This window comes from Lepidochelys kempii, chromosome 6 (genome assembly GCF_965140285.1).
Source record: "Lepidochelys kempii isolate rLepKem1 chromosome 6, rLepKem1.hap1, whole genome shotgun sequence".
Lineage (NCBI taxonomy): Eukaryota > Metazoa > Chordata > Testudines > Cheloniidae > Lepidochelys > Lepidochelys kempii.
Window position 1 is genome coordinate 100,208,394 of NC_136385.1, and position 255,871 is coordinate 100,464,264.

Genomic DNA, 255,871 nt, shown 5'->3' on the forward strand with positions numbered 1-255,871 from the left:
TGTGAAAAGGAAGTTACTAGCATGGTATGAGATTTTTGTTACATTAATGCCAATTCAAACAGATGTATCAGTCCTATGATATCCATTAACATTTTCAGTGACAGAGGATGTCATATTTGGTGACATGTGGAGAATATATAATTAAACAGCTGGCTGAAAAAGTGTCAGTGAAGAACTGTACATATGTTGAAAGTAAACTGCTAATAAATACATCTGCAAACAGAATAGTGTCTTAACTCATTCACAGGATCCAGAGGGAGCTATGATTTACTGTAATAAGACACCTTTTTGCTGTTTTAATTTTCCTGGGGCATTATTGCAATGCAATGGCATTGCCAAAGGACTTCAGAATATGAATTCTGACCAATTAAATGCCATTTAATCAGGAGTTTAATCACAGAGTTATTCCAGCTCACAATTTGTAGGGCTCCATTTCTATAAGATGTTCAGAGAGAAGCATATTAGATTCCTCCTGGATGCTGATGGAAGACTTTGCATATGAGTTAGGGAGGGTTGCAATAATTAAATCCTCTGATTTATTGTCAACACAGGAATCAAAATGGTTTCTTAAGGTGTCTACTTTGAAAAATAATCTCATGGAAACAGCTGTTCCACTTTCAGAAATACTTATCATGCTGTGGTTTTCATTCAAAAGGCACCATCCACTCACAGATACTCTAGTGTGCTTATCCAAGGTTGGTGGTATCAAACATAGTAATGGTGGAAGCATATGCAAGAGAGGGCCAGCCCTCTTAGACTCTGTATAGTTGGCAAGAGTCACAGAATTACTGAAGGGCTCTAGTCAGCAAAATATTTAAGCACATGCTAAATTATAAGTCTGTCCCTATTCAGCAATGTGCTTAAGCACATGCATATGTACCACTGACTTCAGATAACTTTCATGTACATCTGGCAAGCTACCCTCACCCAGCTTCAGTGTGTGGAGTGTAATGAATGAGCTAGCACACCCAATCAACATCAAGAAATCAGATGCAGTCTTTGATCTGATAGTCAAAAAGGATCATCCTAGAATGACAGAAATTGGACACCTCTTCCACCTATGCACACAGACTTAAAGAAATCTATGGTAGAGTGCTGATAAGACGAGGGATACCAATTCACAGCCAGCAAGGGCAGAACTGAGCCCTTTGTATGGGATTGTGTATTCACATCTACCATAGTAAATTCACTTCTCATGTACCCTTTGACCAACAGAACATCAGTTGTGAGATTCCAGTGAGTTTGGTTTCTTTCTGTATCTCATTTTTTGGTATCTAGAAAATAGTTGTATTTTAATACAAATTTCACCTGGGTATTTATTTTGTGACCAAGAGATTTTTTTTGGCAATGTTTCTAACATAGGCTACAGTTATGCTCTAACTTTTGTTGTCACTACCAATTATTTTTCATGTACAAGTCTTGTCAGATTTTATATTAAGGGTCCCCTTATAAAGAGTTAATAAAGGATTAATGGATGTTATCATGCTACTGGCATAAGCAGTATGTTTTAGAGTTTGTTCTAAGGCCAGCAGTAGAAAACATAGATGTTTATAAGTCACGGCAATAAGCAAACTATTGATGGATCCTTAATGTAAAGTGTGACCCAAATATTTTTATTCTCTTTTGCTGCTGTTTGTTCATACTAAAGAATCCTTACCTCTGTTTTTTGCTTCTAATTGCCACAGAATGAAATGCTCAAAAGCAAGACAACCTGACTTTTAAAGCTATTATTAATAGTAATATTGTGTACATTTATGATGCTTTTATAACTTGGATCCATTTCTCTATGCGCAAAGGGGAAGAACCCTTGGGGTCAGCACATTGCTTAAAAAAAATTAAGCATATTAGCAAGTCTCTGAATGTGCTCTCTGATTCTCCATTTTCTCGTCCCATAAGTCAAATGTTTATATCAGTGTAAAATTAATTTAAACTATTACTAAATCAGAATTCTCCATCACAGCCTGGGCAACATTCTGCATTCACTTTGATTACGTGTAAGCAATTTCACATGAGGCAATGCAGTGGAGAAGGGAACTAGGCAAAAAAAAATTGTCCAAAACTTTTTTTGGCAAAAAATGCAGATTTGACAACAATGAAACATTTTTGCAAATTCATGTCAATTTCACTGAATTGTTTTTGGAAAAAAAGGCTTTGACACGTCAGTGCTTCATTACATTTTTGAAACATTTGATTTTTCAGTTTAAAATGATTGTTTCAAAATTTCCTTCCATTTTATTTTGGATTGAAGGAAACATTTCACTCAACCCAAAACTGTTTTTATTTCAATGGTTCTGAATTGCCAATAAACCAAAAACTCTGTTATTCACACAGCTCTAGTGGAGAGTCACACTCTGCAGTCTAACAAATAAGTGCTTTGGCCAGCTCAATAGCAACATCTTCACAGTGTCAGAATGAGGACATTTGTGCAAGCTAGGAAAGATGGCACCTAGGAGTAATATTCAAGATGCGTTTGTTGAAAAGTTAACATGCAACTAGAAAGGGGACTGAACCAAAGGTCTAGATCCAGCCACTTCCAACAGCTGAGTGTGTTTGAAATCCATAGTGGGCTACAAATGTTGTGGCTTGAGTTCATTTCTAAGTGTAACCATCCTTCTCCTATGTTTCCTGCCATCAATGCCATATGTTTCCTCCCTCACCCAGCAGATTGTGTTGATTTGAAGAAACCAGTGAGTAACTTGGAAACAATGACTGCAGCAAAGGGAAGCTGTCACATAGCAACAAACATCAAAAATTACTATCTTTAAAAAAACCTCTTCTCTTTTATCTCTTTCTATAGTATTTCACCTGGTGTACCTATGAAAAGAAATCAGGAGGAATAACTACTGTGGCTGCTTTCATAAAAAGCTATTGATTATAAACGTGGAGTCTTTACCTCAGAGAGAGAATCTAGAAATGATCCAAGCTTTATTGTCCTCCTAACATCAGGGCGTTCATTATCAGTTAGTCCATCTGTACTAGCATGACACTCCATTAAAGCATCACAGAGAAATGACATCATTTTTAAAAGAACAATAGTGAAAGAATAGTAGCAAAAGTAAAGAAGAGGAATTGAGACTGAGAAACATTAAGAGAACTAAATATTATCATAGGCTATCACTTCCTTCTTTTACTGGACTTTTGAATTATTTTCATAGAAAGCAGATCAAGTCAAAAGGAGCTATGAAATCAGAAATTTGCATAGCTATAATCTGGTTTATTCAAACTTGCTTTTGACATATATTTGTATTAATAAAATTAGCTGCTTGTCCTAGAACTGAAACAGGCTGGTAAAAAAATGTCACACAGTGCACAAAAATCAATGGCAACTATGGTTCAGAAACTTCATTTTTCATCTGCTGCTGACAGAAAGTCAGACAAGAGGCATCATAACCTTCCTTCACATTACAAAGTACAGTACCATTAAAAAGTGACTCTTGAATGCCAGCAGATGTTCGATAATATTATACAGACATTTATCTTTAATATTTACTAGGTATGATTCCCTTCCCCCCCAGGCTTTTATTTCCATGTATATATATATATCTTTCATTTGCAGTGAGATCTTCCTTCTCCTCATCTAGAACTCCAGATTGAAAATTACTGATTACCTGTTTTTGAGCTCAGTTAAATCAGAATCCAGTTCAGAAAAGCATCTATGCTGAAATTGGCATGGGAATCAAATATGTATGTGTACACACACACACAGACACACACCCTACCTACTACCGACCTAACTACTAAATTCTATACTCTTGAGAAAGGATAGTCTTGTGTCTCCGGTATGAAAGTGAGAGTCAAGATGCTTGGATTCTATTTCTGATTTTGTCAGTCAGTACTATTGGGTCTGGTTGAAAATTTTCCATCCAAACTGTTTTTAGAAGGAAAATTGGGTTTTTCACAAACGGAATGTTTTTCTGAATAGTGTCTGCTTTCACCAGAAAATTTCAACTCAACATTTCAACTAAAAACAGAACACCAAAAACCCAAAAAGTGTCATCTGAAAATATGAAAGATTTTGATTTGGAATGCCACTAAAGTCCTTATGGGAGTTGTAGTTCCGGTGCCTCATGTCTCCTCTATGAGCTGGGCTCCTCAACTGGACTTTATCTCCAATGATCCACTGCAGTCACGGGACTCCCATAATGCAACATGGCAGCTCAGCAAGAGGTGGGAACCATGAATCATGGGTACAGTAGTTGGCTAGTGAGCCAGAGAGGAGAACGAAGGCAGGAAGCACCCAAACTACAGCTCCCATGAAGCACCACACCAACATTTCTAACTCCTTTTTTGGGGCAGGGCACTCAGGAGAGGTTTCTGATTAAATTTATATTTTCAATTTTTCACTAAAAAATTTAAATGTTTTTGTTGTTTTCATCAAAAACTAACAAAAAACCCACATTTTCCAACCAGCTCTACTTACTACATAGCCTTGAACAAGTCACTTAAAATCTCTACATCAATTTACTCATCTGTAAAAGGGGTATAATGTCTATCTCACATGAGTCTGCAGAGGAGTAACACAGATAAAAGGTGTTGTCAGAGTACAGAGTCATACAGTCCACTGAGTTCCTTGGAAGAAGCCGAAAAAGCCAGTTCAGGATATTTGTTTCTCCCTCTCTAACATTACATAGCACCTTTTACTCTAAAGGATCTCAGCTATACAGATACTTAGAATCATAGAATATCAGGGTTGGAAGGAACCTCAGGAGGTCATCTAGTCCAACCCCCTGCTCAAAGCAGGACCAATCCCCAATTAAATCATTCCAGCCAGGGCTTTGTCAAGCCTGACCTTAAAAACTTCTAAGGAAGGAGATTCCACCACCTCCCTAGATAACGCATTCCAGTGTTTCACCACCCTCCTAGTGAAAAAGTTTTTCCTAATATCCAACCTAAATCTCCCCCACTGCAATTTGAGACCATTACTCCTTGTTCTGTCATCTGCTACCACTGAGAACAGTCTAGATTCATCCTCTTTGGAACCCCCTTTTAGGTAGTTGAAAGCAGCTATCAAATCCCGCCTCATTCTTCTCTTCCGTAGACTAAACATCCCCAGTTCCCTCAGCCTCTCCTCATAACTCATGTGTTTCAGTCCCCTAATCATTTCTGTTGCCCTCCACTGGACTCTTTCCAATTTTTCTACATCCTGCTTGTAGTGTGGGGCCCAAAACTGGACACAGTACTCCAGATGAGGCCTCACCAGCGTCGAATAGAGGGGGACGATCACGTCCCTCGATCTGCTGGCAATACCCCTACTTATACATCCCAAAATGCCATTGGCCTTCTTGGCAACAAGGGCACACTGTTGACTCATATCCAGCTTCTCGTCCACTGTCACCCCTAGGTCCTTTTCTGCAGAACTGCTGCCGAGCCATTCGGTCCCTAGTCTCTAGCGGTGCATTGGATTCTTCCGTCCTAAGTGCAGGACTCTGCACTTGTCCTTATTGAACCTCATCAGATTTCTTTTGGCCCAATCCTCCAATTTGTCTAGGTCCCTCTCTATCCTATCCCTACCCTCCAGCATATCTACCTCTCCTCCCTGTTTAGTGTCATCTGCAAACTTGCTGAGGGTGCAATCCACACCATCCTCCAGATCATTTATGAAGATATTGAACAAAACTGGCGCCAGGACCGACCCTTGGGGCACTCCACTTGATACCGGCTGCCAGCTAGACATGGAGCCATTGATCACTACCCGTTGAGCCCGACAATCTAGCCAGCTTTCTATCCACCTTATAGTCCATTCATCCAGCCCATACTTCTTTAACTTGCTGGCAAGAATACTGTGGGAGACAGTGTCAAAAGTCAAGGAACAACACGTCCACTGCTTTCCCTTCATCCACAGAGCCAGTTATCTCGTCATAGAAGGCAATTAGATTAGTCAAGCATGACTTGCCCTTGGTGAATCCATGCTGACTGTTCCTGATCACTTTCCTCTCCTCTAAGTGCTTCAGAATTGATTCCTTGAGGACCCTGTTAGGGGGCTTATTCCTTCACCCACTTACTTCCCTGGTCCTTCTCGCATGACCAGAGAGCAACAATACCCGAAGTCCAAAGGTGCAAACAATTCATTGTTTACTGGGGTGAACTTCCAGCAAGCATGATTCCAGTTTCCTTCCTTAGTGTCCCCATTCCCAGCTCTGACACCACAGGGCCTTACCTGTGGCCCTGTTCCCATTTCCCCCTTTAGCGAAACACGATTCTAATTTCCCCACCCCCATTCCATGTTCCCATTCTCCCGCCCCCCCCACACACACACACACTTCCTGATTGACTGCAGACTATATAGTAAAACTTGAATTCTGCTTAGCTATACCTTAACCAACCATTTTACTGAAATTTAACTAACCAATCCTAACATTGTAACATGATTATGTAACCAATTATATCCCACCACCTTAATTAGTTTACACCCAGCAAAATTAATTATACAGCAGACAGAAACAATCACAGAACCAGAAAGAGATTATACAAACAAACAATAGGGAAATGGGACTACAGTAATAGAACAAGAAAGAAATGAGGATTTCACGTCCCAGCTATTGATAAATGAGTTCTTGCCAGGCAGGGTGCTATCAAACTAAGTTTCCTTTTACATTTTCTAGGCACTTCCCTTTCTCTGGAGGTGATAGGCTTTATCAGGACAGGATTGTATTCCTAACAGCCCAATAGCACCTTCTTTCAATGTGACTAGTTTGGAATGTGAGGATCTGACTATTCGCTTCCCAGCTTATGGCTGCCTCTGCTGCTTAGCCAAAGATCTTAGCCTAAGCACAGGGCCTCAGACTGTCATAGTAATAGAAGGACCTTACACCAGCAGACAGTGATTTTGATTCTTTTTATACCTCTATAACTAGCTAAGTGATAAGAATACACCTAAATTCTTAGAGTATAGGCCTTTACAGACAGGCCTGAATATCTATATCCTAACAATACTGTCCAAGAATCACTCCACAGATGGCGGAACAAAAGCACAGTCCCTCTTTTTGCCTTTATGACAGGGTCATGGATGTTCTCCACTCCATTTCAGCAGCCATTTTCCCTGTCTCATAAGAGGCTGAATGCCAGGTTGGCATTATAGCCTAATGGTCAGAGCATAAGGCTGTAGTAAGGTGAGCTCTGCTGCTGCCTCTTTAAACCACAGAAACCAACTCAAACTCTACTCATGCATCCACCGTGCCATTTATTAGAGTTTCCTCCACTAACATCCTTATAGGGCTAGAACCTGGCACCTGAGCCATTGACGCCTCCATTTTACCACAGGAGGCTTAGGCTAGGCTCCCACAGGAGGACCTTTGAGGCTGGGCTCAGCAGGAAATACCACCCAGCAGGACCTGAGTGGCAGCTTCTCACAGCCCGCTGATTGTCTGGCACCAGTATTTAAGCTGGGAAGCCAAGAGAGGGAGCTGCGTGAGCAGCAACAGATTCCCATGCAAGTTCTGAAGTGGAGGCCGGCAGGCAGAGATCCCTGACTTCAGCTTCTGTCCTTGGCTGCTTCCTGGCTTACCCTCCGGCCTGTCTCAGAAGTTGATCTCCCATAACCTGCCCTGCCTAGGTCCTGATGCCAGACTCTTGGTTAGCCATCTGGCCTTCTAGTACCCAACTCAGCCTAATTTACTCCTGCTCTGACCACTAGGTCTGACCCCATGCCCCAGTTGTGACATGTTTGCTCCCTTTAACCCTGTAGCATTCTCTAAAGCCCAGGATTTAGGACCATTAAACTATATATCATCTTTCTCCCGAAGTTGGCAACAAATACAAAAGCCTTTTTAAAATGAGCATGTTAACATATCACTCATTTACATTTCACCTACTTGCAAAAAGTCAAAGTCCAACAAAATGCACAAACAATTCTTTGAAGTGTTTCAGTTTTGCTGCAACAAGTTCATGATACAAAATTCCAATATTTTCTCCAGCTTCTCCCCAGAGTGTACGGGGGCAGCCTTACTGCCAGGCTATGGCTTGGGGGTTTTGAGAAGGGATTTCTAGTGCCTGGGAGAGTGCACCAGAAATAGGTGTTATTGTCTCAACATATTCAAATATAAAACTAGGAGGAAATTGCAGTTTCAGCTGGCCTTGGATCCCAGGGTTCATGTTCCATAGTCATCCCCTTTGAATTAAGATTCCCAAAGACACATTAGATTTAATAAAACTTAATATAATCCAACCACAGTACATTTCCGGGGATTAATGACCAGCTCATAGGAACTTGTAAAGGATCATTAACCCCACACAATTAATCCCCAGGAAGTGTCCTGCTCTAGGGTCATTATAAAAGATGCAATGTACACTAAATAGAGCTAAATATAGAAACCAATCACCCTTCTGAAATACCTTGATGAAAACAAAGGGAGAGTGTGTTCCATTATCCCTCTGACACATGTCACATCAGGAATTTGGCTAGAACAGTCAAGAATGGAGAAAATGCTGACCATACCATTTGGTCAGAATGCACTAGTGCTGCAGGGGCCTGATCCTGGACTCACACACACAGCTCCCAGTGACATTAGTGGGACTTGCATACACTTAACAGAGGGCAAAAATCTGCTCTTTTAATTTTAACTACGCGTATAATATATGAGAAACGCTGGTTCTTCATTTTCCCACCCTACATCCCTTTTTTCCTTTCATCTTAGTTTTCCCTTTCTCTTCAGTAGTGATTTTATTGGGTCCAGCTCTGCATTCTTACTCAGGCCCAGAGCTGATTCCAGCAAGTGTGAGGCTCTCTCAAAACCATTCAGATGAAAAGCCTACAATATAGCTCATGTGACCAGTTCTGATCTCCTATGCCATGTCTGATAGGGGAGAAAGGACATCAGACCTACAGAAAGGGAAGGAAGATAGGGCACCAGATTGGGAGGCAGGACAGCTGGTTCTATTTCCAACTCTGCCACTGACCTGCTGTGTGACTTTGGGCAAATCACTTCCCCTCGCAGTGCCTCTCACCCTTTGCCCATCTTGTCTATTTAGATTATAAATCTTTGGGGTTTCTGTGCTGTCTTTCATAATGTCACTATCATAAGGACTCCAGCCACTTGCCTCTGGGCAAGACATCCCTCACTGGGGCACAGTCATCAAGCTCAAAGACATGGACATCCCAGGAGAGTATTAGATTTTAGAACACACAATAAGAAAAGGAGGACTTGTGGCACCTTAGAGACTAACAAATTTATTTGAGCATAAGCTTTCGTGAGCTACAGCTCACTTCATCAGATGCATTCAGTGGAAAACACAGTGGGGAGATTTCTATACACAGAGAATATGAAACAATGGATGTTACCATACACACTGTAAGGAGAGTGATCACTTAAGATGAGCTAATACCAGCAGGAGAGCAGGGCGGGGGGGAGAAAACCTTTTGTAGTGATAATCAAGGTCTGGAAATGGCCCACCTTGATTATCACTACAAAAGGTTTTCTTCTGCTCCCCTCCCACGCCCCCCCCCGCCAGCTCTCCTGCTGGTATTAGCTCATCTTAAGTGATCACTCTCCTTACAGTGTGTATGGTAACACCCATTGTTTCATGTTCTCTGTGTATATAAATCTTCCCACAGTATTTTCTACTGAATGCATCCAATGAAGTGAGCTGTAGCTCATGAAAGCTTATGCTCAAATAAATTGGTTAGTCTCTAAGGTGCCACTAGTACTCCTTTTCTTTTTGCGAATACAGACTAACACGGCTGCTACTCTGAAACAGAACACACAATGTCTCCCTGTGAGGCATCATAGTCTTCCCATGTTACCCAGGGTTCTTTCAATCCAACGCTCTTGGTAACTTTTACTCTGTGCGAGGTGGTGTCAGGAAATAAATCAGGGGAGACACTGTCATCCGATCGATAGATGGCTGGCACAAACAAGATAACACAAGAGTGCCTTCACTTAAAGCTAAACTTTACTTAGTCTCAAGCACTAACACATGTCCGCAAAAAGTTAGTAAAACACCCCCAACCCTTGATAATTACCAAAGCTGAGTGTGGCTCTCGAGTGGCACAGTGGCAGGCTTCCGGTGGCCAAATCTTCAGTCTGCAAGTGGGGACTGCAAGATGTATCCAGAGGAAGAGTCCAAAAAGAGTCCAACTACCTCAAACTTTTCCCCCTTATTTATACATTAGTAATAGAGTGACATGTCCCTTGAAGAAAACTTGTTAAGTAAACAGTTTCAATAGTCAAGCAAGAGGTTCCTTCTGATTATCGATGAGCCAGGTGTGGGTTTTTCCAGAGTTTGCAGGCCCCAATAGACATTCCTGGGGCACATCCTGCTCTTCGAAAATGCATGTATCAGCCACTTCAACACAGTTCTTATCAGGAAGGACGTGGGGTCAAACTGCCCTTTCTGTGGCACCCAAAACTCCCCCCCCCACTCCTGCCTTGGTCAAACTGATAGTGTTGAATGGCCAATTTACAGCCTGCTGACTTGACTGCTTTTAGCAATAAGCCATAGTGGTTTCAGGCACTTTACTGGTTTTCCAAAGTCTCCCCGTACACCCACACTAATGGAGGTGTTAGCTTTCCCCAGGAAGCTTTACAAGGAAACTCAAAGTGACTCACTTACACTAGTGGGAGCAATGCTTATAGCCTGAGGAGAGTCAATAAAACACAATTAAACAGGGTTGTGAAGGCTGCTCTAATTTGCGCCTGACTGCCTGTGGCCACAAGGGGCTGCTCCAGCAATCCCCCTTTCCTCCCACCATGCCCACTACCATGGAGGCTGTGAGCAGGAACCACACCAGGTCTGTGCCACATCAGACTCCTGTAACAAAAGGGGAATTCCCAGATCAACCTCACAGCCTTGTTACACTGACAGACCCGTGCAAAGAGGCCATAGCACATACATTAGTTCATGCTGGGGACAAATCTGTATCTGTTTGCTGAGGGACCTAGGGGAATAGTGGATGGGGGGTTCCTGTTACAAAGAAGGAAGGCAAAAACAACTAGGAGCCTTTGTGGCACCTTAGAGACTAACAAATTTATTTGGGCATAAGCTTTTGTGGGCGAGAACCCACTTCATCAGATCCACGGAGTGGAAAATACAGGAGCAGGTATAAATATATGAAAAGATGTGAGTTGCCGTACCAAGTGTGAGGTCAGTCTAACGAGACAATTCAATTGACAGCAGGATACCAAGGGAGGAAAAATAACTTTTGAAGTGGTAATGAGAGTGGCCCATTTCAGACAGCTGACAAGAAGGTGTGAGTAACAGTAGGGGGAAATTAGGTTTAAGTTTTGTAATGACCCAACCACTCCCAGTCTTTAGTCTCTTTTCACACAACCTTCCCTGTGTAAAAGGCTGTTTCTTTTTTTTTTTTAGGTTAATTACACTTGATCCCACATATATGCCCTCAGACTGTAAATTCTCAAACCCTAGCAACTACATTGCTTTCCATAGTTCAATGCAGTGCCCTGCACATAATCTCCATATTAGAGCAACTGATATTTATTCATAGAATATGAGGGTTGGAAAGGACTTCAGGGGGTCATCAGTCCAACCCCCTGCTCAAAGCAGGACCACTCCCCAATTTTTGCCCCAAATCCCTAAATGGCCCCCTCAAGGATTGAACTCACAACCCTGGGTTTAGCAGGCCAATGCTCAAACCACTGAGCTATCCCTTCCCCCCAGCGAATAATTCCTGGCCTTGGTAAACATTCCCTTCTGGATGAAATCACTCTGCCTTCTATCTAAACTTTAGTTTATCCACATACAAACATTTTATTAAAATTGGATCTTACAATGATTAGCAAAAGATCAAATTTGTCTTCCTAATTATTTTTTTAAATCATGCTTCTGGCAAAAGACAACTCATCTTCCCTGATCAATATCCTAAAACACATTATAATGATGGATATGGTGTGCTATGAAAGCATGGGAGCAAGTCAACCACCAGACTGGTACATGTTGTACATGGCAGCTGCCTCAGGCACTGGAGCAGCATGAGTGTGCTGCCATGTACAACATATAGTCGTGCTTTGCTCTTCAGAATTTGTATATGGTACCTGAACTTTGGAGAACCAAAGGGGGGAACTATCCACATCACATCACAGGTTTGTATATTTCATAAACTTAACTGTCATAGCTTCAGCACAATAAAGATCTGTGTGGGCTGGATTACTCTGCCTCGGGCAGTAAGAATTTTTATTGTGTACCCAGACAATCACCCTCTCTTCATTCAAATGTCACCTCAATGCCCCTTTCTTCAAAGCCTATCAATGGTAACCTGCCACTGAAGGATACTGCTATGGCTTTCCCCTTGCCTGATAGCTTGACAGTAGGTGAGGGTGCTTAAAGATAGGCCAGGAGAATGGAAAGTGAGACAAGTGTTCTTAAGAATTGCTTTCAGGGGAGATGGGCACTACACAAATTGTTAGATTTTTTTAAGACAATGCCATCATGCTTCATTCATTCAGATACCCCTGACGTCACAATATTTCATCCACAGACAGAAAAAACAAACAAGAAGCCCATGAGGAAAATAGCGTTTATATTCTGCTCTGCTTGGGACACTGCACTTCCAAATGGTGCGTCTTGACTAGGAAAAGAACTGCATTCTTAAATAGAATTAATTAGCATGAAGTAAAATCCTAATGAAGACCAGACAGTTTTCATGTGTTAGCAGATTGACATAAAGAATATGAGGAAGCCTAAGATTTACTTCAGCCTGCTAACTCATGTGAAAACTACAAACTGCCTTGGACAAGGGGACACTTGTAGCCCACAGGATTATTTTGCTAGCTATTATATTTTACTAATCCAGCCAGCAGTATCAATTAATGTTTCTTTTTCTGAAATTAATCCATTTTATTCTTATATTTTATTAGTATTAATTCCTTGGAATTTAGGATGTGTTGAGGCATGTGTTTCCTAATAATAAGTTTTGCTGAAATGCTAGAAGCCTACCAGCCTGTAAAATCTGGTAAAATCTGCTATATAGCAAAAAATATAATCAGTTATAAATATGTCAGCATAAAAGTTGGCAACCTTTGGCACAGATAAGAATGGTACCTGAACTTTGGAGAACCAAAGGGGGGAACTATCCACATCACATCACAGGTTTATCCGGCTTCTACAACTGGTTGGTAACCGCAGGGTATACCACAACTTGAGGTCATTAAGAGAGCCTAGGTTGGCAGTTTTGAAATGAGATAATCCTTATTAATATATTTAGAAAGTAAGTGTCATAATCCACTAACCTATAGGAGAAGGGTACCCATAAATTTCTTAGGGTACGGAAATAAGATTTGGGTATAGTAGGTTGGGCCTGAATTACATAGGCCAGGATCCTATAAAATACCTTGTAAGTTCAGTTCAGTTCTGCTAAGTTCAGCTCTTCTAAGTTCTAAGCTCTATCTATCTATTCTATCTTCTATCATGCTATTAACTCAGCTTGTGCAGTATAGTATAACTACTCAACATTCCTAAGCATTGGGGAAGCCAGCACCATCGTGTAATCAGCCATGCCAGGAGTGAGGCTAGTCCTTCACCTCCTATTACCGCGTCCTCAAGAAAGGGTGTGAGTATGCTAGGTTATAATAGAAATGATACCACCAGGAGTTCTGGAATTCTTTTATTGTTTTGTAGTTATAAGTTTCATTGCATTTCTTATTTTTATGTTAATTTCAATAATGGTTTTATCAATTTGGTATTGTCCTCAGTGTACATGTTCTTGCCAAGCACCCTGAGAATCTTCTCCTGATATAGAGCTCTCTGAGTTCTTGAACTCTGTAGTCTGAATTGGATAAGAACCTATAAATCTTCCGGTTGGATGTGATCAGTGGCAAGCCATAACAACTAACCCATCAAATTCAGGTCAACACACTAGACTTTTACGTTATGTTAACTTGAGTCAGGAACCCCCCTTTTTTTCCTACTAAAGACAAAACCAAAGAGCAGTATCCCTCTTGTTGGTAAGGCAATGGGGTGGGGATGGTTCTGGCAAGTCAGGCCCACTCTCTTCTCCCTGTTATCTTCTGATGGTGATCTGGCTTCTGGCCAGGGAACCCAAAGGGCTCCATCAGGTCCTGCTGCTATCATACTTACCTCACTCTGTGGAGCAAAGATGTCACAGGCTGTTTCCTCCCTCTCCTTAAGATGGAATAAATTGGGTCAGAGTGTTAAATCTTTAGAAGTCATTAAATGAGTAATGCAGAGCCCTGGCATGGCTTCAGAAGCCAGAAAAGGAATCTAATCTCTCCCCTGTCTGAGAATATGATGATCTGGTGGTCCCTTCTGGCCGCAAACTATGTGAATAATATGGGCAATAAAGAAAAGACTGAGGAAATAAGGAGCTTCCAATGGCATCTTTTAAAGAAAATTATTACTAATAAGCTATATAAAACAATATCAATAACTTACAAATAAAGTGCATGTCCTGATGCCACCTTGACCAATTGGAATGTAGATTCCTCTCTGATAACAGGGTAATGGAACAGCTATATTAAAAGAAAGAGAAAGCAGGGAGGAAGAATAGGGCTATTGTTTGATTACTGAAGTCCATTGCAAGCTCTGAACACAAGTACAGACTTCACAGGTTGTGTTTCTTTGTTGCAATGTTTTTGTTTTGTTTTCGTCAGTCCCAACACTGGCAGCGCTCTTCCCAGCATGAAAGCACTTCCTTTCTGGGGACTGGAAGAAGAGGTAATATCCTGCCTGAGACCACAGTGTAAAGAAGAAATTTTCCTGAGCAAATCACTGAGAGGTAGCTGCCAACTAACAGGGCTAGGAGCTACTGCTCCATTTGGGAAAGAGAGGGGCAGCCGGCAGAGGAAAGACATGGTTGTGCTTGGGCCACCACAGCTGCTGCGTGTAGCCATGGTGCTGGGATAGCAGCCAGAGCTACTCTTACCCAGGCAGACAAGCAAAACTAAGGAGTGGCCCAGGAGCTGTGTTTGGGAGCAGTCCCAAAAAGGACCTTCTGCTCACACTGTGGCTTTCTGCCATCTGTTAGCTACGTGCTTACTGCACAGTGAAGGCTGAAATTTATAATATGTAAACAAACCCCCCCCCAAACCATTAGGAGGCCATATTGTTTTCACAAGGTCCTTCAAATTACCAATGCAACTGCAAATTAAGCAGAAATTACTCAGGCATCTACCTGAGAATCCTCACCTTAAAGAGCTAGTGACCCTTGTTCAGAAACCATTGCATGTCTTTGCCCCTCCTTTGGGACATCTGAGCTAGAAAAAGCTGCTTGCATTTCTTAAGAGTAAGGGGGTCTCATGCTCCAGAGCATCAGCTGATCACCACAGGAGGCAGAGAGGAATAGTCTCCCCTCCCCATACAGCATTAAATAATTGACTAGGTGCATTGTGGATTTGTTTCCCCCACCATCTCCCAGGAATAGAGCAAGGCAGGATTCCTGAGAAGACAGACAATCGTTTCTGTATAGTATGACAAAAAACCTATGCTTGTATCTAAGAGTTCATATTATTTGCTCTTGCTACTGACTACCCCAGCCACAGCAATCTAGAGATGGAGGGTCCCCTGATAGATCATCAGTAACTGCCATGACATTTATTGTGACAGATGGTCCCTTAGGATGAACACCAACCGCCTTTTCTAAAACTGATGCTCAATAAAAATAAATTAAGAAACCTCAAAGAGGAAGGGGAACCGGAAGGCTCAGGGGACTGGTGGTGGGATAAAGAGTCATTCACCTCGAAGTCACTAGGCTACATTTGGCTTTGATTGATTACCCAATAGGGATAAAGATGGCAAAGGACTTTGATTAACCTATGTAAAATGAATTACTGATCTCAGGCCATCTTCCACTGCCCTTGGCAATCACAGCAGAGAGGCCAAAGAATGAATGTGCCTGGAAACTGCACTACCTTCCCACTTCCCTAAGGCGTGGGCTAGCATAACTGTTCTCAGAGGGCTAGTGTGATTAACCACAGTGGGCTAGAGTGACTGCTACAAGTGAGGCCCAAACAGAGGAGAGGGAGAGAGAGAAATAGTAATTAATAATTCAGAAGATGTCACGCATGGGATCTTCTGGCATGCCCCAGGCAGGGCACCTATCATCCCTTTCTCTTTCTGCTGAAAGCTCACTGAAGCAAATTAATTTACCCTTTTCCTTGCTTGCATATGTAACTAGTTTAACTAGACTATTTCATTGCCCTAATATGCAATGGTAATAGCTTACTGGTGACACTGGATCTAGGCAGCATTGTTCTGATCATTAACAAAGATCCACAACGGGAGAAGATCTCCCTAATTCACTCCAGGATTCTGTCCAGGCCTTAGGCTGCATTCTAAATTTACTAAGTTTACTTACACGGCTGCATAACAGTTAATGGAATCACTCTGGATTTACATGACTGAGTGTAGAATCTGGCCTTTTATTAGTTTAAGGACTTATTTCATGGTCCATCTTTGCTTCATGAACAGAAAAAATTATGTTTCAAGTAGAAAGTCATTCAGGACAGAAAAGGGTCTGTCTGATTGGTTTGTTTTCCCTGGACAGTTTTCCTGCTAGCTTAAGGGGGGGAACTTTAATTGATTAAAAAAATCAATATTTAATTTTTCATTTTGAAATATTTGTCCCATGATCTTTAACTATGTTTTTCCCCCTACTTCTCCTAGTTTTAAGTTCAGCAAGATGGATATTTCACCTCTAATTTAAAGAGTAACAGGGGCTTTGGAACTCCAGAAAAAAGAAAAATCTTGTGGGCTCTTTCCAATGATTTTTTTAAAAATTCAAATCCTGTTATAAAATAAAGAGTTTGCCTCTTCCCCACCCATTTCCTGTATTTAGTTCCTTCTCCTGGACAGCGCTGACTCCTGACAGAACTCCACGTGCAAACAAACTTGCAGTTCCATTGGCCACCTCACATCTTTTTGTTTCAGTTCAGCGTTGGTGAAAGATGCTGGATTGGCAGCCCAGGAGATTAGAGACCTATGTCCAAACCCAGATACGACATGGGTATCAGCAGTAGACGCTTCAATCCCTGTGCCTTGCAAATATGCCCAGTTTTTATCCAAATGGGTAATTGCAGAGAGAATACCTGGTTACTTCTGGGGGAATTCTCCACAAAAAAATTAAGCACACGCTATTTTTAAATTCTGCGTATTTTGTCAAAACACCACAATATAATCATGCAAGTTTCAATTATTTTGGTAATTTATTTCAAAATATCTGTCAGCAAGTATGTCCAACAATACAGACAACAAAAGAAGATTCAGGAAGTGTTTTTGACAAATAGATTCCTTACTAGGCATATTAATACAGAACTTTGAGTAATAATTCATTTAAACTGCAATAGAAGAAATGTATTTCCTGCACCCTTCAGAAGCTGTGCAAAAGCTTGAGGGAGTCAAGGGTAACAGAGAAGCTGAGGAACAGGGAAGTAATTGCTGGGAAGGAACCTGGAGGATTGTTGGGTGTGGGTGAGAGAAGTATGGAACAGGAGTGGAGGGGATTATTAGGGAATTGGGGAGCCTGCCCCATGCAGACTGTGGCTGACCCCTAGCCTCTCCCTTTCAGTCAGGGATTTGTTATGTGCCTTCCTTGTGGACATTTGGCCCAGTTTTGCCCAGTCATAAGCCTCTGAAAAACCACAGTTCACAAATGCTCAGCAGAGGCTTGTTTGAGTTGAGCAGCTAAATTCTCCAAAAATTGCATCTGCACACAGCTCCCACTGGCTGACTGGGCTGCACCATTCCCACAGAGCATGCTTCAGCCTAGGGCTATGGGACTGAGAAGGACTTGCCCTGCAATTGCTCCTCCCAGTTGTCACAAGCCACTCTGAGACTAGGCACCAGAACTGAAAGCAGGGATATGGTCTCCTGTACTCTTAATGCTTCCAGTGCTTCGGCCCTGGATAGCAAGAAGGGCATAACTGCCTGACTGGAAGGCAAGGAAGACGAGGAGCAGAGCAGAGGAGACAGGGGTTCAAAGAGAAGGTGGGGATAGGAAGTAGGAAGACAGGGACAGGCTGACCACAAGACCATAGTCCCCTATAGAACCAGAACTGAACCCAAATTTCTCAAGTCTCAACAAATAGCTGGTCAGCAAATAGCTGTGAATGCCACTGGCAAAGTATGTCATCCCTCTCTAGTGGCTGGTTCACACAGAGTATAATAGCCTACTGTCCAGGTTCCTTCCCCACTCTGAACTCTAGAGTACAGATGTGGGGACCTGCATGAAAACCTCCTAAGCTTACTTTTACCAGCTTAGGTTTAAACTTCCCCAAGGTACAAATTAATTTTACCTTTTGCCCCTGGAATTTCCACTGCCACCACCAAACTTTAACTGGGTTTACTGGGAAACAGTTTGGACACATCTTTCCCCCCAAAATCCTCCCAACCCTTGCACCCCACTTCCTGAGGAAGGTTTGGTAAAAATCTTCACCAATTTGCATAGGTGACCACAGACCCAAACCCTTGGATCTTAGAACAATGAAAAAGCATTCAGTTTTCTTACAAGAAGACTTTTAATAGAAGTAAAGAAATCACCTCTGTAAAATCAGGATGGTAGATACCTTACAGGGTAATTAGATTCAAAACATAGAGAATCCCTCTAGGCAAAACCTTAAGTTACAAAAAAGACACACAGACAGGAATAGTTATTCTATTCAGCACAGTTCTTTTCTCAGCCATTTAAAGAAATCATAATCTAACACATACCTAGCTAGATTACTTATTAAAGTTCTAAGACTCCATTCCTGTTCTGTTCCTGGCAAAAGCAGCATACAGACAGACCCAGGCCCTTTGTTTCTCTCCCTCCTCCCAACTTTTGAAAGTATCTTGTCTCCTCATTGGTCATTTTGGTGAGGGGCCAACAAGGTTACCTTTAGCTTCTTAACCCTTTACAGGTGAGAGGATTTTTCCTCTGGCCAATAGGGATTTTAAAGGGGTTTACCCTTCCCTTTATATTTATGACACCTACTCCTACCAGATAGCACAGATCTCTACCACTTGAACTGTGGATATAAAAGTCTGAACCCTGGTGATGACACAAGCTAATGGTAAATGCAATAGAATTTATGGGGTTTTTTGCATTTGTTTTTTTAAATCTAGGAAATTATAAGCTTAAAAATTACCTTATAAGAATGTTAAGGTTGAAAATTCAAGCCTTCAAAAGTTAGGAAATGCCAGTATTTAAGGTTGCCTATGCAACCTTAATTTGGTCTCCTTGTGCATATGCATTGTTTGAGCCAATCTTTAATTGCATGATCATATACTACTTTTGACCCCTGCATCAATCAGTGCACAGCATAAATGGTGCTTTGGAAATTAATCAGGGTTGTGTAGTTAAGGAGGATGTTGTGTCTAGGACCAGCCTCCTTTGTTGCAGAATTTGGAAGGTATGTGGTAAATAAGGTAGGGCGTGGCACAAAAAGAAAGTATGATCTTGTGGCTAGGATAGCTAAGATCACCCTAGAGAACAGGATTCTATACCCCACCTCTGCCACAGAATTCTTATGTGATACTAGTCCAGTCACTTAAACCAAACTTTTCCAAGATAGTCACTAATTGTGAGTTCTTGATTTTCAAGCTACTCTGCTTGAGACACTGGGGTCTGATTTGCAGACATGTTGGTGCTCACTGCTACAATTGAAGTCAATGGGGATTCTGCTGTGATCATATAAACATTTAAATACTAAGTACTGTGAAAAATCAGGGTCTCAGATTGGGCGCCCAAAATTAGTGCACACTTCACAATTTTGGCCTCCATTCCCTCTGTGTAAAGTGAGGAAATACAAGTTTACTTCACAGGGATGTGGCAAAGATGAATTAATGTTTGAGAAATGCTTAGATACTCTAATAATGAATGCTACAGAGAAACTGATGAGGAAATTAATAATTCTGTCTTCAGAGAACAGTTTGGATGGTAAATAAGGCTTGGAACCACATGTTGAATAATGCAAATAAACAGAAAAACATCACATGGCTGCACATTCAGTGAACACCATCCATACTATGAATGGGACAGGATCCTGTGGGGGGGAAAAAAATAGGATGTGAGTATGTAATTAAAGGCTGTCTCATAATACATACACCCAAGGGGAGCAAATTAAGGTTGCACAGGCAACCTTAATTCCAGCATTTGCTAACTTTTGAGTGCTTAACTTTGCAACCTTAATGTTCTTTTAACGTATAGGTTTTGTTTGGGATTTTTTTGTTGGTCTGTTTCATATTTTGAAGGGGGTGTGTACAAACACTTTCCTCAAGTTCCAAACGACCTGTTTGCTGTGGAAGTATACCTACATTTATGCCAGAATTACAGTCCTTTGATGAATGCAGCCAGACCCTTTCATGCTCAATTATTAGCTTCTACATGAGGATACAGAAAATAAGGAGGGTTTTGGAAGCGTGGCTTCCATTTCTTTGGAATTTACTATTACACTAAATCAGAATAATTCAGTTGAAACAGAAGGGGTGAATTCCCCTCCACTTCACCATACCCTTTTAATTTCTCCTCTTCGCATGGTTTTGCAAGAACCTTGTTTTAAACACATGCCATTTTGAAGCAGTAAAATCCAAAACGATTTGTCTTTTGTTTTCCCTCTTGTATTTTAAGAGATGGCTGTTATAGCCTCAAATTTATATTATACCTAAACAATTTCCTGGATTTGAAATTAAATGTAATAGGAGTTCCATACAGTACATATGACTGAACCATAAATCAGACTCTTTCAGTCAAGCCTTCTATGCCATGATCAATTTTGCATCTGATACACAAGTAAATCTCTTCAAAAGCCAGTCTGGGTTTTAGCTGTGTTCTAACAGTGCTCTTCACACTTTACACCATTATGCAGTTATACTTGTATTGAACCTTGAAGAGATACAGAGAGATACCTGAATTGTTTTTTCCTTGGAGTTTCACAGGCATGATCCACAAGGTTAAGTATTCTATCCTCAGCAATTTAAAGTGAAGATTTTGCACCTAAAAAAGGGATTTAATTGATTACTTGATCTCAGGAGCAGTAAGCACAATCAGCTTTAAATTGTGGTTCTCCTTTGACAAACTGCATAAAAGTGGCACCTTCTTATTCAACATACCTGCTTTGTGGTGTGTATTCAGGGTCACAGAAATTTTAGTGATAAAAATAAGTCTCCACTGCTTTTTACTCCTGTTAGCGCTGTTGACCCAACACAGCCAAGGGCATGTCTACATGATCTGCAAGTGTGTGGTAGGCTAGCGTACTATAAATTTACACCCCAGCTTGCCACATGCTAGCAGACTGCATAGACAAGTCCTAACCAATAGGGAACAGTGCAATTCTTTACTAAATTGCAGTCAGTTATCATTTGTAGAACTCCAATCAGGGCCAGGGGGCTGCATAAATGTCACTGAGGACATAACTGGAAGAGAGTGGAGTTGCACAGGTGCAAGTGAGACATGATTACAGTGATGAAAGAGAGAGCTCAGCTTGACCTTCAGATCCCATGTGAGGTTTCAGAGCTTGAAGAGTAGTGCTTAGTTTAACATAATGCCATTTGCTAGTCAATAAGATACTGAATTTGGAATCCTGTTATGATTTTTTATAGTCACTTTTCAGAGCAGAACTGCAATTTCTAAAGTTGATAAAAATCAGTGCAGACAGAAGGAGGCATGAGTGAAGAAACATTGGAAATTAAACTTTGGCTGTATCTAGAGAGAGTAGAAATGCACAGGGGAAAATGCAAAATAGCATGAACCAATGGGTCCAAGCAATACATTTCAGATCTAGCTCTGGGTTTCAAACACCCCAATATTCATGTGTGTTTGTACCCAGGATTTTTCTGCTGTTCATTGCAGAGACAGAGGCCACAATGTAACAGATTCAGACCCAGGACTGGCATTGGAAAACCTCGTCTCCAGTATCAAGGGTCTTCCCGCTCCAGGGCCTCAACATGGGCTTATTTCCATGCAAAATAAAAACACCAGCAGGAAGGCCCACTGAGCAACCAGTATGTTTATAAAATACAAGTGCAGTGGGAACTAAATACCTATCTACAGTAAAAAGGAGAAGGACAAGCAGAGAGCTGTTCAGGCAGGAACGAATGACCTAAGGAAGAGTGAGCAGTTTATTTCTTTTTGTCCAATACATATGCATCCAGGAGCAAAAATGAGGCTCATGGTTACTGACAAAAAGAAACCCAAGAAGTAAAAAAGAAAAATAACTTGGAGGCTAAAGTCTAGACATCCTCCAGCTAGCACTGAACCACTCTAGGGAGCTTTGAGCATTATCAAAAGCACAGTACAACAAACAGGGAGAGGATTCTTAAGTCACCCACTTCACAAGGAAAAAATACCTGTGAAATTAGGTTTTTAAGGCCCGGCTTGACAAAGCCCTGGCTGGGATGATTTAGTTGGGATTTAATTGGTCCTGCTTTAAGCAGGGGGTTGGACTGGATGACCTCCTGAGGTCTCTTCCAACCCTGATATTCTATGAATCCATGTAGGGGCAGGGAGTAGCAGCAACAGAATGAATGCCAGACTATGCAAAACAGACCACATCCCCTAACCCAACAGCACTAGCGCTGAGCTGCGGCAACTAATCAGCATGGACTTGGAGGGAACAACTCCACCAACTGACTCACCCATCCCTTCCAGTGTCACAGCTCTTCCTTGCACCATGGTAGGCCACTAGCAAGTCAGATGGAAGAGCAATACCACTTCCTGCAGCTTCTAAGGCTACATCTTCACTATGAGCGAAGGGTGCTATTCTCAGCTCACATAGATATTCTCATGTGATGTTTCACTCCATATTCTTTATGAAAATATGCTTATGATCTGAATATGACATAACTGAGGCATACTTTATGCAAGATGGGTCTTGTAAGGTATCATCGGAAAGTTTATGATTTACTGAATGTGATTATCCAATCTGTATGCCTGTATCATTTCTGTATCTGAAGTTAGAAATATTAACTATGTATCTGTATTTGAAATGTGTTACTTTGGGTGTTACCCCCAACCAACCCTTCAGGTACAACAATGGAAAAGCCAGACAGGGCTAATAGGTCATTAGCAGAGACAATGGACTGTGAAAGAACTTAGTCTTCCTGGGGATGCTGGAGACAACCTAGAAGCAATGACTGCCACCGCCATGCAGAGACATGGGTCCAAGTCACCTGGTACTGGATACCCCCCTGCCCCTTTTGGAATGCCAGTGGTTTTCCACTAGAAGACAAAGGGTTCCCGCCTTAAACGAGAGCTATATAAGACAGGAGAGTGACATCATCAAGGTTCTCCTCTGCCTCCCCACCCTAAGAGACACTGAAAAAAGACCTGGAAGCAAGAAATGAACTGGGGGGAGAAGGGTTGAACCCAAGCTGGAAGGGCGTCTAGCTTGTGAGTAATACCTGCTGTCTCGAGAGGGAGACCAGTGCAGCTGCCTTTCATGGCTTTCTGTAATCTGCCTGCAACAATATCTAGGGTCAGAAATACTATTTGTAACCAATTTCTTTAGTGAAACTAGCTTAGTTTGCGTGTTTGGTTTCGTTTGCTTAGTAATCTGCTTTGTTCTGTCTGTTATCTCTTATATTCACTTAAAATCCACCTTTGGTAGTTAAACTTATTTCTTGTTTATAATAAAACCCAGTTTATGCAATTCCTAACTTGGGGGCAAGAACTGTGCACATGTCTCTTCACATTGAGGAAGAGGGTAGATTTTTATGAGCTTGCGCTGTGCAGATTTTTCTATATAGCACAAGACAGTATTATTTTGAGTTTATCTCCCAAAAAGGGGTGGGCACGTGAGTGCTGGGTTTCGTCCTCTCACACAGAGCTGATTTCAGTCTGTGTCTGCAGTGGTGTGTGGCCCTACCTGTGTGTGTGTGCTGCAAGAGGCCAGAGAGCCTAATTCAGCAAAGCAGGGAGAGGGAACCCAGGCTGGTTGAGCAGGGGAGGCTCAGTGAAATCCCAGGACATCAGGTGGCATCCCAGAATGGGGGGTCCAACCCGTCACAACTCATACTAGCTCTCTTCAAGCCAGCATGCTGAAAATGGTAGCATAGCTGCAATAGCATGGCCAACAGCAAGCAGTGGCACAGGCTACCCATGCTGAGTACAACCCCCCTGAACTCCATGGGTACATACACGGGGCTGCTAGCCCATGCTGCCACATGCCATTGCCCATGCTACACTGCTATTTTAGCATGCTAGCTAAATGAGAGCTAGGACAAGCGCGTCTACATGAGCAGGGACTCGCAGCTCCTTGCTCATAGTGTAGACATACCCTAAGCTTCACCGCCACCAGGTTGTGTCATCGTAAGGGTGTAGCAGAGAGGATTTTCACTCTGCATTGTGTATTTTTCCCCTCATCATTTCATGGTGTTTGCAAAAACTCTATTAAATAGAAACAATATGTTTTTCTCTCTGATGAGAGGAGACTGAGAACTTCTGTTACAGGCTCAGGCTTGGGGGTGGGGGGCGGAAATCACATTTCAAGAGCTCTACTGCTAACCACTCAGCTACTCCAGCTATTCTGTTGGCCCTTGTTAGACAAAGGGCCAGTCACTAAGAACTTAAGTCAATGGAGCCCCTGAAGCAGAAGAAAGAAGGGGGAGGATTTTTGCTGGGTAATTGTTCCATCCAGACAAAGCAGAGCTCAACTGGCACTTCAAAAATAAAGAGTCAGATTTTCCAACAGTTGTTCACTGAGTAATGTAAAAGCCTCATGCAGCTGCTGATAGCTTGTGGAAAACTTTGAAAAATGATTCTGCCCTGCCCCATGCTCAGATGCAAGGGCCCATGAGAAAGCAATCTCTAAGGACGGGGGGATAGTCTTGTGGGTGGGTTGACGTACCCTTCCTACATGGCTGGGTGGAGATCCATGTATGGAATGTCCGACTCGCCTTTGGGGCCTGATCCAAAGGCCACTGATGTCAATGGAAAAAGTCTCCCATTGACTCCAGTGAGCTTTGGCTTAGATCTGAAATGTGGATCTATGGGGCTTCTGGCCTTGCATTTATAAAGCTCCAGGTAGTGCACGTGTAATTTACAATACAGTATAATTAAAACCAATAAAAAGTTAATCTATGTAATTTATGATGAATAGAACAGTATTTCATTCAGTTTTACATGAGGGGTCAGTGGTCTTTAATATGAACATGCTTCACTTCTACCCCCACCTGCAAAATGAAGGGGCAGGCTAGCCCTCACCCTAACAGACTGCATATTCACAGCCTGTCCCTAAAAGCTCTGTCTTCTTTAGGGGACACATTCTCACTATGCTGCATCTTTTCAAGTGGTAGAGCGTAGCAGTTTTCTTGAGCTGAGTTTGCCAGACTTAGCCCTTACAGATGGATTGGTGACGCAGTGCACTAAAATTCCTTGCTTTCCAGATGCTTTCTGCCTGGTGTCCCTAGTGTGGGAGTTAGAACTTGGTGAATTGCCAGCACAAGAGACTGATCTTTTCAGCTCTGGTAGCAAAAGACCGCTGAATGTATGCAACAAAGTTCGACCCATAGTTGTGTGAATAAGTTATGGCAATACAGGAATGTTATAGATTTTCTTCCTCTGCAACAACCAAAAGCCACAACAATCATTTGAAGTCCCCCATTAGAAAACAAGAACTCACACAAACCATTTTGATGGTCTGCTGCCTGGCTTTTAATTAGCTTTTCATATACTTTATTTACTTGTCACTTGAATCTAGTCAAGTTGGACTTTGGTGCCAATTACATCTTCAACAATTGAAACACTGTTTAGACACCTGGAGAATAAGAATTCACCGATCACAGGTGTGCTTGTACATATAAGCAAAGAGATGTGATGTTACCGGCTAAGTGCCATGCCAAAGAAAAGTCAGTACATCTCATCCATGCTTAGCTCATCTCTTCTACAGACTGTTTATGGTGATCACTCTGCATATTACAGTAGGATAAAATTAAATTCAGGGACATATTATGACTTTTAAGAGGAAAAACTAGGTGAATGATATTCTGGAGCTTCTGTTCCTTAAGGATGCACTGAAGACATCCTACGCCTACTGACAATGTTTCGGAAAATGCATGTCTCTGTTGTGGTAGGAAACGTATGAAGGAAACTGGTGCATGCCCCTTAGTATAATCAGAATGGTCTTGCAGTCTTTAAGGACATGTCATCTGAAATGTGGCACCTCCAGAAACACAGTTCCCCACCTAACACAGTGCTGGGGTATTTATTCAGACTGACTCGGAAGAAAGTATCAACGTATTGAATTGCTAACACAACTCCCTGAAGCACCCTGGGTTTCCCAGAGAAATGCCCTGTCCAGATACTGACTAAACCTGCCCTTACTTAGAGAGACCATATGTCCTCACAGCCTGTCACACATGACTACAGATTAAGAGCTATGAAACTACCAAAAATTGGGAGCTCTTTATTGACTTCTCCTATTATCCATGCAAAACACTAAGGAGTAACACTCCAGTCCAACATAGCTGGTCTTGTTCTGTGGTGCTCTCAATTTACCCTATTGACGAAGGCATTCTGAGACTCCAGCAGCACCTATCTCCCAATGCTCATTGAGGTCCTGCACTGTGCAATGGAGTTAGGAGGAATGACTGAAACACTGCAGCTGCAACATTTCCTTTCCACAATGGGTAGGCTGCAGCAGTTCAGTCAGCCTGAGCTAAGGGACTTGCTCCCTAATCTTGCAGTCAACCCAGTTTATACACTCAGGGATCTAACTGATCACCATACATGGGGTCATGAAGGAATTTCACCCCAGGTCAGAAAGACAAAAAAAACGGCAAGGTCACTGCCATCCTCTGCAACATATGGGTGCAGGTCTCTTGCCAGGATTATCTGGGTGTCTCTCATTTAATCCTTTCCCTGCCATTAGCAGAGGCCTCTGGCATTGGTGCACCTCAGTCCCTCCTGTTCTAACTATGGCTTAGTCTTCTCAGGGCTGTAATACTTTGGTCTAACTTCAGTTGCTGGATTTAGTGTGAGGGTGCTGGTGCCCTGTGATATACAGGCATTCAGATTAGGCAGTCTAGTGATCCCTTCTGGCCTTAAACTTTGATTTATAGAATTCCTGGGATTCCATTCTTAGATTGTGAGGCTAATGTTGGAGAGAAGGGGGAAAGCTGTATTTTATTGCTTATGTTTTAAAATTTAGTTTAGGAGATTGGAAAGGGAAACAAACAAGATGCAAGGATGGCTGTAGGCACAGGCTGCAAAGGCAGAGGCCTATGGGTTGGGGATGGGAAATGTGGTGCTATGCCTGGGGGCAGGTCCATTGCAGGGAAGAACTACTCACGTAACTTCTCTTTGCTTCAGTTTACCCATATGCAAAGTATGAATACCACCCTCTCTGGTGGTTGTGTGAGGTTTGATTAAAGTTTGTACATCACTTAGAGATCCTCAGATGGTGGGGCTGGTGGTGAGGTCTAACTTTAAGGTTGCTTGACACTTCCCATTATAACACCCTATTTTCAGTTGCTTATAACTTTGCCAAACTTTAATGTTAGGGCTGAAATTTCACATGCCGAATGTCTGCCTCAGGCTGAATGATTCTGGAAAATTTCAGCCAAAAATGACTCAGCCATTTCCAAGAACAAGACTAGGGGAAAATAAAGTTGTTTTGTGCAGGTTAGAAAATTCTGGTAACCTTTTTTTTGAATAGCTGTAGAATCTGCAAGCTTTGGAGCAGGGACTTGGAATTTGGCAGGGAGGTAGCTTGCATTGTCAGGGATGTACCTGTTTCCACTCCTGTGAAAATCTGTCCAACTTTGGCCAAGATATGAGCCTTGAAAAAAATGGAGTTTGCAAGTGCTCCAGAAAGACTTCTTAAATTTTAGTAGCTAAAATCTTTGAAGATTCCACCCTTCACTGAGCATGCTCCAGCCCAGGGCTACAGGGGCAAAGCCAGACTTTCCTTGGAATGGCTGCTCTGTGCCAGGGCACCAAAAGTGAGAGCGGAGAGCCTCTCTTCTGTGCCCTCAGAGACAACCCCTTCCCCCACCCTCTGCTGGCACCCAGGTAGTACGCAGGAGAAAGCCACCCAATTCAATGCAGAGGGGACAAAACATGGAGCAAGGGGAGGAAAGAGTAGAATGGGAAAGTCTGGTGAGATTGACTGGAGTGGAGGGAGAGAAGCCTGGGACTGGTTGGGTTGGGAGGCTGTGACTAGGAGCCAGGGATGTGGCAGAATGGTGCAAGCAGCCATGGAAAGGGAGGGAGGGGAGATTAAGATGGAACCATGAGGAGCCTGAGGAGGGAGACTAGGACTGGAAGTCAACAGGGGAGAAGGGGAGAGATGGATCAGAAAAGGATCTGGGAGGGGGAACTGGGACTGATTGGGTAAGGAGACTGGGGACAAGGAGTTGTGGTAGGAGGGAAGGAACTGGCTCTTCATGAAGAATGGAACTAGTGTGGGGTAGGGGGAGAGATGGGGAGTGTGGGACTCTGTCAGTGAGCCCAGAGAGGAATACTGGGACTGCATATGCAAAGGAGACTGGGATGAGAAGCCTAAAGAGTGGAGTCTGGGGCCCAGTAGGCAAGAACAGGGGAAATGGGCAGAATAGCCTATACCCATGTCACAGCAACTGGCCCTTTGAGGGGTCAGGCACCCTACTTCCCACCCTGTGATAGGCTCCACTAAGGAGAATGAGCCAGCCCAGATCCACCTCTGAACAATTAATTGGATAAGTAGCTGGGCAGTTGTGAATTAGGAAGGAGCACCTGGGCCTAACAAAGGGTTATGAGGCTTCAGTCAGGGGGTCCAAGAACAGAGAGAGCTCCTCAGGAGAAGGGGTAGGAAGCCAAGCCCAGTGGTGTCTCTCTGTTGATCAGAGAGGAAAAGCCCCAAAACACAGACAGAAAGCTCCGGAAGAGAGAAAGTACAAAGCTTATCAGGCAGGGATGCCTGGGAGATACCCTGAGTCAGCGGGGGGGAGACTGCAGAGCTCCAGGCAGTGGAGAAGCCTTGGGACTTACAGGAGAAGGGGAAGTTTTGGTAAGATACCACGTTTGGCAGTTGATTAAATAAACTAGACTCCTAAAGGGGCATAGTTTACTGTATGTAAGCCTCACTGAACTTATTGAAAGCCCAGTAGGGGAAACTGAAGCAGGAGTATAACTTCTGCTCCATCCCAGGCTGCCAGAGGGCACTTCAGGGGGAGTGCCCTCTATAGCTCACTAGCGCATACTCCACTCCACAGCAAGGAGTTGAACTTAAGATCTGAGTCTTACCATTCCTCTGCTGGCAGCAAATGTCTATGGAATCCCCTGGCAAACTACCTCATCCACCTCTAGTGCTGGCCTAGATCAGGGATGACAATTATTATGATTTACTTCTCTAGTTCAAGTGGTAGTGGTCTGTGTGGTGGGTCTAAAGTTCCATCCATGCTGGTGTCAATATGATGCCACATGATAAAATTTGTTTTTTCGTGTTCTTTTTTTAAAACCTAGGATGTTACAAGCAAGAAAACTGGAATAAAAAACATTAAGGTTGCAAAGCTAGCTGAAAAGTTAGAAAATCTCATTATTAAGATTGCCTGTGGAACATTAATTCAGTCCCCTTGTGCACATGGATTATGACACAGCTTTTAAATTACAAGATCACATACTGTTTCTTCCATAGACTCTCTGCCTCATTCAGCACAGCAATTCAATATTTTGTTTTATCCTCACTGTTCAATGAGTTGCCCCAGGCCTTATTTACTGCACTTTGTTCTCTCTCTGCTCTGAAGACAGAATTATTAATTCTCCTGGGTTTTTCTATGGTGCTCATCAAGTCTGAGTGTTTCACAAACATTAATGAATGTATCTCCGCAACACTCCTGTGAGATGAGGAGGTGGTTACAGATAGAAATAGATAGAACCAAGGCCCAGAGAGATTAAGGTTAAAAGTTTTAAACAATTTTGGGCACCCAATTTGAGACACCCAGGTCCTGATTTTTCAGAGTATGTACCATTGTATAGCACTTTATATGTTCACAGCACAGCTCCAATTGACTTCAGTTGCAACTGTAATTGCTCAGTACTTCTGCAAATCAGCCCCCCTGGGGACTCAAGTCTAGCATCCGGGAAATGACGACCACACAGCTATAGAACTGTACTACCAAAAATTCCATTACTGAAATATATACATTAGCTTTGGCATCAAGCTAATTCCTTCCAAGTGCTAAACCATAGCCACAGTACAAAGACAATCACTGCCAAATGTCCAGTTAACTTGTTTTGTTATTTGCCTGCATTTCCCCCCAACAATTCTCTTTTCAAGCAAATTTGTGAAAGCATAGTTCACAATTGCCCTATGACCTTGATGTATAACATGAAAGAGACCAAACATGGTCCAGATGATGAAGATGTCATCAATGTAGCGCAAGTAGACTAGGGGCATTAGGGAACGAGAGCTGAGGAAGCGTTGTTCTAAGTCAGCCATAAAAATGTTGGCATAGTGTAGGGCCATGCAGGTACCCATAGCAGTGCCGCTGATTTGAAGGTATACATTCTCCCCAAATGTGAAATAGTTATGGGTGAGGACAAAGTCACAAAGTTCAGCCACCAGGTTTGCCGTGACATTATCGGGGAATACTGTTCCTGACAGCTTGTAGTCCATCTTTGTGTGGAATGTTGGTGTAGAGGGCTTCTACATCCATAGTGGCTAGGCTTCATCATCTGGACCCATGGAAAAGAAGCCCTTGAGGAATTCCACCATGATTTCAACAATTTCCATCCCACCATCAACCTTAGCCTGGACCAGTCCAGACAAGAGATCCACTTCCTGGACACTATGGTGCTAATAAGCGATGGTCACATAAACACCACCCTGGAAACCTACTGACAGCTATTCCTACCTACATGCCTCCAGCTTTCATCCAGACCACACCACATGATCCATTGTCTACAGCCAAGCTCTACGATACAACCGCATTTGCTCCAACCCCTCAGACAGAGACAAACACCTACAAGATCTCTATCAAGCGTTCTTACAACTACAATACCAACCTGCTGAAGTGAAGAAACAGATCGACAGAGCCAGAAGAGTACCCAGAAGTTACCTACTACAGGACAGGCCCAAATAACAGAACGCCACTAGCCATCACCTTCAGCCCCCAACTAAAACCTCTCCAACGCATCATCAAGGATCTACAACCTATCCTGAAGGACGACCCATCACTCTCACAAATCTTGGGAGACAGGCCAGTCCTTGCCTACTACAGACAGCCCCCCAACTTGAAGCAAATACTCACTAGCAACCACACAACAGAACCACTAACCCAGGAACCTATCCTTGCAACAAAGCCCGTTGCCAGGATATCTGTGTCCACGTATCTATTCAGGGGACACCATCATAGGGCCTAATCACATCAGCCACACTATCAGAGTCTCGTTCACCTGCACATCTACCAATGTGATATATGCCATCATGTGCCAGCAATGCCCCTCTGCCATGTACATTGGCCAAATTGGACAGTCTCTATGTAAAAGAATAAATGGACATAAATCAGACATCAAGAATTATAACATTCAAAAACCCGTCGGAGAACACTTCAATCTCTTTGGTCACTCGATTACAGACCTAAAAGTGGCAATTCTTCAACAAAAAAAACTTCAAAAACAGACTCCAACGAGAGACTGCTGAATTGGAATTAATTTGCAAACTGGATACAGTTAACTTAGGCTTGAATAAAGACTGGGAGTGGATGGGTCATTACACAAAGTAAAACTATTTCCCCATGTTTATTTCCCCCCTCCCCCACTGTTCCTCAGTGGTTCTTGTCAACTGCTGGAAATGGCCCACCTTGATCACTACAAAAGGTTCCCCTCCATCCCCGCTCTCCTGCTGGTAATAGCTCACCTTACCTGATCACTCTCGTTACAGTGTGTATGGTAACACCCATTGTTGCATGTTCTCTGTGTATATAAATCTCCCCACTGTATTTTCCACTGAATGCATCCAATGAAGTAAGCTGTAGCTCACGAAAATTTATGCTCAAATAAATTTGTTAGTCTCTAAGGTGCCACAAGTCCTCCTTTTCTTATATCAGTCTTTGGTGATAGCACTACAGCCTCTTACTCAGCCATCTGATTATCCAGACAGTATTTCCTCACCAATAGTGTCTTGCTAACCTTACACAATTTTGTACCAAAAAAACTTTCTTAAAGTTCAAGCCAATTATATCTACTCCTTGCCCCACTCCACTTTCATTTTTACTTCCTTGAAGGAAGAAATTGAGTTGTTGTTAAGCATTCTTCTCTGCTAAATTGATCTCTGTACCTCTCAAGGCATAATGGAACTACCTCCTTCATTTAAATGACCTAGTGAGATTTTGGTCATTGGAACCCTCAATACCACAGTGAGCTGTTATTCCAAATGGACTTCAGATGTCCAGAAATGAGATCTGCCAAACTGTGATGGTAACACATCTACCTAGTTTCATATATAATCTCCTTCCCTGTAGTCTCTGAACACCCAAGTATTTCATGTTTTGCTTCTTCCTAGCAACACATTCAAATCTCTACCTGGACTAGAGACATTGAGGTATTTTAGTACTACATTTGAAAAGGAAGCTTCTACATTCAGGTCACATTTTGATTGTAATGTTACTGAAGCCAGGGTGCAGATGGTGTCAGTTGGAATAGGTCAAATGACTCAGACCAAATAAGATTCTACCTTTTTCTTTGCCTCAAATTGGAACTGAGCCAAATTGAACCTATTATTAAATTGGGGGCAGAGGGAAATTGTCCAGTTACCTTTAATTTTTGCTGCTTCTGCACTACCAAGTTCCTGCAAGATCAATAGTGGAAATGCTGAAATAATGAGGGAAAGATTGATTCTGTGGTATTGCCAGGGCTGAAGCAGGAAAGGCCAGAAATCCAAAGAGAGGCTCTTTATGCAAGATTTTCAGCTCAGTTTTGCAGTCCTAAGAATCTGATAGTTTGACTACATACTTTCCAATGCTTTTTGGAAGGGAACCTGAACTCCAAGTCTTGAGTTTCACCCACTTCTAATTAGCATGCTTGGATCCAAAATCTCTTTCAGAATCCATGCAGGATCTGTCTAGCTGCCAAGCTTAGTTTCAGAATCCAGAATAGCTGTGAAAACAATCAAAGTCTCTTCTAGACACCACACAATACCAAGCATGTTATTAGTTCAACTCCTTAGATTCTGTGCTATGAACAGGTCAGTAAGGACCTGGGGCAAGTCAGTATGAAAGACTGGCCTGAGCAGAAAATAAAAGATTCCATTACTGAATTCTCACTGCCCAAAATCTCTGCACACACAGCACAAGGTTTCTTCAGAAACTATTAAGAACCAGAAGGCATACCCCTGACCTTCTTATTGTTCCAGCTTTTTGGCTCTCAGTGCAAATGTCTCATAACACTACATGGACTGTTCAATCTTTTGGGAAGGCTTTCTGTGCCACAGCTAAAGCAGGGATTATTTCTATTTCAAAATAATAAGGCCGTGCTTGGAAACTATGGAGATGGGACCATGAGTACAAAGATAGCTAGTTCTGGGGAAAGAACTAGCAAACTTTTGAGTTGTGCATTTCTTAAAGAGTGGACTCAACACCTTAAACTTGACCAACATCCATTTATCTACAGCACCCTGTTTTTCTTTGCCTTTACTGCTCTCCTCACCCAAACAAGCCAGTGTTCTGACGCGTTTTCACAGACCATGACCTACGGCAGGACACAGAGATCCAGCTCTATAAGACAATTGTTGTTCCTACACTCCTCTATGGATGCGAAACCTGGGTGACCTATTGACAGCACTTCAAGAGTCTGAAGAGGTACCACCAATGATGCCTCCACAAGATCCTTTGCATCAAGTGGCAAGACAACTGCACTACCGCCAGCATCCTTGCTGAAGCCAACGTCACCAGCATGGAAGCAATGATCCTCATGCACAAATTTCCCTGGGCTGGACATTGTGCGCGGATGCCAGACTCTCGCCCCCAAAACAAGTCCTCTACTCACCCATGGTGGTCAGAGGAAACACTACAAAGACACACTGAAAGCATATCTTAAGAAAACTGATGTGGACATCACAAGCTGGGAAGAACAAGCAACCAACCGACCCCAATGGCACCATATCCTCCATCAGGCAGTGGCCTGCTTCAAGGAGAAGTGCCTTGCTCTCAAAGCTGAAAAGAGAGAGAGAGAGAAGGATGGAAAAAGAAAACTTTCTCCCAGCAGGCAGCTGGCCTGCCACGAAATGTATGTACCGACTGCGGGCAGATTTGCAGTTCCAGGATCGGACTCCTGTGTCATCTCAGGACCCATATGTAAATCCATGGTTAAGTTCATCCTCAAATCGAGGGATCACCAATCAATCATTGCAGGTATGCAGTGTGCCAGGGTGCTAATTGGAAGCAGGTGTACATAAATAGGAAGCACAGTAGGGTGTTTCCAAGACAGCTGATTGTTTGAGAACTGACTATGCCTGTTTCCCTAAATAAGAGATAAGCAGAGTGAGGTCTGGGTATTTCATATAGCATTTGAAGGCTGAAGTGGACAAGTTTTTAGAGACTGGTTTGTGGAAAGGGAGTCATGTTTAGAGGGGGGAAATAAAACCTTTTTGGTAAATCAAAACAGACCCATTAAGTCAGAAAAATAAGTTCTGATATGCAGAAACAAACCAATCCCTTCTTTAAATCCCCAGCTAAGCAGTGAAAAGTGAAATAGCAGCATGTTAAAAAAAATAAAATAAAAAGTCTAGGCTGCGAAGAATCTAGTCAATGGTGCCTAAAACCCTCCTAAAGCCAGCTGATTATGAAGATAAACCTAGATTTCAAGTAGCCAATCACTTTTCCTTTCCTTTGACTCTGTGCTCTCCATCAAGCAGTGAATGAAAGCTCTCCCTCAAACCATTAACCAAAGGCAGCTTTACAACTGTGCAGCAGTAATTTGGGGGGAGGGGCTTTGATGAGAGCAGCCTACAGTATTTTCCTTAGCTTGACAAACCACATTTAGTTTATCAAATGTAGCCTCACACACAATAAAAAAGGGGGGAGGGAAGTAAAACAGTGTAATTGGCTCCAACTCAGCATCCATCTCCCCAAATGATACTGTGTCAACGTGATGAGTAAATGACAGGACTTCCCTTTTGGTTTGATAGCACTACTTCCTTCTGCAGATTTTGCTCATTGTAAGTGTCGTGTCTGTGGAAAATACTTGAATTCACATTTAATGAAATGTGCATGCTATTGAGTGAGTGAGCGGCATACACTGAAGTCCTTCAAAGTGTGCTGATGCATTCACACCAAAAGGTGGAGGGTGGGAGTTCACTTAGATTGTTTCAGATCTCTGCCTGCATTTTGGCAGTGTTGTGATTTCAGGAATTCGCACCTCTCCCACGATAATATCTCAGAACCCATCTCCACTCTGAAACATGACACTGTAAAAAATGACAGAGCTGGGCTCCTCCCTATTTTGTTGTCTCTCAGTGACTGTATACGAAGTGTGCTCAGTTTACAAGATCTTTTTTCTAACTACCAGTCTTTGCAAGCTCAGCTTGGACTCTGAGTCAAGCTAAATGTTTTCTTTCTCCCACATCGTCACTAGGCCAAATTATGCCTTCCGTGAAGCCAGTGGATTTGCACAGGTGGAGCTGATTAAAACTTAGTAATCAAATCTTTTGGGGATGCCCAAGAAAGAATGGAATCTGACTCACTTCTTTCTAGCTGGGTTGGCTCTGCAGGGATATCAGAAGTAAGTAGTTAAAACTTATTTTTTGACTCAGATGAGCAGACAGAACTCTACATGTACATTGGGGGTGAAGTATGCAGATGTGTCAGTACTAGAGTGATGTGACAGATATTATGAACAGATGCGATATCTTTGACACTACTGTAGCAGCTTTATAAGTGTTATCCGTATCTCTGAGCCAGGTATTATATGCTGGCTCTGTGGGGGAGTAGTACTGAGCTTCCTCCAGGAACTAAAACCAATAGGGGGTAATTAGTGCAGATCCTGGGACAGGTAAACAACTCCAGAGAAGCGCCACCAACTGGGTGAATTGCATATATTCAGGTTCCGACCAGGTTCAAGAGGCCCAGGAGATGAAGAAAGAACATGTGGTAGAATGCCAAACCTGTAATGGCAGATAATCCCTCATTTTGAGCCAACAGCTGACATGAGGTTGTAACCAAACAAGCTGCTGCAAGGTTTTGAAGGACTATGAAATGGACCAGATTCCCCATTTAGAAGATGGGTGACTTCATAAGCCTTAGCATGTGTGCAAAACCTTTTATTGTTGCATGTTCTCTAATGCTTTTTTGTCCTAAAAATACATGCACTTTGCTTTGTAAAGGCTGGACTGCCACTGGCAAACCCTGTCTAGGGAGGGAGAGGGAGAACTGCACGACCCTGCAGGAGCTGAGCTGAGCTAAGTGAAGAGCAATGAAGGGCAGGAGGAATTGCAGCCTAAATCCCCATTCTGGAGGGAGATACCTAAGGGCAGAGTCCTCTGACTGATGGACAGAGGCCTGAGTTCTAAACGGGTGTTTCTTGTACAAACTGTGGAGGAGTTAGAGGTGCAGTTAACCCTGAAATTGTGGCAGGTGATCCGGATTGGGAGGTGCGAGGGCTGTTAATTGTTTTTTAAAGTCACCGTTAACAGGCTCAGCACCCACCTCTCACAGGCACCTCCTTTCTGGTCAGGTCACAAACACTGCACCCTCCCCCCGCAGTTCTCTACATTCTCTAGTTCTTCCTCACTGCCATGGTATGGGGCCATAGCACCAAGGCTTCCTCCCCAGAGGCACTGCCTTTTTTAACAGCGCAACAGGGGCCCATCTTGGCATCCTCGGTTGGATCCTTTCAGCAGCCCTCTCTGGGCTCAGTCTTCAACCAAACCAGCAGGACCCATCACAGTACCATCATCTAGCCTGGCTAGGTTCTGGGCTCAGTCCCCTGGCCTTCAGCCTGCCTGCTCTGACCTGTCCATGGTCCTGCTGCTCTTCCAGCCCACAAGCACCCTATACTCAGCAGCCTTTCCATGGCCTGTAGAGAGCGATCCACAGTCCTGCTGGTCTTCCAGGCACCTGGTCCTCCATCTTCAATCTCTAGGCAGCAAATGACTACTCTACCTCTGCTGCTTCCTTTTATGTGGTCCTTCTGGCCCCTGATTGGTCTCTCCAGCAGCCCCTCTGATTGGCTACTCCCGGCAGCCACTCTAAGCTGCCTGGAGGATTTCTCCTCTGCTTTTTTCTGAGGCAGGGTGAGGCAGAGCGACAAGGCCTCCAGCAGCGGGCCACCCCATCATAGTCACTTTTCAGTGGGCTTTAAAAATTCCCATGTAGATGCAACAGCCCTAGGATTCTCATCTTTTCATATTTTAGTCATAGAGCCAGAACTGAACAACCCCACCTCCCACCAAGAGTTATACAGAAACATTCTAATTCATAGGTAAAGGTAGAAACAAACAATTGGCCCATTTGACACTGTTCTTTTTCTGGGGCAAATTCTGTAGTTCTGATTCGTGTGAAACTCCCATAGGAAAAATGATTGCAGGATTTAGATCCATAGCAATTAATGTGTTTTGCAAATTGCCACTCAATTTAACAGAATAGATATTGCAGACCAGATCCTCATCTTCCTTAGTGCCAATTAAATCAATGGAGCTACAGAACTTTACACCAGACAAAGATTAGGCCCCAGGTGTTCTGGGACTCAGCAAAACCCCAATATCCTTTATTCATTCTTCCTGGAGGCTACACAGTGGCTGAAAGGAAATGATAGCCGAGAATACAGGTCCATTAAGAGGAGTGCAACAGCCCAGTCCCACATGTCTGTCTTAGCCAAGTTAAGATTCAGTTCAACAAGGACATTATGTTTTTCCAAAGGAGATTTGGGAATATCACCAAAGGAAAGAACAACATCAAGGAAGCAGGAGAATATGAGGACTCAGATCTGGGGTGCCAAAAGGACAGGAAAATAAGACAGGGAGCCCATATGGGAGGGGAAAAGCTACAGAAGCCTCTGTGGAAATGACATGAAATCTGAGGAAATATTTAAGTTCTTTTTGGACCACGCGTTGGCACCTACCTGGTCAGGCAATGAAGTCTGTGTGGGCTCCTCCTTCATGTTGTGCTCCATTTTGGTATCCCAGTTCTATTATTCATTTTTTTCCAATGGAATTTCCATTGGTTTGCCACATTGTAACTGTTTGTTTCAAGGACAGCAGACATTGTATAAAACATCAAACCATGCCGAGCTAGTCCTGCTTTAGAGAACATTGTGTTGTGAGCACCCTGCACTGAGGTCCCAAAAGGGTATAGAGGTGTCTCAATGTTACCACGCTTCGCTGTTCTTAGTTTCTCCATTTTCCAGGAAAAATGACTCCACCAACTCTTCCCAGATCCCAACCCTCTGCGAGCGCCAGGAAATGCCTCACACACCCTGCCTGCATGAAAGGGGCTGGACTGCATGCCAGGAACAACTAGCCTCTGCTTCTGCTTCTCAGCCCAAAGGAGGCAGAATGTAGCAGCAAGGGAAAACGGATCACAGGCAGGCTGGGGAAAATGAGGCAACACCCAGCAGGAGGCAAAGAAGCAAATCAGGATTCACTGCAAGTCCTAACCTTTACTCTGCCTCCCAGGAGGGAGCAACTTTCCCTCTTATCGGCCATAATGACCTGTTGTGATAACTGGACCTACAAATTTATCCTAATTGTAAGCTCAGCTAGTGAAAAGTGGATAAAGGTTATGAATTATCACAATGATCTGTCATATAAAACTGTTTAAGAAAAGATGTGAGAAGGAGACAGAAAGACTGAACTAATTTAAACAGAAAGGGCCTATTAAGATTATGCCTGGTAAACAAGAGGAGCAGAAGAGCGGAAATCAAGGAACCAAAATTGTCTGAAATTAGGCCTATTTGGTGGACAAAATAATGAGAGGATGGACGATTCCACCCATTGCCTATTTGTGGTCCTTAAAAAGAGACTTTGGGGGAGAACACAACAAGAACTTTTACCATCACCACAGCTGCAGTGGAACAATTGTTGCCATGACACAACACTTTGAAGACAGATCTTTGACCATCATCCCTGCATCACCCAGGATCCCAGTCTGAGATGTGAGATGCTGCTCTGCCTTCCCCCTCCCTTGTGTGCTCCTTTCTTCCCCTTATCTTCCTCCTGGCCTATGTCTCTCTTTCTCTAAGCTTTTCACCTGATCCTGAAATCAAGTATACTGCATGGCACCAGCATGGTGAGACGAAACAGTCCATCCAGCTCTACTCAGCCTGAGAAGGCCCGATGAAGGAAAGGGACTTGATCAGACCAACCAGATGATATCTCTGACTAGGGAGGTGAACCTGGGTCTAAAGCAACAGATGTTGTGGCCAACCTGCCAGCCCAATACATCCATCCGTGACTGACCAGCTGCACTATATCCCTGAGAACATCAACAAAAGCTGCATTTCCCTTTACTGTCCTTTACTGTCCTATCTCTTCTTTTCTTTCAGTGTCTATCTGTTTATTCTAAGGCAGGAAAGTGACTATCACTGTCAATGCAGAATTGATCAAATAAAACTAACCCTTTCTCCCCGACTAAGAAGGATTGCTTGACTGAATAACAGACTTTAACCAGTATTCACTGTCTCCAAAAGGAGTTTGATAGCTTTTGATTGTTTATTTTGAATAAACAATCAATTTCAATTTCAGTGTTCTTTTCTTTTTGTGTTTCAAATAATAAAATTCAAGCCTATGGCCTGAATTTTCTAATGTGTTTGTGATGGTATTAAGCAGGCTGATGTCTCTGTATATCTAACCCCAGACCTTGTTTAACACTGTTGAATGTTGGACAGTGACTGGGTTATGTTAACACCTTTGGCACAGTTATTCCATCTAAACTAATACAATACAGGTGGCTCTCCCCAAATTCTGGGACTTAGCCAGTCCCCACGTGATATCCTGGTACATACTTTCCTGGAAAGCATATCACTAATCCCTAAAAATTTCTGATCTTTGGCTCCTTTACCTATTGATTGCTCCCATACATGTCACATGTAGAACCATCCATAATCTTGTTATTTTAGGGGTTCCCCTACAAAGCACTGACCTAGTGTGTTTCCATCATGTGAGGAGGTTTGCGCTATTCCTCCTTCTTCATATCATACTCTCCCATTACTACCGCTATATGCATTACTCTGACAAACAAAGAGTAAATATAACTGGAGCATACATGAAAATGCAAAGTGGGTGATGCTGATAATTTCAGTTACACATTGATTTCCATAGCTGTATGCAAAAGGAAGATCAGTGCCCTAACCGCAGCACCTTTGTCTTTTCCAGGATCTAGTTTGAACAAGTGAGAAAGAAAGAACAACAGGAAAAGTGTTTGTAGCCTCCAGAAGGTCTTTGTTGCAATTTTTTTCCATCATTGAAAAACATTACATCATAAAATAAAAACAATAGCAGCAAAACTTATTGAGACGGTACAAGCACATTCCGCTTGGTACCCTGGCTAATGACATTTATGAACTCCTCCCTTTTTTGAAAATGCCTTTCTAAGCACCATGAAATCTTACAGAAAGAGAGAGAAAAAGCAAACAGGTAGACTATCTCTGCAAGTGTATTTAATTATTAATTATTACTATAATCTGAAATGGGCCAGAAAGAGACAAAGTGGATCCAAATCCCACATGCAGATACCCCCAAAAATCTAAGGAAGTCACTATCAAATCCAGATCTCAGAACTCCAAATCAGACCTTCTTGGCTCAGTCCACCAATCCAGAACATCAGACTGAAACGCCTTTGGAATATTGGCAAAATTCAGTCCAAACCTACATCTGAATCTGAATTTTGCAATTTGAGCCCAGATCAATCACAAAGTCCAAATTGGGACACTGGATCTGAACCCACTCAAACTGTGAGGCAGTTCCAATCTAGGAGAGCCAACCCTGCCCATTTCTAATAATAGCTGATAATATACTTTGTTTCTCTGGGATCTGTGAAATAGCTAAGGGATAGACTGAAGGCTGGTACATTTGGTTTGCATATCAAGTGAGACACCATTAAGCTTTTCTCTTCAAGCACACAGCTCTTATGAGGAGGAAATGTGTATGGGCAGAATAGATTCTGGAGACAAAAATATTCTTTCTCACATACCCACAAATTGATGGTAACCTACTAGTGATTTACCCTTCAGGAGCTCCAAGTGGAAAGCCAAAGCCCAGTTGTCTAGTCAGGCACCTGCTAGAATGATGTCCTTTTTCTGCTAAATAAGAAGCATCTATATTTCAGACTGAGAACACTAGGCCGATATGTGACCTGCATACTGCCATGGGACAGTACAGAAATTTAAAGTGAAACTACATTCGGTAAGGGCCACCACCATTTAAGTTTCGTACAAAAGCTGCATAGATGTTTTAGTACGAAGTGTGTGCACACAGGGTTTTATTTACAACCGTTTAAAAGACACGTTGTTCGCGAGTGCCCACAAGCAGTGTGAATGGGACCTGTGATTAATGTGACTTATTTGATCCAGCGTGATCCAGCTCAGCTATACTATGTCTCTACTCCTTTAACATTATTCCAGCTTGACATTAGCACTGGCACCTTGATAATACCTGATTTCCATAATATGATGCAATATTTGCCAGCATGATTATGTGGTTGTATCATATCATTGAAATACAGTGAGAACAAGAGAGTAGAAAGATACTAAGGCTCAGATCCTCAAAGGTATGTAGGTGCCTAACTCCTATTGAAATCAATGGAAGTTAGGCGCCTAAATACCTATGAGGATCTGGGCCTAAGATCTTTTCCCTCTTTATTTAGTTGCATGCTGTGGACTAAGGGAATATCTTTGCATTTCAGGTAGCTCTGTTGATTTCTATGTGTGTTTCCTTTTTGCTCTGGGTATTTTATTGCCTCAGGACCCACTTACAGAGCTGTATTTATTACTGATATGCCATACCATTAAGTGTGCATGGCACCTCACAGGTGAGTTTTAAAAATAGCAGGTCCAAAGCCACAACAGACCTCTAGTGACTCTCCCAAAATCCTGAGAATTAACCAGTCTCCAAGTGACATCCTGGCATGCGTGTTCCTGGAAAGTACATCACTGAGGCACTATTGTTTCTCCAGGATAATATGCTAAATAATGCAAACTCTGGTCTTTACATGGTATTTTTCTTCCTGGATGATGGAAAAAGCCTGGGAAGCAGATCTCATGTTATTTTGGTGCCATCAATGGGCCCTGGAAGCAAAAAAGCACATAAACAATGTATACAAAAACACAAATTCAGAGAAAGGTTTGTCACAACCCAAATACACAGCCCTACTTTTCATTTCCTTTACATCCACTGGTTTAGGGAAGACCCTGCTGCTCCCAGAAAGCTCCAGCTCCAGCCCACATTTTATTGATGGTGTTGGGTAAGAAATGGACATGAGCAAGATTCCTCCTGACTTAGCAATACTCCTATAAAACAAGGGAGGGGCTGCACTGATTTAACAAGCACATAACTCCACCAAGAGTTTCTGGAGACATCATAAACCCAGACAGCACAAGATCAAGTGATTTATAATGTCACCCTAACACCCAAGATGGGATTAAATGAACGTAAATCATCATGACCATTTATTTATAGGTATTATTTCTAATAACCCATATAATCTGTGAAAGTGTGAATTAACCCCATGGAGAATCTCACATGGATGAAGTTAAAATCCTTTCTCGAAACAGCCAGATGCTCATGCAAATACTGCCAGGGATGGAATAGAATGGAGCCACCTGGCAATCCAGGTGCTTGTAATATACTAACAATGATTAGTGTCTCAGAAGGATCTCCAGGGGGAAACATCAGAACCCTCCTGCACAAGAGTGAATTTAAACTGGAGCAGAGCGGGCTAGAATACGTAGGGAAATATGCAATTGGTTCGGCTTCCTGGATTTGGGGGCTGTGGCTAAAAACAATCAATTTCCTTAGTAGTTTAAGGCCAGATTCTCATGTCTAGCCATGGTGTGCTCAGTATAACAGCAAGGAGCAAAGTGGATTTAAATCACTCTTTTGCTCTTCCAAACCTGGGAAAGCTACTGGGAACCAGCAACCTGAAGGTATGGGTTTGGGTTTGGTTCAGCCCATATTTCATTAAAACATTCAAGAATAGTGCAACAACTCCACCGAAATGACATTAAAAGCTTTTATATAGTTATGAAAACAAGAGAACAGGGATTTTAGCCATGCTTCTAGTCAAGGCTTCAACTGAGAGAGTTTCCCAAACTGCTGCATACAGGGGATGTGCTTTAAAAAAGAAGAGGTGAATTAGGACTTTATGACATCAGATTAGCTGATTAGAAATGTCAGTCTGGCTTTCTGTGTAGTCACTGCCACCCTCTCTACCATATCATCCAAATAATCCACATTAAACTATTTAATGTGCAATGCCTGACCATGAAAGCAACCAGATGAGAGGATCCCTATTAAGAGACAAGACTGGCAGCTTTCTCAGCAAGTTTCACAAATACAGGGGTGGGGAATGGAGTTCTCTATTTTTTGAGGCGATGTCTTTCATGTGAAAGGTCATCCAGCGTTCTGCTTAGTATCTCACTGGGAGTTTAGCTTGGATCACCCTTTGTCCCTGGATCAAAAACATTCAAAACCAGTAGATGTCCAAGACAGTCCCTAATGAAATGTCAGTTGGGGAATTATGTATAGCTTGGCTACGCAGCAACTGAGGGGAGACATGGACACTGTTAGAACGTGAACAGTAAACACAAAGGCTCGTGGAATCAAAGAGGCAATATACATCTTAGACCCTCCAGTCTTCTCTTTTAATAGTGCTGTGCCTGCTTATGCCAGGTCTGAATTTGGCCAATAAACACTGCCTCCATTCATTTAAAGCGTTTATGCTGAGGTACATTCCAGACTTTCTCCAAACTGTCGGTTTGCCTGAACACATGGAAAAGAGGAGGGCAGTACTCGAAAGAATGGCTGATCTGACATTGACTTTCCCTGACGCTGCACAGTGTAAATGCACTTTGTAGGACTAACTCTTATTTCTTATTTGCAGGGAAGCTATGCAGGAAGCTTTTCTACAGCTCGTACTATGTGGTTTAGGGGAGAGATCAGACTGGGGATGTTACTGTCTTTTTACACTTGCTAAGCAAGATGAATTGCTACATCTGTACTCTATGCTTTCGGAATCCTCCTTCAGTTCCAGCAAAGTGAACAAATGAAGTGCAATATAGACTTTTCAGACAGCACTTCAATTAGACAAGGATCCAGATCTGAACGTCCCTTAACCTTGTCTGGCTGGAATCCAAACCCAGATCTGACTTTTGCAGCTAGTTCCTAACTCCATAAAACCCCAGATCTGAAAAACATAAACATTAGTAGTCCAGATACAGAGTCCTGTGTGATTCAGCTATTTGGGACCTACATAGCTAACACAATATGATACGACTTATTTCAGAATGAGATAACAAGGGATTTGTTTGCAAGTGGCATTGTGAATGTCAGAATCCTGATTATGGCCCACATTCAGTTCAGCTCCCACATGTGTCCACAAGAGTGGGAGGAGGGCAAAAGCATTTGCATTCCTTGGCTAGACCCTGCTCCCTGTAGCGAGGAGGTCTGGGATTTGAGCATGGCCATGGCCCTATCTCCTCAGCACTGATCTGTCAGGGAAGGGAGTGCACACTGCACCCATTCAAAGGGTGGCAAAGATGCTGCTCTGATATGTGCACCATTGGAGCCTCCAGGAGGAATTCCAGCTGAAGCAGCCACAGTGCTTCCTGAGGCCTCCGGCTTCAGAGAAAGGCTACAGAGCAAGGCTCCTCCACACAAGCCAGAATCTAGGCCTGTATCTTAACAGATTCATCGGGGACTAAGCAAAATCCAATTTTTACTTGATCTTATTGGGCTAAACCAGTCTGAAATTACTGCAGTTTCTCAACCAGTGATGTTTCATCCTTAATTCTAGGACAGCTGGTTTTCATAACCAAATTGAGTTAGAACACAATTTTTCAGGTGCTGTGAATCTGTAGGGAAAGGACATACTCAGAGTTCCTTTTGCCTCCTGCAGCAGTGACTTTTAGCTCAGTGTTGCAAATTGTGCACAAATAACTGCATATGCTAATATGCACACTAATCATTTTCATGTGCAATTACCATGTATGTATTCACAGCCATGGTAACTGTGTATGCAAATGACCAGTCAAATGTTTGAGTGTCTATTTGCATGTGATATCTCAGAAAATGCAAACAAAAATTATGTTTGCATTTTTGTGCAGACAGTTATTGGCACGCACTTTTGAAAATCTTTGCCTGCATGACTGGGAAGTGCTTGGTTGTATGAATAGCCAGCAAGACTCAAAATGTGTCTGGAGCCTAACACCACATTTACTTTGGCAGCCTACAAGGAATGCTGTTAGAATTAGAATACTTTGCATGAAGGGCAATTTGAGGATTTTGCGAAGAGGGGGGGTTTGGGAAAGATAAGTTGTGCAATTATGTATGTCTCATTTCCAGCATGCAAAAACCTCTCATTTGTAATGGCAAGCAGTGCCTCACATACACACTGAATGCACCAGGCCTTAGTGTTGTTTGCAATTCCCAAGAATTATTTCACAGTCTTTTCTCTTAATGTTCACTTTGAAGTCTGGGGCCATTTGTGCTTCTCATATTCGCACATCCAGTCACAGCAACAGATACAAAACTCTCACAGTTTGGTTGTGTTTCATTGTTTGTCTCAAAACACACAGAGTTGTGTTCAGAGTCTATTGAGAAAAGTGACTTGAGAAAGTGAATATCGAACAAAGAAAATAAACTGAAAGGGAAAGAACTCAAAATAAATTAATCAAAATACTTATTTTAAAAGTTACAAAGTAAGATGGTGTTAATGGCACTTAAAGCTGTAAGCACTTAAAATATTTCCATCGTATTTTATCATCTTCTGTTTTTTAGTTTTTTGTTGGTTATTTTCTTTTTTCGTTTTGTTTTGTTTGAGTTTTTGTTGTTGTTGTTTTTTTGTTTGTTTTTGGAGGGTATGACCAGCTCCTGTCTAAACCCTAACCCACCAAAAGGGACATACAGCCCTGAGATTCTAAGGTTGCTCTGGTCCTCATTTTAGTATTGTAAATGCTCTTAAGTCTATTCTTTAAAATTCCAATTCAGCTACAGAAAACAGCCAGTTGCTGACATCATGCAAAGACTATAGCTTTCTTTCAGTCTTTGTAGTATTACAGAATTAAAACTGAACTTCCTTCAGTGATATAAAGTGTGAACAAGAAAAATTTTAAAAAATTGGCCCACTATTTGATGCGTCAAGCAAAACATTGTATATATCTCCCCCCCCCTTTTAAACCATGTAGTGTTTGAACTTGCTTTTTATTCATTATTTGCGAGTTTATATCAGATATTTCCTCTGAGGGAAAGGAAATTTTTTTTTCATATTTTTGTATTTTTTTTAAAATGAAAAAAGCAATTACATCCTTCAATATGTTTGCCTTGATTTCACAACCAATGTCCAACTGGCTTCCAAGTCCAGGGACATGCTTTTGGAGTTTAGAAAGATAATGCATCTGATTTTTAAAATGAAAAAAAAAATCTAGCTTGGATCACGTGCCAAAATGTAACCTCAGCCTGATTGAAAGTTGCTAGTTCATCCCAATCATTTCTCCTCTTTCAATCGCCAGTGGGCGGCTCAGTGAAGCCATGATCAATTTAAAAGACACACAGTTCTTTCTTCACCCTCCCACGGGTTCTTCTAACATAGCTGTCCTTTGCAAACATTATGCCATGGTGGTAGCACTCCAGTTGTATTGCCATGGTAAGTTTCTCCCTTTGCATTTTGCCACTGTAATTGTACACAGGCTGAAGTTCTCCATGTGCTGCTTTCTGTTGCCATTCTCCAGTGCTGTGTTTCTGATTCATTTTGGCAGAGCAAGCTTCAGTCATTATGGCACAGTGAAATATTCTTCGATGCTATGTAATTCAGACTGAATAAGGAGTCTGTGTAAGGCACGTGTCTCAATATATATATGTATGTATATAAAAACACTAACATAAGTTAATTAAAGTCAAGCATCTTTTACATTTAATTTCTGTCTTCAAGTAAAGTTTTGTTTTCATGTTCCCTTTCTTTGGTTTCGGTGGGGATGGTTCCATTTTCCAGGTCCAAGTGTTGCTGAATACAATTGGTCAGGATAGCTGTGCTAGAAGAGTTCTCTGAGTTACACATCTTCTCATTCTCCTCTTCCTTCTTCTCTTCATCCAAGGAGAGGTGTCGGAAGGTCTCATAAATTTTCCGCACATCCTCGGGAATGCACTTTTTCAGGTCTTTGTTTTTCCTTTTGGTCAGCTTGGACGAGGAGCCAAATTTGTTGATGATGTTGTCCTCAGATGACCCCTGCCCATGCTTGTTGAGCTGTTCTGTCCCTTTAAGGCGCAGGTTGTTAGGTCTGTTGTTGATGCTTTCCTGAGATGAGGCCTTGAAGCGTCCCGTCTCCAAGGCAGCGAAGACAGAGCGTTTCTCTGGAGAGAGCATATCCAGTGAGTGGGCCCTCTGGTCCAGCCCTAGGCGCCTACGTTCCATGCTCCGAATGGTGGCTGCCCTCTGAAGCTTGTCATGGATCTCCACGCTGAGCCGCCTCCGGGTTTCCCTGAACTCAGCAGTCACGTTAGCTTTCCATTCGGCCGCGTGGGCTTTTATTTCACCAACCTTCCGAAAAACAAACAAACAAAAACATGCTAAGGAAAGAGAGAAATTCTCACTATAGAATAACAACACACATTCTTACTGTATGTCATAGAATTAGAGATTGGTCAGAGCTGAAAAGTCTACATCTGGAGCCAGAGCCTGCTCCAAACTTCCCCAAAAGTTGGCAGTGGTAGCAACAGGCTCAGCTTTAATCATACTATGGGCTAGTCTACACTGGCAACACTAAAGCACTGCCGCATCCACGAGGGCCGTAGCTCCCAGGGCTGGTGCACAGTCTACGCTGGCGCTTTACAGCCCTGAAACTTGCTGCGCTCAGGGGGGTGTTTTTTCACACCCCTGAGCGAGAAAGTTGCAGCGCTGTAAAGTGCCAGTGTAGACAAGCCCTTAGTCTAGACTGGCTAACAACTTGTATCCCACATAGATAAGTTGTTTATCTTCTTTCATTTGGCTACCACCAGTTGACATTTTATGTCCAGCTTGAATGTTAGAAGGATACTCTCACACTCTTACCAATCCTTTCTTCATTAGGGAAACAATAAAGCCACTGATTGGTAATCTCTGTGCACTCATCAGGTAGACAGGCAACTCAAAGAACCATCAGCAACCAAGCATTTTTCCAAATGAGGCTTTGAGGTCTTTAATAACTGAGAAGTAATAAACATAATTATATATATAGACCTATTTCCCAAACTGTGATCACAATTACACCTGTGCAATCCCACTGAAGGTTCTGTATTGAACCCTGCAGTAATTAATTTAGGTAAAATCTATATTCTTATTCAATTATTTTAAATACTGCAAGAGACTTATGGTCCATTTAGTCTGGTATCCTGTCTCAGAAATTACCAAATGCTTCAGTCTTTAATGGGAAGTGTAAAAATCTCCATAATTCACTTGAACTGCCCAAATACTATATACCAAAGTGTTGGAATTTCTTCCAAATGCCAGCAGCTGATCAGTTTGTTTCCCAAAGCATGAGGATGGAAAACACTTGGGAAATTCTCTGTGTGTGCTTCAAGGAGCCATACAGTTCCATTCAAATGTCCCTAAGTGATTTATTGTTATGTTATGTTTCTAGCTACAGGTACATGAATGCAGAATAATGACTTAGGAATAGGGAGCTCACATAGGTACTGTGTTGTACAAATATTTCTTCTGACACAGAAAAAAGAGAGAGAAAAATTAATAGTTGATGTTGCAGCCCATCCAGGCCTTTTCCAAGGTCCCACTTGAAAAGAGTAGAATAGATTTCAGCTGATATCACATCTGATCAGCCCACCAACACAAACCAAATTCTTCCATGATGCATCTCACTTTGGATACATCCTTGGAGATGCACCAGAGACACATTTGGCCTCAGGTAACTCAGCTGACTTCACAAATAACTCTTGATAATGAACAGCAGTTCTAATTTGGCAAACAACTTGTTGGTTATGCATTCTCTAACTAATCTGCCAAAGTAGAATTTGTTGGGGTGTAGAAGGGGTGAAATTAATCACATTATGCTTAACAGCATAATGCTGGAACCAAGGCAGCTACCCTCAATTTCCACCCTGATTATTAGTGAGTCACTAGTATATTGTTTTCCCTTCCCCATGAACTGTGGAAGACAGTGATTTGGTTGAAATTAACCAAGGGCAAGTGGTACTAGGACACCAACTGCTCTTGCCAAAAGTGGCTAAAGTTTCCTCCATTTTTTTAAAGTATCTTTCTGACATTGCTACTTTGTTTTTAGCAGAGATGGGCCTGAACCCAAACCCGGACTCTGAACCACTATCCCTGAATTTGGGAGAAGGACAGTTCAAAATCCACTCCAGATTAAAGTTTGACTCTTGCTTTATAATGTGCTGAACCAAATCCTGGGGTCAAATATAAAAGATATGCTATACCTCAAACAGAAGTTTTGGGCTTAATGTAGGAATTACTGGGTGAAATAGTATGTTGGCCTGTGTTATACAGGAGGCCAGACTAGACAATCATAATGATCACGCCTAAAAAAAAAAATCTATGAATCCCCAGTCCTTTGCCAGTGAGAGGAAATTAAATTCTGGATCCTGATTTTGCGGCCAATTTCTAATTTTGTGGTGGAGGGTCTCTTCTCTTTTCCCATAATGATAGTGCTATAAATTCTAATATCATGCGATCTCTATAGGGCTATAATGCTAACGACATAGAGTCTGATTCAGTCAATTCCTTTTTTTCTCCCTCTCTCATTAAGGGATCAAGAGATCAGAGTCGTTAAGTCACACGCTAGAATACAAAAAAGGAAGAGGCTTGAAAAGAAGCAGCCAACAGGGTAAATAAAAGGGATTATTTTGCATTGGTTCAAATGAGGGACCCTCCCTCCCTGGCTAGCAGTGATCGGGCATTTAAAATTCTCTTATAAAGTGATAAATGATTGATCAACTAGCAGTCATACCTCTTCTTTTGTCTTCTTGGATAGAACTCTTAGCCAGTCTCCAATCATACTCAGGACAGCAGCAAAGTAGGCAAGGCCGACGAGGATCCAAAACCAGACTAAGGGCTTGTACCACTCCCGATAATGGATATCAGTATTTCCCCCTGAAATAAGCATACATGGTTCTGTTCATGTGTAGGAACCATGAGATGGCAAAAATATTTAACACCAGGCCTTCTACAATTCATGGAAACTCATGAAAGTATTTCCTGGTTCTCATTAGCAGCTTCCTTCTGTCCTACAAAATGACTACAGGTTTCTCTGGTCTGAGAAACAGCTGGAATCTCCAAATCCCTTCCTAAACTGAGACCCTTCCTAAAATGGTTTAATATTCTGCTGCTGTGTGGCTGGTCAGAATATTCTGTGAGTTTTTTCTTTACATTGAATAATATTGTGGAGGAAGGTACTGGATCCCCAGTTTTAATGCTTGTTTAAGGGCACAAACAACTTTTCAAAGACTAAGCCTAATACAGGTAGAGAATATCGTTTTCTGATATACCACACACTATATTTAAAACAGTGATAGACTAGTAAAAGCACTCCCTGTAGAATATACATTATGGAAAATATTTTGATCTGAAGCAAATTTCACTAAATTCTACACATGAGCCCAACCTGAAACATCATATTTGAATCCGGAGCTCAACTTCCATAAAGCTGGGGCCTGTTTTGATCTGCAGATTTGACCTGATCCAGTCTAGAAAGAGGGACCCTTCTGACTATTCAGGGCCATCTAGATCCAGAGTTTGGATTTGGGCTCTTCACTTGTTATATTTTCTGTTTTATCTTCAACAGTTTCAATCCAGATAACATCTGATGAAGTGAGCTGTAGCTCACGAAAGCTCATGCTCAAATAAATTGGTTAGTCTCTAAGGTGCCACAAGTACTCCTTTTCTTTTTGCGAATACAGACTAACACGGCTGTTCCTCTGAATCCAGATACAGAATCTAATTTTCCTGTTTTACATTTTGGCCAATAATTAGCATATTTCAATTTATTTAAGGAAGACGCACTCCAGTGTTATACATCTATATGTTTATAGCCATAGACAGAACACAGGATTTTTTCCCCACTAACAACCCATGCTACAATTGAATGTTTTTCCCCTGAGCTTTTACAGGCTGTTTGCAATCTGATACATTCTAATGAGCCCTTACAATGAGTTTTACCCAGCCTGAGCATGAGTGTACTCACAGTGATTGAATACTCCTTTGAAAGCCCAGGCATTCAGGTGCTGGCAGGGACCCAAATATTGTTTTGATTCTAATCTCTCTTCATACACACTCTGAATCACTTTGCCTTTCCAGTCCTCCACCATGTGAACTGTGAACCAGAGGGAGGTGGGGGCTGTCATTGCTATAGTTCAATGAGGCCATTCTGGTCATACATGTCCCAGTGGAAGCTTTCTATCAAGTGGATCGCTGTGGTCTGTCAGACTAAATAGCTGGGCAATGAATGGAGTGGCACACTACTTTTCCCAGCCTATCAGATTTTCCACTATGTTCAGCAACAGCAAACCCTTTTTCCAGTTTACAGAGACACTGGACCAAATTCTCAGATGGCATAAATCAGTGCAGTTCCCTTGTTATTACTTTACCTCATAGGAGTGTATCTTTACCCCATTTTACAGATGAGGAAACTGAGAAAGGGAGCGATTAAAGAGTCTTCCTCACAGTCTCACAGGAAATCTGTGGCAGAACCAAAATAAACCGCAAATCTCCTGCCTCCTGCTCCAGCACTCCTATCATGAGATCATCCTTGAGGCTTTTGGGTTACATTCCATTTGGCTCTAGTAGAACACCAGCCGTGGGCTGCTGAAAAATTATGGATTTTATTCTTCAGGCCATCTTAGCTGTCAGACAATTTTTTTATTTTTTTTTTTTAGATTTAAAGAGCTAATATTTTAGAATTAAATTTCTTTAAAAAAAAACAGTGAGGAAGGGAAAGTTCCACAGACCCAGGAAAAATATTGTGAAACACCCAAATTTCTTATGATACCACAAAAACCCAACCATCAGTGGATTCCTCTATCCATTATTCTTCACATTCAAATAGTTAAAGATGGACCAAAGTCAAAAAATTCAGATCTGGATCTGAATTTTCCCATAGTTCAGGTGTATTCAGATCTGGGGTTTGATTCAGGCCCATCTGCACAGATAACTCATGTCTTCCCTACCAAAATAAGAAAGGGAGGGTGAGGGGACTGTTTATAAAAGAACAACTTTTAGCAAGCAAACTGGTCACCAACTGGTTGAATTTGAATTGTTTTAACTCACTCAGATTTCATTGGTGTAATGGGAAATAACAGGACAATTGCATAGTACATCTCTTTGCAACATAGGGATCCATCCTCATCTCAACACATTTTTAAAGCCAGTAAACATTAATGGGAATGGAATTCACATACTAATGGGAGAACAGATGCCTCTCGGTTTCTAACCACCCTTTCCTCAGCAAAGCTGCTGTGACCACCAATCCCAGGACAGCCCCTTTACTGGTAATTGACAGGGCTGAATATTTATGGTACCTGTTTAGGACTGTACTCATCCCAGAAAGTACACCATATCCACATGACACTCAAATGCACATTCCCTTAGCCCCATTTCACTTCTAATATTAGTTTTCCTTAATGGGATGGCTGCAGTGTCAAAATTTCTGTCAAGATTAGAGAGTAAAATCCTGCAAGCTGCCTCCTAGAAAGCTACAGCTCAAGCAGTGGAAGCTATGCTCCTGTTACAGCAGCTATCAGCTGTACTGGACAGCACAGCTCACAGATGCTCCCACATGGCCATCCAATGGGAAAGTCTCAGCAGTGCATCCCCTTAGCTATTAAGGCCTTTATCAGTGTGATGCAAAAGGCACTAATACAATTCAGATGTCTTGAATTCAGTAGGAAATTAATTTCATTCATGCATAATTCATAGCATGATAAAGGACAGTAAGAGGTTCCAAGAGGAAGATACTCACTTTGCTTACACTGCTCAGAGCTTGTGCTCGTCAGATGGCTAGGCACCTGGATTTTAAATTAGCTTGTACTGCTATGTTGTTATTTGTCAGTTGCACAGTGACACAAATGAAGACATTCAGAATCATTTTCAGTGGAATTCAACGTGTTTTTAAAAGCCTGCTGTGCACCTTAGAAAAAATGTGTCAGAGCCGAGGCACTTCTACCCAGTGCCACTAGACTGAGGGTGACATTTCAATGCTCAGATTACTTACCTGCTACAAAATCCCCAAAGCCAACTGTGGTCAGAGTGATGACCACAAAGTAAATGGACTCCAAAGCTGTCCATCCTTCAATCTGTTTGAAAATGACTGCAGGGATGGTCACAAAGACAATGCACCCTGCCAGGATGAAGAGGATAGTGGAGATCACCCGGATCTTTGTCTGACTCACTTGTTTTTTCTAGAAAAGGGAAACAACAAGAGACAACACATTTTTGATAGATTATGGACGTTTTCCCCCTGTTCTTGATTTTAACATATATTGCAGGAGTGGTCGTGTAAGCAAGCTCCTAAAAACAATCCTTGTTGTGCCTGGTCCCGAAGCACTGTTGCTGCTGCAGGTGCTGGTACTTCTGCCTTTTCTGAGCTATTTTAGGCTGAACCTCTCCACAACATCTACCCTCGGTGCTTGGCTCCAGTGCAATGCTGCTGCCTATTTCCCAGTCAGTGGCATGTGTGCTAACCTACATGAAGCTTGGAGGGCTCCACATCCCAGAGCAAATCAGATTGTGACTTGGAGTAGCTCAGGATCCATTGCAGGTTCAGAAAAATTAATGGGGAGTACATACACACACACACACACAATACCAGTATTGTCAAGCCCAAGCAATCAGAAATCATGAGTCAGGTGTAAAAAAATCATAAAATTGGCTTAAAACAATCACAAAATTTTTAAATAATAATACTCTGAGGGGGGTCTTTTAATTTGATTTCTGAGCCTTTAGGGTGCACTCAGGTCACATTTTCTAGATTTTCACAACAACCACAAGGACTAGAAGCTCACTATTTTTTTTAATGAAGGCTGGAATTCTCATGTAATCCCCTGACTCCAAGAGATGTGGCTCCAAATAAATCACTAGATACATTGTGAGAGCTGGCAACACTGCATGGGCACTGGCGTAAAACTATTCTGTTGAGCCTTGAAGCAGGGAGAGAAAGAACACTCTAGCAGCTGTGAATTAAATACTAATCAGTGATGTAATATTAATTTTTTCAACCCTGGTTGATAAAGTTGAGGTCACTGGGTCAAGAGTCTGATTTCAGTTATCTCAACAGTTAACTCTGTTGACTTCAATGCAATTGTTCCAAATTTACCATGCTATAAATGAACTCAGAATTTGGTACAATAGCCCGAGAAATCTGGGAACTACTGGTCTATTGTAGATTATTTTAAACTCCAACTTAAATTTCATGTGTTTATCCTGGAGAGGGAATGTGGAGGTCAAGTTGTATATTACATGTTTTCAAATTAGTTCTCCAAACTATGTGCCTTAACCCAGAACTGAGATCTCATTTCAAATTAGATCATCTAGAAAGGAAATAAGGTTTCAGAAACTGTCTTTATAATATCCCTAGAGGCTATGGACTGAACTGGACAGTTACCAGTCTAACCAGCCAGGGCACAGCACTATTGCACTTCTCGGAAGGAGTCAGCAAAGTTGGAGCCTGCAAAGTTGAATTGTGAAAGGTTGCCTGAATATAAGACACAGCAGACAACACCCAGGTAGTAGCCTAAATACATTATGTCTCATAAATGCCATTTTAAAATAGATATTATATGCTATTCTTCCCCTCAGTTATTTTTCTGAACACTTGTGTTTATGTTTTGTCTGTTTTCAGAGAGCTAACAGAAAAAGATTACAGTGAACATGACTAATCCAATGCAAAACCTGAAAAAAAATCATTACTCAAGCACCAGGCAGATAAACAGTGCAAGAGTATTCAAACTTACTCTCTATTTTTTTCCTTTGAGGAATTATTTTGCTTTGAGGAGCTTTCTGAAAACATTAAAATCTGACATAACTTCGTCAGGAATTATTTCTCACTGAGATAAACCCAGAATTGCAGGATTCCACTTTGTAGTGTTTTGTATGATGTATAGCTGATATAGCATGGGCTAGAAGGGGAACATCTGAAAGTTAACTGGTGCAATGGATTTGAGCACTAGCCTTTCAACCTGGAAGACTTTGATTCAAACTTGCTCCACGCAAAAGACTTTAAGGTTTATTTTCCAGCTTGGTGACTGCAAGTTGGGCAAGTCACTTAAATGATCTGTGCCTTAGTTTCCCCAGATATAAAAAGGGAATAACAACACTTCCCTCCCTCACACTGAAGGTTCTGAGGCTTGTGCAATGTTTGTAAACTACTTGGAGATCCTTGGCTAAAAAGTGCTTTAGAACAGCTATGTAATATTAGTAAAGTAAACTTAAGTATGGTGCTTCTCTCCCTAGTCTCCATATGTCCACATCAGCATGCATTTCAAAGTGAGTGACAATGCAGTCTCTGCTTATGATAGGACCAAAACTGGAAGATGCGGGGAGTTATAGATCAGTACCAGGAAACACTTGGGACATCTGCTTGTTCAAGCCAGCATTATAAGTCCCTCAATTTCATGGTCAATAAACACACCCAAAGGTTTTTAAGAGAAATGAAAAATGACCATTCGTTCATATAAAGATGATGTGCACCACACAACTGGATGAGAGCCATCCGGCCTGATTCACTACTACCCTGCTCCACCATTTACACCAGGGCAAAGCAAGGGTAAAATGCCACCAGACCGGAATAGTAGTATTGTATACTCACTATGCATTAGCATAAATGTTTATACAAGGACAGTGATGAATCAGGCCCATCATTTTTAGAGCTAGTAAAAATAGCACAAAAGCAAATCCCCTCCCCCCATACCCCCGTTACATTATTTGCTGGACAATAATATGTGGAATACAGTATACAAGTAGACCGGCAGGCTCAATTTTTTTTCAGAGTATGTCTCATGGTGTGACACAGAGCCAGAATGGGTTATGCAACTAGCAAGCTAAATGATGCAAATTCAACCTTTAAAGACATATTAGAAAAGTATATAAATGGTAATTAAGGCCATTCCTTAGAATTAGAAGAAGATAGTGATAGTATTTGTCTGTGTTTACCTTTATCTTGTTAGAGGTTAACAATGTAACCAGACGATTTCTTGTCTGTTAATATATTATATTGATTCAGAGATTAATAGAGATTCTATTGATTCAGAGATTAAGGGGATATTAACATTTAGATGAATGTTGAGTGTAATACCATTGTATATATTTCTCTTTGAAGTTTGTACTAAACTGTCTACGAACTGCTTAATGGATAATTACCTTATGCTGATAAATGCAACTAGTTACCTGTGTATACATAGGAAATAGGAGGCGTTATTTCAAAGCCATAATGCTTCACCCAAGGAATACCTGCTGTCAAAAGGCTATTTATAGCCTGCCAGAGATCTATAAAAGAACTCCAGGGCCCTGATCCTGTTATCTCAGATCTGCTTAAGCTTGGTCAGGGAAAGCTTGAGTCGCAAGACTGAGGTCTCCAGCTCCAGTCTGGATTACCCTGCTAACTCTCATGAAATAATTTGAACAAACTCTGTATATGGACTGCCTATTTGGTGAACTGATTCTGGAAAGAACTTTTTGCAGTTCAGCAGCTCACCATCTCTACTATGAAACTGACCTAAGAACTTTACTCATACTTGTATGTATAATGACCTATTAACCACAATACTCTCTCTCTTTTCTTTTTAATAATTTTTTAGTTTAGTTAATAGAATTGGTTGTAAGCATGCGTGTATTTGGGTGAGATCTGAAATATTCATTGACCTGGCAGGTAATGTGTCTGATCCCTTGGGATTGGTAGAACGTTATGATGAACAAGATTTTCAGTAATCCTCATATTTGCCCAAGGCTGGATTGCTTTAAGGGAGCTGTGCTTTTGGCTTGTGGGTAACCAGTAAGCTGTTTTGTGGCTGGCATGGTGAATCTAATTATTAGAATAACCACCAGTTTGGAGGATTGTCTGCCCCATTCTTTGCAGTTTGCCCTGATTGAGCAATCTCAATGTGGCGCCCCGCCAGGCACCAACAGTCACACATGGATACCTCCCTACTTATTCACAGTCGTGTAGACCCATGTCCTGTCCCTTTGGCAACTGCATGGGTAACCTCTTTTTCCATTCATGATTGCACAGCACCCCTTTGACAACTTCAGCAACAGTTTACACTGGAAAGAACTGAATATATTTTTCCTGTCTTTTAATGCAGTGTAGCAAATGAAAGCAACAAGGGAGAGCCAGCACCATGTGACCACCCAGCTCGCTCTGGGCCACCAGAAAATGCTCAGCAGACCAAATCTTGAAAACCACCAAAATAGACCAGAACTTGATCCTTCAGTCTGACTGTCACTGGCTGGCTGGCCGGGCTCAGCCTTGCCCCCAGCTAATGGTAATACAGCAGCTTACTGATAATTAGTTCCCGCCCCCTACAGGAAGTCAGGAAGGACAACTTAAACAAAGCTGGGAATTCACTCTGAGGGGAGAGACTGCAGAGGAGGGTCCAGCAGTTTGGGGCTGGCTGTGGCCAGACAGCTGAGCCATCAGAGTAGAGATAATTCCTATGGTGAGCCCCTGGAACACGGGGCAGGCATCCAGGAAGACAGTCCTGAGGCTGGCATTCTGGAAGGGGAACAGCAAATAGAAGAGACCCAGAGGGAGCAGGGCAGGCTCCGATGGGTGATGCCTGAGATATGGATCCTCCTGCTCCTTGTAGGCAGTCCCTGCCAGAATCCCAGGGGAAGGGAGGCAGTAAGGGAATCCTGCTGGGGAGAACTAACATAGGAGAAGCTCTGCATGGGTCCAGAAAGAAGAGGACTTCAGGGGAGCCTGAGAGAGGCAGGAGGATTATTAGTCTGAGCATTTGTCATGGACTTTCAGTTTAACCTTTTGTTACCCCAGAAGGCATTTGAACTTGTATGTGACTTAGCTTGGATTTCTGCAATGCTGCCTCCAGGCATGAGGGGGCACTATTCATGGTGAATGTACACATTGCATAGGATTGGGTACTTGAGGTGGGGCTTCGGCCCACTGAAGGAAAAAGCCACCACATTAGTGCTGTAAAACCATGCAACCAAGAGGAATCTGAAATAAAGAGGGAAGAGACAGGGGTCATCTCCCCGCCCAGAGGCCTGGGAACAGCAATACAAAGCCATTACTAGAGTCAGGCTAAACAGAAATTCAGTCTAAAGAAAAGATGATCCCACAAGGGGAGGGGCATAAAGGTGCTTCTTCAACTGATAACATCACACACACATGTGGCCACAGGAGGATCAGAAACGGGCTCTCATTGTTCCTTTACTGAAGACTGTGGGGAAAAAAGATTGTTGCAGTCAGCTGTAATTTGACACGCTAACAAGGCGCTAGTCTGGATGAAGGAGTCCCATAACTCTGAAGGGTATGTGTGTGGGTGTATTCTGGGCAGCTACTCTAGAAGAGACCGCGAGACAGCTTTATACTGGCTTACCAACCATGAAAGCCCGGTGCTATTGATGACCTCTGATTATTGCCAGACCGCTTGACTTCTAAGGGAGTACAGGTTGTTCTGAACTATGACATGCCAAAGACTATCAGGGATTTGGCTCACCACTTGAGCTACACAGGACTCTGGGGAACACCACTCTTGGGCTCTTTGTACTTCAATGACAAGAATACAAAGATTACCAGGGGTCTTGTAGACTTCCTTGTGGCAGCAAGGCAGGAAGTACCCCCTTGGCTGCAGGACATGATCAAGAGTTAGTTTTTGTTGAGCCTGCCTTTGAGTACACGTCAGCTCAGGAGGAGAAAGACAGGTCATGGTGGCTGGCCCTCTGAGCTGTCAGGCACCCCACCTCCCTGTGACAGGCTCTGCTGAGGAGAATAAGCCACCCCAGATCCACCTGTGGATGGCTAACTGGGTGGTAGTTATTAGTTAAGGAACATATGGGCCTAATAAAGAGTTACAAGTGCTCAGGCAGGAGCCAGAAAAGAGAGAGGAAGCTCCTGGGGAGTGAGCACCTCAGGAGAGCTGGGTAGGAAGCTACTCCTGCTGGAGTCTCTCTGGTAAGCAAAGGCTCTCAGGGTGAGGAACAGCCCCCAGAACACAGAGAGGAAAAAACTCCAGAGGAGACAAAGTACAAAGTTCTCCAGGCAGGGAGGCCTAGGAGATACCCTGAGTCAGCAGGGGAGAGACTGCCGAGCTCCAGGCAGTGGAGAAGCCTGGGGACCTGTGGCAGAAGGAGAAAGCTTGTTTAAATAGATTAGACCCCTGAAGGTGCATAGTTACTGTATGTAAGTCTCATTGAACTTACTGAGAGCCCAGCTGGGGAAACTGAGGCAGAGACAGAGCTGCAGTTCCATATCAATCCAACAAGAGGCACTCCAGTGTTGAGTGCCGGTTATTACACTGCCATTAAGAGAACTATGAGCATTATATTTTATATAGGAATTAGTTATAGGGCTGAACCAAACTTCTTTGAACTTTGTGGGTATTTAGAAATCAGAATATGGATTTGTATTTTGCAAATGGCCACCATCTTTATAATGCACCAATGATGTAACACTCCCAAATGCTGGAGTTTGCAAAATGTGGATCTAGATTGAAATTTTTCATCTTCAGCCCATCTCTACCAATAATTATATGCGTGATTTATTTTGTTCCTTGCTTGGTGTGGCAATTGTTTTGACCCTCTAAAGAAACTCGTAACAGAATAAGCATTAACAGTCAATGAAAAATTATGGTATCAAATTCACTGAGCATTTGGAATGCTACAAAAGTGCAGTAACTCAAAATGACTGATAATTTGCATTCTTCTCACGAGTAACCTTCTTGGCATTGTCATTTTCCTACAAGGAACTCCACTGCGGTCTGTGCTGTTCTGATTCTTGGGGCTAATGGACCACAGCTTTTACATCAAGCTACAGTTAGGTGAGTCACAGTCTAAACCACTACAGCATTGTACATCATGTTGGATTATTGCTAAAAAAAACAAGACAAATACACATTAGTGATGGAAAAGCCTCATAAGGTTCAGACTTCAGGTTAGGGTCGTACAAATACCCAAAAGTTCAGATTTTTTTTTTTAACTTACAGAATCTGCAAAATTGAGTGGGAAATCTCACAAGAAGAGAGATCCACTGAAGTTCTACAGAAACTCCTGCTTACACTCGGGGGAGAGCTGTGCAAAGACCTGATTTTTTCTGTTTGCTGGCTAAACCGAAAAAAAAATGTTACAGATTGAATTGATACAAACATTTGTTTCAGGTCAAACGAAACATTTTGTTTCAATTTTGGGCATGTCTCACCACTTTTTTATTAAAAGTCAAGAAAATTTGGAAAGGCTATGCAAAAAAACTGTGAAGGGGTGGTGCCGCCCCCATCCTCTAGCTAAAAGAACTCACCTTTCATGTGTGAGATCTGGATTTCAGCCCCCACTTTGCCAGATTTGGTGTATGGATCTGAACTTGCATTTCCTGAGTGTAGGTGCGTGCCCTAACCACAGGGCTATAGACCATTGCGGGGCGGTGGGAGAGCCTCCATCTCTCCAGTTGACATTCCACTCTGTGCGTTTAAGTATTCATTGGGCCAGAGAGAGACTGACACACTCAAGAATGCCATATAGCCCAGTGGTTAGGTCCCTCACCTACAACAGAGGAGACAAACACATTCAAGTTCCTATCCTAACTCAGACAGCATGGGTAGCTGAACCTGGGTGTGTCCTCCAATCACTGGGCTATTATGTAAGGGGAGCACCACCCCCTCTTCAGTTTTGTGAGTGGTACCTAAGTTCTCTTTTAAATCTAGACACCCCAAAAAAAATATTGACTGAAACTATTTGGCAAATTCATGAATAGTTTGTGGACCCAAAACTTCAAATTTTTTTGGCAAATAAATGTTTTGTCCTAAAAAAATTCACTCAGCTCTACACAGCATAGAAGTTCCCTGGGAACAATTGTTTTCATGCTCTTCAACACTTCTGCATCCAGTCCCAACCAGCACCAGGAGGTGTGAGAAGGTGCAAAACAGTGACATCTAATTTCAATTTAGGTTTGTTGCAACTTTTGAGTGAAAGGTCAGGTAGGTTCTTAATTTATAAGAACTATGTACCAGACTAGCAATGGTTTCCTGAAACACCTGGTCCTGTTAACAGGTATTGAACCTGCTGGGTAAAGGTTAAGCAGCTCCTACTGACTCACTAACGCGGCTGGCTTATTACCTTAGTGTGGCATAGTGGTGCGAGAACTTAAACTTCAATTCAGGAGGCCTGGTTTCTAGTCTTGGCTCTATCTCTGGCCTGCAGAGTGACCATGGACATGTCTCTTCGAGCAGGGGGTTGGACTAGATGACCTTCTGGGGTCCCTTCCAACCCTGATATTCTATGATTCTATGATTCTTCATTTCTCTGTGCTTCAGCCTCCCCATCTTCAAAAGGGGGGTCGTGAAGAAAAGTGCTGTAAGAGCTAGGTATAACATGAGGGGAGTGGCTCTCTCAAAAACTGATCTAGGGTAGGGGCTGAGCAGTCCTGTGGGGAGAAACCCTCCCTTGGGGAGAAGGCTTGTGTTAAACATTATATTGTGTAGTTAATAAAGCCAGAAGAGAGTGAGGGCTTTTTTACTATTCCCAGTGTTTGGGCCTTGTTACAGAAGGCTAGGAAAGGTATCTGTTCAAGAATGGGTTACCAAGCATTCAAACATACACAGTTGTTTTTATGCCTGTTACTTTGCGTGTGACATACTGTAGTGTAGCAACTTGTGAAACATGGAATGCAGCTTAATGCAACTCAACTGCATACTGTGTAAACAGTTGTTCTGGCTCTTGGAATAGCTTCCCATCATGGGTGGAAACACCAACAAAAGACTGTAGTGACCATTCGAACCACTGCACACATTTCTTGAACCCTCAGAATAGGATGGGGAGACGGAGACACCAATGTGGCAGAATCACGAGAATTAAAGAAGTAACATCACATGCATGACGTCACTGAACGCAGTGAAAGCAAGAACAGTAAGTGCTTAATGAAAGCCTGCACCAAAAAAAGAGTATTCATTTACAGACCAATGATGGGAATTACATCACACACTGAGGGTGTCTGCTAATCACCACAGGATCAAGAAGGCATTTCGCCCAGTCCCTCCTCATGCACAGCATTGCACAAGTGCCCAGATGCATTATAGGAATTTTTCCCCAGGAAACATCAGGTATTGCAGGGTAACAGATCTGACAGACCAATAATGATCTGATGACAAATCCTAGGTTCCTGTAATATGTGAACTGATACCCCTATGCAAGCTGCTCTCAAGGTCTTCAATGGTTTTCTTAACTGAAATGATGTGCACAAAGGATTCTAACAAGTAGAAGAACTTTTCCCCATAAACAGTGTTTGCAAGCTAGACCCTAACAGCAGGAGGCACATAGTTTTATTTCCCAGCATGGTATTTCATTTCCCAGCACGGTGTGGTAGTGAAACTATCAGAGGAGTCCAACTACAAAAGGAGATCCCTTTACTTTCAGTTTTAAATAAACTGAGAGCACTTTCAAGAGGAATAATATTTTCTTTGTTGCTTTCCCAATAAATCCTCCAAACTTTGAGGAAGCAGGTTAAGTGTTTGTGAGACACTCAAATAATAAATTAGTGTCTGATAATGAGAAAGATTGCAACTTGAATTCAAAACAAACTAATCTGAGAGAGATTGAAGGAAGAAAATGATGAGAGAGGACAGGAGATATTTCTAGGATGCAAGTTCTTAAAGGATTCTCTTGCTGGGATCACATTACATCGATACCTGCACTGGCTTCTGCATCAATTTCTATGAGCAAATAAAAATATTGATTTTTACTTTAAATGGGTTGAGTGCTGGTTATGTTAGAGATCACCTTTCTCCCCATGTGATATCACTGCAGTTGAGACACCCAAATTAACAACCTACTGCTACCCTCGTATAATCTCAAGAAGGCTGGAGACAGGGCATTCTCACTAAGGGGACTTCACTCCTTATGTACCATCTCCACCAGCCTTTGCAGCATTGCCCTTCTCTGTATTTCTCTCTTGATTTTCAATGGCCTTAAAGTTGAGAGGAAAGGGAATATGTAAAAAATGGCATGTTCTCATTCAACTGATCAGAGCCTGCCGATATATTCGGCGTCTTGTCTGCCCACTTCAGGGACTGAAATATCTTTTTACTAGTTTTTCCTCCTAGGTCCTAGAGAGCAACTATTACTACAACATTATTTTTGATGATGAAAGGACCCAAGTGGGTTTTCAGTCTCCAGGCTGAGGTTGCAAGGCTGGCACTTAGAAGGAACTCATTTTCCTTTGCAAACTGAACAGATATGATCCAGAAATCACCAAGAGACAATCAACAGAGGACCAAATGGTACCATTTTTACAGTCACTTTTTAGAGAAGATGACACTTTAAAGTATACGGAATGATACCACTATTCCAAGACTTTGTAATGCAGTCTCTAGTTTTACATAAATCTGAGTTCATACAATGTAACTACTACCACATACCAATCTTAGATTGGCGGTTTCTTTTCCAATTTCCAGGTAGATGTTCTGCAAATTTTTAACTATGCTGTTTATCTTCCTTCCCTAGGTGTGTGATTTCACATTGATTTGTCCTGAATAGCATGTTACTGCAAGCAGCTTACTATCCTGCTGTCTCCAGGGTACTTTGGAATTAGGATCATTCCCCCTGTGAATATATTCATCCTTCTGGACAGCTCCCTTTGTCCACTTTACCCACTTCATGTCCTTTTCAGGCTGCCTCCCATTTCCTTGGGACAGCCTCCCTCTCCCTGCTCCAATGCAAATTTAAGTATTTCAGACAAAGTGGAACATTTTCAACAGGAGAGACAGAGAATACCCTGTAGCCCTGTAGTTAGGGCATTCACCTGGGAAGTGAGGGTGACTTCTGGGTTCAAGTCACTGCTCTAAATCAAGCAGAGTGGGAATCTGAAGCTGGGTGTCCTACACCCTGGGTGAGCACTCTAACCACTGGCCTTTAGGCTGTGCGGGGTTTGGGGTGTCCTCCTTTTTTGTGAGAAAAGACTGATCTGCATTAGGTATCGAACACCAGGAGAGGGTTCACAGCTGTGAATTCCGAGTGCAAGGAGGCACATCCTTTCGCCAAGAGTTAGGTGCCTAGCTCCCTGCAAGGAATTTCCTGTTTGGCATTTCCTATTGTCTAATTTAGGCAGTTCCTTGCTCAGCATGCTGGCTTTTGTGAATGCCATTCTTAGGAGCCTAACCCTCTCTGCGCATTACACAGGGAGCTTGAGCACTTAACTTGGGGCTGTAGATTCCACTAGTTGGCAAGATGTCTAAGTACATTTGTGGATCTAACCCTTAACCTCAGGGGCCCACAGCCACAAAGGGGTCTTAGGCATTGCAACACTCAGTAGGGCTTAAATGACACTTACACAATGCCACTGCATTCAATGAGTTCGCACATTGGGAATGATAGGAACTTAATAAACAATTCTCCTAATGATGCACAAGCAGGGGTAGCATCCAGCTCATGCTTTCTCAGCTGTGTTAGTGCAGCAGGGAGAACAGGAGTAAAAAGCCATAGAAATTCATATTTGTTACTCAAGTCAGCAGATATTCTGAACACACTGTGGTGGGTAGATCTGAGTAAGAAGGTGCCGTTTCTTCACAGCTACTTTTTCCAGTAAACCTGCACTTTAATCCTTCAGTTGTTTGATTATGTCAGTCCGAAACAGCGTGTGCAATCAGCACCTTCTCCGACACAGTGCTGGTAAACTGCCATACAGGCCTAGTGCATTATCTGAGGAATAATAATGGCCCCCAATCTCTGTTCTAGCTGAGCTGAGTGTGGCACAGGAACAGTGAGCGGTCAGGGCAAAGGTGCCTTTATTTCACCTTTGCACTGTCCAGAATCTGGGGCAGGCAAGGGGCTGGTTCATGGCACAAACTTAAGCAACCTCAAGGCTGACGCAACAGCTGGAATGCATTACTCATGCCTTCTCCTTCTGGAATACCCCTCCTTCTGCCAGCCAGCCCCCTGCACGTCCCCTAAACATGGCACTGTGAGGTGTGGCGTAGGGCTGCCCTACCACAGAATACCCTTTACACCAGAGTATCCCCAGCAGGAAGATCCTCTGCCTTTTCAGCCTTGAAATGCTAGGAGAGACAGCATGCAGATGTCAGAACAGAGACCATAATATTATTCTCCCACTTTTGGTATCACCAGTTTTGATTAGAGTGGTTTCTAAGCCTTCATCTAGATCCCAGATTAAATTTAGAGAAGGTACATTCTGATATCGTAAAGAAAATGAATAGGTTATAGAACAATTTGTATAGCTATGGGTGGTTGTGCTGGTTCTAATGTAGAAATGCATTGCAACAAGCTGAGCCAACCCAGAGAGATCCGGACAGCACTGCCACATCAATGAAAGATCCCTTTTTTGCCACTGCATGAACATGGCCATTTCCAAAATCTTAGCAAGAAACAGAATATTGCACATGGCTCTGGAAATTTCTCCTGTGTAAGGGCTGGAAAAGTTCTACCTCTTTTTTGTTAGCTGTAATAGGGCTTTTACTACCAGCTGAAACAAGTCATTCAGGTTTCTTCAGATTGTATTTTCAGGAGCTTTTGTTTTGCTGCACAATTCCCTAGTGACAGCCAACAAAGCAGTGAAAACAGCAGCAGACCTAAGCTCTGACAGGACAGCTGAGACTTGGTTGGACTAGATTTCCAAAGGTTAAACAGCAATCTTTGGACCTCAAAAAGAAGTTGTGCTCTAGTCTAGACTTCTTGATATAGATTGTGTTTGTGCAGAAACTGGTGGGGCTGCTGTATATTTTCCTCTTCACTTTTCTTTGACCTGCACTCTTTGATTCTTTAGCTGGTTACATTGGAATCAGTGTCCAACATTCTCCAGTATCCTCTGGGAATTTGATGCTGAAATCTTTGGCATTTATATCTGTATTTGCTGTGGATTTCTCCTACTTTTCAATACTAAAAAAATTCCATTGTTGCATTCTTACTATGGATGTACTAGAGATGGATCCACACCACAACGTTCAAATCTGAATCCAGTTCCAAACTTTTCAAAGTTCTTGATTCTCAGATTTATGGTTTGGTTTGTGCAAAACACTAGTTGTTATTGATAAGATGTCAAATGACTGCTCTCCAAGGTCCTACTCATGTTACAGGCTCCACTCTTAAAGTGGTTTTTATTTGGTGTGTGGGTGGAGTATGTGGAGAGTGTATACAGAAATTATTTAGCATTGGTTAAAGATTTTGAGTTGACAACCATGGAGACTGAAGTTCCTATCCACAGAACAGACACACCACAGGCAGCATCACATCGTGTTTCCCATCTATAGTCATGCCAAAATACTTCTACCTAACTTTAGAGAATCATCTCTCGAGTGCAACTTCAGTTTATGGCACTGCTGCGAAGGCTGCCAATCAGGGGTTGTGGTGGGTGTTTTTGCAGTGTGATACCTCGCTAGTAGGATGGTTCTGTGCCTTAATTTAGGGGGCAGCAGGTTATTGTATTTTCACTGATCACTTTTCTTTTTCTGTTACATTTGCATCCTCTCTTGTTTTACCTCCTTCGTGGGTGGTTTCTGATCATGTGCCCCAACCTGACAGCCTAAATTATCTTGACACAGAACAAGATTTTCCCCAGGATATAAATGATGTTTTCAAATGTAACAGTGATCTGGATATACATCGTGGAACATAGCTATGGCATTTCAGCACCATACTGTTTGAAATTCAAACACGTTGCCACGGTAATATGACCAAACGGAGGGCAATAAAAAAGGAAGAATGATCATTGGTATGGCTCTGGAGACAGTTAAACTTTCAGTCTCTGATGACCATTTGGAAAGTTCATGTGAGTTCTTTCCCACTACCCTGGAGTTTCCATTCCAGCACCTCCTTTTTCAAACTTCACAAAGAATAGCAAAGAAACCCCAGCAGTTCTGTAAACTGTTAATCATGCTTCCAAATCCTGTTTGTCTCCTACTTCCACAGCAGGGATAATTGCTTTGAGCTCCTTTTCAGTGCAGTCTGCTGAGATTTAAAGCTTTGTGATTAACAGTTACATTTATCAGGGAGTCATGCAGGTAAAGGCCCATGTGTTAGTCTGAACAATTACTTACCCCCAGAACAAGGGGTCTCAATGATTTCAGGCCTCTGTATTCATTTGCCAAACCTGAGACATGGTACCAGGCAGCAGCCTCTTCACCCCAGATCCCCTGAGGCTGATAATCGTAGAATCATAGAACTGGAAGGGACTTTGAGAGGTCATCTAGTCGAGTCCCCTGTACTCAAGGCAGGACTAAGTATTATCTAGGACATCCCTGACAGGTGTTTGTCCAACCTGCTCTTAAAAATCTCCAATGACGGAGATTCCACAACCTCCCTAAGCAATTTATTCCAGTGCTTAACCACTCTGACAGTTAGGAAGCTTTTCCTAATGTCCAACCTAAACCGCCCGTGCTGCGATTTAAGCCCATTGCTTCTTGTTCTATCCTCAGAGGTTAAGAAGAACAATTTTTCTCCCTCCTCCTTGTAACAACCTTTTATGTACTTGAAAACAGTTATCATGTCCCCTCTCAGTCTTCTCTTCTCCAGACTAAACAAACCCAATTTTTTCAATCTTCCCTCATAGGTCATGTTTTCTAGATCTTTAATCATTTTTGTTGCTCCTTTCTGGACTTTCTCCAGTTTGTCCACATCTTCTTCTTGTCCTTCTTCCTCTGGAGTCAGTGACCATTTCGTTCCCTTTTTTAATGGGAGCTTCATGTTCAGGCTCTGTCTGGACCTGTGATTTATCACCACTGCTGATTCCTATTCATTTGTGCATGGCAAATCCAGGGTGTCGCGTAGGTTGCTGAGCACTCCAGTCTTGTACACTCTAGGATTTGAATCATGCCATGTATCACTCTGGGTTGAAACTGGAGGTGAACAGCACTGGGCCTCAGCATTTAGGCAGGGATCTACATTCATGAAAAGAGGCATGTAGTGGGAATACCAGGTGAGAAGAGGACAGAGTCATATACCTACGGCTAAAGCTTGATGTGCCTGAGCCGATAAAAGTGTCAGCGGAAGAAACCCACTGCCTGAGAATTTCATTCCCTAGCCGCTATTGCTTCTCTGGCCTTCAAACCTCATTTTAGAGCATTGCACTGGGGGGCAGGAGAGGGGAAGGGGTAAGATCAGCTACACCTGTTTGTAAAACATTCCTTCCTAGAACCTGTTAAATGCAGAGAAACTTATTCTACACTTGAATCCAAATTCCTGTCTATGGGATCCTTGATTTAGCTGGCGTCTTTGTAACCAACCGGCGCTTGGTAAACTCGTTGCTAATTATTTATTTATTTCTGAGTACACATCCAAAAGGTACTTAGATATTACAGTGTCAGGCATTCTATGAAAAGCTAAAATAAATTAGGGAAAGACCTAAGGGTAACAGGAGTATGGGGAATATTTATTACAAGGGATTTTTAGGCTTGGACTGCTACAGTATATTCACAAGCAGGAGGCAATGCAATGCGGACAGCTTCCCAAATGAGAAAAATATTTATTATAGTTTACTGTAATCCAGGGGAGAATAGGACCTGTGATAAACGAAAACCTTTTGTATTAATCATGGATTCCTCATTCATATTTGCGGGGATTCTATTTTTAAGAGTCATAAAATACCAGAGGCATAGAAGTTAAATGATGACAATGTGACTCTGGTGAGGAGAGTTATTGGAGATATGCACCTTTAGTAATTTTATGTTCTGAAGAAAAAATTCAACAAAATAAAGATGAGAAGGGCGTCCTACAGGCTGGAGAAGCAAAGAACATAATTCACTCTGATATCCATGCTAGATAATGCTTTGCAGTTCCCAATCACCTTGTTCAATGCTTATATTTTATGGGGATAGGTGGTATAGGAATACCATAGAGCATTAGGTAGGCAAGTAGAATTCAGTGAATACTGAGGGTCGGTTATTGATCTGGCTCTAATATTTAACACCATTGTAAAGTCACTATATAGTGTTGAAACTTGGAGTTTAGCTAATAAGGTCTTAATAAATTTCCAAGTATCCATAAATAGCTACCTTTGACAAATCCTGAGTATCATATAGCCTGAAAAAAATCCTGAATGAAGAATTCTGGAGGAAGACAAACAGAAACCGACAGGACAGGAAATTAAAATGGAGATGGCTCGGACATACATGGAGGAAAGACCCAAATAGCATAACAAGAAAGTTGTTGAACTAGAATCCCCAGGGCAAGAGGCGACAAGGTAGACCCAGGATAACATGGAAACATTTAATAGAAGCAGAATTGAAAGCTACCAAAATGACATGGGAAGAAGTTCAGACTGCAACGGAGACCAGCAAAGATGGAAGGCAGTGGTGATCAACCTCTCTTCCACATGGCATAGAGAGGTATAAGACAAAGGGAGATTAGACTCAGAATTCCCTCTAGCACAGGTGGGAAACTATGATGTCTTGTGCAACAAGAATTTTCCTTTTCTTTTTACACTTTTTTCCCAGTACAGGAAAGGAATGATGTGCTTCCAAAAGTGAAACAATAACTGTGGTGCTTCTCTCTGCTTGATGCTGACAAGAGCTCTGCAGAACAGACATTCTCTCCCTTCTGAGTCCCACTGTGTTCTCTTTCTACCAGCTATTGGACTGACCTTTCCACTACCACCAAGCTCACCACCTCCTGGGCTCTCCGTAGAGATAGAGATGGATTCTCTTCAAGGGCTGTCTTTGACGTTGCCACAGGTTACTGCTGCCTTTCTGGTGCCCCAGTGGCTCACCAGATATTGTTGATAAAGACAGCAGTGTCAAAGAATCTTTAGGAGCTGGTATGATCTGTGTTTAACCATTGGTATTAATATTAATCCTTGATATACATTTCAATTTACAACTGTTCACTGACCTATTGGATTAAATAATGATGCCAAAGATTAACTGGAAGAGGAAAACTTTCTAATAGTGTGGACCACAGACAGCTGCATCAAGCAGTAGACAATAAACTCACTAGCTTCAAGTAAGCAACTGATGTGCTTGGCTAAAGACAAAGCTGTGAAGGACACATCATGCTAAAGTTAATTTCTCCAAAAACAAATAAGCTTTAAACCCCATCTACCTCATTCAATAGTAAATTTGTGAAGATTAAATTCCAGAATCAGCACCCAGGAGTCACTGGGTTTGGGATCCAAACATATCAACATGACTTTACAACTATTAATTAATTTTCTTGATAACTAGGTAGATAAGGTGCATTTTATTATCCCCACTTCACAAATGGAGGAAAGTGAGGCAAAAAGGTTAAGTGACTTGTCCAAGGGCATGTCATGAGTCAGTGGCAGAACCAGAAATAGAATCCAGGAGCCACATTCAGCCCTAGTGTAAGTGGATGCAATATCACTGAATGCAGTGAAGTTGCACCATCTTACACAAGCGGATTAATTGGCTCACAGGAATCCAGGTTGCCAGTGTCCTGCCCTAACCACCATTTCACAAGGAGCAACAAAGGACGTAATGTTCAAAAGCAGGAATAAAACCTGTATCTATCCTTCCACCACCATCATTAAAACACCAACATGGAACATAGCACCTGACACAGCCTGGAAGGTATTTCAGCCAGAGAGCATCAACCGAATGTCCCTGCCTGCCATCTACTCTGGATTCTCCATTAGAAAAGCCAGCTGTCCCACTCCTGCCATAGCTGGACAAAGGGTAACATTGAAACTTCTTTAATGTGTCCAGGTGACCATGGCTTTGTAGTGAGCTTGCCACCAGAAAAGCAATTAGAAAAGCTGTAATGAGATTGTTGTGAAAGTTTTGTTAGTAAGGGCGCACCAGGGAGCCAGGTGTGGGATGAGATAAAGAAGAGTGAAGGATGTATAAAGTCCATGGTGATTAATTATTTCCTATATAATGGATAAATTATTGATGAACTGAAGCAGAATGTACGTGGAGTTGATAACAGGTTTGGGGAAAAGGTGGGGGTGCATAACAGGTGAGAGATTTTTGAAAAGGGTTGAGGGTAGTCAGCTAATTATTTCTGACAATCAGGGCTGTTTTAGAAAACTGAGGAGAAGGCAGAAGAGTTTTGAATGATTAAACAGTGTCTGCGTGTTGCATTTAGAAGAGCATGTTGCCTAGAGTATAAGGCAGAGTATAACTGTGGTGCTTCTCTCTGCTTGATGCTGACAAGAGCTCTGCAGAACAGACATTCTCCCCCATCTGAGTGCCACTGTTCTCTTTCTACCAGCTATTGGACTGACCTTTCAACTACCACCAAGCTCACCACCTCCAAGGTAGGGGACTTAGAGTTAGGACTTCTGGGATCTATTCTTGTGTTTTCCACTGATTGACAGTGTATCCTTGAGCAAGTCACTTTGGCTTTGATTTTCAAAAATGAATGTCGAAAGTTAGGCTCCTACAGCCAGATTTTTAAAACTTATTTTGGTGTCTAAAGATACAGATAGATTTCTGGGGATTTTCTATCTGCATTTTTAGGCACCTAAATACCTTTAAAAATCTGGCCCATGGGCACTTTTGAAAATGCTACCCTCTGTCCCACTGAAAAGTTATGGGATTTAGCCTCCTAACTCACTTAGGCACTTTTTGAAAATTTTACCCCTAAATCCATCCTGAAGCACCTAAATTGGTGGCTGATTTCCAAAAGTGTTATTCCAGATTTACAACAGCATAACTGAGATCAGAATATGTCCCAGTAAATAGATTGGGAACTGTTTTAAAGGTTGATAGAGCTCAAGCTGTTTCTTTCTGAGAATCAATGTTGCCTAATGGGCTGAGCATTAAACTGGGACTTAGGACACCCAAGCTCTGTTCCTGGATTGTCCACTAGCCTGCTGGGTGACCTTGGGCAAGTCACTTCCTCTCTGTGCCTCAGTTTCTCTATCTGTACAATGAGGACAATGGTCCTGATTTCACTGGTAAAACACTTTGAGATCTACTGCTAAAAGCACTAGATAAAAGCTAGGTATTATTATTATTATTTTATGTGACAAACTGCATTATTAGGTCTCACCTTTGCAGAATGATGCAGGTTAACATATTAGCAATGGACCATTTTTGTTGGTATTTGAGTGTCTGTCCAACTACAAACCATATGAAGGAACAGCTCTTTTACCACCTCACTGCAGATCTCCTATCTTCAATACAGATCTCTCTGATCTACACTTTCTGTTAAACCTGAGTTGGAGTCAGTGGAAGTTTTGTCTTGGGATCAAGGGCAAAATAAGATCTATAGTGTAGATCAAAGAATAAACTTTTGCCCTGTGCACATGCCAGCCAAGGAGTTAGAATAAGGTAACTACTTTCAAGAAATGAAGTCATCCAGTGGGAACTGTAAAATCAAAAAGTCACAGAGCCTTCTTCATGGAAATGCAGAACATTTCAGGGGACAAAAGGTGATGTGTCATATTCTGCTTCTGCAATGAAATTTACCTTTCAAGAAACTACTGGAACTTTACTTCAGTCCTGCTGGATTTATCTGGAAAACTGCCTGGCTTTGGCTATCAGAAGCTCAGCCACTAAGGTGATGAGTATGGGATGGGTGTATTAACTGATAGAGTCAGTAACCAATCCAGCCCAGTCACTAAATACTACTTTTAGAAATTTCACACAATTTGTCTATTACTGAACTAGACTAACTAGTGCTAATAATTCAGAGGAGCCCCTCTGCATCCATGCCTGGGGAAGGAATAAGAAAGGTTTAAATAGAGGAAGTTTGTCATGCATCATGGCAATCATATATAAAAATCTGAGATGGCCCAGACTTTGAACCTCAGATCTGAACCTCTGAATTTTCGATCCCATTTGGATTTTGAATTCTTAGATTTTTGGGGAATGTTTGGATCCAGGGTTTTGATTTAGCCAATTTTCAAGACAAGGGACCATTTGCAAAACTTGGATCTGTATCTAGGTTTGGTTTTCAATCACCCCAGGGTTCAGGGGTGTTCAGATTTGAGGTTGGGTTCAGGACCATCTTTAGTTTGAATGAATTTCACATAACTTTCTTAGGCCTATTTCTGTTTAATGCATCTGACCTTGCTCATGGAATTGTACTGTAGATGTTCTAGGCCAGATCTTTAAACTGGTAGACAGTTAACGCATGACCAGACAGTCTGGTGAAACTGTGTTCAAAACCACTTGCACTTGGTGCTAGTGTGGTCTTATAAATCTGATCACTAACAAACTACCTTCTGTCCATACAAGCTCTCTCCTCACAGTTTACTCTTTCTAAGCAAGATACTCTGCTATATGGGAAGCAAAAAAAGAAATAACCTCAAAGAAGCAAATCCCCAATTGCTGCTATGGATCCAGACAGAATCATAGAATCAAAATTAAAAGTGTTTCATGTCAGTTTACCTCAAGGCTTTATGTAATGATTCTCTCCAAGGGTTACATCATCTTTTTGGTTTTTAATAGCAAGGTAACCTTGTGTCTGCCAGAAGTATTTTCTTCCCAGAGACTATGGTTTACATCATGTCTACCTCAAAGGTTTCTACAATTGACTTAACAAGTTAATCAGGAAAAGAAATGTCACTCTCACCAGTGGGAAGGAATTCAAATTAAAACTATCACAGCACTCGCTACTTTGCTGGATTAAATAGATGGTATCTCTTTCTGATCCTGCTAATATGACTAGTTTTCAGAAATGAAAATGTTGAGATTAAATGCTATGATTTAACTGGTTCTTTTCAACAGTGGCTGATCCAACTTTTGTCAATGATTTTCTTTTGCTGAAATAAATGTTGGTGGAAAGTACCAGACTAACAATTTAGGAGACCGAAGTCTCAATTGATTAATCTTATACACTCATGGAATAATATTGCACATTCAGTGCATTATGCTGGGCTTTATACCTTCCTAGACACATCTGCCCATCAGCCAACATCAGGGACAGGATACTGGATTAGAGAGATGGATCATTGTTCTGATTCACCCTGCTGTTGCAGTTCTTGAATTCACATAGATGATGTGACTTTTACTCACAGGAAAGTTCAGTGAGTAACACTGTTCTCAAAACAAGATTGCAAAAGTATTTGATCCTTTGAGGATTTTTGAGTATGTGGTTTAATATACATTGATACTGGCCCAAAACATACATGTAATAGAACTTCATACAGACACAGGTAAATGTTGATTTATTCTATATTTCAGGATCTACTTGGGAAGTAGACATGTTAAGCTTCTCACTTATTTAAACACTAATTCAGTCCATCCTGGACTGGGAGTGTCAAGCATAGGGTACAGCTTCTACTACTTTGAAAAATAAACTGGAGGAAAGGGCATCCAGCTTCAGACATTCCAGGATGCATTTAGGTGATTCCTAGTGAATGTTTCAGTATAGATTAAAAGTGAGATTTCCCCACTTTATATTTAATTAACTATGGGTCACTTTCTGATCTCATCGGTGTAAATCCACAGTAACACCATTGTCAGGGCTAAATTCTGACCTGGATTTGACTTCTGTGTTTGAGAATATTCCCATCTGTGTATGTGTGTGGTTCAGCTCCTCAAAGAGAAAAAAAATGGATGCAAGTTTGGATCTGACAGAGGTCTAAGCAGTGAGTAATTCCTGCTAGATGGGAAACAAGCAGGGTCTCTGGATCCTGACATTACACTACTAGAGAAGAGACAACCAGGATACTTCAAAGGTAACCACCACTTCCCCCAAGCCTGGCTACAATACTCAATAGTGCTGAGGAAGTTGCAGGTCTCATTTGAAATGAATCTTTGCTTAAGAATTCCACTGGGATATGATTCTCAAATAATATTACAAGTTTCAAGTGGGAGTTACAGAGAGAACAGGAAGAGAAGGAAACAAATGAGAGAATGAAAAGGAGCAAGTCGACAGGTAAAACGGCAAATGTGGAGGAAAGAAGGAAGGTACTAAAAGGGGGGAAATAAGTGATTTTAAACTGCTTCACCCTGCAGTAGCTGCCTTCCTGTACTAGTGTCTGTTCCAGCAATCACTTTTACCTCATTTTCTACTCTCGAGAGTACAAAAGAGATATACTATAGGAAATGAGTTCAAAGTGGCCACAGATCTCTACTGACAGGGCAGATGAGGCAGTGGGGGTAGGGAGAGTGGAGCAAGGAGAACAGATCTGATGTATCCAGGAAGACACAGAAGAAAGAAGTTCACAGAACGTGAAATAAATGCTATCTGTTTAGAAAACAGTAGAAGAAAGGAGTTAATCAGCTTTTTAGTATGATTTTTTCTTATTTGTCTACTAGGAGCTACTTTTCACGGGGTTATTCCAAAGTTCAATGGAAGTGCAGACAAGATGTTTGAGCAACCCTGTGTTAAACCTACTATTGTTTAGAGAATAATAGTGAATGCTACTTTCAAAGAACTTTAAGGCCAGACCTCATGTATCTATGTCAGACTTCATAAGGGAAGATCAAAAGGGCATATCAAAGTTGAAACCCTGAAGGACAGATAACAGATGTATTAGATCTGTTAAGTCCCTCCATTTCAACCAGGGACAGCTTGCCTACACATAATACATCCCAGAGTTCAAACTGGGGCAGTGGACCTCTGCACCATTCCCAACGCTGTGCTATGCTTTAGAGCAGTGGTTCTCTACCTGTGGTTTGCGATTCTGTGGATGCCTGGGAGTCTGGAGACTGTGTCTAAAGGATCCATGAAAGACTTAGACTGAACACTGACTGAACAGAATTCAACTACACAGACAATAGATTTCCAAAGGGGTCCACATCTCTATTCAAAAATTTTAGGGGTCCGCAAATTAAAAAAGATTGAGAAACCACTATCTTAGAGGCATAACACAGCTCATAGATGTTAATGGTCTTTTACTGAACTTTAAGACTGAGAGTAAGTTTACTCCAATATACTCATTGGATCTTCTTTCAACTTGGATTCTAAACTGTCTTTAACGATCTGAATTAGACAGCTGTCTAGTTTGCCCTAAATTAACTTTATGATAATGGTGGGGGGTACATTCGGTAGCAGAGGGACTGTGAAATACATTTCCTTCTACTTTTAGTAGCTCACAGTCTCTATGTGTGTATAGGAACAGACTAAAAGAAAATGGTTTGCTTTTAATGCTAAGGATTCTTAAATCACTGATGTTTATCACAGAAGCAACCTTGGGCTGTGCACAGAATGCTTTACGAATGTAGAAGTGTTGTTATTAAGCTTATGGCTTTATGCCACCTTGACGTAAAGTTAGTTTCTGAAGTGCCTAGAAAGCACTGTCAGATCAAAGTGATTATTATTACCTTCATTACTAGAAATCGTATTTATCCATGATTCCCTCAGATAGGCCTCTGGGGTGATTACACAGGGTGCATTTTTATACTGGTTTGAACCAGCAGCAGGTGACCCTGCGTAAGAATGCTAGTGACCACAGCATACACACCAGCTGAGTGGTAGGTGTGAACACAGCCCTTTTCCAGCAGACCACACCTCCTGAGGCTGCAGCGAATGGCCCAGCAGCCAGGTTCTACCACCTAGTGCTCTCCAGCACTAAGGAGAAATCCTGCCCTTCTGCCTGTACAGGGGAGAAGAGGCTCCCTATGGCCCCCTGCTCACTAGTGCACCCACACAGTAGAGGAAAATTTAGCCCTTAGTATTTATTTAACCCTCAGTGACTTCCCTGTCAAACCCGAACTGAATGTGCTGTTAAAGGATAATTAAGGCTCTTAAATAGGAATCAACAAATGTATACGTTGCAAGCAAATTAATGGCTGTTTTGGTGGCTATTTATACGTTCAGACGTAGTGCCAGAATTGCTTTTGGAGTACCAGCTGAACAGTGGCACGCATCCGAAACGCACTGTCAATAACGCAGGCGTAGCGCACATTCCATAAGAGCAGCTCTCTTCTTCCCTCCGCCCCGAGTGTGAACTGTTCTTGAAATGACTCTGAGTGCAACGCACATGGGCTGTTTAGTGTGCAAGGGAAATGTGGTGTTCTCAGGTTCTAATCTATGCCGAGATCTAAATGAGATTTTGTGAGGATGCCCAGATCTTGTCAGACAACCAACTGTGCTAGTGTGACTCCTCAGGAAGAAAGCATCCTTTTGCCTTTCCAGATATGCTCTGGGATGTCAGAGGTGAGCTGCCTACCGCATGGTGTGGGACAGCTGTTCATGGTAATGCTGTTGCAATGAGCAACAGGATTGTTAAGAGAAGGAATTGGATGATAAGAACTCTGCAGTGCAGGTAAATCCTGTCACCCTCCCCAGCTCTCTACACAGCCACGAAACAACCCACATCCAGGTGAACCAGTGCAGTTCCACTGCACAGGGCGTGGAAGCAGGATTCAGGGAAACCATGCACACTCACACGCATTGGAGCATAATTGTAGTGGGGGATCCTAGCACACTGATGCCTGGGGGATGCTGAGGGAGCACTGAGGGGCAGAGTCAATACATCCATGAATAAACAGCTCCACCATCCTTTCTCTTTGCAGGGGATGGTGAACAGAAGGAGCAGAGGGCTACTGTAGCCCTAGACTGCAGTAACAGCTACAGTGCTCAGAGGATCACATCACCAACAGAGCTCTGCAGTGCACAGCCCATTTACTCAAGGGGTGTACTGGGAGGAATACAAGCCCTAAGTTAGTTAAGCATTTACTTTGCCATTAAGGAAGTAAAAAATATCTTTAGCGTTTCTAGGTTGAGCTAAATTGTCCCTCATCTCTATTCTGCCCACCCTTTTGGCTACAGCTTCAAAATGCCTGGAAACATGAAATGTCAGTTTTGATGTCAGGTGACTCCTCAGATTAGTCTGTTGAGATGTTATTGGGATGTTTGGGAACCCTAGAACTCCACTTAGAATACTGTACTCAGCTGTCCCACCTCAGTGCCACACAGGGACAAATCTGAAGAACTTCAGAACAAAAGCAACAAAAATGTTTAATCAGTTGAAATGATGAATTTGAGGAAAAAGTAAAAGGATTAAATCTGTGCAGCTCTGCAATACAAGATTTTGGAAAGGTGCAAATACCAAGACAGGGGGAATGGTTTGGAGAGAGAGAGAAACAAGGAGCAAAGGCATCCAGCCAAGAAAAGGAAAAGGTACTATGGTGGGGTGGGAGAATAATACTCCAAAGGCAGTAGTGGCAATTCCATTCAGCTTTAGATCTTGAAGTAATTCTAAAAGATAGGTACATATAATTATCATCATATTTACAGAGAGAGAAGCTGAGAGTTTAAGGAGTCTATCCAAGGTCACCCTGCAAGTCTATGGCAGATCTGGGAATAAAGCCAAGGTTTCAGGATTCCCAAATCGATAACTTACCCACTGGTAAGCTTTCTCCCTGGAAGAACCACACTGGAATGCTCCCAGGAGTGATTTGAAGTAAATTGGATGCAACAGAAAATATGACCAAAGGGGCCTACATTTTCTAAAGTGACTAGCAATTTTGGGTCCCTTGATTTTTGGGTTCCCAACTTGAGACATCTACGAGGGATCAGATTTTCAGGAAGTGGATGCCTAGCCGTTTCTGAAAATCAGGCCTTTTCTAGCTGTCTCTAGTCAGGCATGTAAAAATTGAGTCATCCAAAATCACTAGTCATTTTTGAAAATGGAGGCCAAAAGATATTACTAAGGTGTGGACTGGGACATTTCACAGGTAGTTTAATCAGAGAAATTACTTATACTCCAGTCTAATGCTCAATTACTTTAGTTCCAAAATCGGCTACAAGTATTTTGCCTTGTATCTGTGGGAATGTTTTAGAGATGGAGGCTTATTAAAATAGTCAGCCTGGACAACCCCTCACCTACCACATCCCCCAGACAGGACTTACCTCCAGTTATGCCACATACCAGGGAACTACAATATGGTCACATCATTCCTGGAAGTCCTGCATCTAAAAGGGGAATCCTTGAAGTGAAACCACTATGTTAGCAAAGCAGCATTAGCCAGTGCTGTGATACCACTCCCAGGGGAAGTGTCTGATGTACTTCCATGGGGGATATAATTCAACAGAATGGATCACACCAGGGACAGTAAGTTGGGGGTCATTGCACTAGGGCCATTCAACTTCAGAACATTTTGTATAATTAGGAATTGGTATTAAATGTGTAAGTAGTATCCAAATGTGATAAAAGCCATAGAGAAGGGGAGAACTATGGACCAGATCCTCAGCTGGCTCCATCACAGTCAGTGGAGCTATGCTAATTTACACCAACTGTGGATCTGGCCCCATATGTCTGTTATTCTCTATATAGATACCTTTCAGCTATCTCTCTCCCTGAGTTCTATATAGTTCACCCCAGAAATCAGGCTTTCCAAATCTTTCTGTTTTCAGTACTGATGCAACTGAGAGTTACTCTGTATACCTGGTCCCACAGAATCTGTCTCACTTTTTCTTCATTTTCGATGCAGGAAACGTAGATCACACAAACAAGCTATGCAATTAAAGATATTTGTGCCCAACATGCAAAACTTTCTAAGATCCTGAGTAACATTAATAGTATTTGAGATTAAACAAGGTAGGCCACACCAGCAAAGACTTTTAACCATGATCTTACTCGGAAAACTTTCTCCACTCTTGTGATACTTTTCCCAAAGATGGTTCCTAGTTGATCTCCAATTCCAGCCAGCAAGAAGCCAAAGAGTGGAATCCCAAAGATGGCATACAAAATGCAGAAAATTTTGCCTCCTTCAGTGCTTGGGGCGATGTTCCCATACCCTGGAGAGAAAAATTATCATCATAACTTCACAATTCAGACATGGCCTCTTGTGCAGGTACCTATACACCACACCCTGACTGCAGATGGTTTCTGAGCAAGAATAGGAAGGTTCCTTACATGCTCTCCACCACATTATGCCCGTTGAACAGAAGTCAGTCCAGCCTTTTTAGTGGTGCCCACTGGAAACCATCGTTAGTTATTCACATGTAACCCTCAGTTACTACTATTTATCTCTGGGCTCATCTTCCTAATTAAAGCTGTTTGAGTAACTGGGCTACTTTTACTCAGCATGGCAGCTGCACAATACGCTACAGGAAACCTTTAGATTAGAGCCCTAGCCTATCTCTTCCATGCTGCTGCTGCATTTGAACTCTATCAATTGCTTCCTGATGGGAGGATGACTCACCTGAATATTGTCATTCCCAGTTTTCAGCTCTGAATTACATAGACTCTTTATCACAGATTATACGAATTGCCATTTCCAGTCCTTACTGCTGTGCTAACATGAGGCTTCAAGGACTCCTTTTATTGGAGTCCTGCTTTGAGCAGGGGGTTGGACTAGATAACCTCCTGAGATCCCTTCCAACCCTGATATTCTATTATTCTATTCACTCTTCTTTTCAATTTAATAATAAAAAACCTTAAGTTTTATTTGAATTTTAATGGACTTTCACAAGCAGCTCTTTAAGAATTCCCTCTGGAGATTATTTACATTTAAATAGCATTGTTAACGTGGTAATAAAGACTTCTATATGTCTTCATGTTGGCCATTGTTAAGGTAACTCACAGAGCTGCCTCAACAGAGCACGAACACTAATTAACACATCATTACCTGTTCTCTGTTCAGTCTGAACACCTTTGGGCAAGTTTGGTTTGGACTTCAGTTCTGGTTCCAAACCTCAGAACTCCATCCAAATTTCTGAGATCCTTGCATAGACATAAGGTTTTTATTTTCAGTGTAGGAGTCCTTCTGGATATTGTTTTCTACAGAGAGCAACTCTCTTATCAACTGCTGTAAAATGCAGGGAGCCCCTTGCCCAAAGGTTCCCACAATCTTACTACAGATAGAGTGCAAGGGGGCAGTGGAAGGCTAGTCCTGGCAGAAGTATTGGACTTTCTAGAGAGGACTGCCAGGAAAGCATAGGGAAGGTCTTGTCCCCTTAGCAGGTGGAAGGTGCCAGGAGCCTTGGGTGTGCAGAGGAGGAGAACACGCTGTGACATTTCTAAAAGTGTAGCCAAGGCTGAGAGTGAGTGCATTTCCCCTAGGGGAGGAAGAGCGATAATGCCTCTGTGCAAACAAGTGAAACACCTACAGCCACTGCAGTTTGCACAGACATCCCCTTTCTCCCCATTCTCCATGTGCCTCTATATAGTGCTCTATGACTTCAGTGTCCATTGTGTCTCTGTTTGGGAAGCATGGTTACCATTAAAGAGAGGAAACAAGAATTATAACTGTAACACCTGCACCATTACAGTTAAGATTATTTTAGGATCTCCATTAAAACCCTTTCATTATAGTGGTTTGTTGCTTGACTACTCCGAAAATTAGCACACACCTACAAATGGATTATTTAAAAATATAAAGGAAAAATCAGATTAGATTCAACATTCTAACTGGTAAATCCTAGTGCTGATTTTCGTAACCAAGGCCCTAATTGATGCAATCAACAGGGCCTGATTCAGGAAAGTATCCCTGTTTAGAAAGATCACTTAAGTACATGCTTGACTTTAAGCATGTACTTAAATCCTACTGAAGTCAACAGAGCCTAAATATATGTTTAAATGCTTTTCTAAATCAGGGCTATGAAATGTAATATGCCATTTATGAAGTTCCCAAACATTTTTTCATATAAAAATGAATCCATATGAGTAACACCTCAGTTATTGACTTTCCACAGAAATATAAGCTACTGGTAAAGGCAAAGATCATCAACTGAGTGTCCTCAGAAGAAGTAGTACAGAGAGAGGTGACAAAAGTCATTAGGGGGTAAAGATTTCATTCATAAATAGAGAGATTGAAAAAATCGGGGCTATTTAGGAGGATACAAGTAAGAGGGAACCTGACAGATTAATACAAATATTAGTGGCATAGAAAAGGTAAATTTGGCATTCCTATTTAGCCTTTCACATAATTCAGGAATAAGAAGACATTCAGTGATATTTAAAGACAACAATTTAAAATCTGGTAAAAGAAAGTTATTTTTTCCACGATACATAATTAACTTGTGGAACTCATTGCCACCAGGTATCATTGAGGCCAAAAGCTTAGTAGGATTTTAAGAAGGATTAGATATTTATATGGACACTGAGTATAGCCCCGGTTAAAATAGCTAGGATTTGAAAAATTAATGAGGGATATAAACCCTCATGCTTCAGGGCATACGCCGACCATAGACTAGTGTGGTTAGAAAGAAATTACCCTTATGGGAAAGTTATTCCATTAGTGACCACTGCAGAGTTTCTTGCAGCTTCACGTGAAGCATCTGGCACTTGTGCTTGACCTTCAGAGACAGGGTTGGCTTGCGTAGCCACGGCCAAGTAGGCAGCCACCTGTACTAGTAGTAACAGGGTTACAGAACTGTGAACATTTCTGCAGTACTTGATTTCTGGTTCAGTCTTGCTTTCTTGGATTCTCATTATATAAGTAGTTCCGGATATGCACCCCACAGCTCAGTGTCAGATACACTACACAATGATACAGTGAAAGTGCCCCCAAGAGTGCAAAAAGAAAAGGAGTACTTGTGGCACCTTAGAGACTAACCAATTTATTTGAGCATAACTCAAATAAATTGGTTAGTCTCTAAGGTGCCACAAGTACTCCTTTTCTTTTTGCGAATACAGACTAACACGGCTGTTACCCTGAAACCCAAGAGTGCAGTTCTGCTGCTTTGCCTGTCTCTCTGAGATTTAATAAATCTTATTTTGCTCTCCACTTCTCAATGTCACCATCTCCCTTAAAATATAAATATACCTATGGTTGTGATGACTGTTCCAGCAAAGAAAAAGGCACTTCCAAGATCCCAGTGACTGCTGTTGTTAGAAGAGTTTCCTATGGGACTGACTCCTGCGTTATCTGCATCAATGGCATGCTGCAAGGAAAGAGATAACAAGTCAGCCCGCAAAGTGCCTTCTCAGATAGGGTACAGTTAAAGACAGGAACCCCAGCTCCACACACCAGTGGGGAAGCTTGGATCTGAATTCTGTAATTGATGCTCTAAGTACAGTAGCATCCTCCATACAAATTGTGTCCCCAAAGTATTCTACAGAGTTCAATAATAAATATGAAAGGGGAAGAAAAGTGAAGAGGCACAGACAAGTGAGGAAAGATACAATGAGGCTTGAAATCAAATGGAGAATTGGTACAGTAGAGAGATGCAGAAATGCTGTTCCAGAGGCAGAAGCTGCAGAGGAAAAGGCTCTCTAATGGTGGACAGGGATGAGGTGGATGCTAAATGTGACAGTGGGGGTAGTAAATAGAAACAATGCTCATTGAGTCAACTAAATCTAGTCAGTCAAGGGTTTTAATTATCAGGCAATTAAATAAATTACATTAAGTTATTAATATATCAGATACCAAATAAAATGCAGAATACCTAATCTGAAACAAACAAAAAGGACTCCTTAATAAAAATATATTGAAACAAATCTGTGACCACCTAGGACTTCCCAATTGCCACTATAATGCACACCATGAACCCTTGGGATTTCACAGCACTCGTGGTGATTGATCCTCCTGTCTTAATAGCACAGGTGCCTGCCATCTGCTATAAAACTCAATTAGCCTTCATCAGTAGCCATGACACAGCTGAGCAGGTCTGATCCCATACTGTAGATGGCAGTGTTGCATATAAACACTAGCAGTATGGAGCTTTTCATGTATGGTCATTGGATCGTTCTCCATGCCATGCCAATAAAAAGTCTGCAGGTGGCCTGGCGGTAGGACTTGGATTACAACTGCAGCGGAGGTTAACACAGAAACCCCCTTCAGATTACTGTATTCTCTGCATATTTATATATCAGTACAGTTATGTGACTTCATGTACCCTGAGGGGATAGTCACAACTCTAGAAGGCATTTAGCGTCTGGGGGTTACTGAGGTGTGAAGTCTTCCCATGTAGCAAGGAAATACCTGGACTGATACGTTTAATCTATAACTCCAGTACTTCTTGTTTTTAACAAATCCAGTGACACCACCCAACTGCAACCTTCCTTCCCTCCCTGCCCCTTCTGTACCTGTCTCTGACCCCACCTCTGCTCTACTGGCACCTCCCTTGGCAGTCTCCCCTACTCTCTTTCTGGAACATTTGTTCCATCTCTGAAGAGATCGCCACTATCCACAACTCCTACATCTCTCATGCTCTCCATTGCCTGGGACACTCAGTAACCTAGATCCCCCCACTCTGTCATGATCTGGACTTTCACAACCTTGATCTCTGCCTCTCAAACACTCGCTACCATGAATCATCCCCAAACAATTCACAGTGAGGGGGTCAAGCTTTTCCTCTCCCCCTCCTGCCACTTTCAACCCCTCCCTCTTATCTCTTCCCACTTGTTCTCATTGGAGCCCCATTAGACTTTATTCTCCTTTCCCACTCCATGTTGCTGTTATCTACTCTAACCATGACTCCCTCCAATCTCTTTCCCCTTTGATTTGCATCTCCCTCTAAATATAATCTCTGATATTTTATTTTTGGTGACTTCAACTTCCATGTTGACAACCTGTCTGGCTTGTTGGCTTCCCACCTCACCTCCTTGTTCAGCCTCCTTCAATTCAAGATCAACATTCCCACCAACTGATCATTTGGCCTTTATCTTCACTAAACATTGCCCCTTCTTTCATCTGTCCCCATCTGAATCGCCACTTTCTAGCCACCCCGCTTTCAACACTGCCCACTGCCATCAACCAGCTCGTCATTCCATGGTTTGTGTCCACCATGCCCATGACCTTTCTGCTGCTGTACTCTAGCTTCATCTTCCTTCACCTATCTGCTGCTTTTAACACTGTCAGCCACACCTATATACTTGATATTTTGTCTGCAATGCCCGTCTGGAAGCCATGGTGCAGGACAGCCCCATAGGCTTAGTCTTCAACCCTTCACATGAGTGCATACCTCCATCCATCATATCTCAGAACTGCATTTGTTTCCATCTTTAAAACCTGATTGACCTATTTTGATTTCTAAACAAGCAATTATCCATGCTCTTGGTGCATGAAACATAACATTCTATATATAAGGGACACACAGGGTTCAAAACAGGGGTACTTTCAATGATAAAGCTCTCCCAGCCCACCCAGTCCAGCAGGACTGAGAACTCTCTCCCCATCCCCTCAGTGAAAGCATAGACAGGCTTTGCAACATGCTGTGAAGATCTGCAGACTCTGGCTCCTCTGGAGTAGAGGGAAGAAAGCTCCAGAGTCAAAAGCCCTCACTAAGAAGGCTCTGTCAGCAACCTCTTCCCATTTAAACTAGGGATTCTAGCTCAAATGCCTCCACGGATCTCAATTGCTGTAAGTAAGAGTGGGTCTCTAAAGTACCCAGAATCCAAGCCATTTAAGTACTCACACAGTAAAAGGGTTTCTCTTAATAGAATCATAGAATATCACGGTTGGAAGGGACCTCAGGAGGTCATCTAGTCCAACCCCTGCTCAAAGCAGGACCAATCCCCAATTTTTGCCCCAGATCCCTAAATGGCCCCCTCAATGATTGAACTCACAACCCTGGGTTTAGCAGGCCAATGCTCAAACCACTGAGCTATCCCTCCCCCCCAAAGCATTTCTTATAGACTTGAAAAAAGGTTCCATCTTGGCAAAAACATATATCAATCTTCAGTGGCTTTTCATTTGAAAATGGTAAGTGGTAGGTGGCTTAGAAGTTGATCTACAAACTTTATTAGTGTTTTCTCTATGCCTTACCCAATAATTTATGAAGATATTGAACAGAATAGAAATGGCCTCAGGAGAGATCTTTGCAGGACCTCACTTGATATGCCCTTCAGCTCAGTTGTAAACCATTGGTAACTACTCTCTGAGTACGGTTTTCCAATCAGTTGTGCACTTACTTTATAGTAGGTTAATCTAAGCCAGTGGTTCTTTTTTTTCGCGGACCACTTGAAAATTGCTGAGGGTCTCGGTGGACCACTTAATGATCTTTCCAAATGATGTTTGTACTGTTAGCTAACTATTGTAAAGCCCTTTGGATAAAAGCGCTATATAAAAAAAAAACCCTTAATAGGTGGCTTCTAAGTGGTACGTTGCTTTTCATTTGAAAATTCAGAGTGGTAGGTGGCTTAGAAGTTCAAATTTTCAATGTTCATTTTTTTCATTGCAAATATTCCATGTGATCAAAACCTTTGCTCAGAAGCCAAATTAGAGGGGGAGGAAAATGCCTGCAACAAAGCTGAAAATATTCAGACATAATTTTACAGAAAAACATTCACCATTTATTCAGAGCTCTAATCTTGGCTCCATGTTCCTGTAGCATTATGCTTTTTACTCCTAGCCCATAAGGCACCAGTACAAACCACTTCTCCAAAATCAGAAGAGACATTTCAAGACAAGGACTAAGGCATTTCAGGACTAAGATATTTAGCACAGCTGTGTCTTTACAGAAGTTCAGACACATACAACAGCAAAAAGCTGTTCAAGGGCACAACTGATGTGGTGGTGATGGGGTGACCTCATTTAACAACCTGGCTTATATTACAATTATAGGGGAATACACTGGCTGGAAGGGTAACTGAAATTGCTTTTTCTCACATGGCCTATGCATTTTAAGAGTGGTGATGGATATTAGATAGGAATCACTGTCAAGTGTTTAGAGCACAGGGCTGGCCATTAAGAGAACTGGGTGCAGTTTTTGGCTTGGGATACCAATTTAACCTATCTATACTTCAGTTTCCTCACCTGTAAAAGAATAAGTAAAGTCCATTTATTTATGTCTAAATCCTGGTGACCTCATAGAATAATTTTCAAAAGTCTTTTTGATCCATCACTAACTTTGACACTTAACAGCTGACCTCCCACTGATATGCTGCACACCTCCTATCCATCTCCTCGCTGGTCATCCCCTACTACGATGATCCATCACTATTCCTTCCATGACAACTTTGAGAAAGTTATTTCCATCTCTATGCCTGATCATGTGACCAAAGTATATAAGTTTGTGTCTGTTGATTTCCAAGAGCAGAGTCCACTTCTCTCCAATAATATTTCTAATCTAAGTGTTCATCCAGGAGATACGCAAGAGCTCCCCAGCACCACATCTCAAAGGCTTCATGTTTCCTCTTCTCAGCAGCATTAGTTTCCCAGAATTCACATCCCTAAGTCACTATGGAAAAAGAAGAAGCTTTTCACCAGTCGAACCTGCATACGTTTCCAACTACCGCAGTTTTTCCATACTTCCGTAAGGGAGGCCATGACTGGGCAAGCCATCCCTAGTCTTCTTCTGATTTCTTTGGAGCAGCTTCTTTGGTTGGATGTGTATGATCCCAGATAAATACATTCATATACCTCCTCTACAGTTTGACCATTGATTGTGATGTCTACTTTCATCCTGTTATTATTGATTGTATCAATATACATGCATTTTGTTTTGCCACGTTCAGGAATAGTCCATATCCTCACTAACTGTTTTTACAGACTCCAACATTCACTGCATTGCATCAGTGGTTGTAGCAAAGAGTATCACATCCTCAGCAATCTGAGGTCAGTTAAGAGGTGTCCACCAAAGGAAACCCCAGCTCCATGCACTTTATAAAAACCTTCCAAGGCTTGTCACATGATAAATTCTGCATACATGTTGAAAAGACCTAGGCACAAAGCACAGCCTTGTCCCTCACCTGGCCCACTCACTGTCACCTGCTGCTGTTCACACTGTGCTCTCTTGTTGACAGTAGAGAATTGTGATGCGTTCTATTCAACGTTTAGAATCGCCACATCTGCTAGTATCCCCTAGAGACGGTCATGTCTGAGGGTATCAGATGATTTGAAGTAGTCAATGAAACATAATTAATGGGGCAATTATACTCTCTACATTTTTCAGTGATATGACAGATTGTCATTGCCAGTAATAGGCTGCTCTGACATAGTGGTCAGAGACAGGAGCGTAGTCAGGGTCACTGTCAAAAGTCACATCAAAGGTCAAAGCCAGAGTGAGAAGCCAAGCCAGGGGTCAGTGCCAGGGTCAAAGTCAGTAGATACGCCAAGGATTAAGCCACAATCAGAGACAGAAGTAACGCCAAAAGTCAAACTGGAGTCAGTCACTAGAATTAGGATTAGGAAGCAGGAACCAAGAACAAGGAGCAGTACAGGAGCAAAAAGCAGAAACAAGGCCAGGAGGCAGCAACTAGGATAAAGCTGTGGTAACAGGAGCAAAGAGCAGGAACCAGGCAAGAAGACGGGAATTTGGTCTCAGGGATCTAGTCAGCAGCATGCCCAACAAGTAGTTTCTCAGACAAATGGTGGGACAAGAACAGGAAGCTTTGTGCATGGTGGTAACCAATCAGCAGTCTGCTGCTAGTCACCTGACCCTGCTGAGTCAACAGGTGTAGCCTCTGGGGGTGAGGTATTAGCTACAGTTCCCTCATCTGGACTTGCTGTGGGGTAAAGCAGAGGGGAAGGCTGGTTGGCCACCCCCTGGGCCTGGATTCAGGAGTCATAGCGCCTGACACAGATAGTCATGATTTAATCATGTGTGTTTTGTTCCTCTCTGAAACCAGCTGCTGATGGTGGTAGATCTGCTTCTATAATTCACTTCATGCCACCCTGAATTATGTAGAGCAATACTTTACTCATGTATGATATCAAGGAGATGGGCTGAAGATACGGTACTCTGTTATATCCCTGTTCTTTGATAAGGGCAGAAAGATTCCCTTCATCCAATTGTCTGGCCAATTTCTAGTCATCCATACATCATTGCAATTTTTTCCACATGAGATCAATACCACAGTCATCAACCAGTTTTAGCAGTTCTGCTGGTACATTAAATATCCTAGTTCTTTCCCTGGTTTCATTTCCATAATAGCACATACCACGTCCCCTCGCAGGCTGCATACTCACTTTTCTATCATCCTGTATTGTAAGTGGCTCTGATGAGGCATACAGATTGGCACAGTAATCTCTCCACCTGCATTTGATATCCTCACCTACGTCAGAGGTAATGCCCTCTATTTATACCCTGTTCATCACTGTTCCAGGAGTGCCTTACAGAATTACCTTGACCAACTATGCAGTCTAATCATTATTGATATTTGGTTTTCTTTTCCTGTTATTATTATGCAGGAAAGCTCTCGGGGGGAGATTTATTTATAGGCGTTTCTATGACACTCATCACTAGAGTATTGCTGTGCCTCACTGACATTAATGAATTGACCCTCCCAATACCATTGTGAAGGAGGGATGTTTTATTATCCCCATTTTGCAAGCTGGGAATCGTGGCACAGAGAAGTCTGTGACAGAGCCAGGACAGAGTTGACATTTGTCCTAACAGCTGTGAGCTTTGTGGTCATCATTATAATCTCCAGTGGAAAGGAATTCCAAAGCCATGGACCAGTCTACTGCTCTCACAAGTTTTAACCCTGTCGTTGACAATTCCATTGTCCCTGAAAAGCATGACCTATTACAGAAGTTCATGGTCACACAAGACAAGGCAGATGATAGGTAGCCTGAGTTTGAGGCATTGATTTGAAGATCAGGGTCAGACTATAATTGGAATTGATATCCAATGGGGAACCAGTGTAGGTAACATGTTAACAACACCTGATATTGTTTAGCAGGTGCACAGCCACATTTTAAAGCAGCAGGAGCTCTTTCGGAGTTGTTGTCATTCTGAAGCACAGTTACAGTAGTTGAGCCTGACGGTCACAAGGTAAGTCAGCACCTGAGATAATGGATGTAACCTCCTGAATATTCAGAAATGGAGAAAGGTGCTTCTGGCCCCTCTTACCATATGGGAAATCAGCAGCAGAGTCTGAGCAAACCCTGAAATTATGAACTGTCAACAAGCAGAGGGTCAACTCCCTCAACTAAGGATGATGCACTTGTCTACACTTAATAGAACAAGAATCCCTGCATAGATTACTCATAGACTGTAAGGTCAGAAGGGGCCACCGTGATCATCTAGTCTGACCTTTGGATAGTTCTTTGGTGTGTTCCATCTTTCCACTAACATCATTTGCTTCTTGACCATAGTTAGTTTAACCCAGACAACCATCCTCTGGCAGCATATGTCTACACTAGGCCATTTGCCCCTCAATTGCCAATTCAATCAAAGAACTTATATTTATCAAGTCTTGTGTGGACACTCTGCATATATTTGATCCAGGCTACAAACATATGTACACATGTTTGTGCATACTAGCCTTTATAAATATGTTAACCACCTCCATTTAATTGGCAATCAATTTGAGTCTAATCAAAAAAATTTAAAAAAAAGTCTAATGCAAAAAAAAGCAGCAGGACAGCTGGGAGGTGGTGCTATGAACTGCTGACTTGAGGGCAGGGCGAGGGATAAGTAGAATGGGATGTCAAGAGGACTGATTCTGGGTTTGGCTCAACTAGTATTCTAGCTCCTTTTGCGTCTTCAAAAGAGTCCAAAGCCAAGAAAAAATGTTTTCCTTGCCAACAGAGGACAAATACAACACACAAACCCTCTTGAGCTTTTGGAGGGTTATTCAGTGGAAGCAGAACAAATTTATCCAAGGGCAAAAATTTGGCAAAAAAAAAGAGAGTAAAAAAACCAACCTCTTCCACTTTTTTTCTTCCTTTCCAGTTCTATTAAATCCCTTCCAAGGATTGTGTTTAACTTTATAATCACTGCTTTCCTCACCATCATTCTCCTCCAAATGGATTCCTATCATCAAGCAGACAAAAGGATGTTCCTGCTGCATTTGTTTCTCTATTATAATGACTTCTTATTAAGAAGATAATAACTCTTCTTTAGACTCTTCCTCTCCTTGTTATTTTCCCCTTCAGTGATTAAGAGATGCTTGCTGTAGATTCACCTTTATTCCCAGTCCTACAATAATGTTCTGAGGACTCATTAAGTTCCCAACAATTGTTTTAGACAATCTGTTTCTTTGCCAGCTCTACCTTAACCAACCCAACAAAATAACAAGAAACAGGATGTGCGTAGAATCATCAAAGCTAACTCATGACCTTATAATTGTAACCCTTATCCTTTGTTTACCTGCCAGCTCCCTTTATTTTTGTATTCTCTTGTCCTATTATGTTTCTATTTAAATGCTAAGTTCTTAGGGATGAGGACCTGGTCTCTGCCCATAAAGCATCCAAGACACTTTGGACACTACATAAACAAATGATATGTAGAAGATTAATACACCATTTCAACTTAGTCTACAATGCTTTCCTTTTGCATTCCTACATTTCCTATATAAATTCTTTCTTTGGATTCCACATCCTTAATTGTCAGTTCAGCTTCTGAAACTGTGGCCACGTTAATTACCATGCTCTCTAATTTTTGCCTGAAAACATTTTATATCAACTTCAATTCAATGATTGCTTTTCATGGGTCAAATAAAAAATGCATCTAAATAATAGTAAGAGTGATGTCTAGGGACCTAATGATGACTCTATGCTTTGTCTTATACAGCAGAGATAACCTCATGCCTCATAGCTTCTGCTAGGATGTGACATTGACTGTTTTATTAGGGAGCAAGAGAATCATATCAACCTGACAAGGACCAAATATACAGTGGGATTAAGCCTCAGACATTAGCATCAGAAGAGTCTTGCTAAATTGTAAACCATGTCATACATCCCAAGTCATTTGATGCTCGGAGTCTCCGAACAAAGCAATGGAATTTTGCAATGTTATTTCATTAAATAAATAATAGATAATATAGACAATATAATTGTCTTGTGAAACTTTAGCCCAATACAAAAATACACTTAAATAGAACAAGAATCCCAGCATAGATTACTCATAGATTTTAAAGTCAGAAAGGGCCATCATGGTCATCTAGTCTGACCTCCTGAACAATGCAGGCCGCAGAACCTCACCCACCCATTCCTGAAATAGACACTTAACCTGTGGCTGAGTTACTGAAGTCCTCAAATCACAGTTTCAAGATTTCAAATTACAGAGAATTCACCATTTACACTAGTTTATATCTGCAAGTGACCCAGGCCCCATGCTGCAGAAGAAGGTGGTCTATGCCACTATGTCTATGCCAGGCCCCATGCCACAGAAGAAGGTGCTGCATAGAAGGGGTCTATGCCAATCTGACCCTGGAGAAAATTCCTTCCTGACCCCAAATATGGTGACCAGTTAGACCCCGAGCACCGTGGGCAAGACCCACCAGGCAGATACCCAGGAAAGAATTCTCTGTGGTAACACAGAGCCCTCCCCATCTCGTGCATTGTCTCCAGTCATTGGGGATTTTTGCTACTGGCAGTTGCCGTTGTAGGCAGTCCCTTCATACCATCCCCTCCATAAACTTATCAAGCTCAGTCTTGAAGCCAGTTAAGTTTTTTGCCCCACACTGCTCCCCTTGGAAGGCTGTTCCAGAACTTCACTCCTCTGATAGTGATAAACCTTTGTCTAATTTTGAGCCTAAACGTGTCGATTGACAATTTAAAATGAATGAAGTGTTAGATTTATACTAACTACGGTAGCTACTTCTTTAAAATGCCTCTATAGATGAGCTGATCGATTAGGAAAAAAGTCTATCTGCCTTACATACAATCATAATTCTCTCTATGAAATACAAAAACACATTTTAAATTTACTGTATTTATGGTTGCTTGGGTTTTTTCTAAACAAATAAGAAAAAATTCCTCACGAAAGCTCATGCTCAAATAAATTGGTTAGTCTCTAAGGTGCCACAAGTACTCCTTTTCTTTTATCCTAGGTAGGGTGACTTAGGGCTAGAGCACTGGACTAAGTCTCAAGAGAGCTGGCTTCTATACCTGGCTCTGCCAGGGACCTTAGGCAAGTCATTTTCCTCTTGAAAAGTGCAATACAAGAGCTACATAGTGTCATTTTTATAAGTTAGGAGCATAACCTTGCATCATAACAATGAGGGAGGTCAAGAGAAATGGAGCAGTGCTGGAGATGAAGATGATGCCTGAGTCATCCTGCTATGAATGATGTGACCCATCAGGGAAGTGCTGCCACCCTTGTTGCAAGTGGCAGCTGTTTAACAATGTACAAAACAGAAATTTAGGGCAAAGAGTAAAAAAAAAAAACCCTGTCATGCATAAGGCCTGATTCTTATTTACATTATAGACCTTTTATACTGCTCTAGCCATGTAAAGGGAACTTAAAGTGAACATAAATTAAATGTACAGCCGCTTTAAGGGCCCTTTACACTGGCAGAGTATAAGGGGGCATAGTGTATGTAAGAATCAGGCCCATTGTACTAAAAATAGTAACCAATCGGCCAAATCAATGGGTCTTCACTCACGCAGAACAGCCAGAGAGCTCAGTAATTTTGTCCAGTGCATGTAAAGTGCTTTGTGATTCTTAGTTGAAAGGTGCCATGTAAGTGCAAATATTAATATTGTCATTTCCTGATTGTCTTATATGAGTGGGAATTAATTAGCCCAAGTTTTTCCAAATAAATTCTGTATTTTTGCAGATCATTTTTTTCTGCCACAATCAGCTTCTCCATCATCTCTATTGGGTATATCAAGATTCATAAATCTGTCTCATGAATTCCCAGCATGCAACCCCTGGGGAGCAGCCAAGTGAAGCTGAAACAGAATGACAGGCTAAGGCCCCATTCATAATCAGACTTCTCCTTGAAGGTTATTGAGTCCGGCATGCTGGGTGGCACTCTCTGGGTATCATGCCCAACCAAGAAACTGCAATGCTTAGGCAGAGGAAAAGCCCAGGGGTGACATCCTGGCTAAATTGACATCAGTGAAAGTTGGTTATTGATCAGGTTTTCACCCAAGTACCGGAGGGACTCTACGGACTACAGACTCTCCTTTGCTGACCTCCAACTTGACTTTCATTCCAGCTACATATTTCACTATATGAATTTATTTTAAAACAGCATGGAATCAGCACCATCAGTGTGGCAATAAGCGCATTTTATGAGCTTTCACTTTTATCTTCAACCTTAGACTCCCCTCCCTTTGTCCCCACTCTTTATTTATGGAAAGTCCTGCCTGCACTATTTCTAATTGATCCCCAGTTCTTCACACCTATTTTGAAGGAAGGGCCCTGTTAGAAAATCATCACTATAACGGCCTGATCCCACAGTTCTAATACAGACAAATGTGCCCTTGCCTGTGCCAGGAATGCAGGGTTGAGCTATTCATCAATTACATGGATGTTTCCTAGACACAGTAAGGATAACTAAATTAGTGGGAGTATTAGTATTACTATAGTGCCTAGGAGCCCTAGTCATGGACCGGGACCCTACTGTGCTGGGTGCTGTGTGACTATTCAGATTTAGGTCTCAAAAAATGGTATTTGATTTCAAATATATTTCTTCACTTGCTGGATAGTCTTCATTGGAGCTACTCATGCCCCTCTGTCTTAGTGACTGAACCATACACATACCCTGGCAGTAGTGGAATTCCACTTGGGATGAATGTGGTTCATTATTCCTAACTATACCTCTGAGGATTGCACAAGTGGGGAAAAAAGCCAAATTGACTTAACTGAATTGTTAAATATTGAAAAGAAACATAACACTAATTAAGAGACCACTTCGGAACAAACACGGGATACTCACTTAGTTTTTATTCAGTTCTGACTTGGGCCAACCTCCCACTGAAGTCAGTGTGAGAGATGAGAGCCAAATAATGCAGTGTTTAATCAAGCAAAATTCCTGTTGAAGTCAATGGGAGTCTTTGTACTAGCTTCAGGCCCTTTGAACTTTGAATCAGGCCCTTTGCCTCCAAACTCCCCTCTCACTAAGAAAATAATACTGACTCCTGTCCCACCCATCCTTGAGTTAAAGAAAAACCCTGACTTTTACCCCTTCCATGGTCACAACCCACTGGACTCTAATGTGGATGAACATAACAACCTCAGATTTTATAAATGATCAGTGTAACCATGTCTCTGAAAGCACAAAAGTTGCTGCTTTTAGAGCCCATCCCTCTCCATTTTTTGCAGACCTCAGAAGGATCCTGAAGGAACCACCAGCCAGCTGAGCTAATGAAATCGACAGCAAACTGGGTGAGCACATATTCACCTCAGGAATCACACCGTAGCCTGTCATACAGTCATGTTATCATCCTGCCCCCTCCAGAATGCCTCTGAGTAAGCATCCCCCTAGAGCCAGCCCTCCCACACATGCAGAGTCTTAGGGCTTGTACACTCTACCACTTATGTGAGTATAATGGATATCACTCAGGGGTGTGAATAAGCCACCCCCATGCGCGACGTAAGTTACACAGACTTCAGCGCCGGAGTGAACAGTGTTATGTCAGCAAGAGAGCTTCTCCCACCAACATAGCTACCACCTCTCACAGAGGTGGTTTTATTATGCCGATGGGAAAGCTCCCTCCCATTGGCATGGAGCGTCTTCACTGGCTGCACTGCAGCAGGGCAGTTGCACCACTGTAGCACTTCTAGTGCTAGCTAACTAGCCCAGAGAGTTAATATGAGGATCCTTCAGCATACATCCCAAATGTAGATGGCTCGTTTCAATTAAGGGAGCAAGCACACAATCTTCAGGTTCCATCCCCCTATCCTCCTGCTGCAGGAGTAGAACCCAGGTGTTGCCAAAATTTAGAAAAGCTTTGCAATGGACAGTTGCCCAAATAAGCTGCTGTTCTGGGACCTGTAAGGTCACCAACCATTGAAACATTTTGTGAACAGCTGGGTGAGTTTAGGATTTGTATAGTCTTTTACAACATTAACTACTAAATTACTATAATCCCCCCGAGAAACAGACAATTATTATCCCCATTTTAGATACGTGGAAACTGAGGCACAGAGAAGTTGGAGCCAAATTCCAAGATATTCAAAAATGTATGCCAAGGTTGGGCCCCAAGGCCATATTTTAGACATCCAGATACTGTAAGTGGCTTGATTATCAGAAGTGAAGAGCACTTGAAGGCCAGCCCAAACTTCAAGCGTGAGGAGTCTGATCTTCAGGAACAATCAGTTCCAAGTTCTCTGTCTCAGTCACCAGTTTGCACTTGCTACATTTTCAAGACTCTTCACAAGGAAAAAAGTTTTAGAAAGTTATTTTCTTTTAGAATGAAAGCTGACATTCCTGGTTAGTTAGGCCCTCCAAACATGAGCTGACTCTGGCTGCTAGTACTCTGCACTTCTACAGCATCTTCTATTTGGGAATTTCAAAGTGGGTTTTTTTGACAAATATTTATGAACTGAACCGGGTGTTATTATACACATTTTACAGATGGGGAGACTGCAGGACAAAATGTTTGACTTTTCCCAAGGAAACAGAGTATATCAGTGATAGAAACAGGAATTAAATTTAAATCTCTTGCCTTCTTATCCTGTGTTTTAGCACCAGACCTCCCCACAAGAATTCACAACCCAAGCACTACTTAGAATCTAATATTAGAAATCTATCTGAATGTTGTCCCCTTACTCTTATAGGAAATGGATCACATGTGATTTGGAGAAATCTAATAGCTTTCTTTTTGTCTCTCCTAAAGTTTATAATCTAAGAAGTGAAGAATAGGAACAGAAAGGAGATGAGGACATGTACAGAAAATAGTTTCCATATACAGGATGCACAAGAGAGTCAACTCTCAGAAGTTTACAATTGCTTTTCTATACTATATGGCCAGTCTTTTCACACCTCCTTCAGTATTTTGTTCAAAAGTCCCTCTTTCTGCTCTGTTTAGGGCTTTTTTCTTCCATCTCATTCAAGTCATCCAATTTCTCTTTGGTCTATTGTCAAAGGGCCAGCACAGGTTGGCTAATAACAGTGCTCCTGTCAGGCAGGTAGGCCCAGATCTATAAAGATATTTCAGGGCCTACATCCCAGACTTAGTCTCGGGTTTAGGCACCTAAGACCCAGTTTTGACTCTGCTGCAATCCACAAAACTCCTGCCGAATCCTGTCGGTTCCTAAATTTTCAGAGTAAAAGTTCCCTTGGTGCCTTGATTTCAGTCTCCAGGCACGCCCACCACTGCCTCCCTCTCAGTGTCTCAGTGCCTATCTCCTGCCTAAGCCCCAGAGCAATTCACAAACCAGGGAAGATCAGCATTCAGCCACCTAACTTGTGTGTGAGGCCTGATCTGGTAGGTGGGTTCAAAGGCTGCCTACTGAATCAGGGACCATTCAAAATATGGAAACAGCCGCACTTATAACCCAGGGGTTAGGAACTACACCTGCAATGGGGGAAGGTCCAGGTACAATTTCTGCCTCTCTGTTAACAGGGTAGAAAGGATTTGAATTGGGCTCTCTCTCCTCTGAGGCACATGTGCAAACCACTGAGCTGTGGGATATTCTGACACAGGACTCCTCTAATCTCTCCTGTTGAAGCTATTTCACGGTGGCTAGATAATGAAAGAGAGAAAATGAGTGTATAGTTTAGTGTTCAGTTGGACATCCACCAGAGAGGTGGGTGACCCAGGGCCCAGTTCCCTGCTCCAGTCACCACCACATCCTCCTTCACTGTCTGTTTTGCGTTGAGTGAGGCAGGTGTCTAATTCATTCCTGCAAGAAACTGGTTAGGAAGCTAAGCCACCTGACTCCAGGAGATGGGCTCCCATTCATGGATTGCCAAGCAGAGATAAGTGCCTATCTCTTTGAGAGGGGTGGGGGTATAATACCCCTACTGTTGTCAGAATCTCCCATGGACTAGCTTAGGTGGCTCCCTGCCTGTGATGCTGGCTTTTGTGGATTGTATTCTATGGCGCCTATCCCTCTCCATTCGTTATATAGGGAGCCTAGCCAGGCTTTCTGGATCGCAGTGTTGTTCCTGTGATTTTCTAGGTGCCTAAAATTTAGGCATTGCAACACCTAAGGACTTTTATGGATCTGGACCACAGCATTTAAAGTTTCTTTACTAATTCTGCTCTTTAGGGGAAAAAAACTCAATGCACACCCCAGCAGTGCAAATAGTTGAGCCCCAGACAGTAACTACTGACTAGCCTCCCTCCTTACCTACTCTCTGTTCTCATACTATTTCCTGTTACCTTCCTAGTCAGTAATGGCCCTTATAATAAGACCTGGTTCCCAGATCTGTGTATTTGGGCTATGATGACCAATGCTTCTCAATTAAACTCTGAGGGAGCACGGAGAAGAAAGCAACCCATCAAAAATCCAGGCAACCTCTTAAGGTAGTCACCCACCATCACACCTACTTATATGGGATCAAATTCTGAGGATCTTACTGGGTGACGAATGAGTGAAAACCGACTGTGGACTTTGGCCCAGATCCACAAAGGCACTTAGGCACCTAAACCCCAGTCTTAGCTGCCTAAGTCTCGGGTTTAGGCACCTAAATCCCAGTTTTGACTCCAGTGCAATCCACAATACTCCTGCTGAGCCCTGTAGGTGCTTAAACTCACTCGGCTCCTAAGTTTTCAAGGTAAAAGTTGCCTAGGCACCTATGATTCAGCCTTTGAGGAAGCACATGGTTGCTTCCCTCTAGGCATCTAGATGCCTATCTGCCGCCTAAGCTCCAGGTGGCAGGGTCCTGTCCATGGATTGCTAAAAGGGCTAGGTGCCTCCCTGCAGCTAGACATCTATCTCTGAGAGAGGAGCAGGGCTTAGCACACACCCCTCTAGTGGGCATTTCCCAATGGCTGGCTTAGGCTGCTCCCAGCCTAGCATGGTGGCTTTTGTGGGTCACACTCTTAGTTGCCTCTCTCCATTCATTGTACAGGGAGCCTAGAAGCCTAACTCAGACCTTGTGGATTACAGTGATGTATTACTGCGATTTTCTAGGCACCTAAAAGTTAGGGACCATGATGCTGCCATTGCAACACCTAAATTAGTTTATGGAGCCCAGCCTTGGTAACCATGCCCAAAGGAATTACCATGCCAAAACACACCTATCGTCTATCTAGTCTTCTACTCTGTCTCCAGCAAAGGGTAATGCCTACTACTTCAGAAGCAGATGGAACCTCCTCATAATGCTCTCACATTGTGCAACACTATAAAGAGAGGGTACTGATTATTTTAGGCCCTGAACCATGAGGATTAGTAATCCTGGTGATTTTACCCTAGCAAGTGTAATTGCAGATCTTATTTTTATTAAAATAATTGTCTAATCTTTTGTTGAATCTTATATCACTTTATCCAAATGGGAATCAGAGAGCTAAACTCAACAGAGGCAGTCAGGTCTGTTTTCTTTTTACTACATTAGACCTTTTTCTTTCTTTTTTCCTCTCAAAATTCAATTTCAGATCAGTCTAATGAAAGTACCCACATCCGAAGGGGCTGCAATTAAAAAGTAGTGCAATAGCTGATTTTGTCCATTCCTCACTCCTCTATATTTACAATAGTTTATAATATCATTGAAGCCAGGTCATAGATTGCATGAAGCACTAATTAATGAGTTATTTTCACTGCAGTATATTCATATTAAGAAGCAGTTGTGTGCTGACAAAACTACAAACTTTCACTTCAGGCAAACTGGGATAACACCAGCTGTGCAGTGAGACAATGTAGTTATTGCTAGGAGAAACTGTTCTGTACCCTGTACCGCAGCAGGCATCAGTATTTGAGATAGGCCTGAACTGAATGCCATTGGCAAACACAAACTTTGAGAAGTTCACGTCTTTCCCTGAATTTCATGGACAGGCCCTGTCTCTATAACAGGTGAAACAAAAGCCCTATATCTGACCAGGCTATTGAGGCTATTTGGATCTGGATTCCCCCCATCTAGACATTTATACTGCATTTATCAGTCGTATCTGAGCACCTGCACATCTGAACTTCACAGCCTGGGATCATCTCTGGTCTCTCTCAATAAAACAAGTAGTGTTTGTGCCACAATACAAATGTTTTTGGAATGCAGAAGAGGGGATCAGTGTGGAGAGCACCTTTCAGCCACACCGAGGTTCTCCTAGATCTACGCAGCTGCCATGTGTTTTCCTTCTGTGCTTTGCCTCCCAAGGCAAGACCCTTCCAGGGGACATAGGACCTAGGGCTCACGTCAGAGGTTTGACCTTGCAAACTCATCACAGGCTTCATCTCCTCTCTACAGCCTCTCCTTACTTCCCCCTTCTAACAAAGGCTACTCCAGCTTGAAAGAGCACAGACCCTGGCCTATGGTTAAAGTCTCCCTTTCATTCCCCTTTTGGATCTGTTCCATGAGAATGTACTCCAGTAGCTCAGAGCTGAGTCCTCATTATAACTCTAGGGAGTATGATCTATGCATTCATCTACACAATGAAAATTAGTCTAATTGAATTAATAATAAACATCACCCCTAAGTGTAGCTTTGAGATGAAGACATGTAACACCGCCAAGACCCAAGGAGGTTACCCCATCAGTTCCATTATTCTGAACTCATGGTCTTACAGGCAGGCCAACACTTGATGCACTGCAGTAATCCATTGTTCCAGCAAGGGAAGATATCACTTTTTAAAATCAACATAAAAGGTAGAAAGCAAAAATGTTAACCCCTTGACAATAATCTGAAACACTGTTTTGTGTTCTTACACTCAGCTCAGTTACAAGTGCAGCTTTATAATGTATCATCATATTTCACCACAGCTGTGAGCCATGCTTACCTATTCCCAGTCATTCATAAGAATCAAATAGAATGCTTCTTTATTGAGAAAATACATTTTAATATTTTACACTAGCTGGCCTTAAGCTATTCAGTATGTCACTCTGCTAAACCTGTTTAATTTACTATTTAGAAATGATTCCCAGTTAGCCAGTGAAATGCCTGAGGACAAACTGAATTTATGAGAGATAAGGTTTGTTCAGAATATCTGACTTGCAGTGACACAACCTGCCTGTATATGAGATTAATGCCACCACCTTTTAAGGTAAAAGAAAGGACAAAATATTGTGTACACTTGAGAACTGAAACCTGGTTCAGACTACATGACATTAAGAAATATCCTGGTGTTGCACTCTATAGGCAGCAGTCTTTAGCATCCTGTTGAGATAGAATTTCTAATAGGCAGGAAAAAGTGTTTGTTAGAAAAACAAGAACTTTGCATATCTTTCATCATTGACTTTCACACATACAGCACACAAATTTCTTGCTTTAATATTCATTCCTAGAACTGCTCCATTATGTATTGCACCTCAAGAATAGCAGGAAATGTTGACCTCAGTAGCCCTCACATGATGTGTATTAGAAATGGATCAGAGCAAAAATCCCAGATCAGAAGCTTTCAACTTGGAAAAGTTCAGATACAAGTCCAGGTTCCACCTTCATCCTGAACTCCTGCCTGTACATATGTTCTTATAAAGAAAAACACCAGAACTGAACACACTGTGCTTTGGGGAGATGCAGATGCAAATTCAGATCTGCAATTTGATGGTCAGGTCCATCAGAAACATGTATATAGGCCTTAAATTAATCTCATGGTATAAAATATATACGTTGCTACATTTTTCTCAGTTGGGTATAACATAATTCTGCGAGAGCAAGATATAAGATAAGCAATTGCCAGATGTCAAAATTTATACACTTTTAAAATATATATAGTTTCCTCTTGTGAACTATAGAGTTGTGAGATTCTCAACAGTTTGACCAGGCAGGAGGAATTGGGTTCAGCTTCATGCAAAGGTTTTGTGAACCTAAGCAAGCCTCTTGCTTCAGTTCTGGATCCATCACAAAACTCCATTCCAGGTGAGTATAAAATAGTTTCAAGTTTGCTTGCAAACATTTTGCACTGCATTTGAGAATAGATCTGAACATCCACCTACAATGTTTTAGGGCCATCCTCTCCAGACTCCAGGTCAGAACACTGAACAACTACGATTTGAGGACTTCAATAGCACAGATATAGGTGTGAGGTTTTTTGCAGGAGTGGTGGGTGAAATTCTGTGGCCTATGTTGTGCAGGAGGTCAGACTAGATGATCATAATAGTCCCTTCTGACCTAAATTTCTTTGAAACTAAAAAGAGGCTGTCTGCCACAAAATCCATCACAGGTTTTGCGCTGAGCCTAATGAAGGTTAGGACAGGACTTGAGCAGACCTCCCAACAGTCCCAGGTTTTTCAGGACTATCCCACTTTGAATGCCAAAACCCTCTACCTCAGTTGAAGTGACTATTTCTGCATTCGGGGGCACTTGGGATGGGAGGTTGGAGTCTCCAGGCTCCCTGTTTGAGAGGGCCCCAAAACCAAGTGGCATTGTGACCTGGCACACAGGATTGCAGCACCACTCAGGACATACCCCTCGATAGATGCAGATGGAGGGGCTCACAGGCCAAATTTGAGTGGTACTGCAACAAAGTGTGCTAGATTACAATGCCAACCAAATTTGGCCCATACACACCTCTGTCTCTAGCTATGGAGGGGGAGAGGGGCCAGACATAAATGGCGCTGTGTCCCACGTTAGCCACTTGAAATGTTGGGAGCTATGCTTTGGCGTGTGAATACTTATGCACTGCAGACCTCATCAATAAAGCTCACTCATGTACCTCAATATTGAGCTTCAGTGCTGCAATTTGAGCTGCTCCCAGTAAATAGGGATAGAACATTCTCAGACTGAAATTCCAAACACATCAGGCCAAATTCAACCCCAGTGTATCCTCACTGACTTCAGATGATCTACACCAGCACAGAACATGGCCCCCTCGACACTACTGTAGAATAAAGCAAGTGTTGTCACTCTTCTGAAGTGAAATTCTAATCTTCCTCATCAAAACAGATTTTCACTACAAGAATTCTGGACTTTTGGTGTATGATTTATTTATGACTCATTTATTAAATGAATAGTCATCTTATTAATGAACCCCAGCTTTATCAGTCAAGCCGTAAATGTTCTTACGTTAGTGTGCACAGGCCTAACAACAAATAAATGATGCTTTAATGTGAATTCAGCATTGGTGAAAGCTGCCAGATTAGAAGCACTGCAAACAGGAACATGTACCGCACAGCCAGCAGCAATGCAGACCTTTTCACAATATCTTGACTGGGAGGCACCAGCTAAAGAGGATTATCAAGTCCTTATACCCATTTGGTCTTTGAGCCCTCTGTTGAGGCTGCCAGTTGGGATGGTGAATGTTGGCAATACCAACACTTCTTGAGTGGAACCTGGAATGAGACCAATTCATTTCACACAGGCCACCAAACAGCTCTCAGGTGATAACTTCTGTCACTACCCATTTGGGTTGGATTCAAACCAGAGACTACAAGCTGGAATGCGCCCCACCTCATTGCCAATCCCCCTGAGCCCTCCAGTCACCCTGTGGTCTGGACTTAGCAATGAAATATTAAGCTCATTTCTCAGAACTTCCAGGAAGAGGCTCAAAAAAAAAAAAGTTTCCTCCTTCACCGTGAGTTGCTGTCTTCCTCACATGTCTCACCTGAATCAGAGTCTCCAGCTCCAGTGGGGTCACACAAATATGCTCCCGAAGGAAATCCGCCTTCTCTGAGGCTATCGTATTTTTCTGGCTGCTTTCGAAAGGCTGCTCCAGGGCACGGAAGACAAGACCTCCAGTTACCAGGTAAGCTACAACCACAACAAAAATGGCCACCACCGTTTTCCACTTCATGACTGTCTGCAAGCCCTGGGAGGTGGTTTCCATGGTGGCGACCACAGTGGTCCGGGAAGAAACAGAGAGTCGTGGAGCTGGATGGTGCCCGTTAGTCTTGGGCTCAGAAGCTGGCATGGCTGAGGGAACAGCCACTGAAATGCAAAACAAAGGATGTTAAAAATAGGTTTGGTAGAAATTGATTTTTAATATATATTAGGGCTGTCAAACAATTAAAAAATAATCACAATTAATTGCAAGATTTAAAAAATAGTTGTGATTAATCACAGTTTTAATCACACTGTTGAACAGTAGAATACCAATTTAAATTAATTATAAATATTTTTGGTGTTTTTCTACATTTTCAAATATATTGATTTCAATTACAACACAGAATACAAAATGTACAGTGCTCACTTTATATTATTTTTATTACAAATATTTGCACTGTAAGAAAGATAATAGTATTTTTGAATTCACCTCATACAAGTACTGTAGTGCAGTCTCTTTATCGTGAAAATGCAACTTACAAATGTAGATTTTTCTTTACATAACTGCACTCAGAAACAAAAGCAATGTAAAACTTTAAAGCCTACAAGTCGAAGCATGAAGAGGCATACAAATGTTTAGCATATCTGGCATGTAATTACCTTGCAATGCCAGCTACAAATGTCCCATGCAAACGCCTGTTCTCATTTTCTGGCGACGTAAATAAGAAGTGGGCAGCATTATCTCCCGTAAATGTAAACAAACTTGTTTGTGTTAGCGATTGGCTGAGTGAGAAGTAGGACGGAGTGGACTTGTATGAGGTGAATTGAAAAATACTATTTCTTTTATTTATCTTTCTTACAGTGCAAATATTTGTAATAAAAAAATAATATAAAGTGAGCATTCTACACTTTGTATTCTGTGTTATAATTGAAATCAGTATATTTGAAAATGTAGAAAAACATCCAAAAACATTTTCACAGTTGCAGGAAATAGTTACTTAATGACAATAGACTCTGACATTCAAAAAGTCCTTTAAAGCACAAGTTATCAACATCATATGTCAAAATATACAGAGTTAATATCCTAAAATCAAATGTTAATAAGTTCTCAAACTGCATTTTTTTTAAACTTTGCCTATCTGTAAAATTCTGATTTTCATCATTGGAAATATATTTTCATCAGTTTTTGTATGTATGGTGCAATCGACCTTTATCAACATTTACCAATAAAAATCTAATCCTTCCAAGCCTCATTAAAAAATAAAATCTCTAATTGAAAGCATGGCCGGGATCTTTATGTATCTGCACATATAATTTTGTAAAATATTATGTCCAAGATACACAGAAGAACCTTGTTACATTGTAATGATAATCTCAAAATGAAGGGACACCTTCCCTCAAAGGATCCCTCAGCATTTCACATATTTATACAAACTATTCACAGAGATCATTTCACCCACTACTTCTAAGGACACACCAGCTGATGCAACAATTTAGGAAAGAAGTGGAGAAGTGTTTATCCAGTTAGAACACCAACAGGTATTTTAAGTTGGCAGAATGTAAATCACACAAAATGGAGTTTTGTCAGAACACTGGAATTAGCATCCTATTCTTACATAATTAATTATAAATTATTATTAATTTTTTATTAATAATTATTATTATGGAGTCATTAGTGACCAGAAGTGGTTAGAACTAGACCTGGTAGATTAGTGAAACATTTCTTTTCAAACATCTTGACAAATCAAAAGGCTGAGTTTGATTTACTATGATTTGTGGGACCGTATGATTCATAAGTACTCAGAAAGCCACTGGGTTTTTGTGAGAGTGTTCGTGAATCCTGGGAGCTTTAAAGATTTTAGCATGAAACATGCTTCATCCAGTGTTCAGTGCCAGACATTTACTGTTCATGAAGGGTGAAATTCACCATCATGCAGAGAGTCAGCACAAGGCCTATGTGTCACTTAAATCCTGCTTAAGCCCTCAGAATAGGGCTACCTAGGCCTTTGAACTGTCATGCTACTTTTCAAGCTGATCTGACTATACACATAGCATATCATATCGGTTTAGGAGAGGGTACTAGATTCATTTTAAACAGAACCTCTGCTGCAACCTTAACTATGGGGCTACTATCATTACTCCATAATCACTTTGAGACCTCATTGGTTTTTCAGGGGCTCTCAACCTTTCCAGACTGATGTACCCTTTAAGGAGTCCGATTTGTCTTGCGTACCCCAAGTTTCACCTCACTTAAAAAATACTTGCTTATAAAATCAGGCATAAAAATACAAAAAGTGTCCCAGTACACTATTACTGAAAAATTGCTGACTCATTTTTACCATACAATTATAAAATAAATCAAATGGAATATAAAGGTTGTACTTACATTTCAGTGTATAGTACATAGAACAGTATAAACAAGTCATTGTCTGTATGAAATTTGAGTTCGTAACTTTGCTAGTGATTTTTATGTAGCCTGCTGGAAAACTAGACAAATATCTAGATGAACTGCTGTATTGTACACCCTGGAAGACCTCTGCGTACCCCTGGTTGAGAACCACTGGTTTAAGTCGCAAATGAAATGAAACTAGATGACAAAAATATAGTCTCTGGTGCTAAACCAAGGCTGCCTTTACCCTCCAAGTACCTTAGCGTCTTCAAATTGAGAACTACACTTCGATGTTTACTGCATCTATGGGGAAGCAGTATTGTGAAGTGGCTGACTACATACAATTTGAACATACCAGCGTGATTACACCATTAACTAGACAATGGGTTACAATTCTCTCCCAGGAGAAGAACAATTTGTGGGTACAGAATAATTTAAAGAAATTGCTGTCTACTAAAAATCAAATTTTTTCCTAAAACAGGTACTTTCTTAAGCATTACTTTGGGGATGGATCCTCCACCTGCAGAATGACCAACATACTACAGAAACCTACTGAATGTAGTTCTCTTCACATGTAAATTTAATACTGAACTAGCACATGAAACCAGCTTGCACCCAGGAATCAGAAGGAAAGTAGCTTTTCTGTCAGTAATCCTCTCTCTACTTTCCCCCACATCCCAAGGATTTGTTGGCATGAACATAATGTGGGGAGTCAAAGGCCTGAATTCTAATCCCAGCTCTACTGCAACCTCCCTATATTTTGAGGCAAGTCATTTCACCTTTCAGTCTCAGTTTCCCATCTGTAAAATGGGAATAATAATGATTACTCTTTCTACGTCACAAGGATGTTATGGGAATTAGTGCCGACATGGTACTTTCAGTATATAAAGGGCTGTAAAAATGCTGAGTTTTACTAAAATACAATCACCTCTGGAATTAAATGGAGAGGTAGTTTAACAATACACAGCAGCACTACAAAACAGTTTAGGAAAGTGAAGAATTCCATACCCACTTGAAACAGCAAATTCCATTTACAATTACCACACAATTACCCAAACTGGAATTTAACTGGGAAATTAAGATTTTCACCCTCATTCATCCAAAAAGGTGACATGGGATCTTTAATAACAGAAACTGGCCATGAGGTTTACACAGATCATTGGAAAGGAATGTTGCCAGATGGAGAGCTCCCAGCATCCCTCATGGTTGTGTCAAGGGAAACAAGAGATATATTTGGCTTTGAGCATATTAAACTTATGCAGCACGTACCCCGGCCTAAAAGAAATGGAAGGGGATCTATGGCATAACTGATTTTTACAGCAGTTTAAGGTTCTTTTTGTGCTTGTGATTGGCTCGACTATAAAAACCACAAGAAAGGAATAAATCTTGAAGATGTACAGGGTGTTCCAACTGCAAAGGGCAAAATGAAAATTGATAAAAAGGTGTTACGCAGCTAGCCACACAATATAGTGTGGTTATTGAATAGGCCACAGCTGTTATGACATTTTAAAGGTTGGAAACTTGGAGTGTATTAGGGAATAGTGGACCCAATGCTGGCTAGACTCTAGTCCAGTGGTTCCCAAACTTGTTCTGCTGCTTGTGCAGGGAAAGCCCCTGGCGGGCTGGGCCGGTTTGTTTATCTGCTGCATCCGCAGGGTCAGCCGATGGCGGCTCCCAGTGGCCTCGGTTCGCTGCTCCAGGCCAATGGGAGCTGCTGGAAGCGGTGGCCAGTGCGTCCCTCGGCCTGCGCCGCTTCCAGCAGCTCCCATTGGCCTGGAGCAGTGAACCACAGCCAGTGGGAGCCGCGATCGGCCGAACCTGCAGACGCAGCAGGTAAACAAACCGGCCCGGCCCTCCAGGGGCTTTCCCTGCACAAGTGGTGGAACAAGTCTGGGAACCACTGGTCTAGACTGTTGCCTGCAAGGATGACATTTGATGGTGATTGGATGATGCTAGGTGTATAGCTAACTGCACATTCTAGAAAGAAGTAAATGTAGAGTATAAAAACCAAAAATAAAACATGAAATAACCAATCTGGAACAGTGACCACTGCAACTTGCATCCCTGGCAGAGTAAGTTAGAGCAATCTTGACCTCCCACTTTCTGTATTTGTGTTAAGCGATCTTTAGTTAGAACAATATGACTTAATAAAACCATCTCAGTTGAACTATTTGATATCTCATTGATTGATGATCTAAACCAGTGGTCCCCAAACTTTTCAGAGTCACACTCCCCCCTAACCCTGGTCCACGCCCTCCAGGAGGGAGGCAATGGATAGGGGTAAGGGAGCCAAGGCTGGGGGCACAGCTGCGGGCAAGGCTGGGGCCAAGGCTGCTTTTGGGATTCAAGTCTGGGGGCAGGGCTGGGAGTGGAGCCCTGGCCGGGGCCCGAGGCTGGGGGTTGGGACCGGGCTGGGAGTGGAGATGGGCACAGGGCCAGGAGCCAGGGCCGCAGCTAGGAGCAGAGCTGGGCGCGGCTGGAGCAGAGCTGGTGGCAGAGCAGGGCTGGGTGGCGTTCCCTCCCCGTCCATCATGGGAGCTAGTCCGGGCCCAGCCATGCCCCCCTGAAAGTTCCTCCATGCCCCCTGAGCGGGGAACACCCCACAGTTTGGGGACCTCTGATCTACATGAATCCATTTAACAGATATAAAAATCAGTGCATTGTAATTAAACATTACATCAACTACAACTATGCTAAAAGAACATTAAGGTTGCAAAGTCAAGCACTCAAAAGTTAGGAAGTGCCAGACTTAAGGTTGCCTCTGCATATGTATTACGATACAGTCTTTGATTACATAAGCACGTACTGTTTTTTCCATAGGATTGTTCAGTGTATAGGATAAATGGTGCTCATTGAATGGGTAGCCATTCAATAGTTCTCTTTATCTTCATCATTCAGTGTTTGGTCCCATGTACTACTTTCAGCACATCATCCAAACCCTGCTCTGGATACAGAATTATTAATTTCCCCATGGGTTTTTTTCTATGATGCTCTGATCGTAGTATCTTAGTCCTATATAAACATCAAAGAATTTATCTTCACAATGCTACTGTGGGGTGCTGTGGCTTTATTCCCATTTACTCTTGGGGAACAGAGGCACAGAAAGTAAGGCCAAAAATGTCAACTAATTTCAAGTTCCCCATGTGAGAAGCCTGATTTTTTCAGAGTACTCAGCATTTTTATATCCATCGCACAGGTCCCATAGACCTTAGTTCTCTGGATGCCAGAAGGGGGAGCATTGAGCGTACAAGAGATACGTTATCTCAGCCTTCAGAGTAGCAGCCATATTAATCTGTATCCGCAAAAAGAAAAGGAGTACTTGTTGCACCTTAGAGACTAACCAATTTATTTGAGCATAAGCTTTCGTGGGCTACAGCTCACTTCATCGGATGCATGCAAGTGGAAAATACAGTGGGGAGATTTATATACACAGAGAACATGAAACAATGGGTGTTACCATACACACTGTAATGAGAGTGATCAGGTAAGGTAAGCTATTACCAGCAGGAGAGGGGAAAAAAAAGCTTTTGTAGTGATAATCAAGGTGGGCCATTTCCAGCAAGAATATGTGTGGAACAGTAGGGGGGGAAATAAACATGGGAAAATAGTTTTACTTTGTATAATGACACATCCACTCCCAGTCTTTATTCAAGCCTAAGTTAATGGTGTCCCATTTGCAAATTAATTCCAATTCAGCAGTCTCTCATTGGAGTCTGTTTTTGAAGCTTTTTTATGGAAGAATTGCCACTTTTAGGTCTGTAATCGTGTGACCAGAGAGATTGAAGTGTTCTCCGACTGGTTTTTGAATGTTATAATTCTTGACATCTGATTTGTGTCCATTTATTCTTTTACATAGAGACTGTCCAGTTTGGCCAATGTACATGGCAGAGGGGCATTGCTGGCACATGATGGCATATATCACATTGGTAGACGTACAGGTGAACGAGCCTCTGATAGTGTGGCTGATGTGATTAGGCCCTATGATGGTGTCCCCTGATTAGATATGTGGACACAGTTGGCAATGGGCTTTGTTGCAAGGATAGGTTCCTGGATTAGTGTTTTTGTTGTGTGGGTGTGTGGTTGCTGGTGAGTATTTGCTTCAGGTTGGGGGGCTGTCTGCAAGCAAGGACTGGTCTGTCTCCCAAGCTCTGTGAGGGTGATGGGAGACCTTGCTTATTTAGTGAGAGAGACAAGCCTTCGAGCCACACAGAGCTTGAAGGATCTGAAGAAGAGCTCTGTGTGGCTCGAAAGCTTGTCTCTCTCACCAACAGAAGTTGGTCCATTATCTCAGTTCTGGTGCCCGACATCACAGTGGCCCCTTGCAGTCACGAGGAGCAATTATAAAGAATGTCCTACTCAGCCCCTGCAGCCCTGGACTGGAGTGACACTGCAAGGGTGGTGCAGTCCAGTCAGCAAACAGGACTTATGGAGGGATGGAGCATGTGTGAACTGCAATTTTTCAGAAACTTATAACTTGATCAAATTTGGGTGAATGTTCACAGAGCATATCCCTGACACCAGGGCAACTCATCTTGACAAATTCCAAGTCCCTGCTTCAAAGCTTCTCACTGAAACCACTGTAAGAATGCTGGGGCCATGGATTGTTTCTTCTTTTTAAAAATAGAAAATATGTATTTTTCCCCTCACCTCATTCTCAGATAGGGCTCACCCATTTCAGGAGACACTTCCCAAAAAAGTTCAGCATAAGGCAGCTACCCCCTATGGAAAATTTCAGCCTCAACAATTTAAGGCTGACAAAGTTATAAGCAACTGAAAATATGGTCTTGGAATGTCAAGGAACCTCAACATAGGTGTTGCTACCAGCTCTACTTATATGTTTGGTTGACTACATAGGAATAAATGAATTCATTTCACAGGCATTACAAGTGGCTCTGCAATACTATTATTTTATTATAAGACAAACGTATTGCAGAAGAACAGGGTATTAGAAAATGCAAAAACAAAATCCCAGTTCTGTTAATCCCCTATTGTATTTCAAAATAAACCACTATCAGAATGGACTTTTCCCAGGGCAATGTTTGTTAAATCATATTGAGGGTGAATTAATCTGCCTCATTGAAAGCAATGATGAATCCACACACACACTATACTGGCAAATATGCAGCCCTCAAAGGAAAGTGTGTGTTTTGACACAGGTCTTTTCCCAGCAAGAGGATGCCAGTGGGGAAAGCAAGATCCTGTTTGTTTGATCAGAAGACACTAATGTTACCAGCTGCATTAAATGTCTGCTTCTGCACTGCCATTAACCTCTGAAAGAGCCATGCAATGAGAGCCAAGCCTTGGAAATCCTTCTGCACTTGCATGAACAGAATAGCCATGCTTTGCATTAGAACAGAGAGGCTTACACATGAGACTTCTAACAACACTCGATAAGAGTTAACCTAGCAAAACCCCTGCCACTGATGGGCAAGCAGGTTAAGGCAGGGCAAAAGGGTGAAATGTAAAATATTATTGTTACTAAAAGGATGCACACTGTGTTGTGGACATTGACTTAAGAGCTTTTTACCTAGGTATTCTGGATATATTGCTTTAATCATTTATTTGTGGCTAAGGATTAAGAAGTAGTTAATGACTTGAATGCTTGGATCTGGAGAGTTTGTTCTATGTGCCAAGTAAGAACTTTGCTCCTTAGACGTCTGACCCTGCTTCCACTAAAGTCAGTTGTAGAGTTGTCAGGATTGGGGCCTAGAAAAACAGTTCAGGGATTAATATCCTGTAAGAATGTACAGTAGGAAACAATCCTGCACTGACCCCTTAGAGAAGAGCTAGATGACCTAAAAAAAAGTTTTTCCATCTTCATTGTTGCCAACTCGCACAATTTTAGCACGAGTCTCCTATTGGTATTTTTCTTAAATCCCCAGCTCCTGGAGGCAAGTAATTGCATGAGAATATCAATCGGTATCAGACAAAGGGCTTGCAGTCTCCTGCCTTGTGCCTGCAGGGATTACGCATCACCAGCCCTGCAGCAGTGCAGAGCTCCCTCTGCAGCTTTATCCAGATCCCTGCTGCTGCAAGGAAGACTGTGGTCCTGGGAGCAGAGGGGGCAGAGCAGAACCCCTGGCCAGGGCCACAAGGAGGAGGATGAGACCCCAGGCTCAGGGTCGGCCACCCCACTGCTGAATGACTCCTGACAAGGGATGAAGTCATTCAGCAGCAGGGTGGCCTCCCCCACTGCTATGGTCTCCTTCTCCACTTCCTCCATGCAGTCCCGATGGGATCTCTCTGCTCTGCCCTGCCAGGACCACAGCTTCCCCCTGCACCTTTCACCCTGGGGTCATGGGCCCTTCAGCTGTGCAGGGAGCCCTCTGCAGCTCTGCCGTCAGTGCTGCCCTAACCCAAACCCTAGTTAGGGTTTCCAACTTTCTAATTCCAGAAAACCAAACACCCTTGCCCAACCTACTGCCCCGCCCCTTCCCTGAGGCCCTGCCCACTTCCCTGCCCTTCCTGAGGCCCCACCCCCACTCACTCCATTTCCCCCTGCCCCCGGTAGCTTGCTGTCCCCCACCCTCTCTCATGTGCTTATTTTCCCTGCAAGGCCCAAACAGGCATATTTATTGTTTTGACAGATGTATTATCTTAAGTCCAGGTTTTATTTGTTACAGGACACTAGAGCTGGCAGCAAAATAGTCAAAAAGGTTAATTTTTTTTTAAAAAAAATGAAATTTCACAAAGATTTTCATGATTCTTTCCCTCCCCTCATCCCATTTTTCGTAACCAGCTCCATGTTTTTTGTTCACTAAAATTATTTAATTTTATGTGCAGAATTAGGACCACACATTGTCATAGCTGCAATGGGTCTATTAAAGGCCCACTTCTGAAGCCCAAATACAAATCCATAGAGCACAACCACAGAAATGCACACCTGTCCAAATACCTATATAAATAAATCTGTAGAAACTGACTCCCACAGCTACATGCAGATACACACGTGTATTCATGTGTACACATCTATCATGCACTAACACATTACTTCCACATTATTTACTATTACAATTGTTGTTTAGTGCCTAGAGACCCCAAGTAAGATCAGGGCTCCACGGTGGTAGGTGCTGGACATACACATAAGAGAGTCTGCAACAAAGAGTTTATAATGTAACTAGACAAAGGTGAGGTGAAATGTATGATACATTAGCTCTTCTGCAATTACTAGTCAACAACATTCACTTTTTAAAAAATAATACATTTCTTTTAGAGTTCCCTTCTCTTTTAAAATCTTGTTATGAAATGAATACACATATTTTATGTCATCAATTTTTTGAGCACAAGCCAGCAAAAGGAATAAAAGTCAAAGAGTTAGGCTGCAAATTTTATTCACACAGGTATACACACATGCGGCAATACACACACCTCCCTACACAAAGACACAGTCTCTTACACACATACAATGCATGTATGCACACACTTGCCTATGCAGAGACATTTTTTCATACACTTTTCCAGGGGTTGCCTAAATCACCCAGCCAGGAATGAAGGAGAGTGGGTTGGCGGGGAAAGGATGGTGGCAGGGGGGCTGGAGGGTGGAGGAGAGAGGATGGGGAGAGAAAGAGGCCAAGGACAAGAGCAGGGTGGGGCTGAGAGGGGGCAGTGAAGGAGAGAAGAGTGTGGAGGTGTATGTGGGGTGAATGGGAATGCAGAGGGAGGCAGAAGGCTACAGGTGTATGAGGATGTGCGGGGCACAGGGTGTATAGGGACATATTGGGAGTGCAGCAGTGTATGGAGGTGAATGGGGTGCAGGGCTGTGGGGGGTGAAGGACATGGAAGTGGCTGGTCTGGGAGGTGGAGGGGATGGGTGGGAGAGTGTTGTAAGGAGTACAGGGCTGGGATGGGATGGGGGAGGGATGCAGTGAGGGGAATGAGGGTGTGGGGGGGTTGGGATGGGGAGGGATGCAATGATGGGGGGATGGGGGTGCAGGGGAGTGTGACAGGGAGCAATGGAGTTAAGGGGGTGGGGGTGCAGCTCCATTTCCAGCACTCAGAGACGGGGCTACATATACCTCGAGCTCCTGGGTGCTGGCAATGGGGCGACAGACAGATCGCGGTTCGCTGCTGGGCATGCGCCGCAGCTCAAGCCCAGCCATGCGAGGAGAAAAGGGCCGGACAGCAGCAGGAGAGGTGAGTGCCACGCGACCCCTCAGCCACCCACTGAGCACTCATGAGTCAGGCTAGTTCCTCCCTGCCCTGATCCTCCCACCCCCATAGGAGCTGCTGGTGGGGCAGCACACGGACACACCCCCCCCGGCAGCCCCTAAGGCTAGGAGCTGGACATGCGGTGCTGAGCGGAGCCGCCAGGATCCCTTTTTGAACCGGTGTTCTGGTCCAAAACTGGACGCCTGGTCACCCGAACCCTAGTCCCCAGCCTAGCCTCTGATTCATTTGCAGCAAACGGAAACATAAGTAGTTCATCTTAAAAATAAAGATAAAAAAATAAAAATTAGGGGGGAAAAATCTAGTTCCATCAAGCCTACTCAGACAGCTCTTCTGCAGCACTGCCCTATGCACTTGGTACATCCCTCCTGAAGCAATTAAAAAACACAATCTTTTGCAAAGTTTACATAGCACCTTGCCAATTAGGAAAGTTCCAAGGAGCAGCACCAGCAAAACCAGTCCTGAGGATGAGACTGGAACACAAACTGAGACTACCTGCCTGGCCTGTGCTAGAGGGATGCAGATGGCCTGGGGAGAGGCAGACCCACTTATGTTCACAGCATAAAACAAACACTCCTGCTGGAAGGTTGTAATGTGACACTATGTTCCTTCTGAGAATTCAGAATGATGACACAAAAGAACCCAACACACAGAGAGAGAAAACAGGCTGTTCCCTAAGGCAGAGAAGCACAACTCAGCCCACTCTGCTTTCAGCTGCTTGTCACATACTGACTGATTTGGACACTTTTCTACATAGCTTTCCAACCTGTAAGCATGACCAGGAACCACCACCACCCCCTCCCCCCATACACACACACACACACACACACAATTTCTTCAATAGCCTGCAATTCCAACACATCCCTCAACACACTGCAGACCTGGGTCCGGACCGGCATTCCTGCCAGGCAACCTGAGAGTCTACAAATGGCTGGGACACGAGAACAGAGCCTGAGCTGGCTGTAGGGAGACAGGGGAGAAGCAGCTTTAGCAGTGCTGCCAGCATCAGAAGGGGAGGTGACCATTGTCTCTCCTGGGCCTGAGACTGAGCTAGAGTCCCAGATGAACAACAGATGCTGAACCCCAAGATTCTGCTGTACCCACATGGACTGTGAGCCAGCTGAGCCAAGTTGGCCTGCTCTGCCCCAGCACTAAGAACTCAGGGTCCACCGGTCCTAAGGGTCATCCAACCTTTGAGGAGGGAGGAATAAAGAGCTCCCAACATTGAGGTTCGGGGTGCTCCCAGGAAAGGGCCACATTTAATTTTAACTGATCGGACTATTCTAAGTGCAGAAAACAGACAGGTTTGTTCCTTCAGAAGTGGTTTTCCTTCTCAACAGCCCACTCACTGCATTGAAAAATTTAAATAGGAAAATCTTTTGGATATTAAACAGTGTGAAAGGACTGAAAGGTGAGCAGCCCAACAGTGGAGAATGCTTTGATCTTCCACCTGTGAAGCTTGGGCTAGTCGCCCAATAGAAGTTCCTGAGGGAAACAGGTTTGTACCATTTGCTTCCACATCCCAAAGGGAAAAAAAGCACACACAACAAAGTCTGAAGTGATTTCAACTAAACTACCTGCTTAGGGAACAATAACAACTGTGCACGTGGGGAAGAGTTAGGACGGGGGTATGCAATGAAGGAAACAATGAAGCAATCAGTGCATTAACCTATTAGCCACATGTGTTTCTCATCCATGTGTGTGAAGTAGAAAAGGCAGTGAGGATTTAACAGAAGCAGAAAGCACACATTACAGAAGCAGGAGGTTGTTACAGGTGTAATGTGATTTAGGAGTGTCTATACAAATAGATAGCAAAAAAGAAAAATCTATTGTGCCATGAGAACTTTGCATTATTATTGCACGGCTAATCACTGTCTGGCCACCTTACCTACTTGTTCCACTTTCCTCTGGTCTCCATCTGTCTGCTGTGTCTTATAGGGCCAGAAGTGGTCAGCATCAATTTAGCAACAAACTAAGTGACCAGATTTTCACACATTGAGTGCTGAGCTCTACTGAAAATCTGACCCTAATCGTGGGTGCTGAGCACTTGAAAAATCTGATCCTGAGCTTTTCTGAAAATCTGGCTCTTTGAGGGTAAATTTTGGGAGACAGGGATTGTTCCTTCCTTTGTGTTTGTACAACACCTTAGCATCTTGTGGGCACTACCACAAATACTAAATAACTAATGGGTGGAATTCAGGTTGCGATGAAGACATGGGAGACAAAATCCTCCCATCTGGCTGAGACAATGTCTGGGAATGCAGCCCAGCATCCCCATGACTGTTGTTCCAGCTTGAGTCAGAATAGCAACCACAGCCCCTCTGTGGGCACTGGATCCATATAACTGCCCACTCTCCATGTTGGCCTATGCATGGACACCCTATGCTCTCTGGGGCTGCACCTCTAGCAGCATCAACTGCAGGGCTTAAGCACGGCAGAGGATCTGGTGCTAGACTGCCACAGCAGGGTGAATTTCACACCCTAGTGTTTGTAAAGTAGTTTGCTGGAAGGTGCTATAGAAGAGTAAAGTGTTACTATTATATTTGCTTTCAATTAAAGCAAAGCTGAAGACATCACTTGCTGGGAGAATGCACATAGTGCCTCAGAGCAAATGGCTTTACACTGCAGCAGCATCACTCTGGTGAAGTCTAACATCATTTTAACTAACATGGATTCTCTAATGCAGTCTTAGTGCTGCTGACATCAGCAACATCTCAGCAATCTGCTGCAAAGGCAGTTCTCAGTGGCAACAAATTCAACTAAGGGCCAAAAGAGAGAGATGGGTAGGAGAGGTATAAATGGTGATCTAACCTTAAAACAAAGAGACTGAGTGTGTTAAAAACGAAGTAGTATGTTGATTACCCCCAAAGGTTCCAGCCCAACGGTGGTTTTTTGTAGGTGTTTACAGACTGTGCTTTGGGAGAGAGAAATATTAGCAGTGTATTCCACATGGAAATGAAGACTAATTTCTCATCCCTGCCAGCAGCTTTGGGGGAAAAGCGTCATATACAAACAATTCTGCAATTTTTGGGATATATCGGCAGCTAACAATATGATTCTCAGTAATTTCCAGCCAATCTACATGATTCCACTTAATTGTTTATAATTGACACGCTATAATTAATAGCTCTTGGAATAACCCAATGCTTAATTGATTTGGAATGCAGTTGTAATGAGAAAATTAAAAACACCACTGTTTGAAGTGCTGTTTCCTCGCTTCTTTATTAGAAAGCTATAGTTAAGACACTAAAAGAAAACAAAGGAAGTCAAAAACGGGAGTACAGTAGAAGTCAACTGAGCGCAATGGTCTGAGACAAAGCATTTGAGACAGCTGCCCAACTATCAGAAGGGAGTCCTGCAAAGCTGGTGGTGAGGGAAGTCATCAGGCTAAGGATGAATCTTGTGTTCTATGAAAATGGCACTGCCTATTCATTTTAGGGTAGTCCTTCCCATGGAATAAGTGTGCTCACTAGGAGTTATACCCGAGGATTTCCCCAACTAGTGGAGTGCACTGTGGAAACATCCTTTAATGCTGTCACACACTGAATACATATCTGATTACCACCAAGAATTTAAGACTTCAGGGTTTTATTCCTATACTATATCGGTTCTTACATCGCTCTCATCATCGTAGCTCATTAAGCATTGTAACCGACATCTGTCCTGTACTAGACTGGAAGGGAACAGTACAGATAAGAGTGAAGTTCAGTATGGATAATTCAATCCCTAGCTTCTTTTCTGAGGCTCTCCAAATATAATCCTTTTTTGTGATGTAGACACCTGTCCACTGACTAGGTAATGGCCCATCAATACATAGGTCAGCACTCAAACTATAGTAGTGAACATGGATGTAGACTGCAGACTGCCTTCACATGCTAATGACTTTCTGGTACTCACTATGAGAGTTGGGTGAATACTGCACAAAGAGCAATCTTTCAGCTTTTCGGAGGAATTTGCTTCTCTCACATTACACACACACACTTATTGTGTTCACTTTCTGTACACATTCAAGGAGTTTACCTTAATGGCACACATTTTCACAGAAAGCAAATGTCAAAAGTTCCATTACATCTCATACTGGTAGCGCTTATACTGTCACCAATCAAGGAAAGAAAACCATACCATGTGACTTATCTAACCAACCACAACTAAGTGGTAACTCAAAAAGTGTCAAAGAAATCATAATCTGCTTGCAGATATCATGCAATTACAAAAAGCAGCTAAATTTGTTGGACAAGTTATTTGCTCAGTTCTATTAACTGTTAACCTGGTAGTGATGATTTTAACAAATGACAGATTAAAAGCTCTCTTTAAGTTATTACTAGTTCACTGAGCCATCCAGTTCCCTTGTTTCTTTTGACAGGTTTTTGTCAGGGTATTAAAAATACTTTTCTGTGGAATTCTATTATTTCAATTTAAAAATCCTATGCCTTGTTTCCCTGCAGAGATTTAAAAGGAATAGATGCAGTCTGATTTAATTTTACTCATAGAAACATAATTAGAGAGAAACATTTGAACAACATTTTTGGTAGTTAACTGTGCCTTCCAATGATGCTGCTATTTAAAAAAAAAAAATCACAATTCTTTCAGGAACACAAGAATAGCAATTCAAGCAACCAGCTGACTGGGGTCTTTCCAAGCAAGAAAACAAAAGCTTCAGTGTTTTAAAAGTTTCTGGGGCCAAAAATCCTACTGCCATTAATCACACAAAAACACTTATTTGAGTCAACAAACCAAATCCCAAGTCAGTTTGACATCTTGAGAAATAACTAGGTGATTATTTTTAATTAAGCACAATGTTAATTGAGAGGTAATTAATAACCTCATGGACTGTAAGCGCTTCAGAACATGGACCCACTCTTCTCCTGTTTGCACAGAGCCCAGTACAAGGGGGCTCCAAACCTGAATCCATTACTGCAATACAAATATTTAACATGTATAGCGCGCCTTTCAGCCATACCTCTCAAAACACATTATAGCTCAATTTTACAAATGGGGAGACCAAAGCAAAGTAACATACCCAAGCTCGCACAGCCAGTGGGTAACAGAGAGCTGGTCCTCAGGCTACTGGTATTGTGCATTTTAAGGCCTATAGAAACTGAGACAGAACCTCTGGATTTCTTAAAAGTCAATTTCTTAACAGTCAAAATTGTTCATCTTTTGTTTCCACAAAACTTGGTTTTGTTTACATAAGTTTTTTTTTATGGTGAATAAAGATGGTTTTTTCACATCACATCTCTCTTGGTGAAACATTTTGGTTTTGACAAAAAAAGCATATTTCGATGCAACTTAAGTTGCTTGACAAAGTTCCCACCAGCTCTACTTGATATGCTTCCTATCCTAACTACTATTTTATATATTCTAAAACTGCATAATATTTAGGTGGCTGAAGCTCAAACTAGATAAAATTCACATGGGTTCAAATTTCACTATAAACCCCCAAAGCTTGCTAATGTTTGCAGATTTTAGTCCACAAGACTTAGTCCTCCAGCCAGGTCCCATTTTAGTTCCACCCCTTTCAGGGTAACAAAGTCAAACTGAAAATCCAGTGTCTTTACATGTGGTTGTTGGCCCCATCTCTTGGCTCCATAGTCCTTACATCCTTCTTTCAAGGCTTTAAATAGTCTTTATCCCCTTATGTCAGAGGCTTCACTCCACCTTCCCAGTGGTTATTAGCCAAACCCAGGTTCACCCTCTACCCTCAGATCCAATCCAGAAACCAAGGTCTGCTCTATCAGACTCCTTGCTGATATTTCCTTAGACTTCTTCCTACTGTAGCCTTTTTTCAGGCCTTCTCTCCCATAGCCTCCTTAGATTCACTGTTCTTCCAGGGCCATGACTCACAGGGCTGTACCCTGAATCCCCCAACAGAATCCCAAAACAAAAGTACAAAACTTAAGCCAACTTCTGCCCCCCTGAGTCTTGACCTTTCATCCCTCTTACATTTCCCCTGCTCAGTTCCTCAGCTGAATGCATCCTGGGACTCTCTCCCTAGAAGTCCAGATCCTGCCTTTTTATCAGGGCTCACCATGAGAGACTGTTCCATGTCTCTCCTGGCCTCCTGCCAGACTTCTGCTTAGGAGAGGATCTCTGGACCAACTCTTCCCCAAGCTTCCTCCTTAACTCTACCAGTCTCTTCACTCTCTAGTACCAAGAAAGGAACAGTAAAGTTCCATTCCATTCCTTTCCTCCTACAACTCTCCTCCACTGGGCTTCCTCTCTTTATATTAACCACCCTGCTCCACACCAGCTGAGCTTCATCTTTCATTGGGACTGGCTCACACAGCTGCCTTAACTGAGTTCTCCAGTTAATGCTTTTATTACTTGTGTTGGGTGCATAGCCCATCACATGCCCTTTTATAACCATCCCAGCACCTATTAATATGCAATGTGCCAAGATTGAGCAGCACTGTGAAAGCTAGAAGGAGAAAGCCAGAGAGCGGAGAGAAATAAGGGAAAGTGGGTGCACCCACAGATATGCAAGCCATGGGGAAGTCTACATGCTCTGAACAGTCCATACAGGTTTCCTAACTTTGAACAGCAGCTTCTTGAGTTGGCAACTTTTCCTATAATCAAACAAGGCATTCCTCAAACTAAGGGCAGTCGCATGGACAAAGCACTGTAAATCAGAGATGTAGGCCTTGTCTGTAACTCCCTACTTTTCTTTCGTACTATCCGAAAAAAAATCACTGATCTCCAGCACATTAACCACCCATCCTGTCCAGCTGGCTGGCTGAGATAGAGAACTGCAAGGAGTCAGAAAGGTCATTGTCATCCCCTTCATCATCCCAAGCTAGTGGAGCCTGAGAAGAACATTGGGCTTTCGCTGCAGTATCCCCATTCCGCACAAGGGAGACGGGCTCAGCCGTCGTGGCTGGTACACTGATCACATTGGGGCAGGCTAGCCCCAGGCTGGCAGGCTCTGAGGACAGAGAGCTCACCATGCCTGGGAGAGACGGCACCACTGGCAGCCACAGGCACAGTCATGTTCCCTAGGGCCCTACATAGCTCCATTGTCAGTCACAGCCAGCAGCTCAGGGCCTTCCGTAGTCTCTTTTAATAACAGTCCCAGGTGAATCTGCCTCACCAGCCTACTCCTCACCCCCATCTCCAGAATCTGACTCCGCTTGCTTGACGAAGAAGTGCTCTCCAGAGTCCAGGACCCACTTCTGTCCAAGTACAGAAACTGAGCTCACAGTGGAGGGCTGCTCTGGGGATCCTATACCCTGAACAACAGAAGATCATCTAGGGCAAGGGGGAATGCAAATCCCAGTGGTCCAGGCATAGGCTCTGTCTCCTGCTGGGCCAGTGATGTCGCAGCCCCCTCTCTTCTATCCCAATTTCCTGTATTTGTGCTAGGGCTCCCAGAGTCAGCAGGCAAGAACCTCTGAGGTGGGCCAGCTTACCACACATTTCATAGTGTTTCTGGTGGCAATCCTTCACATCAATACAGTGCTTTAGAGCCAGGTTCAAGGGCTGCTCAGGACTATTTAAAACCACATAAACCTGGAGTCAGAATGGCATGATGTGCCTCCCATCTGGGCTTTTATTGCCCAGCAGGATCAACCTAGCAGCAGAAACTACCTTCCTATAGTGGGAAAGAGCAAACACCAGGGTGGCATTGTAAATGAAGGAGGAGGACACTGGAAAAAATTACTTCAGTGGCAGTAGTAATCAAAGGGAAACTGCAACAAGACTCCTTGACCCAGAGCCCCTCCTGAACCAAGCAATTTGCAAACTGGTCCTATACTAGGAAAAAATGATAGATCTCTTCATTAGAGAAGCAGATTATATATTCATACAGTCAATAACCTCACCTATGCTCAGGAACATGTCTTCCATAGAGCAGGAGACAGCAGGAGCACACCAGACCTCATGTCTACAGGTCAGAGTGATGAACCCATCTGAAGCAGATCTCATGGTGAACCCCCCTCGCTCCCCAGGAAAAGAGGGAGGGGAAATAATGTGATAGGCTGCATGAGCCACACACTGGTGAACTAAGGGTTAATGAGCAGCTCTGGGCCCAGAAGGCCCCACCCAGCCTCATCTGCTGGGCGTGCTCACAGTGGAGGCTGAACTCAAAAGGGAACATCTCAGCTCAGTCTACAATGATGGACAGGGCAAGGGATCAGTTGTGTACTGCAAGATCCTATAGAGAAGCCTATATATCCTATATAGAGATCCTATAGAGAAGCCATAAGCCCTTCACCCACAGAGACCAGGAATGATGGGCCGCAACTGATAGAGGAAAACCCTCTGGAGTGAGATCAGAGAGAACTCCGGGGTAAATCCAGATCCAGGCCAGAGATGGAACTGAAGCCAAGGTAGGAAGTGGCCCAGGGAGCAGGCCTAAGGCCCCTGGCTGCACAGTTGACTACTACTCACAGGACCCTAGGTTAGAACCTGGTGGAGCAGGGAGGGACTGGATTCCCCTACCCCCAGCCACTGACTCTCACCACTGGGCAAGATGGCTGCTGACTCCTGCCACAAGGTGGTGTTGCCAGGTTTGGACTCCAACTACCTGACATCCTAAAACAAGGAAACTTACAAGTAAAACAATCAAAGTAAAACAACTAAGAGAGAAATAGCTATTGCAACAACCTTATGCTCAGAACCTCCCACAATCCCCAGAGTGTGAGAGTCTGACTTTTTCTCTCAAACACTGTATCCTGGCAGTTAGGGCATTAGGCTGGGATATGAGAGCCCCAGGTTCCAGAGTCTGCTTTACCTGACTGAGAGTGATCTGAGCTGAAGAACTCTGCTCTGAATCAGGCAGAGCAGGGACTTACATTTGACAAGGCTTTGTTCCAATGTAGAATGAAACCAAATTTTGAGACCTCCCTCAAAAGTTGCTGTGAAATGGAATTGTGTAGTTGTAGTCACGTCGGTCACAGGAGACTAGAGAAACCAGGTAGGTGAGGTAATAACTTCTATTGCACCAACTTCTGCTGGTGCGAGAGACAAGCTTTCAGGATCCAAAGCGTGTCTCTCTCACCCATAGCAGTTGGTCCAATAAAAGATATTACTTCACCCACCTTGTCTCTCTTGTTATCTTCCAGTCAGTTCTAATATTGAGAACTAGGTTGTTTTACCAACTCTTTCTCCTATATACTTGCCTTGTGACCTTAGACAAATCACTTAAGACCAAATTTTCAAAAGTAGCCTCTAATTTTAGGTATATCAAATTTTGCGAGGGGGGGGAAGAGTTCCACAGTTTTGGATGCCTAGGATCTGTTTTAGAGAGGTGCTGAGAATCTATAGCTCCCATTGACTTCAGCTGAAGTTGTGGATGCCCAGCATTTCTGAAAGCCAGGCCCATGGTATCTAATGTTGGGCACTCAGACATTGCAGCACCCAAAGAGATACCAGTTTTGAAACTGTGGGCTTCTAGCTCTCTGAACCCCAGGTTCCCATATAATAGGGAGGCTAGAGTTTACAGCCTGCAGCTAGTCATTAAGGCCCCACTCCACCCTAGGGACTGAGCTGTAAACAGGAACGGGAAGCAGAATGAGAGAGAAGTAGAAGGCTGGTAAGTTATAGATCTAGTAGGGACATTTGCTCCTCAAAGCACTTGGAGACAAGCATAATGTGATGAAGAGACTTGGGTGCAGAATGTGAGTTTGGAAGCCCTGAACCTGGGGCCTAATGAAACAATTGAAATGGTTCCTGTAGTATGACTTGATGGTGCTAATGCTTCCTGGCCTGAAGTTTATTAAAGGGATATGGCATTTACTCAACGTGCTGGCGTCCCCTTGTCCTGAGCTGTTAACCTGAAACTTATTTCTGTTCCACTAGAGAGTGTCACACTGGGCTGCAAGGGTTGGTCAGGGACTGCCAGCACCATTACACTGTGAAGGGCACTGGAAAAAGGTGTAAGTGACGCAAACCAAGATTACCTCTAGATTTACTTAAACTTGCTTAGTCTCACCTCCTAATTTGGCCCATAGCTTGGAAATACCATCTTAATATAAACTATAATAAAATCTTACCTCTGTATGACACCTTTCATCCCAAAGCATTTCACAGTCTGGTCACTAGACAGTATCACTAAAATGCAGCCATCGGCACCAGTGCTCAGGATTGGCGGGGCGGGAGGGGGGGGAGAACAACACCCTTCCATGCTCTGCCCAGGAAACAAGCTTCACCCATGCGAAGAGCCATAATGAGACTCCACTCACAGTAGATTTTTCAGATGTTCAAAACATGATCATGTGCTGCTTGGCTCTACTGGGCTCTTTGAGCTTGGTTCCCCCTTAGTGGGGTTCAAATATGTCCATTGGCTCTACTAGGTTTCGTGGGCTTGGCTACTTGCTGACCTCAGGGGAGGTGGGTGCGACAAGTGGTGGTATCTACCAAACTCCACTCACTTGCGACACCAGAATTTACTCTCAGTAAATTGTGCAGATCTGTAACTCTCCATTTCCTTTCTTACAAGAGGAATGAAATAGCTAACAACGTCAATGTTTAAATTATCATCACTGAAATGAATACGGCAATTTGCACCTCTCCAAGCTATTGTCCCAGGCTCTCTGCAGATTCTTCCTTCCTTTGGTTACATTCAGCTCACATTTTTTAGGTTTTCTTTATGGTTGTGAAGAAGCCTTACTTTTTCTCTTAAATGAATACTGAGATCCTGCAGAACAAGAGATTGGCTTCAGAGGAGTTTACACTAGCTGTTTCCAAGCCCTGCCAGCATAAGCATACCATGCAACAGTGGTAGAGAGAGGGAAAATACAGCCCAAGGACACCAGGTAAACCCCCTACTTTTACGATAGATGCCATGGCTCTTTAGAGTCTTCACAGAGCAGACAGAATATCTGTTTTAAGGTCTTGTTCCAAAGAACCCCATGCAGCAAACTGCATGGTACTCAATTTATCTTCCTCAAAAAGAAGAAGGGCTGAGTCAGTCCTGCTGGGATATGAACATGCGGAACCAGCAAGTCTAGGTATTCAAAACCTGATGTTTAAAAACATTAAACTGAGCCTCTGGTATAGTGTTGCTAATATAAGCCAAATTGCTTCTCAGTAGGATGTTTTTCAGGAGGATAATTCTTGTTACTTTTTTGTTGATTACATTGTCCATTGCCTTCAGCAAACACAAAACAACTTGCAGCTGGTCACCAACAGTCTAGTGGCTCTCAGGCAGACATAACCGTGTAGGAATTGAAAGATCATTCACCCCGCATACATTTCAGGGCAGTATGAGGAATAAGCAGAAGACAATATCTACATATTTCTCTCCCAGGAGGAATATGAACATTGCCTAAGATGATATTTTGCTTCATTAAATTCAGACATTTTGAAACAGTCCCATAAAAATATTTACAATTATTTTTAAACTACAGCCTACCTAGACAAAATGCTGTTGATTACAGGGAGACATTTACATCCCATTCCTTATCCTTTAGGCCTCTGCTTTCAGTCATGCACTGACATGCATGGCATCAAAAATTCAATAATATATGAAATCTGGGGAACTAGTAGCCACCATACAGATACTGCAGTGTTTCCAAATATGCATTAGCTTAGTTGCTTATTTGTTACAGGTTTGTGCTCTGAGATCCTGAATATGGAGCATAGCTTAACTGAAAAGGGAAGGCTTTAGTTACTAGCACCAGTTCTGTCTCTGTACCTACCTTGTTTCTCAAAGTCTCCATGGACTCACTTCAGCCACTATCTATATTCTTCTTTCCACATCCTCTGCTACCTAACATCAGGCCCTGTCCCCTCACACCTTTTGGACAATGTTAGCAAAAGTCTCTTTCCTTTGTAGCTCTTACCACTTGGAGCAGTGTCTCTGTCTCTCTCCTCTTTAGGTCTCCATCTCTTTTCAAATCTTCTCTTAAAACATAAGCAATATACCCAGACCAAAACTCCTCATCTAAACACGCCTAAACATTAAGAAAGTTTGAATCCCAATCCAAACTTTGAGGCTGGCCATTATCTCTAGAAAGGGCTAAACCAAAACCAGAGATACAAAAAGCCCCAAACTGGCCAATATCAGATATGGATCTGAAATTTGAGGCTCAGAACTATCTCTATAAAATTAGCAGACAAAAATTATATTTATTAGTGGCAGTTAAGCTTGTGGCAGGACACTCCCCATCCACCCAAAACCTCAAAGAAATGGAAATAAAGTAAGGGGAAAGATTTGTGCATTCCTTTCCATCGTCATATGGCGACGAGGATGTCAGTAACACACCCCAACTCTCTAGAAGGCTTTCACTTCCATCTCCAACAGCTACCCAAAAGCAATAGGTAGCCCAGCTTCATCAAACTTGCACTCTTATGCGAGACTTTGACAGTGACCTTGTATTCTTTGATATCCGTTATTGCAACAGATCAGCACATCTGACCAGCTTGCATTCCAGGCATTTGGGAAGTTTTTCTGCCTTAACACTGCTGAGGTTGCTGTCACGATGTTCATGAATAACTAAGTTAGTAAATTAATTTAACATCAGTTAAAAGCAGTAAGATTTGAACTAGGGCTATTGATTAATCGCAGTTAACTCAAGCAATTAACTAAAAAAATTAATCATGATTAAAAAAATTAATCATGATTAATCACAGTTTTAATTGCACTGTTAAACAATAGAATACCAATTGAAATTTATTAAATATTTTTGATTGTTTTTCTACATTTTCAAATATATTGATTTCAGTTACAACACAGAACACAAAGTGTAACAGTGCTAACTTTATATTATTATTTTTATTACAAATATTTGCACTGTAAAAATTATAAAAGAAATAGTATTTTTCAATTCACCTCATACAAGTACTGTAGAGCAATCTCTTTATTGTGAAAGTGCAACTTACAAATGTAGATTTTTTTTTGTTACATAACTGCTCTCAAAAACAAAACAATGTAAAACTTTAGCGCCTATAAGCCCACTCAGTCCTACTTCTTGTTCAGCCAATTGCTAAGACAAACAAGTTTGTTTACATTTATGGGAGATAATGCTGCCCACTTCTTATTTACAATGTCACCAGAAAGTGATAACAGGCGTTCGCATGGGACTTTTGTAGCCAGCATTGCAAGGTATTTACGTGCTAGATATGCTAAATATTTGTATGCCCCTTCATGCTTCGGCCGCCATTCCAGAGGACATGCTTCCATGCTGATGATGCTTGTTTAATTTGTGAAGGAACTCCCTGGGGGAGAATTGTATGTCTCTGGCTCAGTTTTACCCACATTCTGCCATATATTTCATGTTATAGTAGTCTCGGATGATGACTCTGGACATATTCCTTTTAAGAACACTTTCACTGCAGATTTGACAAAACACAAAGATACCAATGTGTGATTTCTAAAGATAGATACAGCACTCAACCCAAGGTTTTAGCATCTGAAGTGCCTTCCAAAAATCTGAGAGGGACGAGGAGTGGAAGTCTTAAAAGAGCAACACTCCAATGCAGAAACTACAGAACCCAAACCACAAAAAAAGAAAATCAACCTTCTGCTGGTGGCATCTGACTCAGATGATGAAAATGAACGTGTCCACACTGCTTTGGATTATCAAGCAGAATCCATTATTAGCATGGAAGCATGTCCTCTGGAATGGTGGTTGAAGCATGAAGGGACATATGAATCTTTAGTGCACCTGGCATGTAAATATCTTGTGACACTGGCTACAACAGTGTGCTATGCGAATATCTGTTCACACTTTCAGGTGATATTGTGAACAAGAAGCGGGTAGCATTATCTCCTGCAAATCTAAACAAACTTGTTCGTCTGAGTGATTGGCTGAGCAAGAAATAGAACTGAGTGGACTAGTAGGCTCTAAAGTTTTACATTGTTTTATTTTTGAGTGCCGTTATTTTTTGTACCTAATTCTATATTTATAAGTTCAACTTTCAAGATAAAGAGATTGCACTACAATACTTGTAAGAGGTGAATTGAAAAATATTATTTCTTCTGGTTTTTTTACAATGCAAATATTTGTAATAAAAAATAAATATGAAGGGAGCACTGTAGACTTTGTATTCTGTGTTATAATTAAAATCAATATATTTGAAAATGTGGAAAACATCCAAAAATATTTCAATAAATGGTATTCTGTTATTGTGTAACCGTGCAATTAATCGCCACCACTTTCCTAACTTATGGAACTGTCCCGTAGGTACAGTAGCATTTATCAAGGGCTGATCTCGCTTAGTTTCTTTTGCTTCCTGGGAGTGAGTGATGGCATTCGCACCACAGCAGATTTGTTGTCAAATTCAGCGGCTTGGCCTTGGCACACATTTTCCAGTGTGGATAATAGGTTATAACATGTGCACTAGACAAATACTAGCAGTGAGGAGTAAAAAAGTAGACAAAGGCCAGGTCATAGACAAACATGTTAAAATCTCTTGCAAAAGAGATACAAAGAACAATGAGACAATCCAGTGAAACAGTTGCCAAAAGTTGTGATTTTAAATCTCTTATTGTTCACTGTGTATCAATACATTTTTTTCATCAAACCACCATGAAAAATTCAAATACTACCCAATGTGTATAGTCTGTTTTGTTTTTTGCCATTTCATTGAGATTTTTACAAAATAAAGGTTTAAAGGTCCTATTAAACTGAACTCTGTAATGTATCTCTCTCTTTCTCACTAACCCTCTTAATTTCTCTCTCTCAGTTATTGGTCTTACAATTCAGTACTTTATTCACATATAATGCTGTGAACCTCTATTTTCTGTCATTTACTTCAGGCAACTCTTTATTATTTAAAGCATTTGAGGGCACAGTTTGTAATCTGTGCAACTTTGATGGTATGCAAATTGCTTCCATTGAAGAAAATGGTAACACACCATTGATTTGATCAGGAGCTGGACTGAGCCCTAAAGTAATATTGTCATGTATTTGCATATTTCTGCTTGAAGCTAGCACAGCTGGACACTTCATCAGTATAGTACATCCCACACACTGGCTAAAATAAACACACATAAACTTCCTCAGATTCACAGTGAATCAAGAGCTGCCTCTCTGCATGTGATTTCACATATCTTTCATCTTCAGCAGAGTCCCAAAGGAGCTAACTTCAGCACTCAGGGATGGCACTGTGTGGATTTGTAACATTGTCTGGGGGACTTTCAGTCCAAATGCCAATTAATGGATTACTCTCATTTACATGTGGCAAAAATAATGATAATATTCTTCATTTAACTGGAATCCCTGATTAACTCACTATATAACTATGGACAATCCAACTGTTCTCCATGTCTCCTAGGCTCAGAGCCCCAGTGTCACTTTTGATTCCTATTTCCCCCTTTTCCCTAGTATCTAGTCTATGACTAAGTCCTATTTTTCCTTTTAATACCATTAATCCTTTCCTCACTATCCCCATTGTGAAAATGGACCCTGACCAAGCCTTGGTCACCTCTCTACTTCATTACTGTCATCTTCTCCTCTCTGGTCAGCCCATTACTTCTTCCTCCAGCCCTATCCTAAAAGTTGCTCATACTGTTATCTTCCTCTCCTGCTGATCCAATCTCATCAGCCTCTCTTTCAACTCCTTTTTTGGCTTCCTGTCTGTTACCACATCACACTCAAGCTCCTCATCTGTAAGACCCTATGTAATCTTGCCTCCACATGTATCACTGCTGTCCCTTCCTCATTCTCCCTCATTTGCTTCCTAAATAGCTTCTAATCCCATCACTTTACTGCTCCTTTCATCTTCTCTCCTCACTACTGCTTTTGCACCTTTGCTCACAAAGTCCTCTGTATTTGCAATAGCCTCCTCCCTGTGTAACTCTCTCCTCCTTCAGCTCCCTCCATAAAATGCACATCTTCCAGGAATTCTGCAATCCACATTGATCAGGTATAATATAGTGTCGGGTTATCTGCTGTGATTACAATCACCACAAATAAATTAGGGGCGGGGAGGGAAGGCAAATATTTGTAATGCAAATACTAAACTATATATGTGCCACTGCCCTCTTCTGGTTAGATCCAAAACTGTTCAACTTGGTGTCATGGGTTCAGTTCTGTGATGCTAACAGCAATTCTCCCTTAGCTCAGGCACTAGGATCATGAATTTCTAGAGCAGGCGGATCTGAGTCTGTGACTCTAAGCACTCCTGTGTTCACACACTATTGCAATATGCCTTGTGAGGTATAATTTAAAAACTAATAACTCACTGATCAATATTATTCTTGTGTGATGTATGTACATGTTACGTGGTAAGAATTATGGATATATGCTGAAATTATCACTAAAGAGTGTTTAAACCAGGTATGTTGTGGGGAGTTGGTAAACAGGTCTGCCCTAAACAAAGGAATGTGTATTTGATTCCCTGACCAGCTTGGTCTTCAGGCAAAGTCAATGAAGGTCCATTTTTTTTACATATTAGGTAAACAAAGCTATTAAGCTAACAAGTGGAGGAAGAAAAAGCACGGTGCTTCCTTCTCCACCAGACTCCATGTTGCCTTCCTCACAGCTTGGATAAACTTTGCTTTGAGGGGTAACCCTCAAAAGAATCCATTGCAAAGGTTTACTGGTCTATAAAGGGAGAGGGACTGAACCTCAAGTGATAAGCAATTGAATCAATGGTATACAATATTACTGTATCAGAAAAGTGTATTGACTGAGGTCTTTTCTGGAAACTAATGACACATTGATAATTAATATCACTGCGAAATGTATGTATTAACAATATATGAGGAAATATGAATACTTAATGATATTATGCTTTAAAGTTTGTTGCCAAACAGGAAGAAACAGGTTCCCTCCCAGACAGAGGAGAGAAGGCAGCTACTTACATGTTCCCTGTGTAAATTAAGCAGGGTGGAATCGAAACAATGGAGGCCTCATTTACATATATGGGATGAGAAGCCCACAAGAAGGAGAAAAAACAGCTTGAGGTCATCGTGCCTCTTGAAACAAAGTCATTGAACTTTGGAAGATATAAGCAAAGACAGAAGCCATCTTTGGCATCTATCACTAGACAGACACAGGAGAACAGAGCTCTTGTGGGCTGAGAAAGATGGGTCCTTCAGACAAAGGGGCTGAAGTTTCTGGAAACTGAACATAGGTGAGAAACCATCTTGAACAAAGCCTGCACTTCGCTAGATTAACTTTTAGACCTATTAAATCTGTGTTTTCACTTTATTCCTTTCACCTAGCGTCACATAACTTACATCCTATTGTGAATAAACTTTTTATTTTTACTATAAACCAGCTCAGTGCTGTGTTTAAATGGAAGGGTAAGTTAATAAATTGTGATGTGCTTTTATGTCTTCAGTAGAACAAACAAGCCAGTCCAGAGAAGGCTAGAGACATTGGAGAGCACTTGATTTGGGGGAAATTTGAGACTGTGAGTGCGTTGGGGTCACCTTGCTGGTTGTAACCCAGGCTGGTGGAAGCTGCTGTGGGGCTGCAGACAGGCTGCTGAACCAGGGCGGCCTAGCACACAGACACTTCAGGGTGTGACCTGTATGCTTGTAGGCTGGTTGTGAGTGTCCCAGCCTGGGTGCTCCAGCAGCAAAGTATTGTAAGGCACCCTGGGTTGCAGGGCAAGAAGAGACACAATCCCTTACTGGTCCGGATTGTACCCTGAACCCATAAGAGCTCTAGCCCTACTAGCACCATGATATTCGGAATGGCCAGGATATATAGCACAGTAACAATAGGGAAGCCGTAAGCGGCCATGCGCTTATTATATCTAACTATCTGTCTAGAATCTCTGCTTAGCCATCTACAAAGGGGAACCTGGTGCCTGAGTTCAGGTGGCTTAGGTGTCTGTCTTGCTCCACACAAAACCCTGGAGGAGGAGGTACCCACCTTATAACTTTTAGCCCAGTGGCTAGAGAATTCACCTGGGATGTGGTAGACCCAGGTTCAATAATGATAGAGTAATTGGAGTAAGGAGACTTGAGCCACGGGCTCCCTCCTCCCTGGTGGGTGCCCCAACCCTATACTTCAGTCATTTTCTCTCTTGCCCAATGGTCCAGTCCCTCTGTTCCAATCACTTTCATTATGTAATACAAAGTGGAACGGCTCCAACAGGAGAGACAGAGATCCCCACATCTGAATATCCCATAGCTCAGTGGTTAGAGAACATATCTGAAAGGATTTGAACAGGGGTCCCCCACCTTTCTCCCCATCTGGCAGGGGAGCAATTGTATGTGGGTCTCCCAAATCCCAGGGGAGTGTTCTCACCACTGAGCTAAAAGTTATAAACGGGCGCCACTTCCTCCTCCGGCCAGATTTTGAATGATCCAGCAGGCAGCCCCTGAACACACCTACCTGATTAGACCCTGCACACTATTTAGGTGGAGGAATGCCTATCTTCACCCAGTTTATTAATCGCTCTGAGACTTAGGTAGGAGATAGGTGTCTGGCCGCCTAAAGTGAGGCAGCAGTGTGCATGCCCAGAGGCAGGAATTTAGGCACCCAAGGAAACTTTACCCTGAAAACTTAGGTGCAAAGTGAGTTGAGGTGCCTACAAGGTCCAGCAGGAGTTTTATGGACACAGTGGAGCCAAAACTGGGACTTAGCTGCCTGAATACCTCTGTGGATCTGGGCTTATGTGACTAACTGGAAGTCCCGCAGTAAGTCACTGGCAGAATCAAGGAGTCCTTGCTCCCAGTCACTGCTCTAATCTCTACAGAACTCTCTCAGCTTCTTGATTTATTACTGAGTTGTAGTCTCCCAAATACATGAATTACTCTTACACAAAAATTGCCTTTGTGAGAGAACCCAAGAAGTTACACTATAGCTTCAGTGGATCCAGAGTGTCAAAAAGTTGCTTTGGAACTGCACATATAACCTGAGTTTCAAAGGGCTTTTACAATCCCAGTCATTTGAATGTATATTATAGTTTTACTATATTTCATTTGTGAAAAGGAAGCTGGGCAGTCTTATGACTGCACTATGTGCTACCAGTTCCAACGTGAAGATTGAGCTTGGCCTTCTGACTACAAGGAGCATCACAAAGGAAACACATTCTTCCCCTGGAGGGGACAGAGCACCTTGCATCAGGCATCAGCAATTCAGGGATGTGTTTGGTGGGTTTTGGAAGGAGTCACATCCAGCCCCCTTCAGTCTGAAGGACATTCCCCTTAGAAGGTGAGGAAAAGGAGGGATCCTCTGTGCTCAGAGGAAAATTACTTTGGAGCATTAAAATCAATACCTGAAAGGGGCACTGTCAAGTCAAATTTGGTGCCAGTTTATATTTGGTTAACAAAACTATCTTTTACCAGACCTAAAATCAATACAAATGTTCCTATGGAAATATTTTTTCAGTTATTCCAATAGAATCTGTTGTTTTAAACAGACCAAATATTACCTTTCAGTGTCTGTTAATTATTAATAATAATTTTGTCAAGGTAGTACCCAATGGGATCAGAGATCTGTTGTGTTGCTCTTTATAAAAATGTATATGAAAATAACAGTCCCTTGTTTAAATTGGAGTTTACAATCTAATTTAAACAAAGTACAACAAGTACATGTAACAAACAGGATGAATGGAGGAGGGAGGATGAGAATCACAATTATAAGGATAAGTATCTGCAAAAGCTAGCTAGACGTACAACTTGATGGTCTAAGACATTTACATGTGTGTGGTGTGAGACCAATCACCTGACTTGCCACTATCAGTAATAGGTAACAGATGCTTTACAAATCCAAGATAAGGGATTTTTTAAAAAATATGTGAAGCCAAATAGTGAGAAGAGCCAAGTTTCTGCTGAAGTCAGTGGCCAAATTCTCACTCACATTAAGGGCCAGATCCTGCAGTGCCTACCTGTTTTTATTCATTCTTCGCATGATTTATGTTTCCTAATTTTATAGTAAGAACACCCATAATGGGTCAGACCAATGGTCCATCTAGCCCAGTATCCTGTCTTCTGCCACTGGCCAGATGCTTCAGAGGAAATGAACAGAACAGGGCAATTATCGAGTGATCCATCCCCTGTTGTCCAATCCCAGCATCTGGTAGTCCAAGATTTAAGGAAACCCTGGGCATGGGGTTGGGTCCCTGACCATCTTTGTTAATCACCATTGACGGATCTATCCTCCATTAATTTATCTGATTCTTTTTGGAACCCTGTCATACTTTTGGCCTCCACAACATCCCCTCACAAGAAGTTCCACAGGTTGATTGTGCATTGTGTGTTTTGTTTTAAACCTGCTGCCTATTAATACAACAGTATTATTATATTTAGTGTTGTATTATCTATCTATTTTCTAATGGTTCCTAACAGTCTGTTAGCTTTTTTGACTGCTGCTGCATGTTGAGCAGATGTTTTCAGTGAACTATCCACAATGACTTCAAGATCTTTCTTGAGTGGTAACAGCTAATTTAAACCCCATCATTTTGTAAGCATCGTTGGGATTATGTTTTCCAGTGTGCATTACTTTGCATTTATCAACACTGAATTTCATCGGCCATTTTGTTGCCTAGTCACCCAGTTCTGAGAGATCCTTTTGTAGCTCTTCGCAGTCTGACTGGGACTTAACTACCTTGAGTAGTTTTGTATCATCTGCCAAGTTTGCCACCTCAGTGTTTACCCCTTTTTCCAGATGATTTATGAATATGTTGAACAGCACTGGTCCCAGTACAGACCCCTGGAGGACTCCACTATTTACTTCTCCCCATTGTAAATTCTAATAATTTATTCCTACCCTTTGCTTACTTTCTTTTAACCAGTTACTGATCCATGAGAAGACCTTCCCTCTTATTCCATGACTGCTTGCTTTGCTTAAGAACATTTGGTGAAGGACCTGTCAAAGGCTTTCTGAAAGTCCAAGTACACTATATTCACTGGATCACTCTTGTCCACGTTTGTTGACCCCCTCAAAGAATTCTAAGATTTCCCTTTACAAAAGCCATGTTGACTCTTCCCCAGCAAATAGTGTTCATGTAGGTATCTGATATGTTCATTAATGTGAATTTCAAGGCTCACTAAAAGGGCCAGCCTATTTAAATCCTGGAATGGTTGACGGAGTTCCTCAAAGCAATAAAAGGGCCATTCCCAGAACTTAAGTGATTACAGAGGCCAACGTGTGAAAAACCAGGCAGAGGTGTGAAGGTCACAGGGTCAGAATGAGGGATCCAGAGGGGGAGAGGAGCACCAGAACAACAGCTTATACTCTGTTTATCCACGGAACAGGTGCAGCCTGGGCAGGGACAGCACAAATATCCCTCACCGTACTACTATTATGTGGCAACCCTCCCCTGGAGGTATCACCTGGAGGAGCAAATGTCTGATTTAGTTTCCATGATCCATTCCTTCCTTGGCGTTACGACTGGAAACTGAACAGCCGCCCATTTGCTGTCTGCTAAACACCTGCTTTCTCTTCTATCACTTTCCACCTGTATACACTGTATACCCTTTCAGAAAGTCTTTTCATGGTACATTGGTTTGTGGCCGGGGGTGTTTGTTGTGTGGATTGAGAACACCAATTTCATATAAGCCCCCAAAAAAGCCATTAGATGGTAATTTATTTACCTATCTAAATATTTACAGTGCAACCAGTGCTGTGGTATCTGAGCACTAATTCATTTAAGTGATTAATATCTTGACGTGGATTCAAACTAGCATCCTCACCAATCCCCTGATTCATGCAGTCCTCCATTACAAGATCTTTGGCCTTTGGAAGATATATGTCATTTCTGGAAAACATCATCTGGGATCATTTGTTACAAAATTATCTTGGGAATAACTGTATGTTTCTAAATATAATGCTCATCACTTGCATTACAGCATGTTACATCTTCCAATTGCTGGCTTGCTAGCAAAGAAATATAAATGGGTGTACTTCAGATATTATAAATCTATAAAGGTACTTATGTGCCTAACTGCCACTTTTGGCACCTAAATTCAACATTTAGGTACCACTGAGATCCTCAGAATCCCTTCTTAGCTGCCACCTAATGCTGTGGGTGCCTAAATTCCCACGGTGCGTCAGTTTCTGTAGGTAGGCATGTGTGAAACTGCTTAAATCCTGATGCTGCCAAGTTGCTTGGCGCCTGGTCTCACAACTAAACCCTGGTGGGAATCTCAGTCTAGACATTACCCCACACACACACTCCACCCGCTGACCACATCTGTGGGACCCAATCCGGTAGGTGTTCTCTGAGCATGCCAACTGCATCAGGCCTCACACAAAAGATGACAGTGGGAAAACAAATCAGGAATAATAGCCTAGAGGTCATGTATTCACCTGGGATGTTGGAGATCTATTTCACGTCCGTCTGTCCCCCCCGCCTGATTGGAGCAGAGTCTTGAAACCGGTGTCCCCATCTCTAATGTGATTGCCCAGCCCCCTCACTATTAAGTATTCTGAGGTGGGTCTCTCAGTCTCTCCTATTGAAATGGTTCCACTTCAGATTACTAATTAAATATTCATTGAGCTAGCAAGAGATTGGGCACTCACCTGGAATGTGGGAGACTCAAGTTCAAACCCCTGCTCCAAATGAAGCTGAGCGGGGATTTGAAAGCAAAGCTGTCATATCCCAGGTGAACTACCTGGCCACTGGGCTGTTGGCTGTAATGGGTGCTCACTCTCTGATTTCTAATGAGAAAGGATAGACCTGGCTTTGGTACTTAACTCCAGGACAGGGTTCAAAGCTGTGAATGCTGAGTGGAGATAGGTGCCTGAACTACTCTCCTTGCCATCTCCATGGGCTAACTTAGGCTCCTGGCTTTGGGAAATCCCATTCTCAACATCTAACCTGCTTCATGCATCGTACGGGAGCCTGGGCACCCAGCTCAAGGCTGAGGATTTCACTGAGCAGCGGGCACCTACAAGTTAGGTGTTGTGATGCCTACATCGCTTTGTGGATCTAGCCCCAAGTGAGTACAATATTCTGGCTAAATTCATGCTAGACAAACTGCGGTCCCTATGGGTTATGTGCCTGACAACCAGAACAAGATATATTGAACTGACATGCATTTAAATGCAGATAGATATATGAAGCTATGTACTGACTGAACACCAATCACCTGTTTTAATAGTTAAGATCTCTTAATCCCTTTCACAGCCTTCTTACTGACAGACATGTGGATCTTTAAAGTATGTCTACACTACATCTGGGAATGTGCTTCCCAGTGTGAGTAGACAGACGTGCTAGCTCTGATGGAGCTAGAGTGATAAAAATAGCATTGTGGCTGCGGGGACATCTCAAGCTAGCCACCTGAGTATGTACCCGTAGTTAGCCAGAATTACTGCCCATGCTGCCACAGCCATACTGCTATTTTTAGTGTCTTAGCTCAAGCGAAGTCATGTCTGTCTACCCAAGCTGGGAAGCACATACCCTAAAAAGTGCTATCTTTAACTCCACAAACATTATGGTATTCAAAAACTTGCCATCCTTTGGCATATATATGGATGCAGATGACCAAATGGACAGCATCTATCTGTGACTGGGTGGGTGTGGTGATATCTTTTATTGGGCCAACTTCTGTTGGTGAGAGAGACAAGCTTTTGAGTTTACACAAAGCTCTTCTTCAGGTCTGGGAAAGGTACTCAGTATCCCAGCTAAATACAAGTTCAAGCAGATAGTCTAGTCTCGTAGTTTAGCACATCTGTTTGATCTTGTATTTAGCGGTGACACTCTGAGTACCTTTCCCAGACCCGAAGAACTCTGTGTGGCTCGAAAGCGTGTCTCTCTCTGACCAACAGAAGCTGGTCCAATGAAAGATATCACCTCCCCCACCTTGTCTCTCGAATATCCTGGGACCGACACAGCTACAACAACACTGCATACAGCATCTGTGACTGTAAGTCTAATTAATTGTTAGGGCACATAGAGCTTTTGTGCAGGCAGTTTTTATTTTATCTTCTTTACAAAATTGAACCCTATGGACTCAGACCTGCGTCCCTTATTCACATGATTAGTTCTTCGATGGGACTATTCAACAGAGTGCATGTTATGGGAGTACTCATGTAAAGGTTACAGGATTGGACCCGAGATGTTTTTCCCTACTAATTTTATCCCTCACAGGGCTAACATTTATCTGTTTCCTGTGGTTGTCATAAAACTGTAAATTAACATGCCTCTTTTTGCTTACTTCCTTGTTATACATCAGCATCCTTGATGCCTGACTGATGTCTGTACAGTTGTGGGAAATAATAGGCCCAGTCCTGCAGTCCTTACTAGGGTTCAACTCAGGAGGGAAGAAACACACCATCTGTGCTGGCTGGTTTTCACTGGGGTTTGAATGCACGTGGTGAGTTGTGACCAACCACTTGTTGGAGGGACCCACACCCCCATTGCTGACTGCCAGATAATGGAGCTGTATACAGGGTGCCGTCATAATAGCACCATTCCACAATTCCATGTGTGATTTTTTTGTTGATTTTTTTTTCAAATTTTTGGTGCAATTTCCAGTAAGATAAAATTCAAAAAAAGAGACAGCAGCAAATAAACAATAAGCAAAGATGCTGTTACACTCATTCTACAAGTGCTTACACTGCTGAATTCTGCTTTTCAGAACACCTGATGCCTTATAAACACCGACTATTATTGAGATAAAATATTTTAAGAGATACTGATGCTCACATTCCTGTTGTGAACCACAGGGTGGGTTTTTATGTGTCTATTTCAGCTTTCACCATATTAAGCAGGTAGCAGTGCTTAAACTAAAGCTTAATGTTCTGTTATTCAGACACTACCTCACTTTTCAACCTGAGGATATTGATCTCATTTTGGTCGGTCTGAACTAGGAGAAATGTTTTAAATGTCCCATTTTGTAGCTAAACAGGGTGGGGTAGCAGAGAATCAAAACCAGACCCGCAGAAGAAAGACCAATAATCCAAGTCTATGCCATCCTTTCTTTCATAGTTCCTCTGGGCGCTATTAAACAGCTGCTGACTGCAAACCTGGACATATGACTTCAACTTGTTCAGATCCTCTACTGATCGTTTATAGAGAGATTGCACGTCAGTATGTTAATCATCAGGACCCTTTCAGTTACTTAGCCAATAGATCGTAACTAACCGCCTCGGGCGCTGCAAGTATTTAAAAGAAACACACACACACACAACTTGGATCGTTTTACAGCAAACCACCGCACTGGCGTAGACATATTCCCCTCCACCCACCACACCAACACGTTGAAAAACTAAGTGTAGAGTTAATCAATCTACCAGCTCCTGCTGATCGATTGTTAATAGGATGGAGTCAGGCGTAGAAAGGTCCCTTTGGGCTCCATTATTTAACATGCCTTTCCTGCTGCCCACTCTGTAGGACATATTGCAGTAGCCTTTTACCCCCAGCTGCCTGCCAAGAGACATTTACCGCCGAGGACACCCGAGCCAGACAGTCACCTCTGTGTCCACCCCTACACCACCCATGTGCAATGACCACCAGAAACAACAAAGGAACCAGGCATAAAATAAAACAAACAATGCACCAATGCGGTGAACCCAGCCATCCCAGACAAGTTTGCAATTGAAATACTAAAATACTGAGGGGAGCGACAGAGGGGGGAGAGGTCAAATCGGGGAAAAACGGTTTGTCTCGCCTCTCCTTCCCCCAGATCCTAGTAACATTTCCGAGCTTCAAGCCACCGGTAAGACTAAATGAGACAGACTGAGCCGTGCACATGGGGAGCAGGCTGTAAAGAAGCATCTACTCCAATTCCGAGCCAAACACTTTCCTCCCATCGCCACGCAGGAGGAATCATAATACCAGCACGACTAATAAAGTCAGGAGCACCAACCTTGAGGATCCCAGTTCACCTGTTTCCTTGGAGTCTCGATTGGAAATTTCATCGCTTCCTTTTGCACAGGGAGGGAAAGGAATTAAATAAATTTCCCAACCTTCCTGCCTCGGTGCTGCAGTCAAACAAATTAATTTCAAATGATGGGCAGTCTGCGCCGTTTGACTGAGGGAAGCCGGTGGTTGCCAAGCAAAGAAACATACAAATACAAGAGGGAAGGTGGAAAGAGGGAATGGAGGCTTGAGGATTGGAGAGTAAAGCGGGGGAGGGGAGCACCCCGCCCGGGGAGGGGGGAAGTAAAGTGAGAGAGGGTCTGATTGAAAGAGGAAACACAGGGGCTGCACTGAGATGGGGCGTCAGAGGCGAGGTGCTGTTCGCTCCCGCGCGGGGTCCGTCAGCAGCGGGCTCGCCCAGTCCATTTGCAGCTGTTCCGGCAGTGGCGGTGGGCTGCCCACTGCAGCAGTACACATTTGACTGGTGCACACGTGAGTGTATCACAGGCTAGCGAGACGCAGACCTGAGGGTGCCAAGGGAAAACAGCCAGCCGTGTTCCCTCCTAGCTACTGCGGCTGGCGAGAAGGAAGCGCGCGCGCACACACACACACACACACACACACACACACACACACACCCCGCCCCCACTCCCTCCAACCTCAGCACCGCCAAGAACCAGCCCAGCTCTGCGCCAGGCACCAGCAGCAAACACAGCAGGCATCCGGCTGAGGTTGGACGCCGCAGCCGCGTGGCCCGCGGGAGGGTGGGGGAGACCATCCCCTGTCAATGCCGCCAGCCGCGGCTCGCCGTGTGGCCAAGGCGAGGCAGCCAGGAGGAGGAGGAGGAGGAGGAGGAGGCGAGCTCTACGGCTTTGGTGGGAAGCCCGGGGAGCCCCGTCTCTGCCCCGGCGCCGGGCAGCGGCTCGGTGAGTGCGAACGGGAGCCAGCAAGGCAAAGAGAGACCGACTCCCTTTGTGAGGAGAGCCCAGGAGCGCCGGTCGCCGGGGGCTGCGGGAGGGCTCTCGGCGGATACTTACTGGAGTCTTTCCCTGGAGGAGGCGGCGGCTGCCGTGGGTTGTTCGCTGGAGTTTGCAGCCGGAGACACGCTTGACGAGCTACTCGCAGGGCAGCGCTGGGAGTCCTTGCCGCAGACGGGTGGGATGCTTGATCGTGCATCCTCCAGCCCTGTGTGCTCGGTGGGAGCCGCACAGCCGGGGCAACAAGACAGGGCGCACTCCATCCAGGAGCCTTCCCCTCTCCGTCCGCCCCCCTTTTAAGATACCTACAAAGCGCTGGCACCGGGCACATCCGAGCCAGGCGGTGGGGTTCAGCTGGCTCTTGGGGAGCCCTGCGGGAGGGGGAGGGGAGCAGAACTCGATGTTCCTTTGCCCTTCGGCGCCCTGAGGGGCCCCGGGGACTCTTGGGCTGCATTTTCCTTCGCAGTTACTAGACACCTGCTGTTCGCGTGCTAATTCTGCATCCTTCCTCCTCTCTCCCTGCTCCAGGTAACAAGCCTTTGACATCCAGCCAAAGATAGATGGGCCCCACTCCACTCCAGGAAGGAGCGGCTGGATCTTGAGCTAAAGTCACAATATTCGTGTTAGACTCTCCCACAGAGGGGTTGAAAACGACCGGAGTCCCCAAATGCGCGAGGTTAACCCTGCGCTGTCCCCTTTCTTTGACAGTGGAGACCAACCCTTTGTTGGCAGGGAACAGTCAGGCTCTGAAAAGAAATGGGGGTGAATAGGGAGGGGACCAGCTGGCTTCCTGAAGCCTTCAAACGTCCAGGGCCTGGGTGTCAGCAATCTAGATCTGCATGGTAGATTTCAATCATTAGGAGCCTGACTCTGTCAGGGCCTGGATCAGAACCCCCACTCCCTCCATCAGGGCTGCAGGAACAATTTGTATAGTGGGGGTACTGAGAGCTATTGAACCAAACTGTAAACTCTAAACCCTGATGATGGAAACCACTTCAAGCCAGGGGATCGGGCAGCATCCCTAGTTCCTGCATCCTTCTTTCCTGCACCTATGCCCTCCATTGTCAGGAGAGAGGTTCCCAATTCAAACCTGAGCCAAGCTGGAAATTGTTCATTTTGCCCCATCTCTGTTGTTGAACGATCCCCTCTGCGGCTGCCCTGCTGAAGCTGCCCTGGCTACTGTGCCCCGGGATTAAACCTGGGTAAGTGGTAACATGAAATCCCTGTTGTAGAAAACCAGTGTGGCGGCCCAACTTTCTCCTCCTACAAACTGTGGTTCTGGCTAGTAACAGAACCTGAATTTTGTTTTTTTAAATTAATTTCAGAAACATTTGTAAATACCCCAATCTTTGTCCAGCGCTGAACAAGAAGAAAGGAAAACCAATAGTGTGGCACCTCTTTAAGTGCATTTTGTTTGTTTGGGGGGGAGTCCCTAACATGAGACTTAGTTTTAAGAAACTAGTTTAAAGTAGCGCAGCAAGTTTTCAAGGAGTTAGGCCGTTGACTTCCTTCCTTTTCCCTAATCTCAACTCCCCTGCAGTTTGTGGTGTGTTGAACAGGAGAAGAGGAGGTTGCTGTGAGGGAAGACATGGAGGGAATGATAATGAGCCAGATTTGAATTTAACATGAGTGTAGTGATGACACCAGAAGCAGGAAGTATTTCACGGGAAAGCGAATCCCGCTGCATTCTGAAGAGGCTTTGGGATTCATGTTGACATTACTTCAGCAAACTGAATGGAAACAAAACTCAGATTAGGTTTTACATCTGTGCTGTACAATTGCTTTACAATGACTTTGATCATGAATAAGAAACCTTTGATGATTCAGGTATGTCTTTGCTTAGGCAAGCTGTTGAGAAGAATTCCAAACCCAGTGTCCACACATCACTAAAGGACTATTGATGCCATGCAAGAGTTTTAAATGAACTTGTGTGCTGTTACCTTTTACTCCCTAGCACTCATGAAAGATGCCATCTTGACACCCCTGGAGATTAAAGCCTTTATTTCTCCCACAGAACAGTTACAGCATGGATAGCAACCCAGCAAGCTTCACCCCCACACCTGTGAACTAGAAGTACCACCTTTAGTTATCTCAGTCTCCATAGCCCCTTTACTACTTCACCTTTCTGCTATGACTGCCAGCAGTTGCTGTGGTGGATTCTGTGCTGTGGACATCTGTCTTCTGAGAACTGGACTGAGATCACCAAACTCATTTTATAGAGGCTACTGGAAAGCCAACAGCTTTCAATTGCTGCCAGCCAGGGCTGGATTTAAATCTGTAGCCTGGGGTAAACATTTCATGTACTCCATTACCAAACTCCTGAGACATCTGGACCCTGATTGTCAGTGTTATCTTATGAAGAGGGATTTTCATATGTTCAAAGTCATGTTTTAGTAAAACTGACCTCAGGGAAGTGCCTATATATTTGTTTGACTTACAGTATCTTAAAAATTCTAATTTTATATTACCACATTCCTGTCTCCTGCCTTTCACTGTTGTAAATGCACTTCCCAAACAGCATCTGCAAACTCTATATAAACATTTGTCTTGCTATCAGCCATATGGTTTAAGAGGCTTGTGGCAAATCAATAAGGTTTGTTTAAAAAGACAATCAGATACTGAACCACATGATGTCATATAACTTCTTTGCAATTAGTTATTATGTTGTGAGCAGACAAATCTTGCTCAATTATTTCAGTGCCTCAGAACTGTGATTTCTACTTCATGGACCAAATAAATACCTGGATTTAACTTCACTAAAATTAATGGGGGTTACACCATGGATGAATTTAGCACAATGAAATCTCCTCTCACAGCCTATGCAGCTGTTGCATAGGAACTTAACAGTCATCATTTGCAAATATGAGACCTTTCACCTTTTAGTGATATGGATTTCTAAGGAAAGAGCAAGCTTGTGTCTTGAAGCATAGTGCCTCAAGCTGTTGCACCTCTGATAAATGCAGCAGTCTTAGTACGGCTTACTGCCTACATTGTCTTTAAAAAATTCCAAGTAGTGCAGGATCCATCTTTCTACTTGCATAAGAGTATGCAGGATTGGGCCCCATAGCAGTAGCTCACAAGTTGGTTGGGTTTAAAACTGTATTTTCATTTAAGGCTCAATAGGAAGAGGTGCTGAGGGCCCTTAACTTCCATTAGAGTCAGTGGGAGTTGACACTCAATGCCTTACAGGGTTGGCATTACCATCCCAAGACAAAAGGCAACAAGGTTTGCTTTTAGAATGTTATTAACAGGAGGAAAAAATGTTAAGTGCCCTTTTATTATTCATTAGCAATATGGCATGAGTGATTTAGACACTGCTGTGATGTAACATATGGAATTTTCAGTGGTGCAGGTGAATAAATATTGTTTATTCATACTTAGATCCTAAAAGGTGAATTTGGGAAGAATAATAATGAAAGGTGTATTGATGCAGGAAATAACAGGTGATTTCTATATAAAATGCTGCCATTTCTTTGATGCATTGAGAAAACCAGATATGATTAGATTTAAAATACATATCAGTCTCTGAGACATCATGCTACTGCTATTAGATGATCTGCCTATTTTTCAAATATGTATACTAAATATAAAATTGTCTTCTGAAATCTTTCATCTCTGATTGAGAAGATTGTTCCACGTCTCACATTTGCTGTAGTTGCTCTCTCTGGTCATAGAAAAGCTGTAATCCATCTAGACCTCCTGCTGATGTCCTTCTGAGCTGTTTAATGTTGTGAAAATCCAAAAATGAAATGATTAAAAACTAAAAACCTGAAATAGAAAAAAGGGAAAGGAGACAAGCGACATTGCTACAGAGGAAAAAAATATTTAAAAAAAGAATTTACTCTGTACTCCCCACATAACTGGCATGACCTCACATTACCCATTCTTCAAATTCCACCTCAGATCTCTCACACACACACACACCCCAACTTAACCAAAACAAAATGAATATGGGAGTCAACATCAGAGACCAGATTCTCAGTTACAAGGATGCAGTTGGGGGCAAGGGCAGCTTTAAGACACTTTTGCTCTCTCCATATTCTGGGGCCATGCAGGGGCCTTGTGTGAATTAGAGCTGCTGCAGGACTTCTAATTTACACTCTGGCCAGAGAATAAGCACACTGAAGTGCACTCTGTCCACACTTGTGATATGCCACTGATCCACCCCACTATGCTGAGGATTTGGAGCAGGTCTGGTGTAAAGCCCTTACACCAGTTCTAAATTGGCTGAGTAGCCCTCTCCGTTCAGGGTAGTCTAGGAGGTCCATTTATACTCACTCAAAGGCCCTTTCATGCTGCTACAATGGTGTAAAGGGACATCAGAGTAACTGAGAATCAAACCCACTATGTATAGTGCAGTAAAGAGTAATCTCACATCTTTATTCTTATTCATCTCCCTGCAGTACCCATCTTTTTACCGGCTATGTGTTATGTTGCGTAATTAATTCATTTAGGGATTGATCCAGCAAGCATTACGTTCAGAAGTTAATGCTTATTCCTGTGAGTAATCCCACTGAAATTATTGATGCTACTTGGTAGCATGTGTTTACAGGATGGAGCCCCTAGATGTAAATTGCTTAGGGTAGAGACCCTGGCTGAAATTCCCAGCACAGGACTCAGGCCAGGGGAAGTGGGAGCTAAAGTGGCTCCACTATAGCACCTTCCCAGCTGCAGGGGGCTCTAGGAGCTGGAGAAGCTCATGGCATAACAAACCCTAGAACACTGCCTGTGGCAGCCTTGCCCCGCTGCATAGGGGCAGCAGTACCACAGATAATCTCTACAACGCCACGCACTACAACTCCATCCCCTTCCGACCCCTAAAATGCCTCACCCCAGACACACACCCACTATGCCAGGACTTATAAGGGTGTCCCTGAAAGTCAGCCTGTAGTTGTCTTCTTCACCCTCAGCTTCAGCGCTAGAAAGGGTCTCCCTTGGCCAGATCCAGGGCTTTTAGAGCCCCTTTACACCACTCCAGCCCCTTTACCTGGCAGACATGGGGCTCAGGCAGGGGTGAGAATCTCATTGCATGTCTTTTAATCTGTCTGTAATGCACTCGGCATATATCAGGCACTGAATACGCAATAGTATTATTATTAATTCGACTAATTAGATTGCTGTAAACAATTAAGCTCTTTCAGGAAAGTTTCTGTACTGTACAAGGGTCTCCCTGCTACAAACTATGCAGCTAAGATATTGCCCTGATTCTGATTCCACTTACACCTGTTTTACCTTAGTGTAACTTGATTTCAGTGGAATTACATCTGATTCACAGGCCAGGAGGGATTTTATAGCACTGTATACAGAAAGGTGGTTACCCTTCCCTTTCTGTTTATAACATAGCACTATTCCGTTTCTTTGTGTCATTTTCCTCCAAAAGATTTCTTGCCAGTTCAATGTGTAGTGCCATGGTAATAGATGGCTAAAATTCCAGAATTTTGGGGTTCAAATTCTAGTGATACTTAAGGATTTCTGTGATGTGAAAAGAAAAGCCAAACAGAGTCATGGAAGAGTATGTGTCAAATAAAGAAAACCTGTTTGATGTATTTCAGGACCCTGGACAGTTAAAAGCATATTCATGCCTCATGACTGGCCAATCCTTAAGCAAAGCAGGTACACACAGAGCTCCTTGCATCTGGTTAGCAGATCCAGCTTTTAACAAGGATTGCAATTGTCTGTAGATTAAAGAACCAGTTGGTGACAGCTATTAACTCTTCTGCCATAACACCCTCATCTCAACTCTGCCCGTCATCCCAATGGAGTTTAAAATGTTGACACCTAGAATGATTTACCTCCCAGAGAGATAGAAATCATTTAACAAATTACAAATTCTACAAACTTAACTATTTGTGTATTTACACATATACCTGAAATAAAGGGGGATGGAAGGGAATGGGAGGGATGTGGTGCAGAAATGGAGGGATGCAAGGAACCACTGTGTTCAGTGAGCTCAACTTAGAGACACAGTGAAGCGTGTGACCCTCTAGACATGGGTAGGCTAAGACGGGATTAGTCACAAGGGAAATGGGGGACAAAATCCCTAGCATGGGAGGAAAAGGAAAATGGGGGCAAGAATGGAAGACCATAGTAAGAGGAAAGGAGGAATGGAGGACACAGAGAACCACTGGCATGGGCAAGGGGGGATAATTGACAATCAAGTTGTGGGAAGAGGGAGGCAGAGGGGACAAAACACCTGGCATATGGCAGAGGAGGTAATGGGGGACACATAGTGCCCCTAGCATGGAGAAGAAGGGGGTAACATTGTGATAATTGGGGCCTAGAAGGCCTAATTCAGCTGTGAGCCTAACTGTGGGAAAGTGTATGGAAGTTTGTAAACTGATTTAGTCATCTGTATCAAATGTTGATGGGGAAAAAGATAAGAAAATCCAACTCAGACTGTTACATGTGAAGAACGCATTCATCTAAACAAAAGGGCTTTGCTCTTATAACTCAAGGACTGTGCTGAGAACATACCCATCCTGGTACCGCGTGGTAGTACAGTTGTACTTAGGAGCAGATCAGATGGAAAGAAGAAACAAAGCAGGATCACACATGTCCACTGCTAAAGTCTCCACTGAAGTGATGGTGTCTCCATTTGTGTATCTGAAGAATTTTCTTCCCAAGAGAAAGGCCAGGAGGCCTTGTTCTTGATCAAGGAACTTTATTTTCACCTGTGAGTCTGAAAGTCATCATATCATCATGACATCCAGGCCTCAGTCCATCAGTGGGGATAGCTAACTGGCAGCACTGCAATAAGATTTGGATCTTTTTGTTTTCTGCCCCACTATTTTTTCCCCTATCCTATCTCTCACTCCCTCAGCTTTTCAATGGGTCCAAAAATCAACTGCACTGCATGCATTACCACAGCGAGATGAAACAGCCCATTCAGCTCGACCCTGTCTGAGGAGTAAGGGCCCAACCAAACAATATCCCTGACTGGAATGTGAGCCTGGGTCCAAGCAACAGGTTGTGACTGACCTGCCATCCAGTGTTCCAAGGTTACCACCAAAGCCATATTTCTTCCCACCTGTACTGTCCTGTCTCTCCTCCACCTTGTGCCTGTTAAAAACAGAAGTGATTATACCTCACATAACAGGACTGAGAGTAAAATTAACCCTTTCCTTTTCATCAAAGAAAGGTTGTTCATGAAAATAAAAGACTGATATTTTGCCTTCTAAAGGCAAGAGACTTTAATAGATTTTAATTAAGATTGCTTTGCATAATTACTCAGTTTCAGTGTAAGTGGTTGTTTTGATTTCTTGTATTTGATCAATAAACTTCCAATTTAAGAATGAATGCTGCTGGCTGTTCGCCAAGGAACCCAGGTCTCTGTAAAAAACACTGAACCTTTGTATCACTGATTTAATATTGTACTGTGAAAATTTAAACACCTTTAACTCTTTTGGCCCTAGATATCAATACAACAGCTCAAAAGTGAGGTAGGCCTTCTAGGCCCCAGTTGTTACCACAGGACAAACATATCCCTTGGCATGAGGGGAAGGAAGGGGGTTGCAGGGAATCCCTGAAAGAGATGGGGTTGGCAAAGGTGCACACAGGAAGTCTATGTAGGAATGGAAAGCGCAAGGAGCCCCTGATGTGTGCTGTGAGCCCAGCCCACACAAACTATTGAAGTGTGTAAGCCTTTAGCGTATCCAGATCTTGGAGAAAAAAAAATTCCTCTAGTCTGGTGCTTCTCAATGAGAGAAGCAAAGAGAAAAAATTGACAGATTGCATTTAAAAGGTCACAGTATATCTCTGCATATTGTTTGTTTGATTTATTTTTTTCCTTATTTCTTGAGGAAAGTGAAAAAGTCTCTCTTTAATAAATACACTCAATTTATAGTAAAACAAAGGTTAGATATTAAAAATAAAGTTGCTTATAACCTAATACCAACTTTTTGTCGTATAGGTACAGTGTTTTCTGCTGCAGGTGAGTTGTCAATTAGTGAAGAAAAGAAGTTTGCTGCGGGTGATATTCCCTAATTTAGCTAATCTACTCTGCCACAAGACAGTCAGGTATAGGGAACTAACGCACCATTATGCTGCATGCTGAAGTAACCTTATCAGCAATACAGGCCACTCCAGTTAGTGATAAGGATGCCAACATGTGCCGATAATCAGTTATGGAAGATAATTCAGATCTCCAGAAATACATCTGTGAAATTCCACACATTGATCATCAGTTAAAAACAAAGAAACTTTGGATGCCACAGACGTTTTTGGTGTATTTCTAAAGACTTATCCTGCCATCTCTCTATGCACAGAAATATTGACATCAGTGGGGGGTTCACAGTTCTCATCAAGTATTCTTGCAATTTTGAAATGAGGATGTTGATGGGAGGAACTAAGAAGTCAGAGCTGCTTCCATGATTGTTTCCCTATGAAACAATTGCTCAGCAACAGCAAACATGTAAACTTTCTTCCTCTCTATTTAAATTACTGTTTAAAGAAACAATTCTTCATTTCCCAGTGTAACGCTCAGAGGTTTGCATGTATTTTCATTGTGCAACAAACAGACATAAGATTAATTTTTAATCTTTTGCCTATTGCATTCTTCATTAAATCTTTCACAAAATAACCATACACCGTGTATTCTGAGTGAATATCAATCTATTTAGCAGAAGGAAACAATTTCTAGCCAGGATTAGGAGCAATCACACCACATTCTCTTACAGTACTGCTTTCTTTGTCTTTATTTTTCAGTTCTCAGGACCATGCATATAATTAAGAATAAGCCCTGATACCCTGTGGATCATAAAACAAAAATATCTGTCAGGCGTATCATCATGTCTACAAAATAAGTGCTAGACATATGTCAAAAATATTTAAGATCAACAAAGTGAAAATGTCCTTCAAAGATTAAACTCTGTAAAGTTAGTGTTCTAGAGAAATACATAGATTGTACCTTTAGGCATAGCCCTGTGTAAGGAGTGGCAGATAGCTCCACCTCCCCCAGATGACCAGGGCAAAGGGAGCATAGGAGGCTAGAGAATGTGGCCCCAAGTATATTTCTGTTCTCGTAATACAAAACGTTGCATAGTATTTAAGGGTATTTGGAACTATGCACTGATCCTGGGCTAGACTTCAGATCATTTTCACGTTCATCAACATGGTTCAGATTGGCAATACCAGTGCAGGTTAACAACATTAAATATACCTGTCATGCTGCCTGAAGTGGCTCACAACTGTGAGTGCCAAGCTCAGGTGAGACTGTCAGAAAACAGGGCAGACACCCCAAACTCGTGGTATATTCTATCATTAGATTTCACCAAGCCAGTAACAAATGTGCACTCCTGGAACATGATATTAGTCTTACCATGGAGTCACAAACAGTCCCCTTAGACTCTCCAGCCTACCTTGCAACCCAGACAAACTGGACTTTGTGATACTGGTCTCTATACCAAATATCACATCACATTAGATTACCCCAAACCCCAAAGGATCAGTTGCTTACCCTAGGTCAATGGATAAGATCAATCTCATACCAAAGACAATGCTGGCAGCCAACTTCTCTAGTAAACTAACTAAAGATTTGTTAGCTCATAAAAAGAAGGTAGAGTTATTGAGAGGTTAAAGCAGGTAAAATACATTAACAGGTGAGTCTAAGTTTGTAAGTCCAAAATGATAGCAGAGATGTAGTAATCTACTGGTTTTCCGTAAATCTCTCAGGGTTACCCAAAATAACTTTGGGCCAGATGCAAGACAGAGATACCCACTTCCCTGTGAGTGTCCAAATAGTACAGAAATACTGGATCTTTTTTTGAATACATATTTATAGCTCTTTTACACAGAGAGCAAGCTGACAGTTTCTGTACCCACATGGGCCTTCCTTTGTTGGCTGTGAGTGAGGAATGCAGATTGAATCTTTGAATTTCCATTGTTGAACACAATGATCCTTGTCTTGAAGTTAGCATTCTGCTTCCTTTGCATTCACAAGTAATTTAGTTCAGTGATATACATAATGCAGTTGCCTGCCATTACATTATAATAGGGATAGATAAGTGAAAACAATACAAGTAACATTTCATTAGTTTTCATGCAGTCTCATCAAACATCTTCTCATTTTAGCACTAACACACACTTTGGTCTAGGGTTATCTAATTACAGGGTATACATAATGTAATCCCATAGCAATCAACAAGTTACAGATAAGTGAAGACAATATCATTCACATTTCCTTTGAACTAAATTAACGCTCAAGTGAATTAGTACACAACATTTTTTTTATCTTCACACAAAAATGAACTGGCCTATTGCTCTCATCTGAGCTGGTCTGTCAGCATCACAATCCCATCTAAACACATTGGACAGGTTCATAACAAATACTTCTAATGTATAAATATTATAGTTTGGATTCTGACCTCACACTGGTGAGGATCCAGAGTAATTTCACTGAAGTCACTGGAATTACATCTGTGCTAGTGAAAGTAGAATCAAGCTCCAAATGGTCAAACTATGGGGGAACGTGAGCTTCATCATGACCTGGATATAGATAAAAGCCATCAAATCTTGCTAATGCTGCATCGTTAAGAGTCGGATGCCATAATCCATTCTGACATTTCTTTACATTAATAATTTATGTCCAGTCTCTTCCAATGTGGGTGATGTGAGGGCATCATAGTTTCCAAGTCATGGCACTGAAGGGGATCAGGGACTAGGTTACGGCTTTCAGTGTCAGTGGTATCTTGTGAAAATATCTCTAGATTTGTGATTTTAGATGATAGTACTCAAGGCTGTTTATGCAATTTAGGTTGAAATGCCCTTTCTGGCACAAGTCCCTCTTTCCTCCCAAATACAGCAAGCATGTAGATCTAGACATTTTTTAACACATGCCTATCACATGTTTGGTGGTTAAGGTGCAAAAAGCCCCTGCCGTGCATAAAATTACACACTTTTCAGATGACCCAGTGAGAGTCGCATAGTTGAATTGAACTATTAGACCCTAATTCCAGCAAAAGAACTGAACAGCCTACATCTGAGTTATAGGCCTATATGGTCTTCTCCTGCACAAAAAAATTCACAGCTGGGAACAAACTATTATTAAGACTCTGGGGCTCTGTAAGAATCATGGAGTTTGTGGATTTTCCTCCTGATCCACAGAACTAGCAGAGGTGTGGCACTGGCAGGCGACAGGGCCAAGAACTGCAACATAGGGCCAGGGAACCCCAGGTACCCAAACCCACATAGCCACAGGTCTCAGCCAACTACATGCAGGAACTCAGCACATGATTCTCTCCTTCCATGCTCCCACTAACTCTAGCAGAAAACAGTGCTACCACTCGCTGCTGGGCTCCAGCTGCATTCTGTGACTTGGTAAGGGGCAGTGTTCACAACCGAGGTTAATGTTGGTTCACGCAGCATTACTTTGCGAAACATTTTACTGCAAGCTTTGCTCAGATGTTGAGATAGAGCATGCCACTTAGTGGAACTCCTCCCTCCAGCCCCATCACCCTCTCCATTTTCCCACAGGAAAATAGACTATGCAAATTTTTGCAGATGGCAGTTAATGCAATTACAGTATAGAATGTGGGGAGAAGCCTGTATAACCATCACTCCCCTTGACCCAGGCATATTATGGCTTTCATTAGCACTTTGTTCCTGAATAGTAGGGAAAAGCATCAGCATCACAGTGAACATTTAAGGAGATGACTGCAGCTTCTGCATTAATCATCATAATTCCTTTTACAGCATTCAAAAGTAATAGTAAGGATTTTACAGAACATATAAAACACGAGGTCCTTGCCCTGAAGAACTTTACTACATTCTCTGTTGTGGAAAATATATGCTCTATGGACCATATGCAGACTGAGGACAATTCATGGTTCCAGTATTTGAAAGGTTTGCATTCTAAATCACATGGATCTCCAGATCTGCACATCTTCTACACATCCAGTGCCAGGTCTCCAAATGGTGACATGGCTTTGAGATATGTATATTTGAAGCAAAATTAAATAAGTTGTATTATTCCTATTCTACTGTTTGAAATAGATAAATCTGGAAGCAATCTGATGAGTGTAAATTACAAGTTACTTTTTAAGAAATAATAAAATAATACTCATGATTTATGTAGCCCACTGTGTGCCTGGGACTGTAAAAGCAAGCAGGAAAATAATCTTTTCCCAAAAGGTCTGTGATGTGGTTTAACCCCTGTGTAGTGGGGTGGTCACCTGCTCCGGCCCTGGAGGGGTTAAAACAGCCCTAGGATAGGGCTGCCCTGGGGAGCCAATAGGCTAGGCTGATTGGGGAAGCCACCACAGCTGAGGCCATGCCTTAATCAGGCCACAGCTGGTCCTATAAAAGGCTGTGAGCCAGGCACTCAGGCAGAGTCTCTCTTTTGCTGTGATGAGAGAAGGATCTGGTTGCCTGGCAGCTGAGCAGGGTACCTAGAGTGGAGCAGGGCTGGGGAAAGGCCAGAGGAGCCCCAGACTGGAGAACCCCCAGACTGCAGGCCTTGTTGAAGGCCCAAAGCAGGTATTGGGGTTGCAGAGGGGCAGCCCAGGGTTAGACAAAGGCAGCAGGTCCAAACCCTCCTTGCTGATGAGTGGTTTACAGACTGCAGTCTACCCCAGTGAGCAGGGGCTAGATGGTGACTGGCAGTAGCCACTGAGTCAAGGTGGGGATAGAGGGGTGGGGGTTCCCCTGGGAGGGGAGACCCAGAGTGTGGGGGTACTACTGGGGCAGAATCCCAAGGTAAAGGGCACTGGGGTCTGGGAGGGACATGGGGCCAGTGGGAGGTGAGACACTGGCCTACAGAGGATGCTCTGTAAGCTGAAAAAGAGCTAACTTGCAGGTGACCAGCAGGAGGTGCTGCACTGGTAAGTCATTGCCCTGCTACACCCTGTCACCTGCAGGGCAAAGAAAAAGAACCCTCATTAGTCATGCTGTGCACCTAATTAACTAGTTGCCTCCTGGCCAGAAGAGGCAGAGCTAGCCCTTATAAGAAAACCCAGGGAGTTACCTCCCTCTGGGAAGGCAGACTGAAGAAGGCTATGTGGACAGAACTGATCCTTTTGCAGGCCCTGGGAAGGGAGCAAGATCTAGGGGTGGACTGCAGAGGCAGAAAGAGAACCCCAAAGGGAACAGAGTAGGCTTCTGTTGGAGGGAGCCCTGAGATAGCATCTCTAATTAGAAACAGAATATTTCAGTAACCCAAGGGGGCAGAAGAATTATTCAGATTCATTTGGACTTGTTCATGATACCCTGGAAGGTGTTTGAACTTTGATTTGGCTGGAGGGCCAAGCCATGGAAGACCCAGCAAAAAGCAGATGCCCTGCAGTAGTCACTGGTGCTGAGGATACTGGCAACATTACACACAGACGTAAGGGGGGACTCCAAGGGTGAGTATGCTTCTGTGATGCATTGGGAGCTATTGCACAGCATCCCCCTCCTACTGGGCCAGGTTTTGCTCTTCAGGAGCTGCTTCACTCCCTGGATAATTCTGTCTGTGCTCTCTCCAAAGAATCCAGGGAAGCAGTTGCTAGCTGAGTTAGCTGTTTTAACTCTTCTTAACAAATCAAATGTCACAGATTCCTCTCTCAAAGCATGCTGGGTAGTCCCTTCCCCAAGTTTGTCCCTCACACTGATACCTTCAGCAACCCAAAATTCCTGGCTCTTACCTCAGACTTGGTCATCAAGGATTTCACAGTTTCCCTTCTATCCATTTGGTTTCTGGAACACTTCCTTTCTGCAGTGGCTCCAGTAGCAGTCCATTGGGAGCACAGCCCTTCAGCTTTCTGAAGGGTGTTGCAGTCTTAATTCTCCATCTGCTGCTGCTCTCTTCTATAAGGATCAGCTAATTAAGTTCCAGCTCTCTGCTCAGGTGTAGTGGATGGCTAAGCAGCCAGCTGTAGGCTTCTGATACCAGAGGAATGGTATCCCTTACAAGTTCACAGCCCCCTTGCAAGGTCTTATAAGTGAGGAATAACTTGCTTTCTTGTACTTGAGAAGATGCATTGCCACCAGAGTTTCTGTACAGAGCTCTAACTGCAAATTCATGTGGATTTTACATACTCTCTGGACTTGGAGAAAACAAAGCAAAGCAATGAATAAATCACATGGATTACACTGGCTCCAAAATGTAATGTTGACAAGTACAATTTTGATCATGTTCTCTATTTTATTGTTTCAAAGCACTCTGTGGGCAAGAACATAATGGACTAGGAACTGTAATGTGCAAAAGGGATTGCAGAACTGTCACATATGGCATGACTGTCAGTGAAGTGAAAACCACACTGTACACTGGCTGTTAAGCTATGGCTTGTCACAACTAGGTGGTATGCCACTGCCCGCGAACCAGCCGGTGACATGCCTTTCACAGAATTCTGCAACCTGCTAGAAGAAATGCTGCAATGTGTATCGTTGGGTGTAGTAAATTTCTGAACTATATGTACTGAAGAGCATGTATGAACTGGGTACAATTATATCCAGATTATACTTTTCTGATGGAGAAATGCAGTGCATCTAACTTCCCCAATCCACATAAGGCTCAATTTAGCCCACTGTTTACATACAAGTCTGAGTCACCTTTCAGTTTGAATTTAAACATTGCTTGTGTCTCTTTTCTGCCAGTGGAGGATGGGGTCCTGAAGTGGCTGCAGTGATTCCTGTATGTAAAGTATGTAAGTGCTCTGGCTGAAAGGCACTATGTAAATTATCATGAGTTACACATGTACATCATATTTGTCAATAAAGATACTGATATTTTTAAACTTGTATTTTTAATTTGCTTAATTACTTTCCTGTTGCACTATGAAGCGGAACACTGAGGCATGGCTAATCTCCTGTTCCAAGAGATTGACACACTTGTTAAACAGCTAAATAAAAATTATTAGCCCTAGAAAATGCATGCGTGCCTCTCTGTCTCTCACGCTCTCTGTCATAACCATACAGCTTAGAATTCCTCCTTACTTGAAGTGGTTAAGAAGCTCAAATAACCTGGTTGGCACCTGACCAATGGGGAAAGAAGATACTTTCAAACTGGGGGTGGGGGAGGCTGCTTTATGTCCTTTTACAATCCACAACTATTAGTTAATAATAATAATATTAATAATCAGCTTCTTTTATCCCATTGACTTCAGTGGTGTTACATGGGGGACAGATTTGACCCAATGCTTAGCCACCTTTGTTAAAATACTTTGAGATCTGTAGATTGTAAGGCCTACAGATAAGTGCTAAGTATTATTCCCATTTTTTCTGATGAGGAATTAAGCACAGAGAGATTAAGGCCAAAATATCCAAATTGTGCACTGACTTTGGGTGTCTGAGTTTTGGGCACCTGAAAGTGACATAGGTTAGATCAGTGAACATTTTTGAAAACTTGCCTGCACATGTCTTGCTCAAGTTCACAAAAGTCAGTGGCGGAACTGAGAACAGAACCTTAAGGGTATATCTGTACTGCAGTGTAAGCCTTGTCTCAGACTCAGGCTTGAGTCCAAATCCTGCTTCTGTCTACATACATCTATCAGACTCAGGCTTGGACCTAGGGTCCTAATATCCTGTGTCTTTGGAGAGTTTGAGCTCAAGTCAAGCTGGGAGCCAGGGCCTGAGCCCTATTGCTTTGCTGCATACACGCAGCCGCTGCAACTCGGGTCCTGAGTGTCCCCCAAAAGTAAACCACTTCCTTTGTCCTCTCTATCCCAAGAATCTCCAGTTGATTCCAGGGAAGCAGCCAGCCTTTGGTGAGTCAGTGTTTAATACTTCCATCGTTTTCTGAACACTGAGCAGCAAACACACCGTCCGAGAGCCTTCTGTGTTTGCAACAGAGACTCAACAGAAGCAGCCTTTTGCAAAGTGCACTGCTTCGTGGTCACAGAGCGCAGCCATATTTTGGTGAATCTCTGGTGTGGGGCCAGAAAACAATGGAATTTAATAAAAGGCAACTAGTGACAGATGATGTGGAAAAAGAATGACCTTGCATACCAACATATAGCAAAGGACCTGGCAATGTTGCAATGTACCAGACCAGTGAGTGCAGGGAGCAGATTAAGTGGCTCAAGACAGAGTATTGGAAAACCATGGACCAGAACCGCACCTTGGGCAAGTTCCCGACATAATGTCCTATTCATGGGCAGCTGGTGACCTGGCCGCCTGGGGAGGCTAATCCCTGGCCCTGCCTCTCCCCTGCTGGCACCCCCACCTCAGCCTCTCAGCCCCAGCACTGGACAGCCAGGGGCAGGGGCGAGGCCCAAGCCCCAGTGCACCGCATCCTCAACACCCTTAGCCCCTGGAGAGCATGGCCACACACATTTCCCTCCCCCCCCGTCCCCCTGCTCAGGCAGCCAGGTGGTGCGGTCACTGCATCCCCAGCTCTGGAGCTTGGGCGGCCAGGCAGTATGGTCGCCATGGCCCCAGCCCCAGTGCTTGGACGGCTGCGCTGCGTGGTTGCTGCGGCCCCAGCCCTGGGACTCTGGGCAGCCCCCAGTCCTGGTACTGGGGCAGCTAGCCCTGGAGTACCAGACAGGCAGCATAGCCCAGCACCAGCCACCCCAGTGGCCTCAAGTCCCAGCAGGAGACATGCTGGCCTGGGGGCAAGGTCACCCTAGGCTGTTTGGGGAGGCACAGCCTCCCCTTGCCTGTGATACCCACAGTCCATAACCCCATTTTATGGTGAGTTTGACTGGGTGACTCTGTTGCTGAATCCAGTCCCTAAGGAGGGTTTGGAGCAGAAGCAGCAGCATATCGTGGGGTTGTATTTAGAGGAGCAGATTGATGAGCCCACTGCGGAGCCTGCAGCAGACATGGAAGGGACAGAAGCTGTCCCTGAGCTGTGTAAATTTCTGGCTCCATTTTAATTTTCATTAATATAGGAATGGGTGGGATTGCTGTTATATGAACCAATGCAAAAGTTATTAGAAGCCCCAGCTAGCAGCATATAGCCACTAATGGCAGACTGTATGCCTCCAGTGCCTTGGATCCACTTCCCCCCCACACACAGACACACACAGACAGACAGAAGGGAGAACACAATGGTGAGTGGGAAATGCAAACTGCAAACAGGCCTTGAAAGTGACTTTTTATTGGAGAAGGCACAGATTCTTTTTGATAGGGCATTCCAGTTTCTTTAAAATAATAACCTTATGTTGCCATGCCTGTAAGTATGCCGCTCTGTAACCACTCAACAATGTATCTAGGTGCCTGGAAACAGTGAACAATGGGGGGAGGTGGAAATATTTTCAAATTACAAATCTAGTCCATTTCTGTTAAAGGTAGTCCATAGGTGACAAAATAATTTGTGCAAAATTCAACTGGGCTTTGAAATTTTGTCCAGAAATGTGGTGGGGAGAGAGGTTGGGGGATAAGGAGGATGGCTGTGGAGTTCTGTGTGTTTGCATGCAGCCAAAACAGGCAAAGCCATATAGATGCTTATGTAGCAGCTTGTTGATTCCCTCAAATTCTGACCCAATCCTGAGTGTTGATAGCTGCAAACTTTTCCTGGAGCAGGAACTTCAGATACATAGTCCCATTTCGGGGAAGGAAGTATTTTCCAGGGCCACTTCAGTAGCTGACCAGCCCACTCCACTCACAGATGTGCTATTCAGTCTCTTGATATATTTGAATACTTCAGCTGCATACATTGCAGGTTTCCCACCAGCAGCTTGGAATAAAATCTCCCTTTGCCAATTGGGCACCACAGGAACAGTTATGTCCTGCAACATGTGAAAGGCCTGAAATGATAGAAAAAGCTTCTTGTAGCACAGCCCTGATAGCAACTCCTCCTCCTTCCCACCCCCTTCCCTGCAAACACAAGTAGTTCTGGAATTTTTAGAAAGCAAAAACCAGCTTTGAATTTTTTTAAAATTTACCATTGCCTCTGCACTTCTTTCACTGCAATTAACCAGACTGTGTCCAGTGAGCTTCTGTGGTCTGAAGCAGCCCTCTCACAATATATTGAAGTTCAGTTTGGAAAAGTAACATTTTATATCCTTGAAATTCCACAAGGATTGTTTCTGTGCTTCTGCACTGAGCAATGTGACACAATAACCCTCTATGTCTTGTCCTGCTCCAGGCCCCTTAACCTCTATTGGCTGCAGTACCTCCACGCCTGGGCCAATGTACCATCCTGGACCATTCCAAGAGGAAGCGTTTCCCTGAACTTCTGGACAGGGCAAACAAGCAGGTCCAGACAGAGGGACTTATGGCTAGACACAGGCATAAGGAAAGGCTGAGGCTGGCTGCACAGCTTGAGGGCAGGGTTTCAATGCAGGAGCAGGCATGTACTTTGCAGTTCCTGGAACAGGAATGGCAGCTAAGGGAGCTCAGCAGAAAGAACTGTTTGAATGGCTAATATCACTAATGGCAGCAAGAGTAACAGCTTCTGCTGCATCAGTCACGGCCAGTGCCCCTCCACGGTACCCTATGATGCAGTCCAGAAACAGCTTGGAAAACTCCAGGGGTGCGTGATCCATGCAATGGGGCCCAATGAGCAGCTGGGCAGAGCAACCTTGCCCCATGCAGCCCACCATATTGACCCCTGCCCCTGTGGATTGCTCCACCCCACCTCCCTGGGCACCAAATGTGGCAAACGGGAAAAGAAGAGAAAGAACAGGGGGCCAGGGGCCATGGAACAGTAGGGGGTTCTATCTTGTACATAGGTTACCTGTTTTCACTTGTTCACTTGGGGTTTTTTTCTGGCAGAGTGGGGTTAGGTTATTTTGTTTATTTGTATCTTTAAGATTCTGTTACTAATGTTGTGGTGTGGTAATGGCAGCTGGCCTGCCAGGCAACAACTGAATATTATACTTGTATTGATAAACATGCATTAGAACACTTATTTCATCAAGAAAATTTATTGCTATCACTGTATCGCATCACAATGTGTATTTAAAATAAAGGTGAACACATGATCAGGGACAATTAGGAATTAGTATGTAAACAATATTTCTCACTACAGTTATCTACTTCAATCACTACCTTACCTCAGTCCATACTGTGAATCAACTGCCATCACCACCACCATTTCAAAAGTTGTCACATCATTCATAAGTACATTGCCCGGCAATCAAGCCCTTCCTGAGCACTGAAATCCCCACAATCAATGAACCCCTTCCTTATCCCCCACAAGCACATTCATAAGAGTACTATTCCCCCTCTTCCATTGGATCATGAAAGTCCATAACGTAGGGCCACAAAGCATCCCTGACTTCTGTTGCATGGGTGCATCCAGCTGTGGTAGGTGAACTTTTAACCAGGATAATCATACTTGATGGATTGTAACTTTTCCATTGACACCTTACATGATACAGTTTGTATCAAATTGAATGCAACTGTGCAATAGTAGGGGCAACAATGATATAAATGGTCATCTTCAATCATACTGCATCACACTTAACATATCAAATAGTAGTCTTAATGTATATTAATATTCCTGATTATTAATTATTAGTACTAAGCATTTGCCTACGGCACAATAGATGGTCATATCACCTTACAGAGAGAATAAAGACACTAATAAAGTATTTTAGTCCCAGTCCCTTCTCTTCCCCTCAGAGCAGCGACATGAGAGATATCCATTGCCTAACAATGGAATGTCATTAGTAGGTATCAGCAAACTCCTAGGATTTGGACAGACTGCTTAAATGCACTTATAAAACTATTGCTTCCTCTGCCGGATCAGAGGAATGTTTTTCTTACTAGACAGTAGTATCAGAGTCAACTGCAAGGTTAATGGTCTGAGTTTACCAGTTAGGGATTGCTCCATGACCGCATCAGCCTGCTGAGGAACTAGTGATGGATCCAGTGTGGTAACACAGGGAAGTCTGATGTGGGAGTGATCCCTGATTGGCAAAGGACACTGTTGCCAAACCTAGAGATTAGCAATCAGAATAAAAACCCAAATAAACCCATGAGATTTATTTCCAGAACAGCCAACACTCAGAATGCAGAAGAACAAAACATTTTTGGCAATTTTAAAAGGGTCTCTCTGTCAAGAGGGAGAGGAGTTTTTGGGGGAAGGCAGACTGAGATACATGACATCCCACTTGGGTCGCCCGGAGAAGTTAGGCCTGCCTACGTTACCATCAGGGGATTGTAAGCCTTAGGCTGTGTCTACACTGCCACTTTCAGGACCAAAACTTTAGTCATTCAGGGGTGTGAAAAAACATACCCCCCCCCAAGCAACAAAAGTTATAGCACTGAAAGGTGCCAGTATAGACAGCGCTTTATCACCGAGAGCCACACTCCCAGCAATAAAGCTACCACTGATCGTTCGGGTTGTTTTTTTTTTTTATCACGAGGAGAGCTATCCCCTGGCGATAAAGCGTGACTACACTACCCACGTCACAGGACTGCCGCAGCCACGCTGTAATGTGGGCAGTGTAGACATAACCCTTAGGTAAGATAGACATGCATAGACTGTGGTTTTAAAATAATTTTTCTCTAAAGGCTTTGTTTCAACTGTGGAAATAAATAATGTCTGGGTTTTAAGAAGGCTGCTTGATCGCAGATTTACCACTGATCACGGACTACTGAAGAGAAGAACCACAGGTGTCCAATCTCAGTCAGACTTGCTGGGTAAGTCCACATGATACACAGGGTGTTGTAGCCCTGGGTCCAGTCTATGAATAAAATAATTGCAAAATTCCACCCCAGGAAAGGTAAAGGCACAAGGTCTGCCACCTGAGGGGGTGCGCTCAGACAAAGACCATAAAGGGGACAGAGATGCAGCTAGCCCAGCAACCATGAAACTTGCAACATGTTCCCAGTGCAATATGGCACCATGACCTGTTGCACTGTGTCCTGAAAAGAGTGGAAAAAACCACTACTGGGGAAAGGTGCCTGGGTATTCAATGCTGTGCTTCCTGTTTGTCAATTAGGGGAAAATATTGCAGACTCATTTGCATCACAGCTCCCTTTGTAGTGAGAGAGCTATTTCTCTTGTTTAGATGAGCCACTCTGACTGATCCAGCCCTCTTTCAGCCTTGTTTTTGGTCAATAAATGTAGGCACATCCTGGTGCATTTGTGCACTGTTATATGTTTAAGCCCATTGTTTATACTTCTGGAGATATTCCAGCAGGTAAGAATGTGCCACCCTTAAAGCCAACAGGAAAAAGATTTACAAGAGGCAAAGGGAGTGTGAGGTACTTTAACAGCAGCAATGAGGCCATCTCAGCACAAGTGAAACTGGTGAGAAATGCAGGAAGCTCTGAAGTGTGTTGGCATAGGAGGGCAAGAATTTCAGACCCAGGGCATCTTTAATGTAACGTGGCAGCTGATGAGCAGAAAAACAATAGAAATAGCTACATTCTTTAAGTGATAGGGACAGGTTGCCTAGTATCAGGGAACAGCTGTGATACTCCTGAAATTTTTGGCGCTCACAATTAGAGTTGGCTTTTTTAATTCTCAGACTTTACCCACTAGGTGGTGGAGAGAATTGAGAGGTTCAGAAAGAGAGACGGTGTAAGGGAAGGATCATTTGTGCTAGGCTGATTAGCCTGGTTACTGTCTGACAGTTACACTGCTGGGAACTTAGGGGTTTTTTTCTGGATGAAGGAATCATTCAGAAAATATCAAACTAGTTAAGAGAGAGAAAGCACAAGAGAAGGAAGTATCTTCTGTATTATCTGCATCAAGTTCTAGCTTAAGCATATAAGTAAGGTTGTGTTTTATGACAATTTATTTTGATGTTCTGTAGCAGTAAATATCTTACTTAAGATAACTGTAGTATTTTATTTTAGATAACAGGAAATAAAATCATATTAATACAATCTTTGTTTCCATCATTTGAGGGTTTAGACTAGGATTTTCAAAGTAGCCTAACACAGTTAGGCACCCAAATTCCATTAAAATTCAATGGGATTTGGGCACTTAACTCTATTTGGCTCCTTTGAAAATCCCACTTACCATTTAACATGTAATTGAGCATTCATTTCACTTTTTCCACTGTGTAAGAGCTCCTGTAGGTTCAGGGTGGGTAATGAGGAACCAAGAGGATTGCTGCTCTCACAGCCAGAAGAAACGTAACATGTAAAACAAAACTGATGCTCTGTGCACATAAAGGAACTTCCCCAAACCTCAAGGGAGGATCTGGCCATGGCAAAAAACAGGGTACTTGTAACATCATGATTCATACATGTGCTTAGATACCATGATGAGAGGCACTTTAGGAAAACCTAGATAGACAGACAGACTGACTGACTGACAATCCCAGGACCAAAAGGGTCCCAAGGTGTACCCCTTCTCTTCTACTTTCTCCCAGCAAATTTAAAATAATTTCCAAAGGAAATAATTTTTTTACACAATACACAATTAGACTGGAGAATGCATTGCTACAAGATATCAAGTTTCCAAAAAGGATCGGCTGTTTATATAGCTAATAAGAATATCCAGTGTTAAAATAGAGGAGCTAAAAATGTTGAATGGGATATAAATATTAATATTTCAAGGCATAAGCTAACCACTAACCAATGGAGGTTAGGAAGAAACTTTGCCTAAAGGCAAATTATTTTGCAGTTCTCTTCCTTCCTCTCTAGTATTTAATGCTGGCAACTGTCAGATAGAATATTGGACTAGATAAGACCATTGGTCCAATCCAGCATGGCAATTTCCATGTCCCTATACGTTAATGGGAGTTTTGTCTGAGTTAGGAGTAAGAACAGAGCCCATGTAAATACTATTTCATTGTTTTTGTAATAAGTTTGAACTTACTCCTTTGTAATAAGTTTGAAGTTCCAGGTTTATTCAAACACTTCTCCATGGATGCCAGGAAAGGCAGCAAACCATATATTTTACCCATAATCAAATTTATCTTTTTGGATGATGGGAAGGAATTACTTGCAGACAAAATGATCACATTGTAATGAATATTCCTTTATCTTCCATGTCTCTTTGACATCTTATGCTCAGAAGTGAATGATTTTAATGAAACACATGAAGGTAGGGAAGAAGCAAAACTCACAGTTATTATAGCATTAATCACTCTAAATAGTCCTGATTTTTTCAGAGTAACTTCATGACCCTCTACAAATGGGGGATCAGTTAGTGAATAATGCCCTGTGGGTTACATCTTACTTATGGGACTAGAATTTCAATCGATCCTTACGTCCTTGGCACATGTGTAAACATCTGCCAGTATTATTAGCTAGTAAACCAGTGGTTTACAGCTCATATCTGTAAATTCATAACTAGCTCAACTGGTCGCTCCTCTGGGTGGGTTGAAAGTTAAATAGCATATGCAGATATCAGCCTTGGCGGGAGTGGAGCCACAGCTGGACTGGGGTGGGGGTCAGCAGCCGGGCCAGGTGCAGCTCTGTGCCGAGGCTGGGGACAGGGTCAGGCACAGGGCTGGGAGCAGGGGACACAGCTGGCGGTGGAACGGGAGCAGAGCTGGGGAGATGCTCCCTCCCCCTTTCCCTGTGGAGGGCCCCCTGGACATTTCTCCACACACCCCACAGTTTGGGGACCTCTGAACTAGAGCATAGTGTTGTGCATCCTCATCCCTCATTGAAGTCAGGCTTTGCTGGTAGTTGGACACTGCAAGAACAGGGCCTTCAGAGTCTGAAGATTCAGTTACCTATTCGTTCCCTGGAGCAGTGTTTCTCAAACTATTGTACTGTGACCCCTTTCACATAGCAAATCTCTGAGTGTGATCCCCCTTATAAATTAAAAATACTAGTTTATATATTAAAACACCATTATGAATGCTGGAGGCAAAGCAGGGTTTGGGGTGGAGGCTGACAGCTTGTGATCCCTCATGTAATAACCTCGTGACCCCCTGAGGGGTCCCGACCCCCAGTTTGAGAACCCCCGCCCTAGAGGATGATGCTCCTGATAAGGGCTGAGGCTCCCTGGAATAGCAGCGTGGGTGCAGCCTGCACTGCCACTGCCTGCACTGCACCTGAGCTGTGTCTACTGGATGTCAGTACCCAGGACCATCAAAGTGGCACCTTCTACCAGCAGTGTTTTAGCCCAGTGGGGCCCCATCTTGGTTTGTTCTCAGTCACTACTATAATAAACATGCTAAATAATACTTCTACTACCATGGTGGGAGGTGGTCCTTCATGTGTTAATGTTATTGCTCTAGGAATGACTCTGAAAAGAAGCAACACAGCCCAGGGCCAAGAGCCCTCTCCTCCTCCCCCTCCCCCCAAGTGCACACAGAGCTATACACCCTTTGGATAGGGCCACTGGCTACTAAATTACCCACTGCCACAGCCTATTGTGGCTCCTAGCTACAGCCCAGAGATGGGTCAGGCAGCCCCAAACAGGGCCAGATGGGACTTTGGTGGGGAAGACAACAGGGTGTTGTACCAGCTACTAGCCCCCTCCATGGTCATGTCTGGGCCGGCCTGCACCTTCTCCATCCCCCCTCCCCCTGCCCTCTCCTCTCCCCTCCCTTCTCCATCCCCCCTCCCCCTGCCCTCTCCTCTCCCCTCCCTTCTCCATCCCCCCTCCCCCTGCCCTCTCCTCTCCCTGCTCCATCTCCTCTCCCTTGCCTTCTCCATCTCCCTCTTCCTGCCATCTCCCCTCCATGGTCATGTCTGGGCCGGCTGCACCTTCTCCATCCCCCCTCCCCCTGCCCTCTCTTCTCCCCTCCCCTCCCTTCTCCATCCCCCTTTCCCCTGCCCTCTCCTCTCCCTGCTCCATCTCCCCTCCCCTGCCTTCTCCATCCCCCTCTCCTCTCCCTTCGCCACCCCCCGCCCCCGCCCCGGGGCTGCCGGGCCTCGGGACGTAATACTCCCGGCGACGCGACCGGGTCCGTGGTCATAGCAACCCCGCATGCGGCCAGAGCGGCCCCGCCCCGGCTGGGGGGAGGGGCCGCCGCTACTCGCGAGCCGAGAGAAGGGGGCCGGGCCGGGCCGGGCCGGCCGCGCGGGGGCCGGGCCGGGGCTCAGGGAGAGGAGCCTGGGGCCGGGCCAGGAGCATGGGAGTGAGGATGGAGAGCGGCAGCAGGAGGAGCCCAGGTAGCGCGGGGCCTGGCGCCCCGCGGCGGAGGGACGGGGCGGGCCTGCAGGGACTCGCCAAGGGCGAAGCCAGCTGGGCGCGGGGGCGACCTCGGCTGCAGCAACACCTTCGTCACGGGCTGGGGAAGGGGAGGGAGACCGATCGCTCCCAGCATCCATTGCTCTGCCCGCTCCGACAGGGTGGCGGGGGGGAAGCTCCCAGCATGCATCGCTCCACCTGATCTCAGGGGGCAGGCCAGTGGGGGGGGGGGGGCGCGCTCTCAGCACCCCTGGCTCCAGCCTGATCCCAGGGGGTGGCCCATAAGAACGGCCGTTCTGTGATCCACCAATGATCCATCGAGTCCAGCATCCTGGCTTCTGACAGAGGCCAGGGCCAGGTGCCCCAGAGGGAATGAAGAGAACAGGGCAATCACCAAGTGATCCCTCCCCTGCCGCTCAGTCCCAGCCTCTGGCAGCCACAGGCTTAGGGACACCCAGAGCATGGGGTTCTGTCCTTGATCATCTGGGCTAACAGGCTCCATGAATGTCTCTAAGGCTACATCTACACTACAGCCCGGCTCCACTCTCTGAGATCAACCCACCAGCGGTCGATTTAGGGGGTCTCGTGAAGACCTGCCAAATCGACAGCAGATCACTGTCCAGTCGACCCCTGTACTCTGCCCCGATGAGAAGAGTAAGGTGAGTCGATGGGAGAGTTTCTCCTGTTGACCCCCCACGGTGTAGACCCTGCGGTAACTTGACCTAAGGTACATCAACTCCAGCTACGTTATTTATGTCGACTTACCACAGTAGTGTAGACATAGCCTTATTCTTTTTTGAACCCAGTTATACTTTTGGCCTCCACACCATCCCCTGGCAATGAGTTCCACAGGTTGATTGTGCATTGTGTGAAGCTTTACTTCCTTTTTTTTAAAAAAAAAACAACTGCTGCCTATTAATTTCATTGGGTGACCCCTGGTTCTTGTGTTTTGTGAAGGGAATAATAGCATTTCCTTATTCAGTTTCTCCACACCATTCATAATTTTATTGTTATGATACCTCTATCATATCCTCCTCTTTAGTTGCCTCTTGTCCAAGCTGAACAGTCCCAGTCTTTATAATCTCTCCTCAGATGAAGCTGTTCCATACCCCTAATCATTTTTGTTGCCATTCTCTCTACCTTTTCCTATTCTAATCTATCTTTTTGTGTGGGGGTGACCAGCACTGCATGCAGTATTCAAGGTGTTGGCATACCACAGATTTATGTAGTGACATTATGATATTTTCAGTTTACATTAAACACTCATTAGTAGCAACATATTGGTGCCCTTTTTTTATGTTGCTCCTAAGCATGTGTTGCTGTTATGGGGAGTGTCATCTGACCAAAGGCCTATGAAAAGTAAAGGATGTTTTGGAAGGGGAGGGGCAGCCACTTTTTTTGGGGCACGGGGAGGGTGGAGTGGGGAACACCATGTCTGGCAGAGGAACCCTGGGTTTGGCAGGGGAGCCCCCAGTAACAAAATGGATGAGTGAGCTCGGCTGCCGCGGACTTCATGTTCTACCCTGATGAGGGATGTATGGCTGGGGAGGGCACCATGCACAGTCTGTGGGTGTGGGAGGGGCTGGCTCCTTACACTGACACCGGACATGGGAGGGGAAGGGGATAGATCAGTGCCCTGGAGAGGGGGATCCCCCAATCCGCCACTGCGAAACAGCACACCCACACCCTGCCACCAGCATCCAAGATAGAGGGGATAGCTCAGTGCACAGGGGTCCCTGATGCTCCCCCAACCTCTTGCAAGCCAGATGCTGAGGAAGGAGGAGACCTTCCAGCTGCGCTTCTTCTGCTCCCCTGACCCCAACTCACCTTCCCCCCCCCCCGACAAATGTCCCCTACACATGCTGTCTACGCAGGCTCTGTCAGGCAGGGTAAGTGGACAGGGCTGTGCCCCTGAAGCTGCACTGAAGAGCCAGGGTCAGGAGGGAAGTGGAAAGATGCACCCTGTGAGTACTGGCTCCCTGTTGAACAGACCCCCCCTGTTGACTCCAGCCCCTGAGCTCAGCCCCATCTGCTTTCTCTATGCAGGCTTTGTCAGGCAGGGCAAGTGGATGGGACTGTGTGCCCTGGAGCTGTGCTGAAGGTCCAGGATCGGAAGGGTAGTGGAAAGATGAAGTTTTGTTTATTTGGGGGGGGGCGCGCTGGCGCCAATGCCTCTAAATGCCACCCCCCCATCTCCATCCTTGGATGTGATGTCACAACTGTTACTCTTATGTAGCAGCTATGTTGCTGTTACCAAGTGGTAGGGAAAATGTTCATAAGTGGCGGTTGCCACTGCCCATTCAGCAGATGTTTTCGAGTACTATCCATAAGATGCCAAGATCTCTTTCTTGCGTGGTAGCAGCTAATTTAGCCTATCCTTTTGTATGTATAGCTGGGATTATGTTTTCCAATGTGCATTGCTTTGCATTTATCAACAGTGAATTTCATCTGCCGTTTTGGTGCCCAGGCACCCTTTGTCATTCCTTTGTACCTATTCGCAGTCTGCTTTGGACTTCACTATCTTGAGTAGTTTTGTATTCCCTGCAAACTTTGCCACCTCACTGCTACCCCTTTTTCCAGATCATTTACAAATGTTGAACAGCACTGGTCCCAGTACAGATCTCCCTGCTATTTATGTCTGTGCATTTTGAAAACTGACTGTTTATTCCTGCCCTTCACTTCCTGTCTTTTAACCAGCTACTGATCCATGAGAGGACCTTGCCTCTTATCCTATGACAACTTACTTTGCTTAAGAATCTTAGGTGAGGGATCTTGTCAAAAGCTCTCTCAAAGTTCAAGTACACTATATCTACTCAATCACCATTGTCCACATGTTTGTTCCCCCCACCCCCAATAATTCTACTAGGTTGGTGAAGCATGACTTCCTTTTACAAAAGCTGTGTGGACTCTTCTCCAACAAATCATGTTCATCTAGGTGTCTGTTAATTCTGTTCTTTACTACAGTTTCAAACACTATCTGGTTCAGAAGTTAGACTTACCCAGTCTGTAATTGCCAAGATCGCCTCTGGACCTTTTTTAAAAAGTTGGCATTACATTAGCTATCCTCGAGTCATTTAGTACAGAATCTGATTTAAATGATAGGTTATGTATCACAGTTAGTAGTTCTGCAGTTTCATATTTGAGTTCCTTCAGAACTCTTGGGTGAATGCCATCTGGTCTTGGAGACTTATTACTGTTTAATTTATCAATTTGTTGCAAAACCTCCTCTATGGATTCATCAGTCTGGGACAGCTCCTCAGATTTGTCACCTAAAAAGAATAACTCAGGTGTGGGAATCTCCCTCATGTCCTCTGCAATAAAAGCTGATGCAGAGATTTCATTTAGCTTTTCTGCAACAACCTTGTCTTCCTTGAGTGCTCCTTTAGCACCTCAATCATCCAGTGGCGCTACTGACTTTTTTTGGCAGGCCTCCTGCATCTGAAGTACTTAAACAAATTGCTGTTAGTTTGTGTCTTTTGCTAGTTGCTCTTTTTTTGGCCTGCCCTGTCAAGGTTCCTCCCCCACTCTGAACTCTAGGGTACAGATGTGGGGACCTGCATGAAAAACCTCCTAAGCTTATCTTTACCAGCTTAGGTCAAAACTTCCCCAAGGTACAAAATATTCCCCCCCGTTGTCCTTGGACTGGCCGCTACCACCACCAAACTAATACTGGTTACTGGGGAAGAGTTGTTTGGATGCGTCTTTCCCCCCAAAATACTTCCCAAAACCCTGCACCCCACTTCCTGGACAAGGTTTGGTAAAAAGCCTCACCAATTTGCCTACGTGACTACAGACCCAGACCCTTGGATCTTAAGAACAATGAACAATCCTCCCAACACTTGCACCCCCCCTTTCCTGGGAAATGTTGGATAAAAAGCCTCACCAATTTGCATAGGTGACCACAGACCCAAACCCTTGGATCTGAGAACAATGAAAAAGCATTCAGTTTTTTACAAGAAGACTTTTAATAAAAAAATAGAAGTAAATAGAAATAAAGAAATTCCCCCTGTAAAATCAGGATGGTAGATATCTTACAGGGTAATTAGATTCAAAAACATAGAGAACCCCTCTAGGCAAAACCTTAAGTTACAAAACAGATACACAGACAGAAATAGTTATTCTATTCAGCACAATTCTTTTCTCAGCCATTTAAAGAAATCATAATCTAACACATACCTAGCTAGATTACTTACTAAAAGTTCTAAGACTCCATTCCTGTTCTGTCCCTGGCAAGAGCAGCATACAGACAGACACGGACCCTTTGTTTCTCTCCCTCCTCCCAGCTTTTGAAAGTATCTTGTCTCCTCATTGGTCATTTTGGTCAGGTGCCAGCGAGGTTACCTTTAGCTTCTTAACCCTTTACAGGTGAGAGGAGCTTTCCCCTGGCCAGGAGGGATTTCAAAGGGGTTTACCCTTCCCTTTATATTTATGACATGCCCAATTATACTTTTACACTTAACTTGCCAGAGTTTATGCTCTTTTCTGTTTTCCTACCTGTACTTTGTCACCTTCTATCCTCTCCTTTTTATTAGGATATAGAGAATCCCCAGAAATAAATCCTTCCCTAAGGGATGTCTCTGTCCAAACCATGTGGTCCTCCACACTTGTCGGCTTTCCCCCAGCCTTAAGTTTAAAAATTTCTTTACAATCTTTTTAAATTTACATGCCAGCAGTCTGATTCTGTTTTGGTTTAGGTGGAGCCCATCCTCCTGTATAGGTTCCTCTTTTCCCAAAAGATAGGGTGACCATATCTTTCAAAGAAGAAACAAGACCCCACCCTTGCTGTTGCCAGTTGCTGGAACCCTGCCCCCACCCTGTGCCAGGCTGTTGCCCAGTCGCTGGAACCCTGTAGGGGGTCCACATGCTGGAATTCTGCTTTCCCCTACCCAACCCCATCTCCGCTTGCCCCCTCTACACCACACCCAACTTTTTTGACCAAAGTGGTCATTTGTCCTATTTGCTCTTGCCAAGTGAGCAAGAGCAAATAGGACAAAATGCCTCCTTTGGGGGGAGGGGAGAGGAGTTGGGACAGCTGAGATAGGGCTTAAAAAAGGGACTCTCCTGGCCAAAATGGGATGTTTGGTCACCCTACCAAAAGGTTGCCCAGTTACTAAAATGCTCCTCCCTTTACCATTATCTCATCCACATGCTGAGACCTGCAGTTCTGCCTGTCAGAATGGCCTTGCATGTGGAACTGGAAGCATTTCAGAGAATGATATGGAGGTCCTGGACTTTAATCTCTTACCTCACAGCCTAAATTTGGCCTCCAGGATCTGTCTCCTTCCTTTCCTTTTGTCATTGGTACCTACATTTACCACAGTCACCAGCTTTTCCCCAGCAATGCACATAAGTCTCTCTAGCTGTCTTGAGAGATCTGCCACCTTCACATCCAGCAGGGAATTCACCATGTGGTTCTCCCAGTCATCACAAACCCAACTATGTATATTTCTAATAATTGAATCCCCCATTACTATTATTTGTCTCTTCCTAATAACTAGGGTCCCCTCCCCTGGAAGGGTATACTCAGTGCTAGATGATATCCTCAGTTGCAGAAGGGTCCCAACTGACGGACTATTGCCCTCCAGTTCAGTTTGATGTTCTCTTTCCCAAGACTAGCATCCTCTTTAATAGCACAGAGACTGTCAGACAGTGGGTGGGACTGCTCTGTGTCTTGGAAAGTCTTGTCTATGTACCTCTGTCTCCCTTAACTCCCATCATGCATCAGTCCATCCAATCCTAGGGGCAGCCCCATACGGGGAGAGCTGTCAGCATGCATCACTCAGCCCTGATCCCATGGGGCAACTCCCTTGGAGGAGAGCTCACAGAATGTACCACTCCACCTTAATCCCAGAGGGCAGCCCCCTGGGGAGAAGGCTACGAGTATACCTTGCTCCACCCTGATCCCATGGCACAGCCCCGTAGGCAGAGAGCTCCAGCATACCATACCCTAACGTGATTTCATGGAGCTGAAGCATGTTGAAGGGAGTCTGCCAGCTTGAATTCCATTCAGTATCAAAACTGAAGTTAAAAGTAGTTTCAGATAATACTATACTTGCCCCGAGTCCCTTTGTCAATTTTTTTAGCTTTTCAATCACATTTTCCAATTTTTTTTAAATGGCACAAAGGTCCACATAGATCAGATTGCAAAACAGATACCCTAGTGACTGCAATGCATATAAGCAGCTAATGAAATGAAGCATTGTGTGCGCTTAACTTTATGCACTGTGATTAGTTAAGTTGACTGCAAAGGGACTACATCAGCACATAAAGTTCAGTATGCACATAAGTCTTTGCAGGATCAGGGCCTTAGCAGATCTGCTTTATAATAATAAATGTACATGTGTTTTTAATGTTAAAAAGTGCTAATATGGTAAAGATTTGAGTTTCTCACTAATAACCACAGTTTTCAGTGTTCAGACTCTCAGGGTATTATTAATTGTTTATGATGGAAATAAAAATATAACTTGGATTCTGATTCAATTTTCTTGGCTTTGAGGTTTTTGGACAAGTTCTAATTTACAAATAAGAGGCTTTAGAAATTTAAAAATTATTCTTTACATGGATTTAATCCTTTGTGACCTGATCCTGCAAACACTTACGCACATGTTAACTTTACTTCTGAGAATAGTCCCATTGGCATATATGGGACAAAACAAAAGGAGTAAAGTTAAACACATCTATGTTTACAGGATCAGGCCCTAGCTGTTTTTAAAATGCTCAAGATGTTTTTAGATCTAAAACAACAACATGTGCTATTTCCTAGCCATCTTTTGTGACAATTGTAAAATGAGGGTAGTACTAAACCATGGCTACTACACTATTCAGCACCATGCTGAAGTGCCATAGTGATATACAAGTAAGTTCAAGTCAACAGGGATGACATTACATTATCATGCAGTATATCAGTGGTGTCAGTTCAAATCTATGGTGACACTGACAAGATGATTTTTCTGCAGACATTGTTTTGCTATCAAAACCACAGTTTTAATGTGAGTTTTAAGAATACTTAGAAAAATGAAATTTGGTGCAGAAAAATACTATCTGTGCCCAAGATTTTTAGTATTACGTTCTCTATAAGGTACTCTCAAAATGTTTTACCTGCAGATTACTCACTCAGTATAAAGAAGATCCACTTACAGGCTCACTTCCTTCCCAAATCCTCCTCCATCTCTTACGATTGATTCTCAAATAGTTTTTCTGTGGGCCCATAAGGATTCTGTGGGGTTCTAGTTGTCCAGAGCTTCAGCTGAGACTAGTAGTCTGTAAGATTTAGTCTTCCATCTGTGCAGTGGTATTTGCATGAGTTACTCCCGCTAGTGTGAGTTTAAGATATGTTACAAGCATGGAACAATTAGACCCTTCTATTTTCTATACAATTTTACACTTATTCCATATATCAAATGGGACTTCTGTTCACGTCAATGGGAATTTTGGGTAGAGATCAAGCTTTAGGATATTGCCTTAGGTTATGTTATATTATTTAGTGGTGTGGAATTCTTCAGGACAATATGATGGAATGTCTTGGCACAGTTCAAACAAGGGTATGGCTTCTTGCCCTATAAAAATGTAAAATAGGGTTGAAATATAGGGTAGTTGGTTCTTTTTCCCCCCAGGATTAATTTGAAAAGAACATGGTTCACTTTTTAAAATTCCAGGTACAGAATTAAACCCAACATTTACTGTACTGATCCCAGAAGCCGGTTAGGTTAGTCACAGATTCGTGTTATTTATGGCCGTATAAGGAATATAATCATCCAAATAAAAATAATTTAAAGCTAGTAGTCTACATTAGGTTCTTTATCTTCCACGGCCTTTGCTGGGCACATTTCTGAGCAGAAATAAAATGGTAGGCTTATTGCTTATCAATGACACACAAGTGTGCCATTACTCTGTTACGGCAACACAGAAATCATTTAATTACCACAAGGATGTTGCTATATTTCTGTAATTTGAATGGGCTTCAAAGTGTACCAAACAAAAATACTTCATTTATTCATAAGTAACACCAGCCCTTTCAGTTCCTTCCATCAGTGTAGATACTGACACTGCTCTGATCTAACTATGAGCTGGAAGGGCATTCAGAGTATTTACATTCAAATATGACCACTTGTGCTGCTTGTGTATCTCTCTGTATAACACTTTGCTAACAAATAGGTTTTAAACTGGAGCAGGACAATCATATCCTAGGACTGTGAGTTTTTGGAGCAATTTTGATTTCTGAAAATGTTCATTGGCCAGTCAGGGCAGTGGAATAATGAATTAGTGATGTTTAAGGGGAAAAAGCAGTCAGAGGCTTAGAAGTAATGTTTTAAAGATAAAGCCATACTTTAGACATAGTCAGGAGAGTTTTCCATTTTGGGGGCAACTCTACCTTAGGCTTCTGTTCAGCAAAACACTTACAAGTGTATTTAATCATGTGAGTAATCCAATCCCAATGCAGCAAAGCACCTAAATTTGTGCTAAAATTAGAGTATGAGTAGTTTCATTGAATTTCAAAGACACTACTAGGGAGACAAGGTGGGTGAGGTAATATCTTTTAGTGGAAACAAAATAAACTACTGACCGGTCCAAGTTAAACATGCGCTTAAGTGCTTTTTGAATTGGGGACCTAAATTATCAAACCATATCCACCATTGCCCCCCATTTCCCATTCAGCTGTTGTGGCAGAGCTCCAACCTTGTCCCCAGGGGGTCCCATGCTTCCAGGTGGTTTATGCTAGCTTTAGAGGCTCTCTGCAACCCTCCACATAGCCCTTCTCTCTCTAGGGCCAGGGATACAGTCTACTGAGCCCTTTTCATCATAAGCCAGCAATGGAGGTTGGTGAGAATTCCCAGTCTCTGTTGCTCCTACAGCCTCATGCCAAAACAGTTTAGCCTCCTGTCCTGACAGGGGCCTGTTTTCCCCTCCCAGGAGGTGTTTCTGTGGTGGTGGGTTGGGGGGAACCTAGGCCCACCCTCTTCTCTGGGTTCCAACCCAGGGACCCTAATGATGGCAGCCAACCTTTTACTGCCAGAATTGCTACATTTCCCTACATTCTTCCCCACAGCTCTCCTGCTTTTCCCTTACCAATGACTTGAGGGTATCTTCATTAACCAGCCCTTCAACCACACTTCCTCTCCTCTAGCTCTCTCTCTCTGCCTGACTTGAATGATCCCTTTTATATTATCAGAGGGGCTTAATTAGAGTCAGGTGGTCACATTAGCTTAATGGCCTCACCTGACTCTTTGCAGGTTAATTGGAGTCAGGTGTTCTCGTTAGCCTGGACCAGCCCCTGCTCTGGTCAGTCAGGGAACAGAAAACTGTTAATCCAGTGCCCAGTATATCTCGACTGTGCTGAACCCAACTGGCCTGGGTCTATCACAATGTGCATTTCCTAAACTGCAGTGAGCCTGGGCTGCTTCAACTCTGCTGTGGATTAAGAGTACATTCAAGTCAGGGGAGGTGTGTTAATGCAGTGAGAACCAGCGCAAGTGCTCATTTAGGACTGAATCCTGTAAAGTGCTTTTTACTCTCTACTCTTACTGAATTGCAGACATTTAGCACCTCACTGAGTCAGGCCTTCAGGTAATGTGCCAGTCACTAGCATGCTAGTGTATACTATGGGGCCTAGTCTACACCTAAAACTTAGGTCAACCTAGCTACATTGCTCAGGGATGTGAAAAATTTACACAGCTGGGAAACATAGTTAAGCCAACCTAAGGCCTGATGCAGACACCACTAGGTCGATGGAAGAAATCTTCTGTCTACCTAGCTACCACTTCTTGGGGAGGGTTGGGGGTAGAGGTGGATTAAAGTGATTGGGAAAACCTTTCTGTTGCTGTAGCAGGCATCATCAGGCTTGTCTATGCTTAGAACACTACAGCGGCACCACTCAGCACTTCAGTATAGACATTGCCTACACTGACAGGAGGAGTTCTTCTGTCGGTGTTGGTAATCCATCTCTCTGAGGCTATGACTACACTAGCACTTTTGTCGGTATAATTTATATGTTTCAGGGATGTGAAAATAAAAACCCTTTGAGCAACATAAGTTACACCAACAGAAGCATCAGTGTGGACAGCACTGTGTCGGAGGGAGCCACTCGTTGGAGGTGGTTTAATTAGGTCGACGGGAGAGCTCTCTCCTGTCTGCGTACAGCAGCTACACGAGTGATCTTACAGTAGCACAGCTGCATTGGTACAGCTGTGCCACTGTAAACTTGCTAGTGTGGATGTGACTTGAAAAGCAGTAGCTGGATTGACAGAAGATGTCTTTCGTTGACCTAGTGCTGTCTACACAGAGACTTAGATCATCTTAACTACGTCGCTCAAGGGTGTGGATTTTTCACACTCCTGAGTGACGTAGTTATGCTGACCTAATTTTCTAATGTAGATCAGGCCTACACTACATGCTACAGTGGCAAAGCTGAGTGCCGTAGCTGTGCCACTGTAGGGTCTGTAGTGTAAAGAAGCTGCTAATGTATTAGGCTATGCCTAAACTGAAAATGCTACAGGATAGACTCTCGCTACAGTGATGGGAGGGGTTCTTCCTGATGACTTAGCGCTGTCTGCGTCGGGGGTTAGGTCAGCATAGCTATGTTTCTGAGGTATGGCTTTCTCACATCCATGAGAGACGTAGCTGTGCCAATGTAAGCTTTCGTTGTAGACCAGCCCTTAGTGCTCCTACACATTGAGGTAGAGCAGTCAGAAGAATGATTACGATTTACTGATGCTTGTGTTCCTGAGGGTATGTCTACATTGGTAGAGTTACGGCACCAGCAGGTACAGCGCCGCTCAGAGAGCACTGAAAGGAAGCCACTGTTGTGTGTTCACACTCTCAGCTGCCTGAGCAATAGCATGTTCACACTTGCGGCACTTGCAGCGGTATTCAGAGCGGTGCAGTCTGGGCAGCTATCCCACAGAGCATCTCTTCCTCTTCTGCCACTAAGAGTTGCAGGAAGGCAGAGGGGGCCCCGAGGCATCCTGGGTCCTGTCCCAATGCCCCGTGATGCATTGCTTCGCATCCCAGCAATCCCTGTGCTTCCATCTACATTTGGCGCCATCTTTCAACAGTTTGTGTACTGCGCCCGCTGCCTCTTCGGTCTGCAGGAATGCATCCCACACTGTTGAGCAATATGGTGCTCACTCTAACACATCATGAGTGGCAGTGGAGTTATTCCTTAAACTACAAAGGCAAGAGGAGTTTGACATTGATCTCGCCATGTGTAGTAGCTGTGACATTAGATTGCTTGTGGCATTCATGGAGGTGCTGACCACAGTGGAATGCCACTTTTGGGCTCGGGAAACAAGCACTGAGTGGTGGGATCACATCGTCATGCATATCTGGGATGATGAGCAGTGGCTGCAGAACTTTCACATGAGGAAAGCCGCATTTATGGGACAGTGTGATGAGCTCGCCCCAGCTCTGCGGCACAAGGACATGAGAATGGGAGCTACCCTGTCGTTGGAGAAGCGCGTGGTAATTGCACTGTGAAAGCTGGCTACTCCAGACTGCTACCGATCGGTTGCTAACCAGCTCAGAGTTGGAAAGTCGACTGTTGAACGTGTATTGACTGAAGAGTGCAGGGCCATTAATCACATCCTGCTCCGAAAGACCATGACTCTGGACAATGTGCGTGACATTGTGGATGGCTTTGCACAAATGGGCTGCCCTAACTGCGGAGGGGGCGATAGATGGCACACATATTCCAATTCTGGCACCAGACCACCTAGCCACCGAGTACACTAATCGGAAGGGGTATTTGTCTATGGTTCTCCAGGCGCTTGTGGATCACTGTGGGCGTTTCACGGACATTAACACAGGCTGGTCCGGAAAGGTGCATGACTCACGCATCTTTCAGAACACTGGCCTGTTCAGGAAGCTGCAAGCAGGGACTTTCTTCACAGACCAGAAGGTCACCAAAGGGGAAGTTGAAATGCCTGTTGTGATCCTGGGAGATCCTGCCTACCCCTTAATGCCATGGTTTATGAAGCCATACACAGGGAACCTTGACAGCAGCAAGGAGCGGTTCAACAAAAGGCTGACCAAGTGCAGAATGACTGTTGCGTGTGCTTGTAGCCATTTAAAGTCCCACAAGCGCTGCCTATATGGGAGGCTGGACCTGGCTGATGACAATATTCCTATGCTTATAGTTGCATGCTGTATGCTCCATAATATTTTTGTGAAGGGAAGGGTGAAAGCTTCACTCACGGCTGGAACGCTGAGGCTCAGCTCCCGGAGGCAGAATTTGAACAGCCAGAGACTAGGGCTATTAGAGGGGTGCAGCACGGGGTCATAAGGATGCTTTGAGGCAGCAATTTGAAGATGAACGGCACTAATATTTTGTTGCTATGCTCTGGAGTGCAGTGCTTGTAATACTAGGAGATGATTGAGATTGGTGCATGTGATGCACTGTGAAGGTTTAAGAAAATTGCCTGTTGCTTTGCAGGGCTCTGTTTGCTTTAAATTATTGGAATAAAGATTGCTTTCAAACCAAACAATTCTCTTATTAAGAAACAACAACCAGAGAAGAGAGAGAAACAGAAAAACACATCAGCACTGTGGGGAATGGGGGAAGGAAGGGTCCCAGGAGGAGTGGGGGTCCAGGGACAGTTAAAGATTTGTGTATGTCCAGGTATCATATGCAGCATTGTCCTTTGGAGTACAGTGCAGCAGGTACTGTACTTCAGCAGGGCTAAACTGCAGAGGGATGGGTGCTGAGTGCAGAGGCTACTGGGAGTCTGCAGCGCTGGACTGTGACGAGGAAGGAGTGGAATGAAGCAGGTACAGGCTGGAGCCAGGAGGTTGATAAGAGTGTATTGGTGGTCTCTGCGGGGGTGCATGGGAAAGAGTTTTGTGACAGCGGCTGCCGGGGAGGGCAGGTGCAGAGCTGCTTGGTTTGCAGTGCTCGTAGTGCCTGGAGCGTGTCCACTTGGCACTCCATAATGTTTAAGAGCCGCTCTGGGGCTTCGTCCTGGCGTGCCATATTCTCCTTTCGGTCCCTCTTCTCACTGTCCCACCATTCCTTCAGTTCTTGTTTTTTGGCTGCAGAGTGCATCATGACATCACGCAGGAAGTCCTCTTTAGTTCTTCGTGGCCGCTTTCTAATTCTGCGCAGCCGTTCAGCCGGCGATAACAAAGAGGGAGGCTGGACTCCAAAGGTCATATCTGTGAAGCCAAAATGTAACATTTTAAAGAAGCAGTATTGTTTGCAACACACACACCACTGATTCAGTGATTTAAAGCACAGCCGCTATTCACATACTTGTCACTAACTGGCTGACCCCAGGCAAGCACACATGAGCCACAAGATCCTAAAAATGGTGAGTAACCACAGGGGTAGGGGAAATCAGTGTTCCAGGACTGTACTGTATACTTGGCATGTGGCTCTTGGGGAGAGCCAGCACTGTAGGGGGGGGCTTATAATCATTCCTGTCCCCACATTTTCCACTGGCTGTGTTCATTATGGAAGAAATCTCGCTGCTGAGGGTGAGCAGGGACAAGGGAAGGTCTTTTCCAAGACTACACCTTCCGCCCTAGCCCTTATGCAGCTTGCCTCTGTGCAGCAATGGTGTCCAGCCCCCCACCCCTCAGTGACAGCAGAGTGGTGCGGGAGCGTTACCCTTCATGGGGCAAGAAACGAGGCAGCTCTGCCAAAGAACCTGTGGCAGCAGATTGCCCAGTATCTCCATGAGAGTTTTGAGGAGATCTCTGAGGCAGATTCCCATGAAGTGAGGGAGTCAATCAGCACCCTCTTCCACCTCTCAGACTAGGCATGTGGTTGTACATGCATCATACAGACTCAAGCCTGCTTTCTGCAACCGTCCTGCCCCCAACAACTCCCTTCAGCGATTCCCAAAGTCAAAGCCACTTACCAGGGGCCTCCTCTCCTGTTTGTGCTTCGCCAAGCTCCGACAGCTGTGACTGGCTAGCCTCCTCCGGGGTAGAGAAGAGCTCCTGGCTGCATGCATCTCTGACCTCCAAGTCATCCTCTGCCTCTGGGTCCCCCTCCTCCTCCACATCCTCTTCCAAGATTTCCTCTTCCTGGCTCGGTCCACTCTCAACTGGCATGCGAGCCACCGAAGTATCCACAGTGGCCTTTGCAGTGGAGGTGGGGTCGCCACCACATATCGCATCCAGCTCTTTGTAGAACCGGCAGCTCATGGGCGCAGCACTGGAGCGGCAGTTTGCCTCCCACGCCTTGTGGTAGGCGTTCCGGAGCTCCTTCACTTTGACCCTGCACTGCAGCGTGTCCTGGTCTTGGCCCCTTTCTGTCATACATTGTGAAATCTGTCTGTAGGTATCAAAATTCCTACAGCTGGAGCACAGCTGGGACTGGACAGCCTCCTCTCCCCAAATGCTGATGAGGTCCAGCAGCTTAGCATTGCTGCAAGCGGGGGATCACCTGGTGCATGGAGCAGGCATGGTCACCTGGAAAAAGGCGCTGAGACCTCTGCATGCGTCATTGAGCAAACAGGAAGGGGATTTTCAAAATTCCAAAGGAATTTACAGGAATTTACAACTTCCCCAGTCAGCGAACTAAAGCTTTTAATTAGGAAAAAAATTGTAATGAATTTTTTCAAGATTTGCTGATTTCATATAAAAAAGACTCTTTTGGTGTCCTTTTGTTTGAGTCAGTTTAACACAGGGGCGGGCAAACTTTTTGGCCTGAGGGCCGCATCAGGTTTCTGAAACTGTATGGCAGGCTGGTTAGGGGAGGCTGTGCTTCCCCAAACAGCCAGGCGTGGCCCAGCACCCACCCCCTATCAGACTCCCCCTGCTTCTCACCCCCTAACAGCGCCCCCAGGAGTCCTGCCCCATCCAACCCCCCCGTTCCCTGATGGCCCCCTGGGACCCCTGCTCCATCCACACACATCCCCTGCTCTCTGTCCCCTGACCACCCCTGGAACCTCCATCCCTAACTGCCCCCTGCCGCCCCATCCAACCACCCCTTCTCCCTGTCCCCTGACCGTGCCCGGAACCCCCACCCTGACTGCCCCCTGCCGCCCCATCCAATCTCTCCTCTCATTCCTGACGGTCCCCCTCCACCAGGATCCCTGCCGCCATTCAACCCCCATGTTCCCCACCCTCTGACCGCCTCAACCCCTATCCACACCCCCGGCCCCTGACCACCCTCCGAACTCCCCTGTCCTCTGTCCAACGCCTCCTGCTCCCTGCCCCTTGCTGTGCTGCCTGGAGCACCGGTGGCTGGCGGCGCAGTGGCATCACAACAGACGGCTGCGCCACGCAGCACAGAGCACTGGGTCAGGCCGGGCTCTGCAGCTGCGCTGCCCAGGAGCTCACAGCCCTGCCGCCCAGAGCCTTGCGCCGGCTGCACAGTGAGCTGAGGCTGCGGGGGAGGGGGACAAGTGGGAGGGGGGCCAGAGCTCAGGGGCCAGGCAGGAGGGTCCCGCGGGCCATAGTTTGCCCACCTCTGGTTTAACACAAGGTTATTTCATTCATCATATTACTTTCTAATCAATCAATCAATCAGTTAGTGTTATTTTGCTTTTTGTTTGGGATTTTTTTTTAACTGTAAAACATAAATATCTTTCAGTTTGTTCATTTTACATTGTTTATGCAATGTGTTAGTAGGTTATTTGTCTTGGAGCACTGAGAGAACTAGCACACTGTTGGGCATTAGTAGTAGATGTAAAGAAGAGCTTCCTGCATGTAATTCAGCATGCCTATTAATAGTACCTGTCTAGTTAATGGACTACATAGCGTTACCATGGTACATATGGCAGACACTGATATCTGTTGTAGGAAGCACATCACTTTCATAACATTCCAGTTTTACATCCACTGTAGTTGATTACATGCAAAATTCAAACACAGCAAAATTGGAATTTCATTTTAAATGCATATTATTGAATTTTTTTGGTATTGAATATGTTTTGTTCAAAAAGTCTAGGAAATTACAAGAACTCTCATCCGGCAAACACCGCTCATCTCATATTAAATTATAAAGTTAACTGCATTAAAGTCAGATTAATGATCAAATCTTTGTCACATCAAAGTCAATGGGCGTTTTGTCACTGACTTCACTGAGACCAGAATTTGGTCCAGGATGCTTGTATTCAGTTTGCATAAACAAAAAAAATCATAGATAAGACCACTATGTGCTCAATTTTGCCTTTGATTTTAAAAACAGTTTTTGTAGCTTCAAAAGTAGGTGCAGGCTCTTTTCACTTTGCTTCCCATAGGACAGCCACAAACAAGCCTAGTACCTAATTTTCAAATGAAATGGAGCTTTTTCAAAGCTGTCATTGCATCTGGCTGGCTCTTAAAGTGAATGATTACAAAATGGCATGTAGGAGTTGAATAATCCCTCAGGAGACCACAAAACCTTGCAGACTTCTTCTATGCATGTGTCCCATGTTTTTCTAAATGATAAAGTGAAATCATCATGCTAGTATAAGTAGAAGTGGTAAACTCCTGGGCTTACATCTTGCTTATTAAGGCCATGTCTACACTACCACTTATGTTAGCAAAACTTTTGTCTCTCAGGGGTGTGAAAAAACATCCCCTCTTGGTGACATAAATTTCGCTAGCATAAGCGCTCTTGTGCACTGCACTATGTCAGTGGGAGAGCGTCTCATGCCTACATAGCTACTGCAACTCATTGAGCTGGTTTTATTTTGTCAACTGGAGAACTCTCTCCCCTCAGCATATGCAGCTACACGAGTGCTCTTACAGCGGCACAGCTGTACTGAGTGCCACTGTAAACTTGTAAGTGTAGACATGGCCTAAGTTTCAGGACAATACAAATTTTTGTGGACAATTTATAAATCCTATTATAGGGCCTGAGTTTGAAATGCTGACCGACCCTTAATTATTGTAGTAGTCAGATACACGTTACTCTGTCCCTTCAGCATTCCTTCTCAAAAACAGATTCCGGGACAAATTCTTTCCACTTTATTCACTCAAGTAGTCCTATTGAAGACCTTGGGATTGGGAATGTGAAGGCTCAGCCCTAGGTTTGTGAGGTCCTGTGCAAGATACTTGAGAAGAGGTTGGATTGGTCTGTTAGAATTCTGTAATCTCTCTTTCATATAGGAGGTAGAAGGAAAGGATTTCAACAGCTGGTAGATGATGATGGATCAGGGGGATGGAGAAGACCTGGGGTCCATATTTATCTTTCAAGGTTGTGGAGGGAATCAATGAAGGTGGCTGTACTTGCCAAGATGAACACTAACAAAGATGCACTGCTCCCCTTCCCACTCCCATAAAGTACAGGGCCGTATCAGCCATTCAGTTAGCACATGGCTAGGATTAGCCTACAGTCTATGGGGAGAGTGTATACAAGTCTATATGCCTGCTCCTGTTCCTTGTCAGAAGTATTCCATGAAGCACTGTGCTATAATGACCACTTTGGAGCACTGCAGAAACCAATTCAAAAAATTCCATCATATCGAAGGAACAAAGACCTAAATGTGCAGTTATAGGAAAGAATAAGTGTCAGAAGGTTCAATGGCAGGAAGGGGGATTTAAATCACTAAATTTTAAGAAAATGACTTAAATCATGATGAAGCTCGTAAAAATAATTTGATAATCTGTGCTAATGCAACTTTAGATTTCAAAATGTAATTGTAGATGGGAATCATCCAGCGAGGGTGTCTCTGGAGGGATCCCACTAGCATCTGTTCTTGGCCTAGTGCCATTCAGTATCTTTATCCATGTTGTGGAAGGAAATATAAAATCATTTCTGGTAAAGTTTTCAGGTGGCATAATAAGTGGTGGAATGGCAAATAATAATTGTGGGGACAGGCAAGTTATACAGAGTGATCTGGATTGCATGGTAAACTGGGCTCACTTGAACAAATTTGTGTTTTAATACAGCCAAATGAAAGGTCATATATACATCTTGGAACAAAGAATGTGGGTCAGACATGGGGTGGGGGGGACGTACTGTATTTTGGAAATCAGACATTCAAGAAAGAATGTAGGGATCATTTTAGATTATCATCTGTACATGATTTACTAGTGCACTGTGGTGGCTAAGGAAGCATATTAAATCTTTGGATAGGTAAACAGGGGATATCAAATAGACGTAGGGATGTGTTATTTACCAGTGCATATGGCATTAATGAGACCATTACTGGAATATCATGTCTCGTACTGTGTCCCATTCTGGTTCCACTATTTGGAAATAATGCAGAAAAGAGCTTTGAGAATGATTTGCGGCCTGGAGAATCTGCCTTACAGTAAGAGATTAAGCCCAGTCTGTTTGATTTGTGCAAGATAAGGTTAAGAGGGAGTCTATCATGATGTATATAAATGTGTACCCAGGGAAAAGATTCTGATAATAAAGTGCTCTTTACTTTAGCAGACAAAGGCATAAGAAAATCCAATGACTGGATGCTGAATCTAGATAAATTCAGACTGGAAATAAATTGTACATTTTTAACGGACCTGTGTTATACAGGAGATCAGACAGGATGATTAACATGGTCCCTTCTGGCCTTAAAACCGCTGAAACAGAGAGTAGAGTTAACCATGGAAATAGGGTTGCCAACTTTCTAATCGCACAAAACCGAACACCCTTGCCCTACCCCTTCTCTGAGGCCCCGCTCCCCACTCACTCCATCCCCCCTTCCTCTGTCGCTCGCTCTCCCCCATACTCACTCACTTTCACCGGGCTGGGGCAAGAGGTTGGGGTGCAGGAGGCGGTGAGGGCTCCAGGTCGGGGTTCAGGCTCCAGGGTGGGGCTGGGGATGAGGGGTTTGGGGTGTGGATGGGGGCTCAGGGCTGGGGCAGGAGATTGGGGTGCAGGAGGGAGTGTGGGCTCTGGCTGGGCGGTATTTACCTCAGATGGCTCCCAGCCTGGCAGCTCAGCGGGGCTAAGGCAGGCTCCCTGCCTGCCCTGGCTTCACGCAGCTCCCAGAAGCGGTGGCATATCCCAACTCCGGCTACTAGGCAGAGGGGCCAGGGGCCTCTGCGCACTACCTGCACCTACAGTCGCTGCCCCCACAGCTCCCATTGGCCGTGGTTCCTGACCAGTGGGAGCTGCAGACCTGGCATTTGGGGTCGGGGCAGCACATGGAGCCCCTGTGGCCACCTCTGCACTTAGGAGTCGGACATGCCAGCTGCTTCCAAGAGCTGCATGGAGCCAGGGCAGGCAGGGAATCTGCCTTAGCCCCCCCGTTGCACTGCCATCTGAAGTTTTAGTGGCCAGTGGAGCTAACCAGAGCCGCCAGGATCCTTTTTTAATGGGGCATTCCTGTCATAAACTGGACACCTGACAACCCTACATGGAAACAACATCCCTTGGAATGTAGTGAATTCTCTGTCAGTCTAAGTTTTTAAATCAAATTTGGATGTCTGTTTCTGAAAGAAATGCTCAAAGTGAAAAAAAAATTGGGTTTGATGCAGGAATCATTTGATGAAATTTTATGGCCTGTGTTACACAGGATGTCCGACTAGATGGTCATAATTGTCTCTTCTGGCCTTAATTTATTAATACAATTTATAATGAACTAAATTATCATTATTTTGGTTTTTAAAATGTCACTACTAGAATGATATCTTATTTTAATATGAGAAAAATATTGATAATTAAGGTCTTAATCCCACAAATATTTAAGTAGATATGTAGGTTTACTCATATTAATAGACCCATTATCTTCAATAGAACTTCTCATGATTAAAGTTAAGCATGTGCATAAAAGTGTATGCAGCATCAGGGCCACTATTGTATTTTTATTTTTAAAACAGTCTCAAACATAAAATCTTTTTCAAAACAGAAGCCTGAAGTTAACATCCTAAACCCAATATCTAAGCATTTTAAAAGTTGGTTTTCAAAGGTAACTAAATGACTTAGGAATACAAGTCTGACTGGTTTCAAACTGAAAACCTTGAAGAAAGACTATAGCCCAGTCAAAGTGTGTCATCTGTCTTGATGTGCAGAAGTTCAGTATGTCAGAAAGTGGTGTTGGTTGTAAAAATAGCCCTGCTACTTCCTTATCAGTTTTGTATTTGAATTTGTGTTGATCTCACTGGAAGGATGTTAATGAGACACAGAATTGTCTTTTTCAGTATAGATGAATGTTTTATATATCTTCTTAAAAATTTTATGTAAACTCTGAAATTCTGCTAACAATTAGGAAACTAATTAAGAAAGAAGCACGGAATATCCACCTTAGCAATTTAAGACTATAAAATGGGAAGAAAGTAAGATCTGGCAACAGGTAAACAAAAAAACCAACATTTTAATGGAGAAATCATTTAAACAAAATATTTTTTAAACAAACAAAAAGAATCATGATTGATATCCATCCTTGCCACTGGCTGGAGAAAAAAAAAGTAAATGATTCGCATCCAGTTTTCCCTTCTGTACTGCATTGTATCCTTCATTAGCAAGCAAGGCTCACAAAAGGAAGCAATTACAAGCATTAACAATGTACTAAAGGACCTAATTGATTTTTGATGTTTCTTATGTAATTTTGTTTACATTCTGTACCTTGGGAAGCTGCATATATGACAAAACTCTTGTGTAAATTACCCAGGGTGAACAATGCAATATCTCTAAAATTTGAATAAATGTGTGGCTTCCTACTGCGGTTATTTGCATTAGGTATCAAATATATATATCCATGTACTTATTGGAGGAAAAAATCGTTTTCTGAAATGACACATTTAAATCTGACTAATTTCCTAAATAAAGGTAAAACTGGTTTATACAGTTCCCAGTTCAGTTCTACATATGTGTTAGCAAAAAGTTTAAATCTGTGGTCAAAGGTGTTTACAATGGAATCATTTATATGTACACGGAAAGAAAAGCACAGGCTGTTTGGGGAAGCACAGCCCTCCCTACCCGGCCCTCCACACTGTTTCACAACCCCGATGTGGCCCTTGGGCCAAAAAGTTTGCCCATCCCTGATTTAGATTGTTCAAAGTGATAGGTACAAGTCTTATTACCTTTATTCCCCTTCCCATCTTCCCAGAACTAGTCATCTTTACTCACCCCCTGACTATCCAAGTCCCCCAGAAAACATGCCCTATTGTCAAGCTTATGTATATTCTGTCGCCAGGGAATTTCCTGAAGAATCTGCCCCTTGTGCTCCCAAATATAAGCCTTACATTTTAATTTCTAGTCTTTTTGGTTGTGAAGATAACCTTGAAATATGTACGGAGTGTAAACTGACATAATGTTGTCTTCCTGAATAGGGAACTATAGGGCCTGTTATTAGATGGTTTTGTGTCTTCAGCTAATTTTCTGAGATCCCTGCAGCTTGGGGGCAGACCTTGCTCCTCCTCAGGAGAAAGATTCAGAGGAAACTCTGCAAGATATCTCCTTCTTCACTCTGTCTTTTGGGTTTTCCTCTGGTAGACGGGTGATTTAGATCATTGTTTTGTTTTTTTACAAATGTACATGTATTAATAGTAAAAGGCTGATACAGTAACACCAAATATTTCACGTTACAGTTAAACAGTGTGCCATCTGCTGGTGAAAAAATTGTCTGCTTTTACAGACGGCTGTAATGTAAATGAATGATGAAAAATAAAGTGCCTGATTTTCAGGGCTACTGAGGAGCCACAGTTCCAGCTGAAGATGGTGTGAACATCACGTCTGTGAACACCTTTAAAATCATACCCAAGCTGTACAATTTACTGAATTGGATCAAAATTATAGTTACAAGAATTCACAAAGGGGTACTCTTATGGTGCCTGGACTGTTCTCTCCAGGGTTCCCTCACCTGAAATACTCATTAGAGATGATCTTATAACGAGACATCTGACTATAAAATGTGTGTTTTTTCTGCTATTATCAGACTCAGCTATACATCACTTACAAAATGCTGGAGAACTTAGGTTCCATTTGATCAGCTCTGGATGAGAATCTATTGAGTCTGTGATCTCCTCTCTGGCCCAGATTTCTGAATTATTCAAAAAGAAAAGGAGTACTTGTGGCACCTTAGAGACTAACCAATTTATTAGAGCATAAGCTTTCGTGAGCTACAGCTCACTTCCTCAGATCTGAGGAAGTGAGCTGTAGCTCACGAAAGCTTATGCTCTAATAAATTGGTTAGTCTCTAAGGTGCCACAAGTACTCCTTTTCTTTTTGCGAATACAGACTAACTCGGCTGTTACTCTGAAACCTGAATTATGCAGGTGCCCTACCACTTCATAAGCAGCTAAAATACAAGTCCCCTGTTTCTTGATGTTTATAGTCTATGGCCCCAATCCTTCAACGACATACCTGCATAACTACATGTGAACAGTCCAACGGAGTCCAAATAGCCATGCTTTGCAGGATAGAGGTCTAAATTAGATCATGAACAGTACACAAAAGTAACAGAGAAGGATAGATTGCTAGAGCAGATTTCTAGTTTATTACTTTCACATTTGTTGTTGGATACTTAGGATTTTATTTTCCTAAAAAAATTATAATCAAATTTACTATTTATATTTGTTTTTCTAAAACTATAAATATAAATTGTCATTGAAGGACATTGTGAAAGGAGTGTGTTAAGGATGCCTTTAAATGGAGTGGCACACAAGACAAAGGAAGCTATTCCAGCCATCAGGACAACATGGAAGATGTGTTGCAGATGAGAGAAAGAAGGCTACAAATAATATATTTACACTAGCGTTTTCCTTAAATTTCCTTCCATCATATTACCACTGCTAATAATGGTGGGAGTGCTAATATAGACTATCTGCCAGTATTCTAACCACTGTATTGTGTATGCTTGCTTAGAGCAGATCTAGGTGACATGATAGTTAAAAAGCCAGTAACCAGGTGTCCACAGTAGTGATCCCAAGATGGCTAGCCCCAGTGGATCTGCACCAGTGATTGTGCAATGGTGGAAAATTTGAAGGAAAATACTAGTGTAGACTCAACCAAAGGTGATAACTAGTCAGGAGCAGTGGTGAGCTGGAGCCGGTTTGCACCGGTTCGCTAGAACCGGTTGTTAAATTTAGAAGCCCTTTTAGAACCGATTGTTCCGCGAGGGACAACCAGTTCTAAAAGGGCTTCTAAATTTAACCGGCCAAAAGTAGCGCCTTAGGGAAAATTTGGTGGCAGCTCCCCGCGCAGCGCCCTGCCCCAGCTCACCTAACCTCCGCTCCGCCTCCTCCCCTGAACACACTGCCCTGCTCTGCTTCTCCACCCCCACCCCCACCCTGGCTTCCCACGAATCAGCTGTCTGCGTGGGAAGCCGGGGCAGGCTGAGAAGCAGGCGGCGGCTTTGCACTCAGGCCCAGGGAGGCAGAGCGGAGGTGAGCTGGGGCAGGGGGGCTCAAGGAGGGCCACCCACGCCACAGCAGGTGACGGGGGGGTGGCACGCACGGGAACCACTCCCCGCCCCAGCTCACCTCTGCCACCCTCGGCCTGAGCGGGAAGCTGCCGCCTGCTTCTCAGCCCTCCCAAAAACAGCTGATTTGTGGGAAGTCGAGGGTGGGGGCGGTGCTTTCAGGGGAGGAGGTGGAGCGGAGGTGAGGTGAGCTGGGGCCGGGCATGGGGTGGGGAGCTGCCGGTGGGTGCTCTGCACCCACCAAATTTTCCCCGTGGGTGCTCCAGCCCCGGAGCACCCGTGGAGTCGGTGCCTAAGGCGCCACTTTTGATGTGATCAGTGGGGCGAGCAGCCGCTTCCCCTGCTCCCCCCAGTTACACTCCCCTGCCCCTAGGAGCCAGAGGGACTTGCCGGATGCTTCCTGGGAGCTGCCCCAGGTAAGCACTGCCGGGACTCCCCGCCTCATCCGCTGGCAGGTCCCTCTGGCTCTTAGGGGTGGGGTGGGCACCCACTACGGTGGCCCACGAGACCCTCCTGCCCGGTTCTGGGGGCAGTCAGGGGACGGGGGTGGATGGGGCAGGGGTCCGGGAGGGGCATCAAGGAACACTGGGGGTTGGATGGGGCAGGAGTCCCGGGGGGCAGGAGTGGGCAACGACCCCCTCATGGGGTGAGGAGGGAACCCGTTGTTAAGATTTTGGCAGCTCATCACTGGTCAGGAGGCTTCACTGAAGTCCAAGGGGTAATGTTTAGAAAGATACAAGAGCAGAGATGAAAGCAGGAGTGTTAATGTAAAGAGCCTCGCTGGTGAGGCTGAGAAATTTGAACCTACTATGAGTGGTGAGAAGAAGTCAATGGAGGAATTCATTTAAGCCAGGTTAAGCTGATCTGATCATTGATCAAGAGAGATGACTTTACTAGTGGCATTTGATATGTACTGGAGGAGAGGCAAGTCAGAGGTAGGGAAGCCAGGGAGAAGGAGCTGCATTAGTCAAGTAGATAACTGACTATGGTAGGGCCAAGCAATAGTGATTTAAGTGCAGGAGAAAGGACAGATTTTAAAGGTGTTTTAAATGAGGAACGGATAGGATATTGCAACAGCGTGGATGTGGCCCATTTTATTTATCGTAGGGAACAAATAATCTGTGTGTATAGTAGACATTCAGGATGTGAATCTGTAGTAACCCAGATCACAACGTGCATCTCAAATTATTTAGTTGCATGTGAAAATTAGCAACAGATATATCCTGTCCTTTCAAGAGTAATAGCTTTTGCGGTACATCACAAAATGGATAGATGCTTCAGGCTAATGGACTTGATAGCTCCTTCCTTTCTCTATTCAGGGCTCCTAGGGAATATTCAGAAGATTTCTATAGCATTTGTGCTTTGTTTCTGTAAAGTGTAACATGCCTAAATTTGAAATACACTAAAAAGCCTGTTAAACAGCTTGTATAATGGAAATATGCATTCGCTTAGTGTTAAGACATCCCAGGTTTGGAAATGCTATTATATTATAAAATGGGCATTAGGAAAAGAAGATTCCTCACAGTGATGTTGACTATCTATTTAGGATCTATGGTATTTAATGAAACTACACAGAAAGAAATTTACTAATTTGCCGTCATTGAAATCGTTACACCCATCAAAAAGAAGAATGTCATAAAAATGTCTTAAGATTTTCCCTTCTATTTTGATTTGTATTAACAGTTCTTTTAAATACTACAGCCTTTAAGAGCCAAAAGGATTCTATAGTTTATAGCTAGTTTTTAGAAATCATCAAATGCACACCAATTTTGTCATGTTCCCCCACCTTCTGTACTGTTACATTCCATGTGCCAGAAGCCACAAATATAGCCCTCAATTCTGAAAACACTCACCCAAGTGCTTAACTTTAAGCATGTAAGTAGATTACTCATCTGGTTAAAGTTAAGCAGATATGTAAGTTTTTGCAGGATTGGGGCCATAACAGAGAGTTGCTCTATCTTAGCAGTTTCAGTTTGTTTCTCTGCTTGTACATGGAGCAGAGGTGCTGGGAAGGGAAGCAGTGAGGGATTTGGACTGGGAAGGAAGGGTAAGCAATCAAAGAATAGGAGGGGAGTTAAAGAGGAGCAACCAGGAAACAAGAGAGGATAGAAGCAGTAATGAAGAATGGAAAAAAGATGCAGATGAAGAAAAGGATGGTTAGTTTTTGGTGTTAACCTGAATAGTAAAAGTTACATCCCTACTCCTAATGTGAAGGACCTTGAATTAGGCAATTAAAAAAACCCCACAATATTAAAAAAAATAAAATTTTAAAAATACTATATATCCCCAGATAAAGACATCTTTCTTTTCTCCACAATTTTTCAAATATCTTAATTTTTTTTAATTAATATAGTAAAAAGCATAACGTATTTCATGGAGTGTAGTTGTACTGGAGACCGAAGAGTACAGGTGTTTGAGATAACCACACTTATTGGTTACTTTCAGCCTCTTACCTCACAGAGTACCTGAGGTGTGTATACATCTGCTTATGACCATATACCTTGTCATATGTTTTTACTTGCACACAGAGGTGCCATGTATCAGTTGTAAGGCAATCGTTCACATGACCATTTCAGGCTCTCTTAACATCTACAGGTGAGAGAGAATGGGCTAGTTCAGCCCTTGACAATGATCATATGTTCCTTGAAATTGGCTGCAAATTATGATAGTCAATAGTAAGTGGAGCAGGTATGGTACCTTCACTTCCAGAAAGAAATCTTGTTTTAGAAGAGTCTTGTGGATTTTTTCTTTTTCTTTGTTTTATATTTTAAATTCTTGGGGTTAGCCACATAGAGTGAAGGCTCAGAGAATGTTATTGCTCATAACAATCACATATCTCCTTTTAAAAATTGCTTCAAAAATGTGGAGTTTCACAGGTGGTGATTTTAAAGATCCTATTTACATAAGACACAATAGATGGGATTTTCAAGTGCACTCAGTGTGCAGAGCACTTTTGAAAATCATACTGACTGTCAACGGGATAAAATATTGACCAGTGATCAACAGCTGCTGCATTTAATATTAAGACATTTATTTTCTGAGCAGAATATGTTGATTCTATGATGCTTATTCTCCTATTACTCCAAACAACCGGTACGAGAGCGAGTAGTTGCATCAACATTTGTCATAGAATAGCTGCACTGTGATTGTTTTAGATCTAAATATACCAAATGGAATCTCTGCCAGTCCATCAAACTGCTGGGAAGTTGAATGATTGTTTTTTCTTTAATGACCTCAGCCAGTGCAATACCAGGTTATTTTTATACAGCATACTTTGAAACAAACTCCTTTTATTGGCAAAATGATTTCTTATTGGAAGAGAAAGCACAGATTGTTTCCTTAAAGTGTTCAGAATTTAGCAGTGTAAATTATGGACATGAAACTAAATTACGTCAGCATCTATCATCTGAAAAGATTATACATACATCAGTCATTTGCTGTAATGGATTTAAAGTCCTTACAATAAAACATTAAAACAAGTTATACTTTAGCCAAACACAAGTTTTTATTGGGCCCTATACAGGGGTAACTGGGTGAAATTTAATGGACTGTGATATACAGGAGATCAGACTAGGTGATCTAATGATTCCTTCTGATTTAAACTGTATGTATCTATGAAAACATCACAATCATACTTTGTATGCAGTGTTGTTATGGCCATGTCGGCCCCACAATACTAGAGAGACAAGGTGCGTGAGGTAATATCTTTTATTGGACCAGCTTCTGTTGGTGAGAGAGACAAGCTTTCGAGCTTACACAGACTCTTCTCCAGGTCTGGGAAACATACTCAGGGTATGTCTTCACTAGCAACGTTAAAGCACTGCCACGGCAGCTTTAATGTGACTGTGTAGTTGCAGCTCCAGCGTTGGGAGAGAGCTCTCCCAGCACTGTAAAAAAACCGTCCCCATGAGGGGAGTAGCTCCCAGGGCTGGTGCACTGTCTACACTGCCACTTTACTGCGCTGAAACTTGCAGCGCTCAGGGGTGTGTTTTTTCACACTCCTGAGCAAGAAAGTTGCAGCACTGTAAAATAGCAGTGTAGACAAGGCCTCAGAGCGTCACAGCTAAATACAAGGTGGCACAGATTGTTTAGCATAAGTAGTTAACATATTTCAAGGGAACATTCCTTTGAAGGGACCATTCCCTATGCTAAACAATCTCTGCCACCTTGTATTTAGCTGTGACACTCTGAGTATCTTTCTCAGACCTGAAGAAGAGCTCTGTGTAATCTCGAAAGCTTGTCTCTCTCTCACCAACCGAAGTTGGTCCAATAAAAGATTTTACCTCACCCACGCTGTCTCTCTACAATCATACTTTGGTATTTAGTTAATATGGGAAGCTCATTGAACTATAATGATGTTCACATTGTAATATTAAATAAAGTCCACCCTTCCAGTAATCTGTTTGGCTGCCACAGATTCAAATTTCTCATAATAACTGATTTAAACAGACCATTGCAGCTGTAAAGAAACATGTTTTGCTTTATCCTGTTTGTCAAAATATGTATTTCCTTCTAATTGCTTGACATTTTTGTTTAAGTGAGCGAATATCCAGCCATTCCCAGATATGGTCCAGCAAGCCCATTTAAAGGACATTTAAGTACTCAGAGTAATGGTAAGTAATATGTATGAGTTGATAAAAGGGTTGTCATGGTTGCCTTGTATGGACTTGTTTATTTTCTGATTTTAAAAAAAAGTTATTTCATTAAAACCTTTGACTTAAACTTTTACTGAGGTTTTAATAATAGTAATATACAAATGTGCTTTACTGAAAGGACATTTGGTCTTTTCACAAGTGGGTTTTATGTGTCCTGGTGCTTTTTCTGGCTAGAATACATAAAATTACAGCTAAAAAGGTAAAAATACCACCTTTAAGTGTTATTTCTTATGAGCTAATGGCTCAGATAGAACGAATAATATGTATTCTAATATGATACTGAGTTTGTTTCCATTCAGGTGATGAAGAAGCTATGGCTCCCATTGAGCAAAGCACTTAAGCATATGTATAATAACTTTAAGATTATGAGTAGTGCCCTTTATTCTGTAGACCACTTAAGCATGTGCTTAAATGCCCTGCTAAAACAGTGCCTATGTTTATAGGAACTTCTTGAACTCTGTCCAATCTAAAATTTTTGTGTCCTAAGGTATCTTAAACATGAATGTTTAAATAAAACATTCTGTTTAAATAAAAATAAATGATCGAAAATGCTTTAGGACTCTGTGGGACAAATCTGATCATGTAAGGTGCTGAGTGTGCTGAACTCCCACTAAAGTCAACATTTCACAGCATCAGGCCCTCACCCACAATATCCTGAGTTTAGGAATCTCTGTTTCCCATGTAACAGTTGGTAATATCTCTAAAACTTCTAACAATGTGGGTAACATTTTCCTGCAGACCTTGGGGACTGGAAGGTAAATGGAGAGGAGGGACAACTAACTGAATATTGTTTTTAAATGTATTTATTTATACTGATGAAATGTAAACATATATTCTGTTACTGGTTTGGAATAGAAGTTTTTAAAAGTTTGGGGTTGGATGGATGCGGTGGAAGTAATGGAAAACTAGGACTTTATCAATTCAGCATTTTAACTATGAAAATGCTACCAAACCAGCCCATTAATGTGGGAGAGACAAAGTGCATGGGATTCATGGTTGGAACACCTGGATTTGAGGCTGTCAGACATACACTATTCAGTTTTAAAGAGAGGGAAGGGAGCATTAGCACACTTTGGTGACCACCAAATTTCAGTTTGGTTTGTTTAGAGATGCAGTATGATCATGTAGAAGATGGAATGAGAGTGCTTAGCCACTGGATCTGGGGCTGTAGTGCAAACCAACACTGCAGGGAAAGGAGAAAAGGTATCAGGGAGAGATGACATCTTAGAATGAAGGAGTGAGTTAAAGCCTCGGTATCCTTTCCCAAAAGTACCATGATTCTGAAGTTGTTAGGAAAGACAAGTGTCCCCTTAGGGCATGTCACCTGTGACGTTGGGAGGCCAAAAGCAAGGGCAGGCCCATGCGCTGGTTCTTGTGGCCTCCATTATGTAACACCGTCTGCCATCTTTGCAGCTCTTGTTTGGAACTGTGTTTGGGTTTGAACTGTAATTAATTAATAACTATTGATCTTTGCACTACTTTTTATAACATTCAAATGTGTTTAATTTTATAGCTTTTTGCATTGACTCCTCCCGGAGACTAAATAACCAGTACCTGATCAGGGATCACATGGCTGTTCATTATAACAAAATCCTTTCAGCCAAAGGTAAAAATGTCCAAACATGAAACTTCTACACCCAGTTTTAGCTCCTTCCTTCACTTTGCATTAGAATAGACCTGTAACAAGAATTGGGTTGTGGAAAGTTTTGTTTTTGCTGGTTCTGTTCCTTACTGATGTCAGTTGGTTGCTTCCGACTAATAATAAATATGAAAAGTCATCCAGTAACTTTGTGTGTGGTTGTTTTTCTCACATTAACATGTTGTTTTCTTATTCATTCGGATGGTGATAGAAAGTTACTACTTTGATTTCTCTTCATTTCACTCTGTTTTGTCGCTGATGCTAAGTAATATGCTTAGACCAAAAAAAAGAAAATCTTAATTAGGATAGAGTTGTGGCAGTAAACATAGATTAGTTACATCAGAATAAATGTAGAGCATTTCATCTTTTAAAAACGAACAAAATAAACCCCCCAAAAGGCCTGATTTTCAAAGGTGCTAAGCACTAAGGGTTCTCATTGCAGTCAGTGGAAGGGAGATGTGAGTGTTTTAGCACTTTGAAAATTTTCCCCAAATGTTGGTAAATTAATATAATCTATTATTAATCTTTGTTATTCATACAGCAATAATAATGTACATTGTTCTTTACAGAGAAGTAAATTCAACCTTTAGAGTACTGTTTTCACAAAGCAAATGTTAGGAAGTCTGGAACTTCAGAGTAAAGGTTCCACTCACTCACAGCTTAATTCTTCTCTGGCAGAGGAATGAGCACTCATGAGAAGAATCAGGGAGATTGTTTTAGTTTGGGTGAAGATAAGGTTGGGTGAGTAGCTGTGATAAAATTGAGCTTATAATGGAAAGCTAGTCAACCACTGCCTCTTCATAATAGTGCAGTTTTATATTGGCTCCTTATGAACTAAGAATCCAACACTTTATCCTCTTTCTTGCCTCATCCATTTTTGCTTGTTGTGGGATGATGATCAAAGGAAATCAGGCTAGTGATTCTGCTAATCTTCGGTTATTAATAATCACTAAAACTCAGACTCAGAATATGAAGAAGATAATGCCAATAACTATCTTTATTAGGCACAGAGGAAGCACAGCAAGGTGAATCAGAGGCTCCAGTGTGTGCTTTATTTATAATTTTATTTTTCTAAAAATGTGGTGGGAGGAAGAGTACTGACTCTTTGGCTTGTCTGTGCCAATATATTGTCAGTCTACGAGTTGATGTTGTTTAGCTATAGCTTTTGCTTTTCTTTGGATCTCTGCCAAGGCATTCATTTTTGCAGCTGCAGCATGCTTCCGAATACACACTCCTCTCCTGATTCATATTTGACAGAAATATACTATCATCAGTCACATTGCTTTAATATGCACTCATTCTCACCATCCATATGATCACAGTATGTGATATTATGTAAAGTTTCTATCTGCTTCTCATCTGCTACTGTGAGTTCTGGCTCTCACAATAATATATGGCAATAGGATGAAACAGTAGTTGCACCATTCTAACTTCCGTATTAACTGAAATGCATATTTCTGACCAAATGGTTTTTAAGTTTGAATTTCACAAGCAACCTGCTCCAGTTATGATCTGAGGAGTTGCCGTTCTCAGACATTATGCAAGCTGTTCCACAGATTTCCTTAACTTGCACAACCTTTTCATTTTAATCTCTTATTCCAGTTTGGAGAGATTAACTCCGAAGTATCTCTGTCTTGTATTGTATTTGGAAATTTTTTGCACCAAACCTCAATTCAGATTTCATACCAGCCACTACAACCTTCTGAAGCAATACCATTTCCATTTAAATTATATAGAACAGCTAATTCCCTTTTTTGTATAAATTTAGTGCAAAATGGAGTACATTTTGTTTAATTATGGCAAAACTATGCCCAAAGATTGAATATTACTGAAGTTTAGAAACTTGTGATGCTGTCCTTATGCAGTGTTTACAGTCAACCTTTCATTAAAGAATCAAGTGAAAAAAATTAGGTTGCAAAGCTCTGCCTACCTTTTTAAAAAGTCACATAATAGAATATAATGTGCTGAATCTAGGGCAGTGACCCAAGGGTCATTGGGAATTTATTAAATATTTTGTGTGCATAGTACTAAAAAAAAAGTAGATTTTTGTGTGTGTTTGTTTTAAATTTCACAGCCTACTCCCATGCTTCATGGCATAAACTGGTCCCAATCCTGCAAATAGTAATGCAGCGTTGGTGCAGCTGACTACAGGGCCATCCCAATAGCTGAAGAAGCCCTGAGACCAGCCTCATTGGCTGCTGCTCTGGCAGCCCCGGGCACCTGGTGCCCGGTGCTGCCCTGGAGCAGTGGTCCGGGACCAGCAGCAGTGTCGGCAGGGCCCCAGGCTGGCCCCCCCGCAAGCAGCAGCAGGGCCTCGAGCTGTCCCCCCTCCAGCAACAGGGGGCCCTGGGCCACGCCCCCCAGCAGCAGCAGTGGGGCCCCATGCTGCCCCACCCTGGGGGGGAACAGCAGTCCTCAGGAGTGCCCCCCTCCCTGCAGGTAAGGTTTAGTCCCAGGTATTTTTAATAAAAGTCATGGACAGATCATGGGGCCATGCTTTTTTGTTTATTGCCCGTGACCTGTCCATGACTTTTACTAAAAATACCCATGACTAAATTGTAGCCTTACTCATACTTAACTTTAAGCACCTGAGTAGTTCTATTGAAATCAATGGGATTACTCACATGCTTAAAGTTAAACACACATATGGTTATAGGATCAGGACCTAGTTAAGCTCAGGAAGAAATTCCTCTCTCTCGGGATATATTATCACAACACTAGATGCATTATATTTTTCTACCTTCTTCCAGCCATTCTCAGAGACAGGGTACTGGATAAATAATTAGCATATTCCAATGTCATAATTCCTGTGTTGCTCCTCATCCATGCATCACTTAGGGTGACCAGATATCCCGATTTTATAGGGACACTCCCAATATTTGGGGCTTTGTCTTATATAGGTGCCTATTACCCCCCACCGCCGTCCCAATTTTTCACACTTGCTATCTGGTCACCCTAGCATCACTGCACATATTTTTAGGGCATGCTTTAAAGACAGGAATATTCAGGCTTTGTCATCCATTAAAACTCAAGGTCAGAATAAACATGTTTTTATTGAGTATATTACACTGGGGAGCAATATCTTTGGAGATGTAGTTACAGGAAGTAACATACTTTAATTACACTTCCTTTTCCATAGCTGCAAGTGAATAGTACAGTCTGTATTTATAGGGAATGTTCATTAAAATGCATATTTCCTGTAAAATTCAGCATCAAGAATTTTTCTTTGACATTTAATTGAATCCATTAAAACAAACCAGTGGTCTGAATACACCATAAGCAGATACCACAATGAAAAATAGAAACTGTTAGCCTTTAATTAAACAAGTCTTCCTTTAGTGATATTTTGGTAATATATTCTTCTAACCATAGCAAATATTAAGAATAGGATCTTGCATAACTCACTTTTATTTTTTTTTATTGTTTTCAGCAGCCGTAGACTGTTCAGTGCCAAAAAGCAGGTTAACCAGCATCAAATGTAAGTATTTGCTATGAGATGTTAATTCTTTAAAAAGTTTTATAAAGTTAGAGTGTTATTTGCTGTTAAGGCAACGATTTAATCATGGGTATTTTTAGTAAAAGTCATGGACAGGTCGTGGACAATAAACAAAAATTCATGTCCCATGACCTGTCTATGACTTATACTATAAATACCCCTGACTAAATCTTATGAGGGGGGCCACTGGTGGAGGGCGCAGGTTGGGGAGGCACATTGGGCCAGCAGCACCAGCTGCCAGGTGCCGCTGACCACAGTTGCTCCAGCTGGCCACCCCAGGGTCCACCCGAGCAACAGCTGCTCTGGTCACCCCAGGGATTCGTGACTTCTGCAACCTCCATGACGGACATGGGGCCCTAGCTATTAATGAGACAACATTCAAATTTGAAGTAGGGGCCTCACAAATACAAGAAAAGTCCCAGTCCCCACCCAGAAGGGCACACAATCTAAATTCCTCACAATATAAGTGAGGCTCATAAACAGAAAAGGGAGGGAATGAGAGAGGAAGCAGAAGGATAACAATAAAAGGTCTCAGTTACTCAATAAGGTATACATATCTTCATGACTCTATAACACGCCTCATTCCCCTTTTTGTGGCAGTCTGTAATGAATTTAGCCCTAGTGAAATGCATCTAGCAAGTTATTGCCAACCTTGAAGTTTAAAGTCGTCTTCTTCCCCATGGTGGATGCAGCAGAAGCAGGAGCAGTGCAATATTCTCCCTCCCACCTCCCTTCCAATCTGTTACATCTCTGACCTTATGGCACCACATGTGGGGTGGGAGGGAAAATTTGTCTCCATATGCACTAAGACTCTCTATGAAGACTTTTAACAAGAGTGCCCATTAGTGCCAGTTCCAGAGGTGTTTTGGGGAAGTCAACACCCGCCAGGAACTGGACTGAGACCAATCAACTCGTTTCACAAAAACAATCATACAGCCATCAGGTGGTAACAACATAGGTCACTATCAACCCAGACTGAGCTGCAGTTATTACTATTGTCAGTTATATCTCTATATCAAATACTGTTTGTGATAAGAGAAAGGAGAAAGTTATTGTGACAACAGTGAAAGCTGAAATTCAGTGACTTCCAAGACATCAGCTTACTGACTGCTCAGAGAAGTGTATCAGTCAAAGAGGCTAAAACCTCAGCTGCTTGTTAAATTAACAAACATATTTCTCCGTTGTATTCTTGTCAAAATACATGCGAATAATTTGTGTAGCTGTTTCCATGCTTGTATTGTAATTAGTAACAAAAGATAAGATGATGATGATAAGTGACTTATTAAAGTAGTCGTTTTGGATGGAAGGAGGCCATGGAATGTGTTTTCTACTCAGTACAGAATCTAGACCCTCCTTCTCTGTACTTAGTCCGAGACACAGCCAAATCAGTGTGTTGTGAGGAGACAAGATTCATGGTTCACACACCCTTTGGGCAGCAATGCTCGGTTTCCCTGGGGGCTGTTACATGTCCCTGTGGAATGGGTTTTAGGGATGTTAGGCAAGGAGCAAATCAGGGCCAAAAGGTCCATGACAATCTGTGGATTCATCATCTGCTGTCTTCAGAGGGTGCAGCACAGGCTGGAACAGTATCACAAGGGATTATTACAGCCTCTAGACTGCAAGAGCAGCTTCATATCCGCTATCCTGCAGATCACAGCTTAGGATGTAGAATTGTTCCTGGTGCCCCAGCTGTATCAATAGCTTCTCTGTACCAAGCATGGCTACTTCGGCTTGGTGTAGGAGGGAGGATTAAAGTGCTTGGGTGGTTTGGTTTGGTTTTGTTTTTGAAAAAAAAAAAAGTTCACTTCTGTGACTTCTCTTGCTGCCTCGGTTAGGCCTTTATTTGGATTCCCCCCTGGATAAAGATGATTCTCCAACACCTGCTCAGTGCTCAGGCCTTTCTGAACTTTCTGCCCATTTATTTCAGAGCCTTCTATTTTCACAAACAAAATACTCCTGAGCTTTGAACCTATATGACACGGTTCATGCCATAGTAAATGTTTCTGGTTTATATGAGTTCATGTTGAAAACAGGGACAGAGCCTTAATCTTAACAGATAATTGTAATGGCACTAGTAGGTGTATCCCATATTTCAAATGGAACTTGCCTAGGTACAGTATATTTCCATTTCTGTTCAGTTTACTCAGACCATTCTCAGACTGTGTAACTTTGTCATGGTTACAGAATTGGAATTAATCTCCTACCAGTGTGTGATGGAAACTTTACACCTTTGCTTCAGTTAGTGTATTTGCCCATCTGCTTGGTAAAAACAGTACACTAAATCCTCACTACATTGCTCTTTCACCTTATTTTCAAACTGGACTGGAACTTTTCTTCCCATCCCATATCAAATAGGTGGCTGTGTCATAGCAATCAACAGCACAAGCACTGAGATTGCTAGAAGGGTATTGAAAAAGAAAATATGAAAAAGATCATTTTAAAATAATCTCATATCAATTGTCCTTTCCATGTGAGCCATAGGACATGGAATAGTTAGTTTTTTGTCATATGTTGGAACATATTAATTTACTATTTTTCCTTTTATATTCCATATCTTACTACTTTTTACTTCTTAACTGTGAAAATATTTTTACTTGTGGTGCCATAATCTGGGATTTACAGACACTTTATTGAGCTTTTGTAAAGTTTCTCAATTACTTTTTCAGATGCTGAATTTTCTCACCGTTCTGCTTTGAAGTCCTCTTCTCCCCTCATTGCTTCTCAACTGAGTGCAAATTTTCAGTACGAAGTGCTGAGATTTATCAGCATGGCTTCTATTAACATTAATGAGAGTTGCAAAGCGGAACACCTGCACATCATGCTGAAAATTCCCCCCCGCAAATTGTGCTTCTTGCTCTGCTAAAATAGCAGGTGAATAGTTCCCTTTGGGCTGTTGCCATGGCTCAGTCATTGGTTCTTAAGCACTAACATGGTAGTGGAGCTGGCACTTCCTCCAAACAAGTGCATATGTCTGCCCTTAAAGTGTATTTAGTTTCCATAGTTCTTTTCCCACTATCCTAGCTGGCAGCAAAGCAGGCAAGCTGCCATGCAACTGAGCCAGCAGCAAGCATGCACATGTGTATTAGATCAATTCTATTGACTTAAAATAGTTGTTAAATGTGAAACTTCTTGAAATATGAGACTTCTGTGTGCAGAATTACCCTAAGCATGTCGATACCAGTGCCTATTAGAAATCTCATTATTGTAGCGTTTGTGCCAGAAAACTTGACAAAAACCCTGCCAGATAAGACAGGTGCTGCTACACATGCCTGGATTCCAATAACAACAACTTTTGCAACCCATATGTTTAGAGGTTTTTCCACAGAATACACTGACAGTGCAGCCTGAACCTAGTGATTGAGAGTGTAGATCTCCTGCTAGGAAAAATATGCATTCTGAGAAATTGCCCACCAGAAATCCAGCACACATAGTGGATGAATATCAAGTATGAACCTGCAGTTACATTTTTTAGAAGTGATTAAACATACTCATTTTTAGGAGAAAAAAACCTAATAATGATGCAGTCTAACTGATACTTTTCCTTGCCTGGACCTAGGAACTTATCAGGATTTTTATATTTTTAGGCCTGATTTTTTCCAGCATTACCTCCACATGTGAACACGTACATTTTGTGCATTATCACTGATAATCTTTGTGTTGTGAAAAACATAAAATCTCTGTGTAAACTAGGAAAATCAAACTTGTCTATGTTTTGCTGCTGTGCAGGAAGTTTGCACAATCTTCCCTGCACTGGCCCTTCCACCATCCCCATGAGTCCTGCCTCATTTTCATGCATACTTTCTAAGAATCTATGCAATAAGGGAGCCCTACCTCATTCCAGACACACGTGCATTTTTTAATGACATGGGGTTTTCTTACATACACAGATAGTGCCAACAGAACAGTGAGAATGGGGGGGTGGTTAACTTATTTACTACAACTGCCAAGTTTCCAAGTTCTGTCACTCCCTGAGGGCTCATTAGAGCCATTAAGAGCTGTGTATATTTTTTACTATTATTGTACTCAAACATGGCAGAACCATTTTTCTCAAACTTTCCTAAAAAATAATCCTTCAACTGAGGTCAGACTCAGAAAATTTCAGACCGAAAGGTAAAGATTAAAAGTAACTGAAATACGGCCTTTAAACAGAAACACTCAGGCAATCTTAATTATCACTGGTGTTGTTTGCTCCAACTATAATATATGTATCTTTTCCTAAAAGATACACTTGAATTATGCATATAAACTGTGCATGTTTGCACACACATGATAATAGTGCACAGAAATCAGACATATCTTTTTGAAAATATAGTCCCGTGTATTTGTCATCTGAATTTCTTGCTTATAAATATGAAAACCAATTGTGTAAATATCTCTGTGTCCCTGCATTTTGAATTAGCAATTTGAAATGCTTCTGCAGTAGATACATATTTTTGTTCTCCATAAAAGGCAGTACCTCTGAGGAAGAAATTTATTTAAAGCAACATAATACATTTTTCATAGATTAAGGCTAGAAAGGACCATTAGAGCATCTAGTCTGACCTACATTACCATAGCCAAGAATTTCACCCAGTCATCCCTGTATTGAGCCCAATAACTTCTTTTTGACTAAGCACATCTTCTAGAAAAGCATCCAGTCTTGATTTGAAGACCTCAGGAGATGGGGACTCCACCTCATACCTTGATTTTTTGGCCAAATGGTTAATCACCCTCACTTTTAAAACTGTATGCCTTATTTCTAGTTTGAATTTGACCGTCATTAACTTCTGGCCATTGGCTCCTGTTATGTCTTTCTCCAACTAGGTTAAAATCATTTTAGCACCTATTATTTTCTCCTTGTGAGGGTACATATACACAAACAAGTCACTTGTCTGTCTTCTTTTTGACAAGGTAAACAGATCAAGCTCTTTAAGTCTCTCGCTGTAAGACACTTTTTCCAGTCCTTGAATAATTTTTGTGACTCTTCTCTTTTAAACTTTATACATAATGCCCAATAAAGATTGTCACAAACTACATTGAAGAAAACAACATTTTACATATAAAGGTCAGATTTTCAGCTGAGTCTTGGCCTCTTATTTTTTCTCCCACAATTTTGCAATTACTTGTGGGTGCAGTGTATTGTGTGGATATTATACTGCTGGACACTCGGTGGGAGATTAAGATGGAAAGACATGGAAATGGAAATGGTTTTAAAGAGAAAACCTTATTTTAAAAGTGTGAATGGGTGTGTTATGTAGGCATAAATTCAGTCAACACCTCTTTGTTTTCTACCACGCTTTGCATGATCAATGCACTTTCTGTCATATGCAGCACCAAAAAGTCCAAAGCAAGTTTGTATTACTGACTCTGATCCATAAGAAACTGGATTGGTAAATGCAGAGGTGTAAAGTATACACAAGACTGTTACCAGTAAGTCTGTAGTTAACAAATGTCCACTCTGTAAGTCACAGGATGATTCAGGGCCTACATCTTCATTCTTACAAGAAAATCTAACGAATGCTCAAAAACAGCTGATATTAGCCTTTCATCTTAAGGGGTCAATTACTTTACTGGCAAACAGTATTTATAAAAAGATGGAAAGAAAACTGCGTCCTTTTTTTTCAAAACAGGATACAATGCTAAACTTATTTATTATTCTGTAAAACAGTTGCAAATCAGGAAACTTATACGATGACCTGGTTATTTTGGGGTGGGTGTGGGAGGGATGCATTTTGCCCTTTGCAGGAGTGAAAAGCCAAATAACCAAGGGGAGATGTTGCAGTTATGCTTCCCATGTGGGTTGGTGGAGCCAGATGTGGAAAACATGCACGGAGGATCTGTGCCCTTACATTCCACAGAACTGTGCTTTGTGTGGACTCCTTCTGCCACAGAGAGGGTTTTTAAGAAGTGGTGGGGCTATGGTCATTGGAGCTGTGTAGCCCATAGAGCATGTAGTGGGGTGCACAGCAACTGTAAATATGACTATGCCTAGCAAAAAGACCTAGCAATAAACTAGTTCCAAGTAAGAGCTGAGTATGAACCCCAGGATTTGGTCACATAGAAATATATTGCTCTTACTGAGTGTACCTTTCCTTTTACATTTACTAAATCAGGTATTCATTTTCCTGATTGTATTTATTAAAGTGAAATTGATCACTGCATTATTGTATATGAAGTACTACAAAATGCTGGTGATACACTGGCCAGGGAGCACTTAGTGCAAATTTTGAGGTGAGAGTGCGAGTCCAGTCCCTCAGCATAAATTAGAGCAATTTGAAACTGTCCTAATCTATACCAGTAGCCAACAGCCCCGTGTGGACATTCCAGCAGCTGAGGATCTGGTGGACAAGGGGATGACACACCCTCTTTTCTCTGGGGATATTCCCTACATGAACATCTGGGAGAGTGGGTGGTGTTCGGAGTCAGTATGGCAATTCTGTTTAATTTTAGGATCCTTCAATGGCAAGTAAGGAAGCTAGTTTCAGGGCAGCACTGGGATTTCTGAGGAGCACAAAATAGCCACATTACACTGGATAATTGGGGCTAAATTTTGTTGGACTACACTAATACAACTAAAAGAAAAGGAGTACTTGTGGCACCTTAGAGACTAACACATTTATTTGAGCATAAGCTTTCATGAGCTACAGCTCACTTTGTCAGATGCATACTGTGGAAAATACAGTGGGGAGATTTATATACACAGAGAACATGAAACAATGGGTGTTCTCTAGGTATATAAATCTCCCCACTGTATTTTCCACTGAATGCATCCGATGAAGTGAGCTGTAGCTCACGAAAGCTTATGCTCAAATAAATTTGTTAGTCTCTAAGGGTGCCACAAGTCCTCCTTTTCTTTTTGTGGATACAGAGTAACAATGCTGGTACTCTGAAACTAATACAGCTGTGATTCTTAGTCTGTTTACCCTCAGTTGTGCAGGTGTTTAACTTCTAACTTTTACTTGTAGCCAGATTCTGCCATCTGCATTCATGCTAAGTAGTACCTTGCTTCTTGAGTAGTCCCTTTGATTTAAATGAGTCTATTCTGAGTAACGTTCCACTCAACATGAGTAAGGCTGGAAGAATCTGTTCCTAAACAAATATCATGTGTCACCTTTACTCTTGTTGAGTACTCTCTTATTCCGCAAGTAGTGCCATTGATTGAATGGGCTGTTCTCAGAGTAAGGTGCTACTTAACATTGAGGAAGGGTGGCAGAATCGTGTCCTAAAATTATGAAAACCATAACCTCATATTGTCTGTCCTTTTAATAAACAGTGAATGCTCCAAGTGTGAAATCATGGCTCATTTAAAATGATAGTGAGGCCAGGATTTCACCCTCGATGGCTAAGTTGTGGTGTGATTGGGACTTTCATTAACTAAGACTGAGCTATGCAAAGGAGAAGGGTGTTACGAAAGACAGCACTTGTTTACAGAACTAGCTTCACCCTATGATGTGCTGAATATTACAAATCATGGCCACTTCCAGCACATCCAAACTGAGGGTGGCAGCTCCACTTTGAAAGAAACATGATGTGACTTCTTTGCATGCTCTTGGTCTGGAGGAATTCATATGGGAAAATAATGCCCAGAATTGAGTTGGCAAATAAATAGTTGGTTCATATGGGGAAGTACAGCATTAGTCAGTGTTAAATTATGCTCTGGGACATGCACTTACCCTTGGCTAAGCTCAATAAGATATTTTTTTATTTGTTCAACTAATGTTTCAATGTCTAAAATAGTTTATTTACATTAAAAAACAAATCAATTCAGGAATTAATATTGCAAATTGTATCTAGTTGTGATATATGGTGACTGTAGAGATCTGAAATTCAGAGCGAAGGACAACCACTCATATTAAGCAAACTCGTACTGTGGTTATAAGCACTGGACTGCCAAACTCCTTAGACGTGTGACATGTCTGATAGATTTTTGAATGACTTCAAAGTTTTATCATCTTCATTTCAGTCAGCCAAGCTATGTTTTGTAGCTCCAGGCAGGTTTCTAGAAATATTGCTGAAGTGCTGGGTTTATGGAAATAGAGTCACGCCTGTAAAGGGAGCAACCACTGCAGAAAAATAAAATTATAATGAGGGGAAATTTGTTTGGTATCCTCTGAACTTTGTGTAATAGGCATTTGCCTAGTCAGTAGTGTAGTTTCTAAATTGGATTAGTAAGAATTTCATAGCTCAGTATCCTTTTAAAAAGGTGTGTGTGTGTGTGTGTGACGGGGCCGGAATAGTATACAATACAGCCTTTAAAAACGCTTGCAGCCATACATACACCACTTTTTATTGCCTGCAGAATTAACAGAACAGGCTCACGGACTGCGTAGAATATAATATAATATAATAATATGCTTATAATATAATGCATTATCTCATTACTAAGCCTGACAATGATTGTGAGCAGAGTCACTGATGAGACTCATTGATCTCTAGATTCCATTAAGCTTTGGAGATCTTGCAATTTAAAACTGCAGGATGCATTTTATACTTGGATATTACTCGCTGTTTTTTTAAAGAGTGGATGAAACGATTTTTTTTTTTTACTTGTAAACAAGCAGATTTAGACATTTGACATGTTGACATTTTGGATCAATTTTGATCTTTAGTTGGGGATTCTCTGTACAGTTAAGGCTATTTATAGTTCATCTAACAGACATTCCTACTAAATCTGTTAAAAGATGCATCTCCTTTTGTTTGAATTATTCTGCTGGTAGTGATGGGCATTTAGTCCATGGCACAGCAACAAGGACACAGAGACAAATTCATCCCTGGTATAATCCCATTGAAATTAGTTGAGGTTACATCAGGGACTAATTTGGCCTGTACTATTTCTAGGGCAGAAGGAAGTGAGGAAGCTTATCTTAGTTTGTCCAATTAACTGATAAAGTTTCTCCCCCATAGTACTACGCTTCCTTCCAAATGCCTATCTGTCTCTTGCTGTAATTAACATAGTCATAGCTGCACCATCGGCTCATGTCTTGGGGTCTGATCCTGTGTGGTGGTGGTGAGCGTCTTCAGCTCCAGTTGGTTGCAATGGGAGTTATGAGTGCTCGGTGCCTTATGGGAGCAAGCCCCTTACACAGATTCGCTTGTTGTCTGAGTAAACCCATACTTCAAAGAATGGAGCTTCCAGACCTGATGCTCACTTTGCTTGGTGCAGGACCCAAGAGGTTGGGCGGAAGGTGGATCTATGTTACTTTTTGTCTCCCTTAGTCTGGGGCCATTGGGAGGTTGCCTCAGGGCTACCCCGACTTGCATTCAGCAGCCTACTGCCCTCTAGATTCCTTCTACACAGGGGGTATTCCTTGGTGGGTGGCTTTGCAGTCCCTTTGCACTGGCATTTTACAAGTACCTGTATCTTCTGTAGGGCCTCTTTATTGACATTTGGAAATGAATGTGCTGGTGTTTTTGGTTCAGGCTGCCTCCACTGAGGCATGCAGCTCTGTAAATCACATTAACTTTCAGAGTTTATGACACCCCACTATGCAGCTAGAATACACATGAATAGCTTTGTAACATTAAGAGCAAAGGGCCATATTGCAGCAGGCCATGGCTCCTTCCCTTCCCTCCCCCAAATCTTGATGGCATAGACGCTTTGCCAATCTTCTGCTCTCGAGAAGCATTTGGGCCAAGGTTCAGTAGCTTATCTGATTCTTCCCTCCTGATCCAGCAATGGCCCATCCACACAGACCCTACCTAGACTATTCATGCTCCTGACATGTAATTTGCTGCTCTTGCAGTATTATCTGTATGCCCATTTTGGGGACCTTTCTACTTTTTTCCAGAGTTTGACCCCAAATTTTTTGAGTCCCGCAATTCCCTTTGTACATATAAATCTAGCAAGATTTAACATTTACAAATGATGTTGTTTTTCACCAAAAATTTCAATACTGTTGAAATACTGTTGTTCAGCAGGATCAGAATTGGAAGGGTTCTTAGTGCTGTATGGATGGGAACAGTGCTATGGATTTTTGAGTAGAATTTCATGTCGCTGAACTTGGTCTTCCAATTCCACTGTATTTTTTGTAGTTTTAGAACTCAAAATTTCTAACCCTAAAGAAAGCAACATAAGTTTTAATATTCTGTTTTGACAATAGGAGTTATTTTTCATGCTTACAGTATGTTCAAACTGGAACACATGACAACATTTTACTTTTCTGACTGAATGAAAGCCCACACAAGGTAATGCATTTAGAGAGAAGGACTCAGTAACATTCCTTTAAAATCTCACTAATTTTATTTGGTTCTTTCTTTCCTAAGTTGCAGACCAGCAACGGAGAGAGAAACTCAAGAAGGAAATTGCCAGGTGTGAGAAGGAGATGAGCGCAGCAAAAAATGCCTCACGGGCCAGCTCCAGAGGAAGCAGGAGGCTACTGTCATCCACTTTTGTAAAGGTAGATATTTTAACTTTGTTTCAAATTGTAGATATTTCCCTTTGTACATACAAATTACCAAGATTTAACAGTTAGATATTATGGGCCAAGACTTCAAGTCCTTATTCTGTTTTTATTCACGCCATGCTCACCCCTTGGTCAGGAGTCCAAAGAAGTTCAGACTGAATAAAAACTGAGTAAAGACCTCAGGATTTGACCCTTTATATTTAAACGTTAGTGTAAATAAGCAGAGTCCCCATGCTGCTCTCAACACACGTTCAACCCAAACCTCCCCTGTTCCCTTTTATTACTACTTGGGTTTTTCCTCTGTTTCTAAGAAAATGAAGATAAGCCTTAGCCCCAAGCTTTCTCTTGAGCTATCATTTTCTTGCATTTTCCTAATAGGCCTTCTGCCTCACCCCTAATGCCTTTTTTCTCAGGGTAAACCTTGAAGGCAGAGGTTGAAGAGTTGAAATTCACACACACGCCGAGGCCAGAGGGCTATTGTACAGCACCCTCCCTAGCTGCCATTCCAGTCTGTGGGATGGAATAACAACTCTAGCCTCTCTTTGTCGGTTGTACAGAGCATAGGGTTGCCAATTTTCTGATTGCAGAAAACCAAACATCCTTGCCCCGCCCTTCTCAGAGGCCCCGCCCCTTCTCAGAGGCTCTGCCCTCACTCACTCCATCCCCCCTCCCTCAGTCACTCGCTTTCCCCCACCCTCACTCCCTTGCTCATTTTCACTGGGCTGGGGCAGGGCGTTGAGGTGTGGGGGGGGTTCAGGCTCTGGGCTGGAGTGCAGGCTCTGGGGTAGAGCCAGAATGAGGGGTTCAGGGTGCGGGAGGGGATGCCAGGTTGGGGCAGGAGGTTGAGGTTTGGGAGGCGGTACGGGCTCTGGGTTGGGGGTGCGGGCTCTGGGGTTAGGCCAAAAATGAGGGGTTCAGGGTGTGGGAGGGGGCTCCAGGCTGGGGTGGGGGGATGGGGGGGACTGAGGGCTCTGGCTGTGGGTATGGGCTCTGCAATGGGACCAGTTATGAGGGGTTTAGGGTGCAGGAAAGGGGGTCTGGGCTGAAGCTAAGGGATTCAAAGTGTGGGAGGGAGCTGAGGGCTGGGGAAGGGGGTTAGGGTGTGGAGGGAGTGTAGGGTGTGGGCTCCAGGAGGCAGTTTGGGTGCGGGAGGGGGCTCAGGGCTGGGGCAGGTGGATGGGGGGCAGGGCCGAGGGTTCCATCTGGGGGTGTGGGCTCTGGGGTGGGGCCAGATATGAGGGGTTTGGGGTGAAAGAGGGGGCTCTGGGCTGGGACCAAGGGGTTCAGAGTGTGGGAGGGAGGTTGAGGTGTGGGAGGGTGTGCAGGCTCCAGGAGGGACTTTGAGCATGGGAGGGGGCTCAGGGCTGGGGCAGGGGATTGGGGCACGGGAGGGGGTTTGGGGTGCAGGCTCCAGGCGGCACTTACCTCAGGCTGCTCCTGGAAGTGGCCGCCATGTCCCTCTGCCTAGGCACAGGGGCAGCCAGGGGGCTCTATGCACTGCGCCCGTCTGCAGGCGCCACCCCTGCAGCTCCCATTAGCTGCGATTCCCATTGGCAGCGTATGGAGCGCCCCTGGCCACCCCTGCACCTAGGAGCTGGCGGGACATGGCAGCCGCTTCTGGGAGTCATGCGGAGCCGGCCATTATGGCCAGCCGGAGTTTTAGTGGCCCCACCAGGGTCCCTTTTTGACCAGACATTCTGGTTGAAAACCGGACGCCTGGCAACCCTAACAGAGCATTGAGGTCAATGGAGCAGCATAAATGCAGATCCATAGCCCCTCCCCTGGATCACCCTTGGGTCTCATCTCACCCCACCCCTGAATTGGCCTGCACCAGGCCTGCATAGACTGGAGCTGAGACCAGTTCTTCAGCACCCAGGAGTGGCACCCCTGCACAACCACTCAGACAGCTGAACACCATCCTCTGAGTGTCACCAGTTACTTGCACTGGTTGGCTCCTAGTTCCTAACTTCTTACAAGGGGCCCCTACTCCTTGTGGGTCTCCTTAAATCTCTCCCTGGGAGTTCACTGCACACCCCATAGGGTTGGGATAAAGATCTCCTGGATGGAAGTTCTCCCTGTGGCTCCTGGGATCATGCCAGCAGTCTCCTGCTTGGCAGTCCCGCTCCTTCCCACCCTTGCTGACTGCAGTTTCCTCCCTTTTAAAGGCCTCCTGCCTATCATATGTGATTGACAAGGCCAGAAGAGCGCGGCTAGCCCTGCCTCCCATGCCTCTCTGGCACCTTTGACATCTTTGTGTGGTCTATACACCCCATCAAATACAGGATCTGAGTTTACATATTTTTTAAAGTGTCTTAAGTGTGTGCTTTGACATAGCAATGTCAGAGCATTGTAATTCCTTGTCTGTGTTTTAACCTCTCCCCCAAAGAAGAGCTCTCTCAAGTAGTAAGTGTCACTTAGTACTACTAATTACTTGTAGGTACCTCTTCATCAATGTTCTTGTCAACAAGAACATCTCAGTCTTGCAAGCATTTGTGTGTGAGTCAACCAACTGCATGTTTGAGTGAAGATTTCCAGATATGAATAGGCAATCATAATATATTTTAGAAGTGGTCATGGCAGACTTGCCTGTTTAGGTAACATTGGATAATACTTAATGTCACCTATTTGGGGCCCTTTTCTACAGATCTTTTAATCTCCACATAGACAGGAAGCAGATGTCCCAAAAGATAAAACTTGGCACTAGGAGATTCCCATGAATTCCTTCTCTGCATGATTCAAAACAAAAAATACAGCTATTAACAGCTTTTCAGCTGAGCCGTGGACCTGATGATAGACATTAGATCATAATAGGGAAAATCTTGCTTAAAGATTTACAAAATATTTTTCATCAACATGTGAATCGAAGCACTAGTGCATTAGTAAGAAGTGAATATGTTTCTGCAGGAGGGGTTCCTGCTAGAAAGCAAGCAGTGGTAGTAATTGGGCTTTCATATCTCTGTACTGTGGGGGAAGGTATTGTGGGCCTGATCCCATCCCACTCTGTGACAAGATCTATGCACTATATGCAGCATAGGCAAGAGCGTTAACGCAAAAAGCAAAAGCCCCTAGGGAAAACGCTGCCACAAGCAAACCGCAGATCTTGGTAATAACGAAGTGCGTTAGCACAGTGCTAATTATGATACTGTTTACTTTGGCTCCTTATAAGGCTTTATTAACAATGCTTGAGTGATAAAAATTAAGGAAATGTATCATTTGACTTGAATGATAAAAAACTATATAAGATTGGTATTATAGGGGCAGGGTAGAGAGAGACCAGGGGGGCACCTGCGTGTGACCATCTCTGTCTCCCTCTCCCTGCATGCTTGTATTCAAATAAAAAGGACCTCAGACTGTTTGAACCAAACAGATGGTGTGACTCGTTTTCCACAACAGTACCAAAACCAAAGCAATATTTAAATATTGTTTCTTTTACCAGAAAGTATATTGATTTTACTACGTTTATTGACGTACCTAGAGAGTTTTATTCCTGTTGCTCTATTGGATCGCTCCTAATGCATCCTGAGGGTCACTTAACTTCTCAAATTGTATTTCTTTAGCCATAAGAATACATAAGTAACTAGTAACCATAAGACAACTTCTACACATGCCTATTAAAAGATATGATAGGACACAGAATTATCACCAGGCAATATAATTGCACTGCTGTTGGTGCTGTCCCCAATTCCTGGGGAAACTGCTGATCTTAAATTTTCTGCTTTTAGTACCACTGCAAAATCTTGAATATTGAGTCACAAGATGCTTATGGGGCATGATGGTAATCAATTTAAATATCAAAATGTAAGAAATACTGGTGCAAACAATGTGGAACACCACCGGGTGCTAAAAAGATGCATAGCAAGAGTGGAATATTACTGTACTTGATAAGCACCTTGCAATACCTCAAATGATCTATTCAGCATGTCCTGTTATATACACTGAGTAACCAGGTTAGTGAATGCATACAGTATTTGTTGCACCAGAATGGCCCACTGCTGGGTTGTTTTTGTGTAACTTTAACTAAAAATTAACCAAGCGTAGGACTTAAATTCATTAATACAGTAAGTTCTTTAGTTGTAATTGCTTCAGTTATAACAGTAATACTATATTCTGTTTTGTTTCTCGAATGCTACTACACTAATATATTTCAGAACTGTTACTTCTGAAGTTACTTCATGCAGATTTCATATCTTATTTTTTACAAGAGTGAGTGCGCTTAAAAAGGAAGCATTTAGCTCACGATGATAAAAATGCCTCATCACAGTATTACATACTAAGACCCCATTTACCAAGTGCTGGCACACGCAGGTGTCTGAAATGCTACAATCATTTCCCTACACTTAAAAGGGGAGATAAGTGTGGTAACTCGGCATAGGGTGTGGACTGGAATACATAGGGTTCTGCCTGATTTTTCATGGGGCAGAGATGTCCTATGGAGCCTGCTGTAGTCAGCACAACTTAGAGCACCCTTTTTGCTGCTCTGAATTACGCTGGGGGCTGTTTTGTCTCATGGTTAGCCAAGGATCAGGGGAAGCATAAATATGGAGTAGCGCCACCTTTACTTCTCCTCATACTCAGCACAGCTCAGGATTGAGCCTAATACAATGATAAATTAAATGTTTCCTTTTAAAAGTCCCTCGTATTTATAAATATTATACAAGTACATTTCTTAACATTTCCCCTTCTCCAGTCCCCATAGCAACACATTAATGATTGCTGGCACATATGAGTGAAAAGTACTCAGACACTATGGTGATGAGCACAATATAAGTACCTAGGTAGAAAGAGGTACTCAACTTAAAATTGTATGTGTTCATGCAAAAAAACTTCGTTAAGTGAATGAAAGTTAAGTTGAAAAGTCAAGCACTTAAATGTTAGGATTTGAAAGATTTGTGGTTGTCCACACAATCTTAATTCTTCCCCCTTGTCCATCCATTCTGAGCAATGTGTGAGGCACATTTACTTCTTTTTAAGTGTAGCTACTTTAAATACTTTAATTGGCTTTCCTGCAACAGAAAAGGGTATATGGACACAGGAAGGGGAGGACAGAGAGGTTTATTAATTTTCATGGAATTTAATGTTTCTAAAAGTAACATTGCGTTTCTTCACCTAGGTGGTGTAAAGGTTTCCCTCTGTTCAATAAAATGTAGTGTTAGACTGCATATTTCAGCATTTCTAAGGTTTCTAGAGCCACACTGTTGTTGCACGGTAGTTACGCAGAGAGTCAAACACACAGGAAGCTTTGTGGCTTGTTTTGTACAATCAGGGTTATTCAATAGCAGTTTTTGAGTTTGACAAATCCACTCCCAGGATCTGAAGGTTATATTAACACCTAAGCCTGTGACTTTTCTTTTCTAAAGCAGCCGTGGATTAGAATCCAAATACCATTCCAGCAGAGAGAAATCCCAGAGGAATAGCATTTTTCATGCGGGTTTAGTTTGTGGTTTTCTATAAATCTTATCAGTTTCTCCATTTAAAAGTCAGCCAAAGCTATCAGGAGTGCTGACTACTTTCAATTTCACCTGCAGATGACGTTCATAACAACTTATATAGTGCCTTTCTCCAAAAGGCTCCCAAAGTACTGTAGGATCCATCTACGCAGAGCACAACTGAAATGCAACCATCCCCAGGGTAGATAGCAGCAACCAGGAAGATAGCACAGTAGCGTAGTACACAACACAGGGAGCAAGGGTGGGGAGGTTTTACCCCAGTAGAAATCCTTGCCCTTGTGACAAGTGCCATGGCATCTTTGATGCCAAGGCAGAACAGACTTTGGTTTGTAAGCCCTCATCTAAAAAACCCACAGGCATCAAACTGGAGCTCATTTTATAAAGGATGCGTAGCTGGGCTGATCCTACCATGAGACAAATCTGTGATTCAAGCAAGGCTAGGTATTTCTTAGCTGATCCTCAGACAACCCTGCTAGTGGGTGCTTCTGACTCACAAGTTCTGAGATGAGGAAATTTTCAAGATATCAGCCATGCCAAAAGCCAAACCTGGATGCCAGCTTCATTCCTGGGGTTCTTTCTTCTGGAGAATAAATCCCTTCAACCACTTAAGTTATTAGAGGATGAAAATATATTGAAGTCAGTGAAATTACACTGGTGTGTAAAAGCCATGTAAATGAGGAAAGAATCAGGTCCAACACATTTCCCATTTTCAATTATTGTTGCAGGGTTTTTTTCAAGAGAGAGATGGCACAAAACTGGCTGGTAGCTCTTAATGTGTAGTATGTGCTTTGCTGAATTTCAGAAAATCTAGTTGTAAAATGACAGCTATGACCAGATGGAAAGCTGTTTGTGCATATGAAATACGTATTAGGAAATGGTATTAAGTTTTTATCTATATTGTTAATTTCAGATGCACTGTGCATGCATTTATAGCTATAATTGCCTAGTCCGATGTCTTGTCCTAAATATTTATTGTTATATTGCTATTAACATTCTCAAGATATATTATACTCAAATTAGTATTTTCTGTATTAAATAAATGAACTCCTAAGGAAACCAAAAATACCTTTTAAAGTATTAAAATAAAATCCCATATTTACATTGCGAACACTTAAATACAAATGGAAAATTCCTTCATGGCTGCATGGTGTCAACCACAATTTTTTTATGCTCGAAGTCCAAATTCAAACATTTTCACATATACATTTAGTTATATCTCTAGTTAACAAATTTAACCTATGTCTACTTGTTGAAGACAGGAATATATCACACTATACAATCTGAATATTGCATAACAGATTACTGTCAAAAATATTACCGTACATATGAATACCAACACTGCAGGGTATTTTGTAAAATGAGAAAAATCATGAATGTTAAAATATTGGCTTGTAAACAAATTAGATCCCTAAGGCTCTAGTCTGACCACCCCTGAATGACAGAAACAGGTTAGTGTGAATTTGCTCCCTCATTTTATTCATTCATTAAGTAAATATCAGAGTGTAATTAGATGGACTGATAGTATGTACAAGGGGTGATGGGAGCACAGATTATGTAAAATACTAATATTTACCAGACGAGATTTTATTTTCTGCTCTTTTCAAGCAAGCTACTCTTCAGATATGTCAAGCACAAGTCAGACCTGCCGTCATAGGTGCTGGAACTAGGGATGCTGCCGCACCCTCTGCCTTTAAGTGATTTCCATTATATACAGGGTTTACAGTTTGGTTCAATGGCTCTCAGCACCCCTACTATACAAATTGTTCCAGCACCCCTGCCTGTCATAGGCATCTGTAAGTAGCTATTACAATTCAGGTTGTCTCAAGCTAAAAGAACTAGAAGTTCAAAATGATACAAAATCGCAGCTTCTACATTTTGATAGTATAGCTTTCAAAGTGCCTAAATAATCTCATTAAAGGAAACTCTCTAAAGTCTGCAAGGCTCTTGTTGCTGTCACGAGTATTGCAAATATTTTTTAGTCAGCTGAATGAATGAATATTAAACTGTGAACTGCTCTCTATAGCAAACATGAGAATATATCTTATAATTTCATCCTTTACTTAGCTTGTAAAAATATTAAATTTTGTGATGATTACCTACAAAGATATAAATCATGAAGCTTGTTTTCTGCCCATTAGAAGATGTGCTGTCCTATTCTAGACCCTCAACTACAGCAAAAATTAATTCCCTGAGACAAATTCATCCTTGGTGCACTTCTGCTGGCTTCATTCGGGGATGAATTTACACCTTTGTATAAAAGCAAATCTTTTCAATGAACTAGCCCGATTTTAGGAGGCATCTGTGACATCAAGGTGGGTTTTTGGTTAAGCAATAACACTTTCCTTTTGAAAATAAAAATAATTTAGAGGCAAATCCTTTTCTCCCCGGTTTATTGTGTGCATCTTTTGCCCATCACTTAGCAAGCTGAGGCCTTGATCTGCAATTTGTTCTGTTCTGATGGACAGACGCTTGCTTCCATGGCTTCAGTGTAGGTTCAGGGGTCTACTGGTACGGAGCTCGCAGCAGGGTCAGGGCCTTGCTCTGTAACTAATGCACTTGTCACAAAATTGTGACTACAGACATTCAGCTAATTCAGTACCTGATGATTATTATTGGTAGTAGTTATTCACATATTTTCTGGAAGCATTTTTTAACTTCTGTGAAAACTACCTGTCTCGGGCTACGTCTTCACTGCAGCTACAGGTGTGATTTGTAGCTCATGTAGATGAACCTGTACTAGGTGTAATCTAGCTTGATTACTAAAAATAGCAGTGAGGATGCGCAGGCCTGCATGACCTCATCTAGGTGCATTGTTTTTGTGCAGTCCATGCTGAAGCCCGCACTGCCACGTCAGTGCTATTGTGAGCTAGCTATATTAAAACTAAGGTGGGTATGTATCGTAGAAGTAGCCTTAGTAAGGTTGTGTTTGTACGAACATAGGAGTTGTAAATTTGTCATTCACACACAGTCGGCTCATAGAAAATAGAAGTGAAAGAGAACTCAGCTCAGGATTGTCCCTTACAGTATATTTTCCAGTACCATATTCAGTCTAGTTTTACATGTCCTAAACAATGGGGTTTCCATTATTTATTTAAAATTTTTTAGTTTTGTTTGATGCATAGAGTAAAATCTCTCATGTAGTCTCACACTGAATATTTGTAGTATCGTGGAAAATTAGCCATATTATCACGGTTAAATAAATCTTTAATGTTAAGTAGATTCATGACATGGTAATATAAATGAATATATATACACATACAGATATAAATCTATAAATTAGTTTGCTTATACAAAAAGAATTGTTAAACATCAGAATCAGTTTGTTGTACACATAGGAGTAAAGTGCATGCAAATAGCAGGGCCTAATTTTGCACTAGTTGACACCCCTTTCACTCAGCTCAGAGGATCTCAGGATTGGGTCCAATGTATTTTCATGAGACAGAGTCAGCACAATAATTGACCCATCACCCTTAACAACAAAAAGTCATTACTCTGTTTTATCTTAGATTTGATTAAGTTGTCATATGTACCAAGTGCTTCTAAAGTTTGATTTATGCTGCAACTGCTTAAGCTATTTTAAAAAATAAGAGCACCAAATATACACTGCACAACAAAAACAAAGTTGTTGTTGTTTATGTAAATACTAGAGGGTTTGGAATTTGCTCTCCAAAACATTCATATAGGTGGATTCTGAAACATTGCAGTCTTATCTGTTTTCCGTAACACCAAATTATAGCTGCAATTATGTTATATCCAAACAATCATGTAGTAAACCTTATTATACTGGTTGCTAACACAGGCATTTGTTTGGCATTGTTACTGCAAGTTACCAGTTCAGCGCTTAATTTTACTACTACAGCACAATTAAGTTGGTTCATGTGAAACACCACAAAGAAGGGTGCATTGCGTCCCTACTAACTGTAAATATATAAGCTGTTTGCTCTCGTTATTATCATATAAACATATCTCAAATGGTTGTTCTCACTAGAAAAGTAACATTTGTATTAATTTTGGAGAAAAGTGTAATGAAGGCAAAGGGAAATATCATGTTATATGTGAGCAATGTGTACTGTGATTTATTTTTGATGGTCTTTCTAGAGAGAGGTTTTCTTTGTTTGTTTTAAAGCTATTACCACAAAAAGCATGTTTGTCACCTGAAATTTTAGTTTAAAACACCATGGTGTCCTGAGAGTGCAAAAATGGGCTATTGGTGACACAGGGGTTAATAGCACAGTTATTAGGAGACAGTGCAACATCATTTATACAGCAAAAAGGCACATTTCCTGGAACTCAGAAAAACCATCATTGCTTAGGTGCACATAAGAGAGCAGAAAATGTACTGTTGGGAACTTTTAGAAATAGTTAGGGCTTTGGGAGCTGCAGAGCTGGAGCATGGGTCGGAGGCAGTGCTCAGAGCTGCCTGGGCGTACCTCTGCCTAGAAGCTGAGGGGGGATGTGTTGCCGCATCTGGGGAGCCACGCGGAGCCAAGTAGGGAGACTGCCAGCCCCGCAACCCTCACCGCTGAGCACAAGCAGGGGTCCTGGGCTGCTCCCCCCAGAGCACCTGCGGCATCCCTCGGACCGCCCCCCCTCCCGAACACCCTCGGGAGGCCCCCCTAAGATTTAGTCAGGGGTATATAGTACAAGACAGGTCACGGCCGTGAATTTTTGTTTATTGCCTGTGACCTGTCCATGACTTTTACAAAAAATGCCCGTGACTAAAATGTGGCCTTAATCATGTGGCATTTGTGAGTAGGACATTGCTTAGAATCAAGGCTTTGTCACATGATAATCTGTAATCATTTGTATGAAAGCCTGCTGATGGACTGAATTGCATATTATTTTTTAATTAATCTGTATAAGGAGCTAGATGTTTAAGATAATTTTAAACTCATACACATTCCTGAGTGTATTTTATTCATAAAATCAACTGCCTTGGCTCCCTTCTTTTATCGCTTGTAAAGTACTGTACATGCTTCCTCATCTTTAGTCATATACCAGTGTCTTCTGATCTACCTATTCCTAATTCATATGTTGAATATATATCATATGAAAGGTTTCTACTTCCGCTTGTCTGAACCTAAACTTCAAGTTCACAAGAAATCTGGTAACTAATTAGCCTAATGAATTAAATTCTGCTCTTCAGAAACCCCTTTTCTGTATTTACATGTATTTACATTTTACATTTGATTATATGAATGCTAGGCAGGCAGGCCCATTGAGTGTAACAAACAATGAATCCCTCATTTTAAGAAGCCTCATCAGTTTAAACTGAACTGAACTGGCAGGTTTTCTAAGTTGCTCTTTTAGATTGAGTGCTGCATTATATTGTTTATACAGTATGATAAGGAGATGTGCTAGACTAACACCGTATCCTTGTGGCTTTTCCCGTGGGCCTACATGCAAATGAGATGTTTCTCTCTCAAGGCTATCCTAGTGAGCAGTTTTAATACATATATTATGTGTTGTGCCCTCCTCCCTCACATAGTTTATACTTAACCGATTTCAGATTGTTCTATATTTAAGTTTTTGGCAAGTGGTGGTTGTCTGTAAGCTTCTGAGTCAGTTTCCTAGCTGGAGCTTGGCCTTGGAGTTAATAAAGTGTTAGAAATAACTCTTGCCAGTTAGCAGAGTCACTAGCAGTTTTTCTATCCTTCTAGTCCAACCTGAAACTCAAATTTTTACTGCCTGCCCTTTGGTGGAGCAGGTTGGTAAACAATGTATTTAGTCTCATCCCAGTGCAACAGAAAGAGTTTACCCATCTCTGCACTGTTACATCTCATTTTACCCAGCACCATTCGTCATCCTGAGTTTGTGTCTAGTACACCAGAGTTCAGCTAGTGGCCTGCAAGGCCTTAAATTGTGACCTGTGAAGGCGACTATATAAGGAAGAAAACTTGTATTTGGTTGTGAATTGAAATATATTTTTAAGCTGAATTGTTTGAATCAACCCCATCACTTTAGGCCAGTGGGTCTCAAAGCCAGTCTGCTGTTTATTCAGGGAAAGCCCCTGGTGGGCCGGGCCAGTTTGTTTAGCTGCCGCGTCCGCAGGTTCGCCGCTCCCACTGGCCGCGGTTCACTGCTCCAGGCCAATGGGGGCTGTGGGAAGCGGCACGGGCCGAGGGATGTGCTGGCCGCCGCTTCCTGCAGCCCCTATTGGCCTGGAGGCAGTGGGAACCATGATCGGCTGAACGTGCGGACGCAGCAGGTAAACAAACCGGCCCGGCCCGCCAGGGGCTTTCCCTGAACAAGCGGTGGACCAGCTTTCAGAACCACTGCTTTAGGGGATGCCACAGAGATATTATCTCCCCAACTGCCTCCCACTGCTTCCCTTGGAGCCCCAGAGCAAATCAAATGTAATCTAGGAGTGCGCTGAACAGCTTCTGTTCCTTCCCTGCTGCAGCTGCTTATGAGCTGCCCCAGCTGGCTGCCTGTTGCATAACATGGAGACAAAAGAGAGTAGCTCCGGTTGCTCCCTTTCCCTTTTCCCTGCTGGGCCAAGGAAGGCCAATGGAGAGCAGGACAGGAGCAAGACTGGTTCTGCCAGAGCCTACAGCAGCGTCTATCAAAAAATGGCTCCTCTCACCCGGGCAGCCACCTAAGACAGCCCAGGAGAGGGGATAAAATGGAGAAGCTGAGAACCAGCAACCAATTATGGCTCCTTAATTCTGTGCCCCAGCCCAAGTTAGAGCAGCTCCCAAATGGCTCTAAGTTGCACCACTTGCTAATGGTCACCTTGGGGATAATGCACCATCTGAGGATAGTAGGAATCCAGCAATGAACAGTGAGGAGAGGGATATAGAAGCAGGCTATGCCAGCAACATACCTGCGAGAGGATACCCCTTGGTGTGGAAATACCATGCAGGGGAATTGTGGGTAGTTTCTACTCATCTTTCTCTTTCTGTTCAGCACAGAGGGAGCTGAATAGGTCAGAGAAGCTGTGCCAAAGCATTGATTGTGGTCCTTAGACCTTTTTGAAATATGGTTGGCCCTCAGACTGAAAAGGTTGGACATCTCTAGTTCAGTTTCTAGTCTATACAAAGGCTATATGTAATATGGCACCTCAGCATTTGGATGGATGTTCTGATTGTAGGCATCACATTTAATTTTTAGTATCCAGCCTACAACCTTTGAGCTTTAAAATCCTTCACGGTTTGGAGGCGATTAAAATGCCACCATTGGTGCTTCTTGCTAACACATTTAACTTTATTGAAATGCAAAATCTTTATAGAAAACACCTCCAGCTTGGATAAAACCACAGCCTGACCTGCAGAGACAGATGTTCTTTCTTACTGGCAAACTTCAACCTGGGATCTGAGAGTTACCTGGGATCTGAGAGCTAGGGGTTTTCTTTCTTATGCATCATCCTCGGCAGTGAAGGCTTTCTGCAAATCAGTCCAGGCCTTCAGTTACACCTGTACAACATCATTGTCTTCAGTGGCTTTTTGTACTGGTGTAAATGATTGAAATTCTGTAGACAGTTCTGTTGGTTATGCACAAGAAAGAGTAGAATCCAACTCACTATTCCCTACCTGTCTGTGTTGGTTCTGCAGTGCTAATGGTAGCAAAGATTACTATACTTTTGTCTCTAAAGCCCACAGGGAGCCTAACTATTGAATAAGGATGTGCAGTTTTTACCTTGCAAAAAGAAAAGGAGTACTTGTGGCACCTTAGAGACTAACCAATTTATTTGAGCATGAGCTTTCGTGAGCTACAGCTCACTTCATCGGATGCATACCGTGGAAACTGCAGCAGACTTTATATACACACAGAGATCATGAAACAAAACCTCCTCCCACCCCACTGTCCTGCTGGTAATAGCTTATCTAAAGTGATCATCAAGTTGGGCCATTTCCAGCACAGATCCAGGTTTTCTCACCCTCCACCCCCCCACACACAAACTCATTCTCCTGCTGGTAATAGCCCATCCAAAGTGACAACTCTCTACACAATATGCATGATAATCAAGGTGGGCCATTTCCTGCACAAATCCAGGTTCTCTCACCCCCTCACCCCCCTCCAAAAACCACACACACAAACTCACTATCCTGCTGGTAATAGCTCATCCAAAGTGACCACTCTCCCTGGGAGAGTGGTCACTTTGGATGAGCTATTACCAGCAGAGAGTGGTCACTTTGGATGAGCTATTACCAGCAGGATAGTGAGTTTGTGTGTGTGTTTTTTGGAGGGGGGTGAGATTATCATGCACATTGTAGGGAGAGTGGTCACTTTGGATGAGCTATTACCAGCAGGATAGTGAGTTTGTGTGTGTGGTTTTTGGAGGGGGGTGAGGGGGTGAGAGAACCTGGATTTGTGCAGGAAATGGCCCACCTTGATTATCATGCACATTGTGTAGAGAGTTGTCACTTTGGATGGGCTATTACCAGCAGGAGAGTGAGTTTGTGTGTGGGGGGGGGTGGAGGGTGAGAAAACCTGGATTTGTGCTGGAAATGGCCCAACTTGATGATCACTTTAGATAAGCTATTACCAGCAGGACAGTGGGGTGGGAGGAGGTATTGTTTCATGATCTCTGTGTGTATATAAAGTCTGCTGCAGTTTCCATGGTATGCATCCGATGAAGTGAGCTGTAGCTCACGAAAGCTCATGCTCAAATAAATTGGTTAGTCTCTAAGGTGCCACAAGTACTCCTTTTCCTTTTGCGAATACAGACTAACACGGCTGTTACTCTGAAACCAGTTTTTACCTTGACACTTTTCAGAGTAGAAGTGTACAGACATTTTACTGTATTAATAATAAGTGTAATTTGTTAAATTTTGTTAAATTTCGTAATTTATAATTATTTCATATTTAACTATTTCCTTTATTTTGGGTCAAACCAGTTGTTCACACTGATTTTCTGAGATAAATGGTTGCTCTTTGACACTCTTCATGTGCCTCATACTTTAGATGTGCTCCATGTAATCTCTTGAAAATAAACCAGTTAGGCAATCATTTCACAGAACATTATCATTTGTGTTTTTCTAGAGTTCACTTGAAGCAGAAGCCAATGACCAGCTATCTCCTCACGCACAAAATGCACAGAAGTATTTGTCTAGATCATTATTGTCTTCGGACAGGCAAGGCCTGGATCTTCCCAACCCTGCAAAATGTACTAGAAAAGATACTCGGAAAACATCTAATGCCTCAATCTCTAATTCAAGTGTCAGTGCTTCAAGTCCACAAAGAAAATACTATGGAGTTTCATACAGTTCTTCTGCTGAAAGCGTTGTGAACATCAGTCCTTCTCACAAGCATCAGGATACTGAATCCAAAGTGTACAGCGGGGATCTCCTAGATAGGCACTCTGACCACTTTACTGACAGCCATCAACCATTCACTCCACGCACCTTAAAATCAGATGCTAAATCCTTCCTGTCACAGTACAGATATTACACTCCTCCTAAAATAAAAAGGAAGGACCCCCCCAAACAGCAGGTGGAAGCAGAAACACAAACTGATTTGAGCAGGTACAGAGACTAAAATATAATTTTAAAATAGTGTTATTTAAGTGTTAATCATGTCAGGATCTTCATAAAGCTACATACTGCATTGAAGTCTTCTCCCATCTATACAGGTGCAAATCCAGCATAATTTAATTGAAATCACTACAACTCTTTCAGATCTATCGCTAGTGTAAATTAGAGCAGAATTTGGTCGCTTGTGTTAAAGAACCCTCCAAAGACCTGTTCCAGTCTGTATCATAGACTGTGGACATGATTCTCTACTCCCTTTTAATTTGTGTCACTATTTACAGCTATGCATTCTGGATTTCAAATGCTACCAGATCCAAATGGTAGTATTCTACATGCACTTTGCACTGATGTCAATACCAACACAAGGTACAAGAAAGTGGAGACTCATTCCTCATGTATCTGTTCTCCTCCCTGCTCTTGCTGTTTTTTACACTGGCTTTCTTTCTGTGTTCTCTGACAGTTTTACACATGAGCCTTCCCTTCTGCAGCTCCTGCAGTCTATATAGAGAGTACTGTGGTGCCTCCCTAATTGACTCTCCATCCCTTTTTGAAATCTCAGCCAGAATGCCTTTTTCCCCTTGAATAAATACATCTCTTAATGCCTCTTTTTTTTTCTTTTTTAAGATATGTGATTCTATTTTTAGTTGAAACATTTTAAGATACAGTTTGTGTGAACATTTTATACAAGATAAACTTGCTTTTTCTTGCACCGTGCTGCTGCTTGGAGCAGTGGACATGTTAATGCAGGAGAAGGCAATTTTATTTTGTATAAAATGTTCACATAGGCTGAATTTTTGTTGTTAGATTTTTCCTTCTAAAGTATGTTTCTTATAGTCTTAGGGACCTTAGTCACCTCAGGGCCTACATCCCTAATGCTCCTTTCTCTTGTCTGAGCTATCTATCCTGCCTAGGGTTTTTACCATGTCCATCAGCATAGTCTCCGTGCACCTGTAAATGAGAGAGATACTGTGCATGTGCATGTTTTGAGGAAACAGTGGATAGAGTATCACCACTGTGGGGCCAATATGCAAGATGCTGAATGGGCTCCATTCCCACTGAAGTCAATGGGAGCTCAGGCGGCTCAGCACCCCGTAGCATCAGGACTGAAATCCATACTATTGGATTGCAAGTGGCAAGTGCAGCACCCCTGAAAGCACTTGACTCTAAAGTAGGAGACAGAGGAACAGCCGTGTTAGTCTGTATTCGCAAAAAGAAAAGGAGTACTTGTGGCACCTTAGAGACTAACCAATAAATTGGTTAGTCTCTAAGGTGCCACAAGTACTCCTTTTCTTTTTGCTAAAGTAGGAGAATTGTTTTCCAAAATCTTGGGAATATTGAGGTAGGAAGAGCTCAGCCTCTGTCAGCTTCCTAGGTTATTCAAGTAGGGTTCCAGATCTGGAACCAGGGCTTGCCTGGTGGATGTAATGAAATGATTGAACAAAACATTTGCAAGAAACTCTGTGAGCTTTTCCTCCTTCCTTTACCTCTGTTAATGTCATCTCTTCCTTTTGATATAGTTTGTGACTAAAGTAATATGGTCTAATGGCAAATATACTCACCACAGATAAAATGCTAAAACACCTTTAGACATTAAAATTCGGGAAAGATTGTCCTTTTTTATAGACAGATAGATAGATCACTTAGATGAAATTTCCATTGATACCTAGAGGAGAATAGGCATTTTAATGTATATTTAAAATAAATACCTGTGCCCCTTTCTTCAATATGCCTTTTTGCTGCAGATGGAAAAGATAAAGTTTGGCTGTTTTAAATAGTTCTATTAAGACATTTGGAATCAAATATCTTTTGCTCTAATACATGAACCACTGCTGATTGAGTCTGATCATTTAAACAAAGATCAGGATTCCCAATATCATTTGATTTATGCTTCTTACCACAAGTCTTTCATAACCCTTTTTGAGAATGTCAGTTACTTTCTACTTTTAATTCTTTTTTCCTTAGCAGTTGAAGTTTATGTGACATATTTAAGTTAATTTCATGCTCACAAAGGGTGGTATATTGGCCAAACTGGACGCTCAAACCCTCGTTTTATTAAAAACACAGGCAGTAGCAGTGCAAGCATCTCCTGTACTCTACCCTATACTTGGAGGTGATTGGTCTTTGTTTATTTTATTCCATATATTTTGGAATTTAGAAGACTGCAGTTGTAGTAATTTACCACGTTTCATATTTGTACTATTGACTTGCTGTGTGTAGGTTACATAATGGCCCCATTGCATTTTATATTAATTTTTTGGGTAGTCTCCACTCCCAATCCCAGACAGTTATTCTGAATATTTTGCTATGCAGTCAGCAGATTAATTTGGATGATCTGGATATGACTTTATTACCTTAAATATTGCCATAATTGAAAATTGACTCTTAGTTTCATTATGAGAGTCAAAGCTATAGCAAAGATTTTCAAAGATGTCTAAAGGCTTTGAATGCCCAATACCCTTTAAAATTGATGGGAATCAGGTGTCTAGATCTTGTAGGTGGCTTTGAAAATCTCTGTCCATCCATATAGAAAACAGCTGTTTCGACTATGAGGCATGTATATTCTGAGAGATCTGTCTAATATTTTTTTTAAACTTCGTAGTTTTCAATCTGACGCCAGAGAACCTGAGAGAAAAGATGCTACCATACTGCAGAAGATCATAACACAGGTAATACAAACAATATCTCTATCAATCACTGAGGTGTTTTGGTTATATGCTCTACCATGCAGAGAACCCATATTTTATCTTTGCCACTACAGTGTAAAACTGAATTAAATTTCATATTCTAGATGGGTGACAGATTAATTTGGTGGTTGTCAAGCTACTAGTTCCAAAGGAATGAGCTGGAATGATAAGAAAGAATATGGAAAATTGAAATAGATTCTGAAAAACTAGTTTTTTTAAAACCTATGTGTAGTATGTGACATTTACAGGTAAGCACACGTAAATATACACACATGAAATTGAGATACAGATACGAATGCAGACACTTGGCCCAGTATCATTAAACATGAGACTGTACACTTGAAGTTGGTGCGGTATTGTAGGTAGGCAGATAGATAGCTCATAGGTCCACAACATAATGTATGGAATTTTTGTACACATGGAATACAGTCCTAGAACTTTTGGAGTGGGATTTGAAAACCAGAGCCAGATCTTTAGTGACTTTTATTTTAAATACTATAGCTCAAAAATGGCATTGTTTCTAAGCTGGAATGTAGCAGCCCATTAAACAATAGTGTGGACTTCGGGCTTATGGGGAATCTTTTGGGGGAAAGAATAAAAAATCAATTATTTTCTTGAAAAAAATGACTTAAGAATCATGCACAGGAGAATTTGTTTGGAGATGGATTCTGTAAGGATTTTTAGCACTCGTGCTTGAATGTATGTTTGAGAGCTGGACAGACACATGAACCTGAATATTAAGAGGGAGCCTTTATATGCTGTTCGGTTAGGGAAGTAAAAAGAACTTGTGAGAAACCACTCACTTCCTGAATATGTAGTAAAGAAGCTTCTGGTACTTCAGAAATAAAAATAATTCCTGCTGTAGTCCAAAATGGAATCTTGAGAGCCATCTCTTAGTATGGACTTTATTGATACCAGTTGTTTGAATCAGATAGATCTGTACCCCATCTTCTTCTTCGAGTGCTTACTCATGTTGATTCCATTCTAGGTGTGTGTGCGCTCACGTGCACACTTGTAGGAGATTTTTCCCTTTAGCCTCTCATGCTAGCCCACCGGATGATTTTAAGGAGCACCAATCTCTGCTCCGAAGGATGGCCACGAACTTAGGCCTAGAGGTGGAGGAGATGGTGGCACAATCGGACACCTTGTTTAATGTGCTCTCCGCATCAACCCCTGCACATGTCACGCTTCTGGTGCACGATGGGGTCCTAAAGATTGCCAAAGCCCTCTGGCAAACACTTCTCATGAGCAACTCCTCCCTCAGGAGGTTGACAACCACCTGCAGTTGGGGGCAATGGAAGAGGTCCCTCAGGAAATGAGGGGGAAAGGGTTTTATTCCTGCTATTTTTTTAATCCTGAAAGCAAAAGGGGGCATAAGACACATTCTGGACCTGCGGCAACTGAACAAATATCTCAGAAAGTTGAAGTTCTGCATGGTCTCCCTGGCCTCCATCATTCCCTCCCTGGATTCGGGAGACTGGTATGCCACACTCAACTTGAAAGATGCTTATTTTCATATTTCCATCTTCCAGTGACTCAGACAGTTCCTCTGTTTTATGATGCTGCCCTTTGGCCCCTTGTCGGCTACACGGGTATTCACAAAATGCCTGGCTCCAGTAGCCGCTTACCTGAGACGTTGAGGGGTCCAGATCTATCCTTATATCGACGATTGTCTCATCAAGGGCAGATTACGGGGTCAAGTGCAGAGGAGTCTCGATCTGGTGCGTTCTACCTGTCATGACCTGGGCCTATTAGTAAATGAAAATAAATTGATCCTTGTACCACTGCAACGGATAGAATTCATAGGGGTGGTCCTTGACCCCACACAGGCCAGAGTATTTCTTCTGGAGGCCCATTTCTAAGCTATGTCAGACTTGAACTCCCATATAAGGGTCCACCCACTCATCACCACCCACACCTGCCTGAGGTTGTTAGGCCACATGGCAGCTTTTACTTACATGGTCTACCATGCTGGCTCCATCTCCTGCGCTGCAAGCATGGCTGGTGTCAGTCTACACTCCCAAAAGGCATGATCTAGACCTGGTAGTCAGGGTGCCAAACCACATTCGGTTGTCACTGGAATAATGATTGGACACCGAATCGGTGTTGGAGGGGGTTCCTTCGCGGCCCTGTCCTAGTTGCTGACCTTGGTTTCCAATGCCTTGGACCTGGGCTGGGAAGCCCACTTGAGCGAGCTCAGCACACAAGGCTGCTGGTTGCGGGACGATCGCTCTCTCCACATAAATGTCAGGGAGCTCAGAGCGGTTCATTTGGCCTGCCAGATTTTCCAGTCCCACTTGAAAGGCAGAGTGGTACAAGTCCTGACAGACAACACCACCGTGAAATTTTTATATCAACAAACAAAGTGGAGCCAGGTCGACAGCCCTTTGCCAGGAAGCCCTATGGCTCTGGGACTTCTGTGTGCAGCATGCCATTCATTTTGTGGTTGTGCACCTCCTGGGGACCTGGAATGTATTAGCAGATCGCCTCAGCAGACACTTCTTGTCTCACCATGAGTGGTCACTTCATCTGGAGGTGGTCAGCATGATCTTCCAAAGGAGGGAAACTGCCCAAGTGGACTTGTTTGCTTCTCGTCAGAACAGGAAATGCCATGTGTTCTGCTTGATTTGAGGGATCGACAGAGGCTCCCTGTCAGACGACTTTTTACCCCCATGGTCGGGGGCCCTGATGTACTCCTTCCCATCAGTGCCGTTAGTCCTCATGATGATCAAACAGGACAGGGTGAAGGTAATCCTAATAGCCCCGGCATGGCATCACCAGCACTGGTTCGGCACGCTGCCGGACCTGTCGGTGGTGGTCCCACTGCAGCTGCCTCTCTGGCCAGATCTGCTGTCCCAGAACCATGGCAATCTTCTGCACCTGAACCTGGCAGCGCTGCACCTGACTGCTTGGCTGCTGCATGGTTAAATGTGGAAGTGCGGGAGTGCTTGGGCCATGTCCAGCAGGTACTGTTGGGCAGCAGGAAGCCTGGGGCTGGGTTTCGGCTTTGGCCCCTCCACCCCCCACCCAGGGCAGCAGGGCTGGGATGTGCTCAGGCCTCAGTCCCCCTTCTGGGGTCCTGCAGTAATTTTTGTTGTCAGAAGGGGGTTGCGGTGCGATGAAGTTTGAGAACCTCTGCACCACACTATTAAATATACTCTTGACAGTCATAGGAGATTTTACAATGATTGTGATTAGTTGGTGCTTAGTTTTGTCTTTTATACTAACAAATCTCTTTGTCAGGCTCTGCTGCCCTTACTCATATTGAATAATACCTTACTCTACAAGTAGTGCCATTGATTTCAGTAGGACTTTGAAGAGTAAGGTACTGCTCAGCATGATCAAGGGAGGCAGATTCTGTCCCTCAGCTAATATTTTTCAGATAAAATATGTAGCTTCTGACAGTAATTGCAATAGCACAGAAATGTCTATCAGAGGAGCATTTTTAGTAATTTTTGAATGCGCACTATTGATTTGTGATGATAAGTGGCTTCAGCTCTGAAGATATTTTGTCTTAACATTTTCCCTTTCTGCTCATTTTTGTCTTGAAGAGTATAACCTGGAACTATTTGGTAACTGTTCTTCAAATAGCTTCCAAATTTTGGACCTCATTTTATAGCTTGTACACAGACACTTATTCCTTAAACCAATAATCCTGTCAACGTTAATAGAACTACTCACATGAGTAGGGACTTCTGACTAAGGGTCAAAGGATTGGACCCTTAACATCTCAGATTATGAATGAAGCACATAGTTCTGTTTATGCTTGGGGGATATTTGCTGCTTTATACCTTCCCTGAAAATGACAGAGTGGCTGCATCTGAACTGGGTAGAAATTGGTTCAGACAAAGCTTTAATAATTAGGTAGCTCCCCTCCAGTCCAGCTGAGTACTATGTATTCATATGGCAACATCTGTCACATCAGGCTTTTTTCTTTTTTTTTCTTTTTTTTGCTGTTGAAAGAGTGACAGTCAGTAATGGAGCATTAATGGCCTTTTCTGAGTGTTGTCGTTTAAAATGCAGGCAGCAGACAACTTTACCATCTCTCTGTTTGTGTGAGTGCCTGAAGTGAGGGGGGATGGTCTGATGGCTAGTGCAATGGAACTCAGCAGGGCTAGATTTTACTCCCACCTCTACCAGTGACACATCTTGTGTAGTTAGGTAAGTCATTTTGGCCTGATTTTCAGAGGAGGTGAGTACCCACAGCTCCCTTGGATTCAGCTGGAGATTTAGGTGTTTAGCCTATGTTCAAATTATGCCATTAACCTCCAGGTGCCTTAATGTACTGTTAATATTGACCTCAGAAAGGTGTTGTGAGGTTTTATTAACATTTGTAAGTACTCTGAGATCCTTGAATAAAAGATGCTGTATGCTTATAATATTATAGCAAAAGATTATTAAGAACTTAGTTTTAAAACTAATGTTAATAGATTAGCTGAATCATATGCAGATGATAAAATTTTAACAAAATTCTCCCCCTGGTCTTATAAGCTGGAATTTCCTAATGACTATGTGCTTGGCACAAACCTCCTGTCCCCCCATGCTACTGACTAACCGTGTTCTGATCCTTGTTTTGCTATGTAGTGTTGCACCAATAATAAAGATGTTATCTCTGTGTTTGTAGGCTGAAGTCACGTCTGCTCCAGATGAGTCTGAGAGAAGGATGGATGCTTTTCAGTACTCCTTGCCAAGGTGCCTGATCTGCAGAAGGAAATATTTCAAACATTCTTTATTGCTTGCCTTACACTAGTTATTAGGCTCATTGGCCATCATTGCCATTTCTGTCCGTGAGCCCTGTTTTATAGCAAGTTTTTGGAGATTAATGACTTTGTGCATAGATCAGGAAGCAATATTCACATTTTCCTTTTGATAAAATTCCAACATGAAGCCAATAAAGTGAGATACATGTGAAATAAGTGAAGAAAACTTTATATACTGTAGCATCTCTTAATATGTAGATCACTGTGTTCTTGCATCCAAATTTCCTGTGCTTATTTGAGCAAGAGTTTCCATTAGCCAGGAGTGAGTATGACAGAGTCAACACAGCTAATAACTCCTTAGACACACTAGAACTAAGATCAGAATTTACAAGCTATTTATTTTGTTAGGTTGGTGGTGATGGTGTAATTGATGCATTGCCATAGTCATGCATGAATAAATACCTTTCAAGGGAAAAAAGATCCCCAATATCTAATAATCTAAATTACCCATGAAGCAAGGCCATATACTGAATAGGTTCTTACCTCCATGTAGCAGTAACTGGTGATATTAAGTTAGACTGATGATGGTACCCAGGCTTTCACTTTTTTGTTCATGACTACCTTTTCTCCTCCCTTTTTACAATCCCTCCCACCTGTGCTTCAGCTACGTTGTAATGCTAACTATGCCCAAGATAGCAGACTGCCTCCTATGAGACTGCAGTGCTTTTATGTGTCCTGTTACCACGGCCTACCCCACCGTCTACACTAAACATCCACACTGCCAGCTGAGCCCATCGCTAACTATTCCTGGTAATCCACCTGTTGTCTGCCACAGAGGCTAAAAATAAATACTAAGTCTCATCTGAAGACAAAGCACAAGTGTGTTTTATATTCAGTTCACGCTATATTGCTATAGCAGATATCGCAGATATAGATATAGGTAAAACATCAGGATAAAATAGATTTAGTGTGTGATGTTTTCTGTAACGTAAGAGCCAGTGATAGGCAAACTATAAATCAGTGAGTCAATCAAAGCTCTACTTCTGAAATATTTTCCACTGGAAATCTAGGAAATATTGTAAATTTTACAGTGCTAAATGGCCTTTCTGGTTCTTGTCTAACAGTTTCTACCTGAAAGACAAAACAGAAATCGATCTAGTTTTCAAGTTCAGAAAGAGGTCATTAAGATGGAACTGATCTTTTGAGCCACCTCAAATTATCATTATGTTTACACCACCTGTATACAGATGCATTAGGAACCTCATAGAACAGATAGATAAGCTCTGGGCTCCCAAATGTTTGCAGTCTAGAATTTAGACACAAGATAAGTTATGAGGGATATGCAAACAAGAGGGCATGGGGTAGGGTTAGGTAGAGTCACATAAATAAGATGCAGAGACTCCGTTCATTTGTGTACACTTCTTGATGAACTTCGAGACTATAATTTAATATGATAGGTATCTCACTTCTTGGTAGAAGTGTATGTGTCTCTAGAAGAGATTTAAAAGAGGCAAGAGTGGTGGATTGGTGGGCAGTCTCTGGGACAGGGTTCCAAGCATATGGGGCTAGGGCTGCCTGAATTTTGGGCGGGGGGGCACATAGTTTTGTTTGACTGAAAATGCATTTATCAGTGAATAAACTATTTGCAAATTGGTTTAGAAATTTAGCTATATTTGTTAGAGATTTTTTTTAAAGGGTAGAAAACACCTGAAAACTTAATGAAACAAAACAATGGAAGAATGTTGTTTTGGGTCGAATTAAATGTTTAGTTTGACCCAAAACAAAAGTTTGTTCGGGTTTTTCTGTATCTGTCAAACCAAAAAATCAATTAGTTGCTCAGCTCCATATATAGTGGTATAGAAGAAGTCATGGAGATGTTTGTATGACAAGAAATTAAATAATAGTCTCCTTTCTGTGCCAAGATGATATGTGAGTGCAGTGTGATTATTTGCATGAGTAAGAATTACATGCACCATATTAAATGTTCTATTAGAAGCATTAAATGGATTATAGAATGCTGTACTGCCATGATGGAGACCCAGGCTCACGTATAACATTGGGACTTTCTTTTCAGTCTGAGGGATACCTCAATGATACCTTCCATCTTTGGAGTAAGTGTTCTGACTGTCCCAGTATTAGAGTTTTGATGGAATAATAATACTCCTGAAGGAAGCTCTCATCTGCCTTGAAGTTAAGAAGTGGAGTTTGCCCCTGGAGCAGGGGATTGTTTTCTATAGAGATGAAATGGATAAAGGATGTTAGTGACATTCCCATAACTCTCACTGGTATAGCTAACCGAATTATTACCACAGGGGTTCGGTGTTCTTTGGCAGACGCTTTGGGGTGAGGGCATCTCATGATTGTGGGTTGCTACAGAAAGAGAGTGAAATGCAGGGAATTGGAGATTTCTAGGAAATTGCCTAATGCTATTTTTTTTAATATCTATTTTTCTGATTAGCATGACATCCATGTATTCTATGGAATCCTCAGCAATGAGAAAAATCCAGGCTGAGTAAGTATATGTTTTCTTCTCTCTTTTACTGGGTGAAACAGTAAAATGGAAACAAATTTAAAGTTCCTTTTAAGTTTTTACAAATATAAATTTAAGTTTCACTAAAAGGCATCTAGAGGCAGAAAGGCATCCTTTTAAAATTGGAAGTCAAATCCTACTGAGGAAAATAGAAAGGAGCATAAACTCTAGCAAGACAAATATGGAAGTATAATTAGGCAGGCCAAAAAAGAATTTGAAGAGCAAATAGTAAAAGACACAAAAACTAACAGCAAAAAAATGTTTAAGTACATCAGGAGCAGCAAGCCTGCCAAACAATCAGTGGGGCCACTAGATGATCAGGATGCTGAAGGATCACTCAGGGAAGATAAAACCATTGCAAAGAAGCTAAATGAATTCTTTGCATCTGTCTTCACTGCAGAGGATATGAGGGAGATTTCCACACCTGAGCCATTCTCTTAAGTGACAGATCTGAGGAACTGTTCTAGACTAAGGTGTCAGTAGAGGGTGTTTTGGAACATATTGATAAATTAAACAGTAATAAGTCATCAAGGCTAGATGGTATTAACCCAGAGTTCTGAAGGAACTCCAATAAGAAATTGCTGAACTACTGACAGTGGTATATAGCCTATTGCTTGAATCAGTCATTGTACCAGATGACTGGAGGATAGCTAATGTAATGCTGATTTTTTTAAAAGGCTCCAAAGATGATCCTAACAAGTACGGGCCAGGAAGCCTAACTTCAATACCAAGCAAATTAGTTGAAACTATAGTAAAGAACAGAATTATGAGAAATATAGATGAACATGATCTATTGGGGAAGAGTCAAAAGGAAATCATGCCACAACAGTCTATTAGAATTCTTTGAGCAAGCATGTGGACAAGGGTGATCCAGTTGATACAGCATACTTAGACATTCAGAAAGCCTTTGACAGGTCCCACGTCAAAGGCTCTTAAAGTAAGCAGACATGGGATAAGATGGAAGGTCCTTTCATGGATCAGTAACTGGTTAAAAGATTGGAAACAAAGGCCAGGAATAAATTGTCAGATTTTACAATGGAAGGAGATAAATAGCGGGGTCCTCCAGAGATTTGTACTGGGATCAGTGCTGTTCAGCATGTTCATAAATGATGTGGAAAGGGGGTAACCAGTTAAGTGGCAAAATTTGCAAATGATACAGAATTACTCAAGGTAGTTAAGACCAAAGCTGACTGTGAAGAGTTACAAAGGGATCTCACAAAACTGGATGACTGGGTGTCAAAATGGCAAATGAAATCAATGTTAAGTGCAAAGTAATGCACATTGGAAAACATAATTCTAATTGTACATACAAAATATTGGGGTCTAAATTAGCTGTTTCTAGTCAGAAAAGAGACCTTGCAGTAATCATGGATAGTTTTCTGAATTCATCTGCTCAGCTGTGCAGCTATAGTCAAAAAAGTTAACAGAATGTTAGGAACCATTAGGAAAGGGACAGAGACAAGACAGAAAATATCATAATTCCACTATATAAATCCATGGTAAACCCACACTTTGAACACTGCATGTAGTTCTGGTCGTCTCATCTCAAAAAAGATAATTTAGAATTGGAAAAGGTAAAAAGAAGGGCAACAAAAATGATTAGGGGTATGGAACAGCTTCCATATGAGGAGAGATTAAAAAGAATGGGATTGTTCATCTTAGAAAAGAGACGATTCAGGGGGATATGATAGAGGGCTATAAAGTCATGAGTAGTGTAGAGAAAGTGAATAAGGAAATGTTATTTACCCCCTTCACATAAAACAAGAACCAGGGGTCACCCAATGAAATTAATAGGAAGCAGGTTTAAAACTGACATAAGAAAGTATTTCTTCACACAGTGCAGTCAACCTGTGAAACTCGTTGCCAGGGGATGTTGTGAAGGCCGAAAGCATAACTGGGTTCAAAAAAGAATTAGGTAAATTCATGGAGGGTAGGTCTTTCAATAGCTATGAGCCAAGGTGGTATGGGATACTAACCCATGCTCTAGGTGACCCTAACCCGCTGACTGCAAGAAGCTGGAACTGGACAACAGGGAATGGATTGCTCGATAATTGCCATATTCTGTTTCATTTACTCTGAAGCATCTGGCACTGGTAACTGTTAGAAGGTAGTATGCTGGGCTAGATGGATCATTGGTCTGACCCAGTATTGATATTCTTATGTTCCTATGTTAAAACAATAAATGAGGCACTGTAATAAACTATCACATCAGAGTCTGATCTGGATCTGACATGGCTACAAATAAAGAAATCCATTTGACAGCATGTGAAGTATCCCCCACAGCTCTAAAAATCAGGAAAACTAGCTACAACTTTTTTGGGAAAAAGTGACTAGATTCTGCTATTCTTGTTTATTACTCGGAATATTTCTATGAAGACGGGACCTTTGTTTCTGTAGAGCTCCTGCTACTAGTTCCCCCCTTGATACCATGGTCTTTTCTTTGTATTGACAACATACATATATAACAAACATTTCCAGAGCAACCGAAGTGTAATGTTGCAAACAGGCATCAGGTGGAGAACAAGTAGCAGGAACAGAGAAACTTCTGAAAACAAAGATCCCCTTTTACATGCAATAGGAATGAAGAGGAAAGCACTTTGAAGAAATAGGATATTCAGAGAGGCATTAGTAGTATTTTGCACTTTCATAGACCCTTCCATCTGAATATCATAAAGTGTTTTGCAGACATCAGTGAACTGAGCATTACAATCCCCTGGTGAACTAGATAGTTATCCCCATTTCATAGATGTGGCAACTGGGTTCAGAAGGGGCTAAAGCCAGGAATAGAATCCAGATCTCCTTCCTGGTCTTGTACTTGTAGGGATGGACAGCCCCGTCCAGATAAAGTCAGAACTCCTGCGCCAATCCTTCACTCCTTTTTAGAACCCAACCTTTTTTGAAGTTCTGAAACATATGGATAAGTTGGTTGATTGTTGTTATTTCCAGTGTGTATGCAGGAACAGAACTGATCATGAGGGAAACCATTCTCCTAGTATTTCTGGCCAGAAACCTGGTGAGACCCTGGAGTCAGAGATTGGAATTATATTCCCAGCTGTTACATTGACTTGCAAGTCACATAATTTCTCTATATCTTAGTTTCCCCATCTATAAAAGGAATGATAATGCTTCCCTATCTTGAAGAGGACTTGACTGAAAAGCACTTGGGAATCCTTGGAAGATGCTATAGAAGGGGAACATATTACTGTGTTCTTGTTCTTGTCATTATTATTAGGATGTCTCAACAGAATTCCAAACTTTTGGAGGCTCTCCCAGCCATAGTGATTGGCATCACCACTGGCTCTAAGGAATTTTAGCCAAAGAGGTCCACAACACCTCAACACTCTTCAAGCAGTTGTGATGTTGAACTCCCATAATCCAAGCAACTCATTTTAGCTATATTATTTGTTTACTTGAAAGGAAATTTTACAACATATTACATCAATATATTTTTATGCTGATGCCTGATTAATTCTCTTACATATTTCTTAATGACAGCTGCTTGCACGTGCCACTGAGGAATACTTTTAATGCTTAGCTGTTTGAACAGTTTAGCGTTCCCATGTTCTTCCTGGAGTAATTACAGGCTAAAACTCTTGTGTAAAAAATTCCTTAGCATCGTTACTAGTAAAATCTTTGCCTGTTAGCACTGAAAATATGTTAATCTGATGAACTTTCTACTCAGGGTGTTGTTTTTCTTTCTGTATCTCTCTGACTCTACAATTAAAATTGACTGTTATTATTATTCCTTGTATTACCATAGTGACTAGGAGCCCTGGTCATGGAGCAGGACCTGTTGTGCTAGGTGCTAGTGAGTTTCATTCTCTGATTCTCCTGCACTAGCTGAATGCTGCAACATTTGGGTTGCAGACACTGCAGAGGAATGTTTTTGCCTTGCTAAAGAGCTGTTTCCATTGAAATTTAAAAAGAAAGGATCAGAATGAGTGAAGTTGGCTCCGAGGTGTATACATTACCTCTCCCTGCACCAGCAATGCCTTTGCAGAACAGGGAAATGTTATCCTGAAGTAAGGGAGGTTTTCAGTGTAAACACTGCCCTCCCACCACAGAGTAGCAACTGAAGTTCCCTAGAAACCCCTGTGAAAGCTGCTGAATCAGAGCATTGCGCTGCATCATGTCTTCGCCCCCTACCTGGCTAGCACTACCCATTTCTTGAGCAGTGTTGGCCCTTTCCAGATCTCACAGCACAAAGCAGGTTGTGATCTGTCACCCCTCCTGCAGGACTGCCCACCTCAGGAGCTCTGGACTAGTTTATACAAGAGCAGGAAGTTAACATAAAGCTTGACAATTGTCATAAATATAAAGGGAAAGGTAAACCCCTTTAAAATCCCTCCTGGCCAGAGGAAAAATCCTCTCACCTGTAAAGGGTTAAGAAGCTAAAGATAACCTCGCTGGCACCTGACCAAAATGACCAATGAGGAGACAAGATACTTTCAAAAGCTGGGAGGAGGGAGAGAAACAAAGGGTCTGTGTCTGTCTATATGCTGCTTTTGCTGGGGATAGACCAGGAATGGAGTCTTAGAACTTTAGTAAGTAATCTAGCTAGGTATGTGTTAGATTATGATTTCTTTAAATGGCTGAGAAAAGAACTGTGCTGAATAGAATGACTATCCCTGTCTGTGTGTCCTTTTTGTAACTTAAGGTTTTGCCTAGAGGGATTCTCTATGTTTTGAATCTAATTACCCTGTAAGATCTCTACCATCCTGATTTTACAGGGGTGATTTCTTTACTTCTATTAAAAGTCTTCTTGTAAGAAAACTGAATGCTTTTTCATTGTTCTCAGATCCAAGGGTTTGGGTCTGTGGTCCCCTATGCAAATTGGTGAGGATTTTTACCAAACCTTCCCCAGAAAGTGGGGTGCAAGGGTTGGGAGGATTTTGGGGGGAAAGATGTGTCCAAACTATGTTTCCCAGTAAACCCAGTTAGAGTTTGGTGGTGGCAGTGGAGATCCAGGGACAAAGGATAAAATTAATGTGTACCTTGGGGAAGTTTTAACCTAAGCTGGTAAAAGTAAGCTTAAGAGGTTTTCATGCGGGTCTCCACATCTGTACCCTAGAGTTCAGGGTGGGGGAGGAACCTTGGCAACATTTCTGCAGATATCATTGTACTTTATACAGAGCCTATTTTTATTCACCCTAAACATGGGGCCTAAGTAACTGTGTCCCATCAGCCTCTTCTGTAAGACAAGAAGCTAAATTGGTCCCAAGAGCTATAAGGGTTTCCATTTTCTCCATGGTATTTGCTAAGTAATTTCCCTTGGCAGGTAGAGCTTCTTGCTCTGTTGTGTGACAGATGTCTCTACTTTTAAACATTCAGACTGGATTTTCTGTTCTCTGTGCAGAGAAGAAGAGCTTCGGTATTTGAGTTTCATTGAAGATGTAACAGATGAAATTCTGAAGCTTGGATTATTTTCCAACAGGTTAGATATCTTTGTTTTAGGGTTTGTAGGGACTGGGCTCAAAACAGACTGGATTCTGTAAGCAGTGTGGAGTGCAGTATCTCTGACCCTGGTGACATTTTTATAATAAGATTTTGGCATTTAACCTCCTATTAAATACAGTTCTAAAAACATAACTTCCCTTTGCTCTCATTCTCTCTCCTTTACTTTTACTTCTGTTGTAGATCTTGGCACATCTTCATAGTCTGCTCTCTTTCTTCCTCTCCTCTTTCATCTCTTGTCACTCTTCTCCTATCAGAGATGCATAGATTTTAAGGCCAGAGGGGACCATTGTAATAATCTAGGCTGACCTCCTATATAACACAAAGCAAGGAACCTCACCCAGTAATTTCTGCATCAAGCCCATAATTTCTGTTTCAATTATAACGTATTTTCTAGAAAGATCTCCAATCTTATAGATCTCAAATGATTGAGAATCCACCATGTCCCTTGGAAAGTTGTTCCAATGTTTATTCTCCCTTACTGTTAAATTCTGTCTGTGCACTGAATTCTCTTCCTCTGTCTCTCATTTCTCATCCCCAACAACCAGCCCGTTCTCTTTCTCTTTCCCTGTTTCCAGTCTCTCCTTTCTTTCCCTCACTCTCACTAATTCTTTTTTCTTTCTGTTCTCAATCTGTTTCCTCATACCCCCCACTCTTTCCTTCATGCACATTCTCTACCCTTCTACTCCACTTTCTCGTTCCCCCACTCCAAATCAAGTGGAGCAGAGGGGCACAGCCCATACCAATCCTGGCCCTGACAGGGATGCCCTAGCAGCATCTCCTTCCTGACTCTCTCCTCACAGTTTCTTCTCCCCAGTCTCTGAAGAAGGGACCAGAGGTTCTCTCTGCACCTTCCCCACAGGCCATGACAGGGGGCCTCAGGGATCTTCTCTCCCTTGCCATAGCGAGCTGCAGAAGCTGTGTTTTGTCTCTTCCCCCTCCCCAGGCCTGGGACAGGGGGTCTGCTGGGAGTATAGGATTATGCTTGTACCTCTGCACATCAGCAGTGTCATAAATATAAAGGGAAGGGTAACCACCTTTCTGTATAAAGAAAAGGAGTACTTGTGGCACCTTAGAGACTAACCAATTTATTTGAGCATAAGCTTTCGTGAGCTACAGTTTCCACAATATGCATCCGATGAAGTGAGCTGTAGCTCACGAAAGCTTATGCTCAAATAAATTGGTTAGTCTCTAAGGTACTCCTTTTCTTTTTGCGAATACAGACTAACACGGCTGTTACTCTGACACCTTTCTGTATACAGTGCTATAGAATACCTCCTGGCCAGAGGCAAAATCCTTTCACCTGTAAAGGGTTAAGAAGCTAATGTAACCCCGCAGGCACCTGACCCAAAATGGCCAATGGGGGGACAAGATTCTTTCAAATCTGGAGGTGGGGGAACAAAGAGTTTGGGCTGTCTGTGTGATGCTTTTGCCGGGAACAGATCAGGAATGCAGCCTTACAACTCCTGTTAAATTAGTAAGTAATCTAGCTAGGAAATCTTTAGATTTTCTTTTGTTTAATGGCCTGTAAAATAAGCTGTGCTGGAGGGAATGTATATTTCTGTTTTTGTGTCTTTTTGTAACTTAAGGTTTTGCGTAGAGGGATTCTCTATGTTTTGAATCTGATTACCCTGTAAGGTATTTACCATTCTGATTTTACAGAGGTGATTCTTTTACCTTTTTGTTCTTAAGATCCAAGGGTTTGGGTCTGTGTTCACCTGTACCACTTGGTGAGGAGTATTATCAAGCCTTCACCAGGAAAGGGGGTGTAGGGCTTGAGGGGATATTTTGGGGGAAGATGTCTCCAAGTGGTCTCTTTCCCTGTTCTTTGTTTAAAACACTCGGTGGTGGCAGCATACTGTTCAAGGACAAGGCAAAGTTTGTACCGTGGGGAAGTTTTTAACCTAAGCTGGTAAGAATAAGCTTAGGGGGTCTTTCATGCAGGTCCCCACATCTGTACCCTAGAATGCAGAGTGGGGATGGAACCTTGACAAGCAGCGACTATGGCGAGGAGTTATGGGATTGTGAATGCTTCAGCCTGTGGCGTCTGCTCACTCTACCTGAGCTGAGACTGGCTAAGACAGAGCAAGGGGTACATCAGTTAGTGTTCTCATTCAGCCCTATGACAAGGCTTGGCCCACTGAGCAAATGTCTGTTAGCATGTAAACACAATGTTGGCCCCTTTGTGACAAAGTATAATGAGGGCAATATGATTATTTCCCCTTAGTAAATGCATGAAGACTCTGGAGCTTGGATCCTTTACTCATATACGCTTGTTTAGGACATTGTATCTTTCTCTCCTCAAAATAATGATCTGCCTGAGCCTTACTTATTTATTTATTTTTAGGGCTTTGGAGAGATTGTTTGAGCGTCACATAGAGCAAAATAAGCACCGTTTGGATGAGGTATGTTCGTTTTCCAAACACAGTGTGTAATGTTCTCAGTCCATGTATGTGACTTCAGAGAGGTCTTTCCACAGTGCACTTTTAAAAATGCTGCAGATGTAATCATAACCCTCAATACAGATCCACCTTTTGAATGAGAGATTGTGTGCTGGTACTTTGTCAGCGGTGCAAGTGGGAATTGTGACCTTTCTAGATCACCCACATCATGCATACTTTCACACAGTGGGTAACAGTTATTTCAGCAAGTTGATTGTTTGCTACAAAGTAATTATAAGAATAATTAAGTTACTTGATTTTATGCATCCTGTATTTCCTCAAAAATGTAACTATATGGAACATACTAATTTGAAAATAAATTCTTAATACATTCAGCTATTTGGACTATGAAATCTGTTACAGATCCTGTCTTAAGACTGCAGGCAGCTGTGCAGTGGGCCATAAGTGATTAAGAACCTTATTTCTTCCCTTAAATTCTAGAACAAAATGCGCCACCTCCTGGATGTCCTCAAAGTCGACGTGGGGTGCAGCACAGAGAAATCTGAGAGAGTCAATGGCAGCATGGAAGTGATTGACCCATTTGATCTGGAAAGATTTGAGACCTTGGACCAGCTCCAGTTTACCAGCAAAAACTGGAAACAAAATAAGACTACAAAAAGTGAAGAGTTCCTAAAAGCCATGGATTTATTATCAAAGGAGACAGACAAACTAAACCACTCCTTACACAGTGAAATGTCAAAGCAGATGCATGACAAGGATATCTTTTCAAAAGATATAACTGAAGTGGTGAGTGTTGGAACAGATCCTTACTCTTCAGTGCAATCTGAAGAAGCCTCAGGTATTTCACACACATTTGAGCCAACACTGAACTCAACCACTTGTGACAGTGACTTTGAATCAAATAAGGAACTTGATGATCTTGAGGAAAACTTTGCAGAGGCCCTTCAAATTTCCTCTATGTAAAGTAGTAGACAAGAACTAGCTGCAGAACAGGACAGTAGACTGTTGCAGAGAGCTGACATTTGTTAAATAAATGCTAGTGAATCATTCATTTTACCTTTAACTTTTCTCTTTGGACACTGCTATAGCCTCTCCAGCAGGAATACAAGTATTTTTAATCAGGCTTTAACTGATCCATGTACTAACATACACCTGTAGTGTGTCAAATGTCACTGGTTAAAAAGGACTTTATATATTTCAGCTAAGTGTCTAATTTGGAAATAACTGTTGAAAATACTAAAATTAGAGACATTTTTAGGATTATTAGAGAGGTAATAATTTATATTATTTATTCTTTGTTTTTTATAATAAATGAGTGCAATAACTGAAACATTTAAAGCACAGTTGTGATACAATAAGCTTTTGCCACCAAGGGCTAAGATCACAGCTTAAGCTGTAACTGAACATTTCAGTATCACTTTGCAGGGAGAATTTAGGATTGATTAGCATCAAAAAACAAGACACAGAGTTTAGTGTCTGCAGGAAATGTGCAGCATGAACATGGAGTCTCTTGCATCCACGTTGAAGGGGATTTCTGCATTTCTTGGCACTCCTAGTCCATTGTTCAAGGTTGTCCTAAATACCCAAGAGGAGATGAACCCCTCTTCAAATCCAGTTACATAGGAATGACCTATGTACATACAGTCACAGTCTGAAACATGAGCATTTCTCTGTGCCAGTGACTGGCTGCTAGGAGGTGCTCCCTCCTCCTTTCACTCCCTTCTTTCCTGTGTTAATACGCCAGATTTTTTTCTACCCTGTCTTTACCTGCTGTAGAAAGCAGTGGGACTTCTCCCATAATAGCAACCGGCAGTCTTTACTTAGCCAGCAAGATGGCAGGAGGTTAAGAAAGGATATCTTTCGGTAACTGCTGCAGTCGGCTGGCTTTGTTGGTACACTGTTTTAATCTGGATGTTCATGACTCAGTTGATATTTTAGGAGGGTGGAGATTTTGCAACAGTTGTCAAACTGCACAACACTAAAATGTACAGCTCAGTTTCCTGCACTGAGGAAAGCCTTGATTTAAAGTGCTGCGTATATTTTTATTTTAATAAACTGACAAGAGTTGGGCTTTAGTTCATGATCAGGAGTTTTTGGCTAAAACATCAGGCATGTAGATAGGGCAGGTTTTTATTTATACACATGAAACGTACTGCACTGGCAAACTGAGAGACTGAAGTTCTTTGTTTATCCATAGTACAGCTACAGCCTGAACAGTAGCTGAGCAAGCTTCATGCTGTAGCTGCACCAAGGTGTCTCCAGCCTAGCCTAACAGTACCACCTTTAAAAGAGGGGTTAATACCAGAGGGAAGCACTGTGGGTTGCTTGACATCGTCCTGGTATCCTAAACTATCTTACACTTCAGTATTTTTAAGTATATAATTAGTTGGTTCAACATTTACCTAAATAGATTGGGCCTGAGAATACATATGGATAAGTCACATCTTGCTACTTTTCCCCTTAAATTACTGCCATTCATCTTCCTGATCCAGCTCATCCTGAAGTATCTGTGAGAAATAAGTAACTGTCTTTGCTGTATTGGAACAGCACAACTGAAGAGGCTAAACAAAGGTTATGATTAATTATAAGAAACTTTAGGAACTGGAAAAGGCCACCTGTTCCAGTGTACGTGCTCTTTTCTTAGAATCATAGAATATCAGGGTTGGAAGGGACCCCAGAAGGTCATCTAGTCCAACCCCCTGCTCAAAGCAGGACCAATTCCCAGTTAAATCATCCCAGCCAGGGCTTTGTCAAGCCTGACCTTAAAAACCTCTAAGGAAGGAGATTCTACCACCTCCCTAGGTAACGCATTCCAGTGTTTCACCACCCTCTTAGTGAAAAAGTTTTTCCTAATATCCAATCTAAACCTCCCCCACTGCAACTTGAGACCATTACTCCTCGTTCTGTCATCTGCTACCATTGAGAACAGTCTAGAGCCATCCTCTTTGGAACCCCCTTTCAGGTAGTTGAAAGCAGCTATCAAATCCCCCCTCATTCTTCTCTTCTGCAGGCTAAACAATCCCAGCTCCCTCAGCCTCTCCTCATAACTCATGTGTTCCAGTCCCCTAATCATTTTTGTTGCCCTTCGCTGGACTCTCTCCAATTTATCCACATCCTTCTTGAAGTGTGGGGCCCAAAACTGGACACAGTACTCCAGATGAGGCCTCACCAATGTCGAATAGAGGGGAACGATCACATCCCTTGATCTGCTCGCTATGCCCCTACTTATACATCCCAAAATGCCATTGGCCTTCTTGGCAGAAGTCTTGGTTTTATCTCTTAATCTCCTTCTTCCAGAAACAAGGTTAGGTGGTTGGAGCTTATCTACACAACTCTACCTGTTTCCTTCCCTCCATTTTCTGATTAACTGTCTTTCCCAAACAATTTTGCAGAATAAGGAACTAGCTACACCTGCTAACTTCAGCTCCAATGGGTGCAGTTACTTGTGTGGTTGCAATTTTCAGAAATTAATGTAGCAAAGGACCCCTCATTGATAAGATTTATCAATAGTGCAAGCTTGGTTTTTGGTCTGTCTGTGTTCTTCTGTACTGCCTTAGTACCACAGTATCTGTTTTCTCTTGCATAATATTCAAGTTTTGCCAGAAGTAGCATTAAACCAAAATATTATGGTGGGAATGAGACAGTCACAACCTCTACCATTAAGATTGTAAATGCTGTGTCCTGACTTAAACTCAGTACACTTCCAGTCAATAAGGGTCTGTGTCAGAGAAGAACGTGACCCTAATAGCGTTCACCTTTATTTCAAATTGCACTTACAACTACTGCACCAGTGGCTGTTAGTTATAACTGGAGATTTTGCTTACTGTCAAATATTATCACCTTGTCAACACTTTCCCTAATGATACAAAATGTTTCTACTTATTAGTCCTGCATAAGACAGTAACTTATTTGGGTTCATGATCACCAGCATTAATAAATAACCCTGATTCTCTACTGTTCTTGCACCATTTACACCTGTCCAGAATGGGGGTAAAATGCTACCTAGCCAAAAAGATAGCACTTTGCCTAGATGCTAATGACCATACAGGGCAAGTGGAGAAACAGACTCTATATCTAGCACTTTATAGGGGTGCTGTTTCTTGTTGATACCAGCACTGTAAAGGAGCATGAAAGTAAGAGTAAATGTAACTTATTCCTTTTGCACTGCTCGGAGCACTGAAGAGGTGTCCTAATGTGAGGGAAAACGAGGCCCAATAACTCCAAACGTAGTTTATAATAAATATCTAACCCACACAATGGTAGCATGGCCCAGGGAACTGAATTCAGATCTGGGCCTCAAGAGATTTTGTATTCCCAAATTTGCTGCTAGTTAGCTCTGTGGCTTTGGACAATTTGCACCCATTCTGTATCTCTGTTTCATAGAAATACAGGGCTGGAAGAGACCTTGAGAAGTCCAGGCCCTTGCACTGAAGCAGGACCAGGTACCCCTAGACACAGTGGGGCCCAGGCCAGCCCCCATGGGAGTGGGGAAGGAGTGCCACCCAGCCCTGCTCCACCCCAAGCCCGGCTCTGCCCCCAGCCCCAGTTCCACTCCATCCCCTGCTCTGCCCCCAGCCCAGCTCCGGCCCCAGCTCCACTCCGCCCCCTGCTCCGTGCCCAGTCCCAGCTCCACTCCGCCCCCTGCTCTGCCCCCAGGCCAGCTCCGTGCCCAGTCCCAGCTCCACTCCGCCCCCTGCTCTGCCCCCAGGCCAGCTCCGTGCCCAGTCCCAGCTCCACTCCGCCCCCTTCTCTGCCCCCAGGCCAGCTCCGTGCCCAGTCCCAGCTCCACTCCGCCCCCTGCTCTGCCCCCAGGCCAGCTCCGTGCCCAGTCCCAGCTCCACTCCGCCCCCTGCTCTGCCCCCAGGCCAGCTCCGTGCCCAGTCCCAGCTCCACTCCGCCCCCTGCTCTGCCCCCAGGCCAGCTCCGTGCCCAGTCCCAGCTCCACTCCGCCCCCTGCTCTGCCCCCAGGCCAGCTCCGTCCCCAGTCCCAGCTCCACTCCGCCCCCTGCTCTGCCCCCAGGCCAGCTCCGTCCCCAGTCCCAGCTCCACTCCGCCCCCTGCTCTGCCCCCAGGCCAGCTCCGTCCCCAGTCCCAGCTCCACTCCGCCCCCTGCTCTGCCCCCAGGCCAGCTCCGTGCCCAGGCACAGCTCCACTCCGCCCCCTGCTCTGCCCCCAGGCCAGCTCCGTGCCCAGTCCCAGCTCCACTCCGCCCCCTGCTCTGCCCCCAGGCCAGCTCCGTCCCCAGTCCCAGCTCCACTCCGCCCCCTGCTCTGCCCCCAGGCCAGCTCCGTCCCCAGGCACAGCTCCACTCCGCCCCCTGCTCTGCCCCCAGGCCAGCTCCGTCCCCAGGCACAGCTCCACTCCGCCCCCTGCTCTGCCCCCAGGCCAGCTCCGTCCCCAGGCACAGCTCCACTCCGCCCCCTGCTCTGCCCCCAGGCCAGCTCCGTCCCCAGGCACAGCTCCACTCCGCCCCCTGCTCTGCCCCCAGGCCAGCTCCGTCCCCAGTCCCAGCTCCACTCCGCCCCCTGCTCTGCCCCCAGGCCAGCTCCGTCCCCAGTCCCAGCTCCACTCCGCCCCCTGCTCTGCCCCCAGGCCAGCTCCGTCCCCAGTCCCAGCTCCACTCCGCCCCCTTCTCTGCCCCCAGGCCAGCTCCGTCCCCAGTCCCAGCTCCACTCCGCCCCCTGCTCTGCCCCCAGGCCAGCTCCACTCCGCCCCCTGCTCTGCCCCCAGGCCAGCTCCCTGCCCAGTCCCAGCTCCACTCCGCCCCCTGCTCTGCCCCCAGGCCAGCTCCGTGCCCAGTCCCAGCTCCACTCCGCCCCCTGCTCTGCCCCCAGGCCAGCTCCGTGCCCAGTCCCAGCTCCACTCCGCCCCCTGCTCTGCCCCCAGGCCAGCTCCGTGCCCAGTCCCAGCTCCACTCCGCCCCCTTCTCTGCCCCCAGGCCAGCTCCGTGCCCAGGCACAGCTCCACTCCGCCCCCTGCTCTGCCCCCAGGCCAGCTCCACTCCGCCCCCTTCTCTGCCCCCAGGCCAGCTCCGTGCCCAGTCCCAGCTCCACTCCGCCCCCTGCTCTGCCCCCAGGCCAGCTCCATCCCCACCTCCACCTGCAGCGCAAGCTCCTCTGCTGAGCCAACTGCGCTGTAATGGAGGGAGAGGCACAGACAGATTCCATTACTATAAGGGGTGGCATGACAGGAAAAGTTTGGGCACCATTGTCCTAAACCAGGGGTCCCCAACGAGGTGCCCGTGGGCGCAATGGCGCCTGCTGGGGCAGTTGTGTGCGTCCGCAGCACACCGCGCCGCCAAGCGCCGCCACCGGAGAACTGCCCGCTGAAACGCCGCCGAGAAGCACTGTGACTGTCCTGTTAATACATCTGTGATGGTGTGTACAAACCTCACACTGGAGAGCAAGGGGTTAAGGAGCAGCTCTGGGCTGAAGGTACTTCTCTGAGCCGCACCCCCAAAGTCTGCAGGAGATGGAGGCACAGCTTAAAGGGGAAGCAGAGCAGCTCAGAAGGTGTCAGGTAGTGGAAGGGAGCAGACCTCTGCTCTTCGGAAGGCGCATCCCAGAAACTCTTTTAGCCTGAGGCTGTGATGCTGACCTGACCAAGCCTGTAAAGGAGGGACTGGTGACTTTTGAAGGTCAGAGACTTTGGTTTTGTGTTCGGTTCTTTAATTTACCCAGTAGGAAGTGATCCAGGGAGGCAGCTGTGTAGCACCCCAAGGTGCGAATCTCAGCTGCCTACCCTTGGGCCCTGATTGGAACCTGGTGGAGAGGATGGGCCCAGGCTCCCCTACCAACTCCTAAAGATGGGACAATGACAGAAGTCTGTTCCTTGGTGGGGAACCTAATGGGGGAAGATCCTGAAGGTGTAAGAGTCCAGACCCTATAACCCCAACCCAGGGGAGAAGTCCTGAAGCCCTTGATGACTTCTGAAAATGTCCACATCATTGGACTCATTGTGTACCCTGAAAGGGGTGGACTTGAATGTGTGACCTGGCCAGAGGGCTGAGTCGCTGAAAGGACAGACCCCAACATGGCAGAACTATAGTGAGACAGGGAAGCCTAGGAGGAAGACAACATGCCTCCGCCCTGGCCTGACTATTAGGTGGCACTGCTGTCATCCCCTTCACAAAACTCCAGAATACTAGCCTTTATGGCAACTGCATCACATTGTTGATGCATATTCAACTTGTGACCCACTATAACCTCCAGCTCCTTCTCAGCAGTACTATCGCCTAACCAGTTACTCCCCATTTTGTAGTTGTGTATTTTTCCCTTCCTTGCTGTAAAATAGGGTTAATATTTACCCACCTCTGTAAACAGCTTTGAGAAAAATGCTACCATTAAACCATAATTAACAGAATGGTTCTGGGAACAGATCTGTTGTTGGGAAAAATGAAATTCTCAAGCAGGGGGATATTCTTACATTTTGGATAATGGGTTCTGTGCTGAGAACTATTATATAATGCTGTCTTTACGAACTTCAGCCCTTTCTCATTTGGTTATAGTCTGACTCAGTGTGGAGGGTGTTTTAGACGTTCAAGAAGGGACTGACACCACCCCAGCAGCTCACAATCTAAGGAAGGGCACACAGGTAGATACCGGTTAGGGGAAAAGGAACAGCAAGTAGGGATTAAAAACGAACAAATACACAAAGAGTCAGATCTTTCAGTTTTCTTCTGTAGAACCCTCATCCCCAAAATTGAAATCTGCTCCATCCAGCAATGATCAGTTTCCTCTCCAGATAACAGTGATCGTAATTACGCATGAACAGGCAACTAGTAAAACAAACCACTGCAGCAGCTGTTGCAACAGGTCACATCACTACTAGCCAAGAGGTCCAATTTCAAATACCCACGCATAGGTCTTGGGCCAGCAGAAGCCAAACATGTCACTGGGTAATGTATCTCCGGAGTGGGTGGGAAAAGGGGAGAATACCAGTCATCGCTTGCATGATGGCTACTAATGAATCTGCCAAGCAGCTCTGAGCTCATCTAAAACTGGACCTGCTCAGTGAAAAGCTGGGAAGGCCTCAGTGTCAGCCAGCCCCTTGATCAGAAATTAGGATGATTCGCAGAGAGGAAGGAAACTAGAGCTAAAAATATTTGGTTTATGTAGACAAGCGGTTTTTTATATGTAGAAAACTACCTAAGCTGCTGGACTCTGTCTTCAGTACTGAAAACAAAGGGCCTGCTTGTGCAACCCTTACTCTCTCAAGTAGTCTCAGTGTAACTTGCAACTAGGGACCGGAGGAGTGTCTGATGGGCCCATCAGCAATTTGCAGTTTGAGTTATACTTACCACCATCATTTATGCAGGCACTTGAGCGTCTAAATCCCTATGTGGATCTAGTCCTGAGTCTCTTGCAAACCAGCCTAACTCACTTCAGGCACCTAAATCTAAAATTTAGATCTTCAAAACCCCTGCTCTGCTGCTGCCTAACCATGTAGCACCTAAATTCCCTCCATGCCTAAGTTTCCACTGATAAAATCCACTAAGAACCTTAACATTTCCTGTTGGGCATGTGCCCTTCTGCCAAAGTTCTAGGGCCTTGGTGCCTAGCCCATCCCTAAGCCCTTGCAGGATCTTCAAATTAAGTATTCCCCACCTGTCTCATTGGCAGTGCCCAATCCAATAGGTATGCATCCCAGGAGCATTCCTGAACCACCAGGCTATAGTCACACCCACCCTTACTTAGCTCTGCCTCCCCACATGACTATTTAAATCAGTGATACAAAGTGAAACAGCTTTAACAGGAGATAGCCCATAGCCTGGTGGTGAGGGCACCCTCCTCAGAGGCAGGTTGAAATCCCTGCTCCACATCAGGCAGAGTGGGGAATTGGAGCTGAGGCGCCCACATCCTGGGTGAGCAGGCTAACCACTGGGCTAAACATTATAAGGCAGAGGTTCTGCCTGTTTTGGGAAGAAAGGGTTGGCCTGGCACTGTAACACCAGGAGAAAGTTCACAGCTGTGAATCTTGCATGGGGCTTGGTTCATAAGTCCCTTTGAGGGGCAAGGCTTGGGACTCACCCCTTTCCTCAGCATTTCCTACTGGCTACTCACTGCAGAGCAAGCTGGCTTTTCTGGATCCCATTCCTAGGCATCTAACTCTCCTGGGTGCGTAACTCAGGCCTGTGAATTCCATTAGGTGGCAGGATGTTTGAACACAGCATTGCAACATTTACCATCTAAGTCCTCTTTGTGGAGCTAGCCCGCAGGCTGTATACCCCGAGCCATTCTCTTGCCCACTCCCAGACCAGGGTGGGATAAGAATGTTGGAGGGGCAGAACACCCAGTCCCTATGAAATAGGCATGACTCGCATTTCCGAGCAGCGATCTCGCTTACTGTTTACAGAATCATGTGCATAGCCTCCAGCAGAGTGAGTCTTATCCAGTCCTCAGCTGGAAGGATGGTGGATGTGACATGAGCCCTTGAGAATGGTAAGTAAGGGCTAGAATAATTGAGTAGCGAGGTATCTGAGACAAACAAAACAAGCCCCAGCTAGGCAACCCACTGAGCTATGTGAACTCATACTCTCAGAGGGCAGCATGAGACTGATCCATTACACATGATCCTGTGCAGAGTCATTCCAGGAATTCAACACCATAAAGAATGTTGGACTGCCCTTCCAAAATCTGTGCAAGAGCTACTGCACATTGCAGAGCTAACAGGAGATAGAAACAAGCTGGTTCCAGAAGATGAATCACACACCACAAGATGACCCCCCAACTATACCATCCTATACACATGCATACATATGAGAAATTACGCTAGTTGTAGTAAGATATCAAGTCATCCTATCACCATTCACAGAGCCAGCTAACTCTCCAGCAAGGATCAAGTTTGGAGACAACATCTGGCACATACTTTACTGACATTTTACAGGTACAAAAACATAGTTGATACAGATAGCAGAGGCTATACACTGGCTGGCCAGAGGCAGGGTGCACATGTCCCAGGTGCCAATTACACACTGTAGCAAGGCTTACCCAGTCTGCTTTCAGGCCCTGCTGCTGCCTCAATTTCCCCTGCTTCCCCAGGGCCTCACATTTACACTGTCGGTGTTTTTTCTCACTAACTCTCCCTTTTGAGGATTTGTTTTATTAACATCAAGTTTAGAACCCCACAACCCTTCATAGCCAGCTCACACCATTGGTACAGTGTTCTTACCCCTCTTCCAGCGTAAGCTTTCATCTTAGGTGGCTCCTGCTCCCTGCAGGCCTCTCAGGCCTTCTGGAGTGTTACTCAGTCTAGGCTTCCTCACTGGCCTTTTCCTGACTGTTCTCCCACTCCTTAATGACATTGTCAGGGTTCCTTCCCCACTCTGAACTCTATGGTACAGATGTGGGGACCCGCATGAAAGACCCCATAAGCTTATTTTTACCAGCTGAGGTTAAAACTTTCCCAAGGCACAAACTTTGCCTTGTCTTTGAACAGTATGCTGCCACCAAGTGATTTAGACAAAGAACAGGGAAAGGACCACTTGGAGTTCCTATTTCCCTAAAATATCCCCCCAAGTCCTTACACCCCCTTTCCTGGGGAGGCTTGAGGATAAACAAGATGAGCACAAACCAGCCTTGGATTTTTAACACCCAAAAAATCCAGTCAGATTCTTAAAAAACGGAACTTTATTACAAGAACAAAAAAAAAGATCAGAATGGAAGATAATCTTACAGGCAGTCAGATTCAAAACATAGAGAATCCCTCGAGGCAAAACCTTAAGTTACAGAAAGACACAAAAACAGGAATACACATTTCCTTCAGCACAGCGAATTTCACAAACCAAAACAAAGAAAACCTAACACATTTTCTAGCTAGATTACTTACTAACTTAACAGGAGTTGGAGGGCTTGCATCCTTGATCTGTTCCTGGCAAAGGTATCACACAGACAGACCAAAGCCTTTCCCCCCCTCCAGATTTAAAAATATCTTGTCCCCTCATTGGTCATTTTGGGCCAGGTGCCAGCCAGGTTACCTGAGCTTCTTAACCCTTTACAGGTAAAAGGACTTTGACTCTGGCCAGGAGGGATTTTATAGCACTGTATACCTGAAAGGTGGTTACCCTTCCCTTTATATTTATGACAGACATGTACTCCATGAAGGCTCTCCCCAGCTCACCTCAGGCTGCCCTAGCTCACCTCAGGCTGCCCTCATACCCCCCATGTTCTTAGTCACATCTCCCCATCATGTGGCCCTTGTATTCATTCCCTCCATCTGGGGAGGAGGGCTAAGCCTGGCATAGGTGAGGCTGAGCCCCAATTCCCTTCAAGGGACAGCTCACCCTGTGACACTCATTGACAGCAAAAAGCCAACTTCCGAACAAGCAACCCAGGCATTTAATGATGTATGAATGGGACAACACAACCCCAAAGCTGTCTGCTAATATAGATCAGTAATGGGCTTAATCTACAGCAAGGCAAATTTAGGTTAGATATTAGGAAAATCTTTCAAACTGTAAGGATGGTTAAACTCTGGAATAGGCTTCCTGGGGGGAGTTGTAGAATCCTTATTATTGGAGGTTTTTAAGAACAGGTTGGACAAACACCTGTCAGGGGTATTCTGGGGTTATGTCGTCCTGCCTCAGTGCCGGGGGCTGGAGTTGATGACTTCTTGAGGTCCCTTCCAGCCTTACATTTCTATCATTCCAAGATCAGTAGAATCAGAATCACTGATAGTTGAATGCTCACCAATGCCATTTAGCACATTTTCTCCAGTTTCTCTGCAGACTACCAACACAAAATGTAAATTAACCTCACTGCTATTTACTTTTCATTATTTAAGTGCTAACAGTGTGCTGTGGGATAAGTAGGATAACCTTGTTCATGCAAACAGATTCATATGGAGCATTCATTTTCCAGCTTGATGGCACAAATACACTGAGAGGCAGATTCATCCTTGGCAGAACTCCTAACTCAGTGACACTAGGGCTGAGTTTGTTTCAGACAGTGACCACACTCCAGCAGTACATAAATGTTAGATAACCTATGCACTCACCATATTCTCTATTTTATGCAAATTGTTTCCTAACATGCTACAGTGCATCAAATCAGTACACCTGATACCTGCTGAATGGATTTGTATAGCCCATTTGCTTGATTCTGCTATGGAACAGCTCCCACTTTACTCTGAATCAAAAGCTACGATTGGGAAGAAGACACTTCATTAACAATCATGGCATGTTTTAATTTTAATGCACAACTGCACTTTGCTAATGTTTCCTAATTAAATTCTGATCTTGATTACCTGCAAAGTACAATCCACTCTCCCCTCTGTATCATGCAGGGAACTGATGTGCCTATTTGGATCATGTATTGTTTCTAGCATGCACTGTGCAGCCTAGAGAGAGTAATTAGGGGGGCAAAAAAACATGTTACTTACTATTTCAGAGTAACAGCCGTGTTAGTCTGTATTCGCAAAAAGAAAAGGAGGACTTGTGGCACCTTAGAGACGAACCAATTTATTAGAGCATAAGCTTTCGTGAGCTACAGCTCACTTCATCAGATGAAGTGAGCTGTAGCTCACGAAAGCTCATGCTCAAATAAATTGGTTCGTCTCTAAGGTGCCACAAGTCCTCCTTTTCTTTTTGTTACTTACTATGTATCTGCAGTTAATAGAGAATTGTTCTAGCTTTGGAGGGTCAATTCCTGGAACCAAGACACTATCCTTAATTAAGTCAGAGGCCTTGTTTTGACAGGCAAAAAGGTTGCGTTTTTCAAAAGTGTTAGCTCAATCAAGGTAGCTTAACATGTTTGAAAAATTCCCTCAGGATGCAGGTTTGCAGCTGTGTTAGCCGGCTGTGTTTTAGCCATTGCTTCACACACTTCAGCCTGTGTCTTGAGGGGCCGTAACTGAAAAAAACAAGTCAAGCTACCTATGGTTGGAGCAACCAGGCGGACACCACCAAGACTAGGCCAGTGTGGGTTTGTATCTCAGCTCCCCCACTTCCTGTCAGAGCATAGAGACCATGATGCATGATGGGATAGACTCCCTCACAGCCTTGCAACAGCAGGGAGTTCGCAAGGGAATCAACAACTGTGGGGAGGAGGAACAGCAGCTGCGCCGGCATACGCAGGATACGGCTTCTGTGATCTCAACTCTTGAGAAACTGTCCAGGTGAGTCTGAAATACCCACCCAGAGACAGACTGTCCCCCAGCTGGAGCCCCTGTGGGTTATGTATGCAACATTATAAATGGAGTTCGTGCGGCATTTTGCTTGGTTTGGCTGAGACCTCATATTCGCCTATCCGCCTTTACTGTTGTATATGGGCCCCACTCTTCCCCTCCTTTAGTGGCTGCTGGAGCACCGGATAGGAGAGAGCTCACTGGGTTGTCAGTGAATAAATCACAAACCCAGTAATAGCCTCAGTTCATGTTTAAGTTTTACTGAGAGGGAAGCATAAAACCACCAAAAAGTCTAGTCATGCTTTTTGTTTTACTGCTTGCTCTCGTAGTCCCTGTCACTGTAGCAGAGCGGTTGATACTATGAGGAGCAGAACATTCCAGCAACTTTATTAAAAATAAGAAGTGTTATGCAAATGAGGTGAATAGGTATTAAATATGAAAATGGGGGCACTGCATCATTTGCATAAAATCTCTAGGTTCCTGAGCCCTCAGCCTCAATAGGTCTGTCAGTCACTGCTTCTCAAAACTAAAGGAGTTATCTGAAAATTCAGTGACTTACACCTACCTGAGCAATCTAGAATGATGGGGACCTGCAGCTCCCAAGAGAGGTCTGATTTTGTGCAATATAAGGGCATTCACTATTTCTGGAGACTCAGAGATGAAGTCACTAAGGAACAGATGTACATATTTCTCTATTGCCAGAGTGCAGGAAATTAGCAACTGATATCTGGAAGCTCAAAAAAGCCACAGTAAATCTAACTAAAACAAACTAGATTCTGCAGACAACTGACTCACTGGAGTATTGTGCTAAAGCATTTGTCTACACAGGATTAAATTTCAATTGTATTCAGTGGAAGAATAATTTTTTTGGGGGGGGGGAATGTTTGTTTATGGGCCCGCACACAAGACTTTCTTTGTAGGCACTTAACTCTAGTGAAAATTCTTACTTTGCCTCTGAACAAGAGAAGCATGTCTGGGTCTTTCCTTGGAAGGATTTGATGTTTAAATGTATGTAAAGGCATGTGACTGTCACTTTAGAAATGCTATTAATAAAATAATAATCTGAATTTAGTAGCCTAGATTAACATACTGATGAGCAAGCCCACCATGTCTTTCCTAGTAGTTTTGTTCATTAGAGGAGGTACCTTAAATACATAGAATAAGCAGAGCTGTAAATAATACTGGTTTGGTATGTCTGGGATGACAGATGTTT

General features: G+C 43.0%; 2 protein-coding genes and 1 long non-coding RNA gene across 9 annotated transcripts; 2 read left to right on the top strand and 1 right to left on the bottom strand.

Moving 5' to 3' along the window:
- Positions 1 to 45,731: 45,731 nt before the first annotated feature.
- KCNK10 (potassium two pore domain channel subfamily K member 10) lies at positions 45,732 to 139,605 on the bottom strand. The gene is made up of 7 exons (XM_073349364.1): positions 139,552 to 139,605; positions 103,182 to 103,504; positions 82,743 to 82,860; positions 79,610 to 79,770; positions 53,219 to 53,405; positions 49,961 to 50,103; positions 45,732 to 47,541 (listed from the first exon to the last, which is right to left on the bottom strand). The coding sequence occupies exons 1-7, from the start codon at positions 139,601 to 139,603 to the stop codon at positions 46,918 to 46,920; spliced, it is 1,608 nt and encodes a 535-aa protein (XP_073205465.1). The 5' UTR covers positions 139,604 to 139,605; the 3' UTR covers positions 45,732 to 46,917.
- A 431-nt stretch (positions 139,606 to 140,036) lies between these two features.
- LOC140913279 (uncharacterized) lies at positions 140,037 to 142,993 on the top strand. Of its 2 annotated transcripts, none has more exons than XR_012159520.2 (2): positions 140,037 to 140,699; positions 141,050 to 142,993. It is a non-coding gene; the product is annotated as an uncharacterized LOC140913279 (long non-coding RNA). The 2 variants fall into 2 exon arrangements; XR_012159519.2 differs by having other exon boundaries at positions 140,037 to 140,470.
- Positions 142,994 to 165,280: 22,287 nt separating this feature from the next.
- Positions 165,281 to 242,587, top strand: SPATA7 (spermatogenesis associated 7). 6 transcript variants are annotated; one of them, XM_073349369.1, is made up of 14 exons: positions 165,281 to 165,418; positions 165,953 to 166,096; positions 193,213 to 193,287; positions 194,843 to 194,935; positions 198,399 to 198,446; positions 208,707 to 208,840; positions 223,279 to 223,760; positions 226,366 to 226,432; positions 231,075 to 231,142; positions 233,609 to 233,662; positions 238,479 to 238,516; positions 239,012 to 239,114; positions 241,482 to 241,539; positions 242,017 to 242,587. In XM_073349369.1, the coding sequence occupies exons 4-14, from the start codon at positions 194,899 to 194,901 to the stop codon at positions 242,497 to 242,499; spliced, it is 1,572 nt and encodes a 523-aa protein (XP_073205470.1). In that variant the 5' UTR covers positions 165,281 to 165,418; positions 165,953 to 166,096; positions 193,213 to 193,287; positions 194,843 to 194,898; the 3' UTR covers positions 242,500 to 242,587. The 6 variants fall into 6 exon arrangements, with proteins under 6 accessions (XP_073205470.1, XP_073205467.1, XP_073205468.1 ...); XM_073349366.1 differs by lacking the exon at positions 165,953 to 166,096; XM_073349367.1 differs by lacking the exon at positions 165,953 to 166,096 and having other exon boundaries at positions 198,402 to 198,446.
- Positions 242,588 to 255,871: the final 13,284 nt, after the last annotated feature.

What these genes read in the sequence shown, in the direction of transcription:
- KCNK10 (XM_073349364.1), bottom strand. Translation starts at nt 139,603, where the DNA reads ATGAAATTTCCAATCGAGACTCCAAGGAAACAGGTGAACTGGGATCCT. An exon ending in CTTTGGGGATTTTGTAGCAG is followed by an intron (nt 50,104 to 53,218) that starts GTAAGTAATCTG and finishes TGCTTATTTCAG; the next exon opens with GGGGAAATACTGATATCCAT. An exon ending in CCAAGAAGACAAAAGAAGAG is followed by an intron (nt 47,542 to 49,960) that starts GTATGACTGCTA and finishes GTTTTTCGGAAG; the next exon opens with GTTGGTGAAATAAAAGCCCA.
- SPATA7 (XM_073349366.1), top strand. Translation starts at nt 165,379, where the DNA reads ATGGGAGTGAGGATGGAGAGCGGCAGCAGGAGGAGCCCAG. An exon ending in CAAAATCCTTTCAGCCAAAG is followed by an intron (nt 194,936 to 198,398) that starts GTAAAAATGTCC and finishes TATTGTTTTCAG; the next exon opens with CAGCCGTAGACTGTTCAGTG. An exon ending in CAGGTTAACCAGCATCAAAT is followed by an intron (nt 198,447 to 208,706) that starts GTAAGTATTTGC and finishes TTCTTTCCTAAG; the next exon opens with TTGCAGACCAGCAACGGAGA.